At 44.3% G+C, this 239,625-nt stretch overlaps 1 protein-coding gene across 2 annotated transcripts; it reads right to left on the minus strand.

Moving 5' to 3' along the window:
- Positions 1–60,491: 60,491 nt before the first annotated feature.
- On the minus strand, positions 60,492–220,562 carry POPDC1 (popeye domain cAMP effector 1). Of its 2 annotated transcripts, XM_088460438.1 has the most exons (10): positions 220,381–220,562; positions 166,710–166,845; positions 150,294–150,515; positions 141,287–141,411; positions 135,669–135,856; positions 131,931–132,039; positions 125,156–125,323; positions 82,544–82,685; positions 72,926–73,032; positions 62,647–62,733 (listed from the first exon to the last, which is right to left on the minus strand). In XM_088460438.1, the coding sequence occupies exons 3-9, from the start codon at positions 150,502–150,504 to the stop codon at positions 72,965–72,967; spliced, it is 1,011 nt and encodes a 336-aa protein (XP_088316564.1). In that variant the 5' UTR covers positions 150,505–150,515; positions 166,710–166,845; positions 220,381–220,562; the 3' UTR covers positions 62,647–62,733; positions 72,926–72,964. The 2 variants fall into 2 exon arrangements, with proteins under 2 accessions (XP_088316562.1, XP_088316564.1); XM_088460436.1 differs by lacking the exon at positions 72,926–73,032 and having other exon boundaries at positions 60,492–62,733.
- Between the last annotated feature and the right edge of the window lie 19,063 nt (positions 220,563–239,625).

Consider the following 239,625-nt stretch of genomic DNA (forward strand, 5'->3'; position numbering starts at 1 on the left):
GAAATGAAAAACACTATTAAAAATAAGCTTTCAAAATCCCATTTCGAAATGTAAAGATAAAACTGTATCCAAACAGCAAATCACAGGATGGCATTGCAAGATGCAAAAAAATCATGATTGCCCCAGTAAAATACACTGCCTGACAAACACACATGTAACACCCCCTAGTAAATGGTATTTGTAAATACACCCCTCTCAGTGTTAAAGCTTGCTTCCTGTTATAGAAATTGCATTCCTGAGACCCTGGGACCAGTTTTCAGGTAAAGGAGGGGCTGGAGAGATAGACACGCAGGGTTGAGGTGACTGGGTGTGTAACAGGCACATAAGAGAAAGGAGGGGGGGGGAGGAAGAACAAAGGGGATTGAGAAGAAGAATTTGGGAGAGGGCAGACATCTTTGGGAAGCGTCAGAGATGGAAGCAGAAATGTAGCCCTCGTGCTCCCCTGGCAGGGGGAGATTGGCGGGGCCGTGGTGACTGCCACGATTCCCATCTAACACCAAAGGAGAATTAGGTCTGGAGTGAGACCCCTGAGATAAAGTCTGTGAGAGAAAGAGCTGGAAGGTTGCAGTGTGAGCCACCAAGTGAAGTGTTCAGCACCCATGAGAGGGGTAAGAGACGCAAGTATATGTGTTGAAGAGATGGGGAAGAGAAATTTCCCAGGAGCTTTACTGTTAAGGTACCAGAACATAAAAGCCCCCCAGCAGCCACTAAAGGGGGGGTCACTGTGGTAGCAGTGTGGGTATAAGAGTCATCCCTGTAAGAGAGGGATGGGCTGCTGCTGAGAGTGCGATAGCTGCAATAGAAAAGTCTGTATATTGCTGTCCCATGTGAAAGAGAAGGGAAGCAGAGAGAGGCAGACTGGGTATGAGACACTCTGTATATTGTCTTAGAAGAGACAAAGGAGAGGCAGAGTGCAAAAGAAGTTATGTGAGATGTGTGTGTAGCTGTGGAACTACAGGCACCAGCCAGCGAAGAGCTAGGTGGACCTGCACGTATGAAGTGGAGAACTACAGGCACCAGCCAGCAAAGGGCCAGGTGGACCTGTGTGTGTAAAATGCAAAGCATTCATTGTAACTGTGCTTAAAGACTGTGCTGGAGAAGAAGAGTGTGATGTAATGTAACCATATCCATAAGATTGTCATACACCATCTGACATGCCAAGTATATGAGCTGGAGGGAGAGGAAAAGCTGCTATAACAATATTCTTGTCCTTTAAAGTCATGTGCAGGAGGAGAGAAATAAATTGGTATATTTTTATAAGAGAAGGTCTGGCGCCCAAGTTATTCAAAAGAACTGTTGCTGCATGTGTATATCTATACCTGTATCTATATGTGTGACTGTTTATAAAGCCTGCATGGGCAGGGACCCCCTTCTCAGGTATTGCCCACACCTTGGAGAGCTAGCCTGAGGCAATAGGAGGTGTATCACTCCAAATGCACCTATGTACCACTTCACACACTGAAGGGGGGTTACACACACAATCTTGGCAAAGCCCATAATGAAAAGTGATACACAATGTTGACTCATCCTCATCATCAGTGGATATCTTGGAAAAGGTCAGTTTCTTTACCTGATAGGAGCCTTTGGAGGAGAAACTGAAACAGGAGACATCATGTCATGTGCCAACCGAGCTGACAACTTGCTCACAAGGAGCTCTTTTCTTCTCTTAAGATCTGTGTCAGTTGTACGACTTAAACCTAGGATCAATCAGGGTCCTGGTGAAGCAAAGAACTTGATCTACAAGTCCAAACTTCTTAATGGAATCGCTAAATTTTGCCTCCTCCTTTAACTTATTTAGCTTCTTTTCCAGTAGTTTAATTAAGAGAATCACCTTACTCTGGTTGACAGTGACTGAACTTACTAAATTGGTTACATTTTCAAATGGTTTCGCTAGCTTTTATAAAATGGAAAGTACTCTCCACTGTGCTGGACTGAGGTAATATGCCCCCCCTCCCTATCTCATGACATGTTGTGTACATTTGGATGGCTTTTTGATGTTCTCTAGTCGCTGAAACATATAATAGGTGGAATTCTACTTGCTTACTACCTCCTTGCTTCAGTTGGTGACACAGCAAATGGAACTGTTCAATTTGGTAGCAGGGACACATGACCTCAACTAATTGTCTAAAACCAGATGCATTGATGGCAGATATTGGATGCAGGTTTAATGCTAACATAGCCGCCATGACTTCAGTAATCCACCTTGCAACAAGATGGCAGCTGTCAAACTTGGTTCCTCTAGCAAATGATTGTTTCACAATCAATTGCTGTTTTAAACTACTAGTCTTATTGGTCCCCTTCTGAGATGAAGATTCACTCTCAGCAGCAAGTAGCAGTCCTAGTGCACAAGTATTCTTCTATAAAATCCTGGATAGGAGGGGTGTCAGACTTTGCAAACTGGATGCAGCGGGATTATCTTCGATCATTAATGAGGAGGTTGATGATTTAGGTTTTTGAGGTGGAGATTGCATGTGATGGGATCTAACCAGCTGATGCTGGACTACTTGTTTTTATTTTACAGATATTGCTAAATAATTTGCATGAACTTGCTGCAAATGACATAACAGGGAGGAGGTGCCTAGATAGTTAGCGTCCCAACCTCTAGTTACTTTGGCCTCATAAATGGTATAGATGGTTTTAAAAATGTTGTCAGGATTTGGGAAAAAATTATAACATATGAATTAGGTGGCTTTACTGGTCATATGCCCAGGCATAACAATGTCCTTCTTTTTCTTATCACTGGCAAAAATTGCTGCCACTGGTGGCTGACTTACTTTGACACAAATAACATACTTCTCCTGAATTGTATCAAATTCTTCTTGTCCAACACATTTATTATCAAAATTCTCATTAGCGTCAGATACACAAATATCTACCTCATCTTTTTGCACTCCACTGTAGCATCTTCAGTTTCTATGTCACCATCATTACTACTTTTATTACTATTTATACTCACATTTGCAGAGGGTGCAAAAATTGTGGAAGGAGGCTTCTCTACATTTACAGTGTCAGAAATGTTAGATTCACACTTAGCAGTCATGGACACACATAGACTCTCCGTTGTGAAATTGGCATCCTAATAGCATTTTAGTACACAGCCCACAGTCCCACTGTGGGCTGATTTTGGATAGCTAATGCTTTTATATAAAAAAATAATGTTATAAGATCAATACAAAAAACATATACAAAATAGATAAAATACAAAACAGCCAGTAATGTACAAAAAACATCTAAAGGGCATGCAATGATCAGAAACAAACATATCACATGATTCTCTTCTGTCTTTCCTTTCTATAACCGTTCTTCTGAGTACAAATAACACAGGCATTTGCAATCACTGGCTGGGTAATGGTAACATAAACAGCAGTATCACAAATGGCTTCCACACTCAGCATTAGAAAACACTTTCACCACCATCTATTCATCTATAGTGCACTGGTAGGTTGGCACTCACACTTTATCTTATGCATGCTGTTACTTGGTGAAAGTTGTACTTTAAAGATTTCCACTTGAATGTCAAACACTGGCAAGTAATGAATAAATAATTTCCTCAAAGCCTCCAAAATTGGTTCTCTTGTCAATTCCAACAAAGCTGGGACTTGTAGTTTTACAAATTGATTGATGCAGAGAGTCTTCACTCTAACAGCAATCTTTATTAGGAAATAACACTGTAAGTGGTTGCCACACAAACTACTTATCTCACGTCTCCAAAGTGTGCTAATCAACTTGCCTCCCAGTGGATCCAAAAAGAAGTCTTGAGGCACGTTCTCCTCTCTCACTCAGACTGTATTTCAGCTGGGCTCTCTGCACAGAACCTATGACTATTTAAAGTATACTCCAGCTGATTGCCGCTGTCTCTTAGTATCTTCATCTTGATGACTCCTCCCATTTTTGGTGCAGTTTTTTGCTTCTCCCTCTTTTAAATGGCAGTCACTAATGCTTTCTATATTAAATGGTGCTCACTGATGCTCTCAGTATTATATGATGATCAGTAATGCTCTCTGCTATTTATGGTGGTCACAACTGCTAGTTGTAATATAAGATGGTCACTGATGCTCTTTGTATTATATGGCGATCATAACTTTTCTCCATATTGTATGCTGGTCATTGATGCTCTCTGTATTATATGATGGTCACAACTACTCACTATATTGTATGCAGTCACTGATGCTCTCTGTATTATATGGTGGTCACAACTACTCACTATATTGTATGCAGTCACTGATGCTCTCTGTATTATATGGTGGTCACAACTACTCTCTGTATTGTATGCCAGTCACTGATGGTTTCTGCATTATTTGGTTGCCACTGATGCTCTCTATATTATATGGTGGTCACAACTACTCTATGTATGGTGGAAACTGGTGCTTACTATATTATATGGTGGTCACACTACTCTCTGTTATGTATGGCAGTCACTGATTCTCTCTGTATTATATTGCAGTCACTGTGATTTTCTCTGTATTATAAGTGTTTACTATGATGTTCACTGCATTTGATCTGGTCACTGCTGTTGTCTGCATTATATGGAGGTCACAAATACTCTCTGTATGAAGGACACTGGTGCTCTATGTATTACATGGTGGTCACAAGTCTTCTCTGTATTGTATAGCAGTCAATGATGCTCTCTGTATTATTTGGCAGTCATTGATGCTTTCTGTATCTGTATTACATGGCGTCACTGTGATGTTCTCTGTATTATGTGGGGTTCATTGTGATGGTCAAAGACGTGCTGTAGCTCATTAACTGTCAGCTGTCTCAACAGTTAAGTCTTCTTAATCTCAGTAACTGATGCAAAACTTTTTCCCTTGAGAACAGATTTTACTTTAGGGAGAAGAAAGAAGTCACACGGTACTAGATCGGCTGAGTATGGAGGGTGTTATAGCATTGCAATCAGTTTCTTGGCCAAAAAATTATTCACAGAGAGGGCTATATGGGCCGGTGCATTGTCCTGAAGGATGATGAAACCATTTTTCAATAACTCTGGCTTCTTTCTTCTGATTCTTTCCGCAAAGTTGATAAAACATTTTTGAAGTAATGTCGATTTAATGATGCGCCTTCTGTACACAGTCTTCCAACATAACACCATTAATATACTGTAAATGAAAACAATTAACACAGCTTTGAATTTGGATTTGCTTTGACATGCTTTCTTCACTCTTGGTAATGATGGTGTTTTCCAGTGCATGGATTGGTGTTTTGTCTCCATATTTCATCACAGGTAATAACTTTATCTAAAAAATGCGAATCTGTTTGAATTTGTTCCAAAATGTCTGAACAAATGCGTTTTAGATTTTCTTTCTGCTCGGCAGTGAAAAGCCTTGGATCCATCTTAGCACAAACTTTTGTCATGTAAAGATCTTGATGCAAAACTTGCCTAATCATTTATTTGTTGATGTTTTCCATTTCTGCTATCATTCAGCGTCAACAGTCAATTCAAACAACTTTCTCAATTTTTCCACATTTTAATTTCTTTTTGATGTGCAAGGTCTTCTGGTATGTTCATCATTTTTCACATCCTCACGGCCGTCACTAAATGTTTTGTGCCACTCAAACATACGTGCACGTGACCTACATACTGCCCCGTAAACCTCGGTTAGCATACAGAAAAATTTGATGGGCTATTCATTCAATCTAACTAAAACTAAAAATTTTATGTTAACCCAGGACCTCATTCATTACGGATCACAACTGTAAATGCAATAGTGATTACACACACAGTTCAACTGCGATAGTATGCTAATCCATTGTGATTGCTATGCTGTCACAGCACTACACAGGGACACCCACCTTACCTTACACACATCTATAATGTTTTAGCAAGATTGTGAAACCATCTGTACAATCGAGTACCATCACAGCCTCATGCACACTTGTACAAGTTCTGACCTTACTCAGGAATTGCTAATTTCATTGCACACTATGGGGCATATTCAATTGGGGGTGAGAAAAGCAAAAATCCTGCACCTGCAAGGTTTTTCCCGCAGGTGCGGTATTTTTGCTATTCAATTAGGTGCAGATTTGTCTTTTTAGGCGCACTGGGAGGGTTTATTCTTGCACCTCCAGAACAAGTGTGATTGTTTTCTAAAATCGTTAATTTTCAGAAAAATCAGTGGGACTTGCTCTGGCACCCTGGCGGAACACCATCTGAGGACTAATTAAGCAACTGGAAGTTTCCAATTAGCTTAACTAGTCCTTAATTACTTACCTTTTACAGCGCTTTCTTCTTCAACCAGCGTCGGAAGCTTGTCTTCTGCAGCAGGGTGAATATGTCAGTGTGTGTGTGTTTGTAAGTATGTATGAGTGAGTGTGTGTGTGACCCCCGGTGTATGTGTACCCCCCAAGTTCAGTGTGGCCCCCCGGAATGGACGCTGGGAGAACTACATCTCCCAGCAGCCATTACCCCTCCCAGCAGCCCCAGGACTCCCAGCAGCCCCTTCTCCAGTGAGAAGATAGAGGGGAGACCACTGGAGACCCCCGGGCAGGTAAGTGCAGAATTTATTTTTTTATTATTTTATGCGGTGCGGGGTTTTCAGAACTGAAAACCCTGCGGCCACTATTTTTTAATTGGATACTGTGGCTATTGGGAGCGCGCATACCTGTGGTAATTCAAAATAGGGCACGAGGGGGCGCAAGGTTTTTTCCTCGCTAAACCTCACACCCAATTGAATATGCCCCTATGAGTCCTCAAGCTGCATACGGTATCACAGTGGATAATTTATGCACAACCCCTGCAACGGCGTTCAAACACACTGACATGCCTGTGTTTCCCCGACCACCCTCCCATCACCACCCACAAATGGCCATTCCTGTCAATCACTCTGCAAAGGGTCTGCGTAGTCACTGTGATCATAGTCCTGATCGCAGTGGCTAGTTCATGCGCAGATCACAACAATCGGCTGATTGCGTGTGTATTAGCAACTGCGATCCTTTCTGAATCAGTCCCACCGGGGCCGGCCACCCATTACGCCGACTACGCAGGCGCGTAGAGCGCCAGCCAGCAGAGGGCGCCGTGAATAGCCGCCTAACCGCCACAACAATTCAGTCCAACCGTGTCACTCTACAAACATTGAGTTGAGTGCAGTGTGCACTAACAGGACCCCCCAGGGCTTGCCTTTTACCTCTCCCCACTCCTGGGAGCCATGACACTGAGCAGCCATGCAGGCCATAAAGTGTGTGGTGGTGGGAGATGGGTGAGTAGCCGGTGATGTCTGGGGGTGTTCGGAAGCAGGGTGGGGCCACATTCTGTGGGAGCTCCTGCTACTCCGGAAAGAGCGGAGGATCTCTCGTTTTTTACCCCACTGCCCCGTCTCATTGGTTGGTGTGGGACTTGGACTATGACATCAAGACGTGTGACATAATGTCGCCTGCCACCGTGGTTATGTGGGTAGCGGTTTTTGCCTATCCTCAGCATGCCCACTCAGTTACTGGCACTGCCTGCATGGTCAGGCTAGACTGGGGAGCGCCTGCCAGAGCCGGGCACCTTTACACACATTTGGGCCGGCAGCCTTGAAGCAATTGCTATGCAGCTGCGGCCACACAACACTCTCCTGTTGTCAGGACTGTTCTTCCGGCCAGGGTCGGATTCCACAGTTTCCACTTAATCTAAACCCCTCCCTCGGGACAAGGTAATGTGACCAGAGCTGACAAGCCACAGCAGTACTGAGCATGACCACGGCTGTACTTCCAGCTCCTCATCTCCACCCAACAGTACCTCCCCAGTGCAGTGACAGTATGTGACTGTGAGCTGCAACCAGCGAGCTAGACAGACAACCTCCATCCCCCTCACTGCAGTGTGTGACTGTAAGCAGATGCGGACTAATGCAGAGTAGTACACCCCCTGCAATGTACACCCCTGTAGCCAGCCACTCTACCCCCCCTCAGTGTGATATGATGCAGTCAGCCCCCCCACAGTGTGAGCTACTGTAGACATCCCCCCCCTGTGAGCACCCCTATAGCCAACTAGTCCACTCCATCCCCCACCCCCTTATGTAGTGTGCTTCCCAGTAGCCAGCCTCTAATCCCCTCCCCATAGTGTGCACACCCTGTATCCACCCTACAACATTGACCTGCCTATGAGATTAAGTGCAACCAGCAGTATGCCCTAGCAAGGAAAGGGAGACTATACTCTGGTGAGTAAGCAAAACATGTTTTACTGAAGTTATTTCTTAAAAACTGTTAAACTTTTAGATAACACAGCTATCTCCCTTTTTTGTGTGTGTATGTATGTATATATATATATATATATATATATAATAGTCAAAAAAAGTCCGGCACTCACATAAGGAAGTAGCTTGGCCCGGTGCCCTCACAAAGCAATCATGCTTGTAGATATATCCAATAGTGCGGCACTCGCGGCGCTTGGTCAGAGAAATGAATAGCACATACACAGGATGTATATCAACGTTTCAATCTATTTCGATTTTCTTCAGGACATATATTTTCTTCAGGACATATATGTCCTGAAGAAAATCGAAATAGATTGAAACGTTGATATACATCCTGTGTATGTGCTATTCATTTCTCTGACCAAGCGCCGCGAGTGCCGCACTATTGGATATATATATATATATTTGCTGTTTGAGGCAATACCATATATATATATATATATATATATATACATATATATACACACAATACTGTGCACCGGCACTCCCACATTCCGTGTCATAGGGCAAGAAGCCCAATACTTGCTCTGGTACCCTCCAAGGAGGACAGCACCCCCAAAATGCAATGATAACAAAAGTCAGGCGGCACTCAGAGTCTCAGTGAATCCAATACCCTCACCAGAGGGATTTAATGGTCAATGCAGAGCCCCTGTGATTTCTATTTAAACAACGTGGTCACATACCATGTTGCACCCCAAATCTAGGAATGGTGAGTGCCGTGGATTAGTGCTTTTTGTTTGTTATGATTAATTTTTATAATTAATCATTTTTGTGATCACATTTTCTCATGCACCCTTTTTAACTAGTTATCTAACTTGTGTCCGCTGTTTTCCTAGGTGCTTTGCAACAAGTGTGCTTGGTAACTCACATTTAAAAGCAAAGTTGCTGTGAGCTTTAAACCTTGATAGCATACCCTGAGTTTAACACTAATGTGATGGCTATGTCCATGTTATAATTCTGAGCAATAGAATAGGGACTTGCAGTAAAGTGGGGTCCCGTGACGGTGGGCTGCAAGCTTAAATGCATTGATCAATTCATGAACCAAAACCCCATTATTTATTATGTTTACTATTATTATCATTGTTAGTTATTATGGCGAGTGCAGAGCCCCTGTGATTTATTTATATATATATATATATATATATAGAGAGAGAGTCCAAAAAGGTCCACACTCTCGTCTTCAATAATAAATTGCTGGGGTGACACACCCATATGGGATCACAATAATCCTCTTCATGCAAAAGTAGAAAAAAAGGGGGGGTAGCACTCACTAGTCTTCTTAAAAACATCTCTTTATTATATCTCAGTAAAAATGTTACAACATTTCAAAATCCGACGTTTCGGTCCTGTGCAAAGGTCCATGCCCCCCCTTTTTTTCTATATATATATATATATATATATATATATATGGCTTTCCCCACTAGACCACGCCCCCTTAAATGTAACTCAGGGGGCGAAAAGAAGAATATTCACTTACCAAAAAAAGAATGGGCTTGGGCCGGCCCTGAGTCCCACAATGCTCTACTTTTGAACTAAGCATTTTTATGATGCACTGGAAAAACACAACTTCTTCAAACTGCTGTGTGACAGCAAACTATAGTATCTGTGCGATAGGGATGAAGCTTGCAAAAACGTTTTGAAATAGTCCAAGATCAATGTTCTCCCACTCTCTTTTTACTCACACAGTATGGTTTATTTTTTATAAGTTCATTCTTGTTATTTAATAGCCACACATTGTATATGGTGGTAAGTAGTGACTCCAGATGTAGGCCTGCAATGCAGTCCAAAGTTCAAATAGGGGAGCCATGCAAACTGCCACCCCAAATGCTGCTAAACATCGCTGGCCAGGACTCCGTGGCAGTTGGTGTGGCTGCCCTATTTGAATTTTGGGGGTTTATTCACTAAGCAGTGTTAGGAGACAGAGTAAAAAGTGATAAGGTGCCAGCCAATCAGCTCCCAACTGTCATATTTCAAACACAGCCTGTGAGATGGCAGTTGGGAGCTGATTGGCTGGCACCTTATCTCATTTCACTCTGTCTCCTAACATTGCTTAGTAAATAGACCCCTTGGACTGCACTGCACTCCCATCTCGGACAAAAAGGGGGCCCGGCTGGCTGCAGAGCAGACAAGCTCCGAGGGCACTTTGAAAGCTGTGATATCACTGGCTCGCGGACCGGCAACCAATTAGGAGCGGCCACAGCAGGGGCTCCTGATTGGTTGCCGTTCCGCGCACTCCGATTAACTCAGAGCCGGTACTAAATTCAAAATGCAGCTGCCTTCCGGGCCCCCAGGTCCTGACTCTGTCCGTGTGTGATCGTGAGCGGCAGCCAATCCGGCAAACGCCAGCCAGCGGGGAGAAGCTGGGCGGGGAGCAGAGTAGCCGGGGCAGAGGAAGGGGCAGCAGCGGAGGAGGGAGCAGCAGTGGCGAGGAGAGAAGCTACCTGCTACAGCTGCTGTGAAGAGGAAGAAGTGCTCACACGGGCAGGAGAGACTGCGGGGCATCCCACTTCCCATTCAGGTACAGAGACTCCTGCTCTCTCCCTTTTACCCTGCTCTCCCTCCCTGACCCTGCTCTCCCACTTTTACCTTGCACTCCTCCTGCTCTCTCACCCTCACCCTCCCCCTGCTCTCTCACCCTCCCCCTGCTCTCTCACCCCATGCTCTGTCACCCTCCCCCTGATCTCTCACCCCCTGCTCTTTCACCCTCCCCCTCATCTCTCACCCCCTGCTCTCACCCTCCCCCTGCTCTCACCCTCCCCCTGATCTCTCACCCTCCCCCTGCTCTCTCACCCTAACCTTGCTCTCACACCCACATCACGTTGTCACACCCTCCCCTGTATATTATAGATTAACATGTTATAACACCCACCCCCACAGCCCAAACTTTGATATTTTTTTTTAAGTGGTTTACGTACCAGTTAATGCCACACCTCTGCTACAGCTCCACCCACATTCACAGCATCGCCCACCTCTGACAAACTGCCCCCCCCCATCCCAAGGGGAGGGGCCCTGACTATTTTGACAGTCCCGGGTCACACAATCTCTGATGGCAGCTCTGAGTACAGGCAGCAATACCTAGACATTGAGTATTGAGACAGTGGAGCCTGCATGTGCCCATCAAAAGTGAGGACACTCTAAACCACAGAATAAATGCAGCGGATGCTATTTCCTTAATATAACAAGACTAAAAATGGGTCTTGCGCTCCCCGCAGTGTCTTTGCTCCAGGTGAACTGCTCAAAGGAGGTGATGTATTTATAGAAGTATTGTGTTTTACATTGATGACAAGTGAAGCCGATATGACCCTAATATCTCCACAGGTTTTTTCAAACAAAGACATAATAGTGTCAGACATTTCCCTAACAGCCTCATACTCTGATGCTGTAGGTAGGAAATCAGGAAACAATTGACTGAATGCATTAAGAAGCGGTGGTTAGGGTGGGTGACGGTGGCAGTTGTTTGCTCTGCTGAGATGGGGTGGCGGTCTGCTTATGTTTACCCATTTTACCTGAGACAGTCTTATCTAAATATCTTTTCATTCACAAACTGTAGTAGCAGATTAGAGAGGTCAAGACTTAAAAAAGTGAATTACATGTGTAAAACATACTGATAACAATTAGATAAAAGTCAGTTACACTGCAATAAACATAGAGAGGGCCTGTGAGTTCTCCACAATAGGTAAACTAGATTCATTAGCAGTAAGGTCCTATTGCCAGTAATGGGAATCTAGCAACAGCCTGTCCTGTTTCTGTGTCTTCCAGGCCTCGCTGAGTCCCAAGCAGGTGAAAGTGCGACAGACATTGCATGCGCATTACTTAACAGCATGTCGCTGTCATCAGTAGACTGCAACAATAGAGCGAAGGATACCACAGAGGAGAAGGATATCCCTGGAGTCTTGTCTTAAATGCCGGCAGCATATTCATACCGCTGTGATACTAAATGAAATATGCCCCCAGCAATAAGTACCATTATTAAATGGAGCCTTGTTGAGAAAACATATCTGCAACAAGACTGGAATTGCGGAATATGGCTGTATTGGGAAAATACAATGTGCTAAGTTGAACACAGATACTTATGCTGGCCATACACCTGCACGACCAGCATCAGATCTGATTCACCATCCGACTCCCCGGAGCTCCCTGGCAGTCCCGGCAGCATGTTTGTTGTATTTGAAAGCACACGATCGATCGTTTGCCTCACGCGCTCATTAGGGAAACAGTCATTGAAATTACTTGAATTGCCGCACAATGGATCACATGAACAAAATAAACTGCACGATCTGCACACGATACGATGGAACATATGGGCTGCACATCTGATCATAAGATCCGATTATAGGAGCTGCGGGATCGCGCATCAGATCGTATCTCACTAAAAAAAATACACGATTTTCACAAGATCCATCATATAACTCGTCGAAAATGGGGCAATCGGCCCAAAATCTGCCACATATGCCAGAATTACTGAGTTATTTACAAACATGGCAGCAACTTGGTACAAAAATGTGTTCATAGCCCTGAAAGTATTCATTAATATATGTACATTAATTTAAAAATGATTGGTATACTTCGATCTGCAGATGAAGGTCTATTAGCAGGGTCCGGAATCTCCCTTAATTAATTTAGAGATTGATCTTTTTGCTTTGTGACTCTGACCCGCTGGAACCCGCTTCCTCACACAGTTCGAGAGGCTTTCACTCTAGAAACATCTTAAGACTTACCTATTTACTTAAGCATTTCCTTAATGTCATTTAGTTTCTAATAGGTAAACACAATCCAAATACTTCGCTCTTTTTTTCTGTAGTCTGTTAATACTTAAGTTTATTTTGTGGCTTGTGCTTTTTAAAATGCAAATGTAATGCACTTTAGTAATATTTGGGGAGAAGTTCTATATAAATAACATTATTATTATTATTATATAGCAATCCTGAAATAGAAGAGATGGCGATGCAACCTAAAGAGCTGTCATTAGCTACAAGTACACCTTTTCTTTAAGGTAATTTAAACTCTTTAAAAGTTTTATGTAAATGTTCTTTTCATTTCCTCAATTATGTTGGGTTATATTTCCTATAAAATATGCTTTTTTCTTGTATGTTGACTCTGGATAAGTGATAATTTAGATACTTGAGTTCTTCATGTCATTATTAAGTGTCTCCACTAGAGAGCACTCTTTTACTGCAGTTTTATTTTAGCTTAAGTAAGTAGATACTGCATTGAATGCACTATGGTGATTACATTGTACATGCAAAATGTTTACAGATATGGACAAGACATTTGTACAAATAACATATCTGTCAAAATGAATACTGCCTCAATTCAAGCTATCTGAAATACCTTTAATCCAAAGCATATGTATTATAAAGATCTAATGAACCTTCTTTACTACAGCACATTTGGATTTCTGAGATAGAAGTGTAGGTGGCATAAACAAAGTCTGAAGACTGGCATAAAACAAAGTAGATGTGCAAAATATATGATGATATAAAAACAACAACAACAAAAAACTACCAGTAGGGTTCCAGTAGAAGTTGCTCATGTCTAGGACTTTATAATGTTGTAGTAATGCTGGCCTCAGATGCCACGTTTAAAAGTACTGTATATCAGCACCAACCTTATAAAATGTACCCAACATCCACAGTAAAAGTAAGGTAATAGTCTGCGGACTGCAGGCATCGGCAAGTCCCATGTGATGTTTAAAGTAACACATGGAGGGTCTGCTGGAGTGACAAATGGGGGATTGTGCCGGACCATTTTTGCCGGTTTTGGATTTGCCAAACGGCGGTGACTGGATTTGGATATGGATTTTTTACAAAAAAGCTAAAATAACATAAATTGGGCTTTTTTTTGTTCCTAGAGTATTATTAACCTTAATAACATTAATTTCCAGTAATTTTACAGTTATTTTAGACCACCTCACAGCTCACAATATTGTTTTCACCATTATTGGCCAAAGGCTGCAGTGAGCTGGCTGGATACTAAGCGACAGAGCAGCGGCTCAGACACCACAGTTTTTTAAAGCACATCTATGAAACATCGCCAGCAGTGGCAGAAATTAAAGGTAGCGCAAGATGGTTACAGTGCTTGTATAGACAGTGGTCTTATGCCCAAACAGTCACAGTGCTTGCATACACAGTGGTGTATGGCCCAAGGAGTCATGGTGCTTGTATACACGTGGGGTATAGCACCAAAAAATAAAAGTTTTTATTTGTTTTGTTTACTTTTTAAATTTTCATGTAGGTTTTTTTTTAAATTGTTTTTACTTTTTATTTAAACATTTTTTTTGTACACACAGCCACTTGTAAGTCTGGAGTCTTTGGACACAACCACTTTAATCAGCAGAGCATAGAGCAGCATACATCAGCGTGCGGTCAGTGCCCCCTTACATTGCCACTTAATCAGCAGAGTACAGCGCAGCGTACATCAGCGTGTTCAGTGCCCCTATACATAGCCACCATCAGCAGAGTATAGCGCAGCGTGCTGTCACAGTGTCCCTATACATAGCCACCATCAGCAGAGTATAGCACAGCGTGCTGTCACAGTGCCCCTATACATAGCCACCATCAGCAGAGTATAGCGCAGCATGATGTCAGTGCCCCTATACAAAGCCACCATCAGCAGAGTATAGCGCAGCATGCTGTCAGTGCACCTATACATAGCCACCATCAGCAGACTATAGCGCAGCGTGATGTCAGTGCCCCTATACAAAGCCACCATCAGCAGAGTATAGTGCAGTGTGCTGTCAGTGCCACTATAGATAGCCACCATAGATAGCCACCATCAGCAGAGTATAGCACAGCGTGATGTCAGTGCCCCTATACATAGCCACCATCAGCAGAGTATACCGCAGCGTGATATCAGTGCCCCTATACAAAGCTACCATCAGCAGAGTATAGCGCAGCGTGCTGTCAGTGCCCCTATACATAGCCACCATCAGAAGAGTATAGCGAAGGTTGCTGTCAGTGCCCCTATACAAAGCCACCATCAGCAGAGTATAGCGCAGCGTGCTGTCAGTGCCCCTATACATAGCCACCATCAGCAGAGTATAGCGCAGCATGCTGTCAGTGCCCCTATACATAGCCACCATCAGCAGAGTACAGCGAAGCGTGCTGTCAGTGCCCCTATACAATGCCACCATCAGCAGAGTATAGCGCAGCGTGCTGTCAGTGCCCCTATACATAGCCACCATCAGCAGAGTATAGTGTAGCGCAGCGTGCTGTCAGTGCCCCTATACAAAGCCACCATCAGCAGAGTATAGCGCAGCGTGCTGTCAGTGCCTCTATACATAGCCACCATCAGCAGAGTATAGCGCAGCGTGCTGTCAGTGCCTCTATACATAGCCACCATCACCAGAGTATAGTGCAGCGTGCTGTCAGTGCCCTATACATAGCCACCATCAGCAGATTATAGCGCAACATGCTGTCAGTTCCCCCCTATACATAGCCATCAGCAGAGTATAGTGCAGTGTGCTGTTAGTGCCCCTATACATAGCCACCATCAGCAGAGTATAGCGTAGCGTGCTGTCAGTGCCCCTATACATAGCCACCATCAGCAGAGTATAGTGCAGTGTGCTGTCAGTGCCCCTATAGATAGCCACCATCAGCAGAGTATAGCGCAGCGTGCTGTCATTGCCTCTATACATAGCCACCATCAGCAGAGTATAGCGCAGCATGCTGTCATTGCCCCTATACATAGCCACCATCAGCAGAGTATAGCGCAGCGTGCTGTCAGTGCCCCTATACATAGCCACCATCAGCAGAGTATAGCGCAGCATGCTGTCAGTGCCCCTATACATAGCCACCATCAGCAGAGTATAGCGCAGCGTGCTGTCACAGTGCCCCTATACATAGCCACCATCAGCACAGTATAGTGCAGCGTGCTGTCAGTTCCCCCCTATACATAGCCATCAGCAGAGTATAGTGCAGTGTGCTGTCAGTTCCCCTATACATAGCCACCATCAGCAGAGTATAGCACAGCGTGTTGTCATTGCCTCTATACATAGCCACCATCAGCAGAGTATAGCGCAGCATGCTGTCATTGCCCCTATACATAGCCACCATCAGCAGAGTATAGCGCAGCGTGCTGTCAGTGCCCCTATACATAGCCACCATCAGCAGATTATAGCGCAGCGTGCTGTCAGTGCCCCTATACATAGCCACCATCAGCAGAGTATAGCGCAGCGTGCTGTCACAGTGCCCCTATACATAGCCACCATCAGCACAGTATAGTGCAGCGTGCTGTCAGTTCCCCCCTATACATAGCCATCAGCAGAGTATAGTGCAGTGTGCTGTCAGTTCCCCTATACATAGCCACCATCAGCAGAGTATAGCGCAGCGTGCTGTCATTGCCCCTATACATAGCCACCATCAGCAGAGTATAGCGCAGCGTGCTGTCAGTGCCCCTATACATAGCCACCATCAGCAGATTATAGCGCAGCGTGCTGTCAGTGCCCCTATACATAGCCACCATCAGCAGATTATAGCGCAGCATGCTGTCAGTGCCCCTATACATAGCCACCATCAGCAGAGTATAGTGCAGGGTGCTGTCAGTGCCCCTATACATAGCCACCATCAGCAGAGTATAGTGCAACATGCTGTCAGTGCCCCTATACATAGCCACCATCAGCAGAGTATAGTGCAGGGTGCTGTCAGTGCCCCTATACATAGCCACCATCAGCAGAGTATAGCGCAGCGTGCTGTCAGTGCCCCTATACATAGCCACCATCAGCAGAGTATAGCGCAGCATGCTGTCACAGTGCCCCTATACATAGCCACCATCAGCAGAGTATAGCGCAGTGTGCTGTCAATGCCCCTATACATAGCCATCAGCAGAGTATAGCGCAGCGTGCTGTCAGTACCCCTATACATAGCCACCATCAGCAGAGTATAGCGCAGCGTGCTGTCAGTGCCCCTATACATAGCCACCATCAGCAGAGTATAGCGCAGCGTGCTGTCAGTGCCCCTATACATAGCCACCATCAGCAGAGTATAGCGCAGTGTGCTGTCAATGCCCCTATACATAGCCACCATCAGCAGAGTATAGCGCAGCGTTCTGTCAGTGCCCCTATACATAGCCACCATCAGCAGAGTATATCGCAGCGTGCCACCTTAGCCTATCAGCGTGAATGTGCTTCTTTCTGTGTTTTTTCTACACAAGGCACCGCGAACGGGACTCGGCGCCTTGTATAGAAAAAAAGTCTTGCAAGAATCCAGCGTCACATGACGTTCGAACTCGCCAGGGGATCCGAGTCGGCAGGAACACCCGAACTTGCGTTCGGGTGGACTCGGATCCTACATATTCGGAGGAATCCGTACCGCTCATCTCTAGTTTAAAGTAGCAAAATCAACCTGGTTTTGCCTTTCAGTGTTACAGTTACCCCTAAAACAGTCGTTCATACAAGTTTGTTAAATCCATTTGATTTAAGCAACTTGTTTAAACACCCATTTTCTGTCATTTGGGAGCAGATGGACAACTTTAGCTTGCTCCCTTACATTACCAAATTTTTGTACCAACTTGATGGCTGGTGGAAAAGAAAATCATTAGCTGTGTGGGCAGTGTAAGAGTGCAGCAGGAGGGGTAGGGTTGGGTGAAAGGGTACACTATTCCAACCAATTCTCAGAGTGAAGAGACTCCAAAAGGAATCTGGTCTCATACAAGCCAGCAGTGTGAAAGCAATCTTTAATTTGTAACTTAGTGGAATTAGGTAGGGTAACAATGTAACTTTCCCAAACTGCAAAAAAAAGAGCGGACTGGATTCCCATTGTACAGAGGCCTCCGACCAGTCCATACAGAAAAGGAAATATCAATGATCTGCAATAAGGGTCAAAGATGGGGTCTAGCAAGAATCCACTGTACAATTGTTGGCAGCAGCTGAGACTAACAACAGTAGCTTCTTCAACCCACTTGTGTTTCTAATTGCCGAAATGGAGACATCAAAATCGCACACTTGGTTGACAGAGGAAAAAAGTTAACCAGGCATGTGGTTGCATAGGTTTTAACCTGAAACTAAAATATATCAATTGGTGGGGAGTCCAATAATCAGTGATACAAAAAGTCATCACAACAAGTGCATTTAGAGTAATGGAGAGTAAACTTCAAACCAATTTTTTTTTTTTAAATTCTAGAATGGGAGAGGTAACCAAACTTGATGCATCTTATTTACATGCTAGTGCAGGGGTGGCCAACCAGTCAGAGGCAAAGTGCCCAAAAATATCTGTAGGTATGTCAAAGAGCTGAGCTCATATGCACGCCGAAGGCGCATGTGCAAAAACTGAGGACACGGTCGTAGACACTGGAGCCTACTTACGTGAGGGGCTGCTGGAATGACACATGGGGGGTTACTGTAGTGACACATGGGATTTGCTGGAGTGACAAAAGGAGGATTGCTGGAGTTACACATAAGAGGCTGCTGAAGTGACACATGAGAGGAACTGGAGCAACACATGGAGGGTCTGGAGTGACACCAGGGGGGGTTGGAATGTATTATATGAATCTGTTTTTTTGGGGGGTTTCAATGTATTTTTTGTGGATGTGGCTTTTTCAGTGTATGGTGTTTGTAAGAGCATGTAAAAGCGCATGCACACAATCACTGTGAACGTAACTATTAAAGGGAAAGAATAAGAACAATATAAAAACATTGAAAAACCAGATCCACACTGTAATAAGCCAGATCCACAGAAAATATACAGAAAAAGCCTCCTCCACAAATAACACACTGAAAAAGCCAACTTCGCATAAAATACACTGAAAAACACCACTTCCACAAAAAAATACATGTGTCACTCCAGGCCTCCATGTGTCACTCCAGTCCCCCTCATGTGTCACTTCAGCAGCCTCTCGTGTCACTTCAGCCCTTCATTTGTCACTCAAACAGCCCCTCATGTGTCACAACAGTAGTCCCTCCATGTGTCACTCCAGCCATAAATTTGCTCTTCCTAAATTGGAAATTGTGAGATGCTGCCAAATTTAAATCTCCTCAACCAACTTCATAATAGTGTTATGGACATTAACATCATATAATTCTGAAATACATTTAGGTACACAAATCCACAAATATTTGAAGGGATTTACCATTTGAAGTCTAAAAACCTACTCCAGGATAGTGACCGCTACCAACTCAAGTAAACCGCCTCTGACTTATCACCATTGACACTAAAATCAGATATTAAACCAAATTAAGATATTTTGTCCATACTAAGGGGTCTATGTACTAAGCAGTGTTAAGAGACAAAGTGAAAGGACATAAGGTACCAGCCAATCAGCTCCCAACTGTCATTTTTCGAGAGAGAGAGAGAGAGAGAGAGAGAGAGAGAGAGAGAGAGAGAAAGAAAAAGAAAGAAAAAAAAAATATATGAATATGAATCCAATTCCTGAAGAGCCTCAGGGCGATTGTGATAATAACTGGGAATAGAACATGTCTAGTTTGGTCAGACTGCTGTCAGAGGGCCTGATTCAGCTTGGATTGCAACTACTAATACGCAGGCAATCGTCCAATTGTTGCGTTCTGCGCAGAGCCGCAACTAGACTTTTTGGTGCCATGTGCCAGAGAGAGAATTGGGGCCTCCCCCACATTTTTCAAATAGGGACATAAGACAGCGCACCCGAAAAAGGGCCATGGCCTCATGGGGAAGGGCCAGGGAAGAGATAGGGGAGGCCAGGAGATGCTGGGGATAAAAGAGGAAGCTACAAGTGAGAAAGATAATAAACAGAAAATTGACAGGTCCAAACAGCGCCCCCTGCCCTGCGGTGCCCTGTGCCATGGCACTGGTCACACTACCCTAGTTACGGCTCTGGTTCTGCGCATGCGTATGCATCACAGTGCACGTGCGCGAACCGGCCACTGCAAACGGGACTGCGATTGCAGTGACTACGCAGACCCATCGCAGAGTGATTGACAGGAAAAAATGTTTGGGGGGGGTGCGTGTCAGTGCGTTTGAATGCCGTTGCAGGGGTGTGCATAAATTATCCACTTCGATGCCTTACGCAGCCTGATAGCGTGTGATGACATTAGCAATTTCTGAGTAAGGTTAGAGCTTGTGCAAGTTTGCATGAGGCTGCGATGGTACTCGATGTTACCGATGCTTTCGCAGTCTTGCTAAAGATTACGTATGTAAGTAAGGTAAAGTGGGCGTCCTTATATTGTGGTGCGACGGCATAGTGATCGCAATTGATTAGCATACTATCGCAGTGAGACTGCGTGCGTAATCGCTATTGCAATCGAAGTTGCGATCGGTAGTGAATCGAGCCCAGTGTTCATTGTTCCCCCATAAGGGACACTTATACCCAGCTATCACCATGTGACAAATTTGCACTGTGTGCTGTTGATTGGATGGTACACAGACATATTATCATTAGAGATGTGCGAGTACCCCCATGTTTTGGTTTTGGATCTAGATCTACCCTGGTTTTGGATCTGGATTGGTTTTGCCAAAACTTCACCTCCGTGTTTTGTTTTCGTGTTTTGGTTTTTGATCTGGATTTTTTCTTAAAAAATCATAAAAACAGCTAAAATCACATAAAATTTGCCTGTTTTTGTTCCTACAGTATAATTAACCTCAATAACATTTATTTCCAGGAATTTCCAATCAATTTTGACCACCTCACAATATTATTTGCTTCATCTAGTTAAGGCCAAAAGGTTGCATCCAGCTAGCTGGCTGACTAAGCTAAGTGACACAGTGGGTGGCACTAACATGTGACAGTTCAGTTTCTAATTTCCAACACGGATACAGTGTGTTATACAGGGTGGGTTGGATACACCAATAAGGCACTTACTGTGACAGCAGTGTCAGCAGAGCGGGGTTGCTGGCGGTGTCCTCAGTACATGGAATGGCAGTGCTGCGGTACTGGCAGTGTCCTCAGTGAAGGGTACCGGTGATGTCGGCAGTGTTGGGGTGCCAGCGGTGTCTTTAGTGCAGGTTTGCTGGCTATGTCGGCAGTGCGGGGGTGCCAGCAGTGTCTTTAGTGCAGGTTTGCTGGCTGTGTCGGCAGTGCGGGGGTGCCAGTGGTGTCTTAGTGCAGGTTTGCTGGCAGTGCGGGGGTGCCAGCGGTGTCTATAGTGCAGGTTTGCTGACTGTGTCGGCAGTGCGGGGGTTGCTGGCGGTGTCCTCAGTACATGGAATGGCAGTGCTGGCAGTGTTCTCAGTGAAGGGTAACGGCCGTGGCGGCAGAGCGGGGGTGCCAGTGGTGTCCTCATTGCAGGTTTGCTGACTGTGTCGGCAGTGCAGGGGTGTTCTCAATGCAAGGTGTCAGCAGAGCGGGGGTGCCAGTGGTGTCCACAGTGCAGGTTTGCTGACTGTGGCCCTCATTCAGAGCCACTCGCAAACAGCAGTACGCTCGTTGCGTTCCGATGTTGACTAACCGCGCATGCGTCGGTGTTACACTGCGCATGTGCGTATGGCAGATTGCAAGCTTTTTTTCTCTCGTTCCTAAAATAGCGTACAGGAAGTGACATGTCAAATGTGATTGACAGAACAGGGCGTTTTTGGGTGTTGACGGGGGTGGAGATGGAAAAACGCAGGCGTGGCGAGGCGTTTTTGGGGCGTACATACATTAGCAGATGCGAACGTCAAATGTGTTCGGACTGTCACATACGTCACTGGAACATCCTCTTTCCCTTCAAAATGCTCGCACAGTTTAGGGTCTGGATTACTCGACCACATTGGCGATGGCCTTCTCCTCCGTCCCGGGACTCCATGATGTTGCAGCGATTAATCGCGGGTGGTCACAAAAGCAATTAGTGTTGTATTGAAAACCGGCTTGGTATGTGTTTGGAAAGCAGTTTATTGGGATAGCACAAAACCGTACGCAGGTGGAAATCATACCTGCTAATGTCAGGATTACACAATCAATTGGCGTACATTTTTTGGGGGTTTTTTTGGCCTCAATTTGTTGTTTATGGCCTATTGTGACAATAATGTCATCATGTTTTAATTAGCTCCCCTTTTTTTTTTAATGTGGAATTTGCATCGTTATGTGATTTTTTAAACGTTCCTTCAAGAGGCCTTTTTTTTATACAAATGAAATGGTTTTTTGTGTCCTTTTTTGCCTTTAGGGCCAGGATTAAATGTAACCCATTTGTACAATAATGTCACAATACAATGTCAGATTTTTTTCATAAATTTATTGTTTAAACACAAACCAATTGGCATAATATTTATTTATTTTTTTTTCTGCCAAAGATACTTTTTATCAAAAATAAATAATCAATAACTGATAACATAAACGTACAAAAATAACAAAAAACATTTCACAAGAAAGGAGAGGGAAGTTTTGACCAGAAAGGAATATGAGCCAAGCACAGAAGGAGTGTGGGAAAAGTCGCCATTGCTGTCACCGTTTTTTCGCCCGTTTGGATGGGGGAGGGTGGGCGCCAGACCGGGTCCGGGATGCCATCGGGCTGGCCTGTCCAGAGGCAGATGTTGTGGCCTCTGGACTAGGCACAGGGCTAGGCACATTTGGAGGATTGGCTGATGTTGTGCCAGAGGTGGAGGATCCTGATGTTCCGGCAGGAAGGGAGGTCGGCTCCACCATGTGCTGGCGAACGAGCTGCTCCAGGGCATCGGCGATGCGGATGTTGGCCCTGGTATTTTCCGCCAGGGCCTGACCAATGGTCACGTTGGCCGCAGCATTTTGCTCCAGGGCCTCAGCCACCCGTATCAGACTGGAAGCCTTGGCCAGCAGAAATTCTGCGGCCAAGGCTTCCCTCTGGAGCAGACTCATCCGCCTGTGTCTCTGTTGGAAAAATGAGAAAAGAGTCACATTAGAATCTACATATTGGCACAATAGCATTTCAGAGTTGGTGACATCACAATACTTACCTGGGCCAACATGAGGAGCCGCAAAGTCTGGCATGTCCGTATCCATGTTGGACACGCCAAACACCTCCACAGGCTGCACACACCCCTGTGCCAGCTCTTCTAAATCCGTCAACTCCAATGACACAGGGGTGGGACCCCCACCTGTCCCCCTTGCATGCTTAGCCCTGTCCGCGAGTTTTTGCTTTAGGCGATATTTGAAGTCGCCCCATCTGTGGGGAAAAATGGAAGCCATTATCCTTTGGTTTAAAATGGGGTTTGTTTTTAGGGGGGGCAAGGGTTTACTTACCGCCGTTTGACATCCCGGGCTAGACGGACATAATCACCCACTCTATTGACAGCAACGGCTACCTCTTCCCACATTCTCCACTTCTGGCTTAGACTCATATTCCTGTCTGCCTGTGGCAGGATGTCCACACACTTCTGGATCAAAACCTCCATCTCCTTTCTTGTGAAATGTGGCTGCATTTTTTTTTTGCCCGCTTTGGCCGGAATACTGGGCCCAGCAGCCTCTTCCGTGTCATCCTCCTCACCTATTTGTGTAAATTTACAGAATTCACAAAATCACAACTTGCCTAATCTTATGTTTCAAATTAATCGTTGATAGAAAATGCATGAAAGACTTACCGCCTGACTCTTGTGCATTTTTTCCCTGGTCTGTCGCCATGTCTGAGGTCCAAACAAGAAATACACCAGAATTTGAATGTGTTTTCGTGGCGTATTTATACATGCGTCCTTAGTTTGCGGCCGCATCATTGATTGTGCGGCCCTATGATCCCTCCTTAATTTGTGCGGGAAACGAAACACTATTTATGGCTTGGTGTGTCTCAAGTCGAGGTGGCGTTTTTGGATTGTTGGAGGTTATCTTGGCTGGAGTTTATTGATTGCGTAGAAAGGAGTTGGAGGTTGGAGATTCGTTTGTTGGTTAGATTTGCGTTTTTTTTTCCGTTATCTTTGTTGGTTTATATTTTTGGGACCTCGTTTGTTGATTTGGTAAGTTTTGTGAAGTCTAACTTTTGTTCAATTGTTGTTTCATTGTGTTTCGTATATTTTGTAATTTTTGGATACCTAATTTCTTCTATTTTAGATTTTGTTTATTTTCGACCCCAAAGACCTTTTGATTTTGCATCTTAGATATTTGCTCTTGGTAAGTCCATTTTTTATCTTGTATTAGCGAACTAATTAGCGCATTTTTAGTAGTTACTCTTGTGACTTGTATTAGCGAACTAATTAGCACATTTTTAGTAGTTACTCTTGTGACTTGTATTAGCGAACTAATTAGCACATTTTTAGTAGTTACTCTTGTGACTTGTATTAGCGAACTAATTGGCACATTTTTAGTAGTTACTCTTGTGACTTGTATTAGCGAACTAATTAGCACATTTTTAGTAGTTACTCTTGTGACTTGTATTAGCGAACTAATTAGCGCATTTTTAGTAGTTACTCTTGTGACTTGTATTAGCGAACTAATTAGCGCATTTTTAGTAGTTACTCTTGTGACTTGTATTAGCGAACTAATTAGCGCATTTTAAACAGCTTAATAATCATTCTAACTTTTTGGTGGTTTAGCTTTCGCTTTTTGAGCCAACATTTCGACCCGTTTTGATGTACTGTGTTAAATGTCGCTTTGCGGTTTTGCTAAATGGGTGTTTGGCATATTTGAACTTTGGTCTAGCACAAAATGTATCAACAAAAATGCACAGAGTGAAATGTGTCAAGTAATTTTGTTGTTTATTTTCAGTTTGGACGTATCATGACAATACCCCGGCATGTAAGCAGCAATGGATGGTATCATCAAGCTAAGTTGTTTTAATATAGTTTTGGGGTGGGTCAAAAGCCTTACTTTGAAATTTTTGAATTTCAGGTTGATCTGGGGCGGATTGTTCTGGCCATGCTCCCGGAAGCCAACCAACCTCAATCTCATCCCAGGCGTAGGCATCGTAGGCATGCAAGGCCCCAGATATTTCGAACATGTGTCACCCTTTTTGGAATGCCCGATGATGAGGTTTTAAGATGCTACCGTCTACCTCCCAAAATCATCATAGACACTCTCTCATTAATAGAAAGTGATCTTGAGCGGCAAATTGACAGTCCAACAGCAATACCACCACTGACGCAATTTATGGCGGTGTTACATTTCTGTGCCTCAGGATCGTTTCAAACAACGGTGGGAATAGTGGCGGGCATCTCCCAATCCTCCTTTTCCCGGATCCTGAGGGCAGTGATGGAGGCACTTTTCAAGCACCTCCATCATTTTATTCAAATGCCTTTGGATATGGGTGCCCTTAGTGTGGCCAAGGCCAATTTTTACCAAATAGCTGGCTTTCCACACATCATAGGGGTTGTGGATGGTACTCACATACCACTTCAGCCTCCAGCACGGCTGGAGGCAATATTTAGAAACAGGAAACACTATCACTCCCTGAATGTAATGGTGGTATGTGATGCCTCCCTCCAGATCCTGTCCCTGAATGCTAAGTTACCAGGAAGTGCACATGACTCCTTCGTCATCCGGCAATCAGGGATATAGCAGAAATTAACCAACCTACAAGCTGGTGATGCATGGCTTCTGGGTAAGTGGAGACCTTTAGTACATAACAATGTTAAGCTTGATACACAGTGTTCCTGATGTTGTCTCTTATTTTTCACAGGAGACAGTGGATACCCTTGCATGTCCTGGCTGCTCACTCCTTATTTGGCTCCCACACCAGGCCCACAAAGTGAGTATAATTCCGCACTTACAGCCACCAGGCAAGTGGTGGAGCGCTGTATCGGCCTTTTAAAAGGCCGATTCAGATGCCTCCACCGCTCTGGTGGCGAGCTCATGTATTTGCCGGATATGGTGTCGAAAATTTTGGTCCTGTGTGGGATATTTCACAACATCGCCATAAGGAGTGGTGTCCCAATGCAGCCAGAGGATGCCTTACCTGAGGATGGCCCCCCCGAGGTTGGTCGGAGGTCAGTATGTGGGGGGGCCATACGCGATGATGTGGTGGCCAGATTTTTTAGGTAAGTTTGACCCAAACTACAGTGTTTATACCTAATGTGTTTGTGTTTGTTTGCGAACATCTAATTTATTATTTTTTTTTCACCATCTTCTGTTTGTTCACATAATCTTTGCCACTCCAACGCTCACTACTTCCTGCTACCCTTACCAAACCTGGATCTGGTGATTTTGGCCATATATTCTGGAACCCATATCGCAACGCCATGTTTGTGGAATCATGTTGGCATGGTCCTTCGTCAACCAGTTCTTGATTGTTTTTTTTTATTAAATATTTTATTTGTATGTGTTGTATTTGAGATTATCACTGTTTTTTTTTTTTGGGACTGACCACTTTGATTTCTCATTTATGTTGTGAATAAATGTTTGGAGAGTGAAATGGTCTTCCTTTTTTTGGACGTTAACAGCAAGTGTAACCAGGTTAACACACCTTACATTTGACTAAGGGGTAATCCAGTACTGACACCAGTTGATGTAAACTGAAATATGTTTGCAGGTTCCCAACCCACACCAAAAGGAAGCCTGTCCAAACCTTTGGATTTTGAAGATTGGCCTAAGCAGCTTGCACACCAACTAGGAACCTGTAAAATGGCGAAATATCTAATTGACACTACACCCAAAAAGGGAAATGACATTGTTACTGTTATGTGTTTCTTGTGGCTGCTTAACATACAAATACAAAATACAATCTAACTTTTAAAAAAGGGAAATCCTTGCAGGAACAGTCTACTTATGTCAGGGAAAACTATTTTTGTTTTTGAAAAAAAGAATGAGCCAGAACGTATATTAGAACTACAAAATTTATTTACAAAACAAAAATAAACAAAAAAAACTACTGGCGAAGGATGCCAGACAGCCGGTCAAGGCCCACAAGAATGCCAATGATATGTTGGCGCATCTGGCCAACACAATCGTCCACCTCTTGTCGACGCCTCTGTTCCTCTGTGGGTGAGAAAAGTGTGTGGATTAATAAAACAATAGGGAATCCACATTAAAAAAACAAAAACACAACGAAATCACTCCTAAACCGAAAAAAGAAAAACCAAAACAAAAAGGGGGTGCTGCCAAAAATACAAGGCCTATGTACAAATTCACACAGGTGTGATATGTGTATGTTGAAATCAGCAGGAAGAGGTAAAGGCAAACTGCTAAATCACCAAAAGTAAACCAAACAAGCACGAATAAAGGCACGACACATGATTACATACAAACAGTTTGTGGTTAAAAAAAATGAGAAAGAAAAACATACCGGGAGCCAAAACGGGAGCTCCGGAAGTCCCTCCATGTTCCTCCTCGGAGGAGCCTTCATTCCCCAAAGAACGGGGAGGGGTAATGATGGACTCCGGGGAGGGGGTAATTGGAAGAGGGGTGGGTGGAGGAGAGGGGGAAGTGGGACGGAGGGGAAGGAGGCCCGACAGTTCCGGGAGAGGGTCTGGGAAGGCTGGGGAGGAGTGGGGTATAGGGGAAATATTTGGGGTGGAGTGTTGGCTGGGGGTTGGGGATAGTGGCCGGGAACGCCGTCTGGCCGGACGGTGACGGCGTAGTCTTGGCTGTCCTCCTAAAATATGTCAAACAAATTGAGGTTAGTTTCTGGGCAAATCCGGGGCCCAAATAAAAAAAAAAAAACCAGCAACAAAAAACATGCAAATAGGAGTAGAATGAAAAAAACAGAAATAGAGGGAAAATAAGCACACGCTGATATGAGGACAAATAATTAATAGGACAGACAGGAAAACATGCACACGCAGATATGAGGACAAATAATTAATAGGACAGACAGGAAAACATGCACACGCAGATATGAGGACAAATAATTAATAGGACAGACAGGAAAACATGCACACGCAGTTTGCCCCACAAACACAAACATGAAAACCACAATACATAACACTTACTTTCAAGGATCTGCATGCGAAAGCATGCCAGCAAGCGGGGCGTTCGCCGTTGCAGGTCTGACCACCTGCGCTCCAGCTGCCCGATGTTGCGGCGTGAACCCAACGACCGCAGGCGGGACCGTGCCTCCGCATACGCGGAGCGCTTCTGCCGGTTGGTGATGGGTGGAGGCTGGCTGGTGATCCGCCTATCCATCACCTCCGTAAGCACCAGCAGCTCGCGCCTGGTGAATGCGGAGGCTCTCATGATGGCAATGGAGTTTTTCATACAAAACATTTTTGATAAAGTGTGCAAAAAATTTCTGATTGGCTAATGTATTTTGGAAATTAACAGGAGCAATTTTATTGGTTAGTGTATGAGTCATGTGTTCAACAGGGCCAGAAATCTCTGGAGAGTTATGATAGGCTTGATGCAGTGACATGCGTTTGCAAATTTAAATAAAGAAATGAACCCCGGAAAATATGCGGGGATCCACAGCAATAGAACAATTGTTTAATTGTGGTTCACATGTTTTTTGAACAATAAAAGCGAATGTTCCATCCGTACGTATTCTGCGGGTAAACACAAACACGGACAAGAGTAAAGTTTCTTGCATTGTGTTGAAAAAAAAAAAAAAATTAAGCTAATTGATACATTGATTGGCATGATACGATTGAGGGAGGTAGGCAGAATAAAGGAGCAGGTAATCGACATCTGACAAGGCCACTTCCGGTTTCACTTGTGCGTGCGTTCCCTTCAAGCCATTTCGGGGATGTACGCTCGCTATTTCGCACGCTCGTTAGTTAGAGGAGGGGTCGCCTGAGTTTAGGGAGGAATTTTAGATGCGAACGAAAATACGAGCGAGCCATTGAATTTAAATAATTTTGTACGTACGCCTAACGTACGTGCGCCCGCTTGCGAGTGGGTCTAAATGAGGGCCTGTGTCGGCAGTGCAGGGGTGTTCTCAATGCAGGGTGCCGGCACTGTCATCTGTACAGGTTTGCGGACTGTGTCGGCAGTGCAGGGGTGCTGGTGGTGTCCTCAATGTGGGAGTGTCGGCAGTGTGGGGATCGCTGACCGTGTCCTCAGTACGTTGGCCAGCAGTGCAGGAGTGTCGTCAGCGGTAGTGTCTGCAGCGGGGGATGCTTCCAGTGGGGGTGTCTGCAGCGGAGGGAGCCAGCGGAGTCAGGCGGCGGGGGGCCGTGACAGACGGCTCTCTAAGCCAATCAGCATTAAACTCTCTGAAAACAAAACCTCGCGACCTGACAGAGGGGTCGCGAAGTTTTGCCTCTGGTCAGGGATCCAGGGCAGGCGCTCGGATCGCCCCGGATCCCCGAAATTCGGGTGTGTCCGGTTCTCAGGGAACCGGACCCGCTCATCTTTAATTACTGTATCATTGACTATATAAGTATGCCTCCCAATCGCCATTACATAGTGTGAAGAATAGGTTACATAATCTGTTGATAGTGTCTCTTAGTAACACCAAAAAAATAGGATTGGTATATTTTTCAAGTTTCAAGAAGGTCAGTCTGTGCACATAGAACATAGGGCCTGATTCAGCTTGGATTGCAACTGCTAATACACATGCAATCGAACGATTGTTGCACTGCGCATGCATCGCAGAGAGCGAACCGGCCACTGCGAACATTGTGACTACGTAGACACATCTCGTTGTGATTGACAGAAAGTGCCGTTTGTGGGTGATGATGGGAGGGGGTCTGCGAAACGCAGGCATGCCAGTGCGTTTGAATGCTGTCGCATGGGTGTGCATAAATTATCCACTGCGATGCCCTACGCAGCCTGAGTACTCATAGCGTGCGCTGAAGTTAGCAATTCCTGAGTGAGGTCAGAGCTTGTGCAAGTGTGCATGAGACTGTGATGGTACTCGATTGTACCAATGGTTTCTCAAGCTTGCTAACCATTACGGATGTATGTAGGGTAAAGTGGGCGTCCTTATGTTGTACTGCTGCGGCATAGCGATTGCAATGGATTAGCATACTATTTGCAGTTGAACTGCATGCAAATCAGGTCCATAGATTGAACAAGGTCTTGCAGTACAATCTGTCTGATCCATAAAAATAGGAGAGAGGACCAAGGGGTGAGCAGGATGAAGTAGTGGCACAGAGGTGTAGCTAGGAGCCATGGTGCCCGGAGCAAGGGTATGTTTTGGCGCCCCCTCACCTGTACTGAATTGGTGACGTGGCCAACATGTGGGCGCACATGAGCATAAGAAAGGGAAAAAAAAATTAAATTACCAACAGAGCCTGTTCTGTTGTATTATTCATAAATACAATACATAAATTGCCTGATTCATTATGGATCGCAAGTGTGATTACACACGCAGTCTCAGTGCGAAAATATGCTAATGTCTGCAATCGCTATGCTGTCGCAGCTCAACATAAGGACGCCCACTTCCCCAAGTCTGCGAAAATATCGGCAACATTGAGTAACTTCGGAGCCTCATGCACACTTGCACAAGGTCAGACCTTACTCAGAAATTACTAATCTTCGCAGTGAGATCACATTTTCAATTTATGCACGCCCCTGTAATGGCGTTCAAACGCACTGGCACGTCTGCATTTCGCCGATCACCCCCAAGCAGTCACTTCCTGTCAATTACTCTGCAATGTGTCTGCGTGATGTCTGCGATCGCAGTGATGCCTTAGAGCAGCACACAGCGATGCCAGCTCAGTACGCAACAATCAGCTGTCTGCGTGCGTAATCGTAGTTGCGATCCATAATGAATCAGGCCCAAAGATAGTGAGGTGTGTGTATTTATATATATATATATATATATATATATATATATATAAACTACCTATCGGCAGATAATGTGTGCAACCATAAACATGTTATAACAACTTGACTATAAAATAAAGAGACAGACAAAGTATATGCGATAAAAACATATGGTCAGCTTTATTTATTTTTACAACATAGTATGGTGGAATAAGAAAGAACGGCAAGTCATCTGACGCCCCACTTGACTTAAGCAAGTATGTGATGCACTCACTGAAAAGGGCCACTATCCCAATTCAACTATCAGAGTGATATAACAACTTGCAAGGGCCGATATCCCTCTCTGGCAAGTTGGACGGTATCCAGCCCCCATCTCAATGCACTATTATTAGCCCACTCCGACGAGAGGTGCCGCTGACCCCAGTAGGGTAAAATCAGCCTAACCAGTGCATTGAAGGGGGGCGCACCGCCAATTACTGCAGCAAGGTGGACGCTTTATATAGACTGCCGTTCTTTCCCGCTATTGCAAATAAAGCCGACACAAGACACAAAAGGAAAAATCGGGGAGGGAGGGTGGGAGATCAAGTTCAAAAGAGGCAGATTAACTCTACAGACCTACCCAAACTCCCACTAACCACACCCCTTAAATCAACACTCACCAATCCATAAACAAAGACAACCTGTCAATCATTAAGCTAACCTTCCTACCTAATTTATTAACTACACGTATCCCTGCCTAGGTGTTTATATGCCCTCAGATCTATCCGAACTTCGGTTATTTTAAACTACCTATCGGCAGATAATGTGTGCAACCATAAACATGTTATAACAACTTAACTATAAAATAAAGAGACAGACAAAGTATATGCGATAAAAACATATGGTCAGCTTTATTTATTTTTACAAAATAGTATGGTGGAATAAGAAAGAACGGCAAGTCATCTGACGCCCCACTTGACTTAAGCAAGGATGTGATGCACTCACTGAAAGGGCCACTATCCCAATTCAACTATCAGAGTGATATAACAACTTGCAAGGGCCGATATCCCTCTCTGGCAAGTTGGACGGTATCCAGCCCCCATCCCAATGCACTATTATTAGCCCACTCCGACGAGAGGTGCCGCTGACCCCAGTAGGGTAAAATCAGCCTAACCAGTGCATTGAAGGGGGGCGCACCGCCAATTACTGCAGCAAGGTGGACGCTTTATATAGACTGGTGTTCTTTCCCGCCACACATGCTCCCAATGGAACATGTACGCCACCATACCACCTAACAAACTAAACCTCCTAACACTAAACCTATACCTTCAAGAAATAAAAATAGCCCCTCCTCCATGAACCCCATCCCTACGAAAAAGATGGGCATCGCGTACCCTAATTAGAGGGTGACGCACCACCAAACCTTTCATTTGCAAAACTCTCTCGGACACCCATCTATTCACTCTCTTTCTGGCTTTTTCCAGTCCCACCAAACTGTACCTACACCTCCAGGAAAGCCTGGCAATAATGTCGGACCACACAATCACACAATCAGGCCACAGACTGAGCAACACTCCCAAATCTCGTAAATAGCGTGCCGCAACTCGAGAGACGTCTGCTGGCACAAATCATTCCCGCCCAGGTGAATCACCAAGACTAAAGGAGAACCAAAATTCTCTGCTGCCGTCTGTAGACAGGGCAATAACGATCCCCAACGCATACCTCTGCGGCCTAACCACCTCACTCTATCCCAACGAGGGAAAACAGAAGCATCTGTTGCAAAGCGGGACTGCCCCGCCCAAAACATATAGGAATGACCGACAAACCAAATGGGCTTACAATCCTGGATGCCACCTGCAATACACAGAAAAATACATGAGATACTGTGACTAACAATATTGCAGAGGGAGATGGTGGGTGGGGTGGGAAGAGGGGGAAGGAAGGCTTGACCCGAGGTAAAAACCTACAAAAAACCTGCTGGATCTTTTCATTTTATGACTATCATCTTCATCATTTTTATTATGTAGATAACCAATCATTGTCCAAAGCAGGGCAAAAAACAGGGCAAAATCCCCCGAGACCCCCACCTAAAAGGTGACGAGTTGGCCGAAGCACTCAAGCCTGAAACAAAGTACATCAAGACTCCACACGGACATATCTTCTGAAAGCGTCGGACTTCCACCGTCCCAGGGCCTGGATCTCCTGTGGAGAAGAACCTGAAGAAGCTGCAAAAGTCGCTGCGCCAATCCGAAAGGAATGAGTACCGAACTCCGATGTGGAAAGCCCGATGTGCCATATGCAACGATAAAAAACCGACCGAAACTGAAATTTAGTTAGAGGGGAACCATCTAAATGCATGAGCCAAGCCCCTTCAAGCGCGGGGCGGTGAATCATATATCGGGACGCCAGGTGTAACGGACAAATACCCTCCATCGGAGAGGATTGCAGGGACACCCATCGACCCCTACCCAGCTGATCAGTTTTAGACCGTCGAATACGGCAAAGCATGGAGCCACGAAGGACAACGTGAGATCGCAGCAGCGGGGGAGGGGCGGAACGAGACTGTGCAACCAACTCGCTGATGCGAAAAGCCCCGTGGAAGGCCATCGCAAAAGCGAGCTGGAATAGCGACGCTTCAAAAGGGGATGAACATATGACTGGCAAGCACTCAATTAATCGTAATAATAGGTCCGGACCAATGGGGCGCCGACGATCATCCGACGCCGGGCATGCGCGCGACCAGCCTCTAAGAGCCTTTTGTATCAAAAAACCCTTAGTGACATCCCTCTTTCCTGCCAGTTGCAAGAAGAAGGAAATGCCGGCCAGCCTCTGGGCTACATAAGCCCGCGACCTGCCTTCACCAAACAGACTCCACACATTCTATCATGAGTGCACGCTTGGAAATACCTGCTGATCTCCGACTCTGCAAGAAGCATTCCCATTGGTGCCACGAGGCCTGATACGCAGTCAAGGTCCGAGGGGCCACGGACCGACGTGCGAGATCTTCCATGCCGGCTTGATAATCTGCCAACAATGAGATGGACATGATTCACCTCTTAAAGCTGCTGTGGGAGCCAAAGCCCTGAACCTCACCCAATCTTGCCTAGACAGCGCGTCAGCAATAGCGTTGTCAACCCCAGGGACGTGCCTAGCGGTAAAGCTAATATTCAGTTGCAACGCGCGCAGCACCATATAAGCTAGCAGTCGCAGCACCGGGAGGCACGAGGATCTTTGGTTGTTGATGGCCTGTACAACCCCCAAATTATCGCACCAGAACACCACTGACTGGTCGCGCAAGCGCCAACCCCAGAGTTCAAGTGATACAATGATGGGAAAGAGTTCCAGGAGAAGTAGGTTTGAGGTCAGTCCCAACCTTACCCACTCCTCTGGCCGTGTGGCGAAGCACCAAGATCCATCCAAGAAGGCCCCAAAACCAGAGGAACCCGCAGCGTCTGTGAAGAGCTGCAGGCTACTGTTCGTTTGCATAACCGACGGCCAAATACGCACCCCATTGAACCCTGACAGGAAAATGTCCCAAACTGCGAGATCAAGTTTGTGCTCTGCGGACAAACGCAGGAAATGATGAGGTAAACGCAAAATTCCTAAAGCACGCTGTAGCTTGGGACAGAAGACCCTCCCCATAGGGATAACCTTGCAAGCAAAGTTCAACAAACCAAGCAAAGATTGACCCTGTCTGAGAGTGACCTTCCCTGATGCTAGCGCAAGCAGTATGGCGTCCTGCAAACGACAAATTTTGACCTGAGGCAGGCGACAACACCCAGCAATCGTATCGATCTCAATACCTAAGAAGATTAAACAAGTGGAAGGACCTTCTGTCTTGTCATGTGCTATTGGGACTCCAAATTCCGTGAAGAGAGCTTGCAGCAAAAAAAGGAGGCGATCGCAACGATCAGAATTGGAAGGCCCCACACATAAAAAATCATCTAAGTAGTGAGCTAGGCCCACCTCACCAGAGCCCGCGGTTACGCACCAATGGAGGAAGGAACTAAACCGCTCAAAGAAAGCACATGACGCAGAGCAACCCATCGGGAGACATTTGTCCAAATAATACCTGTCCGCCAACCTAAAACCCATGAAACGGAAAGAATCCGGATGCAAGGGTAACAGCCTGAATGCGGATTCGATATCCACTTTGGCTAAAAGCGAGCCCGTGCCAGAGGCGCAAACCAGCCCGAGAGCCACGTCAAACGATTGATAAGCCGATAACTACCTGGGGCTTTCTTGGGAACCACTCCCACAGGGGAAAGAATCAGGCCCGTGACCGGAGGTAAGTCAAAGGGCCCAATCATGCGTCCTAGACTGACCTCCTTCATCACCTTGGCTCTGACTATTTGTGGTAACTCGTAGGCAGAACGGAGATTCCTGGGACATCTTGAACATACTGCTCCCGAAACTGGAAGGCGGAACCCCTCTGAATACCCTGAACGTAAAAATTCTGCATCATCGCGTAATGGATACCAATTAAGCCACCTGGTCATGGCATCCAACCGAATTGGGGACATAGCTTTACTTAGAGGATCCCGAGGTAGCCCGCTTAGGTGAGGGCCCAGAGCCAGCTGCTGAGGGACCCCCCCCGCTTCTGGGGCAATCTTTGCTGGGGTGGCCTGCGTTGCAACGGATGCAGAGGTGTCGAAAACGACACCGACCCCCCATCGTGCAGTTGCCGTGGTTAAAGGCGAAACACTTTCCTTTCGCCTTATTATTACCAGTAGTCCTAGAGGGCAACGTGGTAGCGGATTGCACCTGACCCTGGGACGATTCAGGCGTACCCCCCGCAGACTGAGAAATCTCCATCCAAACTTCTACATCTTTACAACCCAGCTCGAGATTAACTACCCTGTCCTGTTTCCTGCGAAATTCCTCGTCATAGTGACGCCATGCCGCACCCCGAGACGACCGGAACAGACCGTGAATCAAGTGCAGGTATCGAATAACATTAAGGTATTCTGATGGTCTAGTTTTTAAATAGCATGCAGAAAAAACACAAAAGCCCGACAACCAGTTAGTATAGGACTTATAAGCCTCCACCCCTATGCCTCCTTTCTTTTTTGCTGCGGCGGACGCTTTTTTAGCTTTAGCCGTGAGGGTGAACATGTCCACATAGCGTCCCAGACGAATGCGCTTCCTAACACGAGTCCACAAACCCCTTGTTACTTCTGTATTTGCGCAGTGTACTACGTCGGTTGGACCAGCCCCACCCTCTACGCTAGTGCTACTGCCTGATGATCTGTCACTGGAATGACGACGTCTCCGTGAACGATGGCGTCGTGATCGCTTGTAACGTCTGCGCCTGGCCCTGCGGGAACTATCATCTGAAGAAGACGTAGAACTGGAAGAGGAGCTAATATCAGATGAACTATCGCACTCACCAGCATGTACATCGACCACATTCTGGGAACCAGGATCCGCGATGACACCAACCCCGGGGGAACCCGAGGTGGCTGGGTTGAGTGTGCGCACCCTAGGTGCAGCCAAGGGAGCGTCCGCCCCGCTGTCAGCTGTAACAGAAGATACAGATGCGGAATCATCCGAAACATCACCCGCATCAGCTACTGGGGCAAATGAAACCGCGGAAACAGGTGATGACGCGATGGGGAGGCCGCACAAATTACCTAACTGCTGTATGATCGGACCTAACTGAGCCCGCACATTGTCCGACGCAGACCCTGAGGCTGCAGACGTTCCTGCAGCCCCATGCTGCTGAGACAGCAGGGGCGTGAGAGCGCCCACCACTGCCACCAGCAGCCCAGCAATGGCAGTGTTATCCATTGCTGCGCCTGCCTGACCAGCCTGGCTGGCTGGTCTTATGTCATTGTTGACCAAAGGGGGTACAGGGGCTGCCATGGGGGATCCCAAGGCAGCAAGCAGACCATGCTGCCCCTGATTCACCCCCCCACTATAAGATGGCTGCTGACCCTGGCCTTGATGAGATGGCCGCTGGCTCCGCCCCCCGCCGGTATGGAGTGAGCCGGAGCCCTGGCAGGCTCCCGACTCACTCCCTTATGTCTTCGTTTGGTCCCCCGGCTGGCAGGCGTCCCGGAGTGAGACGCCGCCGGGGTGACCATAACTTCACTGGCTAAGTGCGTGGGTCGCGCGCGCCCGCGAGGCCCGGCGTCCTCCATCCCCCGGCTGATTGAATCCCCAGAGCGGGACTCAGCCGGGGTGGCCGGCAATATCACAGAGTGGACGCCGCGCAGCGCGCGCCCGTGAGAGCGGCGCGTGCGGGTCTGAGCGGCGCCACCCGCACCTTCCCCGTCGGCACCTCCAGCTCTGCGGGAGGACCGGCGGGGGTAACTAATGATGGGGGCCGGCGATTGCAGCAGCGGGATGAGCCCTAGCCCGGCAGCATCAGCCAGCCGGGCGGGGACAGATCGGGCACGCTGGGGGCGAGACATATTAGATAAGACAGGGAAAGAAAGAAATAGGAGGTTAGATAGGAAGAAGAAGGAAGAAGTATAGATGTGAGAATAGAGAGGGAAAGAATTAGAAGAATCAGTAACACCAAAAGTTCTCAACACAGAACCATACGACCTGCGACCGAACAGCACGCAGATCAAGTTCAAAAGAGGCAGATTAACTCTACAGACCTACCCAAACTCCCACTAACCACACCCCTTAAATCAACACTCACCAATCCGTAAACAAAGACAACCTGTCAACCATTAAGCTAACCTTCCTACCTAATTTATTAACTACACGTATCCCTGCCTAGGTGTTTATATGCCCTCAGATCTATCCGAACTTCGGTTATTTTTAGAGATGTGCGGGTTCGGATTTACTCGGTTCTTATCGCCATTTTACCGCAAGTTCGGATTAGTTTGGATTTATTTTATTGGCTATCCAAAACACGTAATAGCCGATAGCCAATAAAATGCCATTTTGAGATCCGAGTAACTCCGAACCCGCTCATCTCTAATATATATATATTGTACTTTGCACCTTCAAATTATATATATATATATATATATATATATATATATATATTAGGGGAGAGCGGGTTCGGATTTCTGAAATCCGAGCCCCCCCGATCCGAGTCAGGCTCGCCTTTTCCCGCCTGACTCGGATCTGAAATCAAGGCAAAACGTCATCATCCCGCCTTCCGGGTCTCGCGGGTTTTGGATCCTATATAAGGTACCCGCGTCTGCGCCATTTTCTCACTCGGCTGTGGACAGTGAAGAGGGAGGGTGGGAGTTAGGGCTGGCTGGGCTGTGTAGTGTAGTGTAGTGTAGTGCAGTGTAGTGTTATGCTGTGCTGTGCTGCTGTTGTCCATAGGGGCTGTGTCCACTCCTTCAAAGTCCATAGGGGCTGGCTGGACTGTGTTGTGCAGTCAGTTGTCCATAGGGGCTGTGTCCACTCCAAAGTCCTGTGCAGTGTCCCAGTCCTAAAGGGGTGCTGTAGTGTTGTCCAGGGGGTGCTCTGTCCATCAGAGGTGCTCCCCCCAAGTGCAAAAAAAATATATAGTTTTTCTGTGTTTGTGAATTGTGTGCACTGTGGCTGCACGTGCATCAACAAAGGAGCAGCGCCAAGCGTGCGCCTGTGTCCCATAAGTAAAGGGCCGGCTGGCTTGTCCGTTAAAGGGTGCTGTAACCCCCAAAGTACACTCCAAACAAAATAAAAATATATTTTCTGTGTTTGTGAATTGTGTGCACTGTGGCTGCACGTGCATCAACAAAGGAGCAGCGCCAAGCGTGCGCCTGTGTCCCATAAGTAAAGGGCCGGCTGGCTTGTCTGTTAAAGGGTGCTGCAACCCCTAAAGTACACTCCAAACAAAATGAAAAAATATTTTCTGTGTTTGTGAATTGTGTGCGCAGTAGCCGCACGTGCATCAACAAAGGAGCAGCGCCAAGCGTGCGCCTGTGTCCCATTAGTAAAGGGCCGGCTGGCTCGTCCGTTAAAGGGTGCTGTAACCCCCAAAGTACACTCCAAACAAAATAAAAAATATTTTCTGTGTTTGTGAATTGTGTGCACTGTGGCTGCACGTGCATCAACAAAGGAGCAGCGCCAAGCGTGCGCCTGTGTCCCATAAGTAAAGGGCCGGCTGGCTTGTTTGTTAAAGGGTGCTGCAACCCCCAAAGTAAACTCCAAACAAAATGAAAAAATATTTTCTGTGTTTGTGAATTGTGTGCGCAGTAGCCGCACGTGCATCAACAAAGTAGTGCCAAGCGTGCGCCTGTGTCCCATAAGTAAAGGGCCGGCTGGCTTGTCCGTTAAAGGGTGCTGTAACCCCCAAAGTACACTCCAAACAAAATAAAAAAATATTTTCTGTGTTTGTGAATTGTGTGCGCAGTAGCCGCACGTGCATCAACAAAGGAGCAGCGCCAAGCGTGCGCCTGTGTCCCATTAGTAAAGGGCCGGCTGGCTTGTCCGTTAAAGGGTGCTGTAACCCCCAAAGTACATTCCAAACAAAATAAAAAAATATTTTCTGTGTTTGTGTGCGCCTTAGCCGCACGTATATATAAAATCAATATAACATAATGGAGGACCAAATTTTCTCCGATAAAAATAAAATAGGGAAAGATCAAGAACCACTTCCTCCTAGTGCTGAAGCTGCTGCCACTAGTCATGACATAGACGATAAAATGCCATCAACGTCGTCTGCCAAGGCCGATGCCCAATGTCATAGTAGAGGGCACATACAGGGGGTCATTCAGACCCGGTCGTTAGCGCCGATGCGCTTGGACTGGGTCGATGGCCCCCCACAGAGCATGAGCACGACGGTGCCGGCGCCGTCGTGCGCATGCGTGAGACCCGCTACGACCGACAGCGCCGGTCGTAGCGGGTCTCGATCCAAAGGGGGCGAGCTGTCGATGTTGATTGACAGCTCGCCCCGTTTGGAAGGCGGGCCGGGGGGGTGGCAGCCCAAATGGAGGCACTCCCATGGGAATGCCTACCGTTTGGGGGCGGCCCCACTGACATCTCAGACAGAGCCGAAAGCTCTCCGGGGCTTACGACAAGGGATACCCTACCCTAGGGTCTCGTCGTAAGCCCAGATGGTCGCGATGGTCTTGACCATCGCGACCATCACCTTAGGTGGTCATAAGGCTGTGGGTGTTAACCCACAGCCTTACCACCGCAAAGGAGGACGTCTTGAAAATTCAAGAGGTCCTCCCCTCATTCAGAGCGACCGCACGCTCTGTGCGACCGGCTCTGAATGAGGTCCACAATCCCAAATGACAAAGTTCAGGAAAATGACCTTAAAAAAAACATTTAAATCATCTGAAGAGAAACGTAAACTTGCCAATATGCCATTTATGACACGGAGTGGCAAGGAACGGCTAAGGTCTTTCCCTATGTTCATGACTAGTGGTTCAGCTTCACATGACGATGGAAGCCCTCCTCCCGCTAAAAAAATCAAGCGAGTTAAGCTGGCAAAAGCACAGCGAAGAACTGTGCGTTCTAAGAAGATATCACAAATCCCCAAGGAGAGTCCAAGTGTGGTGGCGGTTGCGATGCCTGACCTTCCCAGCACTGGACGGGAAGAGGTGGCTCTTTCCACCATTTGCACGCCCCCTGCAAGTGCTGAAAGGAGCACCCACAGTCCACTTGCTGATATGCAAATTGAAGATGTCACTGTTGAAGTACAACAGGATGAGGATACTGGTGTAGCTGGCACTGAGGAGGAAGTTGGCGAGGAGGATTCTGATGGTGATGTGGTTTGTTTAAATCAGGCTCTGGGGGAGACAGTTGTTGTCCGTGGGATGAAAAAGCCCATCACGGTCATGCCTGGGCAGAAGACCAAACATTCCACCTCTTTGGTCTGGCAATATTTCTATCCAAATCCAGACAACAACTGTCTTGCCATATGTACCATATGTAAAGGTGAAATAAGTAGGGGTAGGGACGTTAACCACCTAGGAACATTCTCCCTTATACGGCACCTGCAGCGCGTTCATAAAAAGTTACTGTCAAGTTCAGAAACTTTGGCTAAGACCGTAAGCAGTCCAGGGACACCTAAATCCCTTTTTCCTGTGTTATCCAAGGAATCGGTGGATGAGGAGGATGAGGACGACATCTTGCCTCCGTAGAGCCAGTTTGTGTAGGGACACATTAATTTATTTATTTATTTATTTATTAACAGTTTCTTATATAGCGCAGCATATTCCGTTGCGCTTTACAATTGGAAACATTGATAGAACAAAACAGGGTAATAACAGACAGACATAGAGGTAAGAGGGCCCTGCTTGCAAGCTTACAATCTTACAGCTTGTTTTGTGGGGGCCCAAACGAACCAATCATTTCAGCCACAGTCACGTGGCAGACCCTGCGCTGAAATGATTGGTTTGTTAAAGTGTGCATGTCCTATTTATACAACAATAAGGGTGGGTGGGAGGGTCCAAGGACAATTCCATCTTGCACCTCTTTTTTTTCTTTGCAGTATGTACTGTTTGGGGCCTTTGTTTTCAAACTACCATCCTGTCTGTCACTGCAGTGTCACTCCTAGATGGGCCACGTGTTTGTGCCGCCCACTCGTGTAGCTTAGCATAGTCATCCAGCTACCTCGGTGCAATCTTGTGGACATAAAAACAATATTGTGAGGTGTGAGGTGTTCAGAATAGACTGGAAATGAAGGTTATTGAGGTTAATAATTGAATAGGAGCATAAAAACCCACAAATTCTGTGATTTTAGCTGTTTTTATGCTTTTTTTCAAAAAAATACAGATCCAAAACCCAGAACCCAAAACACGGAAGGGTGGTTTTGGCAAAACCAATCCAGATCCAAAACACGAAGAAAGATCCAGATCCAAAACCAAAACACAAAACACGAAAAGTGGCCGGTGCACACCCCTAATATATATATATATATATATATATATATATATATATATATATATATCCCAGCACCGGTATCCCGACTGTAGCCATCCCGAAGGTAAGTAACGGGGCATTAGGGGGTGGTTAGCGTTAGCAGGGTTAGAATTAGACATTAGGGGGAGGGTTAGTCACTGGGGAGGGAGTGTTAGGATTAGGGTGCGGGAGGGGGAGGTTATGTTTAGGCACTAGGGGGGAGGTTAGGTTTAGGCATCGGGGAGGGGGTCTTAGGTTTAGGGTGCGGGGATCGGAAGGGTAGGTTTAGGCACTAGGAAGGGGGGTTAGGTTTAGGCAACTGGAAGGGAGGGTTAGAGTTAGGGTAGGGGTAGGGAAAATACTTACGTGCCTTCCTATGGGTGTCGGAATTCTGGCTGTCGGTATTCTGAACAGCAGCATCCCGCCAGCTCGGATTTCATACCCAACTCAAATGTAGTACCCAAATGTAGTATATGAACCTTAAAGAAATAAAATAAATCTAAAATATCTAAACAATTTAGTACTAAAAAGATATAAATTGCATATATATATATATATATATAAATATAAATATACACAATTGCATTTAGCAACACAGACCTCTTTTCTTTCTTTTTATAGATAGTGGGCACCGGCACATCCACGGTTCCTCTCTTCATTCTTGTGCAGTATCCAGGCCGCAGCTATGGGCTTAAGCTCCGCCCCCAGACTTAAGCCCCACCTGCAATTGCCGTCGGACTTAAGCACTGCCTCCCAGCTATGTCAGTTTTGGGAAGGCAGGGAGTGGGCTGGGTAAGTGGAGAGGCAGTGATGCGATTAGCTTGCGTCACTGCAAAGTGGCGTGGTTTCCTGAGGGGCACGATCGCGTCCTGTTGGTGGTTCTGCAGGACTGGAGCCACATTTAAGTTAGTGACAGTAAGTCGAGCGGCAGCGCCCTTTCACCTTTTTGGCGCCTGGAGCTCGCCCTCCGCTGAAGCCGCCCTACCTACGCCCCTGGGCACAGTACATGCAGCAGTCTCACTCTAGCTTATTTGCAGACTGCGAAACAAAGGGAATAACACAGGGACCTTCGTATTCTAAGTTTGAAGTATTTTTCTTTGGAAGCATGTACAGTACTACAGGACAGGGGACTTTGACATTTTTGACCAGAGAAAACTAGGGATGAGCAGGTTCGGTTCCCTGATAACCGAACCCGCACAAGCTACGAGGATCCGAGGCAGATCCGATTCGGCTCGGAGTTTCCCTTATGACTGGGATCTGAAAACGAGGCAAAACGTTATCATCCCGCTGTCAGATTCTCGTGGATTTTGGACTCTATAAAGGTCGCTTGATCGTCGCCATTTTTCATTCCGGCTGTGGAGCGTGGAGAGGGAGGGAGCTGGGATCTGTTGCTGACCATTGGGGCTGGCTGGCTGGCTACTGTTGTCCATATAGGGGCTGGCTGGCTACTGTTGTCCATATATGTCCTGTCCATAAGGGCTGTTGTGTCTATAGAGGGGCTGGCTGGCTGTTGTCCTGTCCATATGGGGTGGCTGGCTGTAGTGCTGTGTTGTCCAGGGGGTGCTCTGTCCTTCAGGGGTGCTCTTCACCCACCCCCAGTGTTCTATGTGCGTGTTAACCACACTTGTCATCAGCGTAGGTGCGCAGGGGTGCTGTGCTGCTGTCTGTCAAGGGGCTGCTGCCTCTTTCAGGGGTTCACCTTCAGTGTTAAAAAAACAAAACAAAATATGTTTTGTGTGCTCCTGTCTGTCAAAGGGCTGCTGCCCAAAAAATAAATATATATTTTTTTTGTGTGTGTGTTAGCCACACCTGTCATTGGCGTAGCTGCGCAGGGGTGCTGTGCTCCTGTCTGTCAAAGGCTGCTGCCTCTTTCAGGAGTGCTGTTCACCCCCAGTGTGAAAAAAAAAACAACACAATTTTTTTTGTGTGTGCGCATTAGCCACATTTATCAGCAACGTAGGTGCTTAAGGGTGCTGTGCTGCCTGTGTCGCTCATCAAGAGGCTGCTGCCTATTTCGGGTGCTCTCCATCCCAAGTGCCCCCTAAAAAATAATTAATCAATCAATCAATCAATGTGGGTTTTTTTCTGTGTGTGTGTGTACGTTAGCCATGGCATCACAAATACCTCTGCTGAGATTTGCATAAACATTTTCAAAGGTGAAAATAGAGGATATGGTTTAAAAAATGGAATAAAGAAGTTAAAACTGCATTCTCTGATTATAGTGTCCCTACTCCCTACCCATGGCCCCTCTACCTGAATTTCAGGGAGTCAGAGGGGCAGCTCCATGCAACTGTATTCCAGAGTGCAGCTGCTCCTCCTGTAGCCCAGGTCAGAAGATGTGTAGGGGGTGTGGTGATGATATGGTCTAAAATGGAGCTCACATCTACTAAAGTGGATAATGAATGCCCAGTCTACCTGGGAGCGCAGCTGTAATTTATACACAACACAGGATGGGATGACTATATAGGCTTGGGTGATGGTATAATCTGGGGTGATGTATAATCTGGTATATTCACACAATATTAAATTGTCCCTGCAGGAATCCACCATTACAGGTGCCTCTGTAATTTTTGCACGTAATTGGCGGTAAAGGTATTTCTCGTAGAATTTGTAGTTCATTTTGATGGACATCATCTTTTCCACATTTTGGGGAAGTAGTCTCAGGCTGATCACTGACAAGGTTCCCGGCTGTGCTGAAAACTCTTTCTAAGCGAGTACACACTGGTGGGCAGCTCAGGTAAAGCAAAGACAGTTAATATTCATGTTGCCCATAGCAATTGGCCACATGAACACTTTTCATTTTTAGAAACTTAAATATATCCCCAAATTGCCTCTTTTTCCTGCCAGTACATATTTACATGTATCTCTTTATCTTCAGGTCTGTGTCCGTTGGGAAGAAAAAAGAATGTCTTCATCCCTTCTGGGATGAAAATCCACTCCCAGCAAGCAGGCATGGCGCTCAAGAATTCCCAAGAAAGATACAACGTAAGACTTAAACCTTAAATCTGAAATGTTTAATTTAATGCTCTGTTCCGCTTGTTCACATATCTGATCTGCTTAAGTGGACAGTGGGAACAATGGCAGTTTGAAAGCCACTAACTAAATGTGCATACATACGATACGATCTGTACCACCAACGACTTGAAAAATATCTTTCAACGATATCTTTCAGTGAGTCATCCTGCCACATCTCATCAAAATTGTCCTGCATGCATGGACGATGAACGATATCCTTATGGTCCATGCGGGAACGCGCATCGTTGGTCATTGGTCGATCGTTCACTGTCTAAAATTGAACGATATGAACAATATATCGTTCAACAATATCATTATTGTTCATATCGTTCAGGAAAATCATCCCGTGTGTATGCAGCATTACTCTGTTTTTTTTTTAAATGTCCCTGTACAGGTTGGGAAATGCCTTTACTTCCGCTAATCCAAAGGATTATTTAAGTCAATTGTTTTTGGAAGCACTCTTTCTGGTCCCCTTCTGGTTTGAAAATCAACTCCTAGCCACAGAAGCAGGCACAGGATTCTCAAGAAAGATACAACGTAAGGCCTAAATCAGGGGTAGCCAACCTCGGTCTTCGAGAGCTACTAACTGTTCATGTTTTCCTGACCACCTAGCTGGTGCACAGGTGTATTCATTACTCACCAATACATTTGGAAAGATCCACAGGTGGAGTTAATTATTACAGTTATTATTCTGTGAGGAGACCTGGAAAACATGCACTGTTCGTAGCTCTCAGGGTTGGCTACCCCTGCCTTAAATCATAGATCTTACGCTTGAGGCCACTAGCTTTTTTTTAATGTCCTTGTACAGGTTGGGAAATGCTTTTTCATGTGGAAAACACTACTAGAAGTCTTCCTGGTCCCCTTCTGGGATGAGAAAATCCACTCCCAGCAGCAGCAGTCATGCTCAAGGATTATTCTGTGGCAAGGATTGATGTGAGTGTATAAAATTTTTTTGTAAATGCCTCCTCCCCTCCCCTTCTCCCTCATAAATTTTCTTTGGAATCAAAAAATTAAATTAAATTTACTACCAATCAACCCTTCCTGTCCCTGCCCTGCCTTCAACTACATACATACTCCAACTCCCCCAGGCCTCTCTTGAATAATAAATGTTTCCAGATGTACCATGTTTGAAGTTGAACCGCCATGTGTTTGTGCCGCCCACTGCTGCCACTTAGCTTAGTCAGCCAGCTAGCTTGGTGCAAATGTTGAGCCTAAACTGGATCAAAACAATATAGTGAGCTGTGAGGTGGTCAAAATTTACTGGAAACAAGTGGAAATAAATGTTATTGAGGTTAATAATACTGTAGGAACAAAAAAAGGACAATTTTATGTGATTTTAGTGGTTTTTATGATTCTTTTTTTAAAGAAAAAATCCAGAACCAAAACCGAAAAACAAAACACAGAGATGAGGTTTTGGCAAAACCAATCCAGATCCAAAGCCAAGGGAGATTCAGATCCAAAACCAAAACCATCTCTAGAGAAAACAGAAGGTCTATTTAGCTGAAAACAGGACTTTTCACTGCTTTTCGCAATTCATAAAAGGGGTTACCGTGGAAGTTATTCCTTTTTCAGCAGCACCCCGCTTCTTGTATGAATCACATCACCTGAGTGCAATTCATAAAGGAACGTAGTGCTGAGCTTTCCATTCCTCTGGTGCGTACAGATTCACCATCTCAGGATAGCGTAATCTGTACAGCGCACCAGTGGTGTCCCTCCCCGCACTGGTCATGTGCCAACAAAAAGGGGTGTGGCCTTGTTGGTAGGGGGCGTGGCCTCATGTCCACATCCCCATTCGGTGTTTTTATCACTCAGGGGTGGTGGGGGGAGGTGCCGGAGGTGCGGACTTCCCTGTGTGCAGTGCCGGCTCCCTCACTGTGACAGGAGCTGAGTGCTGCACTTAATGCTACAGTGCAGCACCCGGCTCCTGTCACTGAGGGGGAGTTGGCACATTGGTGTCACCCCTCGGTGTGATGCCACTGCAGTGCATCAAACAGAGCAGGGAAGCTGCATACTTCCCTGCTGTCTGCCCGGAATCCGGCGCTGGCTCCGCCCCGTTACCCAGCATCCATTGCACAAGGTCTGACCTGACATGCTGCTCTTGGACGCCGGTACATGCGCAGTGAGAAACAGACATATCGGGCTCCCAATTTGTCTGTCTTCTTACTGCTTTCCAGGATCGTGGAGGGGCTGGATAGCGCATGAAGACGTCGGACAGGTATGTGTACACGAATGGCTACTAAACATCACTATGTATCGCATCGATGTAATGTGATATTTTTTAGTAGCCACTTTATGTTGTACATGAATAGACCCCTAGGTCTATAAAGAAATTCTGGAGTTTCGTAGTGGAAACACTGGTGTCAGTCCACCTGATTTCTTGTATAGTGTCCCTAATGTTCCTGTATAAAAGGAATCTATGTACCTCTGATTTCCCTTTAGTATAGCACTACAAACATGTCCAGAGGATACAGTAAGCCGAGATTACCAATACAGTATTATTAGAGCAATGAATTTCTACTTTCACAATTTGACAATATCAAGGCTATCTCCCTGTGGAGAGGTTTGGAGGACACACTTTCTATTACATTTCTCTCTAGCCCCCAGATGGGAGTTACACTACTTTTACCAATACAGCAATGTCAACTGACTTGGAGATCTGCCTTTTTCACTTGCTATAAATAGTCATGGAACACACATACACAGGTTTTGCAGCCAACATGAACACTTGCCAGCACTTTTGTATACAACAGTATATCAAGCATGTTTAACTGCTGTCCCAGATGACACTAGCTCTTATTCTGCAAAGATGGTGGAAATTTGCCAGAGCAGCCATTACTAGAGATCTCAATAAATCCACAGTCACACATGTCTGCTATAAGTATACTTACTTGTATCAGACATAAACGAAGTGACATTGTACACAGGGGATGTAGTTATGAGACCGACGACCGTGATTCCACCGGTCTCAATACCGACAGGGGAATCCCGACAAAGATTTAAGATAGGCGTCGAATACCAACGCCTACCTTAATCCCAACGCCTGAACGCCAGCCCGAACAAGGTAAGACCGAGTCGCCCTTAGCGTTAGTCGGGGGGGGGGGGGAACGGTTAGGTTTAGGGAGCGTAGCAGAGTTTGGTTTTGGGGGAGTTTAGGCACCCCTAGGGCGGAGGGTTAGGCACTAAGGGGGAGGCTTAGTTTTAGGCACGAAGGAGGGAGAGTTAGGTTTAGGCACTAACGGGGGGCGTTGAGGTTAGGGTGGAGGGTGGGGAGGGTTAGGCTACAAAAAGGGAGGGTTAGCGGGGGAAGGGTAAGTATACTTACCTGACCCCTGTCGGGATACCAACCATCGGGATGCCTCTGTCGGTTTTCTGACAGGAGGCAAACTGACAGCTGGCATTTCATACCGATTCCGTACACAGACCAAAGGAATAAATGCATTCTAATTTATAATAGTGAAATAAAATTTCCTTTAAATAGGAAAATAATTCTTAAAATGGATTTGTCACCAAATACAGTAGAGCCATCTCTATTGTATATGTAATATTCATGTGAATGTAGCCTATCACTTCACTAGGAATTAGAGATGTGCGTCGGACCATTTTTGCTGGATTTGACTCTGATTCGTCGTACGGCTTTGGATTTGCCAAACCGCCATGACTGGTTTTGGATTTTTACAAAAATTGACAAAAAATTCTAAAATTGCATAATTTAGGCTTTTTTGTTCCTATAGTATTATTAACCCCAATAACATTAATTTACAGTCAATTTAGACCACCTCACAGCCCACAATATTGTTTTCACCATTAGCTGCAGTGAGCTGGCTGGTTATTAAGCGACAGAGCAGCAGCACAGACACCACAGTTTAAAACACATCTATGAAACATTGCCACACAGCAGTGGCAGAAATGAAAGGTAGTGCAAGATGGAATTGTCCTTGGGCCTTCCCACCCAGTGGGGTACGGCCAGCAGAGTCACAGTACTTGTATACATAGAGGGTTACGGCGCAAGGAGTCACAATGCTTGTATACAGAGGGCTACAGCCCAAAGAGTCACGGTGCTTGTATAGATAGAGGACTACGGCCCAAGGAGTCACAGTTCTTGTACATAGTGGGATACAGCACAAAAAAACAGTTTTTATTAATTTAAAAAATATATATTATTTAACTTTTTTGTTACACTGGAGCAGATGGGCATGAGTACAACACAGCATACAGCAGCATGCCTTGTTAACACAGACACCTGTGAGTCTGGACACAACCACTTTATTCAGCAGAGTATAGCGTAGCATACATCAGTGTGCCGTGCAGTGTGCCTCCCTATACACAGTCACTTAACAGCACTGCCACTTGTGAGTCTGGACACAGGCTACAGCCACTTTAGTCAGCAGAGTAGCACAGCATACATCAGCTTGCAGTGTGCCCCCCTATACACAGTCACTTGACAGCACAGCCACTTGTGAGTCTGAAGTGGACACAGGCGAGAATCCGACATCGGGAGAATAATGTTCGGCCTCGAAGTGGGATCCAAGTAAGGCGGGAACAAATGAGCTTTGGCTCGGATGGACTCGGATCCCCACTGTTCGTAACGGTTCAGATTCCACAGAGTCCGAACCGCTCATCTCTACTAGGAACCAGTCACATGAACACAAGTCAGGCCTTATAAATACTAGGCAGGTAGATGACACTTACCCTATGTCTTGTTGTCGACAGTTCTGTAACCTACCTTGAAATGCCTCATTCAGTTCAGTTGAACTACTGACTCTCCAAAATCCTGTTGCAGCTGACACGTTGTAGACCAGCATAGGACTTTGAAAAGTATTTGGCTTCTGTTGATGATAAAGCAACTGACGTTTGATTTTAACTGGACTATTGGACTCTTACTAAAGCTGGGTACACACCAATACAATCACACATTCGATGCGACGGTTCGATCTACAATGCTCCCGTTTGGAAGTGCCAATCACATTCCTGATATGCGCGTATACACATATATAATCCAATATGCGGCTTTCGATCCCATTCTGCTGAAATATCGCAAGGAAATGATTGTACCAGCGTACACATTTTCCCGATTTCAGGCTGCACTCACAGTGGGATTACCTAAAATTAACATAATGGGCAGGAAGGGGGTGTGATTATTAGACCAAAACTAGCCTACGCGAACATTTTCATAGCTATTACGTCCGTTCGTTTCTGAACTAGCTACAGTAGCCCAGCAAGTTGTGAAACTGCACACTCCAGCAAGCCAAGATTGCAGTATAGGTGGTGGGGTAAATATTTTAAGGTAAAGGACATATGTTTGTGTCCACTATCAATTGCAGTACTACACAGCCCAGCAAGTTGTGGAACTACACACTCCAGCAAGAAAAGCCTAGCAGTTTAGGTGGTGGGGTAAAGGTTTTAAGGTAAAGGACATATGCTTGTGTCCAATCTGAATTTACATATCTGCATTTACATATCCTTACAATGCAAATTTACCTTCTGCTGAGAATCAGGTTCAAGTCCTGCATGTATTTAAGATGCTACATCACTGTCTTAATTGCATTCCAATCTCTTTGGCAAGGTTTACTGACACGCCTACAAAATGAGACATAGCTACTGAAACATCAGGCCTTGTAGTAGTAGTTGCCACATATAAAAGTGTCCCCACTGTTTATCTGTACTGTTCATTATTTGTTAAGAGATCTTCTCATTCTAATTTCTGATACGATGAGTCCATTGGTGTCAGGCTGTCACAGAGGTCACAATCATACTGTTTGATGTATCCTAATGTAAGTTAATGTGTAAAGGGACTTTTTTTTGAGAAGGGTACACATTTGCAATTCTCACACAAGGCAGTATACACTCATGTCCTCAATTCTGCCCTTAGGGACATATTTACCAAAGTCATTTTCTGGGAAATCTCCTGAAAACAGCCATATTCAGGGGCTCTCCATAAAAAAATAAGTATCCACAGGATTTAAAGAGGAGGTACTGCAGTATATTCTGTATCTCTGACAATTAGGTGCATTCTGTATTTTCTGTTGCCACCTGTCGGAAAGAATGTTCTTGTACACAGGAAACGACCTTTCCGCCTCACAAGACTTCAACAAAGGAATTTTCTCACAAGAAATGTCTCTCTGGGGAGCTACATCTTCTCCATTGAGTATTTTGACACTGGAAGATTTTAGATATCCAGGGTTCTATAGTACCACATACATCTTTCACCAACTCCCTCATGTACAGATCTTAGTTTGAGGCATGTTTTCCATGATACTCGTGTTAATGTAGAGGAAGTCCTAAAGTTGCCACTTCCAGGTTGTTGACTGTGCCGAGCAGACTCTGGCGGAAACATTTCTACTACTGACATCACCATATATGTCATGGCATCAGAATAGAAAATCTGTACTTTCTATTCGAGCATGCCTGTTAGTCACATTACCTGCAGTCCATCAATCATGAACCTTGTAATGGTATTATGTTTTGTATGCTCCAGGACTTTAGTGTAAAGCAGAAATGGCTTGGAATGAGTTCAGTGTCTAGTTTATCAACTATGAGGTTCACAATGAAGCAAGCCTTGGAATCCAATGTTTTGTGCTAGGGATTAGGGACGAGGGGGTTCGGATTTACTCGGATCTCAAAACAGCATTTTATTGGCTATCGTGTTTTGGATAGCCAATAAAATAAATCCAAACTTGCGGTAAAGTGGCGATAAGAACCGAGTACAACCGAGTAAATCCGAACCCGCTCATCCCTACTATGAATGAGTGGGTTCGGATTTATTCGGTTCTTATCGCCACTTTACCACAAGTTCGGATTAGTTTGGATTTATATTATTGGCTATCCAAAACACGTGATAGCCGATAGCCAATAAAATGCCGTTTTGAGAACCGAGTAAATCCGAACCCGCTCATAATATGTGCACAGCAACCCATATTAAGTAGGGATGAGCGGGTTCGGATTTACTCAGTTCTCAAAACGGCATTTTATTGGCTATCGGCTATCACGTGTTTTGGATAGCCAATAAAATAAATCCAAACTAATCCGCCTTCAGGGGGGCCCTGGGCACTTAAGACAGGTGGGCCCACCCCCATCCATCTGGCACTCCCCTTTGTCAGCATGGCCTCCACTCATCATTTGGCTTACCCCTGCTTGTTGTGGCACTCATATAAGATGTCGCAAGAGCAGAGCCTGCAGTTCGACGGCGGAGATCAACAGAAGAGGGTTGCGAAGAAAAAAGAAATCAAGTGGTGCAAGAAGATGTTGGAATATGTAATGCTCAATGGGAGAAGACGACAGGACCGCAACAGAGCCTTGAGGATGGCGGTAGGTGGCAGACAAGAGGAAGCTGAGGACAAGTGAACTGTGGTGGAGGGAAGCAAAAGAGCTGTACAAAGCTACCTAATGTGGCATCTCCCTGAGAACAGTGAAGGAGGTCTTTGGCCACCAATACTTACCTTTAGTCCCACTAGATCACCAACCATTAGGGCCAGGGCACCATTAGTGCAGGCACTTTAGAGTTCAGGCGCTAGACCCATGGCCACAAGTAACCCAGGCACTACTCCTATCCATCAGTGTAATGGCCGTGTGTCCCCATGCCAAACAAACTCCCATCTCCTGCAAAAATCCAACCTAATGAGCTGGTCAGCTGTGAAGGAGAGTAGGCAGAAAAGGAGGCTTAAAGTGACAGGTGCTTAATTCCTTACTGAAGTTATTCTTGTACTGGTTGTTTCTGTGACTGTAGATGTGTAAAGTTAAGTGTTAGGTAAGGTAATACACCACACATATAAGTGCTGTTTCTTTGTTGATATATTACATGAGGCCTGTGAGTTGAGGGCCCCATGTGATTAGTTAGCTTAGCAGTTGTGTGCACACCTTATTTTAGGGTAGGACTTTACTTGGTATGTCCTACCCTGGTATTTGTTGTCTTCTGACAAGGATCTGTGAGATATCAAGCGGGTCAAGGTGCTAAGAGTCACCCCGGTACAAATATTTGTGTTTATATTGTCCTTCTCTGGCTTTCTTTTCTTCTTGGCTAGAGTGGGTCTTACACCCTGGTATAAGGTCACGGTTTTCCACCTGGTGCGCAAGTACCGATAGGTGAAATGAGAGATCTGCGGCCAAGAGATTTTCCACTTAATCCTGTAATAAATTCCTGTGTGTAGCATTCGTCTGGTAGGGGGTTGCGGTCGACACAGAAGGAGAGTAAGTACTCTGTCCTTCCTTCCAGATATCTTTGGTGGAATCTTACATCTAGCCATTCCACAAAAGTTGAATCTGAAATCTGGATCAGACGTGAGCATCCTTGAGGAATGTCTCTTCCTGTCTCTTTCAGGACTGTGACCTAACTGTTTATAAGGCAAAAGAACTGGTTACATCTCTTACCCATCATATTGACTTCCGATGCCCCAGCCTATGGAATAGGGGTCTGTAATGACACATGCCATGGAAGACTGCTACCCAACTACTTTTAGAGATGAAAAGACATTGGATGTCTTAACACTGGTGCAAGTTGAAAGCTTCCCATTACAGCTCAACTGATATGAGTAATTACAAGGGGCCCAACACTGGATCAAGTGTTTACAGCTACTCAGATATGGGGGTCAGGCCCACTTAGGAGACACCTGTCCCTATACAACCACCAGATACATGAATTAAGTATTCATGCAGACTTTTCTCATATGGGGAATAAAAATATTTTTTGCTGAGCAGCAGTGAGAGTACGAGAAGATCTACATATATGACACCTTTGCATTGTCCAAATTACATTTTTGGCTAAAAGTTGTTTGGCGGCCAGGCCATGACCAACAGGTGGAGCACTTTGCTCTATATTGTTCTTGTTGCAAGCAAAATCATGCCTACACAGGTACCTCTTCATCTGTATGAATGGCTAGCCAACCCATTACAAGTTACAGTGACTTATGTGGTCTATTTTTTTTATGTTTGTGGACACCTATTCGAAATATTGAAATAGCCTGAATAATTTACCTTGACATCCACAACTGCTTCCCATGCTGTAGTAGGTGTTAGGGAACCTGTTTGCTAGGAAAGGGGTGCGATAATGAACATCAGTTCATAACTGAGAGTTTCAGATATTTTTGAAGAGGAATGCGTTCGTAACATTACATATGCCCATATCACATATCCAAGAATGACTTGGCTGAATAGTTTGTAGAAACCCTTACATAAGCAAGCAGTTCTATGTCCAATGACCATGGTACATAGTAACAGAAGCTTACTTCATTCCTACTTGCTTATTGGAATATGAAAAAAGCTTCTAGACTAGAGCTAGACAAGACATTCCCTTTCTGGGGCACTCTTGAAATATATATGATATGTAATGATAGATTATTTAAAACATAACCTTTATTGCTATAGTATTCTAAAAAAAAAAAGAGGGATGTTATAATTGCTATATTATTCTAAAAAAAGAGGGATATGTTATAGACTCTGAAATGATTCACAATTATGAGTCTACCCTATTATAAAATGTATCATTTATATAACTCGGTGATCTATAATCAAGTATTTGGTGATAAAAATGGCGAAAATATTAATTGACACTCAATATGGGATATTAATGACAGAAAAAGTTTATTAAGTGATAAATTGCCCCCCAATGAGTGCTATGAAAGCTTTCACCTTAGGAGTATATACTCCCCTGTTGATATATAAGTGTCTTTAGTAAATCACTAGGTCATATATCTCCGTATTTGAGGACTACAATCCGGCTCAGTATCTGTGTCCGTACTGCTGTCATTAGCCACTATGGTACGATCATGCAGGAGGAGGCAGCCGAATCGGCATGGACAAGACACACCGAGTGACCATTTGACAGTGGCGGTCCCTGGAAGTTCTCCTGGCATTCAGCATGATTGTACAATAGTGTCTAATGACAGCAGTATGGACACAGATACTGGGCCGGAGTGTAGTCCTGACCTGAAAGAAGTGCACAAGCTGCAGGAATTGGTCAGAAGACTTGAAATTCAGAACCAGCAGCTAAGGATAAAGAACCCACAGACCACCAATGATTCCGGCATTGACAATCGCCTGTCTACGTTGAACTGTACAGGAGTTCTGAATAGTATGAATATCCAACCTGACTTCATTACTGACTCCCTGGTACAGCAGGGAGAAATATATGATAGCTTTACTGGCAGAAGTGTTCTGCTTCCCCTAGGATACAGGTATTCTCTTTCAGTGGGTAGCGACTTCTCCCGGTGGCGCATCCTGTCCTTGCGCTGCTCTGGCACCAAGGACAGCCTAACACCACACACGGGTCAGTGTCCTCCCACCTACTATCATTTCCATTGGCCAGGGTCCTTCTCTCATCTGGGGTCCGCTCAGGGATGACCCAAGACAGCAGAAGGTGACCAGGAGTTTGGTTGCTGTACTGTATCTACAATCACTTTCCTTTAATGTGCGATTTTGGGATCAGAATATACTGTATATATGCTGCGATATGAGAACACAATATTCTATTTATGATTTATTGGTATTATAGTTGGGTTTAAAATCAATTCCTATATTCCGGTGCGGGATTCATCAGTTTGCTTTGCATTATTGGAATATCACACAAGCTACAACTATCACGTTGCACAATGATTTGGATGATCTTCCCTAGTTTAGCACTTCTAACCTGGAGGCACAAGGATACCAATGAACGCACCAGTTTACACCAAGAACCATTGCAAGGCAAGATGGACTGTGCTGCCAGGAGAATGCAGGTCATGGCCCTCCAAGTTGGCACAGAGTGCGAACAAGAAGAGATGAGATTGAGAGAACATACTCCAAGGCTGATTGGGGCAATGAGGTGTGAGGCAGCGAATAGGAGGCACAGCAGACCAACACTGATCTGGAAGCACCAGGATACCAAGAGGCTAAAGGGACAGGAGACGCACAGACAGGAAGAGTAAGGTGTGAGGAACTGCAGAGAAGACTGGAACTGAAAACCTCAAACAAACTGGAGCAACAGGAACACCAAGAAGACTCAAGTGCACCCATCTATGAAGAAATGCCTATCTATGAAGAATAGACATAGTTCTGGCAACAAGTGCCAAAACCAGTGTGTTTAAATAGAGCGCCCAAACGCAAAGAGTTCCATAATTAGCCCCATCCAGTCATATGACGAGCCCTTTCAAAGGAAAGGGGAAAGCAGTGCCTCAGAAAGTGGATCCAAAATGGTGGGCTGCATGCATCAATCCCTGTGGGATCGTGGAGACGCCAACCAGAGGAAGAAGTTGCCACCAGCCTGGCTGCAGGGGACTTCTGCCCCATCAGACCCCAGGTGAAGTCACAGCATCATGTGGTAAACTGTGTTTTGGCATATCACAGCTAATCGAACCCCAACAATGTTAGAAACTTCTAATCCAGGTTAGGTTTAAACAAAAAAAAAAAATGTGGCACGGAAATCTGAACTTTGCACAGGGCAGACTGTGTTGGCACAAAAAAGTGGGCTGTTGTAAAGGTTAAGCAACAAATGAGTCTGTTGTCATACATGGTGAAAGTATTTCCTGGTGTACAGTGGCTACGCCATATTGATCAGCTGTGTGAATGCATATATACCAGAACAGGAATTAGGCAAGGCCACTGAAGTACTTTAGTACCGATTGTAGTGCAGGCCCCTCTTAATAACAATCAGGATTATATTTCTGATGTGGTCAACTGTTCAAACGCTATACTCCTGCTGAAGTCACCTCAGAGATTCCAAGGCCAGGACCTACACCATTTGCCTTAATGAATGATATGCCTTCTGCCACTGAAGAGAAACATTACTCACAATAGGTTCAGAACCCACCAGAGACTGGATCTGTGGTGGACTTTTATCCAATTGGAGTTTATTAATGATAATAATGAATTTGTTGGTTAGTTTATTTGTGTTGAATGTGCAATTCCTTGTTTTACCATAACCAGTGTTTGTTTTTAACTTGTGTGTGTTCAGGAAGTAACAGTCATGCTGCTGCAACTCGTAGCCTGTGTATTCTTATATGTGAGTTATTCATTGCTTAATTCATTACCTGGTACCCATTCCTTTCATACCACCACATGCTGGGACACTTATTTGCCTATTTTAACCCAGACGGGTGGTTGACCAAAGGGTACTTAGAAGGTAGCATTTTAAACCTAACACGCTGGTTGTAGCGAAAAAGCAGATTTTGCGTCCGCATAACTGCACCGTATGGTGTCAGCTTAAACGTGTAACAGTCCCTTGTATATGTATATGTAATTTTTTTCATGTGTGGGGAATGACAAGCCTTTGAACATAGGTTGAAAGAGAGGTTATAGGAAATTTGTTTCGCTGCCAGCCATAAATGTCCAAATCGTATATGGCACATAAGAAAGATGTCCCTGGAAATTACAAGACATCTGACCAGGCTCTGCTAAATAAATCATCTGTTCCTCAAAAGAGATCAAAGAAGGAATGCTTATACCAGAGACACAGTCTTCCCAGGTGTGGATTCCCCCACCTAAGTCCATGGGTATGTTTATTGACACAGGCCTAGGAACCCAAGCTACACAAAAGAGCTCATGGGTAATAAAATAACCCCTGCTCAAATGACCAAGAGACCCTGGAGCTCCAGCTAGAGAGACAATACACTCTGAGCTGACAAGGGTTAAAATCACTCAGGGAGGGATGCTGGAAGAGCAGGATAAAAATGTGACACACTGGTAGTTCAGTGTTCATTCTGAGAGGGACTATCGTAAGGTACAGATGATGCAATGTTCTCCATTGGGATTGCCTCATCCCTGGACCACTTAAGTCAAAGGTGTGGTTTGTTTCTCCAAATTTGTTATTTTCTTTTATTTCTTGGAACTTGCAAGTAATTGTGTGAACCCTTTTATTCTAATATAATCTTGTAACTTTTTGTAACTAAGCTTTGAAGATACATTAATTCTAGTTCTGGAACTGTGTTTTTATGACCCAAGGCCTCATATGGCTCATGTTACCTATTTTTACTAAGTGTGCATAATCGTATAGCAGATAAGAGCATAGGTTTACCCTGTATTTAATACTATAGTTCCCCTTTGCTGGTGGCAGTTACCCGGTTTATTTAACCACACGGGCTGAGGTAACCTGTAAAAGTCACGAGCGGCGATTCTCAGATTGGCGTTTCTGGAGGATTGGCCAGCAGGTCGTTGACACCGGTAACCTCAATTGAACCAATAAGGGCATACTTACCTACTCCTTTGGAAGGTCTAGGAGACACCAAATTTTTCAGGAAATTCCCAGAGCGGGTGAATGTCCTGCATCCCGCCCATTTCCTAGTAAATTAGGAAGGATGGTGAGATAATACCAGGCATCGCAGGACAGTAGGGAGGGGGCATGGCCAATATGACGTGATTAGGGTCATCTGCAGCTCCGCGTTGGGAATCTTGGGTCCATAGGGAGGGGGTGGGGCTAATATGACATGATGTGCATTTTAACCACAGACCCGCTATTCGCAGTAATTTGCCACAATGGGGGTGGGTCCTAATGACATGAAGAACCTCTCCAAAACCTAGGTCTAGTCATCTGCATCTACTCTCCAGGCTTCTTACAGAGAGAAGAAAAAAAAAGTTGGCAAGTATGAATAAGGGGTTACATATGAATCAGTCTCATTCATCCCACTAGAAGAGATTTATTTATTTATTATAGATGAGCTCTTGTCATTTCTAAAAAACAAAATAAACAAAAACAAAACACTTTACCTGTGATTAATTTTTGGTTAGCTATAGTGATTGTCGTGATCCATTTCAATAGTTACACAAAACGTGTGTGAGAAGGCTCTTACATTTCAATAGTGCTCATCTGATATAGATGCAGAACTTCAGATTGTAAGATTTAAAAAAAAAAAAAGGCAAGCCAGGTGCCCTCACAGAAATTAAAATGTATTTGTTTTCACAAACAGTTCCAGGCAACTGGGTATTTTTTATTTAAGTTTAATTGAAGGGGGCCATTTAATTTAACTGCAATGGGCGCAAAGTGCCCCACAGTTTTTAGGGCACCAACATTGGAGATATCCATAGAGGTGTGCAGGAATATCCGTGATGTGGCTGTACCATCCTTCCCATAAATGAGCACAGCTTAACTTCATGAATGCTCAGCCCATGTATTGAATATGGGCTTAAGAATTCTATTCAGGTGAATGGAAAAACATATTTGGAGCATTTCTGAAATATGAAAGCTCTTCAGATTCAATTAAACAATTGTCATTGGTGAAATATTACTTGTAGTACAATCTCATTGCTGTACAAATATTGAAATTAAAATTGTTGCTTAATCCTTGATTATTAAATTGTGTTTTTGACATCACTTTAGTATTGGTTAGGGGTATACATCACAAAGGAAAATATATAAAAAATTGAAAAACAGAATCTGACTCAACAGAGAACACAAAAACATGTAAATAAAACAAAGGACAACATAACATGACACAATATAGTAACAGAAAAACATAAAGACTCTGGGCCTGATTCAGAGCTGCTCGTAAGCGGCCGCTCGTTCGCTCCGAGCGATGTTCGCACATCTGCGCCTGCGTATCGGTTGTAATGCGCATGTGCCAACCAGTCAGTGCGGTCGGAAATCGTGTGTTCGCAAAATAGCGAGTGCCTGCTAATTTGAGTGACAGGATGAGGCGTTTGTGGGTGGTAACAGGGGAAGGTGCTTCAAAACGGGGAGTTGAGATCCGAACGCAGGCGTGCCAAACGGTCAAAATGGGCGTTTTAAGGGTGTGCATAATTAACAAAGCAGCGTCATCGGCCACGTCGCTTGGTTGTCTCTTAGCCTGAACTGTTCGCATGATTGCGGTAGGAAAATCCAACCACAAGCACTGCGAGCAGTTCAGACGCCTTTCGATGTACTCGATTAATCTAATAAATAGCGGAGATGACTTATGATGCGAACGGCCAGGGGGCGTCGTTACAAAATAGCAGTGCATATTTCGTTCGCTCACTCAGACATAGAGGCGTCAACAGACCGCAAAGAGCGAGCGCTCTATTAAAATATCCGGCCCCTTTTTCTGAACGAGCGAGCGCAAATAGCGTCCGGCTCTGAATCAGGCCCTCTGTGCATGTGGAGATACAAATATTCAGTGAGTGATACTGCAACAGCTCAAGGTAAAGGTTGACGTTTTTATCCTCAAAATAAGAAAAATATATGCGTTAGTCTAGGTCCTATACAAAAATTTACCAGATATCCAGACTAACGCATATATTTTTCTTATTCGGTGGATAAAAACTTCAACTTATACATTGTGCTGTTGCAGTATCACTCACTGAATATTTGTATCTCCACATGCAGAGTCATGATGTTTTTGTTACTATATTGTGTCATGTTATGTTGTTCATGTTTTATTTAGATGTTTTTGTGTAATCTATTGAGTCCGATTCAGTTTCTGATATATTTACCTCTGTGAAATATACCCCTAATCAATGCTAAAGTGATGTCAAAACACACACAACTCAATAATCTGGGATCAAGCAACAATTTTATATAGTAATGAGATAGTACTACAAGTAATATTTCACAAAAGCCAACAAAAGTCAAATTATACACTTATACCTTTAATGAGAATGTAATTATTTTCATCATCCCACTCTATGTATAACATTTTCAGATAAGATGTGCACCTCGCCTCTGATAGAACTGTTCCCAGTTCATCACGTATAGTGCAATCTTCATGTTGGTGGGGATTATAACTAGTATATTTGTATATCTATCTTTTTTCTTTTCCTACAAATAAACGGATACTACTATTAACACATTTTAATATAATAAAAGTTAAATTTTATCCCTATCTATTCTTAATCGATAGTTAACAATTGAAGAATGTCCCAACAAAGATTCTTTCTTTTCTTCCATAAAGTTTATTCCTTCTCCAACATGTAAGCAGCCAGTGCTCCTTGTGGGGGGACAGCTGGCAAATTAAAATCACTTGTTCAATGTATTAGGCACCCTCTAAGCACTGGCGCCATAGGAAACCACCTAGATTTGCCCAATGGTAGTGTTTGTCCTGATTACCTACCGTATTGCAAGAAATACACTTCGTTTTCAGTAGCCTCACCATATTAGACTGATAAAAGTGGATATCCGATTGGGCAACAATAAATATTGTTTTGCTAATAAATAAGACAACTCACTCATAATCAACTTACATTTATAGAAATAAAGACACATATGGTAGCACTGCATTCATTATTACATGTGAGATATATATGGCCTTAATAAGGTGGTGTCACTTTAAATTATCTCATAATAATAGCTATATAATGGTTTGTGCTTAGTCTTCTATATATACATGCCATTTATAGACTTGTGATGCAGCATATAATGATACTGTATGTGATCACCATGTGAATAAAATGCGGCTAATGTGATTTGATGGATAACTCTATGGAAAGAAGAGTGTGATGTTTAATGTATTTATGTTGTCTATCAACAAATTTATATAACAATAAGCTTTTATGAATAAATCTTTGAAATGTTTTGCCTGTGAATAGGAGCTTTCAAACTATGTGGTTCACAAGAAACTCACCCATCAACAGCTGCAAACCAATGATGCTTCAGGATTTACAGCCTGATGTTAGAATGCTAACTGCTAAATTAAGTGTTGCTGAATGTGCTTATCCAATCAGGTGCATCGGCAACCTGCATCTGCAATCATTTACATTCCACTAAAGGCTGTGAGCCCAATAGCAGTAGGGGTGAGTTTCTGCTGATCCCCAGGTATTTGGGGGACAGATTTTTTTCGGTTGAGGAAAAAGGGATTTATTGCAAAACGATTTAATAGTAAAAAAAAAAAAAAAAAAGTGGTCTTCAATAATATTTTAAACGTCACAAAGCACACTGAAAGAAAACAAAGATGATTTGAGATGTAGACAATGCGTCAGTTTTTGGGTAGGTGCCAGGATCTACTTGTATCTAGTGTACGGTAAAAAATTCTTAATTTTTTAAAACATACTTGATAGTCAAATCTACTAAATGGCTGTTCAGTAGCGCACGCAGGGGGGGTTTCTGAGTACCTAGAAACCCTCCCAGCGCCGATACATCACGGTGCTGCACCATCATTAATATTAACTTTTTTTTTGTAAGACGGAGACCTTTGTCTCCATCTCACCTAGCCACTGCCGGACTGTGTTTAGAGCAGCCGTGCATGTGTGGTTGCTCCTTGCTTGTAGTCAAGAAAAATGTCCAGGACCTAGGGATCTCCTCTTCGACTCTGGACAGGTCAGGTGCATATATATATTTTATATGTGGGTTATAAATATATATTCCTAAACTTCTGCCAATTTTGTCTAAGCATGGTGTATATACACATATACGTGTGTGTGTGTATATGTATAGGTATATACTGTATGTAGTTGCTTTTCTTTCTTTTTTAAAATCAACTGTTTGGAAACCACCCTTTAAAAATCCTGCATTTGCCCATGATGTAAACCAGTTTTTCCCAAATCCAGCCTCACATACCCCCAACAGGTCATGTTTTTAGAATTTCTGTTTGTTGAAACAGGTAGTATAATTATTACCCCAACGCGGTAGACTGAGTCACCTGTGTATGATTAAAGTAATCCTGAAAATATGAGCTGTGGGGGTGTGTGAGAACTGCATTTTTTAAAAATCCAGCTTACAGCAGGCATGGACTTCACCATTGTGAAGACGGCTGAATCCAGCATTTTTTTCCAAGCCTTATAACTTTTTCATCATTATATTCTTTCCCTCTGAAAATGTTCCGTGAATCAATGAAACAAATATAATATCTGCATTTATAATGATCCTGTTGCATGGATTCACTGCAATTAGATCTCATGTATGTTGCATTATAAAACATTGTGTATCAGAAGTAATTGCAGTTTAAATTGTGCTTTTCTGGGTGAGACGATCAAGGTTTTCTTTTATAGATTACAAAACAGTTCCCATTTTCCAAACGTTGGAAAATGGATTGCAAATGGTACTGGCACAAAATTATTTTCATAAATTGTTATTCTAAAGTCCAGCCATGAGTACCAGATTGTCTGATAAGTGGCACTTCAGCTAAAAATGCTAAACAAATGGACTTCGTTTCATTTAACAATTGAATAGTGAAATTCAAGCTTTTCAAATGGGTACTAACAGGTTATGACATTTCATTTTTGAACATGCTACAATCAGAGAAAAAATGTTTTTATGTACGCAAGATGAAGAAATTCTGTTTATCAACTGGTCACACAGGAATTGTTTGAGGTTATTTGTAACATTCTCATTCTCAGTAGTTTGGTCATTTGAGTGCTTATGACAACCTTTGGATCATAGGTGCAAGTGGATATGTTGGTTCAAAGACGTCATCTTCAACTCCTTCTTCAATTGGTTTCATCTTGGCAGAAGCTCTCAGGCAAGGAGAGTGATCTGTGAAGGTGACAACACACAATAATATAGATCAGTAGAAATTACATAAGGCCTGACTCAGTCACAGGCAATAGCTCGCAAGCAATGCCGATTCTATGGTCTTTCATTAAACTGGGATTTACAGAACTACTCTAGCTATTACATTAATGTTCTCGGGAACACCAACTTCTGCACAGTCTGACCAATTTCTTTGATCATCCACCAGAAGGAATAAGAAAATATTTTGTAATTACACTTCAAAAACAACATGGCCAAAGCAATGCTAAGAAATTACTATATTATTGAGACTGTTAAAAGGGAAAGCTTGAAAACTCAAACAAGTTTGAAATTCGATCAAATTTCACTGGTTCAGTGGCTGCCAACATGTTAGATACAGAACTTTGAATCGGGATCTGTTGATGATTGTATGAAAAATTGCATATCGCCATTTGCAATCTTTTTTTGTTGTTGTAGAAAACCTTTTAAAATATTTTATTAAATAAAAAAGTGCAATAGGACCTGACTTGTGTGTAATACCACAATTTTTTTAACGCTTGCAAATAAAGACAGCCATTATGTATGTGTCCCATGTGAGAACTGCTTCTCTTCAGTTGATTTTTAAAACAAAATCAATATAAAATTCCAACATTTTAGAGCCAGTTCTTCAAACCTTTTTGAGATTTGGATTGAGGGCAGATTGATAATCACTGCTGTGTTATGTCAATTTGCTCCACATATTTAGTTATAAAAATAGGGTACAGCTGGCTGCACACACTGGTAGAACTTCCCATTCTGCAACGTCATGGGACAACTGAAAGTGTCCTGAATATATTTAACAGGAAAAATATGATTTTGCTGCTTTGAAACTGTGCTGGTCATTGTAGGCCAAATACAGGCCTACAAAGTAATCCTTTGTAGCCTCTGCAAGATGGTTTCTGCTCAGTAACATGACTCACTGGGATGCATGCCATGAAAATACATTTAAAACATAATTGTGAACATGCAGTTATGAACATTGATTAACAACAATGATAGTGGCTGATGGGCGTTCGCTCATTGTCGGATTGATTAGTCACAGTTCATAATTATCCCATTCAGCTTACAAAAGAGGTGTTAATTATGCAGCTCCAAAATTAATACATTCATTTCAGATGTTGCATGCTTGTCTGAAGACTATGTTGTACAGGTTCTGTTATGATGTCTCTAGTTTCACAATTAAAAAGTATAAATGAAGTTTGCTCGGTAAGGATGTAGGACTGCTGCATTCCTAGTTTATTTATTCCAAGCCTGACAGAAATGCATTACTAGGATGAGATCAATGTATACTTGCCTACTCTTCACATCAGTAGCCAGTGCTGGGACAGTGCGTCTGTTCCCAGCACTGGTCCATAAGCACCGGTGCCCATTAAACAGCAAAAGCAGTTTGAATTTGGCTTCGGCTGTGAGTCAATCACAGCTCGCAGACCGGCAGCCAATAGAAAGAGGCCATGGCTCGATGTATCATGACTCCACCTGTCCACAGCGTCGGAAGCCGCCGGGCAGTAGACCCAGTCTGGCAGCGGCAGGCGAAGAGGATGGACGTTGCGGCAAGTTGGCAGAAGATGCCAAGTGAAGATATCCAGGGGCATCTGGAAGCATTAGGCCCAAGCCACTTAAATGCCCCTGGAGTAGACTCTAGGCTGAGTCCAATAAGTAAAGGGACTCTAGACATTAGGCCCAGTCTCCCACCCTCTTTTTGTATATCTTCCCCCTCAAGTGGACGGCTGTCAGGCCGCCACTTAAATAATGTTGCTCACCAATAGTTGCCGTACCCCCAGTATTAGAGAAGGAGTTGGCCAGGTCTATGTAGGCAGGAAAACAAATATTTAAAGAGACAGTACTGTAGTTTATCTTTGTGATCTGTAATTGTGTCTCTGTGAACTTTGTATCCGTGCAGGGTAAGTCTGTTAGAACTGACTATATATATTATAGGTTGTATTACACCACATACACACAGTTATGGAGAGTGAGCGGATCAAGAACAAGGAGAGTCACAGAGAGAACCATCTGTGTTTGTATGTTTGCAGGGTATGTCTGTTAGAACTAACACACATATATATATATATATATATATATATATATATATATAATTTTATAGGTTGTATCACACCACATACACACAAACACAGATGGTTCTCTCTGTAAGTGTGTTAGAACTGACTCTATATATATATATATATATATATATATTTTATAGAGATGAGTGGGTTCGGTTTCCAGAGATCCAAACCCACCCGAATTTGGCTGAACCGAGTCGGATTCAAGCAGGCTCGGATGGTCCCGCCTTACTCAGATCTCTCAAATCGAGGCAAAACCATAGAGACGAAATCTCGCGGATCGCAAGCTTTCGTCTCTATAATCAATGTAGTATATAAGGGACCACGTGACGGACGCCATTTCACTCCGGCTGTGGAGACTGAACAGGAAGGGTGGGTAGTGTAGGGCTGGGAGAGGTGCTAGTTGCTGTGTCCTGGGCTGGTGACTGCTGATCCATTCTGGGCTGGTGCCTGTGACAGCTGTCGCTGTGCTGTCTGCTGTGTCCATCTGGGCTGTCTGCTGTGTCCTGGGCTGGTGTTGTTCTTGTCTACTGTGTCCATCTGGGCTGGTGCAGAACTGTAGATACATCTGGGCCCAAGTTCTGGACTCAAAAAAAATATATATACAGTATATAGTCAAAAAAAAAATCAATCAAAGTGTCTGTTATATTTTTCTGTGTGTGTGTGTGTGTGCGTGCGTATGCGTGTTAGGCTTAACCGCAGTACCGCACAAGATCCAGCCAGCAACGCAAGTTGCAAGCTAATGCTGCCCGACTCCAGTCGTGATCAATCTGTGCTCTGGTCCCAAGTTCTGGAGCATAAATTTTTTTTAAATCAATTGTCTTTTTTCCTAATAATTGTCTGTGTGTCTGTGCGTGTTAGGCTTAGCCGCACAAGATCTAGCAAGTCGGCAATGCCACCTGGTGCTGCCCGACTCCAGTCGTCATCAATCTGTGCTCTGGGCCCAAGTCTCTGGTCCCAAAACACCCCAAAAAAAAAAAAAAAAAAGTGTCTTTTGTCTATTTATTTTCTGTGTATGTGTGCGGGTTAGGCTTAGACACACAAGATACAGCAACGCAACCTAGTGCTGCCCGACTCCAGTCGTCACTAATCTGTGCTCTGGGCCCAAGTTCAGGATCCGAAAAAAAAAAAGTGTCTTTGTATATTTTTTTTCTGTGTGCGCACGACTGCACGTATGTGAATTTTGCAACCGCACCTTGGCTACACTATTGGTGCTTGTGACACTGCTTCAAGACCGCAGAAAATATGGAGGGCTGTCACATGACAGGAGAGCAAGGTCCTCTTTTGATGTTTCTATCAGTAATGAGACAACTACTTGTGCTTAAACCAGTAAATAGAATTGTACATGTTATACAGAAGACAATATACTGACAGTCTCCCGATATAGTAAGCCACCTTCCTAGATCCCATCTTCCTTACTTGAAAAACGAGCACTTACCTCTTGGACCTCTCTTCTAGGAGGTCCAGGGCAAAGCAAAGGTCATCATCCTATGTGTAGGTAGAAGGTGTTTTCAAATTTTTGTAGAAGGCAGTCTATTTGATAATGGGTATTTTCACACCTGCTTCTCATTATTTTAGAATCACTTAAATGTATAAAAGGGCTATTGGATCAGTTTTCGTAAAAAACTACTCCAAACTCTTAAATGTGCATTATTTTTAGTAAGCAGATTACATTTCCTATTACAAGTATGCGAAATGCAATGTACTCAAATTTACTGAAATAAAATTGTAAACCAGCAATTCAGTTTACAGCACAGTGCAGCAGACCAGGGTCACCGAGTAGGAGCTCGGCGATCAGCTGACCTGAGTGACAGATGAGTGGGGGAGACGGTTGCGTGGGTGGATGCTAGCAGACAGCGCATGCACGGCCACACTCTGTGTATTTTTACTCTGAGATTTGTGAGGAGAGGATTTGCAGGGACAGAGCTTTCTTGCAAGTTCTGTCCATGCATAAGATACTTGATACATCCTTGCATTGTATTCAAATATAGCATTGCGATTTTGGGCAAATTTATCAGATATATGTATGCTAAATATGTCCCATAGTTACAAAAAAAAGTGTGCTGGGCTTATTAGTTATAATTAAGAAGACTTTCATATGCATGTGTTTGAATTTGTCTGACAGACTGTATACTCAGATTTTTATGCAATACACATAAAACATTTATTTAAAGATAATTTAGAATAAACATCATTTAAGAGACTTGACTGTATGGTTATTAAGGTTTAATCTGTATACTATGGAAAGAATACTGAAAAACGGAATAATACATTTCAAATGATAGTGTTAAATAAATAATAAGTATTAATTATACATTAATAAATAGGAAAAACATTAATAGATATAACATCTAAAAAGATATAATGATCTCTACAAACATCCAATGAATGCAAATCAAATATCAATTATCACAATTAGGTGGAAAAAAGTCACAATATGCCACTCATGTACCGGGAAACAGCTGACAGATGTGTGCGGCTATTCCATTGCAGTGTTTCAGAGGAAAGGTGCTAACAAACAGTATACAGTGCTGGATTACTTTTACTTTGAGTTTGTCAAGATGGAAATGCAAATTTTATTTTAATAAAAATGTCAGGTTTTTTGGGGACTTTTATTTTTTACCTTGTACACATTCCTGTTGTTCTAAAAAAATTAAATACAAATATTTTAAATGACCTAGCAGTTTATCATCCTATTTTTCCTATATCCCTCTCCCAAATAACCATATCGATAAAGAAGTTTGCTAAAAGAAATCAGATTTGCCACCATGTTAATTATTAAGGAATTGATTGAAGCGGCAATCCGCTCTAGCTTAATAAAATTTAAATACTTTAGGGGCTAGGGGGTGTTGTCTGCCCACAGAGCAGTTGTGTTGAGGAGGACCATCACCCCCTTCCGTGGCTCAGTATTGGACCCCCACACAGGTTATGCCTGGGGCACTCACAAAGATGAAGTCAGAACCACAGCCGCACAAAAAGAAAAGTGCTCGACCATCTCTTGTGCCATTTTTGGCAGCTTTATCCACCGCTACACCCCATTCTAATAAGACGGAAAACTTCCCAATCAACAAATAAACATCACAATGAGATATAATAACTTGGCGGTGGGTTGGCAATTTGAACAAACAAAGAGGCAGAATCCTCGCACAATTCATTATAAAACTTCTCATGTAAAAAAAAGAACAAACCCACCTCTACTATCCTATCGGCTTATGAAACATCCATAACTCCTCAAACAACCAAAAATTACTACCTTCCCCCCCAAAAAACCTGACACGGACAACTAATGATGGAAAACTTTGGTGTTTAATTCCCCTCGTGCCTATTAATAGTGCCTGTTTAATAGTTTGTAATATGACACCAAGCAGCAATACTAGTAAAGCTGGCAGATGGGCATGTAATATGTACGATTATCCTCATCTAGGCACCTATATTGTGGCATGCTCATGGTTGGAAGAGGGGGGGTCATATCTTTCAAACAATGTGTCCCCTTGGTAGTTTTTGTCTGGTAATCACCAGACAATAACATTATCTACTACAGAAAACCAATAAGAAGTCTAGAGATTTGGGTTTCTAATGCCCACATCTCCACATCCTGGCATCAATAAACACAGTGGTCCCCCATTTGATGTAATAGGTTGTCTATTTTTAAAAATGTTATGCCTTGTTGGGCTACCATATTATTCCTACACATTTTTGCTTTTCATTCAGAGGGGGCGATTCAATTGTTTTTTTGGACGTGCTATTTAATGAACGCCCAGTTTGCTATTCAAATGTTCTGGGTGCTCATTAATTATCGCCCTCTTCTCCGACTGAAAGACGAGGTTTAGCCATCTTAATTTCTGGTTAGGGCGCGCTATCTGCAGTTAGCGCGCCCTAACCAGGGTGTTTCAGTCACATTTCTGCTCACGCACTCCTGAGCGCGTGCAGAAATGCCAGCGCCAGCGGCTTTCGTGCCCCGACAGAACAATTATTGAATTGCTCTGTCGGGCGTCTAAAAAAACGAAGCCACCGGCAGAGCATTTGAATTCCCCCCAGAAACGTGAAAACAGCATGTAATTAGTAAAAAAAAAAAATTATTTTTTGGCCATTTTGGGTAGATTGCCTTTGTCAATAAGGGAAGGAGAAATAAGTAGACTAGTGCTATTTTCTTAGTGCTGCAGATAAAATAGACAGTAATCCAATTTAATTATTTGTGCATTAAATGGATAGCACCTGATTCTTTGGATGATGTAAATTAAGGGTTGGGTATGGGAGGCCGGCAGTCAGGATGCCGGCTGTCAAAATACCAACTGTGGTATCACAATGCTCAGAATCCCGACAGGGGCTACGTAAGTATAAATAACCCTCCCCCCTTCACCCTCTAACCCAAACCCACCCTTCCTGAATCCTAACCTTAACCCTCACCCCCCCGGCCCCAACCCTTCTGGTTAGTCTCCAAACCTAATCCTCCCCCCTTCATGCCTATCCCTACCTTCCCCCCCCTGGTTGTGCCTAACCCTAACCCACCCCCGGGGGTTGCCTAACCCTAACCTTTCCTCCTGCATGAGAGAGGGGTTGTCATTGCAACGGCATCTGAACTCATCCCCCTCGCGGTCCAATGTTGCCCCAGTTTTGAGGATATTTTGACACAGTCCTATGGGGCTGCAAACAGCAATCCAAGAATCTGGCGGTACCGGAAGTGCAGCATATAGTACTCGCAGGGTGAGAACATAACACCTAATTGGATTGAGCCCTAAAACTTTAATCCAACTGCAGCTCTCTTACCCTACCTAGGCCCTGACTTTGTGAAGGGTCAGAAAGCTTGCTACAATCTTTTGGGCTACTAGCATCTATTTGCTAGCTTTTGTGTATTGGTTCCTGTCTTGTCTCGTCGGACTCCTCTAAACTTGTCCATGGGTTGAGTTTCACAGCAGAGGTTACAGAACATGAAGCAACTAAAAAAAGCTTTCAAATTTATAAAATGGTAATTAAAACGGGGCATTCCAGAAAATAAATACTTCAAATAAATATTTGAGATAACCAAAATATGTTCTTCTTAATTGTTGTAATCTGAATTTAACTCATTTTCAAAATGGCAAAAAATAAATCTTGCTAAGGTTAAGAGAGTGTCCCGGTACAAATGATTACAATTCCTAAAATGAAGCATTTTTAACATTTAACCAGAATAATTAAATTCCAACAATCTATGGGCAACTTGACTACATAGGTGAAAATATTAATTGTATTTGTTTTAACATAATAGCATATCATATATGTTGTTTTAGCATGTTAGCAACGATAGGAGTATAAAAAGGAGGCATCTTATAAGTTACTAGCAAGAAAATTTGTAAACAAGTTTTACTGTGAAATTTTCTAAATAATTTGAGTGTTTGGTATTAAAGATAGAAGCAAAGTTAGAAATAGAACAGAAGTATATATGAGCAAGTCTGTGAAAGAAGTAACCACACACACACACACACACACACAAATTTAGGCGCAAGGAACAGTACACCAACACTCTCCAGTGAATGGCCTCAAATTGCCTGAAAACATGCCAGAAAATGGCTCAAACTGCTTGTACTGCGAGTTATCTGACTTGCCATGCACATTAACCATATGCATTAAGGCGGCAATTATTAAAACTCAACTAAAGGGCCAATATTACTTGTAAATAAATGTATATTGTTTATGTTAATTGGGACAAAAGTAACTATGAAGATACCAATTATATTGCACACTTATAGCACTATAAGTGTCAGCAGGAATTTGCCTCCATCATCGATTAATATGGAGCAATTAACAAATTATTAATAACCCAGTTACGTAAAAGTTTGAGCAATTTCTCCAGCAAAAGGAACCTTTTTTACTGGCGATTTTTTTTCTGCAGGCTTGGTTCCTGTTTATGAGACTACAGCTAAATAAATCTGGTCATTTGTATTGATAACATTACAAAAAAAAACAAAAAACTGGATGGCGACTTGAGGCAAGTTGTATTTGAGGTTCATAATGTTTCTGCAAAAGAAATTATAGAAAACCGCTGTGGCTTGAGAAATTCCTGTTAGTCAGATAATCCAAAACACATGTACATTATAATACGTAAGGTTAGTTCCTGGCAACCAATGAGTGCGCAGTTCTTTCTTGGCATTTATGGATTAGTAAAATAGAATCTGTAGCAAATGATACAACTTGCGGGATAAATTATATAGTTATCTTGAATTTTGTTAAAATACAATTAAAGCAATGATGAACTGAAGAAAGCATTAATGTTAGGTAAACAAATTATTAAATGCAACACATATAAGTCCATGCAACATGAGGCTGAAAACTTTTAAAAAATATGACATTTTCAAAGCGGTTATAAGGTTTGATTAACACTTATATTACAATCAATTAATTTTGTTTTACCTACAGTGCATCTGGAAAGTTTTCACAACGCTTCACTTTTTCCACATTTTGTTATGTTACAGCCTTATTCCAAAATGGAATAAATTAATTTTTGTCCTCAAAATTCTACACACAATACCCCATAATGACAACGTGTAAAAAGTTTTTTTGATATTTTTGCAAATTTAATGAAAAAAAACAAAAAACTAAGAAATCACATGTACATAAGTATTCACAATCTTTGCTCAATACTTTGTTGATGCACCTTTGGCAGCAATTACAGCCTCAAGTCTTTTTGAATATGATGCCACAAGCTTGGCACACCTATCTTTGGGCAGTTTTGCCCATTCCTCTTTGCAGCACCTCTCAAGCTCCATCAGGTTGGATGGGAAGTGTCGGTGCACAGCCATTTTCAGATCTCTCCAGAGATGTTCAATTGGATTCAAGTCTGGGCTCTTGCTGGGCCACTCAAGGACAATCACAGAGTTGTCCTGAAGCCAATCCTTTGATATCTTGGCTGTGTGCTTAGGGTCGTTATCCTGCTGAAAGATGAACAGTCGCCCCAGTCTGAGGTCAAGAGCGTTCTGGAGCAGGTTTTCATCCAGGATGTGTCTGTACATTGCTGCATTCATCTTTCCCTCTATCCTGACTAGTCTTCCAGTTCCTGCCGCTGAAAAACATCCCCACAGCATGATGTTGCCACCACCATGCTTCACTGTAGGGATGGTATTGGCCTGGTGATGAGCGGTGCCTGGTTTCCTCCAACCATAAGGCTTGGCATTCACGCCAAAGAGTTCAAGATTTTTCTCTTCATGGTATGAGAGTCCTTTAGGTGCATTTTGGCAAACTCCAGGCGGGCTGCCATGTGCTTTTTACTAAGGAGTGCCTTCCGTCTGGCCACTCTACCATACAGGCCTGATTGGTGGATTGCTGAAGAGATGGTTGTCCTTCTGGAAGGTTCTCCTCTCTCCACAGAGGAATGCTGTAGCTCTGACAGAGTGACTATAGGGTTCTTGGTCACCTCCCTGACTAGGGCCCTTCTCCTCCGATCACTCAGTTTAGACGGCCGGCCAACTCTAGGAAGAGTCCTGATTGTTCCGAACTTCTTCCATTTACGGATGATGGAGGCCACTGTGCTCATTGGGTCCTTCAAACCAGCATATATTTTTCTGTACCCTTCCCCAGACTTGTGCCTTGAGACAATCCTGTCTTGGAGGTCTACAGACAATTCCTTGGACTTCATGCTTGGTTTGTGCTCTGACATGCACTGTCAAGTGTGGGACCTTATATAGACAGGTGTATGCCTTTGAAAATAGTGTCCAATCAACTGATTTTACCACAGGTGGAGTCCAATTTAAGCTGTAGGAACATATCAAGGATGATCAGTGGAAACAGGATGCACCTGAGCTCAATTTTGAGCTTCATGGCACAGGCCATGTACATGTGATTTCTTAGTGTTTTTTTTTTACTATTAAATTTGCAAAAATCTCAAAAAAACTTTTTACAAGTTGTCATTATGGGGTATTTTGTATAGAATTTTGAGGACAAAAATGAATTTATTCAATTTTGGAATGAGGCTGTAACATAACAAAAAGTGGAAAAAAGTGAAGCATTGTGAATACTTTGCGGATGCACAATAGTGCCTTATACTTGATTGTTTTGTACGTGTACACTACACCATTGTACCAGCTAAGAAAAGACATTGCTTAAATGCCCATACAAACAGTTGTCTAATAATAACCCGTTAGTACCTTGTAAGTAGTTCTTGTGTTTTTTTTAATATGAAGTTATCAACAGAAAACATCATGCGTCAAACGACCCATTCCATATGCATTATAGAACTCTTGGTGGTTATTTCCTTAATGTAAAAGCAGATGGTTAGTTTTCCTTTTTCAGCAAACACGTAACACTCATTAGTCTTGGGAATTTGTCTAACAATAATTAAAATATTTGTCAACCTGTAAGTAAAGACAAAAAATTTGATTGAGTTATGATAAATGACAGTCTAAAAGTATGTATTATTTGTGCAGCTAATATGTTAATAAATAATTACAATTGCTTTCAATAGCCACTATACAAACTCTGCATATATGTTTATACCATGATAACATTAAATTCAATGTGCTGCATAAAAGTGATGCTCTCTAGTTACACTAAAAAGCAGGGAACAGAAAACTCATTTATAGGAAATCTAGGCTCCTGTCTAGGGCCGAGTGGCCCCCAGCTGCCATCAACTTTTTTCTTTTGAACAGATCTGCAGAGTATCTCACTCATTCTGGGTGGGGCCTCAGATTTGACCTGGGTGAAAAGGGCTAATGTTCAGCACAGACGGTGTAATGGTTAGCGTTAATGCCTCACAGCACTGAGGTCATGGGTTCGCTTCCTAACTGTGTGGAGTTTGTATATTCTCCCTGTGCTTGCGTGGGTTTCCTCCGGGTACTCCGGTTTCCTCCCACACTCCAAAAATATACTGCTAGGTTAATTGGCTCCCTATAAAATTGACCATAGTGTGTATGTGTGTGAGCATGTGGTAGGGAATATAGATTGTAAGCTCCACTGGGGCAGGGACAGATGTGAATGGTAAAATATTCTCTGTACAGCGCTGCGGAATATGTGTGCGCTATATAAATAACTGGTAATAAATAAATTAATAATGTTTCCTCCCCCTGTGCAATGTCCTGCCTGACTGTCTCATCGTGGCTGTAGCACACTTCATATTCAAACACAAACCCCAAGTGTTGCCAAACATCACTGGCAGTTGGTGTGGCTCCCCACTTTGAATAGTGAGGAAGGGTTGGGGGTAAAGATACAATATTAGGTGTAGGGGTATGGGTACAGTATTGGTAGTAAGGTTAGGGGATAAGGACACAGTATTGGATTAAGGGCCTGATTCAGAGGCACTCGTAAGCGGCAGCTCGTTCGCTCCGAGCAATGTTTGCCCAACTGCGCATGCGTACGGATCGTTATACGCATGCGCGAACCAGTCAGTGCGGCCGAAATTCATGTGCTCGCAAAATAGCGAATGCCTGCTAATTTGAGTGACAGAATGAGGCATATGTGGGTGGTAACAGGGGAAGGTGCTTGAAAACGGGGAGTGGAAATCCGATCGCAGGCGTGCTTAAAGGTCAAAACAGGCGTTTTAAGGGAGTGCATAATTAATCCAGCAGCGTCATTGACCACGTCACTTGGTTTTTTTTAACTCAGAACTGCTCGCAAAATAGTGGTTGAAAAAACCAACCACAAGAATAGCGAGCAGTTCAGACGCTGTTCGATGTACTCGATTAATCTAATAAATAGCGGACATGACGTATGGTGCGAGCGGCCAGGGGGCGTATTTTTCAAATTTACATTCGCATGTTTTGCTCGCTCGTTCAGATTTAGAGGCGTGAACAGACCGCAAAGTGCGAACGGTTCATTTGAATAGCCACCCCTTTTTAGAAGACGAACAACCGCAAATAGCGAGCGGCTCTGAATGAGGGCCTAAGTGTTGAGGGATAAGGACACACTATTGGGTGCACGGTAAGGGTGATAAGGACACAGTATTGGGTGAAGGGTTAGGGGGATAAGCATATAGTAGTGGGTTAGGCAGTAAGTATGCAGTGTAGTGTTAGGGACACTCTGTGTTACTACAGAGGTGAGATGAAAATATGTTACTACACAGGTGAGGGAGGGGAATGTAAAATTTTTACTATTGGGTGAAGGAAGGGAATGTGTTACAACATGGGTGAGGAAGGGGAATATGTTACTCCAGAGGTGAGGGAGGGTAATGTCAAATTTGTTACTATGGGATGAAGGAAGGGAATGTGTTACAACATAGGTGAGGAATCGTAATATGTTAATCCAGAGATGAGGGAGGGGAATGTCAAATTTGTTACTATGGGGTGAAGGAAGGGAATGTGTTACAACATAGGTGAGGAAGGGGAATATGTTACTCCAGAGGTGAGGGAGGGGAATAAGTTTACAGATGTTAGTGTGGGTAATGTGTTAATACAGGTGTGTGGGAGGGGTTTTATTTCTACACAGGTGAGGGAGGGGGATGCGGAAGGTGTTACAACATGGGCGAGGGAAGGAAATGTGTTACTACAGAGGTGAGCAAGAATAATGGTTTTACTACAGGGGTGAGGGAGTGGAATGTGTTAGTACACAGGTGAGGGAGGGTAATGTGTTACTATATCAGTGATGCATCACTATAGAGGTGAAAGATTAATGTGTTACTGGAGAGGCGAGATAGAAATGGAAATAGTAAATATCTAAGGTCTACCCGGGTTGTTGGAGACCAAGTATTATTATTATCATCATTTATTTATATGGCACCACAAGTGTTTCGCAGCGCCTTACATAGTACATAAAACTAGTAAGTGAACAAGAAACAAGTAACTTATAGTACATTACAGTGCAGGACAAGGACACGATTGACATACACTGCTGCAATAGCGATTCAAGCACTCACAATAAACAGAAGGGAGTTGGCAGTCACGTGTTAGGTGCCCTTATGGGGAGTAAAGAGTAGAAGAAAATGTGAAAAGAAGCACATGAGGGAAGAGGTCTCTGCTCGTGAGAGCTTACATTCTAAAGGGAGGGGCAGACAGACAGGCGTAATACAGAAGGGGAAGATAGGGAGGAAAGAGCATGAAGTGGGTTAGGTTGAGAGCTGGAAGGCCTTGATGAAGTAGTGGGTCTTGAGAGCCCGTTTGAAGATTTGTAGAGAGGTGAAGAGACTGACAGGGAGGGCGAGAGCGTTCCAAAGGTAGGGAGCAGCATGGGCAAAATCTTGGATGCGGGAGTGGGAGGAAGTAATCAGTTGGCAAGTATACCCCTTCATGTCAATGGTATTCCCTGATGACAGTGTCCTCTTTCAGCAGGATGATGTGCCTTGCAACACTGTAAAAATTGTTCAAATGTAATGTGTGGCACAAACCTACCACTGTCCTTTCCTCAGCAAACACTGTTCTAAAAGTGAGGTATATTCATGGCAACATCATGTTATGGGGATGCTTTTACTTAACGGGGATTGAGCATCTTGTTAAAATTGAAGGACCGATGGATAGTACAAAATTTGAGGGAATATACTAAAAGACAACCTGCTTCCGTCTGCTAGAAAACTAAAGTTTGTGAGAAAGTTCACCTTTCAGCAGGACAATGAGCTCAAGCACAAGCACAAGCCCAAACCAACACTGGCATGGTTGAACAACTAAAAGGTAGATGTTCTATAATGGCCAAGTTAAAGTCCAGATCTCAATAGAATTAAGAAACTGTGGAACAATTTGAAAATATACAACACAAAAAGAAAAAAGGGGTAGTATGTCGGTGCACTGGTCGATAGTTTATATAATTAAAACATAACTTTTATAAGGTATATGCTATAATGTGTATCCCCTCTAGGGAAACAAAGCGGCGAAGTATTACAAATATAGATTAAAGAAAGAAATCAAGATTAAAATTAAACTGAAGGTCTTCTCTGCTCATAGGGTTATGTAGTAATTGCCTTCTTATAAAGAGATCAACTATCCTATCTGCGATCGAATATGATTTAGATTATATGTCTATATTGATCTCCTCTATGGACTCCCACAGTATGTGAACTGTGTAAATGATATTGAGTTGGTCAATGAGGATTGGGAGGTTATAACCAATGATTGACAATTTTATTGTGCAGATATCATATTATAAGGACATTATTGATGAATAAAGTTTAGGTAATCCTATTGTTCTTAAAATGCCTTTATCCCCAGGCATATATTCATCAACACAGAAAATATCCTTTTTAATCTGTTTACTTAGTTCATTGATATAATGTCCTCACCAGATGTCCCATATGCATACAAGAATTCATTCACAATATTGATGAATCACAATGACAATATTTTAGCTGACTCCAAATATTCTTAAACTACTTCACTATTAATTGTTCAAATTCAACATAGTTCAGCTAAAATGGTGGTGACATATTCGTGTTTAGTTTGTTGATGAATATATGCCTGGGGATAAAGGCATTTTAAGAACAATAGGATTACCTAAATTTTATTCATGTTTTAATTATGTAACCTATCGACCAGTGCACCGACATACTACCCCTTTTTTCTTTTTGTGTTGTATATATGAATAACGGTAGTAGGTAGCACACCACCCTTTATATACAAAATCTGGACAATTAATATTGAGTATATATTTATAGGGCGGTTCGTCGAACAGAATCTGTGCGATGTTACACATCTTTATATGTGAACAATTTGAAAATTGCAGATCAATCAACCTGAACAACATGGAGTAATTCTGCAAGGAAGAATTAGCAAAAATCACTCCCAAATAGGGGGCCTGATTCAGAGCCGGACGCTCTGAAAGAGCGCTTGCTCTGAATCAGGGCGTTGTTTTTTTTTGTACGGCCTCCTGGCCGCTCGCATAGTTGTGGGTGACCCACAGCTAGTGCGAGCGGCCAGGATTATGGTCGCGATGGTCAAGACCATCGCGACCATCGGGGCTTGCGACGAGACCATTGTGGTAGTGTCTCGTCTGCCGCAAGCCCCAGAGAGTTTCCGGCTCTATAAGAGCCGGAAGCTCTCCCACTGACATCACTGGTGATGTCAGTGGGGCCGCCCACAAACGGCAGTCGTTCGCTTGGGAACGCCTCCGTTTGTGAAGCCACCCCCCCGCCACGCCTCCAAAACGGTAGCTGTCGATCAAAATCGACAGCCGCTCACTTTTGGTGCGAGACCCGGAGCGACGGAGCGCCCGTTGCTAGCCGGGTCTCGCGAATGCGCACGTCGGAGCCGGCTCTGGCGTGCGCAGTGGTCAAACATCGACCCGCTCGCGAGCGTATCTGAATCAGGCCCAGTGTGCAAACCTGGTGAAAATTTACCCCAATAGACTTAAAGCAAAGTTATTGCAGCAAAGGTGGTTCTGGCAAGTACTAGCCTGTAGGGTTTGAATACTTTTCTGTTTTTATATTTTGCTAAAAAATTAGCAGACAAATAATTATCTGAAAATGTACTTTATCAACCTACTGATTCACAATGAAAACACTGTCTGGAAGAATTACAGGTGTTTGAGTTACCTCCAATACAGACAAATCTGTTCACTTTTCAAGAGGATAAATATTTTTGGTAGACAGCGTACCTATATGTCTGTATGTAGGTGTATACGTATATATACCCAGAGAAGCAGAAAGAGCTCATTGGTCATTTTATTCTTATGTGATCCCTACCAAAGGCAGCTTAATAGCAGAGGGGGTTTTGTGTGCAACCTGGAGTCTAGAGAGCATGCACAGGTCTCCTGGAACATAGCGCCTGCACAATGTTCTTTGTGATATCTCAACCGTGCATATACAGATCTCCAGAAAAATGGCCACTGTGCTATTTTCTCTGTAAATTTGTGCAGCGCTCATGCAGGACTCCGGAGGGGCGATATAATATACAGTATGGACCCATTATAGATATGCCATTATGCCTTACATCTGCCTAAGAAACCTCAGTGATATTGAACAGCATGATTTTTGACAGCTGTATGCACACATAAAAATCTACACAATGCACCTTGCTCTGACACAGGGTCGGACAGGCCATCGGGCACTTCTGGCAAATGCCAGAAGGGCCGATGGCCAAATGGGCCGGTTTGGCTGAGCGACGGCTTACCCGGCGGTAGTATAACCTCCCGGGCGGCGCCATGCTCAGCAAGCAGTTTTCACTAATGCGCGGCCGCGTAATGACGTCATTACGCAGTGACATGCCCAAACCCCATGGCAATGGGGGCATTGGGAATCTGGGCGGGAGGGTGAGCGCTATGCAGACTGCTGCCCAGGAGGCGGACCTGCACGAGGAGCTGAGGCCAAGTGCACGCCATTCAGAGGAGCCGCACTTCCTGGTTCTAGTGCTTTTAACGGAACCCGGGCATCAGCTACAGTGCAGCAGGACGCTGCTTCACAGGGGACTGCATATGGTGACTAGGTAAAACCTCCTCTGCACATTCCAAAACTACATGAGGTATCTCTCTCTGCCATTTCTAGCCAATATTCAAGTACAGCTGCGGCACTCTACTCTGTTGCCGACACTCTTTAACAGTAAGTCAGCATAAGGAGTGGTGGAGAAGTTCATGATGGTACATTGTGTGTTTAAAAAACCCCCTTTTTTTTTTTTTTTTTAAAGCACATTCAGCTGCACAGATGTACACAAGGGAACGAGTTTGTGGTGGCAATAGACCAGGGGTGGGGAACCTTTTTTCTGCCGAGGGCCATTTTGATATATATAACATTATTTGCGGGCCCGATGCTGCTGTGGGCACTTCTTAAAAAAATTGACATTGTAGATATCTTGACAATGCTACTACAAAAAAGGATAGTGGGTGGGTTACAACAACTTTGTGACATGTACATAGTTTATAATGTAGAACAAAAAGCACTTTTGTGGCACATAAATAAAAACTTTGTTCATCATGCTGTCAGCTATTCACTCAATTAGCAAGTTTAGTATATGATTTCACTTAATGCTGAAGACAAAATAACGATGATAAAATCCATATAATTATTTCTACATTTCTTATCAATATATTAATAACGAAATTTAGAAGTATCGACATTTAGTAATACGCTGTGCATTTGCAGTCTACAGGAGGACCGGGGGCTGGGGCTGCTGTTCTGATGAGAGCTGGTCAGTGAACAATATAACACACGGGGCAGTCTCTGTCTGTGCAATATATCAAACAAAGCAGTATGACTAGAGCTATACACACTATATGATATAATGGCCAATCTTGCGATCCGCAGCATATCACAATGAGCATTGTATAGTGTGTACCCCCAAATCCACTCAATTAAACATTTGATGAATTGGGTGATCACATTGTCCCATTTGATATGCTGCACATCAGGTGGGACGATGCCACGGACGACGCGGTGTTATTACAATAAGCTTGTAACGATATATATCATGCCGTCCAACGGAGGATTGGGTAGTGCGATGCGATATATCGATTGGGTAGTGCAATGCGATATATATATCGCTATAGCATGTTGCGAGATCGGTACATCGCTGTGAGTGTACCCAATACCGATATTCGCGATATATATATTGGAAATATCGGTAATCGCCGGCAAAGATACTGGAGCACTGCTTTGATTACATTTCCACCCGCGGCTGCTCCTCTCTGCAGCCGCCGGGCTATCGATCACTGTAACCAGAAGTAATGTGCACACAATATGGGAGGATCCAGTGGTGCAGAAGGACCGGGAAGTTTCTGTGAGATAGGCGGCTGCTGTAGATTATTGTCCAGCAGCCGCCCAGTGGGCGTTTCTTACTGGTTACATCAGATGCGATCACGCCAAGCAAGTGGTTATAGATATCGGTAAAACTGCACAAAATAGCAGAACATAAATAAGACCAGGATTTTTCTAATTCATTGTGTGTTCAAACACAACAGGAAGAAACTTTTGATATTATATTTTTAGGTCTCCTCAAAAGGAAAATGGAAGGGAAAATATAAATATTTCTTCTTTACTATAATGCTAATGGTTTCTATCCCCTCACATTTGCTTACTACAGTTGTTGACAACACAAAAATTAAAAATGGGCAAAAAAGCAAAACCAACTAAATAAGTGAATATTTGATGAAGAGCGAGCAAGCATGACACAGGTAGTTTTTTTTTAAATCATAAAAGATTAATTCACAGCCACAGGTAACTTTTTTACTTGAAAACCCCAAAGGATGTAAATAACTTAGCTGAATAATATACATGAAATACCAGGAGTGTTTATAAAAAATAATTAAATAAGTTCCCCAAGATTGTAGGTCTACAGCAGCTTGCCATCTTAGCAGGGATGTATTCTACTCTACAGGAGCAAGTAGAAAGTGAGAGACAGCTTAGTGGTCCTTAATGGGGTTTAGTAATCCTTTATTTTTGTTTTTTATCAACTGTGTAAAGAAATAAACTTGCTGGAGGAATAAGCATGATACCATGCACATAAGTACATTTGCATGTAGTATTTTGTACTTGCCTTACATTTAGTTACATTGGGCATGCAGTACAGATACTGTGAGCTGCATGTATTGTACTCTGGCTGGAGACACTGATCACATTTGTGACTAAATAACCCTCCTACCATTTCTGCTTTATATTTCGCCTTATAACCATATGATAATTTGAGATACTTTTTGGGCGATTTTACTTTTTTTTAAACTTACAGCATTCAACATGCACAATATGAGGATTTTAAGTAGTCAATTCATGTACAGTATGTACAAGCAATATCAGCATGTTGCGTTAGGCTTTGAGGATCCAATGATAACAAATGAATTGTAATTTTACACTATATACATACATACATCTCTGTGGTCCATTGATGATACACACCAGCCAACAGCAGCAAAAGTAGCATTTTCTGATGGACGGAAGTTGGCAGATAAGGATGTGCCTGCTGAGAATAGGTTAGGTGCAGAATTGCCAACAGTTATGCACACACACGCATAAGTGAGAATGTGTGCTCCAGAAACTAAATACAATAGAATGCCTTTTACACTTTTGGGTGCACTTTACACAGAAAAGAACATTTGTAGGATATTTTGACAATGTAATAAAAATATAAAAGTAGAGCATTAAACAAAAACGAAACAGCTCTGACATCCTTTTTCATAGGAAGTTTTTGCTTCACGAGGAATACTCTAACTTTATGTTTCACTGTACCCAAGAAAATGCCGTGTATATGTATTTTTTTTTTTTCCAAAATATCCCAAAGTTTGTCTGAGTTCATATTTAGTGATTAAGAAGGCCACAAAAAATCAGTGTCTTGCTCCTCAGACCATTTGGATGACCACGGGTGGGCATTGTCATCCTGGAACCCATCCCTCCCAGTCAGGAAACAAATCCGGCAACATGGAGTGACGATGATCAGTACTACTAAGTAACCACTAGCATTGACCTTTCCTCCTAAGGGAAAGAGTGCACCCAAAGCATTTCGCTGTAGAAATATTTAGGTTGGCACCACACATGCACCCATTAGGTTGTTGAGAACATGGAAAGGATAAGCCATCTAATCAGATCACTGGTAGTCCATTACTCTTTAGTACCATAGAACTAGAAAACTTGCATTGCTTGGGGTGATGAGTGTTTTGTGAACTGAAACCTAACTGTGATAGGGAAGTTATAAAATATGTAATGACTGTGTTGTGGACTTGCTCTTAGTTATGTGCACATTAGATAATGTAACACATTTGGTGAAAATATGCACCTGCATATTTTACAGTTACTTATCCTTTACCAAGAGAGAATGTAATAATGCTTGTCAAGCAGTATATGAACATTGAAATGGGCTGGTATTTAATGCCCGTACGGAGAAAGACAAATGCAGTCACAGATTTCTGGGTGAAGCTACTGTGGAACTTACGAAGAGAAGAGGCAGTTGATGTTCCCCGTAGAAAGCTGTGCAACCCATCCTCACCATCACTGGAGCTGGCCATACTGTTCCTCATCTGCATGACAGACAGCTGGGAGCACAGACTAGATTGCCGGTCCATTTTCTTTGCTATCTAGAATTACAAAGAAAATATTATACATCAGTTACAGTGTCCTAGATCAGACTGGAAAGATATAGAGAATTCCAATAACAATTATTTATCTCCTTCCAACAACATAATATACTATACAGTTAACCTTGTTTCTTTGTATATTTGTATTGTACAGAATTCTTAGCATCCACATTCTTGTTCTGCCAAAATAAAATTAAATAATTGACAGATCGACATCGACCACTGTTCAAACGATCATGAAAAATTTTCTGTAAAAAAAAACAGCTGATGCAGCCTCACTCTATACAATCATTTTAAACACAATAAAAGTGGAGCTGACCAAGCATTGAGTTAAGTGACATGCATTGCCAGCAGCTCCTGTATAGTGACCAGCACCACCAGGGCCGGATTAAGGCTTGCAGGGGCTCCGGAGCAACTAAGTTGTAGGGACCCCTACCAATAAAATTTCCACTGCTATGAACTTTATCTAGGGAGAGAGAGGAAGAGAGAGAGGAAGAGAGAGAGAGGGGGGAGAAGAGGGAAAAGAAATAGGGGGAGAGTGATGGAGTGTGGGGGAGAGAGGAGGAAGACAAGAGGCCGTATTCAATTGCCGGCGAAAAGTCACAGACTTTTCGCATGCTGGAGATTTCGCCGTCATCACTTGCTTTGCCTCTGGAAAAGTATCGCGCTCGTCACTGCTTTTCGCCCTATTCAATTGTAAAGGATGCCCGGCCAAACTGAAATCGGCGAAAAGTCCTGTCAGAAATGGGGAAATCATCCTGACACCCCCCAAAAGATGCACTGACATGGGGGATCACTATAGATACCCCCGAATAGCCCTGCTGAAGGTATTTGGGGTGCTTAAATGCTCTCTATTGGTACTATTTAGCGTCTTTGCACAACTGGTGAAGAGTAGCATTTAGCAGTTTTTTTCGGAGAAAATAATTAGTCCCAGCAAATGTGGGGTACATGAAAATGGGTGCAAGCATGGTTAAAAATCGCTAAAGTGCATTTTTAAAAACGCGCCTTCAGCAAACACCTGCAATCCAAAAAACATATGTGGTATACTTGGGTGACCCCCTGGAGTCTATTTCGCTAGTTTTTAAGTTTGTCCCCCAACTTTGTTTTTTTTTTCGCACCCAAAACAATAGTACTTTTTTGGGGTGTTCTAAAGTATTTTTATAACTATGCCACAGTTTACCTTTGGGGGACTGTCACAAGGCTGCAGGAGTGTTGCCGCAACTTTGCACCCCAAACCTGCACTTTCTTCCGCCTCCTTTCAGAGGCAAATCTTTCCCGCTGGTTAAAAGTCTTTGGAATTGAATTCGGGGAAAAAAATTCTTACCTGGCGATGGTACTCGATGATACCGATGGTTGCATACACTTCCTGGAGATGACGTGCGCAAGTGGGCATCTTAAGATTGGTGGGCGTCTGCATACACAAAGCGATCGCATGCCAAGACATAGAGGGCGTGCTTATGCCTACCTTGCGGTCACTTAGCCGAATTTGCGTATGCATCGGTCTGAATCAAGCCCTAAGTGGTTCGGGGAACAAAACATCGAAATTTTGGGTCCATGGCCAGGAAGCTCCCCAGACCTTAAGCCCATTGAGAACTTGTGGTCAATCCTCAAGAGGCGGATGGACAAACAAAACCCCAGAAATTCTGACAAAACTCCAAGCATTGATTAGGCAAGAATGGGCGACCAGTCAGTCAGTATGTGGCCCAGAAGTTGATTGACAGCATGCCAGGGCGAATTGCAGAGGTCTTGAAAAAGAAGGGTCAACACTGCAAATATTGACACTCTGCATAAACTTAATGTAATTGTCAATAAAAGCCTTTGACACTTATGAAATGCTTGTAATTTTACTTCAGTATACCATAGTAACATCTGACAAAAAGGTCTATAAACACTGAAGCAAACTTTGTGAAAACCAATACTTGTGTCATTCTCAAAACTTTTGGCCATGGCTGTAGTGTAGAGGCGGAGAAAAGCTGTCTCCGTCTTGAAAGTCTTCAACCAAAAGTTCACCTGGTGAGTGACAGACTGTGATGCTGCCAGGAGTCGGAACAGAATGGGTCCAGAGTGGCCCACTTCAGTACAATGTTTGCTGAATGTGGGGGCCCACAATGTGTAGGGGCCCCTGAACAACTGCCCAGTCCGCCCCGCCTATAACCCAGCACTGAGCACCACACACACAAATTTCAGTCTACCATAAAAGCAGATACAGTATTTTCAAACTAAAGCAGATTTCCAAACAGCATATAGTCTCTCATAAAGAGGGGCCAATGCAATCACTGTGATTTCCGGCTGCTGATTACAGAAAATAATTTTTATTGATTTTACGGTGCACCTCTGTGGAGTGCGAAGGAAAATAAGTCAAGGTGAAAAAATGAAACCGTTCCAGAAGCACTATGCAGCAGTTGCTGAGAACTGAATCTTCACCTTATGCCAAGTACACACTTTGCCAATGTCTGGGGGCCTGGTTCAGCTTTGAGAAAGAGCACGTAACTATGAACTAGGACAAACCATGTTGCAATGCAAGGGATGCAAATACATGCAGTTTATTTTGCATGTAGGGTAACTACTGACTGCTTTTGCATGTAGCCCACAAATACTGCACAGCTTTATTTTTATCCTGCAATTTAGAGGTCAGTTTGGACACCTTCCTCCCAAATCTAAATCTCTGCACATGTTACATCTGCCCCACCTGCAGTGCAGCATGGTTTTGTACTGATTTGATCATTTACGTGCTGTTTCTCACTCTATTCCCAAAGCTGAATCAGGCCCTCGTTGGCTGACAGACCGATATGGTGTGTATCCAGGTGTGCATAAACTTCTGAACGGCCAACACAATATATCTGTTAACCACAGTCAGATAGCTAACAATATATTGGCTGGGTACACTATATACAATATATTGTCCGATACATTGTCTGCGACGTATCAGAACGACAATAGTATAGCATGTATCCTGAAAACCACCCTAGACATGTAACGCTATATTGCACCATCGTACGGTCATGCAATATATTGTTACATTGTATCGCTGGGTCCCACCGGCGTTCAGGTGTGTACCCAGCTTAAGAGTCAGCTACAAACAAACAAAAAACATAACATGCAAATATAATTTCAAAAATAGATTGTTTTAATTTTGCAATAACACTAATAATTCAAGCCACAAATGTTCCCATTATTTTGTACCCTACCTGTAGCTCTATAATGGTTATATTGGCTGTACACTGCAATTATCAATTGCTACCTTAGGGCCTGATTCAGACCCACTTGCAAGCGGCTGTCCGCTCGCAAGTGGGTCGATGTTGTGCACTGCGCATGCGCACGACGGCGGGAGCTCCGTCGTGCGCATGCGCCAGACGCGACGAGCGAAGGACTTTCCTTCGCTCGTTGTGTCTGATCAAAGGGGGCGTGCTGTCGATGTTGATTGACAGCACGCCCCCTTTGGTGGGCGTGCCTCCCTGACGGGGGCGTTCCCAAGGGAACGCCCACCGTCAGAAGCCGGCCCACTGACATCACTAGTGATGTCAGTGGGAGTGATTTTGGCTCTGATAGAGCCAAAATCACTCCGGGCCTTGCGGTTGAAAAACTCAACCGCAGGCTCCGGCTCGCAGTGGCAATGGTCGCGATGGTCAAGACCATCGCGGCCATCAAACTGCACGCTCGTATAGGCTGTGGGTGGTGACCCACAGCTATACGAGCGTCCAGGAGGATGCTCCATAATTATGGAGGGCGACCCTCATTCAGAGCGTGCGCTCTGCTCAGAGCGTACGGCTCTGAATGAGGGCCTTAGTCTTTATATAGAATACATAAGTTATTACTTTAGTGTTCAATAGAGAAACTTGTCTATTATAAGCAATAATGCTCCATCTACTGCAAATTAAAGATATACTAGATTTTACCTTGGATTTCTGTGATGTGTATAAAAGCAATAAGTATACAGCATGCTAAAATGTGCTCTTTTTTGACCCCACCCGCCAGAATATCTAATGTTGTGATATCACAACAAGGGTGTGGGACCGCCAACGCCAAGAACAAGTGGAGCGCCCAGAGTGTCCAGACAACGACTTTCTAAACTGCAGGGTGCTGTTCCAGTCACTCTGCAAATACAGGTGCCACAAGGCAACAACAGTGCCGCCCCCTAGGCCCAGTGCCCAGGCCTAGTTATGGCCATGAACTAGAGCTGGAGGTTTTAATACAGCCACAGAACTCCTTTGGGACTTTTATCTATATATTTTACAGAAAGTAGTGCATTCTCCCATATGTAATGCTACGTGCATGAAAAAACCTAAACACAGATTATAATCTGCCATTAAAAATGCTGGCTGACATTTTTTAACCACTTGCCTGGCATGGTCGCATCTGATGCTAATGGGCGACTCTCCTGGTGATGCACGGGACAGCTACACAATTTCAAACGACAAACTTTTAGTGCGTCTTAAGTTATAGGGTAAGGCATTGCTACTAGGCAATTAAGTTTTTATATAACAACTTTTTCTTAACAGACCAGTTTAACCACTTGCCTGGCATGGTCGTATCAGATACGACCATACCAGACTGGGCTTTCCCTGACATGGTCATATATGATACGATCAGTCAGAAAAGCTCTGTGGGCGGCTGCTGGAAAATAATTTTCTAGCAGCCGCCAATCACAGAGGGACCTCCAGGTCCCTCTGCACACTTTGTCCATCCCTGTGGGCCGATCACTGCAGTGATCGGCCAGCCCACCGCCGATGCACCCATCCCCCGTCGGATGCCGAGAGGACAGAGCAGAGAAGGCAGCGCTGTCCTCTCCCTCCCTGACGGCTAGCAGCAGCCCAGCGGCTGCTAACAGAGCAGCGCTGTCTTCTCCCTACTCCAGACAGCAGCAGCCCGGCGGCTGCTGACAGGGCAGAGAAGGCAGCGCTGTCCTGCTCCCTCCAAGTCCGGCTATCAGCGCTATCCTTCCCTCACTCCACCTCTGCTATCAGCAGCCTCTCCCCCATCTTTGAAAACCCCACCCCCCTGAATAAAGCAGAGCCCTGGCCATAATAAATATATATATATATATATACACACAGTCGCAATGGGTCCGGCTCTCCCTGTACCAGTCTTAATAAAGCGCTGGGTGCCCGCACAGCAGCAAATGTAACGATTCCATAGGTGCAGCACTCCAGTCAAAGAAATACACTCAGGCGGTAATGATGCAAACGGCAACGTTTCAGTGCCTATGTATTAGCGGCATTTTCGTCAGGACAAAGATAATGAACATAATCTCACCTTATATACACGCTGTTCCACCCAGTGCAGCACGCTTCCGGAAACGGGACACAGCACCCGGTCCGGCGGCGCGCACAATGTGACGTCATCAAAAGATGACTCATCACTGTGCTCCCATCACCAAGGTTACACATACACAAAGCTAGAAAAAGACAAAACAATACAACATATAGCGGCTGGAGCACAATCAAATATATATAACAGGCAAAAAATGCTTTATTATAAAGCTAATTAGCTAAACAAAGCATAAACCCTAGATCATATAGGTACATGATATAAATAACATAAGATCATAAGAGAGGAGCATATAGAAAAACACTTAAATATATGCTGACAGATAGTATATCGGATAAAAATCGAAATAACATCGGCAAGATTATCGAAAAACAAATACATCATAATTTTCTAGAACTATAAATATCTTATAAAGATCTACAAACTAAGATTTACATAAAGTGCTGAAGGCCAAGATGATCATTAAGTCCCTTGGGTGCAAGGGTCCCCAATAAAAATATCCATTTAGTCTCACAGCGCAACAATTTCATAGCACGATTACCCCCCCCCGAATAGATGCAGGTATATGATCAATCATACAATATCGTAAAGATGCTAACGTATGAGCTGCTTGGCAAAAATGGTGAGCAACCGGTTGCTCACTGGTACCTGAACTTATAGCAGCATGAATGGCAGACCTGTGGGTTGTCATACGTTCTTTAAAAGTCCGTTCAGTCTTACCAACGTATGACAACCCACAGGGGCAAACAATCTGATACACCACATATTTTGAATTGCACGTAAGACGATGCTTAATGTAATATGTTTTACCCGTATGCGGGTGTTGAAACGTCTTCCCAGGAATCAAAAATTGACATGTGGTTCATGAGCACTTGAAACAACCTAATTTAGCATGTAAAAAATTTCCAGTAGATGTATTAATGCCGGTTATGTCAGTTTTAACCAGCATATCATGCAACATGGTATCAATCGTGTATGTTTCAGAGGTAGCTCTTTATCAGACTGTATAAGTGGCCATCATTTTTTAGAAACCCGATTAATATCATCACTAGCTGTACAATACTCCAAAACCCAGGGTAGACGTTCACCACTAGCTATAGCAGCACTATTTGACAACAATGTATCCCTATCAATCTCAAGAACCTTTTGTTTAGCCTCCTCTAACAACTTTAAGGGATATCCACGTTCCAAAATGTTTTTATCATTATCCCCATTTCTTGTTGCGCAATATCAGGATCAGAAGTGATCCTTTTAATGCGCAGCAATTGTGAGTAGGGTAATCCACGCTTAAGAGATGGAGGATGGAAACTCTGCATATGGAGATTGTTCCTGTCAGTAGGTTTGGAATATAAACAAGTAGAAATAATACCATCCTTAAGTGAAATCTGTACATCCAAAAAATTAATTGAACTATCACTGATGGAATAACTCAGTTTAACGGGATGTACTCTTGTATTATGGGTCTCAATGACAGAAATAAACTCCTCCCTGGTTCCCTGCCAGAAAATTAACAAGTCATCAATATAACGACAAAAAAATACAATGTGTTTAGAGATTGTATCATCATCAAAGAAAATCTCCTTCTCAACTTGAAACATATACATGTTGGCACAACCAACACGTTGCAGGAAAAATGCTCCATCATATAGAAAGAAATTTTTTGTCAGAATCATCTCAAGTAAAGCCATACAAAATTCAACATCTGGACCACCAAACAACGGATGTCTTGTAACAAATTTTTTAACGGCAGCCATACCTGCACTGTGAGGTATTACAGTGTATAGGCTATTTACGTCAACAATGCATAACCAAATAGGAGTATCAAATTTCTTCAAAGCACTCAATTTCCTAAGCAATGTAGTAGTATCCAATATCTAGAATGTTGTTGTATGCAGGGTTGAAATACTGAATCCAATAACAAGGCAGCAGGTTGTAGTAATGAATTTCTAGCCGCTATGATAGGGCGGCCAGGCGGTTTATCTAGGGATTTATGTACTTTCGGAATGGTATAAAGTGCTGGTACCACTGGATGAAGTGGAATTAAAGCATCAAATAATTTCTTGGGGATGATATGTTTATCAAGTGCCGATGTTAACAAAATTATTAGCTCTTCTGTAATCTGCTTAGTCGGATCCTTGGGCAGTCTAGCACAAGTGTCAGTATCTCCTAAATGTCTTTGAATTTCATCTTTATAATGTTGAATGTCCTGCACCACCAGGGCTCCCCCCTTATCAGCAGGCCTAAATATTAACTCTTTATTAGACGACAATTTCCTCAATGCTATCCATTCGGCTTTATCCAAGTTGCTTCTGGCTGTAAAGGTATTATTAGCAGCATGCTCGTCCGTCTCCTGTGATAATAATCTCATAAACGATTTGATAGAGGCACAATGTGATTGTGGATCAAAAGAAGATTTAGGTAAAATCTTACTAAGCTGTGACGGTAATTCATAGTCCACAGATGTCTGAGGTGGATTTTTAAAGAAGAACTCCTTCCTCTTAAGCTGTCTAGTCAATTGATATTGCTCAATCTGCCATTGAAGTGGCTTCATCTAATTAGTTGGTACAAATGAAAGACCTTTAGTGAGAACTTTAGTCTCAATGGGAGAAAGATCATATGAGGATAAATTTATGATTAAGTTTTCCGAGGTCGCGGGGGCCTTCCGCCACGACCCTTGCCTTTGCCACCGATGGCCACGCCTGGTGTATTTTCGATATTGCCTCCTCCCGGGCCTTTCGCCCTTGTAACAATCCCTAAAGGGCGTTCACCCATATTAGTGATACGAGGCGGTTCAGAATCGTTGGCAGTTGATGTATACTCAGTAGATTCATGATCAATAGGTCGTCGATTCTTTCTCCTAAAAAAAGGTATTTTATATTCATTCCTTGACTGTCATAATCTAGATCCACTTTCATTTTCTTATCAGTTTTAAATTTAATAAGATCACGTTTATATATCTGTAGTTGACTGTTTAATCTGTCATACCAATTGACAGAGGGATCATCGACCAACATCGGTTTGTATGTCACTTCAAATGGTGCGATTTTATCTTTAAGGCAGTTCATCTCCTTAGTGGATTGTTCAATAATCAATAAAATTAGATCAAACGAGCACTTATTGAGTATTGCAATCCATTTCTTGCAAAATGTGGAGTCATTCCTCCCAATAGTGGGACTAATTCTGACTCTCAATCCATGTAGAATCTTTTTAGCGCGATGGTATTCACTCAAGGTAATGCAGTGATAATAATAATCAATTTCCTTATGTCTAAGATTCAATAGTTTACGATAAATATCATCATGAGAGGTAGCTTCTGCCTGTTCAGCTAGTACCTCCTTATAGAGTATACCTTCTGCATCAGTCTCTGAGTCGCTATGTAGATCACCAACTGGATATATTATATGATGAAATCCACTAGCCTCATCCAGATCATCGATATTAGCCATTATAGATCACCTCCAATATATGATCCAATACAAAAAGAGATAAATGATCAATCACATGTGCCCCATAACTCAAAAATGCATAATGTTATAGATATTGGTGCAAAAAACCACAACAATGTGCAAAATATGCATATAAAAAAAGTCATATAAAATCAATATGTCATAAACATATAAAGGAGAAAGTGCAAAATTCACTGAGTCGGATATATATATATATATATATAGAGAGGGGAGCCCTGACAAAGTAATCCTCACACCACCAGTAAGGTTACTTGTATATCCAGTCGCAATGGGTCCGGCTCTCCCTGTATCAGTCTTAATAAAGCGCTGGGTGCCCGCACAGCAGCAAATGTAACGATTCCATAGGTGCAGCACTCCAGTCAAAGAAATACACTCAGGCGGTAATGATGCAAACGGTAACGTTTCAGTGCCTAAGTATTAGCGGCACTTTCGTCAGGACAAAGATAATGAACATAATCTCACCTTATATACACGCTGTTCCACCCAGTGCAGCACGCTTCTAGAAACGCTAATACATAGGCACTGAAACGTTGCCGTTTGCATCATTACCGCCTGAGTGTATTTCTTTGACTTTGATTTTGCACTCTCTCCTTTATATATGTTTATGACATATTGATTTTATATGACTTTTTTTATATGCATATTTTGCACATTGTTGCGGTTTTTTGCACCAATATCTATAACATTATGCGTTTTTGAGTTATGGGGCACATGTGATTGATCATTTATCTCTTTTTGTATTGGATCATATATTGGAGGTGATCTATAATGGCTAATATCGATGATCTGGATGAGGCTAGTGGATTTCATCATACAATATATCCAGTTGGTGATCTACATAGCGACTCAGAGACTGATGCAGAAGGTATACTCTATAAGGAGGTACTAGCTGAACAGGCAGAAGCTACCTCTCATGATGATATTTATCGTAAACTATTGAATCTTAGACGTAAGGAAATTGATTATTATTATCACTGCATTACCTTGAGTGAATACCATCGTGCTAAAAAGATTCCACGTGGATTGAGAGTCAGAAATAGTCCCACTATTGGGAGGAATGACTCCACATTTTGCAAGAAATGGGTTGCAATACTCAATAAGTGCTCGTTTGATCTAATTTTATTGATTATTGAACAATCCACTAAGGAGATGAACTGCCTTAAAGATAAAATCGCACCATTTGAAGTGACATACAAACCGATGTTGGTCGATGATCCCTCTGTCAATTGGTATGACAAATTAAACAGTCAACTACAGATATATAAACGTGATCTTATTAAATTTAAAACTGATAAGAAAATGAAAGTGGATCTAGATTATGACAATCACAACGTTTATCGTTGGACGGATAATACTAAGAGGAATGAATATAAAATACCTTTTTTTAGGAAAAGAATCGACGACCTATTGATCATGAATCTACTGAGTATACATCAACTGCCAGCGATTCTGAACCTCCTCGTATCACTAATATGGGTGAACGCCCTTTAGGGATTGTTACAAGGGCGAAAGGCCTGGGAGGAGGCGATATAGAAAATACACCAGGCATGGCCATCAGTGGCAAAGGCAAGGGTCGTGGCGGAAGGCCCCCGCGACCTCGGAAAACTTAGTCATAAATTTATCCTCATATGATCTTTCTCCCATTGAGACTAAAGTTCTCACTAAAGGTCTTTCATTTGTACCTACTAATTATATGAAGCCACTTCAATGGCAGATTGAGCAATATCAATTGACTAGACAGCTCAAGAGGAAGGAGTTCTTCTTTAAAAATCCACCTCAGACATCTGTATTACCGTCACAGCTTAGTAAGATTTTACCTAAATCTTCTTTTGATCCACAATCACATTGTGCCTCTATCAAATCGTTTATGAGATTATTATCACAGGAGACGGACGAGCATGCTGCTAATAATACCTTTACAGCCAGAAACAAATTGGATAAAGCCGAATGGATAGCATTGAGGAAATTGTCATCTAATAAAGAGTTAATATTTAGGCCTGCTGATAAGGGGGGAGCCCTGGTGGTGCAGGACATTCAACATTATAAAGATGAAATTCAAAGACAATTAGGAGATACTGACACTTATGCTAGACTGCCCAAGAATCCAACTAAGCAGATTACAGAAGAGCTAATAATCTTGTTAACATCGGCACTTGATAAACATATCATCCCCAAGAAATTATTTGATGCTTTAATTCCACTTCATCCAGTGGTACCAGCACTTTATACCATTCAGAAAGTACATAAATCCCTAGATAAACCGCCTGGCCGCCCTATCATAGCGGCTAGAAATTCATTACTACAACCTGCTGCCTTGTTATTGGATTCAGTATTTCAACCCTGCATACAACAACATTCTAGATATTTATTGGATACTACTACATTGCTTAGGAAATTGAGTGCTTTGAAGAAATTTGATACTCCTATTTGGTTATGCAGTGTTGACGTAAATAGCCTATACACTGTAATACCTCACAGTGCAGGTATCGCTGCCGTTAAAAATTTTGTTACGGGACATCCGTTGTTTGGTGGCCCAGATGTTGAATTTTGTATGGCTTTACTTGAGATGATTCTGACAAAAAATTTCTTTCTATATGATGGAGCATTTTTTCTGCAACGTGTTGGTTGTATGATGGGGTCCTGTGTGGCCCAATCGTACGCCAACATGCATATGTTTCAAGTTGAGAAGGAGATTTTCTTTGATGATGATACAATCTCTAAACACATTGTATTTGTTTGTCGTTATATTGATGACTTGTTAATTTTCTGGCAGGGAACCAGTGAGGAGTTTATTTCTGTCATTGAGACCCATAATACAAGAGTACATCCCGTTAAACTGAGTTATTCCATCAGTGATAGTTCAATTAATTTTTTGGATGTACAGATTTCACTTAAGGATGGTATTATTTCTACTTGTTTATATTCCAAACCTACTGACAGGAACAATCTCCTCCATATGCAGAGTTTCCATCCTCCATCTCTTAAGCGTGGATTACCCTACTCACAATTGCTGCGCATTAAAAGGATCACTTCTGATCCTGATATTGCGGAACAAGAAATGGGGATAATGATAAAAACATTTTTGGAACGTGGATATCCCTTAAAGTTGTTAGAGGAGGCTAAACAAAAGGTTCTTGAGATTGATAGGGATACATTGTTGTCAAATAGTGCTGCTATAGCTAGTGGTGAACGTCTACCCTGGGTTTTGGAGTATTGTACAGCTAGTGATGATATTAATCGGGTTTCTAAAAAATGATGGCCACTTATACAGTCTGATAAAGAGCTACCTCTGAAACATACACGATTGATGCCATGTTACAAACGGGGTAGACATTTACGTGATATGCTGGTTAAAACTGACATAACCGGCATTAATACATCTACTGGAAATTTTTTACATGCTAAATTAGGTTGTTTCAAGTGCTCATGTACCACATGTCAATTTTTGATTCCTGGGAACACGTTTCAACACCCGCATACGGGTAAAACATATTACATTAAGCATCGTCTTACATGCAATTCAAAATATGTGGTGTATCAGATTGTTTGCCCCTGTGGGTTGTCATACGTTGGTAAGACTGAACGGACTTTTAAAGAACGTATGACAGCTCACAGGTCTGCCATTCGTACTGCTATAAGTTCAGGTACCAGTGAGCAACCGGTTGCTCACCATTTTTGCCAAGCAGCTCATACGTTAGCGTCTTTACGATATCGTATGATTGATCATATACCTGCATCTATTCGGGGGGGTAATCGTGCTATGAAATTGTTGCGCTGTGAGACTAAATGGATATTTTTATTGGGGACCCTTGCACCCAAGGGACTTTATGATCATCTTGGCCTTCAGCACTTTATGTAAATCTTAGTTTGTAGATCTTTATAAGATATTTATAGTTCTAGAAAATTATGATGTATTTGTTTTTCGATAATCTTGCCGATGTTATTTCGATTTTTATCCGATATACTATATGTTAGCATATATTTAAGTGTTTTTCTATATGCTCCTCTCTTATGATCTTATGTTATTTATATCATGTACCTATATGATCTAGGGTTTATGCTTTGTTTAGCTAATTAGCTTTATAATAGAGCATTTTTTGCCTGTTATATATATTTGATTGTGCTCCAGCCGCTATATGTTGTATTGTTTTGTCTTTTTCTAGCTTTGTGTATGTGTAACCTTGGAGCACAGTGATGAGTCATCTTTTGATGACGTCACATTGTGCGCGCCGCCGGACCGGGTGCTGTGTCCCGTTTCCGGAAGTGTGCTGCACTGGGTGGAACAGCGTGTATATAAGGTGAGATTATGTTCATTATCTTTGTCCTGACGAAAGTGCCGCTAATACATAGGCACTGAAACGTTACCGTTTGCATCATTACCGCCTGAGTGTATTTCTTTGACTGGAGTGCTGCACCTATGGAATCGTTTGTATGTATATATATATATATATATATATATATATACACATACATACACACAGTCAGGTGCATAAATATTGGGATATTGATAGAATTTTCATATTTTGGCCTCTATTCCCCACCACAATGGCTTTGAAATGAAACAAACAAGATGTGATTTAACTGCAGACTTTCAGATTTAATTTGAGGGTAATTACATCCAAATCAGGTGAACGGTGTAGGAATTACAACGGTTTCTATATGTGCCTCCCACTTTTTAAGGGGCCAAAAGTAATGGGACTATCAACTCAAAAGCTAATGTTTTTACTATCTCTCTGATGGGTTTGTTTTGATTTTTCAGCCTAATGATGGCTTGCTTCACTGATAGTGACAGCTCTTTGGATCTCATATTGAGAGTCGACAGCAACTGATTCCAAATGCAAATGTCACACCTAGAATCAACTCCAGACCTTTTACCTGCTTAATTGATAATGAAATAATGAGGCAATAGCCCACACCTGTCCATGAAATAGCTTTTGAGTTGATAGTCCCATTACTTTTGGCCCCTTAAAAAGAGGGAGGCACATATAGAAACCGTTGTAATTCCTACACCGTTAACCTGATTTGGATGTAATTACCCTCAAATTAAATCTGAAAGTCTGCAGTTAAAGCACATCTTGTTTGTTTCATTTCAAAGCCATTGTGGTGGTGAATAGAGGCCAAAATATGAAAATTCTGTCAATGTCCCAATATTTATGCACCTGACTGTATGTGTGTGTATATATATATATATATATATATATATATATACACACACACACACACATACATATAGATACACACACACGTATATAGATGGCAGCCCCCAACCGATGTTAATGAAACATTGGCAGCTGTGGTCACAATCGATGTTTCTATCGATGGCCATCACTACTTTATACCATAAAAATTGCCATTTTTATGGTATACAGCGTTTAAAAATATATATTTTTTTTTACAAAATCGTGTTGGATAAGTTGTAAAAAGCTGTTCCTGACCTAATTCAATCATAAAAAAACCCGACAATTTCGGAGCGGTTTTTGGAAAAAGAATTAGTCAGTTTAGTGGTTAAAAGGAAAACAAATTTAAAAGCATGTGATGCACGGGACTCATAGAAAATAATATTTTCTACCTTAACAGAATGTAATAATTCTGTGAAGTGTGTAAGGGTACATGCATGTTAAATGCATTTTCTATTTAAATATACTTTAGAGATTGCTTTGGTATAAATTAAATAAAATAATTAAACAACTGTGAAATTTTGAGATTTTTTTAAACCTTGTGATGCACGGGACTTGTGTGAATTATTATGTGTTTTCCAGTCTTGGAGGCTGTTTAGCATTTTGGAACAATGATTTGGGCAATTTTATGCTTAGTTCAAAACATAATAGTTAAATTACTTGTCTCTACCATTTCCAGATTAACAATGGGGCGGATGGAGCTGTAACTCCAGGCCCTCCATTGTAAATAGGCCCACATGTTCTCAAGTAAACGCTTTGAGACACAGATCACACTTATTTACGGACTCCAGTGCTACTTTGGATTACATTGGACTATTTCTCTTTACCTTGGAACTGTATGCAGCCTTTTAGAGGATACCTTATATTTGTGCTTCAACACCATCCCTGATGGTCTGGATGCCAGAGGATTTCCCCAGGAACTACTCATGCATTATTGGTAAAGTTCTGCTGCCCTGATACAATTTACCATTTCAATGAGAATCAGTCCTAATACCATTGACTGTAGCTATCATTTAACCAGGAGCGGATTAAGTGGATCTCTATAATCTATGTACTTTATTGCACCTAGGTTTGTGCCTTTGTTCTCAGAGCATTTATCAGCTCATTCAGAGCAAATCATTCATGTTTTATATATAATTTTTTTTATTGATGTATTAAAACCATTTTTGTAAATCTGGATTAACTGTCTATCAGTGTTATATTATATGTGGTTTAAGCGCAGGTGTTCTACCTATTTATTACTACTGTACTTTAGAGGGTCTGGCAACCCTATACACCTGCAGCTTCAGGTCAGCACGTTAGAATTGTTTTCCACATGTTCTCAAACTGGCCGGCCGAAGTTCCGTCCACCCTACATTTTGTATGAAAGAAAAACTCTGTCAGTTGCTCCCCCTGGCCCGATTAGTTATTGCTCACCTCAGACGACTGAGCTGTCGGGTCAATTTCTAATGGCTTTTGCTCTGTAACTCCACCCACTGACAGCTGCTAAGCTACCCCAGTGGGTTGCCCTGCTGTAACGCTGAGGAGATTCCTGATTAGTGCATGAACTCCTCAGCAGTGTCTGCTGTGCTCCTATTGGCTGAGTGACACATCACACACAGTCACTCAACCAATCAGAGCACATACACTCCCATCCCCACACAGTGACTGTCTGGAGAGGAGACTGCTGGATTCAATTTCAGGCAGAAGTTCAACATGAATACAAGAAAAATTGTAATTCTAATGTCAGTGTGTCACATATAGGACTGTACAGGGAATAAATCACTTTTAGAAGTGTGACACCCCTCCCTCCCCCTTGAAACCTCCATGTTCCTTATTCTCTATCCTCTAGATCACAGGTTCCCAAACTCGCTCCTCAGGACCCCCATCAGGGCACGTTTTCCAGGTCTCCTCACAGAATCAAAAATGAAATAATTAGCTCCACCTGTGGATTTTTTACAATGTATCAGAGAGTAATGACTACACGTGTGCACCTGCTGGGTGACCTGGAAAATGTGAACTGTGTGGGGTCCTGAGGACTGAGTTTGAGAACCTCTGCTCTAGATGTAGCAGCCCATCCTGTAACCCCCTAACCGCTTCAGGTTTTTGGGTCTGAAGTTGAAGTTTCAGTAATTATTCAGCACGGTAGAACTAAACAGTGGAAATGGCCAACACAGGAGGATAAGGTGTTTTACACCCAGGACAACATTGTAAGAAAGATACAGCCTCCAGAAGTTGCAAATGCAAGAGGGTTTTACTACTTCCCATATTCAGTTTGATTTGTGTGATGCACGGGACACTTCTGTTTCTCTCTATTTTAGAGCAAATATAAACATCTTAACTTGTTAATGGATTTTAGTTACATATTCAGACTACGAAGATTAGCTGTGGTGGTTTTGTTTTGTGACGATCATTATTAGTACAGTATGAAAATGTTGTCTTTCACAGTGATGCACAGGACGGAGCTGCTTAGCATATTTACATGTTAATATTTCTGTGCATATTTAAGCTATATGGCAGATTTCATATTTAATTTGAAAATACCGCATATTGGGTAGAGTGAACCAAGATTAGGTACTTCCAAACAGTTACAATTTACAGTGTGCTGTAACAACTTTGTTATAATTTTAAAATGTAGCTTAGAGGTAAATCAAAATAGTTTCTTATACTTTGGAATGTGTACATTTAATAAATATAAACAAATTGCTGGTAAGTGAAAGTTTATGTTCACTTTCTGGAGAATCTCCCCTCAGCCGCCTATATCAGCGGGACCTACTGATCTATCTACACCCTCGGCTCCCTCTGCTTTTTTTTCCGATCACTACTGGCCACAGTGATTGGGAAGCCAGATTCACCCCCCGGGCTGCAAGGGCTGCCGTGTGTTCCATCGAAGCTGAAGCCATGGCTCCTGTAGCCGTGACCTCCGTGGTAAGCAGCAGTCGTGGCTCCTGGAAGCCGGCCTCAGCTATTGCTGTGTACAGTCGGTAGCACCCTCACCTTCTCTTTGCAGTCCTCTCCTGTCTGCCAACCGCAGGGCCCGGGGACAGGACCATCTCCTCCTCCCTTCTGGGCTCGGCCAGCAATCTATACATATGTATATTTATGTCGGATCTCCCATATACTAAATTCTGTTATCCAAAATATTCAGAATATCCAAATATTTTGGATCTGCCGTGACGTCACTCTATTACTGTCCACTGACTGCAGCCACTCTCTCACCGGCTACTTCTCCACAGCACCGGATGCTGCCAGACCCCCCCGCAGGCAAAACCCCTGTCATCCCACCTTGGGTGCCACTCGACCCCTGCACTCACGCCATGGTTGCCGCCAGATCCTCAGGTTTTCTACATATCAGAAAAAATTTTGGGATATGGGAGACTCAACATGTGTGTGTGTGTGTGTGTCTGTGTCTCGCTCCATCTATCCCCACCTTATTTTAAAACTAGAAAATAAATGGTCATTTACAAAAAAAAATAATCACATTATGTATTTTATAACTATTTAAAAACTTGATTTAACATTTTTGTTAAAATTTTTTTTATTGAATCAGGTTTAAAAAATCTAATTAATGCTACCTTGCTCATCTTTTTTTTTTCCTGTTTTGTTAACACAAAATTATTTATTCATAGGTTATGCTACAGTTTATCCTCTGATCTCTTGTTATTTTGAAAATGTTCTGCTTCACATGACTTTTTATGCACCTTAGGAAACTCTAGATCTTTCAACTTACATTATGTATAGAAACATTCTGCTACAAGGTGCTTCTGAATATAGAATTCAATTATGAAGAAACAAAATGGAATTCAAAATAAAACAATGCCACATGCAAATAACGTGCATTATAAAGAATTTGTTCTGTTTATACTGTGTAATCCTAGTCTTGGACTGTTTTGCCAAGTTAGTGTTAACATGTGGGGAGTAAAACAGCTTGTTCAATTACCAATAGGGGGTATCAGTGTCATATTTTACAGACAATAGGAGCTCTGCATAAGGTGACAAGTCAACTCATTGCTTCCAGGTTAGTAAAAATAACAATTAGTGGAGCCAGTGGCTAGTGCTTAGTGGAAATAGTGCTTAGAAAATATATAGGCAATGTTTAAGCATAGGAAGCCGTTTACAAAGGTAATGTATTTGGAAATAAGTAATGTACAGTACTGTACAAAAGGTTTAGGCAGGTGTGGAAAAAGTAAGAATGCTTTCAAATATAGAAGTGTTAATAGTTTATTTTTTTTTATCAATTAACAAAATGCAAAGTGAATGAACAGAAGAGAAATCTAAATCAAAACAATATTTGGTGTGACCACCCTTTGCCTTCAAAACAGCATCAATTCTTCCAGGTACACTTGCACAGTTTTTGAAGGAACTCGGCAGGGCGGTTATTCCAAACATCTTGAAAAACTAATCACAGAACTTCTGTGGATGTAGGCTTGCTCAAATCCTTCTCTCTTCATGTAATCCCAGACAGACTCGATGATGATGAGATCAGGGGGCTCTCAAGACTGCAAACAAAAAGGGTGGGGTTTACACTGAACCACAGAAAAAAAAGATTCCCTCCAGCACACTGCAGAAATGTCAACAAAAAATACTTAAATCCTACATGATAATAGACATTTCGCAGTGCGCTGGAGGGAATCTTTTTTTTTATGGTTCAGTGTAAACCCAGCCCTTTAGAAGCACCTGTGCTATCTCATTCAGCTGATATGAGTGACCACCATACTTTTTGTTTGCAGTCTTGAGAGACATGAAGGGAGCCAGCATTGGGAGGATGTGCTGGTCCTTATAATGCCATGTGGAGGTTTCTGGGGTATACATGTGCTGTTATTATGCAGTACACTAATTTGCAATTATATGACCCAGAGTGGGTGCTACTATTATGTAGCAATAATTATTTTGGGGTGAGCGTTTGGGAGTGGGGCCCCCAGAGTTGTTCTGGCTTTACCTTTTTCATAGATATTTTTTTATCACTTTTCTAATTGTTTGTTTATTATTCATGTCATTTTAATTATCTCTCATTTCATTAACACTTATTGATTTATCTTTACACTTCACTATCACCTTTTTTCCCCTTTTCGTGTGATGTCCCTTGGCTGGAATTTTTTGGGGTACCTTGCTTCTCGGACGTGAATCCCTTAATGTTAGGGACGCCAGTATAAAGGAGCCTTGACGATGGCCAGGCGCTTATTCATATATTTGCAAATGCATGTAACTAATACCTCTGAATCTCTATTATCATGTAGGATTTTAGTATTTTTTGTTGACATTTCTGCAGTGAGCTGGAGGGAATCTTTTTTTTCTATGGTTCAGCAGTGTAAACCCCGCCATTTACAAGCACCTGGGCCATGTCATTAAGCTGATATGAGCGACCACCATACTTTTTGTTTGTAGATGAGCAAGGACACATCTGTAAATTCTAAGCTAATGCAAATTATTAAAACGCTCACAGTGCTGGTAACAGTACTGCATGAATTTAAATAATATTATGAAGCAAGCGTGCAATAAAATTACAATTTATTAAATGTAGCAATTATTATGTTAAAAAGTAACCACTGCGCTGTGTTGATCTGCAGATATTTAGGCACAACTACAAATCATTAGTGCTATATAAAGTATGATGGTAACTAAACCACAGTGATAATTACCGGCAGTCCAATGAAAAGAAGTCCCGTTAGTAATTTATACTTTTTCTAAAGTGATCTCCAAACACTGTTGGTTCCACAGTGATATAACGTGCTGGAACAAATCCTCTGTAGGAATAACACTGGTAATCCTGAATGACTGGCCAATACTAAAGTGATGCAGGGGTGACTGTAGCAGAACATCCAGGATTAGTTGCTCCAACCGGGAGCTTGCATTCTGTGAAATGATCCACCATACACCACCTTGCAGGAGGTCCGGCTACTGCGTCTCAATGAACACCGGCTGGCAGCGTAAGTGTGGAGGGCTTGAGCGGGCTGCAGGCTCCCCGTCGGAGCAACTAATCCTGGATGTTCTGCTACAGTCACCCCTGCATCACTTTAGCATTGGCCAGTCATTTAGGATTACCACTGTTATTCCTACCGAGGATTTGTTCCAGCACATTATATCACTGTGGAACCAACAGTGTTTGGAGATCACTGTAGAGAAAGTTGAAATTATTAACGGGACCTCTCTTCATTGGACTGCCGGTAATTATCACTGTGGTTTGTAGTTGTGCCTAAATAACATATTAATTGCTACTTTTAATAAATTGTAACTTTATTGCACAATTGCATCAGAATATTATTTCAATTCATTCAGTACTGTTACCAGCGCTGTGACCTTTTTAATAATTGTCTATTTGGATTTGCACAATTCCATATTTAGGGGGCTCACGTCCCCCTCCACAGCAGCAGGACATTATTGATTTAGTGCCTCAAAGAGGGTTTAATTATTTTTGTTTTGTTGACATAAGCTTATGCAAATTCCTATTATCTGTAACTAGAGATGAGAGAAAGTTAGAAAAGTGCTTCACCTTGTTATACATTTGACTGCATGTTGCTGGTTTGGAAGGCATAATTTGTCCCTCTTGCACAATATGGCGATTTAGATTAATCGTAACATCCAATCGTGTACATCGTGTTTTATTTGTACCATTACGATGACTATGCGCGTCCCCGCCGTCGTAAATCTGCATCATAGATGTCGAAGCTGGATTATTGGCTGAGACAAGATCAGTTTAAAATTGAATCGCAGCGACACCATCTTGCGACTGGCCGCAAGACGCCATTTTACGTATGGCCGCCTAAGCGCCATTTTAGATAAACTCACTCTTTAGTACATGTGGCGATATTACTATTAGCATCATGCGATTGCATCTGTGACCATCGCCATAAGTTACGGCGATTCACCAAAAGCCCATTTCATGACTTTACGTAGTTTCGTGCTCTGGATAAAGTTTATATTATTATAATTCCCCTAAAGGATATATTGCATTTGCTAAACAGAGCAAATGGCCATGTGACAACTAGCCTGTGTAGACAAGCTTCCTGGATATAATGTCTGCTCTCACTCCAGGTGGCCCTGCTCGAATATACACCTTACATTAGCAGGCTTCCTGCAATAAAATACCTTCAAAGCCAAGAGTGTTATCTTAGGTTTTGGGTCTTGTAGCTGTGCTAATTTGCATTTTACACAAGAGCCTGGGAGAACAAAGGACTTTACTATTGAGCCTGGGAAGGGTGGGGGCTGCTGAGAGAAAGGGGGCGTGTGGAACTATAAGGCTCAGCATTCCACACTGCTAGGTGTTCACTTAGTTTAAGTGAGATTTAAGTGCACCATTTCTCATACACACATTAATACGCACAATTGCACTGGTAACTAATCGCATATTAGCGAATGCATAAGATCCTATATGAAAACGCTGTTCATTAGCTTTATGCGCACGCATCTGCTCCAAGTTAACTAGTGTCTTTATATCAAACCCCGCATACTCACACATTACATATCCACATACAAGGTATCATAAGCTTTAAGGGATAAGATTTAAGTTCGTTCATTTAGTATAAATGAGGTGAAATAAAGATTATTTGGTAACTAAGGTTTTATACATGCTAAGTAAGCCGTGTTTGGTTTTGTACTGATGCGTACTCTTTCAACAGAATTCCGGTATTATCGGTGTGGAGATCGCATCATGCATTCTCAACTTATGGACCACAAGACTTCAAGCAACAAAATGTATATTATATGAACAACTGTTAGGATGTTGCATGGGGCGGGAAACCAGAGACCCTCAGTTGTTGGAGGCTGGGTTGTGTCTATTTGAATCAGCCTGATAAATGCTCTGTAACAGATGCATCCCCCTTGAGGACCTTGGCATCAGCAACAAACTTCTCTATTGTGTTGTCTATTTCTGGGGGGTATAAATATGTGTGCTCCAACACTGGGTCTTAGGGCCCGATTCAGAGCCGCTCGTAAGCGGCCGCTCGTTCGCTCCGAGCGATGTTTGCCCAACTGCGCATGCGTACGGATCGTTATACGCATGCGCGAACCAGTCAGTGCGGTCGAAATTCATGTGCTCGCAAAATAGCGAATGCCCGATAATTTGAGTGACAGAATGAGGCGTATGTGGGTGGTAACAGGGGAAGGTGCTTGAAAACGGGGAGTGGAGATCCGATCGCAGGCGTGCTTAAAGGTCAAAATGGGCGTTTTATGGGTGTGCATAATTAATACAGCAGCATCACTGACCACGTCACTGGGTTATTCTATAGCCAGAACTGCTCGCAAATTTGTGGTAGGAAAAACCAACCACAAGAATAGCGAGCAGTTCATACGCTGGTCGATGTACTCGATTAATCTAATAAATAGCGGACATGACGTAGTATGCGAGCGGCCAGGGGGCGTATTTTTCAAAAAAACAACCGCAAGTTTGGTTCGCTCGTTCAGACATAGAGGCGTGAACAGACCACAAAGAGCGAACGGTTCATTTGAATAGCCACCCCTATTTTCTGGACGAGCGAGCGCTAATTGCGTCCGGCTCTGAATCAGGCCTTTAGTCTTCTTGCTGAATGCTGACTGACGAGGGGTTTCTTGCTGATGCCTAACATCTGGACCAGAGAGCGCTGCGTATGTATAATTGTAGTTTGGTCTGTATAATCTCTTTGCGCTTAGATTATATGAGGATCATAGCATGTAACTGCTGTACTTTTACTTGAATAATACTTTGTGCTTTGGAACCACAGATTCTAGGTCTGAAGTCTTTATTTACTGTATGACTGCGTACGCAAAATAGCGCCATCCTTAGAGGTTTATAGGTAGGATATTAGAAGGTATAGGCCGGGGTGTATAGAGGTTCAAATATAGATTCCTTAGTTGGGGGCTCATAGTGAAGTCACTTACCTACTTACACGGCACTTACGGTTATCGATATCTCAGCAAAGGGTGGAGTGGCTACATGCAGGGTTTACCTGCAACTGCTCGGTGCTGAGAAATTGCTACCCGTTTTCGTGTGAACCAAGGAATCTGTCTAGAATCCAGGGACAAGAGAGGAAAAAGTTTGTTTTCCTTTGTTGATAGAACCTAACGTTTAAAAGGGTGCCGCAGTATTGAGCACTCGGCTGAGTCGCAGTTTTGCGCACAGTAAAGACGCACTTTTGCGTACGCAGCTAAAAAGCTGTCATACGGTTGTGTGGTAGTCGCATTATTGTGTATACGACTGGTTGCACAATAACATATACGTACTTCCGGTTGTGCTGCCTCGTGTTTAAACAAAGCCATTGAGGTTTACATTCTTTTCAATTGTTGCCAATAATTGGGTTAATGTGTATTTTTCTGCGCAGGAAAAAGTGTGTAACAGTGAGTATTTGTTGGTAGGGGTAACTTGTTCCCTACAGTTAGAGGTACCGTATGACCTTTGAGGTCTAAGAGCTAGTCGCTCGGTAAGCAGCTTACCATTCTATACACAGTAACAGGTGTACATGTTGTCTTTGTTGCAGAGAAGGTGTGGAAGTTGCCTATTTAAATCTTATCCAGGTGTGGAAGTTGCCTATTTAAATCTTATCCAGGTGTGTGGACGCATCCTGTTAATATCGTCCACAGGTAAGTGAAAGTATCTTGATTGTCTTTCACCAGTTTAAATCTTTATTGAAAAGCGTAGGATTTGTCTCAAAATGGGAGCAGCGCAAACAGTAGAGATGTTAGACAATGATGTGCTGCTAATGGAGGCTCCGAATGGATCAGCCCGTCGTATTATGCATACTTAGTACGGTACTTATGCAATAAGGTATTGTGATGTATGGATTAAAATGACGATGAAGAGTGTTAGACCATTTCCCAGAATTGGTAGTTTTGATAAGGATGCATTAGATAATGTCCGGGATCACATCAGTTTGATGCGCTCCCGAGAGAAAAAGGGAAAATATTCTGAATGTTTAAAATTGTGGCAGCATGAAGGGGATGCGTGGCTTAAAAATGTGCAAATGACGCAAACTAGCGTCGCGAGCGCATTGCCAGAGAATACATCCGCGACGCTAAATTGCAATACGGACGAGCCGCAAAATTGCACGCACGTGCAGCAAGGTAGCGTTGTGGAGAGTATTGCCAGCAGTTCACGCTCACCACCCCCATCTTATGCGGATGGAGGTGCAAGTACAGTTACCAAAAATACCCATAAAAATGTAACAAGCAACTTCTACCCTCTCTTAAGCAACCATAAAGAAAATGATCATGATGTGGATGATGAGCCTATTGAAATGTCTGCCATTTCCCATGCTGTACAAATGATAGATGCTGCATCACAACAATCACGAGTGGTGCCGCCATCTCCATCGGTAACAGCAAGGGAAGTGCTAACACCCTCTGCACCCATAGAGGAAGTTGTTAATACCATACATAGCAGCAACAGATTAAACCCCCAGCCAGGTAACAAGGTCAAAAGGTAGCAGCGCTGCCGGTCTGCATCCCATTCGGACAATAACTGTTCCGAATGGAAATGCAGATGCGAACGGTGTAGCGCTTACGAGGGAAGTAGTAATGCATTGTCCTTGGACAAGAGCACAACTAAATTCCATCATAAATGATTTCCCCGATCCCAAAAAGGAACAAGCCAAATGTCAAAGATTTTTGAGAAATTTGGGTAGTTCACATGAGCCAACTAATAAAGATTGGCGTGTGGTGTTAAGGGCCTGTCTACCACACAATACCGACGTGACAAAATTTATCACGGATTGTGTATTGGATGGTGACGTTCCCTTAACAAACCAAGTAAACCAAGGTAACATTTCCCGCATTGTAACTCAATTGGGTATATATTTTCGGAATGAGTATGATATACCGGTTCGATTCCCGTCAGCGGCAGCCCGACAGGAGCAGAGTTCGAAGCAGCGGAAGCCCGACAGCGCTGGAAATCCCGATCGTGGATAGGTAAGTATCTACTAACCTAACCTAACCCTCCTTAGGGGTGCCTAACCCTAACTTCCCCCCCCAAGTGCCTAACCCTAATCCCCCCTGTAAGTGCCTATCCCTAACCACCCCCTTCCCCGTTGCCTAAACCTAAGTCCCCCGGGGGGGTGCCTAACCCTAAGTCCCCCCCGGGGGTGCCTAACCCTAACCCTCCCTCCCCCTAGCCTAACCCTCCCGGGGGGGTGCCTAACCCTAAGTCCCCCCCGGGAGCCCTAAACCTAACCCTCCCCCCCAGGGCTGTCTGCTCGCGGCGCCCGGCATCACTACGATCGTGATGCCATGCGCCGGTCTCCCGGCATCGGGGAAATGCGGGCGTCTACATCTAGACGCCTGGCATTTCACCCATGCCGGGATAAGACAGTCGGGAAGCCGGCTGCCGGTATTTAGGCAGTCGGCTTCCCGATTGCTTCCCTATATTTTCCAGTAGTAGTTAACTGGAACAAAATTTTCACCATTAAGCAAAAGGAGAGTGAATCTGCAGAAGATTATTGCGATCGGGCTCTGCAGGCTATCACCCAGTACACTGGGATAGAAGATATTAAAGATAGCACTCACCACAGGGGAATGATAGTCACTGTACTCATGGACGGTCTGAAAGACGACTTAAAGAGTCGGGTTCAGACCTCACAACCTGGCTGGAGGGGAGTCACAATAGATACACTCATAGAATCTGCCATAGAACATGATAAAAACATCTCAAAGAAGAGAGAGACCCAGAGCGAAAAACTAATGGCTGTCAGTATCCAAGCTCTGGAAGGAATGACGCTAACATCACAGCCAGTAGACACACCTGCACCTATACACACACTTGCACCTGAACAGTTACACGTCCTCACCAATCCCACACCACAGCAAACACATCCTTACCCCACATATCATACACAACCACAGGCCTCATACTACCCACAAACTTCATACCTCCCACAATACCCTTATCCTTCATATCCTTACCCATACCCACCATATTTCCCTCTTGCTCAACTCCTACAACAATCCTTTCATCCACCCCATTCAAAATTATGTTTTAACTGTCACCAAGTGGGACACATAAGTAAGAACTGCAAAGTGGAGAACACCAAACAGGAACACGAGTTTCCCATGGGTTCATAGGCAACCCCAGTATCTTCTCCCAGGCCTTATATGACTGTTTACTATCTTTTCAACCTATCAATGGATCTGTTCTAATGTAAAATGTGGATGATTTATTGTTGTATTTTAGGCCATGTTTAAATGATATTAAACTGTTGTGCTTTATCTCCCACTCACAGGACACGAGGTTGCTAAGGATAAACGGCAGCTATGCCAGGCTAAGGTCGAATACTTAGAATACTATCCAACCCAGTGGCCCAGGCAGTATTTAGAGCAGTAGCTATTAATAACAAGATTTGATTGCAGGAACCTGTATGCAGATACTATGGGCTTCATTCAGAGGCGGCCGCCGCCTCGATGTTTTTCCAGTGCGCATGCGCACGAGGGAGCCAGCTCCTTTGTGCGCATGCGTGAGACCTGCTACGACCGACAGCGCCGGTCGTAGCGGGTCTCTTTCCAAAGGGGGCGAGCTGTTGATGTTGATTGACAGCTCGCCCCGTTTGGAAGGTGGGTCGGGGGGTGGCAGCCCAAACGGAGGCGTTCCCATGGGAATGCCTGCCGTTTGGGGGAGGCCCCACTGACATCACTAGTGATGTCAGTGGAGAGCTTCCGGCTCTGACAGAGCCAGAAGCTCTCCGGGGCTTACGACAAGTGAAACCCTACCTACCCTAGGGTCTCGTCGTAAGCCCGATGGTTGCGATGGTCTATGACCATCGCGACCATCACCCTAGCTGTCGTTAGGCTGTGGGTTTACACCCACAGCTCTAACGACCGAAACAGAGGCAGTCAGTCAGGATGCAAGTGGCCGCCCAGTTTCTGAGCGACCGCTTGCATCCTCTGACCGCCTCTGAATGAGGGCCTATATCCCAAGATTTATTAAAAATGATAGGGGGACTTATTTTATAGGTGACGTTTCCAAGAACATGTGTAAGGTGATGGGTAACAACACTAAGATTATCCCAGACTGTCTTTTCCTTTATTTGCCCCCCTTTGAGATACTGTTCAAACAGGCAGCCTCATGTGAAAATATGATAATGAGGTTACTGTGCAGGGTCTCACGAAGATGAATGAGAATAACGGAAATTGAAAGTGTTATTAACTAACATGTCTAATGCAAACTGTCATGATGTCAAACCTGGAGAAGTTGTTATAATCCAAATTTTTTTTAGCTCAGGTTGTTTGATTGATCAGTGGAAAGGTCCATATCTGACGATACCACATCCTCAAAGGGTGGCCGAGGAAGATACGTGGGTCCATTTCACTCACTATAGGGAGATTAACCAACTGGTGGAGATACAAGGCGGAGAGAAGGCCGATAACGTGGACCTGTCAATTGCGAGCTTGTGCCAGAAGGATTAAAAAGGTGACGGTGAGATATCTGAGCTAAAGAAATGTGTAGATCTGTGCTTCCAGCAATTGAGTGATCTGCTGTGGTCATCCTAGTTCTTTTTTTTCCAGAGTTTTTGTCGTGATGATCTGTTTGGGGATACCCAGTGTCTGTGATGGAGGACCGATTGAGGAAATGGGAGCTGATGGCAGAGCTGATGGAGTGGAGTCAGGAGGAGTGCAATGCCAATCAGGGGAGTGTCTGACCAATCTGAGTACTGTTATTGTGTTACCTGGGAAGAGTAGTCCCAGAAGTTATGACCCTCACACATGTTCAAATGCTTGGTATACATAAAAACATACCATCACCATATCTTCACACAGAATATGAACACAGAGCCAAAAGAAATATGATACCTGGTGACGTGCATAAAGCCACTCAGTTAATTAGTGAGACAACTGGCTTTCAAGTTTTAGTAGCACTGGATCCCACCAGGATCGCTCGGGGAACACTAAATTTTAGATATATTCAGGATCTTGCTAAATTGATAGATAATATCACCGAGATGTACGATGACACATTCAGGTATACAGGGAGGGAATTGCAAGCGTACAAGAAAGAACTGGTGCAACACAGGCTAGTGTTAAATTATTTAACTGCTGTTACTGGAGGGTATTGCGTAACTCCGGCCACCCAATTTGGAGTAAAATGTTGCACCTATGTCAACAATGATACAAGCGACCCCAAGGAGGTGATAGACCGAAAGATGGATGAAATTCTGCAGCTAAAATGCGAGTTTCGTAAGAACCATAATGCTTCAGTGGCTGAAATAGGGGAGAAGATAGAAGGATCGGTTTCATGGCTGAACCCAGTGAAATGGTTCTCAGGTCTAGGGGAATGTGTCCAGGAAGCGATCGCCAGCATAGGCAAATTCTTGATCCTTATACTGATTGTCATCATAATAATTGGCATATGCGTCCAGTGTGCTCCTATTGTGTTGAAGTGTGGAAAATGTAAAAATAGAGTAAAACGCAAGAACGAAACTATGATGGTGGTCAGTAATGACAATATGAATACCGAGGTAAATATAAAACTGCATTACAACCCTGAACTAGGAAACACCATCATTTAATGTATTATATTTAGACATGCATAGAATGTACTATTGAAATGTTATTTTTGAAACACCTCAGATAATGTAAAGTCTAAATTCCCCTTCAAGACTGCTTTTATAAGACTGGTGCATCCCCACACCTTTCACATGATCTTCCAAGATCCGCGGTGTGCGTATAATAGCAGTTTTATGTCCCCACCCAGAGACACATTATTGATGGATTAAGAACCACCTTGTGCCATCCCATAATAACACTAAATAATATGTAAATGTAAGCCTAAATTAAATTCTAATAGCAGATTGTGATAGCATGTTGTTCGCTATCAAAGGGTGGACTGTTGAAGCTGGATTATTGGCCGAGACAAGATCAGTTTAAAATTGAATCGCAGCAACACCATCTTGCAACTGGCCGCAAGACGCCATTTTACGAATGGCCGCCTAAGCGGCATTTTAGATAAACTCACTCTTTAGTACATGTGGCGATATTACTATTAGCATCATGCGATTGCATCTGTGACCATCGCCATAAGTTACGGCGATTCACCAAAAGCCCATTTCATGACTTTACGTAGTTTGGGTGCTCTGGATAAAGTGTATATTATTAGAATTCCCCTAAAGGATATATTGCATTAGCTAAACAGAGCAAATGGCCACGTGACAACTAGCCTGTGTAGACAAGCTTCCTGGATATAATGTCTGCTCTCACTCCAGGTGGCCCTGCTCGAATAATATGAGATATGGTAAGAACTTACCCTTGTTATCTCTATTTCTACGAAGTCCATAGGGTTCCACAGGATACCTTGGGGTATAGGTGTGACGTCAGTCGCAGGGCACCAAAGAGTTAAGCTTTCAGCCTCCCAGGATGCACTAGGTCCCCCTCCTATACCCCGCCCCCGGGCCAAGGCACCTCAGTTAGTTACCAAGCCATAGGCCGGAGGAGGAGAAGGAAGAGAGAGAACAAAGATCTGGACACATACAAGAATCACATTCTCACCAGAGGGAGACGGAAAACCGGTGACCAGAGCAAAGCCCATCTGCAGCACAGGTGCGACAGGGCGGGAGTCCTGTGGAACCCTATGGACTTCGTAGAAATAGAGATAACAAGGGTAAGTTCTTACCATATCTCATATTTTCTACTTCAGGGTCCATAGGGTATCCACAGGATACCTTGGGGATGTCCCAAAGCAGTATCCTTTAAGGGTGGGGACGCTCCTGTGCAGAAAGGAGAATCCGCCGCCCGAAGGAAGCATCCTGAGAGGCGAAGGTGTCAAACCTGTAATACCTCACGAAGGTATGGACAGAAGACCACGTAGCAGCCTTGCAGATCTGAACTGCCGAGGCACCACGTCGAGCTGCCCACGAAGGACCCACAGACCTAGTGGAATGAGCCTTCAGAGAAGGAGGGACCGGTAGGCCTTCATGAAGATAAGCTTCAGAAATAGCCATACGGATCCAGGCTGCCAAAGTTTGCTTTGAAGCAGGCCAACCCTTTTTACAGAAGCCATAGAGGACAACAAAGCGTCCGACTTCCTAAACAAAGAAGTGCGGTCAACATAAGTCCTTAAGGCCCGCACAACATCCAAAGAGGCCTCACCCAAGGAAAGACCCGGTGAGTTAAAGGCCGGAACAACTATTTCCTCGTTAACATGAAACTGGGAAACAACTTTGGGAAGAAACTCGGGCCGAGTGCGGAGCACTGCCCTGTTCCCATGAAAAACCAAGAAAGGGGGTCTACAAGAAAGAGCCCCTAACTCAGAAACACGTCTGGCTGAAGCAACGGCCAGAAGGAAAACAGTCTTAGCTGTTAGCCATTTAATATCCACTGAGCCCAGTGGTTCAAACGGCGGTCCTTGGAGAGCCCTCAGGACCACAGCCAAATCCCAAGGCGCCACAGGTGGAACAAAGGGCGGCTGAATACGGAGAACACCTTGCATAAAGGTGCGCACATCCGGGATTGTAGCAATCCTACGGTGAAACCAGACAGATAGGGCCGAAACCTGTACCTTCAAAGAAGCAAGGCGAAGCCCATGATCTAGTCCCGCTTGCAGGAAGGCGAGAATCCGAGACAGACGAAACTCCCGCGGTGCATAACCTCTCGGTCGACACCACTGGAAGAACGTATGCCACACGCGATGGTATATCCTCGCGGAAGACGGTTTCCGAGCTCGTAACATGGTACGCACCACAGAGCTGGCAAACCCCCAGGACCTCAGCATGGCCGTCTCAACAGCCACGCCGCCAAAGACAGCCGAGTCAGGTCCGGGTGAAGACAAGGACCCTGATACAGAAGGTCCGGTCGTAGCGGCAACCGCAGAGGACTGTCCACGGACAGACCCTGAAGGTCTGAGAACCAGTGCCGTCTGGGCCACGCGGGAGCTATCAACAGGAGCGTCCCTCCTTCCTGTTTGAATTTCCGGATTACCCGTGGAAGAAGGGAGACCGGAGGGAACAGGTATGCGAACCTGAACGTCCACCGGACGGACAGAGCATCCACCAGAGACGCCCCTTCGTCTCTTGTGCGAGACCCGTACACCGGCAACTTGTTGTTGTGCCGGGACGCCATGAGGTCGATTTCTGGAAGACCCCACCTGTCCACCAGTAGTTGAAAAACGTCCGGGTGCAGGGACCATTCCCCTGGATGAACGTCCTGGCGACTTAGAAAGTCCGCCTCCCAATTTAGCACTCCCGGGATGAAGACCGCTGATATGGCCGGAAGATTGCGCTCCGCCCAAACCAGGATCCGAGAGACCTCTACGAGAGCCGCCCGACTGCGAGTTCCTCCTTGCCTGTTTATGTAGGCCACGGTGGTAGCATTGTCCGACTGGACCTGCACCGGGTGACCCTGGAGAAACCGCTGTGCCTGCAGGAGAGCATTGAAGACCGCACGGAGTTCCAAGATATTTATTGGAAGCTCGGCTTCTGTCGGCGTCCACCTGCCCTGGAACAAGTGTGGACCCGAAACTGCTCCCCAGCCCCGAAGACTGGCGTCCGTTGTCAACAGGACCCAATTTGGAACCCAGAACGGACGTCCCTTGTTGAGGTGGGTCGTCTTTAACCACCACGCAAGGGACAGGCGAACCTCCGGGGTGAGCACAATCGTCTGGAACTTCAGAGACTGAGGCAGCCCGTTCCACTTGGACAGGATCAGGTGCTGCAGAGGTCTAGAGTGAAACTGGGCGTATTCCACCATGTCGAACACCGACACCATGGAGCCCAGTAACCTCATCGCCGAGTGTAAGGACACCCGGCGGCTGTGCAGACAACTGCGCACCCTTGACTGTAAAGCAGAGATCTTGTCCTCCGTCACGAAGATCCTTTGCTGTCCCGAGTCAAATAAGGCTCCAAGATGCAGAATCCTCCGAGACGGGATTAGAGTGGACTTCTGCCAGTTGATTAGCCAGCCGTGCCGTTGCAGCAGTGCAATGGTCAGGTCCAAGTGGTGTAACAGGAGCTCTGGAGATCCTGCCACCAATAACAGGTCGTCCAAGTACGGCAACATGCAGACTCCTTGCAGCCGCAGAGAAGCTGCCATGACCGCCATAGCGTCCTGTATGTCCAATGACACCATGTAGTCCCCAGGTTCCAGCGCCAGAATGATGGACCGTAGGGTCTCCATCCGAAACTTCGGGACCCGCAAAGACTTGTTGAGTGCTTTGAGGTTGAGAATCGGACGATATGACCCATTGGGTTTCTGTACCAAAAATAGATTTGAATAGAAACCCTGGCCCCTCTGGGAGAATGGAACAGGCACTATAACTCCAGCCTGGAGCATAGTGTGCAATACCTTCCGCAGCTCCGTAGCCCTGTTCCGGTCTGATGGTAGACCCGTGGTGAAGAATCGAGCCGGGGGTCTGTGCCGGAAGGAGAGGGCGTACCCGTGAGAGACCACCTCCAGAACCCAAGTGTCTGTCGTAGTGAACGACAAACACCGGGAGAACTGCAGCAGGTGGCCTCCCACCCTGGGATCCCCCAAGGGGAGACCCGGACCGTCAGGCCGCAGGCTTGTCATCTGGCTTGGGGGCCGGACGTCTGGTACTCCATGCCTGTTTCCGGGGCTTGACCGATTTCTTAGGGCCAGCCTGTCGAGGAAACGACTGTGGTTTGGGCCTGCCCTGGGCCCTAGATGACCAAAAGGACGATGGTCCAGAACCAGAAGGAGCAGCGGCCGACGGGAGACAAGCAGATTTGGCTGCCGCCAGCGTGGCCACAATCTTATCCAGATCCGGACCGAAGAGAACTTCTCCGGTAAACGGCAACGCTTCCAGACCTTTCTTGGATCTGCGTCCGCCTTCCAGAATCGCAGCCACAAGGTGCGACGAGCAGCTACCGCTGCTGAAGAAATTCTAGACACCAGAGTACTAATGTCTAGAGCCGCCTCGTTGATGTAGGTGGCCGAATCACGGAGATTGCCAATCAACTCCGCTTGTTCGGCCAGACAGTCGGATTCAAAAGAAGCCTCTAATGAATCCGCCCAGCGCTCCATCGCTCTGGCAACCCAGCAAATGGCCATAGCCGGCCGTGCTGCCCCCCCTGCAAGGGAATAAGCGGACTTCAGGCAGATTTCTGCCTTGCGGTCCGTAGCATCCTTAAGGGAGGACATGGATGGCATCGGCAATGTGGCACTACGGACAAGACGGGTCACGTGAGAATCCACCTGTGGAGGGGATTCACACTTAGCAAAATAATTATCCGCGAACGGATAAGCCACCGCCAGGCGTCTCTGCGGCTGGTATCTTTTGCCAGGTTGTTTCCACGCCTCCTCTAAATGGTCCACCAACTGACCCAAAAGAGGAAAGACTGTGGCATCGCCCTTCACATCTTTGAAAAAGGCATACTTAGATTTAGCCACTGGGGGAACTTCGTCCTCAATCACCAAGGCTGTGCGGACCGCCCGAATAAGTCCAGGAATATATACTTTGGACTTAGCATCAGCGTCCTTAGTATGGAAAGGTTCCTGATCGTAAGGATCCAGAATCTCCCCATCATCAGACGTCCCTTCGTCATCCTCATAAGGAGCGGACAGAGACGCCACCGGCCTTTTATGAGGCCGCATCACAGACTCCCCTTGCAACACATCCGACAAGTGCTGTAAAGAACTCGTCAGGGAGTTAACCCACGCTGGCTCCTGAGAACCCGGGAGCGGGGAAATAGGGAGACTGTGGGGTACCACCAATTGTCGTGGGAACCCCTGCATGGGTGACGACACCACAGACTGCTGGGACAAACCCATCGGTGTAAACGCGGGCTGCGGAGCTAACTGGCCCACTAAAGCTGTTAACGCCTGAGCGAAACAAGCCCAGGGCGGCTCCTGTACCGGTGCTGTAACCGTAATAGGCCGCGCCATGGACAAACACTGCCGGCAAAGGCCCTCCGCGCTACCCTCCCCCTCCGCTAACGGTACTTTGCACGTGGTACACTGTAGCCGGAGGGGAAAATCACTTTCAGACATGATGGCACCACGTATGTGACCTCTCTCACCAATTAAGTATTAAATAGGCGAGAGACCACCCTGCAGCACCGCACCGCAAGGGCTTTAGCAGAAAGAACAGGGACAGTAATAAAGCTGACAGTTTAGAGAAGAATAGTTACAGGCAGCGCTAGCACAGTCACATACAATGCAGAGAAATAACAATTCCTGCACTAACAGCGCTGATCACTCAACTACACAGACACAGGGCCTGGTAGGACACAGCGCTGCATACACAGACCTGAGCCACAGCGGAGGAGAGGTATGCGGGGGGACCCAGACCACGATGCTTCCTTCCAGACTTCCAGCAGCGTTCACCATGCGTTGCAGAGAAGATGGCCGCCGAGGAGCAGAGAGAAGCTGGCCTGGGGGAGGAGCGCTGACACAGGACCAGTCAGCACAGTGCAGAGAGGGCTGTGTGCAGCGGGGGAGGCGCCGGCTGTGAGACAGGGAAGGCGCGCTCCCCTGGCATGCATTTAACCCCTGGGACGCCGCAGCGCTACCGCTCTGCTGCGGTCCGCTGTCCCAGGGGGTAGTGGAAGCGCAGGTTGGTCGCCTGGCTCCACGCTGCAGCCAGTCCCCAGGGAGCCCCCTGCCTGGGGACTTAGGACCATGTGATCAGCGGGGACCCACCACGGGACCCCGCTGCTTACCTCTGTCCCCCTTGAATCCGGCCATGGTCCGGAGCATCTGGGGTCACCGCTAGCTGTGACCCCAGACGCCCACCAGCATCCCCGGATCAGTACCGGCGTTCTGGTACCGGCGGGGTGTAGGGAAGACAGCATGGACGTCAGGACTGACTGTCCATGCTGTTCATCCAGATGTGCAGCCACAGCTGCATGAAGAAAAAGCTTCAGGGGCTCTTCTAGCCCCCACTCCAACAGGTGCACCCGACTCCGGCCGGGCACCAAACTAAACTGAGGTGCTTTGGCCCGGGGGCGGGGTATAGGAGGGGGACCTAGTGCATCCTGGGAGGCTGAAAGCTTAACTCTTTGGTGCCCTGCGACTGACGTCACACCTATACCCCAAGGTATCCTGTGGATACCCTATGGACCCTGAAGTAGAAACACACCTTACATTAGCAGGCTTCCTGCAATAAAATACCTTCAAAGCCAAGAATGTTATCTTAGGTTTTGGGTCTTGTAGCTGTGCTAATTTGCATTTTACACAAGAGCCTGGGAGAACAAAGGACTTTACTTTTGAACCTGGGAAGGGTGGGGCTGCTGAGAGAGGGGGGCGTGTGGAACTATAAGGCTCAGCATTCCACACTGCTTGGTGTTCACTTAGTTTAAGTGAGATTTAAGTGCACCATTTCTCATACACACATTAATACGCACAATTGCACTGGTAACTAATCGCATATTAGCGAATGCATAAGATCCTATAAAAAAAAACGCTGTTCATTAGCTTTATGTGCACACATCTGCTCCAAGTTAACTAGGGTCTTTATATCAAACCTTGCATACTCACACATTATATATCCACATACAAGGTTCCATAAGCTTTGAGGGATAAGATTTAAATTTGTTCATTTAGTATAACTGCTGTGAAATAAAGATTATTTGGTAACTAAGGTTTTATACATGCTAAGTAAGCCGTGTTTGGTTTTGTACTGATGCGTACTCTTTCAACAGAATTCCGGTATTATCGGTGTGGAGATCGCATCATGCATTCTCAACTTATGGACCGCAAGACTTCAAGCAACAAAATGTATATTATATGAACAACTGTTAGGATGTTGCATGGGGTGGGAAACCAGAGACCCTCAGTTGTTGGAGGCTGGGTTGTGTCAATTTGAATCAGCCTGTTAAATGCTCTGTAACAGATGCATCCCCCTTGAGGACCAATGGCATCAGCAACAAACTTCTCTATTGTGATGTCTATTTCTGGGGGGTATAAATATGTGTGCTCCAACACTGGGTCTTAGTCTTCTTGCTGAATGCTGACTGACGAGGGGTTTCTTGCTGATGCCTAACATCTGGACCAGAGAGCGCTGCGTATGTATATTTGTACTTGGCTCTGTATAATCTCTTTGCGCTTAGATTATATGAGGATCATAGCATGTAACTGCTGTACTTTTACTAAAATAATACTTTGTGCTTTGGAACCACAGATTCTAGGTCTGAAGACTTTATTTACTGTATGACTGCGTACGCAAAATAGGCAGGGGTATATAGAGGTTCAAATATAGATTCCTTATAGATCTTATGGGAAACCGGTAAGATTACGACCTAACGTGTACGATGTGACACACTTCGTAGCAGTTTTGCTTGATTTATGATCCGATGTACGAGGTATTGCAAAATCCCTGGTCACTCCCCTCCTCCATTTTGTGGGAGACGACGCAACGGAGAAGAGCCAGCAGCATCGTGAGCAGTGCCAAGTGAGTATATATGTACTATTCAACCTCATTCTACACCCTGTTACCACTATGCCACCAATGATTATTCCCCTAGCACACCATTGTTTATACGACGTTGCCATCAATGCTTTTTCCCCTGGCACAACATTATTTATACCACTGTGCCACCAATGATTATTCCCATGTCACACCATTGTTTATACCATTGTGCCATCAATGCTTTTTCCCCTGGCACCACATTGTTTATACGACTGTGCCACCAATGATTATTCCCCTGGCACACCATTGTTTAGATATAATGGACCCTCATTGGTGCGGATTAATGTAGTCAGATAACTTTCTGATTGTTTTTTTTTTTTATTAAAGACATCCAAAATATAAAATGAACTCAACTGTATCAACATTAAAAATGAAACCGTGATAAACATATAATAACAAAACTGTGTTAAAGCATAACATTTTTGAATAGTCCAATGGTAAACATACAGTGCCTTGCAAAAGTGTTCATCCCCTCCTTGGCTTTTTACCTTTTTTGCTACATTACAACCTGTTATTTACATATTTTTTAATCTGAATTTTGTGTGATGGATCTGCACAAAATAGTCTAATTTGGTTAAGTGAAATGAGAAAAAAATATATATATCAAAAGAATCTTTATAAGTAAAATTCGGAAAATTGGCATGTGCATATGCAATCACCCCCTTTGCTATGAAGCCCCTCATACACGTAACGTTGTTTTGAACGATTTAACTATAACAACGTCGTTATCGTTGAATCATTAAAAAAATCGTTCAGTTTTTGAGTTATAACGATGAACGTTTATCATTCATGCGCGTTCTCGTTTGTAGTTCATTGTGACTGACCAACTGAACGATTTTCATTAAGAGAAGTAACAAAAATCGTTTGTAGTTCAAAATATCGTTCATTACACTTTAAAAAAAATCTGACAGATAATCTGACAGAATATCATTCATAAAATCGTTGGCAACAAAATCGTTGTGTGTGTATGCAGCTTAAGTGTTACATGATCTGTCAGTATAAACACACCTTTTCTGAAAGGCCCCAGAGGCTGCAACACCACTAAGCAAGAGGCATCACACCATGAAGATCAAGGAGCTCTCCAAAAAAAAAAGTCAGGGACAAAGTTGTTGAGAAGTACAATTCTGGGTTGGGTTATAAAAAAATATTCAATCTTTGATGATCCCCCGGATAAATCCATCATCATCAAATGGAAAGAACATAGTACCACAACAAACCTGCCAAGAGAGGGCCGCCCACCAAAACTCAAAGACCGGCAAGGAGGGCATTAATCAGAGAGGCAGCACAGAGACCAAAAGGTAACCCTGAAGAAGCTGCAGAGTTCCACAGCAGAGACTGGTGTATCTGTGCATGTTACCACAATAAGCCGTACACTCCATAGAGCTGGGCTTTATGGAAGAGTGGCCAGATTTGAGTTTGCCAAAAGGCAGGTGGCCGACTCCCCAAATCTATGGAGGAAGGTGCTCTGGTCAGATGACACTAAAATTGAACTTTTCGGCAGAAACCCAACACATCCCATCACCTCCAGGACACCATCCCCACAGTGAAACATGGTGGTGGCAGCATCATGCTGTGGGGATGATTTTCAGCAGCAGGGACTGGGAAACTGATTCGAGTCGAGGGAAAGATGGTTGGTGCTAAATACAGGGATATTCTTGAGCAAAACCTGTTTCAGTCTGCCTGTGATTTGAGACTGGGACGGAGGTTCACCTTCCAGCAGGACAAGTATACTGCTAAAGCAACACTCAAGTGGTTTAAGGGGAAACATTTAAATGTGTTGGAATGGCCTAGTCAAAGCCCAGATCTCAATCCAATTGAGAATCTGTGGTCAGACTTGAAGACTGCTGTTCACAAGCGAAAACCATCCAACATGAAGGAGCTGGAGCAGTTTTGCCTTGAGGAATGGGCAAAAATCCCAGGGGCAAGATGTTGCAAGCTCATAGAGACTTATCCAAAGCGACTTGCAGGTGTAATTGCCGCAAAAGGTGGCTCGACAAAGTACTGACTTTAGGGGGGTGAATAGTTATGCACGCTGAAATTTTCTGTTATGTTGTCCTAAATGTTGTTTGATTTACAATATAAAAAAAAAAACACAACTTCACAGTTGTAGGCATCTTCTGTGAATGAAATGATGCACGCCTTCAAACAATCCATTTTAATTCCAGGTTGTGAGGCAACAAAACATGAAAAATGCAAAGGGGGGTGAATATTTTTGCAAGGCAAAAAGTATTAAAGCAGTTTATGTTTTTTATTTCCGCAGAAATGACAAGCGTAAGGGAGTGCCAGTTCATAACAGGGTTCCTGGAGCTGTATAGGTCCCATGAGTGCCTTTGGCACGTCAAAACATGGACTACAGCAACAAACAAAAAAGGAAGCTGCAATAGACGACATGGTGAACTTCAGCCTCAGATACCATAATGAGGCAATCCCCAAGTGGGTGAAACAGCGGATCCAAAACCTGCGGACCGTTTAAGTGAAGGAAAGGAAGCAGGAAAGTGAGTCACAGGCATCTGGAGCCGGGGGCAGATGACCTCTACAGTAGCACCCTATGGTACTATAATCTTCTGGAGTTCCTCCATGAAGTTATGCCCCAGCGAACCTCTAGAAGTCTATTAGTGGACACGGTCCCGGAGGAGATGTCTTTGGAGAACCCAGGGAGTGAGCCACCGTCCTCTCTGGATTTTGTAAGTTATTAATGTCTTTGTAAAGGTCATTAGCGGATACTGCAATCCTGCCATGGTACTGCATCCAATCCTTTAAAGTAGGCCAGGTATTGCTCCCTGACCTGTTTTGCCCATGCACTTGGTACTGTCTCCCTCACTGTGGGTGCGACAGAGGGCATTTGGACACCCTTGCGTGGTTGCTCCTGGTCGTCGATGGTCATCCCCATTGTCCGCTTTTGTATGGAATTTTTTGATCTCAAAAAGTGTGTAGCTCACAACAGTCCATGACCCTAGAATCTATCTTGTCCACACGAAGGTTTATAGAATATCCTGAACCGACTACACAGAATTCCAAACGCATTTTCAACTATGCGCCGTGCCCTGGATAAGCGATAATTGAAAATGCGTTTCTCTTTGGTCAGTCCCCTTTGTCCATACGGCTTCAATAAACGCTCATGTAGAGCAAATGCCTCGTCTGCCACGAACACATAGTTCAGGCTGTGCTTCGTAACCGCTGTTGTTGGCAATTTTAGATGGTTGGTGGAGAGTCTGTCATAAAATTCTGTTTGTTTGAAGGATCCACCATTGGAAGCACGGCCATTTTTCCCCACATCAACATAAATAAATTCATAGTTCGCATTTACCACCGCCATCAGCACAATACTGTGAAATCCCTTGTAATTGAAATAAAATGAGACACTGTGGGCAGGCGGGGTAATGCGTATGTGTTTCCCATCGATTGCTCTTCCACAATTTGGGAAATGTCTTTACAGTCCTCCACCATTGTTGGAAACTAGAATAAAGCAAAAAAAAAATAACATATACAGTATATTAACATGATTTTTTTTCTCTCTCTCCTCCTACATTCTGCTACGCCTCACTAGGAGCGGAGTACTAGCCCACAGTTATCGCATCCTCCTGAAAGTGGTGCAGAAGTGCCTGAGCCTCCGCGACGAGCACAAAGACTGCCACGCAGAAGCCTGGCCACCCCTGATCCACTCTTGCAGCAGGTTAAACAAGCCCTCGCCAAACCACCCGATCAGTATGACAGCCTCGGATCCCATGTGGCGAGCAGTATCAGAGTCATGGAGAAATAACAGCAACTCCATGCTGAACGGCTCATATACGATATTATTATGCAGGGTAAACTGAAACAACTGGCAAGCACATAAAGGGTGACCAAAGAGCCTCTACTCCCGTCCGCGGCCCATTCGTCCATGGGTATATGGCATTCCATTCATATCCACCACCAACCTACCAGGCCACTGGGAGAATGGGGCCAACCCCATCCCAACCCACACCCCCTCCCACTTACATTTCTCCAGAAACAACCTACCCCTCCACATCCTCCTCTTCTGAGGTTCTATATTGAGCCATGTTCCCCGAGGATGAGGAGGCTCCCCAATTTGTTAATTTAAATTTTTTTTTATAGTATCTGCCATTTTTTTCTCTTCCAATACCTGCTGCATGGTTTGCGGTGCGGACAATGCGGATTGGACAGGGTGAGTAAACGCATGGCACAAGGACAGATTGATGTTTGCCGGGGCCTCAATCTGCACTTGCACCATGTGCTTCTTGCCCTATTCAATCCGTCATCTGTCACACCGTATACCATGCAGCCGGCTATCTATTGGGCGAAAAAAAACAACTGGTTGATACACCAGTTTTTATAATATACAAACTATGTTGGTTTGAAAAAAAAAAAAAAAAAACAGTCAGGTTGTTTACGCTTATACGTTGGTTACGTTGCAATATTTAAGTTAAATACAGCCATGTTGGTTGTTATATTTTAAAAATGTGGGAAAAAAAACATTTCACAGTCAAAAAAAAAAAGTTGTGTGTTTTTAATCACCTTGAAGTACTGGAACTTCAGGACTTTCACAATGGCACCACGGGTGTCTGGGATGATGCGCCCCAACGCCTGGGGGGAAATGAGGGTTCCAAACTTCTGGTCTTCAAACGACCTCCCTGTAGCCAGGTACCTTAGTGTCGCAATGAGCCTCTCCTCAGCCGGAATGGCCCTCCTCATGCTAGTGTCCTGCCTCAGGATATAGGGGGTCGCCAGATGCAACAATTCCTGTAAGGTGGCATCATCCATACGCAGGTAGTTGCGATAATCGTGGGGGGTTGTTCTCCCTAATCTCCATCAGCAGGGGCATATGGGAGCGAGTCTCCCTCCTCGTAAGCCACTCCTTCGTCCAGCACGACCGCATCCTTCTCCTCTCCGCCTCAGCTAGCCATAGGCTAGCAGAAGATTATAGCGATAGGAATCAATCATCAAACAATAGAAAGCAAAATGCACACACTTTGCAAAGGCAAGCCTTAAAACAAAGCAGAACACACTAGCAAAGTACAACCAACATTCAGCAGGTATAAAACCAAGCCTCACTAGTCACTGAGCAGAGTGTGCACAGATCTAAAATGGATGCTGCCTTTTATACCTAGATAAGCCCTCCCCTACTCAGATTCCAGCAGATTCATCGTGAGATTTTTGGCAGTAAACGATGCATCGTTACCGATTTACAATCGGAAACAACGCATCGGTATCGTATGATCGTATGTACAATCGTACACCATTTGACCAATTCGTAGAGAGAATTTCAAGGGAAGAATCTCAAGGAAGATCGTACAACACATCTTAACGTCAGAAAATCGCACCGTGTATGGCCGGCATAAGTGTAATCAGTCTTACCCACTAACCACACAGCACAGCAGAATGTATTGACCATTGAAGTCTCCCCAGCTCTATTCATTCTGCGAAATTTGAATTTACAGCTAAGTGCAGACAGGCCTTCCATGGAGTGGTGAAGCAAAAGCAGATCTCAAATACTGTATTGCTGAACTTCGCACCTCTGCTAAATGGCCTGTTCGATTGGTGTATAAATTCTCTAACACCTTGTTTATTATTATTATACTTTATGTACATGGTGCCACAAGAGGTCCGCAGTGCCTTACAAAGTACAAAAACCTTATAATAAAAAAAAAAAAAAACGATAGTGACATACAATACAGGACATTGCAGAACATGGACTTTGTTCAAAAATATTGCTGCATCAGCAGTCATAATACTCAAATAGGCAGCAGGGTGGCAGAACCCAAAGGTTGGGTGCCGTTGTAGGCAGTGGGGAAGATATGGGAGTAGAAGCAAAGGAAGGATAAGCACCATGATGGAGGAGGGTCCTGCTTGTGAGAGCTTACAGTCTATAGGGGAGGGGAGGCAGACAGACAGGGGTGACACAGAGTGGAGGGACAGTGAGCAAGGAGCATGGAGCAGTGAGTTACAAATGTGATCTCATACATCTAGACTCCTTGCGCGTTAAACAGTCTAATCGCGCCATGCCGTGGCATAAATCTGTAGTGCCGAGCGAACATAGGCATGCTGCATATCATTTTAATCAGCAGAAGCTTATGCTGGCTATTCACATCACTGCCTGAATAAGACGCATTTGAAGGTAAAAAGTTGCACAAAAGACGCTCGGTGCTACCGAGGCACACGGAGCGCATGGAGGATAGATGTATGTGGACACATCTATAGGATGAGAGCAGGAAAGCTTTGATGAAGAATCTACCAGAACAATAATTATTTTCAGTCCATTGCTCTTACCTTGTCACTTAGTGTTGGATCATTCAAGGAGTACAACTTATTTGTAATGTCTTTACCAATTAAATATTTAAATATCTCATAAAGAAATGCCTCAGACTCCAGGAAATAGGTTAGTCTTTCTCTAGACCAGCAGAGAAGCACACAGTTATCATCTGCTGTGATAGTAACCTAAAAAATACAAAGGAAAACCCCGGTTAAAGGTAATAACCCTGATTTCACAATGTGTTTATTAAACATTTGGGTACAAATATTTAGGGAAAGTAAGTGTTTAAAAACTCCAGAAAGGAAACCAGCTCGGTACATTTCTCCACCTCAGAAAAGATGATATTTTGGTGTCAAAGTGCACATCATTCACCTTCCTCATTGTTTAATTTAAGCCACTAGATACCCAACCTTTACCTGATGGTCAATCAGAAGCTATAGGACCTATGGTGACAAAATATGAGATATGGTAAGAACTTACCCTTGTTATCTCTATTTCAACGAAGTCCATAGGGTTCCACAGGATACCTTGGGGTATAGGTGATGACGTCAGGCACGGACACCACAGAGTTACATTTTCAGCCTCCCAGGATGCATCAGGGTCCCTCTCCTATACCCCACCCCCAAGCCAAGGCAATTCAGTTTCGTAACAAGCCATAGGCCGGAGGATGAGAACAAAGAGAGAGAAGAAAGTCTGGAACACACAAGAATCACATTCTCACCAGAAGGAGATGAAGAAACCGGTGACCAGATCAAAGCCCATTTGCAGTACAGGTGCGACAGGGCGGGAGTCCTGTGGAACCCTATGGACTTCGTAGAAATAGAGATAATAAGGGTAAGTTCTTACCATATCTCATATTTTCTACTTCAGGGTCCATAGGGTATCCACAGGATACCTTGGGGATGTCCCAAAGCAGTATCCTTTAAGGGTGGGGACGCTCCTGTGCTGTAAGGATAATCCGCTGCCCGAAGGAAGCATCCTGAGAGGCGAAGGTATCAAAAGCATAATACCTTACAAAAATATAGACAGATGACCACGTGGCTGCCAATCACCGCTGAGGCGCCACGTCGAGCTGCCCACGAAGGACCCACAGACCTAGTGGAAGAGCTTTAATAGAGGATGGAACAGGAAGACCTGTGAATCCATCCTACCAAAGTTAGCGTAGTGGCAGGCCAACCCTTTTTATGGAAACCAGAAAGGACAAAACCGAGAGTCTGATTTCCTAAATGGACTGGTACGGTCAACTTAAATTCGTAGAGCCCGTACCACATCCAAGGAGGCCTCACCAGCAGACAGGTCTGGCAAAGTAAGGGCCGGTGCTATAATTTCCTCACTGATGTGGAAACTAGACACCACCATAGGTAAAAAACCAGGGCAAGTGCGAAGCACTGCCCTGTTCCTAGGAAAGATGAGAAAAGGGGAGGTCTACATGACAGAGCCACCCATTCTGCGACCCTACTGGCCAAATCAATGGCCAGAAGGAATACAGTCCTAGCCGTAAGTCATTTGAAATCCACTGAGCCCAGTGGATCAAATGACGGTCCTCGGAGAGCCCTAAGGACCACAGCCAAATCCCAAGGAGCCACCGGTGGAACAAAGGTATGCTGAATATAGCGTACACCTTGCACAAAGATGCGGACCTCAGGAAGAGTAGCAATCCTACGATGAAACCATACCAAAAGGGCAGAAACCTGCACCCTCAGGTAAGCAAGGCGAAGACCGTTATCTAAGCCCACCTGTAGGAAAGCCAACACTCTGGATATCCGGAATACCTGAGGAGCATAGCCTCTAGGGCGACACAACTGAAAGAAAGTATGCCATACCTGATGGTAAATTCTTGCAGATAAAAGCTTCCGAGCTCTTAGCATGGGCAGAGCCCCTGTTAACTATAGAGCTGGAAAACCCCTAGTCCTTAAGAGGGCAGTCTCCACCGCCACACCGTCAAGGACAGACAACCCAGGTCTGGGTATCAGCCAGGATCCTGAGACAACAGGTCCGGGCGTAGAGGCAACAGCTTTGGAGTGTTAACTGAGAGGCTCCGAAGATCTGAGTAATAGTGCCGTTTGGCCCACGCTGGAGCTTATCAGCAGGAGCGTGCCTTCTTCTTGCTATTACTGGAGGAAGAAGGGATAATGGAGGGACGAGATACACAACTTGGAAGGTCCACTGGACCTACATACGTCTACCAGAAGAGTCTCATCTCTGAAAGGCTCCACTTGTTCACCAGAAGATTGAACACCTCCTGATGAAGCGGACATTTCCCTGAATGCACGTCTTGACGGCTAAGAAAGCCTGCTTTCCATCTGAGGATTCCTGAATGAACACTGCCGATGATGGCAGGGATATAGCCTTCCACCCAAGCCAGAATTCGGGACACCACTGTTAGTGTCGCCTGACTTCGGGAACCTCCTAGGTGGTCTACATAAGCCATCATGATGGCGTTGTCAGACTGTACCTGCACGGTATTTCTGTGGAGGACCTGTCCTGCATGCTGGAGAACCTTGAATACTGCTCAGAGCTTTCAAATGTTTATGGGAAGCACATAATCTGCTGCTGTCCACCTGCCCTGGAACAAGTGTGGACCCGTCACTGCTTCCTAGCCACGGATACTGGCGTTCGTCGTCAGAAGGATCCTGTCTGCAATCCCAAAGGGGGTGCCCCTTGTTTAAGTGAGCTTTCCGCAGCCACCAGGCCAGAGAGAGACAAACCTCCGGGGAAAGCACTATTGACTTATGGGGCAACCCATCCCATCCGGAGAGGATCAATTATTCCTAGAGGTTTAGAGTGAAATGGGGTACTCTCCACCATGTTGAACAGTGACACCCTGGAACCCAGGAACCACATTGCCGAGTGAATAGACACTCGGCGACTCTGCAGGCAACTGCGTACCTTTGCCTGTAATGCAGAGTTCTTTTCCTCAATCACAAAGATCCTCAGATGTTGGGATATGGAGCATCCTCTGTGAAGAATCAGAGAGGACCATTTCCAGTTTATCAGTCAGCCGTAACGTAGCAACACAGATATTGTCCGTTGCAGATGGCACTGAAGTATCTCTGGAGACCCTGGTAACAACAGGAGGTCACCCGGATAGGGTAACAAGCGGACCCCCTGCATCCGCAGGTGGGCTGCCATAACTGCCATGACCCTGGTAAACCGTGATGCGCAGAGGCCAGAAACTGGAAATACTTATCGACCACTGCAAACCTGAGGAAAACACTGGTGTGCTAAGAAAATAGGGATATTCAGGTAGTCACCCTGAATATATCCAACGACACCACAAAATTCCCAGGCTCCATTGAATGATGGAATGCAGGGTCCCCCTCCTGAACCAAGGAACCCTTAAGAATTTGTTGAAGGATTCGAGGTTGAGGATGTCCTGGTAAGACCCATTGGGTTTCTGTACCAGAAAGAGGATGGAGTAATACCCCGTTCCCCTTTGGGGCAACGGAATAGGTACTATAACTCCTGCCTGGAGCATAGAGTGTAACACTGTCAAAAATTACAGGGCTTTGTCTTGAATTGACAGAAGACCTGTAACGAAAAACCGTCTGGGAGGCCTTTACCGGGGGAGGAGAGGACATACCTTCAAGAAAATACTTCTCTTACCCCAGTGTCCGTGGTGGTCAGACACCAGCACTGGGCGAACTGGAGAAGCCGGCCTCAAACTCTGGGGTCCCCCGAGAGGAGGCCCGTCCTGTGAGGCTGAAGGCTTACAGTCCAACTTGGGAGTAGGTCGTCTTGTACTCCAAGCCTGTTCTTATGGCTGAGCAGATTTCCTGGCTACTGACTGTCTTGGAAAGCTGTATTTTAGACTTACTCTGGTCTCACAGGGCCGAAAAGACGAAGTCCCAGACCCCGATGGGACTGTAGCCGATGGCAGACACGCAGACGTAGCTGCTGCCTGCGGGGCCACAATTGTGTCCAGATGGGGGCCAAACAGGACCTGCCCCATAAAGGCAAAGCATTCCAAAAGGAATCTGCGTCCGCTTTCCAAGAGCGCAACCACAGGGAGCGGCGAGCCGCTACTGCTACCGAGCCACTACTGCTGCCGAGAAGATTCTGGAAAGGAGCAGGCTATATGTAAGACTGTCTCATTATGAACGTGGCTAAGTCTCTTAGAATTTACCACTATCCACCTGCTCTGCTGGAGGGTCAGTGTGCAGAGATCCAGTTACCTACTCAGCGCTCCATGGCTCTGGCCCCCAGCACACGGCCATAGCCGGCCTGGACGCCCCTCCAGGAAGGGAATAATTGGATTTTAGATATATTTGCACCTTGTAATCTGTAACCTGCTTCAAGGAGGACCTGGAGGGCATGGGCAACGTAGCACTCCTCACTAGGCATGTAACATGAGAATCTACCCGTAAAGGTAACTCCCATTCGAAAAAGTAATTATCCGCAAAGGGGTATGCAAAAGGTCAATCGTTTTTGAGGCTGGAACCGCTCACCCGGATTTTCCACACCTCCTCTAAATGATCCACCTGACCAGATAGAGGAATTACAGTGGCAACACCCTTATCCTTAAAGAAGGCATATTTGGATTTAGCCACGGGGGATATGTAATAACCAAAGCCGCACGGACTGCCCGTATAAGGCAAGTTATATAGACTTTAGAACCAGACTACACCTCCTCTGCACTAAGGGGCTCGTGTCTGAAAAAGTCAATAATGTCACAGTCATCAGACGTCATATCCTTATTATCCTTAGCTGTCTGAGACCCGAAAGGCCGTTTAGAAGGCCGAAATGGTGACTCCCCCTGTAAAACGTCCATCAGGTCCTGCAAGACCTGGGGGGACAAAAAAAAAAAGGATACACTGGGGTACCATCAACTGCCCAGGGACCCCTGCATGTGATGAAACCACCACTCGTTTCGATAACCCCTATGGGGAAACACAGGGAGCGTTGCCCACAAGGGCTGTAAGCATCTTAGCCAGCCGAGGGCGGTAACAGAAATGGGGCATGGTATATAATAAAACATGCCCTCCATAAACCCTCAGCGTCTACATATCCCTCCGCTAACTGCACATTCTATCAGTACATTATAGCTGGAAGAGGATATCCTCGTTCACTTTCCGACATGAGGAGTGTGAACGGAGCGTATGTGACTTCCCACACAGAGAAACCACGTTTACTGTGAGGTAATAAACACCCTGCAACACCGCACCGCAAGGGCTGTAGCAGAAGAAGAACAGGGATAGGAAAATGGCTGACAGTCAGAAATGAAAGTACAGGCAAACAGCGCTAGCATTTAAGTCACATACAATGCAAAGATAACATCCTGCATTACAAGCACTGCAATCAACTACACAGACCAGAGCCTGGTAGGAAACAGTGCTGCATACACTGACCTTAATTGAAGGAGAGGTATGCGGGGAACCCGGACCGCAATGGCACCTGTATCAGCTTCCAGCAGCGTTTGCCATCCCCAGCACATGCAGGGAGAAAATGGCCACCGAGGAGCAGAGAGGAGGTGAGCCCGGGGGAGGAGCGCTGACACAGCCCACTCAGACCGCTGTGGAATGGCACTGTGCAGCGGGGCAGAAGCCGGCTGTGAGACAGGGAAGGCATTCTCCCCTGGCCTGCTATTAACCCCTTGGACGCCGCGCTGTACCGCCCATGCTGCGGTCCGCTGTCCCTGGTGGTCTAGTGGAAGGCGCAGGATCAGTACCTGGCCCCACGCGCAGCCGGTCCCCGGGGAGCCCCCTGCCTGGGGACCAAAAAGGACTGTGTTACCGGCGGGTGCCCACCGCGGGACCCCGCCACTTACCTTGTCCCCCGTACATCCGGCCACAGTCCAGGTAGCCGGGGTCACCACTAGCTGTGACCCCAGCTACCTACCAGCATCCCCGGATCGGTACCGGCATTCTGGTACCGGTGGGGTGTAGGAGCGACAGCATGGACGTCAGTACTGACTGTCCATGCTGTAAGGCTCATCTTGTGCAGCCACAGCTGCACTCTGAAGAAATCTTCTGGGGCTATTACAGCCCCCTCTGTGAATGTGATCTGACCTCTGGCAGGACACCCACAAAATTGGCCTTGGCTTGGAGGTGGGGTATAGGAGAGAGACCCTGGTGCATCCTGGGAGGCTGAAAATTTAACTCTGTGGTGTCCGTGCCTGACTTCATCACCTATACCCCAAGGTATCCTGTGGATACCCTATGGACCCTGAAGTAGAAATATAAAGTGGTTTCTCATTTTACAGTTTTAAATGTACTAACGATAGGTGATAGATCAGAAAATAAAACGTTGAATCCCATTGTCTAATGTAGTGGTTCCCAAACTTTTTTGAATCACGGCGCCCTAGTGCATCAGCATTGTTTTCACGGCACCCATAAGCCAAAAGTTTGTTATTGAGAAATTCAGTAAAAATGTAGTGAAGTAGTAAAGTGAAGTAAAATGTGCTTACCTGTCATCCTTAGGTTCAGTTATGTGGTGGTGGACAGGTTTGCGCTTCTGTTTGTCCACATATTTACATTACATTGACCAGAAAATAATTTGATTTGGTGCTAGACCACTATCCTAAGGCACCCCTGCAAGTGTCCTGAGGCAGCCCAGGGTGCCACGGCACACAGTTTGGGAACCACTGGTCTAATGGTTTAAATCAGTGGTCCTCAGGGCCCCACACAGGTCACGTTTTCCAGGTCACCCAGCAGGTGTACAGGTGTATTCATTACTCACGGACACATTTGAAAAGTTAATTATCTCACCTGTAATTTTGTGAGGAGACCTGAGAACAGAGTTTCAGAACCTGTGGTTTAAGTCATCAGAACACACACAATGTAAAAAAATTACCTGAAATTTTTCACCTTTGTCCATTTCAGTTGATCTGAATTCAGGAGAATCAATATAAGCATTGGGATAAATGTTATGCAGAAAATGGCCTCTATAGGAAACCTTCATCCTGAGAGTTTGTAAAAACAAGAAACATGTTTATTGCACAGACTGCAGTTCCCAGTTGTAGGGTATTGATAAACTGGAAGTAGTAAAAGAACAGAACTTTAAGTGGTTATTTGGATTGGCTGTTCAAAAGCAGCTCTATAAAACCATTACACAGTAGTGAATTATTGGCTTTTAAAAACGGAAGCACAGACACATTTTTTATTACAAAAAGATTGTCTCAGAAAAAGATTTAAATAACATGAGCATTTCACTCTAACTCTAACATTCTGGCACAGGTAAAAGGTAGTATAATGTTTAAGTATCGACAACTTCTCACTTTTGACCTTGGTTACCAACACACCCTTTACCCACGTTCAAAAGGAAGCGGACTTAAGGCCCCCATACATCAGCAATCGATTGTGGCAATTCTACAATTTGCAGATGATTGTACATAAAAAATCTGCAATGTATGGGCTTCACAGATTGCAACCAAAAAGTTATTGGAATTGTTAAATCAGATTGTCCAACATGTTGTATTTCACAGATGGATTGGGGCTATATATTGCTAGTGTATAGAGAGGATCAGTAGATTTGCAGACCGTTACCAGTAAAATGATGGGCCTTTCAAGATTGGCAGATCTTTGTTTGCTGCAATCGATCTGCAAATCGCCCCCTGCACGGAACGCTACCCGGAAGAAGGGATCCCTTATACCCAGCAACTGAAGAGAACAACGATCCGGCTGCCGTCACGGGACCCACCGAGGACGGGTCTCCAACATTACCATCAGGACCCGGGAAGCAGCCTGACGGAGGCAACATCACAACTAACAGACTGCCTGGGCAGCCTATCAGCCCAGGCCTAGTGTGACACGGAGGTAGGAGGTTTGCGCACCGACCCACACTCATTTAGACTTTCTGCAAGTTATACACCTCACCTACCCAGAGGGAGAATGAGGTAAAGACTGAAGTTACACATCACCTTATTCTCCTCAGTTTACAACCCACCATCCAAACATCCACTTATTCAAAAGACTATATTACCTGTTACGTTGAAGGACATTTTGCAGAATCTATTTCACTGGAATTATAACACAATTGGCTCACAGCCTGCATAACAACTGTATTGTTTTATCAATGTATGCATTGTTTGTCAAAATTATTTTAATGCAATTTATAAAGTTGATCAATATTGTCATGTATTAAGGTACCTGGTATGACAGCAGTCCATTTTTTTCCAATTTATTAGCATATCTAGTATCCCATTTGTTGAACATATCCTTTTCAATATAAATTTTATACTTTATATTTATTTTCTTGATTTAATAAAAATACATTCATTCCTATTTGCGCCTTACACGCATTATATTTATCACTTGAGTCCACAGTGGCAAAGGGAAAGCCACAGGCATTTGAGGCGGCATTAGGAATTTAGCTACATCTTAATTAAAACATGATTTTCACCCTCTGATTAGCTTCCTGTTTAAGAGCGCGCCGGACCAAAATCTTATTTAAAAAGATCTGTAATGTATGGGCGCAGATTGCTAGACTGGGAAATCTATAGGGGGAGGGGCCCTAGATTGCACACCCTAAGCACAATGTGAGGTGCTACCTGCTTAGACTTGTAGTGCTGCAAGCATAAAGAGACAAATTAAATCCTAAGATCGGGCAATAAATCTTCAAATTGTTCAATTATGGTTTTCAGATTGCTGATGTATGGGGGCCTTCACATAGAACACTCTCCATTGCACAATGCGACCTTTTATACGCTACAGCCTATAAAATATCCAAGTGCATGAAACATTCTGAAATGCAGGTTAAATTGTTGTACTGTTTGTACATTACACTCAAGAGACTCCACATATGACCCACTCAATCTAAATTCCATTGGCACAACTGTGCTGAACCGAGCCATATCTTTTAACTGAGCCATAATCTTCATTTCTTCTGTTCCTGACTGGTGAGATAACCCTTTGGGCGCAAAGTGTTTGCAATGGCGCATTTTCAGAACTCACCCTAACTTGCATGTTTCTCACACCTCCGCAACTCACAATGGAAAAACTAGGATCCAGATGTTTGCCATTGTGCGCATACAAGTCGGGCAATGTAATACAGTGCGAGTGTTTAACTATCACTGCCTGAAAACTTGGGAAAAAACAGACCTGCTTCAGGCTAGCGAGTCTAGCCTGAGCAGGTCTGAGTAACTCAGAAAGATGCACAGATAAGTGCATGTTTCTGTGTGTTTAAAAATGATGTGCATCCCCCCTCCCCCACAAGAACAACAAGCACCTATGGAAGCACCCGCTGATTGGCTGGCAGCTCCTGTAATGACGGGAGTCACTCGGGTCCTGGTCCCCTTCTTCCTGTCTGACCTGGTTTTGCGTGCTCGTTTTTTGTTTTTAACCCCTTGGATGCTTACTTGGAACGAAGAGGACATGATCCACACTAGGAATAGGAGAGTATAGATTTTTTTTTTTATTATTATTTACAGGCGCCGTGGAATTTACTGGACAAGTGGACATGAACGACTACAGGGATTCTAGGTGAATATGCGTGAATGTGAGTGTGAATATATGCTTTTATAAAATTTTACTGTCACGGTGTGTCTCTTGTGGTTATTTTAATATTTATTTTGCAGGTGAACTAGAGGTACCAGAAGGCCCTTAGTGTCCCACATGCTGGTACTTCTGGTTCTCCAAGTACCAGCATGCAGGGGAGGATTGCTGGGGCGTCTATTTCTCCAGTAAGAGACAATATTATTAATTCTATTTTTTTTTTTTACACACACATTTACACAATCAACCCGGCACCCACCAGCCTGGGGTGTCGGGTATAGCCTCTGCCTATCAGCCCAGGCCTGGGGTACTCTGGAGAAGGGGTTCCTAGTATGTGGTATTACACCCCCGCTAGAAAGAGTCTGGTGCTAGTTATGAAAAATACAGGGGACCCCTACTCATTTTGTCCCCTGTATTTCCACAACCAGAACCTGCTCAACAGAGCCCTGTGCTGGTTCATAGAAAGGGGAACCCTACAGATTTTTCCCCTGTATTTTAAGAACCAGGATAGGCTTAATACAGCTTGGTGCTGATTCTTAAAATACAGAGGATCCTAACGCATTTTTCCCCTGTATTTTAAGAACCAGGACAGGCTCAACAGAGCCTGGGGCTGGTTATGCGTGTGAGTTTTTACTGTTTACTTTTTTGTTACACAAAGAAGCCTTCACGAATCTCACTTATCTGTGGAGGCTTCTACATAACTCGGACTCTTTAATGCTAGTTGCATTAAAAGGTCAGAGTTTACATAGGGGAAAACTCACCGGACTTACATAATGTAATAGCCTGGAACTCACAAGTTTGCAGGCTATTACATTTGCTGAGTTGTAAGACAAACTCAGACCTTTAAATGTGTGGAAGGTCAGAGATTGTCTCACTAGGATAACTTGGACCGTATTACATCTCGCCCTTGGTTTCTTAACATGAAATTTCAAGTTCCACAAGTAGATCTTCTTATCCATACCAATAATTACCCTATTTCACATAAGCAGTACGTCATACATTAGGAGCAGTATTATTACATCATGATAATGAGCAATATCGTATCCAATTGTACAAATATAAGACTGTAGGCTATACATGATTAACATAAACCACTTACTTTCCTTTGAGCAGTATACTTAAGCGATCATCAACAGATGTCTTGTCTTCGACAGCATATGTCAGGCCCTTTTGTAAAGTCTGAATATTACAAAACTGGCCTGTGAGTCTGTTAAATAAGTCAGGAGGCACATGTAGTGGTTCAAACATTTTATGGTAGATACCTTTTAGATCTTTTTCTATTTTTATCTGCAATGGAAAGAAAGGAAATTAAATATTTCACACAGATTACAAGAAGAGCCTCTAGTGCCCCCATGCCCCCATGTGGTATTACACCCCCGCTAGAAAGAGTCTGGTGCTGGTTATGAAAAATACAGGGGACCCCTACTCATTTTGTCCCCTGTATTTCCACAACCAGAACCTGCTCAACAGAGCCCTGTGCTGGTTCATAGAAAGGGGAACCCTACAGATTTTTCCCCTGTATTTTAAGAACCAGGATAGGCTTAATACAGCTTGGTGCTGATTCTTAAAATACAGAGGATCCTAACGCATTTTTCCCCTGTATTTTAAGAACCAGGACAGGCTCAACAGAGCCTGGGGCTGGTTATGCGTGTGAGTTTTTACTGTTTACTTTTTTGTTACACAAAGAAGCCTTCACGAATCTCACTTATCTGTGGAGGCTTCTATATAACTCGGACTCTTTAATGCTAGTTGCATTAAAAGGTCAGAGTTTACATAGGGGAAAACTCACTGGACTTACATAATGTAATAGCCTGGAACTCACAAGTTTGCAGGCTATTACATTTGCTGAGTTGTAAGACAAACTCAGACCTTTAAATGTGTGGAAGGTCAGAGATTGTCTCACTAGGATAACTTGGACCGTATTACATCTCGCCCTTGGTTTCTTAACATGAAATTTCAAGTTCCACAAGTAGATCTTCTTATCCATACCAATAATTACCCTATTTCACATAAGCAGTACGTCATACATTAGGAGCAGTATTATTACATCATGATAATGAGCAATATCGTATCCAATTGTACAAATATAAGACTGAAGGCTATACATGATTAACATAAACCACTTACTTTCCTTTGAGCAGTATACTTAAGCGATCATCAACAGATGTCTTGTCTTCGACAGCATATGTCAGGCCCTTTTGTAAAGTCTGAATATTACAAAACTGGCCTGTGAGTCTGTTAAATAAGTCAGGAGGCACATGTAGTGGTTCAAACATTTTATGGTAGATACCAGATTGTTTGCCAGATCTGTAAGCTACTAATTTTTTTAGAAGGGGATATGGAGCATTTATTATTGACCAGTGACCATAGCAGATGAAAACAGCACTGATTGTGCATTTATCAATTCTTATTATTTGGTAGAGGGCTTGATATAATTTAGACAGCTGTGGCACATCACACCAAAACATACTGTATGTCATATAAATTTAAAACAAGCTTATATTAAATCAATTATGTCCAGAGACTCCTCATATCCTTAATTGAGAGATGCTTGGACTTCGTAGCAACTTATCTATAGCAACAATTTGTAGGCATAACAACCATGGGTGCAAAGGGTACGGTTACTATGTGGTTGCACCATCTCAGGGGGCCAGCTCCCCATGCACCCAGCTGCCATGTTGCGGAAGCTGGAATGCAGCTATAGAGGACCGCCTTCCCACAGGCAACATTGTAACATGGCTATGGGGGACTGCCTCCAGGTCCTGCCTCCCATGGCACCTTTCTTATATCACGCCAAGGAAGTTGAAGCGCGCTATGGGTGACCACCTCCTCTCTGCACCAAGCTCACTTATGGACCTGCGCTGCACTTTGCTCCAAGGAAGGGTCAGCCCGTGCCTGCTTAGTGTGCTGAAGACACCTCTGTCCGCAAAGGCCAACAATGCAGAGCTATAGAGAAAGGAGCGTTGGCACCACAGAAACCAGCAATGAGTATGAGTTGTGCTAGCCTGCTGCTTTTTAATATACTGCTCTGGAAACTTGCTGCTTGGGATGGAGAGGCTGGTTAGTGTTCTCATTCCATCTCCTGACAGTCTTCTTATATTTTGGTATTACCATCAATATCATTATTAAAGGTAAGCAGGAGTTCCTAATAGCAACGATTATTATCCTTTGTTTCATGTGGCCCATTTGTTCATTTTCACAGTGTAGCCATATGAATTTATGGCTAAAGATTACATGAATAGGCAGATGGTTTAGGAAATGCAAGGGTTAATGTATAGATTAAATATGTATGTATGTTTAAATAGAGGTTTAAAATTTAATCTTTATAGAGGAATAGTTGTTAGGGGAAATGTGGACATTATATAAATGTATGTAATTTTATTACAGTGATGTAAACATGCAAGTCTGAGGTATTAGCCAGTGCAGCGGCATAAGACAGTATAGAAAGTGCCAGAAATGGCACGAGCTCTGAGTAGTGGATAGTTAGGTTAGGGAAGGGATGCTCGTGCCGCGGCCTGGAACAGCAGGCATCGTGCAGCGCTAGGCGGTATATAAGGCACTACACAAGTGCAGAAGTTAGTCTGCTGTTACCCCATCAGAGCTCATGCTGGCACACTCTCCGGCGCTGCCTTAGGAGTGAGCACTAGTAGCAGCAGTGGCCGGGAGCTCCTGCACTGAAGCCAGAGTAGGCTATTACCTTACTGTCTGTCAGGAGACTGAGCGGTGAGTTCCAGCTTGGCTCTGGTGGTGAGTGGCAGCAGGAAGCGGCATCATCGGAAGGGGAATCTGAGGTCACGCCAATACTATGTGTGGTTACTAAATGCACTATTTATCCTAATTATGTGCCTCCACCTAAGCTATTATATAAGGGCTAGCCTAGGTTTGCCCTGATACATATAGGATTTATCTAACAGTAAATGTGTAGCGAGATGTTATGCTTGGATTAAATTAATTGCACAGTACCTACAATATGACAATTAGACACTTAAACCGACACCTGTCTCTTTCCTTCCTCCACAGCTTCCAGGAATGGACGTCCCTCCGATACTTTAAGGTAAGTACTACACACAGTTTTTTATAGTCATATATATTTTAGCATATACCTTGCTTCACAAAGTTGTTCATAAATATACTGAGTGTACCACAATACAATATAACTGTAGTAAAATATATAACAGTAGATATAATGAAATATATAACAGTAGATATCACGCTGAATTTACAATCCACAGTCACGATATGTAATAGTCAATTCCAGTGAAGAAATAAGAAATTGAGTCTATAACAAGTCTTGTCTCCTTGACTAAAGTGTCTTAGGCCTAAAGGATAGGACCAATAAATGTCCTGGGCAATTGAATAAAATTATAGTATGAACCCCAGGTTTATTCAAGTTTGTGCATCCTGTTAGGGCTTATACATTTGCTGAAAATCCTCTCTGACTCTGTAATTTACATAGGGGTATACAAGTAAGTCTCTAGAGAGTGTAGAAGCCAGTGCCTTGTTACTGCAAATCTCCTATACTGAATTCCTTCCAAGTTAAGCTTATGATAAGAATTCACACTGTATACTTGTAAGTCTTGCTAAATTGTATCCTTCGTAGCGATGCACTTTTCCTACTGTAACCTCTCTGGCACATAGTAAGGTAAACAATTATTATATGAATGGATACTTTGAGTTCCTAATACCAGAAGGCTGTAAACTACTTTTTCCTTCTCCTGACTTTCTTTACTTATTCTAGTATTTTGCTGATGTAATCCGTAAAATAATATATCCCTTAATTCCCTTAGTGCCTGTCTGATAAGAGAGGAATTCCCTTAGCTTTATCTCTCCTGCTTATGTGCTGGTAAATGCCAGTCTGCTCTGCTTGACTGTGATGCTTGTAAGTGTGGTGTGGGGATTTATTGTACTCACAACCACTCTGGGTCACTGTAAGGCTGCCTTGAAAAGCAACCATTGCAGTGTATCAGCTGGCTTATGTCAGCGGGCTGGAGCTCTGGCTACACTCCGTAGCTCTTATGCAGTCAGCGTGGCTCCAGCTCCTGCTGCTACTGCTTATCATACAAAGGCCCACCTCCTTCTCTCTCTGTGCGGGCGTGACCTCAGATCAGGGGATGCCCCTTCCGATGAAGCCGCTTCCTGCTGCCACTCACCGCCGGAGCAAAGCGGGAACTCACCGCTCAGTCTCCTGGCAGACAGCAAGGTAACTGCCCACTTTGGCTTCAGTGCTGGAGCTCCCGGCCGCTGCCGCTACTAGCGCTCACTCCTAATGCAGCGCCGGAGAGTCTGCCAGCATGAGCTCTGATGGGGGAACCGCAGACTAACTCCTGCACTTGCGCAGCACCTTATATACCTCCTAGTGCCGAGCGACCCCTGCTGTTCCAGTCCACGTCATGAACATCCCTTCCCTAACCGAAGTATCCACTGCTCAGAGCTCATGCCATTTCTGGCACTTTCTATACTGTCTTGGCTAATACCTCAGACTTACATGTTTACATCACTGTAATATAATTACATACATTTATATAATGTCCACATTTCCCCTAACAACTATTCCTCTATAAAGATTAAATTTTAAACCTCTATTTAAAACATACATACATAATCTATACATTAACCCTTGCATTTCCTAAAACATCTGCCTATTCATGTAATCTTTAGCCATAAGTTCATATGGCTACAACAGTGTGTCGCAACCCTCCGAAGCTGTGAAAAACGTCCAATAATTTGAACATTCCCTGAGTGCGCTGCTATATTTCTATTACTTTTGACTGAGGTTATCACTGGAACTCTGGGGCAGGCGCATGCATCTCAGGACAGACCATGCATGATATTTAGAAAGATAACTGTAGAACTGGGACATTGAATTTAACTACTTTGTATCTGATACACTCGTAGGTAATGGTTGCCTACCCCTGCGCTTGGGTGCCAGCAATAAGTATAAATCCAGATAAGGTTCAGACAATGGAGGGAAGGCAGCCCTACTTAAAATATGTAGACAAAGTAAGCAAACTAAGCAGGAATTATGTATTGACAGGTTAGTTTATATAGAATATATAATAAAACATTATAAAAAGCTCTGGAGGAGCGCTGCAGAGAGAGGTGTCTCTAGAAGCCATGGGGGCTCCTTTAAAGTTTTGCTATAGGGCCCACAAAATTCTAGTTGTGCCTCTGTTTGAAGATGTATGAAATGAGCATGGAGAGTATATTACAGGTATTCTGGTCTCCCACATGGATTTTCACTGGATATGGCTAGCAAAATCTACTGAAACATTTATATCATGCAATAGAGTGAGTCGTTAGGCGTAAAAGTGAGAGCTTGATTGATTTTAAGTCCTCTCAAGGGAAATCCAAATATCACATAAAAAGTATAAATATATATCTAGAAATTACAATAAACAAATATTGTAAAGTCTGGCTCCCTATACCACTTTAATGTGCAGAGACAATATTAACATTTCGGTTAACCTTACACGATTGTAACCACACTTATATGGAACTTTCTATTGAAGCTGCTGCATATTAAGGGCTTGGAAAAAATATCTTTGGAGTCCCTTTAGAGATTAACCAAGAGTAAACCTGACTGGCAGTTGTGTAAATACTGATACACCGGCATATATAACAGTGTCATCGACCTTAATATAGAGAACTATTTGTTTATTATCAGATTATTGCTATTACCACAGTAATAATACATATAGTTTTAAGGGTAGTACTCACCGGTCTTTTCTTGTACACCAGGTATATAAAATGCATTAAATTGAGAACCAGAAAGGTTGTATTCCATATCATTATGTCCAAACCACATCGGAAAAGGACTGCCCAAATGATGAAGAAACCACATCCTATAGAAGGCAAAAAGGCAATTAGAAACTGGCAAATTCAAAATAATTAATGTGAAATCACCGATATTTCATTGCCTATTAGGCCTTCCTTCCGAGATATCCCGGAGGAGAAGTCCCAAATACTGGCAATTATGATGCATTCTTTTTTTTTTTTTGCATATAGAAGATCTGTGTGGCAATATATATTGATTGAGGCACTATAATGAAGCAGCTGGATGCAGCACAATGTCACAGAAATCATTTTTCGAAATACAATTATTATTATTAAACTGGTACTTCAAGCTTGGGTCTGGGAATCCAGTCATACAGGCCACTAGTGTACCAGAAGAGTGGTACATATAATGGAACATGGAAAAGTAGCTATATCAGTCAACTGGAACTATGGGGGAGATGTGGATCGTGCCACTATAACTCTTCCTGCTTCTCCTCTTTCCCAAGGGAAAGCAGGAGGCAGTACCTATAAGATGTAAGAACATCTCATCTGCTGGAGTGAAAACTACCCCCTTTGGCGATACCTGACAGAGCCCACAGTGCATCAGCCTAGTGCTGCACTGTCTCACCTCCTGGCTGGCTCCACTGGGCATGCGCAAGACCTTGCAAGCATCGCGAGCCTCCCATGCAGCCGCCGCAGCAGTGTGTCATTGCTGTGGTGGGGCAACAACAGCTGCAGCTATCAAAATTGATAATCAGTGCCACTGACCGTTCATACATTGGGTGGCACATAGGCACGCTATCTTGTAGACAGCAGCACCGATAATGATTGGGGCGCTTAGCGCCCATGTCATTTACCACCCAACTCCCCCATTAATACATGGCCGTGAAGCAGTATCAGTGCACATAACGTGCGCTGATACCGCTAATTCCCCATATTGCCGGATCATACATCTCCCCCATATCATATGGAGGAATAATGCAGAGGCTAAAAAGGGGATGGCCAGCAGTACATGGTCCGTACATTTCCTAGTTTGTATTGTAGATCTAATGATAATCCAAGTGATGATGTCTGCAAACTGAAATAAACATTTATTTATAAATGCATAATGAGTTTAGTACTATTCCACTTCCACAGCAGAACCATTGCGTTTACCATTTAATCTGTGCTCCAAAAACACTAATGTTATACGTTTTCTGTATTTTGCCGTCAGTGACCCAAATGTTTGTGTGTGATGATGCAGTTAATGTAATACATACTCTGTACAATTTATGGAGTACTTATATAGCAATCTTATGACAAGTCATCAATCAATGCACCAGAAGGAACACATGACAAATGTTGCTAAATGTTAGCACAAACAGGCCAGGTGATTTGAAAGTGGAAAAGATAGTTACGTAACCCCAACATTGAACAATGTACTCTAGAAGGAACATTGGGTAAAAAGGATATGACACTTATTATAGAGATGGCCTACTGTATTTCAAAATACTGTAGCTTATTTGATACACAGTAATAAATATTTTATTATAGAATTATACTAAACATCCAAAATACACAGCCTCAATGACTAAACCTCTTTAATGTAAATAAGCAGCATTACTAATCACTCATAGCTGACATTCCCTGAATATCAACAAATAAATACATCACTTCTTAAGGACTGTCTGATCTATGGCTTATATTTTTTTCAGTATGCCTGCTCAAGCCACAAATCTTATGTCAAGCCATGACATTTAATCCAGCCAATATAATTCCCTTAACCATTTATACTCTTTCCCCCACAATCTTAAAGTTAGAATGCAAACTCACTAAACCGTCATCAAAAAGTCTGGCATATTTGACTAAAAAAAAAAAGTATCTGCATTAAAAAAATTTTTTTTATAAGGTTACTGATATAAAGTAGCATTGAACAGTTTTTAAACCCTTTTTATGATAAGTTTATCTGATAGGTGAATAAGCAGCAGATTTATAAGCAGTATTATCATCTAAAAATTATCTTGCCACAATTTAAACTATTTTCTTTTTTCCATAGGAAAGCTCTATTTCCTTTTGCTCTGTATATTTTTTAGTAGCCTTTTAGAACGCATTCTTATCCTGATCCAATTTAATTTATATGCATGTTATGTTTTTTCTCCAAAAAGAAACAGGGAAATATGTTATGTGCATACAGTACCATTGCTATGGCACAGAGCTGCTCACTTGATAATGTCACCGATAATGCTGGAAGACCTGTTGGCACAAACTACTGGTGACCTTGTTCACACAATTTTATCTAACGTTAATTTAAAAACCTGGAATGTGTGTGCAAAATTTGCACTAAACCAGATAACCAGTCAGACAATTGACAATGAAATCAGTCTATTGGTTGCACTTAAATGCAGTGTTGAAAAAAATGCATACAGTAGTGTCCCTGGCAACAAAAACAAAACTTAATTATCCAATGATATCTTCAGATCTTTGTACTAGAACCAATCCGGGACTTCTTTCAGCAATATCCTGCTTATGTTGTATCACAAAGACCATTATATAATGTGTGTACACCGGCGCTTCGTTCTAGGTTTGCCTTCAATGGTGTATTGCATTACCACAATAAATATGGTTGGCACGCCACAGATCTCCTCAACCATTTACTGTTGACCAGGCAAGGGTTTTTTCTCTACGACATAAAAGTAATTGGCACAGGGGATCTAATGATCTCTCTTCTTTTTTTAGGAATGATGTTAGTAATTTGTGTAGCAGGTTCCTCTGTTGTATCAGAGGCCAATGCTCCTTGCAGAGAAAGATATTAGCTGTTGCTTTAAGATTCTTCTCTAGTCTTAGGAGCTATAGGGGTTGATGTATCAAAGAGTAAAAAGAGTAGGAAAGTGGACCAGTGCAGAAGTTGCCAATAGCAACCAATCAGCTTCTACCTATCATTTTATAGAATGAACTTAATAAATGCTACCTCAAAGCTGTTTGGTTGCTGTGAGCAACTTCTCCACTATTTGTCACGGCTTGATACATCAACACCTTAGTTATTTAAATCTAAACAGACTAAAGTCTCAGAGCCATATTGATGTGCTGCTTGTCTATGAGAAAAGTATGTTTAAAATTCACATATATTTAAAAAAAAAAAAAATCTGCATTAAGTTAAAAAGCAATTCATTTCAATCCATTTAAATATATATATATATATATCTTATTTTAATTATTGTAACTTTCCACTACATTTTAATATACTTATCTACAATTATTTCATGGTGACATAAATGGTTTCTTGATAACCACTTTTTACCAATGCAAATCATCATGCTAGTTAGGCAGTAATGTTCTGACCCGCCATTCACGGGGATACATATTGCATTTAGATCTCGGCTGTAACTGTGCATATCACAGAGAAACTGGACAGTATAATGCCATTCATAAGTCTCATAATTTAGTGTATAATATAAACCTCCTGTATTAAACCTTATGTGGTAGACCGATTTGAAGAATCCATTCAACTCTAAACGTTTGAGTCAGGCAGTGTCGAGATGCAGAATCTAATTGACCCTTGGGGGTAAATTTACTAAAGTGAGAGTTTTTAGAATTGGAGATGTTTCCCATAGCAACCAATCAGATTCTAGCTATTATTTTCTAGAATGTTCTAGTTAAATGTTAAGTAGAATCTGATTGGTTGCTATGGGCAAGATCTCCACTTCTAAAAACTCTCACTTTAGTAAATTTACCCCTTGGTCTTCACTAGGAATCGCCACAAGGTGGCATGGGCTTTGCTGCCGGGAGCCCGCAGGTTGCAGCCATCTAACTTGCCCCTATCATGTCTAGCTGTAATGCTGGGTGGTAAGATGGTGTGGTGCACAATAAGTTTAATAGAGAATGGCCAGGAAATGTGAAGGTCAGGGTCACAAGCACTGACTTGTAAATGGTAAATAGGCAGAGGTTAGGGACAAGGGTTCACGGATCATAAACAGTTACAGGCAGGGTCCGGTACACGGAGTAGTTCGAAATTCAGGACCCTGAAACAAGGTATGGGACCTAATACTCTGGCACCAGATGGTTTTAAATAAATAATGCTCAGTCCATATTTCCACTAATGCGAGCTGACATGTTACTGCAACTTTTAAAACAGGTGCAATGCCAAACGGGGAGTCTCTGTCACTAGATTGCAGACCAGAAAGCCAACAAGGCAGCGAGCCCAGCAGACGGAGGAAATAGCGTAACCATGGCAGTACCGGATAGCATGACAAACTCCTTCTGCCATACGCCCAGGTCTATCCCATCCACCATTACAAATGGGTCAATGTTGCATGTATATTGTAAGGCAGTTGTTCTAATATTTGGATGTAAACAGCTTTGGGGAAGGAATCCCTGGGTGCAAATGTATTGTCAGTATTGTTGGTAGTCTCTCACGTTGTACTGTGATGTGGAGGATACTCAGATATGGATTGTTTATTTTCTTCTATTGTCAGTGGATCAAGATTTTGAATCTTTGGAGGAAGAAAGCTCCCAGTGGATAGTAGAGTATAGGGCTGTACTTTTCAAGTGGGGAATTTGGTGACGTTTGGTGAGAGAGTGTGTCCTGTGGATTTAAGGATGTGAGGGGAGGTACAGTGCACTGTGTATAAGGTTTCAGGTGTGGGGTGTATACTTTGTTTTCAGGATTTGATGATGTGGAGAAGGAAATGTGTTCCATCCTTTAGGGATCTGGAGGTGTCGCAGAGAATGGATGTAGTGCAGAGCCAGAATAAGACCCCATGGTGCCATAGGCAAGATACCCCCTCCTATGTTACATGCAGATTACAATTTACTCACTGCTGCTTGTTCCCTCACTTTTGTCGATACAAGCCCAGGAGCACTAGCTCTGAGATTTTTTTTTTACAAAAAAAGTAGTATTCATCATTGATGATGATGATGCCTGCCCATGTCTCGTGTGGTGGATTTTTGAATCATATTAAGTCTATGCTTTTGATGCAAAATGTGCCCAACTCAACATGATGATACTATGTAGTAAATGCACTGACAACAACTTTCAAGTTCCAAACTGCATATCCCTTAAAACAGAACACATTACTTGGAAAAGTGTGCCTACTGTAACAGTGCATACACACGGTCAGATTTCTTATGAGATATGAACGATAACGACTGTAAAAATCGTTCATATCTCTGACATGTAGGGCATGCATCGACAAACGATGCGCGTTACCGGCATGTCAGACAAACGATCTCTGACATCAACTGTGTTTGAAGTCATATTTTGACGATTTCATTAATTTTAATACTGTCAGAAATCGTTCATTGTTAATGAAATTGTTCAAATTGTTGTAAAAATCATTCATCAAATCTGACCGTGTGTATGCACCACAAGCCTTTCGCAGTACTAACAATTACCTACCACCTCCATAACTGTTTTCCAAACTCTGCAAGAGGAAAGCATTACTTCCTTCTATCCCAGCCCTTAATTATATTTCCATGAATCAATGCTTTAGTGACCTTTAGCTTCCCTCTCATCCAGTGCTTGTATAGACACAACAATCCATGTACAGAACTGCAAATACTACACATTACCACACTAGCACAGCACAAGTGTTTGCAATAAATGTTCTGATATGTCTAAGGTGATGCATGTGGTGGTCATCCATGTGGAATAGTACCAATATGCCAACTTCTGGCAGCTTGCTGGTTAAGTTACTAGTAAGAGGGACCGTAAAGGGACGAAACAATAAGAGTTTCCTCCTTATACATTCGCTATGCAGTCTACAGCTCCAATCTCAGCAGCACATAAAGGAAGACCTGATGAGCACTGTGGTGACCACATGATGCTTTATCTATCAGTTTCCAGGTTTTCTCCACTGTTCTCCTGTTGGCCTGCTTTGAGGATCCAACCATGTCCTGGATGGCATTCAGAAAGCCCAAGATGCAGCCCTTGCAGGGGCTTGCGCCCTGGGAGATGCCCGGTTAGGGTGCTGCTGCCAGCACTACTGCTACCGCTGCTGGCCATGGATCTGAAATCAGGACGAGAAAACACGCGCCAGGCGGATTTTCAAAACGGCAGAGAGGACAGGGATGATAGGGCCAGTGTAGCTGTGCCTACTGGTTACAGAACGCACGGTGCTGTGTATGTGTGCACCCTGCGAGGTAAATAATGGTGTACATTATCTGCAAGGGGTGGAAGTGCACAGCAGATAGCAGGAGCAGAAGATAGACCACAGGGAATACAGATATAAACAAAAAGGTGTATTTTTCTTACAAGGTAAATATGTTTGGTATACCACTCAACTACAAAGTTTACATCTACTACTAAAAAAGGCACACTTGCTGATATCTCATACTTGATTAGTATCGATAAGTTCCGGGTTTTTGCACATGAACGCTCATCGACCTAGCATTTTGGTAAGTCTGAAAACAAAAACAACCTGGGAAAAAAACCAGGGTCCACGACCCTGCTCTATAGCAGTGTCGAACGGAGAATTTTCGAGGTTGTTAGAACTTGCCTTTTTCATATGAATGTATGAAATGGCATGTGCCGGGACAGAGCTTGCGAAAAGCACTGTTTCCTTGAGTAGAAACACACTGCAGAGAGTCTTTCGCATTTGGCCTGAGCCAGCTCAGTATTTCGCATCCGGGCAAGCTCAGCAGCACCACATCAGTGGGCTCCCACCACCATCGTGCATTACGGACAGGAGTGCTGATGTATCTGTTACATCGATTTCTGTCAAAATAAAGTAAGTATGATGGAGTTAGCTATATAGGCAGGGCCGGCCCGCCCGTTACGCCAACAACGCAGGTGCGTAGAGGGCCAGCAGAGGGCACTGTGATTAGTAACTGCCACCGGGCCACAAATCAGTCCAGAGCGCTACACTCCTTCCTGCACAAGGCTTCTTAATGATTATCAACTTTAAATGCTCCCTAAAATCATTATCATGATTAGAAACAAGATTTTAGGACTTTACTGCAAATATACTGTACTTAATTTACCAAATTATGTGTAAACATAAGCGTCTTTCATTTTCATTGCAGTCCCAAGAGCTTATTGACATGCTAAAGCACATAATTTAGAACCAGTCATTAATAAATCTGGTATGTATGTTGATTAATTTGTATTCAATAATATTGTTATATAATATATATTTTTTATTAATTGAATATTTTACATCTTACTTTTTTAATTTTAAATTTCCTTTTATACAGTGTTAAAATCAATAATAATAACCATAACTTAAAATGAAGAAAAGACGCGAACATTCACTTGAATTGCGTGGCAACATTAAAACACTTTCTGAAGAAGACTATACTCATCGACAAATTGCTAAAAAATTTAAAATTCCACGGTCTAGTGTAAGGAATACATTAGCTCGTTTCAAAGAAACAGGTACAAACGTGACTTAAAAAAACGTTCTGGACGACATCAAAAAGGAACACAAATACATTATTGTAATGAGTAAGCGACATTGAATACTCCCAGCAACTGCAATCAAAGAAGACAAATTAGACAAACTCCAGTACCAGTTGATACAGTTAAAATACATCTGTAATAATGTAGGTCTAAATGGTCGCATACCATTGTTGAGGTCTGTAAATAAAGTAAAATTTGAACTTTTCAGAACCAGAAGACTTACCAAGTGGAACTCGAGATATTGAAAAGGGGTTCAACATGCAACAAGATATCGACCTTAAGCACACATCTAAACTGTGTATCAAATATTTGAAAAGTAAAGAAAAGCAGAAAGTTCTACAAATTATGACATGGCCTCCTCAGTCACCTGATCTCAATCCCAACTAGAAACTCTGGGATGAACTAGTTATACTATATATAAAATCGGATAGCCACAGTGCGCTCACCAGCAGCCTCCCTCTACACAGTATCAAGAAAAACCCACCTAGCAAATATAACAACAATACAAACTGGAAAAACACTGCGTGTGGGATAGCGCTAGACAGATAATATAAGATGCAGAGAAAAATAGTTTAAATATCTAATATTTCAAATGTCAGAAATTTCAATAAAAACATGTATACTGCGTCCTATAATGGAGTATCATTATACTCAGTCCTCATAAGGTTCCAATGGGATTATTCCACACGTGGTCCAAATCGACGGAAATAGTTTTGTTCCCTTCTAAACTCTCCTTGAGTCTCGTTTCCCCCAGATCATGAAACACAAAAAACAGGGAGACCAAAGAAGCACTTATAGTGTAGTATGTTCTTATAATCACAGATATACAGAGTTCCATGGGAAACCATAGGAAGAAGAGCGTACCCCAACTCACAGGAGTCAATAAGGTGTTGTATGTATTAAGGTTTCTTTCTTAGTTCCCTTCTCCTGAAGTTGTGCATACATCAAACAAGCAGTAAAGGCAAACGTACCCCACAGTAATCAAACTTTCTAAATGCATATAAAAGTTTCTTTAGGGTCGTCTGTTTAATCCCATCTGGTCTTTTCTCCCTCCAACACGGGGAACATCAATCATGTGGAAAAATAAAGACGTGATCCTCCTCAATTTCCAAAAGCTTTATTACAACCAAAATAATATAAAAATTGAGATAAAAATCGGCTAGCATAGGTTCCAACGGTACAGGTGAAATAAATGAGGTGACCTGACCTGTAAACAGATGTAAAAAGTCCAGATTTCAGGTCAGGAGTCGCCTCAGGGAACAAGTGCTGATCCTTGGTAGGGCAGGACCATCTGTAATTTTGGATCAGCACTTGTCCCCTGAGGCGACTCCTGACCAGACCTGACCTGTCTGTAATACATTACATATATACCAAAATCAGGGACAAATGGTCATTACCTCATTATTTTAGTAAAAAAAAAAAGTAATGATAACTATACCCCTGAGAGAAAACAGCAAAACTTATGTGTGTACAAAAGTCTATCGACACAGAAAACCATAAGGTTATGGAAGGACACAAATTTAAAACAAAAATAATAAAAAATTAGTCATACAAGCATATATAACTTAGACTTACCTAGACACAGCATAGCACGAAGAAAAATCATATGAAGACTTAGAGTAGTTGGAATGACCAGTCCTAATGCAAAGCATGCATTTGCCATATGGAACACCATGTGGTGAATTTCTCTCCAGTTGTCACACATCTCTTCCTCATGCGTCATGTTCTGAATATCAGTTGTTGAATTCATTGGGAGCATAATGGTTGTAATGCTTTCAGTGGTCATCTTTAGAAAATCTGAGCATATGGACAGAATGTAAGTTTAAGTGTAGCTACTGACAATATGAAAGTCAAATAAGCTTCGTCATTTATAAATACTTAAGTGTGAATTGTATAAAGCAGTGTTTCCCAAACTCATTTCTCAGGGAGCACAAACGGTATCGTTTACATTTTTCCCAGTTGGTGCACAGGTGTAGTCATTACTGGTCGACACATTTTAAAAGATCCACAGCTGAAGCTAATTATTTCACTTGAGATTCTGTGAGGAGACCTGGAAACATGCACTGTTAGTGCTCCCTGTACAATGAGTTTGGGAAACTCTGGTACTGTATACAGTGAACCCTCTTAGTGGGAAATTCAGTAAAGTACAATGTTTTTCATAAGTTCGAGCTATGTCCAGCTGCACACAAAGGGCTTTATCCAGACTCAGAAGGCACGGGCTGACAGGGCTGTCGCCCTGCGTCCCCAGCTGGCGCCTAAATAGTTATTGTTGCTAGAGATCCCCGTAGCCGCCATCCTGAAGGAACTTTTTGATGTCAGGCACTGGGCAGAGCCGTGGCTACAAGCAGCGTTAGAGGTCGCAGCGTCAGGGGTTGCACAGCAGGAGTTAGACTGAGACGAGAGTGCGATTGCCCCTGATCTCTCCCCAACGTAACACATTTCCTCTGCTTACTACTGTGGGCAGCAGCACATCAGGGCAGGGGGAGAGCAGAGACTGCTCAGTGACAGCAGTCTCCCTCCCCTGCCCAGCATATGCTGCCATGTGCTGGGCTACGGAGGGTCCGTGGGCTGCAGCAGTTTCCTCTCTCCCTGTCCTGATGTGCCAGGGTCATTTTCTGTCTTGCCTGCTGCAGTCGGGAAAGTATACTCACACGGACAGGTTTCTGGGATGGTGATGCCAAGTGTGCCCAGTAAGGGAGGGTGCTAAGTGCACCCAATAAGAGAGAGTGCAAAGTGGCAGTGAGTGTGTGTGTGCAGCTTTCAGGACAGCGTGTGTGAGGCTATGGGGGCAGCGTGTGTGCGTGGGAGGCTATGGGGGCAGCGTGTGTGCGTGGGAGGCTATGGGGGCAGCGTGTGTGCGTGGGAGGCTATGGGGGCAGCGTGTGTGCGTGGGAGGCTATGGGGGCAGCGTGTGTGCGTGGGAGGCTATGGGGGCAGCGTGTGTGCGTGGGAGGCTATGGGGGCAGCGTGTGTGCGTGGGAGGCTATGGGGGCAGCGTGTGTGCATGGGAGGCTATGGGGGCAGCGTGTGTGCATGGGAGGCTATGGGGGCAGCGTGTGTGCATGGGAGGCTATGGGGGCAGCGTGTGTGCATGGGAGGCTATGGGGGCAGCGTGTGTGCATGGGAGGCTATGGGGGCAGTGTGTGTGCATGGGAGGCTATGGGGGCAGCGTGTGTGCATGGGAGGCTATGGGGGCAGCGTGTGTGCATGGGAGGCTATGGGGGCAGCGTGTGTGCATGGGAGGCTATGGGGGCAGCGTGTGTGCATGGGAGGCTATGGGGGCAGCGTGTGTGCATGGGAGGCTATGGGGGCAGCGTGTGTGCATGGGAGGCTATGGGGGCAGCGTGTGTGCATGGGAGGCTATGGGGGCAGCGTGTGTGCATGGGAGGCTATGGGGGCAGCGTGTGTGCATGGGAGGCTATGGGGGCAGCGTGTGTGCATGGGAGGCTATGGGGGCAGCGTGTGTGCATGGGAGGCTATGGGGGCAGCGTGTGTGCATGGGAGGCTATGGGGGCAGCGTGTGTGCATGGGAGGCTATGGGGGCAGCGTGTGTGCATGGGAGGCTATGGGGGCAGCGTGTGTGCATGGGAGGCTATGGGGGCAGCGTGTGTGCATGGGAGGCTATGGGGGCAGCGTGTGTGCATGGGAGGCTATGGGGGCAGCGTGTGTGCATGGGAGGCTATGGGGGCAGCGTGTGTGCATGGGAGGCTATGGGGGCAGCGTGTGTGCATGGGAGGCTATGGGGGCAGCGTGTGTGCATGGGAGGCTATGGGGGCAGCGTGTGTGCATGGGAGGCTATGGGGGCAGCGTGTGTGCATGTGAGGCTATGGGGGCAGCGTGTGTGCATGTGAGGCTATGGGGGCAGCGTGTGTGCATGTGAGGCTATGGGGCAGCGTGTGTGCATGTGAGGCTATGGGGGCAGCGTGTGTGCATGTGAGGCTATGGCGGCAGCGTGTGTGTATGTGAGGCTATGGGGGCAGCGTGTGTGTATGAGAGGCTATGGGGGCAGCGTGTGTGTATGAGAGGCTATGGGGGCAGCGTGTGTGTATGTGAGGCTATGGGGGCAGCGTGTGTGTATGTGAGGCTATGACAGCGGCATCTGATGCTCAGGATCCCGATAAGGGTCCGGTAAGTATGGTAACCCACCCCCCTTCTACTCCTAGCCCTCTGTTCCTGCATCCTAACACTAACCCCTCCCCACACATCCTAACCCTCCCTGTTAATGAAAAAGCAGATTATTGCCCTGGGCTCCACTTGGTCTAGATCCAGCCCTGCCAACGTTGTACCCATACATCTGAATGAGCAAGGACTGAGATGCCCACAGTCAGTATCTGTAGGCACTGATATACTGATTGGTGCATTTTTAAATTAGAAGCCCCCTTATCCATATGACAGGTGCAGTTTCTCCATCTGAGTATGGCCTCCTATGTGACCAGTTTAACATCTGTGGCCCACAACACACCATAAGACGGACCATATCCGTGCGTCTGTTAAGCCACCTCCCAGTGACCGCCCGGGAACACCCATCACTTTTCCAATATATTTCTGATACCATGTGTATCGATCGCAACAGTGCCTCTGTATGTACACTCTGAATAATGAAAGCGCCATAGAAGTGTTTAGGGATTGTACTGCATGTGCAGTAACAAAAAAAATTGCTCAACTACGCCAACACCGGCATTGCGTCTCATTGCATCTCCTATTTCCTTTCTTCCCTGTTCTCCTCTTGCAGGTGGTCCTCCATTCCAGATATACCATGTTCTCTTGTGTGAGGACTACGTCTGATTTACAGACACCCTATAAACATGTCTGCACTTTCAGTGGGATTGTTTCCAACCGTGGCAGTGTGTTGGCTATTTGGGACTATTTGGCCAATTATGAAAATAGGAGTAGATGCAGAGCACTTGGTACAGTTTCTCTTGGGCTCCTAGACCTCATCATTGTCATCAATTTGAATTTATCCTCATATAGTACATAGTTCTCCCTATTATTACCAGATATTTATTACCAGGTATTTATATAGCGCACACATATTCTGCAGCGCTTTACAGAGAATATTTGTCCATTCACATCAGGCCCTGCCCCAGTGGAGCTTACACTCTATATTCCCTAACACATGCTCACACACATACACATTCGGGTTAATTTATGTTTGGAGCCAATTAACCTACCAGTATATTTTTGGAGTGTGGGAGGAAACCGGAGTACCCGGAGGAAACCCACGCAAGCACAGGGAGAATATACAAACTCCGCACTCCCTATTGCAAATTAACAAATAGCTGATACCTGTACTGTTCATCTTTTCACATATTTCCAGGTTGTGTGTATTGCTAAGCCCTTTTTATACTGGACTAATTGACTTGCATAAGAGACACTGTAACTGTTTTTGCATTTATCAGCCAGCTGTACTTCTCTCTTCCCAATGTGTATTTCATGTGCAATATAGACACATGTACCGCAGTTGATCTTTCTTCTTAACCTTTAACTGTTACTGTTTGGTTACATATAATGGGGCAGTCTTTATTCTGCTTTATAAGTTGCAATTATATAAAGCTGACTATCGATGGTTCAGGTCTGGACTCTAAGGATTTCTTATTATAGTGCATTAGATCCCAGTGGGCTGCTGCTAATAGTCATGCTGCTATTACTAGATTATTAATTCAAAATACATAAATACTATATGATATTAAAAATGGCATCTTGATCTTTGTGTAGGTTCTATCATATCACTATTATACTTTTATATTTTCATATCTTTCAGATATATATTATCAATTAGCGCAAAACCCATCTCTGTTTCTAGTATCTAGTGACCATTTTTTGGCCACAGTATTTGAGCTCACACAAGCTTATAATTGTTGCTTTTTTAGACGTAGCGATATATATTTTTAACTCTTTATTAGCGCCTGCTTAGTGTTTTTTTTTTGTCCTAAGTTGCAATTATACCCAGATTGTGCATTTCAGGTGTATTGTATTGCAAATACATCTTACTCATATATTAAACTTTATTTTGTTTTAGTTTTTCATAATATTACAAATACTAATCTAGGGGACTCAATTGTTGGGAAAAATTCTCAGGTTTTGTAAAAGCTCCCAACCTTCCAGTGTAGCTGGGTGGTTGGAAAATGGCGGTAGAAGTTTGCCGCCACTCCTGTCAGGGCCTGACGGGCTTGAATCGGAAGATTCAAGCACTGCCATTCATTAGCAATACATTTTGGAAAAAAAACACATACGAGTCCGTCACGGCTTACAGATGGCTGTGCCAAGCCAACCCTGGCTCGCAGTATCTTGGCCCTGCCACACATGCCAGCTGAGCACAGTTTGATGGTGATGAGATTAAGAAAGGATGTTGCAGATAAGGACTGAAGATCTTTAGGAACATGTGGTGAGAAGAGGGAAGTCGGTAGAAGGCTAGGAAGATACTAGAAGTCCTGAATAAACAATGGACATTGCAAAAGAGCTTACGCAAACAGGTGAAGTCTGAGGCTGATGATAGCGGAAGCCATGAGGCAGCAATGTCTAACTGTGTAAAGAGAGGTAAGGCGAGCCACTCCTCCTCAACTGAAGACTGGAGCAGAAGAAGTTGAAAGAGAAAGCTATGAAGGCACCAGAGATAGGGAAGTCACTTAGCAGTAGACTGGACCAACAGATGGCAATCTCAGCTGAAGTCAAAGGTACAGGTAAGACCCCAGGGTGACTTTTGCACTTACCATCTAGGGGTTATTACTGTGATTTTTCTCCATGGGCACTAGGTTTTAGGATAGTAAGGTGCATGCACTAGGCCCTTTATTATTTCAGGATTGGTCTCACAGTCAGGCAGGCATTAGGCTGAAGGCACTTGAAGGTATTAGGCTCTAGAATACCTTGCAGGGAACCACTCATATGTAAGCAAGCATCAGACCCAAGGCATTGGATACTTGGGTACAAGACCCAAGTGTCAGGGTCGGGTTATTTTGAAGATCCGGTTCGAGACCCATGGGTCTGACCGATGTACCTAGGAAACGAGTTGGCTTGAAACAACTCTGACTCATGGGTATGAACAGGAGTTAGGAACACTAGTGCCAGTGTAGGGACCACAGAGTTGTGATATGCAAGGATACTAGACTGGAACCGAGGTGAAAGAGTGAAAAGTCCAGGCCTACTGGGCAACCCCTCGTCTAGTGACTTGTGAAGGCCAGCCAAACCAGGAATATACTCCAGTGACAAGGGTGACCCTGGAACTCAGAATAGCATAGTACTGGTAGATTGGAACTCAAAACTCAAGCCAGGAACCAGAGTCTTATGTATTTTGAACACAACTTGAGGAAGTTGAAACCCTGGTACAGCTCTAACACAAGACCTGCAACTGAAACCAGCGAGGAACTGAGAAAGTGAGAGTCAGGATAGGTAATACAGGTACTGAACACCTCAGTGTACAGGCTGTATACTGCACACTGAACCCTAGCCCTGGAACCAGCATCCTTCTCTGAATCAGCCCAAAAAACCAGCTCACAGTGCAAGGAAGTCAATACAAAGCACAATAGTATAACCTTATGACCAGGACATCCAATGAGTATAGAGTATTACAGCATAAGAAACTTGCATACAATGTCCCAGCTGTAGGATGGAATGAGACTGGAGCTGAGCACACGGTACTGATAGATGATGCACAGGCAAATGGAAGGGATATACTTGCAAGCTGAGATGAGATGGTAGTGCAGACTTGTATGCAGTATAGGCACTGAGGCGCTGACAGGTAACGGAACCCAGCGGCATATGGAACTCAGGTCGGTAAGCAGTGTGGACACTGCAATGCTGACAGGTAATGGTCTGGAACGCTGTGAAGCCGGCAATGAGCAATACTCAACGTAGATGGTAAATAGCCAGAACCCCAGAAGTAGCAATAAAGACACAGAGGACACGAACACAGGATACAAAGTACGCCTGGAGCCTTGTACTATCCGGGGTAGGAACACATTGTTCAGGCAATGGGTTGCACACAGGAACTGGTTTAAATAGGAGGTGGTCACTAGCCATTGGACTAACTGACCAGTTGAGCACACAGGTGCATCAGTTAATCATAGGGAGGCATCCCCATGGCGTTTTGGAAACTGCAATGAATGAATGGGACACCAAGACCCCTCTTCAGGTACCATTGTGTGTGAAGGGTTGAGCAGCCCCAACACTAGCACTGGACCACAGGGGGTGAGTAGACAACATGCACCTTGCTCTGTACAAAATACACTAGACCCCTTAGTTTAGGAAGTGTTAGCTGGACTGCATAGTTCAATAGTGTTGTTAGGAGAAGTAGGATCTATATACAACAAAGGCATTTCTTCATTGTGAAAATGCTGTCTTTGCTGTGTGATTAACAGGAAATTGTATAATAGTAGGGTCAGTGTTGTATAGGGCCGAAGTATAGTACACCACATCTGAGTCAACAGTCATACACACTAGGCCAGTTTGAAGTTTGTGCTGAAAAGTGTTAAATTAGTTGTCTAGTTAAAGTTTCAACTGGGAGGCACATTGTTGGCTTAGTTGAGTGTGCAGTGTGGGTGGGTGTGCTATATCTCCTTACAGGTGTAGTGACCACCAAGCAAGGTGGCAAGCATTACTGCGGTCAGTATACAACTTGCGTATGTGTTCTGTCTCACTCCCTTCCCCTCCTCCTGGTTTCAGTGAGCAAATGTTTCACCACAGTGCAAAAGTACTAACTGAAACCAGGGTGACTGAGGTAGTAGTGCCTGTGTTGATCATTCACCATCACGTTGAAGGTCATAGTCACAGTCGAGTGGTACCTGCACTACCCTATGAAGAAGGAAAACGTACTGAACAGGGGCTTGTATTCCTTCCTAGTTACGTTGGTGGGGTAAGTCGGTGTAAGGTTGCTAGAATAAGGGCGCTCCACCCGGCATCCTAGTTAACAGTTCTTTTGCCTTCCTGACACAAGTGACTGGCTGTACTGCCTCTAGGGTACGGACAAATGCCTTAATAAAATCAAATACATTAGTTCCTTCCTAACAAAATATCTACTTCTGCTAAAATGGGCAAATCCTGCTTCCCATAAATCTACCTCCACCCCTATTGCCTCACAGTGACGCCCTGGTCCATCATGGACCTCTCCATCTCACTGCTAGGGACATATCAGACTTTATCATGCCCACAAGCGTTTTGAAGATCTGTAAACCAGTTCTGATGTTGTTCTTACATGTATAGATTCCAACTCTTTCTGCATAACTGCACTGTAGACTAGACTGCACTGTAAAACTAGTGATGCATGTTTACACCTGTCAGCAGGGCATTAATAGTCAGTCTAGGACAATTCAAGAATTGTAGGACAAGATGGAAGATACAGAGAATTGCCACCGAAGTAACAACCTGCGCTTTGTTGAGAACTCAGAGAACATTAAGGGGACCTATTTAATGCTGATAACACGGCTTTGTCGACTCAGGGTGACATCGAGGTCACTCATATAGAAAGAATTCATAGGCTGAGTACATAACATTATGGTGATCACCATAGACCCCCCCCCCCCCTTTTAATGTAAAATTTTTAGATTACGGGGCACAGGAAAATAATTCTGCAGATAATAGGATTTTGGTACTTACCGATAAATCCCTTTCTCCGATTCCACAGGGGACACTGGAGTCTTAATACAATGGGGTATAGGAGTGGGTTAACCGGGAGCTGGCACCTTAAAAAAAAAACCAAACAGTAGCTAGCTCCTCCCCCTCCATACCCCCCCCAAGCCAGTCTAAAAATAACTGTGCCCGAGGAGAGCTGGAAGTAAGGAGAAGGAGACAGAAAAGCTACAATAACTACATCCATGTACTAATACATCATACACAGGAAGAAAAACGGTAACAGACCAATCAAACGACCTAATGCAACAACTGTAGCATCTTGCAGAAAAGAACAGCGCAGGGAGGGCGGCCAGTGTCCCCTGTGGATTCGGAGAAAGGGATTTATCGGTAAGTACCAAAATCCTATTTTCTCCTTCATCCACTAGGGGACACTGGAGTCTCAATACAATGGGGATGTCCCAGAGCTTACATCCCGGGTGGGAGAGCGCTGAGAACCCTGCAGTACTGCACGACCAAACTCGAAGCGGAGGCTGCAAAAGTATCAAATCGATAAAACTTAAGGAAAGTATGCTTTCCCGACCAAGTAGCTGCTCTGCAAAGTTGATTTAATGAAACCCCCCGAGTAGCCGCCTATGAAGGGCCTGAATGAGCGGTAATGGTACTAGGTGGTTGTCTGGAAGCCACCACATAAGCCTGTCTGATAGCCAGGCGAATCCATCTTCAAATGGTTTGTTTGGACGTCGGCCAACCTGGACGAGCCAAATCAAACCTAATAAATAAAGCGTCAGATTTACGGAGAGAAGCCGTCCGGTCCACGTAAATCTTAAGAGCCCTGACTACATCCAATAACTTTGAATTTGGAGAATCGTCTTTGAAAACCGGGACCACTATCGGCTGCTTTATATGAAAAGCAGTCACTACCTTGGGAAGAAAGGATTTCTGCATGCGTAACTCCGGCCTATCCTCATGAAAAATGAGGAAGGGGGACGACAGGATAAGGCACTGAGCTCCGACACTCGCCTTGCTGAGGCGAGCGCCAACAGCAGAACCACCTTAATTTCTACCCTGTGTAAAGGCTCAAAGGTTTCTGGCTGAAGGAACGCTAAAACTAAATCCAAATCCCAAGGTGCAGTGGGCGGTACGAAAGGAGGTTGAATTCTGATGACTGATAAAAAGGTCTGAACATCTGGAAGCAAGGCCAATCTCTTCTGAAAGAAAAGTGACAATGCAGATATCTGTACCTTTAAGGAACCTAGACGAAGACGTGATGTCCTAAAATTGCTGGAGGGTAATTACGTCTCTCGCACCAAACAACATAAGCCTTCCATATGCGATAGTAATGCTGAGAGGTGTCATCCTTCCTGGCCCGCATCATAGTGGGAGTCACGCTGGACGGGATCCCAATGCTTCGGAGGACAGCCCTTTAAGTAGCCAAGCCGTTAAACGAAGCCGCCGTAAGTTCTGATAAACGAACAGCCCCTGCAGAAGAAGATCCTCCTGAAGGGGTAGGGGCCAAGGTTCGACTATTAACAGATTTTGTATTTTCGAGTACCACGCTCGCCTGGGCCAATCTGGTGTTACTAGTAGTACCTTGACTCTTTATCGCTTGATTCTCTGGAGCAAGCGTGGAATGAGAGGAAACGGAGGAAAAACGTAGATGTAATGGAAGGGCCACGGAGTTGACAGTGCGTCCACCGCCGCAGTTTGAGGATCCTTTGTCGTGGAGTAGAAGACTGGTAACTGGTGATTTACTCTTGACGCCATGAGATCGGCTTGCGGACAGCCCCACCTCAGAGTCAGGTGATGGAACACCTGAGGATTCAAGGACCATTCCCCCGGATGGATGTTCTGCCGACTGAGATAGTCGGCCTCCCAGTTCTCTACTCCCGGTATGAATATTGCAGAAATTGCTACTGCGAATTCCTCTGCCCATATCAAAATCCTGCTTACCTCCCTCATAGCAGCTCTGCTTTTTGTGCTGCCTTGTTTGTTTATATATGCCACCGCCGTGGCATTGTCTGACTGAACTCGGATCGCCTGACCCTTCAATATGGGCTGCGCCTTCTGAAGGGCATAAAACACTGCTCTCAACTCCAGCACATTTATGGATAGTCTTGCTTCCCGTTGAGTCCAGAGCCCATGAAAATGCTTTACCAGGGTCACTGCTCCACACCCTCTCAGGCTTGTGTCCGTGGTGAGGAGTATCCAATCCCACATCACAAATCTTCTTCCCGCCAACAAGTGAGAGGGATTCATCCACCATATGAGGGATGTTCATGTTTGCGGCGCCAAAAGGACCCTCTTATGTAGAAACAGGTGGGACCCTGACCAGTGGGAAAGAAGATCTAACTGGAAAGTTTGGGCGTGAAATCTTGCGTATTGTATTGCCTCAAAAGCTGCTACCATTCTCCCGAGAAGACGGATACAGAGATGTACAGACACCCAGCGATGCTGTAAAACCATGCGCACCAGGTGCTGAATGGGGGCAAACTTGTTCTGGGGCAAAAATACTTTTTGTTCCCTTGTGTCTAGTATCATTCCCAGAAAAAGCAAGCGTTGGGTGGGGATCAGGGAGAATATCTTGAAATTTAGGATCCATCCGTGTTGTAAGAGAACACTCTGCGTTAGATGAATGTTCTTTAAAAGGCGATCCCTTGACAAGGCCTTTATCAAGAGATTGTCCAAATACGGAACAATGACAATACCCTGACGATGCAGCAGGGCCATCATTTCTGCCATAATCTTTGTAAACACCCTTGGTGCTGACGAAAGACCGAAAGGCAGGGCCTGAAATTGAAAATGCGAGTCTAGTATTGCAAAACGAAGAAAAACCTGATGAGTGGGCCATATCGGTATATGGAGATAAGCATCCTTTGTGTCGAGGGACACTAAAAACTCGTCTTTCTAGAGACTCGCAATCATGGATTGGAGAGATTCCATTTTGAATCTGAAGACTCGCAGATAAGGGTTTAATTCCTTGAGATTGAGGATGGGCCTCATGGAGCCGTCTGCCTTGGGCACAACGAACAAACTGGAATAAAACCCTCGACATCTCTGATGGGATGGAACCTTCACTATTACCTGAGACAATAACAGTTTTTGTATTGGCTCCTGGATAGCTACACGTTTTTCCGTAACCTGAGGTAAACCTGTCTTGAAAAAACGAGAGAGAGGCTGTATTCTGAAATCCAGCTTTAGTCCCTGAACAATGACATCCCGAACCCAGGCATCCTGACAAGACTGGTTCTAAATATCCTTGAAACGTAGGAGCCGAGCCCCTACTCTGGGGTCCCCCAAATGAGAAGGGAGAACGTCATGCGGTAGGCTTTGCAGCTGCTTTATCCTGCAGGGAGCTGGAGGCAGCTGTGAGATCCACTTATCTAATTCCGAGCAGAAAGGAACCTCCCCCTTAAAAGGAAGAGCCTCGACTGCTCTCTTAGACTCTGCGTCTGCTTGCCACTGACGCAACCACAGAGCTCTTCTAGCTGACACAGCCAATGCTGAAGATCTGGCGGAAAGACTGCAAATGTCCTTTGACGCTTCCCCCAGGAATGCAGCTGATTCTGTAATCTGCTCAGCTAACTGAATGAGATCATCGGGTTGTGCACCGGACCTAATCCCTTCCGCTAGCTGCAAAGCCCAATTCTCAATGGCTTTGTTCACCCAACAGCAGACTTGAGCCAGACGCATCAAAACCCCTGCTACAGTATGTAGGGATTTTAATGTCTGTTCCAGCTTCCTGTCTGAGGTCTCTTTTAAAGCAACCGCACCCGGCACTGGAAGTACTGTCTTTTTAGAAAGACTGGTTACTGATGGGTCTACCGCAGGAGGAGTTTCACACAATCTCCTACTGACCTGCGGAAAAGGGTAATAAGAGATATTTCTTGTTCATTTGAAATCTCTTATCTGGGTGTTTCCATGCAATAGAGAGAATATCATCCAGCTCCTCCGATGCTGGAAAGGTAACGGACTGCTTAACCCTTTTACCAAAAATAGACTGTTTTGCAGTTACCTCTACCTCCTCCACATGTAACACCTGTCGTGATGCAGGTTCAAATTCCTCAGTAATCTGAACCTCCTCCTCCTGCACTTCACCCTCCTCTTGGTCCTGAACATCCTCTTCGTCTGATTCATCCCAATGTAGGGGATTATGAATCAACCTTTTACTAAAGGACCTGAATAGATGCAGAGGGAGCCTGGGACATTGCCTTTGTAAGACCCTCTACCGATCTTGCTAGAGATCGGGCCCAATCTGGCTCAGCTGCTGTCTGATTCAGCCTCTCCCTGTCTCTGCGAGCTGCTTCCAACTCAGATGACAGGTTGGATATAACTGATGTTAATTGATCCGACCAAATAGGCTGGCTCACATTAACAGAGTCCTGAGACTGAGACATGCAATTATCACACAGTAAGGAAGCATTAGGCTGTCCCTGTGTGAATTGTTCCCCACAAGTTTTGCAGGAAAAGGCCTTTTAGGCTGCCTTAGACCCCTTGGTAGACATTACAGTTACCACACACACACAGAGACAGAAAAAAACGACAGTAGTAATTACAATCACACCTATGACTGACTGAGAAGGGGCACAGAGGGGGATAAGCAATGTGTACAGCACTAATTGAATAACGCTGCAACAATAATAGCAATGCTGATAACTGAGTACTAGCCAGACACAGCCTGCTCCTTCACTTTTGGTATTCCAAAATGGCCCCTCAGCGTTCCTTAGAAACGCTGAGGCTGATGGGAGGCAGAAGCAGAAGAAAAAACTTAGGCTCCGCCCCCCCCCACGCTATGGCGCCCTTCCGCGCGAGCGGCAACTGTGAAATGCCCGCCTATTATAATGTCCTGGCTCCCTGCTAACCAGGAAGTCAGGTGACACTAACCTTGACCCTGCCTAAGCTGCCGGCGGCGGGCATGTGCTGTGGGAACCCGCTACGAGCACTGCAACCAGCGCGTATCTGGGTTCAGTCTCTGTAGCAGGAGACCTCAGCGCACCCCGGCAGCATCCACCGGTGTAGACAGGCAGGGGCAGTGGGCTGCCTGTCCATCCTCCTGCTGATTGGAGGTCATTCTTTATGTTAAAATAAGCCCTAAACGGAAGATCAACGTCCAGCTCCCAGGCCACACTTTTTTAGACTGTCTTGGGGGTGGGGGGGGGGGGGGTATGGAGGGGGAGGAGCTAGCTACTGTTAGTTTTTTTTTTAAGGTGCCAGCTCCCGGTTAACCCACTCCTATACCCCATTGTATTGAGACTCCAGTGTCCCCTAGTGGATGAAGGAGAAATACAGAATACAGAAAACTAACTGCCTGGTGCTAAGCAACACTGTAAAACACAAATAACAAGCCTCTAAAGCAATGTTATAAAATATTATATACTTATATATCATAAGAACTATTGAAAAGGGAGTATCTGAGACAGAAAGTAAAGAACAATACAGTATTTGACTGTAAAAAAAAAAAAAAAATGATTACTCCCAAAGACTATAGAGTACCATTAAGTTATAATTTTGAAGACGCTTCATTTTATTACTTCAAAGTGAAATGTGATACTATTTATAACATTGTTTAAGAGACTTGTCAGTTATTTATGTTTAATTGTGTTGGATTGAGCTTGGTAGTTAATTTTTTTCTATATATGCATCTATTCTGGGAGGTAAAACCAAGATCTGGTTGGTCATTTACAGACTGCTCTTCTGACAAGAGCCCAAGTGTGTATTAGTGATTATTTACACAGGAAAAAATTCTGACCTCATACCATAATTCCTCATAATCTGTGGTTAAAGGCAAAAGAAATGTCATTCTTAAAGATTGTACTACAATTGTGTTGTGTACCAAACCACAAATTATTATCCAAAACATGTAGCTATTTACATAAATCAGACCACCACATTTTACTTTTTGTATTCAGCTAAATTGCGGGTAATTGAAAATGGTTTCGCCCACTTCTTCACTGACCTGGTTGAGGCAAAAACATTTCATGAATAATAGATAACCTTCCAGATTACCAAAGCAAATGGTTTTCAATAGGTTATGTGATATAAAAATAATTTAAAATTTGACAAGTTGTTCTTGAGGCTCATATTCATTAATATTCAGTGATAACACAAATTTTAATTGTATAAAAGAAGACCATTTTTTTAAAAATGGTTGGACTACTGCGAACAGTTAAAGAGGAAAGCAGATTGCTTTCCAGTGTGCTGAAAAGGTGAAGATGATGGTGCGAGATTAGGGGCGAGATGTAATAAGGTTTGAGTTTTGAAAAAGTGCGAGTATAGAGGTATACTCGCACATTTTCAGAACTCATCCTATATAATAGGGTGAGAGAAAATGCAAACTCGCATGTTTCTCACATCTCTGCACCTCACAATGGCAAAACACACACCCAGTTGTATTGTCATTGTGAGCATAGAACTTAGGGAATGTAATAGAGTGTGAGTGTTTCACTCAAACACTATTACTTAACCTGCTTCAGGATAGCGAGTCTAGCCTGAGCAGGTCCGAGTAACTCAGAAAGATGCACAGATCCGTGCATGTTTCCATGTGTAAAAAAAAAAAGTTAACAGTAAAAAAAAACCAAAAAAAAAAAACTGCAGGGTTAATTGAGGTGAGCCTTACGGTTACCAGCAAAGACTACAATGTAGCGGTTCCCACCATAGATTTCAATGGAGCTTGCCCACCATTGAAGTCTATGGGGAAAAGTCTGACAGGTAGCCTGACTGCTTAGAGCCTATCAGCAGGCAGCCCGGTGATTGGCTGGAGGCTCCTGTATTGACAGGACTCACGTGGATCCCGGTCATTCGCGTGGAGGAAGGATATGTGTAAACACATACCCTTCCTCCTGTCCGGGCTGGTTTTGCGTTACTTTTTTTTACCCTGTGGATGCCTACATGGAACGAAAAGGACGAGATCTACGCTAGAAATAGGTGAGTATGGAATTTGTTTTTTTTACAGGTGCCGTGGATTCTACTGTACAAAGGGACGTGAATGACTAAATGACTACAGGGATTATAGGTGAGTATGCGTGAATGTGAGTCTGCACGTGTATGCATTAATAAAACTTTATTTTCACGGTGTGTGTCGTTCTTTTGCAGGTAAACTACGGGTACCAGCGGGCTCTTAATGCCCCGCATGCTGGTACTTGTGGTTCTCCAAGTACCAGCATGCGGGGGAGGCTTGCTGGAACCTGTAGTTCTCCAGCAAAAGACAATATTTATTAAATCTATTTTTTACACTACACTTTAACACAATCAACCCGGCACCCATCGGCCAGGGGCACCGGGGCTAGCCCAAGGTCATCACGCCAGGCCTGGGGTGCTCTGGAGAGTGGGTCCCCTTTATTGTGGGATCCCCACCTCCCCAGGGATCCCCAGCCTGGGCTGACTAGCGGTCAGGTATAATGCTTTGGCCTGGGACCCCGATAAAGGTTATGGAAAATACAGGGGTCGCCTACTCTTTTTGTGCCCTGTATTTCCACAACCAGGACCAGCTCAGCAGAGCCTTCTGCTGGTTCTTAAAATACAGGGGAACCCTACGCAATTTTTCCACTGTATTTTAAAAAGTTTGTCTCACACAAAAAACTCGGACCCTATTACATCTCGCCCTTTGTATCTGAAACTTATGTATTAGAACATGCTCCACTATTTGGCTTTGTGATGATACTCTCCATTCAGGTGTTTCCTGGCCAATTTCTGTCAAATGAAGCAATTGGCTTTAAAAAAATATATATATTTTATACCAGTGGGTGAAACAACCCTTATAATTATAGCTTCTATACATGTTATCTGCTATCTGTATGCACTCAGTGGGAGTAGGGGACATTGATACATTGCACAGATTTTTACACATATGAAGAAATCTCATGTTGAGGAAAATGATACCATGCATTCCTATACATCCAATATGCAAACTTGCATGCAATTATTTCAATCTCAGTTGACAGAATACATTTTAAAAATACAAAATTGTGAAAATGTAAAGCAAACGTTCAGGAGCCGATGAAGTACTACACCAATATGTGTAGCGTATCTTGAGTGATTCTGCTCTGTGCATTCTCAGAATGTGAATACACGCATCTGAGCAATGGCAGACCCGCATGCATTTTGCATGATTCAAATCTAATTTTCCAAAATGCACAATAGTGAGCAAGGGTCAATGTCACATAGGCAAGGTTCAGTAAGGGAGTGTTCACCCAATTGCACCTTATGCAAACCAGCAATTATATGCATATACACCTTTTAGGAGATGTATCTTTTGCAGCTGCTACAGGTGCTAGTACACATAGATGATGAGGACTTGTTGTAACTAGGAGAATATGCTGCCCATACAAAGGCATGCACAACTAGAGATTTGTACGGCTCTGAACGTGTGGTAAAACACTATTTTTCTGTGAAAAAGCTGCCTGTACTGTGAAAAAATGTATCAGTACTCACCTCAGCTACTGAAGGACCTGTTTTCAGGTAAGTGTCTCCCTGGTATTTAAAGTAGCTGGGATGGAGGACTCTGGTAATACAAGTTCCAGACAGGGTGTACAATAAATTATACCAGTGTTGACAGTAGAGGAACTCCCTGTTTCCAGAAAAAAAACAGAAGCAGTACACAGATTACCAACTGAAAACACTAATTACACTCATTTTACTATACAACTCTGCATTAGTGCCTTAAGGTTTTTTTCAGGTGTTCGTGGCTATGTAAAATATATCTAAGGACAGAGGATGTTACAAACATTGTGTATTTCTCTCTCCGAGAAAAATGTTATAATCATGAACCTTCATTTATATAGCACCAAAATATTGCATAGTGATTTACAAAGAATGTAAGTATATTCAATACCTCACCCTAGCGCTCCTGGAGAAGCAGCCTAGGTAGAGCACTTGGGTCGCCTTAGATCCCAAAAATTATAAGCAATATAAACAAGATTGTGCTACATCCAGTGGCGCTAGACTGTAGTAAAAAACATACAGTATAATAAAAACAGATTACTTCTCTTTGTAGTTCTCACTTTTTCATGATATTTTTCATATAGAAAAGACAAGAGCAGAATATAACATAATACTGTATATAAAATGTATTATGCTGATATCAGCTAAAAAATATATAGACTAAAAAATATGCATATACTGTAAAACTGGCATATAAGATAATACAATAACATATATATGTAAAATACAGCATGTACATATATAAAATTAATAGATATAAAATATTAGGTGAAAATAGGTAAGCCCAATGGCCTGCGTATCAGATAGTAGATGTTTAAACAGCCTTGTGGTGCACTGTGAACCTTCCGGATTTACAAAGAATGTTTAATTATTTACAACTGTCCTTACCCCATGTCATACATGACAACTCTCCATGACTGTCAGGGAGACTCCCTGAAATAGTGAAAATCTCCCTGACTCCCTGAAGAGTCTAACAATCTCCCTGATTGCACCTTAACCCCGTTATGAAGCTGTTATATAAAAAAAAAACAGAGAAATATATATACAAATAGGATTATTAGTATAATTTTGCTGCATTGGTTACAATGCACAATGGGGGAGATGTGCCGCTATAACTCTTCCTGCTTCGCATCTTTGCCGAGGCGAGGCAGGAAGCAGTACCGACGAGATGTAATAACATCTCCTCTGCCGAAGTGGAGGAGTGAAACCTCCCTCCTGCAGCGACCCCTGTCAGACCCCACAGTGACTGATACGCTGTAACTCACCTCAGGCTAGCTCCAGTGGGCATGTGCGAGATCTCGCAAACATCGTGAGATCTCACATGCAGCCTGGAGCCCCTCAACCAGGGACAGTATTGCCAGACCCCACAGCATGGTGTCCTAGCTTTGTTGAAATGGAAACGACAGCTGTAGAGATCTAAACAATAGCTGCAGCTGTCGGAACGGTCAGTGCCACTGACCATCATACATCGGGTATCACATTGGCACAGTATCTTCTATCTTTTACCACCCAATTGTTCATTAATACATGGGGGAGAAGCGGCATCAGTGCACACCATCACTAATCCTCCTAACGCCCATTCTAACATCTCCCCCGATGATACCTATGGCTACAGGCATTTACTGAAAAGTATCAGTGTGTGTTCTTCAACAAATAGATCTTACTAACTGCTTTGGGGCTCATTTACATTTGGATGTTAATCAATTTTATGGCACGCCTCCCAGATGTAGCAATACACGTCCACTTTACTGCAGCGCTAATAGGTGTTTCTTTCACAATCTCCCTGAAATGCTTTGTCAAAAGAAGGCAAGTAGGCCCCATGGTACTAAATTCTCTAAAACACAAATGCAAGAAGCCAATTAACTCACCAACATGCAAATGTATTACTTGGACAAAAGCCATATGAAGGAAGCTCTGCAATGCTGGAAAATGTGGCAGGCAATAATTAGCTAGAAGGGATATTGTCAATAAAATATTGTTTCATAGCCATGCATGCAATAACAGCAGGTTACAAGTTATGGCTAGGTGGTTGGATAAGCAGCTACATAGAATGGTCCCTGAAAAAGCTGCCCTACCAGAGTTAAGCGGTTCTTGTGACAGCTGAAGCATTTTACTGCATGATGCATTTACCAATCAAAAACAAGCAGGATACCAGTATCTAAATAAGCAAAAATTAACACTAACCAATAGAAAACTGTACTATTAGACATTAAGGTATACTAATTATCAATATATAAATAGCAGCAGAGCTTTCATTTATAAAAATTGTATACCATTATACACTGAAAGTATTACATCTGAGATGATTCACTTGAAAAGCACATTCAAAATAGGAAAGGTAAAAGGTCTGTGGAAAAAAAGGTTTATCAGAGGAAACAGAGATGTGTGGCATCACAAATAGGATTTTGCATTGGCCTCTGCAGTTTTGATCATTGTAAATGACCTCACAAGAGTTCCGAATTTAAAAAAAACAAAAAACTAAATTAGGATACATTGCATCTGCAGTTTAATATCTTACGAATTCAAGTTCTTAGCTGTGAAATATGTCTCATGCTTCATTTTTGGATTATAATTAGGTGGAACAACTACAGTATGAGGAAATTTCAATATGCTTTCACAATTTTCAGTCTCCATTATAAGTTACAGAATTGTGAGAAAGTTGCAGAATTGCATGGGTTGTCTTCCTATTTAAAAACACTTCTCCATCTCTCTCATCAAACAGATTTGGATGGATTGATTATAAATATTGTTTTTTTTTTCTATTTCAGTGGTTCCCAAACTTTTTCATATCAAGGCGCCCTAGTGTATCAGCATTTTTTCCACAGCACCCCTGGGCCAATAGTTTCTTATTGAGAAATTCAGCAGAAATTAAATTAAGTAAATTGTGCTTATATGCCACCCATGTGGTGGTTGACAGGGCTGCGCTTCTTTTTGTCCACATATTTTTTGATTGGCAGCCATTAGTACTGGTTTTACCTATCATACTGACTAAAAATTATTTTATTTGGTACTTGACTACCAACCCGAGGCACAGGGTGCCATGGCACCCAGTTTGGGAACCACTGATCTATTTCATTTTCTTGCAGTTTGTCTTAATGAAGACTATGGGCCAAATGTAATAGGTAGTCAGTTTTAGTAACAGTACAAATTTGCACTGTCTCGCACTTTTAAAAAGTGTGAGTTTGTACTGAAACTCGCAAATTCAATAGCCTAAATGACCAGGGAAGGGGGGAATAGGGGGATATAGTTTGAGCACAGGATATAATATATTGGATATAATTAGTCAAAAGAATAATGAAAATCCACAATTATAAATATCAAACCCTAGTATAGGTGTCAAGCAAAAATATTGTAAAGTGTGGAGGTGCTCCCCATGAGAGTATAGATAAACGTAGTATGGGGAAGAAGAAGAAAACTCTCTTGTTGGGGGCACTCGAATGTAAAGGTTATAATAAGAATAATACATAAAAAATAACTTTTATTAAATATATTTTAAAATACCAAAAACAAGTCTGAGCCTGTTACTTATTGGCATTACTGTTGGAATAACAGCTATAAATTATCACAAGCAGAACACGAACATACATAGAACATAAGACAACATATAATACAATACTTATCACAATTATGTGAAGCTAAGTGAAATATTACAAATAGGTCTATAATTCTCTGTCTCATACAATATTGAGACCTATATAAAACATATACTAGTTCAATGACCTCATAATGTCGTCATAGCACAATGGCTAATCAGAATTACGGCAGAAGCATACAAGGAAATCTTCTAGAAAAGAATGTGATAATAACCATACAATATTCAATATAGGTTACGTGAGATATCACAGCACAATAACACTGAACAGTAATCAGAGAAATACAATGATAAGGGGGTCAGATGAAATAATAGCTGACCCTGCAAATATCAAAATGAATATAAGTAAATCACAGGTTGTAATGAGAGGCAGATCACACGTAGGTCGCCTGTGATGCCACCCAGGTACTTGTAGACAGTAAGGTTATAGGAAAAAGTAAAGCTACTCCTTTATGTGGAGTTTACAAAATAGCAGCTGCTGCATGCCATTGTATAACCATTGAATGGCATGTGAGCGTACTATAAAGGTACTCCCAGGGTAGGGAATAAGTACAATGAGTATCTGCTGTTGGACTGCGTTAAAAAGAAGGTCCTGGTGTAAACATTGCAGGAACCTCTAATAGGCGCACCCCAATGAGATTACTCATAGAGACAATAGTTATCGTAATGAAATAACACAGCATAGGTTTGCGATCTGTGCTGCTGCCAGTCATATACCAAAAGGTAGTGGTGAGTGGTGGGAAACCCAGATCGCATATGCAGTGATAGGAAGAAAGAGTATGAGTGTAGCTGCACTATGGCTAGTACAGGACAAGTGGAGCTCTGTTGCCCTAAAGGTATTGCAGGGTCACAAACTTGTCTCTGTTAAATAAAGCCACTCAGTGCGCTAAAGAAAGTGTAGTATGAAAAGTACCTGAGCGCTCACCTCCAGGGAGCCGGTGTGTAGTATAGAAAATCTGCCACTAGAAGAGCCTGTCAGTATGCTGCCATGACGAATCCCGCCTGTACACAGCCGGATTCGCGGGTCTGAGACGCGCGTTTCACTGTCGCTTCCTCAGTCAGATGCATCTGACTTAGGAAGCGACAGTGAAACGCGCGTCTCAGACCCGCGAATCCGGCTGTGTACAGGCGGGATTCGTCATGGCAGCATACTGACAGGCTCTTCTAGTGGCAGATTTTCTATACTACACACCGGCTCCCTGGAGGTGAGCGCTCAGGTACTTTTCATACTACACTTTCTTTAGCGCACTGAGTGGCTTTATTTAACAGAGACAAGTTTGTGACCCTGCAATACCTTTAGGGCAACAGAGCTCCACTTGTCCTGTACTAGCCATAGTGCAGCTACACTCATACTCTTTCTTCCTATCACTGCATATGCGATCTGGGTTTCCCACCACTCACCACTACCTTTGGTATATGACTGGCAGCAGCACAGATCGCAAACCTATGCTGTGTTATTTCATTACGATAACTATTGTCTCTATGAGTACTCTCATTGGGGTGCGCCTATTAGAGGTTCCTGCAATGTTTACACCAGGACCTTCTTTTTAACGCAGTCCAACAGCAGATACTCATTGTACTTATTCCCTACCCTGGGAGTACCTTTATAGTACGCTCACATGCCATTCAATGGTTATACAATGGCATGTAGCAGCTGCTATTTTGTAAACTCCACATAAAGGAGTAGCTTTACTTTTTCCTATAACCTTACTGTATACAAGTACCTGGGTGGCATCACAGGCGACCTACGTGTGATCTGCCTCTCATTACAACCTGTGATTTACTTATATTCATTTTGATATTTGCAGGGTCAGCTATTATTTCATCTGACCCCCTTATCATTGTATTTCTGATTACTGTTCAGTGTTATTGTGCTGTGATATCTCACGTAACCTATATTGAATATTGTATGGTTATTATCACATTATTTTCTAGAAGATTTCCTTGTATGCTTCTGCCGTAATTCTGATTAGCCATTGTGCTATGACGACATTATGAGGTCATTGAACTAGTATATGTTTTATATAGGTCTTAATATTGTATGAGACAGAGAATTATAGACCTATTTGTAATATTTCACTTAGCTTCACATAATTGTGATAAGTATTGTATTATATGTTGTCTTATGTTCTATGTATGTTCGTGTTCTGCTTGTGATAATTTATAGCTGTTATTCCAACAGTAATGCCAATAAGTAACAGACTCAGACTTGTTTTTGGTATTTTAAAATATATCTAATAAAAGTTATTTTTTATATATTATTCTGATTATAACCTTTACATTCGAGTGCCCCCAACAAGAGAGTTTTCTTCTTCTTCCCCATACTAAATTCAATAGCCTGCAAACTTTTCAGTTCGAGGCTAATGCATTTGCGAGTGTAGGCGAGTTTTTCCCTAAAACTTTAAACTGACACCTTTTAATGTGACTAGCATTAAAAGGTGCAAGTTTTAGAGAAGCCATCACAGATCAGTGAGATCCGTGATGGCTTCTGTGTGTGTTTAAAAAAAAAAAAGACGTGCACCCCCTCCCCAAAAGCTTTACCAGCCCCGGACTTTATAAAGCCTATTCTTGTTCTAAAAATACAGGGGCCAAAATGCGTAGGGGGCCCCTGTATATTAAGAACCAGCACAGGGCTTTGTAGAGCTGGTCCTGGTTCTGGAAAATCAGGGGACAAAACGAGTAGGGGTCCCCTGAAAATTCCAAAACCAGCACCGAACTGGTCTGCTGAGCGGGAACGTTCAGTCCGGCGGCAGAGGGGAAGAGTGAAGACCTCCTGAAGACAAGTGAAGAGTGGCGTGGCACCAGTTCCGGCGGCCGCGCAAGAGGCCAGAAGACAGCGTGATCATGAAGGAAGAGGCGGCGCCGCTGGCCAGGACGGGCCAGCGGCAGAAGACTGAAGCTGAGGACCGGAGAGGACTGCGGAGGTGGAAAGCAAAAGAGCTACCGAAGCTCCCCACCGCAGGTTCTTCCACCGCACCGGTAGGCGGTCTTAGGCCACCGTTATTTTACCCCTCCCTAGACCACCAGGGTTGTCGGGCACTAGGCCTGTGCGATAAATTCAGGCAATTGGCCTGTGGTTATATAGGCGGGCACAAGGCCTGGGCTACATAGGGGGCATTAGGCCCAATTGAAGGTATCTGCCCCCCCAAATAGGTGTGTGACCTGGGCATTAGGCCCAGGTCATTAAAGGGCAAATAGGTGGGTCCCCAGTAGTTGACCCACCAATTTGCCCTTTAGTGACCTGGGCCTAATGCCCTGGTCACTCACACCTATTTGGGGGGCAGTTACCTTCACTGCACTGCACTGCATATCTCTCTCCTGCTACTTCTATTAAGCTGGTGATATATCACCAAATCCAGGCCCAACCCACATTCCACACCCACAACGAACTATAAATCCAGCTAACCTCATAAACATTGCGTGCCTCCCTTCACCATCCAAGTCACTAAAATGTGCCTTATGGAATGCACGCTCTGTCTGCAATAAGCTAACATCCATCCACAACCTCTTTATTTCAACCAACCTCAACCTTCTGGCAATAACAAAAACATGGCTTGCACAATCAGACACTGTCTCCCCTGCTGCACTTTCACATGGTAACCTACACTTCTCACACACCTCCAGGCCTGGCAATTGTAAAGGAGGTGGGGTAGGAATATTACTCTCCCAATCTTTCACATACACAGTTCTCCCACAGGTACCTTCACTCACATTACATAATTTGAAGTACATTCTATCAGGACTTTCACCCCTTTCTCTCTGCGAGTTGCTGTTATCTATCGCCCACCTGGGCCACCTCCACAATTTCTGGAACACTTTTCTGCCTGGCTCCCTCACTTTCTATCCTCAGACATCTCCACCATCATTATGGGTGATTTCAATATCCCCATTGACAGTCCACAATCTCCTCATGCCTCCAAACTACTCTCTTTAAATCCTCTCTTGGCCTCTCCCAATGGACTGACACCTCTACTCATCAGGAGGGCCACTGTCTTGATCTTGTATTCACCAGACTATGCTCAGTTTCTGATTTCTCTAATGCTCCTTTCCCTCTCTCAGATCACAACCTTATCACCTGCACACTCTCCTCCATTACATCAACATCATTGAAATCAACCAAACCTAAACCGAAAACCCGTAGAAATATTAATGCCATTAACCTGCAACAACTATCTACCTCTCTACAACAATAACTTTCACCAATTTCTACATTCACTTCTCCTGAGACTGCTGCATCACACCTAAACCAGATTCTAGAAAAAGCCCTCGATGAAGTAGCTCCAGCTACCCATCACACACCACGTACAGTTAGCCGTCAACCGTGGCATTCTAGATTAACAAGGCATCTACAAAAACTCTCGCGTAAAGTTGAACGTCAGTGGTGAAAGTCTCATACTCCAAGTGACTTCCTCACATATAAGACTATCTACAACTCTTATCGTACAGCTCTGGACACTGCCAAACAAACATATTTCCAATCTCTAATCTCTGCTCAAGCTTCTAACCCCAAGCAACTTTTTAATACATTTAAACTGCTTCTTATTCCTCCATCACCCAAACCACTTGTAACTATCTGTGTACAAGATCTTGCTTCCTATTTTAGGGACAAGATTGAGAAGATCCAAAATGAAATGGTAGGCTCTTCCTCAGCTAGTGACCTGCTCAATTGCCTACCTGAACCCTCTGGTACATTCTCTTCCTTTGATCTCACAAACGTAGATGAAGTATCTACACTCTTCTCATCCTCCTACTCTATTACATCTCCTCTAGATCCTATACCCTCACAAATCAGTAAAGCTCTGTCTCCTGTGCTTATCCCAGCCCTAACTAAAATCTGTAATCTCTCTCTACTGGCAACTTTCCATCACTGTTCAAGCACGCAGTGATTACTCCCATTCTGAAAAAACAAAATTCTGACCCTAATACTCTCTCAAATTACCGTCCTATCTCCCAGCTCCCATGCCCCTCCAAGCTACTTGAGAGACTTGTCTACACCTGCCTCACACACTTTCTAAACTCACACAACTTATTGGACCCACTTCAGTCCGGCTTTCGTTCCCAACACTGACTAAGGTAGTAAATGATCTTGTCACTGCCAAGGCTAAAGGCCATTACTCACTCCTAATTCTTCTAGATCTCTATGCTGCTTTTGACACTGTTGACCACTCTCTTCTCATACAAACACTGCAATCCCTAGGTCTTATGGACACAGCTCTTTCTTGGTTTTCTTCCTACCTATCTGATCGCTCTTTTACTGTTCGTTTCTCTGATTCTGCCTCCTCTTCGCTACCTCTATCAATTGGAGTACAGCAAGGCTCTGTTTTAGGTCCTCTGCTATTCTCAATCTATACCACCTCTCTTGGCAAACTAATCAGCTCTTTTGGATTTCAGTACCATCTGTATGCGGATGATACTCAAATCTACCTATCCTCTCCAGATTTATCTCCATCTGTATTAGTCCGTGTCACTGAATGTCTTTCTGCCATTTCATCTTGGATGTCATCTCGCCACCTGAAACTTAATATTTCTAAAACAGAATTAATTATATTTCCACCGGCCAATAACAGTTACCAACCTGATTTCTCTATCACTGTTGATACCTCGACCATCCACCCCACCCCACCAGCTCGCTGCCTTGGTGTCATCCTTGACTCTGAACTGTCCTTTGTTCCCCACATTCAATCTGTCTCAAAATCATGTTACATACATTTAAAAAACATATTCAAAATTCGACCATATCTCACACAAGACACTGCAAAAACTCTAATCCATGCACTTCTTATTTCCCGCATTAACTATTGCAATAGCCTCCTTACTGGTCTTCCCAAAAACAGCCTATCACCATTACAATCCATTATGAATGCAGTTGCAAGGCTTATCTTCCTTGCGAAACGTTCTTCTTCTACTGCCCCGCTCTGTCAGTCCCTCCATTGGGTGCCAGTTTTCTACCATATTGAATACACAATACTTTCACTTACACGTAAGGCTATCAACCAAACCACACCAACATACATCTATCCACCCATCTCAAAATATCTCCCAACCCGACCTCTCCGCTCAGCACAAGATCTGCGTCTCTCATCCCCATGCATTACTTGCTCCCACTCACGGTTACAGGACTTTCTTCGCGCTGCACCCACTCTATGGAATGACCTACCTTGCACAATAAGACTTTCCTCTAGTCTCCAATCCTTCAAGCGTTCCCTGAAAACTCACCTCTTCAGGCAAGCTTATCAGATTCCAGAACCTCCCACATAACCTTCATAGCTTCCATATCTAATTACATCCCCTTTTACAGTCCACACACAATCTCACACATCGTCTTTCTCTCACATCCTCATGACATTTGGTCGACATTCCTGTGTGACTGGATCATGCAGCCAACCAAGAAACTGCGCATTCTGGCTGGACCAAAATGCAATATATATCACCTATCCTTGTGTATCAATGCCTATTTCCCTATAGATTGTAAGCTTGCGAGCAGGGCCTTCCTACCTATATATCTGTCTGTTATTACCCAGTTTTGTTCTATTAATGCTTACAATTGTAAAGCGCAACGGAATATGCTGCGCTATATAAGAAACTGTTAATAAATAAAAATAAAATAAATAGGGGGTCTGAGAGGCATATATGGGACTCCTGGGGGCACTGCATAGGGATACTACTACCGGGGGCACTGCATAGGGGGACTACTACTGGGGGCAATGCATAGGGGGACTAAAGGGCATTAATGTGCGGCATCATGTGTAAAGGGCATTAATGTGCAGCATCATTTATAAGGGGTATTACTGCATGGCATAATGTGTAAAGACCGGGCATTAATGTGCTGCATAATGTGTAAACGCCGGGCATGGCTGTGTGGCAAAATTTCTTAAGGCTGGGCATTAATATGTGGCATAATGTGTAAAGGGCTATAATGTGCAGCATAATTGTAAAGGCAGGGCATGGCTGTGTGGCATAATGTGCAAAGGGCATTAATGTGCAGCATAATGTGTAAAGGCCAGGCATTAATGTGCGGCATAATGTGTAAAGGCTGGGCATTGCTGTGTTGCATAATGTGTAAAGGGTATTACTGCGCGGCATAATGTGTAAAGGCTGGGCATTGCTGTGCGGTATAATGTTTAAAGACCGGGCATTTATCCTTTGATAAATATGCCTATTACCTAAAGAATTATTCATAGGCTAACCATACTATCGCTTTAAAACGGGACACATGAATTAATTACAAAGGTTCTGTGACTGGCTGACTTCATGCCTGGATTTCACCTGGTTTTAACGAGCCACAGAACCTGTGTAATCCATGAGTATCCCAGTTTAAAGGGATTATAGGGTAAATCTACTTATTCACTATGGGTTTTGTGACCAGACAAGTTATATTACCTGAAAGATCATGAAGGCATTAAAACATGTATTTAAGGGGCTTGTGGGGATACCTGATGCTGTTGGGGGTATCACATGGGCATTTTAGGGGCATGTGGAGATGTGGGGAGGTCTGAGAGGCATATGGGGAGCTCTATAGCATAAATTATGATGGGACTCAGAAATGGTCAGGTTCAGGACCCCATTCTTTTAAAGTGGTGGGTCCCTGGGACCCACAAATTGTCACTCACCGCGATCACTGCAATCTGTTTGAATTTATAAAAAGTATACTAGCTATTGGTGCAGATTGAAAACTATGTTCCTCATCCCATACACTAGCTAAGAGATATAGGCTTGGCTACTTGAAAAGGAGTGCGTAAAGATAAAATGCGTACAGATACAAGATTCCATCTCGAGCTTTTGGCTGGGATTTGCATTGTAATGTTATTTTTAAATTTGACACTCTGTTAGAGGAGACCTTCCTGTAAGTATTGATTGATAAGTGCATGTCCTGGACACTCTCCCAGGATTTTCTCTTGCTGCCAATGAGATAAACAGAACAAAGATAAGGGCTCTTTTCTTTACACTCTGTGAGAATATGGCACTCCTTCAGAATCTATTCTTAGCAACACTTCAGGCCTCATGAGAATTCCTATGTAAAATCCTTGGTGGCATAAGTTAAAGCTGATATTACGCTAAAACACAAGAATTATATATAATGTGGTAATGTTTTAGAAATTATATGGTCATAATAATCATATGACTGCTTCTGATGCCTTGTTGCAACAATCACTGACAAAGCAAACTAGTTACAAATGTGCCAAATTTATTAAAGGCACACTGATATTTTTATGCCAGAGATAACCAAAACACTAAACAGGCACGATTTATCACATTCAATATAAGTTGGTAGTGGGGCATACTGCAGCTTCTATATGGGTGGACATTCGAACCCACAGGTAGAAACAAAATGAAATATATATAAAAAAAACAACAACAAAAAAACAAGCAGCTGTCAGTCATACTGGCGGTTTTATTAATAATTCATTCAATAAAGTTCAATACATACAAAACACAAAATATATTAATCTGCAATTTCACAAACTGATGGAAAATTACCAAGAATACACTGCCATACCATAAAATAAAAAATAATCTCCTGGAAGGAGTTATTATGGAGTATGTGGTGGGGAATTTGGAGGGGATGCAGTCAGGAAGCCGATGGTCGAAATGCCAACCGCCAGCTTCCCGACTGTCTAATCCCGGCAGGGGTCTAATGACAGGCGTTGAAATCCCGATACCTGTCATTTTACCTATGCCGGGAGCCCGGCATACCGAAAGGTTAGCCGGGAGGCGGTCGCGGACAGCCACGCGGGGGGGAGGGTTAGGCAGCCCCCCGGGAGGCTTAGGCCAGGGTAAGAGGGGTTAGGGTTAGGCACCCCCCCGGGAGACAGGTTTAGGCTGCGTGGAAGGGGGGGTTAAGTTTAGGCACTTACAGGGGGGGGTTAGGCACTTGGGGGGGGAGATTCGGGTTAGGCACCCCTAAGGGAGGGTTAGGGTTAGTAATAGTTAAAATACTTATGGGGGGCATCCACTAGACGATTTTAGCAGGCGATTGAACGATAACGATATCGTTATCGTTCAATCGTTTAAAAATCGTTTACAAATCGTTTACACATCGTGCAGAAATAGTTTCTCACGATGCACGATGCGCGCTCCCGCTGGTCGTGTGATCGTCTCCTCCATCGAGTGAACATGCAGGTCAATTTCACTTGATCGCTTCTATATCGCTTGTAGATCGTTTGCACATCGTTTACACATCGTTTGCACATCGTTCAGGGTGAACGATCAAACGATGAACCACTCCCTGACACTCCCACACCACCATTTTGCTTATTATTCTGCCCTGATGGAGCGTCTGACAAGAGGCAGCATTTGGAGGACCACGCGGATCCCAAATAGAAGATCGGTAAGTATTTATTTGTACACCACTGTCCACCAATGTAGCACTCCCTGGGGACTGGCACTGGGGAGGGGTAAAAGAGGGGGCACACAAACGGGGTGTGGCACTTGGAGGGTTCTGCATAGAGGTGTGCAGTGTAAAGGGCATACTGTGGGGGGGAGGGTGCTGCATAAAGGGCATAGGGGGAGGCTGCATAAAGGGCATAGGGGGGAGAGGCTGCATACAGGGCATAGGGGGAGGCTGCATAAAGGGCATGGGGGAGAGGCTGCATAAAGGGCATGGGGGAGAGGCTGCATACAGGGCATAGGGGGGAGAGGCTGCATACAGGGCATAGGGGAGAGAGGCTGCATACAGGGCATAGGGGAGAGAGGCTGCATACAGGGCATAGGGGAGAGAGGCTGCATACAGGGCATAGGGGAGAGAGGCTGCATACAGGGCATAGGGGAGAGAGGCTGCATAAAGGGCATGGGGGGAGAGGCTGCATAAAGGGCATGGGGGGAGAGGCTGCATAAAGGGCATGGGGGGAGAGGCTGCATACAGGGCATAGGGGGGAGAGGCTGCATACAGGGCATAGGGGGGAGAGGCTGCATAAAGGGCATAGGGGGGAGAGGCTGCATAAAGGGCATAGGGGGGAGAGGCTGCATACAGGGCATAGGGGGAGGCTGCATAAAGGGCATAGGGGGGAGAGGCTGCATACAGCCCATGGGGGTGCTGCATAAAGGGCATAGTGGGGAGGCTGCATAGGATAATGCGTTTTTTTTTTTTGTTATTTTATTTTTCTCACTTGCAGACATGACTGGAACTCAATCCAGAGCGTTTGTGACCGGGTTCATTGAGATCTACCAGGCCAATGAGTGCCTTTGGAAGCACGCAGATCGGGACTACTCCAATCGTGATGTCAAGCTTCAGGCACTGAAGAAGTTGTTAGCATACAGTCGGGAGTGCGACAGTGATGTTGGCATAGACTGGGTGAAGAACAAGATCCAGGGGTTGAGAACAGTGTTCCTGAAGGAGCACAAGAAGTATGAAGATTCAAAACATTCGGGAGCAGGTGCAGATGAAGTCATAAAGCCAAAGTTATGGTACTATGACTTGCTCAAATTCGTCCTTGACCAAGAGCCAAAGACACGGGCACGGTCTTCGCTGGTTCCCGAGGAAGAAGAGACCCTCGTGGAGAATGTGGAGGGGCAGGACCAGGTATGCCATTAAACTATTGTATTTTTTAATTGGACATTGGCCATGATTCAGAGCCGCTCGCTGCGACAGATTGCTAGGTCTGAATCAGGACCACTATAGCGAGCGGCCATGATGATGGTCGCGATGGTCCATCGGGCTTGCGACGAGACCCTTGTGGAAGGTCTCTTGGCCGCAAGCACCAGAGAGATTTCGGCTCTAACAGAGCCAAAATCTCTCCCACTGACATAACTCGTGATGTCAGTGGGGCGGCACCAAACGGTAGGCGTTCACATGGGAACGCCTCCATTTGGGCAGTCACCCCCTTGGCCCGCCCACCAAAGGGGACGTGCTGTCACTCAACATCGACAGCACGACCCCTTTGGTGCGAGACCCGGAGCAACTGAGTGGCAGTCGCTGTCCGGGTCTCGCGCATGCTGTCGTGCGCATGCGCTCTGGGCCACCATCGACCCCGTTGCGAGCGCTCACCACTTGTGTCCGGGTCTGATTCAGGCCCATAGTGTATAATTTTTTGCTAGGATGGACAGGATGGTGATGCTCCAAATGTTGTGTTTTTTTAATTAAAAAACAACTTGTAAGGCACTGTATGTATGTTTATTTTGTTAATAGCTAAATACTTTTATTTTTTGTTTGTCATTTTTCCAAAGGAGGAAGTCCTGGATGTGAATCCTGTCCCTTCAACCAGCGAGACCACAGAGGTTATGGAGTCTAGAATCGAGAGGCCGGCAGTGGCAGCACCCGCCAAGAAGCAGAGGACGGCTTCCAGGACTCCATCCTCTGGCCCGTCAAGAAGTGACAGATTTTTGAGTCACGCGGAGGAGGTATTACATGCACCCCCCGGTCCAAATCAAACTTTTGCAGCTCACATCGGCAACGAAATGGACAGCATGGCTCATAACCAGCTGCATCATTTCAAGCGTATTATATATAACGCTCTGTTACTAGCTCACGATGGAAAATTGGACGAGCATAGTAACATAGGGTCATATATGATGGCGCAGCCCACCCCATTGTCTTCTGACAATTTCCCTATCCCATCTCATAGACCCGCGTCCCAACTAAGGCCAATTCCTCCTCCGTCACATCCCCTCACCTATCATGCGTTGGGCGCCCCACAGACACCAGTTCCCATTCCCACCAAATCCAGCAGTGAAGTGCGCTCATCATGGATGAGTGCACATGCCACGCTGGAGGCCGATGATGAGATTTATTTTAATTATTAGATATTTTTTAATGTTCGGTTTTTTTAAGTGATTCAAAAATTTGACACTTCTTTTTCTTTGGTTCTTTGTCAAGGCTGAATTTGAGCATGTACATAGTGCCTTAACTTTAGCAAATGTACTTCATTTGCACCTGTTTTCCGAACGTTTTGATTTCTGCATACTTCTTGTGCTCCCATGGACACTGTTTTTGAACCCTATTTCTTGTTCTTCACCCTGCTTATGTTGACATCACTGTTTAGCTCCCGACTGTATATTACACTTATTTCAGTGCCTGAAGCTTCTCATGTTTGGAGCAGTCCCTGCTGAGGAGGCACTCATTGGTCTGGTAATATTCAATGAATCCGGTCCAGTTTTTTTTTTTCTTTTTTATACTTATAAAAATTTTCAACTTCAATACTCTGGTCTTGTGTTTTTCTTTATTGATGGTACATTCATGTAGAATAAATGTTTGGTTGTGGGTGTGATTTTCATTAACCAATGTGTGTGAATTGAATATGTGTACCATTCATCCTATGTATACTGACCCTGAATAATTTGTGAATTCAGGGCCTGATTCTGACAAGGTCGCAAGCACTGAGCGCTCGCAACGGGGTCGATGGTTGACCACTGGGCATGCGCACCACGGAGCCGGCTCCGTCGTGCGCATGCGCCAGACCCGGCTAGCGACGGGCAATCCGTCGCTCTGGGTCTCACACCAAAGGGGTCGTGCTGTCGATGTTGAGTGACAGCACGCCCCCCTTTGGTGGGCGGGCCGGGGGGGTGGAAGCCCAAATGGAAGCTTTCCTGCTGGAACGCCTGCCGTCTGGGGGCGGCCCCACTGACATCACTTGATTAATGCCGAAAGTTCTCTGGGGCTTGCGATGACCGAGACCCTACCACAAAGGTCTCATTGCAAGCGGGAAGGTCGCCATGGCGACCATCATCCTGGCCGCTAGCAATAGTTGTGGGTGGTCACCCACAGCTATGCTAGGGGCCAGGAGGCCACTTAATTAAAAAAAAAAAACCCTGATTCTGATCGAGCGCTCTATCAGAGCGCCCGTATCTGAATCAGGGCCACAATTTTCACACCTAATCATTGCTTTATACCCATATTATATCCAGATGTTGTTGTAAAACCAAAACAAAATCTTATTAAAAAAAAAAACACTTTATAATATTTAAAAAAAATAACAGAATAATTATAAATGAATTTATCTAAAAGCATAAGCAACTTTAAATTAGGAACATTTTGGTACATGATCTAATGACATTTTAGTAAATTTAATTCAAATAAGTATCCAAAAAGTCAGTGTTTGAAAAAACTTTTATTGTCATTTTGCAAATATTAAGTATAGGTAAAATAAACAATTATATGTAATTATCTTGCCATTCCACGGCACCCACACCATTGAAGAAATGGAGGTATTCCTCCCTTATTGCTTTTGCACGCCCTGACGCAACCTGAGGGACTCTGGATTGGGATACTGATGGCAAGAGTTCATTGTTCACCATTTGTTCGGGCCGCTCCAAAACAGAGGTAGGTAAGTGTGTTTGCGATGTTGCTTTACGCCGTAACAAGTTGTGTAGAGCACAGCACGCCATTACTACCCATTCAATTTTTGAAATTTCCAGATTAATAGGTGTATAGAAAATTCTAAACCTGCTGCACATGATGCCAAACGAATTTTCCACTGTACGCCTAGCCCTTGAAAGGCGATAATTAAAGATACGCCGCTCTTTGGTTAAACCCCTTTGGGGATAGGGTTTCATTACATTCTCCTTTAAGGCAAAGGCCGCATCAGCTACGAACACAAAGTTCAATTGATGCTTGCAATGTGAAACAGGCGGTAAATTGAGGGCTCCAGAGATCATACGATGGTAAAATTCAGTGTCCTTAAATGATCCACCATCTGATGCACGGCCATTTTTACCCACATCTATAAAAATGAATTCGTAGTTGGCGTTGACAATGGCCATCAACACAAGGCTAAAATAACCTTTATAATTGTAGTAGAGCGAGCCACTATTAGCTGGTGGGACAATGCGCACATGCTTCCCATCAATTGCCCCACCACAATTTGGAAAGTTCCACTTATCTTCAAATTGCTGAGCTATTGTTTGCCATTCCTCCACGGTAGATGGAAACTAAAACAAAATAATATAAATAAAAAAAATTAAAAAATGCAAAAAGAGATTTAAACACTTTGGGGTAGATGTATGTTAGCGGCACTTACCGTGCCCCTGTACCGCTTCATGCTTCGCCTCTTTTCCGAGGCGAAACAAGAAACATTACCAATGAGACGTAATAACATCTCATGGGACGGAAAGGGGGAGCCTTAAATCCCCCCTCAGGCACTAACCGCTGGAGAGCAGAGCGCATCAGCCTAGTGCTGATGCACTGTGTCTGTCCCGGCCGGCTCTCGCCAGTATCGCGAGATCCCCATGTGCAGCCCTAGAGCCGGCAGCAGTCCCAGAAGGGACAGCGCTGTCCCTGTTGTGGGCATAGGCTAGCGCCAGGCTGTAGCTGACCATAACGCCAGCTACAGCCAGACGAATGGTCATGCGGTATGGCCGTTCATATATAGCCCTTATGCTCGGCGCTGCTATCTTGTAGATAGCAGCACCAATAATGACAGAGGCACATAGCGCCCCTATCAATTACCGTCCAGACCCCCAGATCATACATCGGGGAGAAGCGGTATCAGCGCACATAACATGCGCTGATACTGGTTTTGGGCTTCATACATCAACCCCATTATATTCCAATTTAAAACAGATTTTTAAAATAGGGTATGTGAAGTGTTTTTAGCAAATAAAATTACTCTTGAGTCCTGCACATACACATCTCAGGGGGGGGGGGGGGTGGTGGATAGTGGGGTCCTGCACTTACACATTTCAGGGGGGGGGGAATAGTGGAGTCCTGCAGCACATGATGTGTGACAGATTAGGGCAGACTGCGGGGACCTGCACGTGTATACTAGGAGTCCTGCACATACACATTTGGGGGGGGGGGGATACTGGGGTCCTGCAGCATATAGTAGAGGGACTGCACATGATGTGTGACAGATTAGGGCAGACTGCGGGGACCTGCACGTGTATACTAGGAGTCCTGCACATACACATTTGGTGGGGGGGGGGAATACTGGGGTCCTGCAGCATATAGTAGAGGGGCAGCACATGATGTGTGAGAGATTAGGGCAGACTGCGGGGACCTGCAAGTGTATACTAGGAGTCCTACACATACACATTTGGGGGGGGGGATACTGGGGTCCTGCAGCATATAGTAGAGGGGCAGCACATGATGTGTGAGAGATTAGGGCAGACTGCGGGGACCTGCAAGTGTATACTAGGAGTTCTGCACATACACATTTCTGAAGGGAGAGGGGGTAATGGGTTCCTGGATCACTTAATAAATGAACAGTATAAAATGTGATTACCTTAAAATACTCAGCCTTCAAAACCATAAATATGGCTCGACAGGTCTCCGGGATTATGCGACCTAAAGTTTGCGCAGAGATGAGGGTGCCAAACTTTAAGTCAGCAAGGGATCTGCCAGTCACCAGGAACCGCAGGGTAGCGATCAGCCTCTCCTCAGGGCGTATGGCCCTTCGCATCCTCGTATCCTGCCTCTCGATATAGGGCGTCACCAAACTCAATGACTCCCGGAAGGTGACGTCATCCATCCTCAGATAGTTTCGGAAGTCATCAGGGTTGTTCTCACGTAGTCCCATCAGCAGTGGCATGTGCGACAGAGTATCCCTCTGCAGCAACCACTCCCTGGTCCAGCATGAGTGCACCCTTCTCCGTCTCTCAGACCTCTCCCTATCAGCTAAAAGCATGACTCCAGCATATGCTGTCATCACACGATAGCGATAAGAAGGATCCATGAGGAAGAGAAATAAGTACAGATTGTTTAAAGACAAGCCAAAACCAAACCACAGCAAATGAGCATTCAGCAGGTATAAACCAAACTAGCCACAGAGCATAAATGCAATGAGTAAAATGGCCGCCAGCTATTTATTCCCTCAGTATAGCCACGCCCACCCCTCTAAAATATCTGGCCACTATAGCTGAGAGCTGTCAATCACAGTTTGAAACGACATCGTTTATCCTTAGATCGTTTGCACATCGTTTGCACACCGTTTGCACATCGTTCAGAGTGGAAGATCAAATTTCAAGGGAAAATTCAAGGGAAAATCGTTTAGAGGTTGGACAGGGCTAAAATCGTTTAGTGGATGTGCACCCTTACCTGTCGGGATCTTCACTGCCGGTCCGGCAGTATTTAATACCGATCCCATTTGGAGGAGGGATCAGGATTAAGGAGTTCCCCTATGAGAATACAGACGCCAGGCTTATTGATGCATTCCTCACATGTTTATACAAAATTCGCTTTCACTTTGCTCATGTTGTTTTATCGCTTTATCATGTTGTTACTTTACCATATGTAGAGCACTTGTCAGTATAGTCGCATTGTCATGTGGGCTATATCGGTGACAGGGGATGTAGTTAATAGACCGGCGGACGCAATGCCGCCGGTCTAAATCCCAACACGACCTGCCCGACAAGGAAGTTAAGATAGGCGTCAAAATGCCGACGCCTATCTTAATCCCGACGCCGGAAGACCGACCCCCGCCATCCCGATCGTCCTCTGATGGCTAAGTATAACACTTAACCAGGGGATGGGGGGGTAGGTTTAGGGACCCCGAGGGGATTTAGGGTTAGGCACCCTTCCCCGGAAAAGGTTAGGGTTAGGCTATGGGAATTTTAGGCACTATGGGGGGAGGTTAGGGTTAGGCACCCCCCTGGGAGGGTTAGGTTTAGGGTGTGGAGAGGGAGGGTTAGGTTTAGGCACCCCTGGGGAGAGGTTAGGGTTAGGCACCCCTAAGGGAGGGCTAGGGAGAGGAAAGAGGGGAGGGTTAGAGTACTTACCAATGCCCGTCGGGATCTCGATCTGTAGCACTGTCACTGTCAGGATTTGAACCGGCGGCTGTTGAGCCGCTGGTATTTCAATCCCATTCCCGTTAACAGTCATACACACACACATATACACACACACACATATACATATATATACACATATACATATATATACACATATATATATATATATCCCAAGGGTTCTGAACAAATTCCTCTGGTATGAGCATTGTGAGTGCTGGTTCTCCATTATCTCCTCAAGGAGGTGTGAGTGTTATATTTATATATAAAAGATATATAGGAAATGCATAGTAAAAAAAAAAAAAAATAGTAACACAAAGAAGTCAGAACAATGAAGAGCAAAAAAAAGACAAATGCCAAGATAAAAGTGCCCACGTGACCAGCAGCATTATACAGACTGGTGGCAGCAGCGCCTTCACACACCAATGTCACTGTGTGCCCTGTGCACAGAATGCTTTGGAGCCTATTATATTCAAGTGAACGTTGAACACATAGCACCTCTCCCCATACCCTTTACTGGCCACACGCATGGCGCCAAACCTCTTGCATTGATGATGTCAGTAAATTTTGTTTTTATTATTGCTCAGATTTAACTTTATGGATCAAGATGAAACAAAGTGCTTATTATTTCTAGGAGTTTCCACTACAAATTGATGCGGTTTTCATATAAATTGGTTCAGTAGTTTTTGCACCAACTTGGAACAAACAGACACAATGTTCTTATTATGTTAGTATAGGTATAAACAAAGATAAAGTTGCAAATGGGAGTTATACTGGCCCTACATTTCAAGCTTCTGTCTGGTGGACAGAAGCTAATTGGCAACAATGAATGTCAGAAACACTGAGAGCATGATATAAGGTGTGTCAGTTGCTAGTCCCAGTCTCTCACTACCTGGGGAACAGGCAGCAGACCTGTTTAGAAGACAGTGTGATTACTGGCTGTGCTAATATTGTTGTTTTATGAGAGGGATATTAAGTTCCACCGCGCTGATAAAGGAAATCATTTGCTTAGTTATGTTGCAGACACACAGTCAGATTTGATGAACGATTAACGATTGAACAATATGTACAACAATTTGAAGGATTTCAAGAACGATGAACGATTTCTGATAGTATTAAAATTTATTAAATCGTTAAAATCTGACTACAAACATCAGGTTTCAGAGATAGTTATCTGACATGCAAGAACGCGCATCGTTCGTCGATGCATGCCCCACATATGAACAATTGAACGATTTTTACAATCGTTATCGTTCAGATCTGACACAAAATCTGACCGTGTGTGTGCACCATTAGAGCCGGACAGGCTATGCTTTTCCCTTTATGTTATATTTATGCTGCAAAATAAAAATAGTTATAGAACATTGTACCAAGACCCTAGGCTGGTGTGCTACTAATTGGCTGCTGTGTGAAAGTGCGCCGAAAATATATATATATAAATTATATTTTTTTCTTTAATCTTACCCCCCCCTGAGACATTGCTAAAAAGTAAAGCATTTTACTTTCAGACCATGGCATTACAATATAGGATGACAAATGTAAATATATATTTAAAAAGTCTTTATCAATGTGTCAGTATGGTGCAATATTTAGAACTTTCATTGCAACTGCAATAAAACTAGATTTTGTTCCCATAGAAACAATAGGTGGTCCCAAAGGAACAAATGACTGGAATCAACTATGAGGTCAAGGAATAACAAGTAATTATCAGCGGATTTAAAAAAATATTTTATTTAATTTTTTTGTTTATCTTTGTTCTGCTTTACTCACTTAAACTACGCAGGATAACAGAGATAACACAGCACACTATGAAGCAGTTTGTCTGTCTCTGTATTCCATTTTTACTTCACATTGTGATTTTTTTTTATGTAACCTATTTTCTTTATGGTACATGTTACTGTAGTTATATATGTAATGTCTTCAATAAAAAAAAGATTTTATTTTAAGTCAGTACTGTACAGTGATATGAGTATTGTGATCTTCATATTCAATATACATTTCTAGTAGTCCTGCAAAATATACGAGATGCATCAAACCTTGGGAGAGAGAAAATGGAGAGCGTTACAGTCATTAGCGTAACTAGAGTATTTGGAGCCCAGGGCAAGTTAAAAATGGAAAATGGTGGCATGGCAACATGACACCATTGTTTCTCATCACTCTGGGAACATTCCATTCCATAGTAGTGCCCCTCTTGCAATGACCACTGTAATTGTGCCCCTTATGCAGTGTTCCCAGTAGCAGTGCCCTCTGTAGTAGTGCCCTTATACAGTGCCCCCAGTAGTGCACCCTTATATAGCGTCCCCAGTAATGCACCCTTATACAGTGCCCCCAGTAATGCACCCTTATACAGTGCTCCCAGTAGTGCCACTTATACAGTGCCCCTAGTGCCACTTATACAGTGCCCCCAGTAGTAGTCCCCCCCATGCAGTGCTCCCAGTCACCCCTATGCAGTGGCCCTTATGCAGTGCCCCCACTTTGGTGTTTATAGGTCCTGACGAAGGGGCTGAGGCCCTGAAACGTGACGTAGACCTTGCCATGTGTTTACAATAAAATTTTGTTGGATGTAATCCCGTGAGTGCCGATCTTCCCTTTGGATGAGTATGTGACATATTTCGATATGGCACCGGGACAAGTTGGTGATACTGCATAGAGTGCCGGCAGTTTTGGATGCATATATTATATATATATATATATATACATATATATATATATATATATATACACACACATATATAGTATATATATATATATATATATATATATATATATATATATTTTCTGGCTAATATACCAGGTTTCACCCGGGTAGACCTTAAATACTGCAGACCCGATTCAGACCCGCTCGCAAGCGCTTGAGCGATCGCAAGCGGGTCGATGGTGGGCTGTGCGCAAGCCCCGGAGCGAGAGAGAAAATAAGAGTTATGGTATGACATACCTTTGTTAACTCTTTTTCTTCGAGGTCCAGGGGGTCCACAGTCAATACGTTGGGGTATGAATCCCGGTCACCAAACAGTTAATACAAACGAGCTCTCTGCTCCCGGGATACACCGGGTCCCTCCTCATATACCCCAACCTCTGCCGCAGGTAGCCAGTTCGTTACCAAGCTCAAGCAGGCAGAGACAAAACAAAGGGTAAGAAAGAAGAAACCCATATTCATGAGTCCAGACTCTCAAGAGAAGACATTTTCCGGGAAACCCCCCCGGAACTACAGGTGTGTCTGGGTGGGCGTCCTGTGGACCCCATGGACCTCGAAGAAAAAAAAAGTTAACAAAAGGTATGTCATACCATAACTCTTATATTATTCTTCGGGTTCCATGGGGTCCACAGCCAATACGGTGGGGATATCCCAAGGCACTAACCCTACGGGCAGGGACGCTCCTGACTCACGGAAGAGAGGAGCATCCTATGCCCAAAGGAGGCATCCTGAGAGGCAAAAGTGTCAAAAGGAATAAAATTTGACAAAGGTATGGATGGAAGACCATGTGGCTGCCTTGCATAATTGCTCAGCAGAAGCACCCTAACGGGCCGCCCACGACGGACCTACCACCCTAGTAGAATGTGCCATTACTGAATCTGGCACCCGCATGCCAGCCTGTGTATAAGCCAATGAAATTGCCATGCGAATCCACCTGGCTAGTGTCTGTTTATTGGCTGGCCAGCCACCCTTATGACAACCATAAAGCACAAAGAGTGAATCAGACTTCCTCCATTTCCTCGCGCGTTTCACATAAATTCTCAATGCATGGACCACATCCAGGGAATCCTCTCCTGTCGAGAGACTAGTGCCCTGAAACTATGGAACTACTGTTTCTTCATTAATATGAAATTTAGACACTACTTTCGAAAGGTAACCCTCCCTAGTATGTAGTACTGCTCTATCTTGATGAAACACCAAGAACGGCTCACGGAAGGAAAGTGCAGCTAAATCCGACACTCTACGTGCAGATGCTATAGCAAGAAGAAATACTGTCTTCACTGTTAGCCACTTGATGTCTATTGAATTTAAAGGCTCGAACGGAGGAGCCTGTAAAACCCTCAAAACTAGAGTCAAATCCCACGGAACAACCGGGGGAACGAAGGGAGGCTGAATCCTCAACACCCCCTGAAAAAAGGCCATTATATCTGGTCTCAGAGCAATATTTTGTTGGAACCAGACCGAAAGAACAGACACCTGTGCCCTCAAAGAGGCCAGGCGGAGCCCTTTTTCCAGACCGCTTTGAAGAAAATCAAGCACTCTGGAGATCATAAATTTCTCTGGGTCATACCTTTTCAGTTCACACCACTGAAAGAAAGTATGCCAAATTCTATAGTATATACGAGCTGAGGATGGTTTCCGTGCCTTCAGCATCGTCCGTATAACAGACTCGGAAAACCCTTTCTTCCTCAAGACGGAGGACTCAAGAGCCATGCCGTCAAAAAGAGCCGATGAAGATCCGGGTACCAGCAGGGACCCTGTAGCAACAGATCCGGTCTCAATGGCAGAGGCCATGGAGTGTCTATGGAGAGACTGTAGATCTGTGAACCAGTGCAGTCTCGGCCATGCCGGAGCTATTAATATCACGGTACTGCCCCCTTGTTTGATCTTTCTGACGACTCTGGGAAGAAGAGCAAATGGGGGAAAAGATATACCAGCTTGTAACACCACTTTACTGCCAGTGCATCTACAAACTCGGCTCTCGGATCTCTGGTCAAGGATCCGTACCTGGGAACCTTGTTGTTCCTTCTTGACGCCATAAGATCTATTTCTGGTAGACCCCACCTGTCCACGAGGTTCTGAAAAACCTGTGGATGTAGGGCCCACTCTCCTGCATTTATCTCCTGCCGACTGAGAAAGTCAGCTTCCCAATTCAGGACCCCCGGAATGAACACGGCAGATATCGTGGGAAGATGACCCTCTGCCCACACCAGGATTTTTGATACCTCTGCCAAGACAGCCCGACTCCTTGTGCCCCCCTGATGATTTAGGTAGGCAACTGCGGTGCGCTTGTCTGACTGTATCTGCACCGGCCTGTCCTTTAGGATTTCCTGAGCCTGAACTAAAGCTTTGAATACAGCTCTTAGTTCCAGGATGTTTATCGGTAGCCTGTTTTCCGCCACTGATCACTTTCCTTGGAAAGTGTGTGACCCCGTAATCGCCCCCCAACACTGAAGACTGGCGTCGGTTTTGAGCAACGTCCAATACGACACCCAAAGGGGGCGACCCTGCCTGAGATGCTTTGTCTGCAACCACCAGGACAGGGACAAACGCACCTCTGGAGAGAGATGCAGCAACTGAGACTTGATCGTGCGTAATCCTTGTTCCACGAGACAGAATTAATTGTTGCAGTGTTCTGGAGTGGAATTGAGCGTATTCCACCATCCTGAAAGTGGCCACCATCGACCCCAGGACCTGCATGGCCACTAGAACAGATATCTGACTGTTGCGGAGCAATCTGCGTATTCGCGATTGTAAGGCAAGAATCTTCTCCTCTGGCAGATATATTTTCTGCACCACGGAGTCCAATCTTGCTCCCAAGTGACACATCTGTTGTACCGGACAGGGTGACGACTTTTTCCAGTTTATGATCCACCGTTACTGTACAGACATGATACTGTCAGCCCCAAATGATCCTGCAACTGCTGCAGGGACTGCCCTAGCAACAGGAGATCGTCCAAGTAAGGCAAGATTCTGACGCCTTGGTGTCTGAGACATGCCATCATCACTGCCATCACTTTGGTGAAAACCCGTGGGGCTGTGGACAGGCCAAAAGGTAGGGCCTGGAACTGAAAAGGTCCCTCCCCTACCGCAAAACGAAGACATTTTTGATGAGCCTGTGTGATTGGTATGTGGAGGTAGGCATTGTGTATATCCAAGGATAGCATATAGTCCCCCTGCTCCATTGCCAACACAATCGATCGCAACGTTTCCATCCTGAAACCGGGGGCTTGAATAAATTTGTTGAGCTCTCTCAGATTTAGAATGGGCTGGTATGACCCGTTCGGTTTTTGAACCAAGAACAGATTGGAGTAAAACCCCTCTCGGAACTGATTCTTTGGCACCGAAACCACTACCTCCGATGCTAGTAATGCAAGAATTGCTTTCTGAAGGGCCAAAGCCCTTTCTGAACCCTCCTGTGGGTTTATACGAAACAATCTTTGAGGAGGAGTCCTCCAAAACGTCAAGGCGTAGGCTCAGGGGACGACTCCTCGAACCCAGGCATCCTCCGTCATGAGGTGCCAGGGCTCTGAGAACCGAAGCAGTCGGCCCCCCACCCTGGGATCCCCCAGAGGGAGGCCCGTCCCATCAGGCCACTGGTTTATCCTGGACCCTCTAAACTGGCTGCTTGTTCTGCCAGGGCTTCCTGGGTCCCGCCTTTTTAGGTGGAAATCTCGCCGAGGGCTGACCCTTGGACTTGCCCTGTGGCCGAAACCCCCGAAAGGACGCCCTTCTAAGTTTAGACAAGGCTGCTGATGGCAGACCTGCTGACTTTGAGGCTGCCATGGAGGCTACAATTTTATCCAATTCTGGACCAAAGAGAACTCCCCCTGTGAATGGAAGGGATTCTAGGGCCTTCTTTGACGCGGCATCTGCCTTCCAATCTTTTAACCTGAGAACCCTACGTGCCACCACGGATTCCGCCGAAACCTTAGAGCAAAGGATCCCTGCATCCAAGGCAGCGTCTCCCAGATAAGACGCCCCTTCTCTAATAAAGAAGATCATGTCCAGCTGCTCCTTAGAGGCATCTGGTAAAGACTCTGCTAGAGTTTTAACCCACTCCTCAATAGCTCTTGCTACCCAAGCAGTAGCCATAGCTGGACGGGTGGCCGTTCCCGCCAGTGAGAAGATTGATTTGAGGCAACTCTCCAGTCTCCTATGCGTGGCTACCTTCAGCAAAGCCGCTGGGATTAGCAGAGTGGTGTGCTTAATCAGCTGTGCCACATGCGCATCAACTGACGGTGGACTCTCCCACCTAGCACAGTCCTCTGCTGGAAAAGGATATAGAAGCGCCACTCTTTTAGAAGGATGGCTTTTCTTATCCGGACAGACCCACGCTTTTTCCATAAGTTCTGATAAATGCTCAGACTTTGGGAATTCTGCCTTGACCACTTTCTGGCATTTGAACAGGGGTGCCTTCTTATGCGGAGGATCCCCTTCCTCGATATTTAATACTGATTTCACAGCCCTAATCAGAAAGGGGACATCGGCTACTGGGAAATGATCATCACCCTCCTCGGAGCTAGACTCCTGAGAAGAGTCCTGTGCCTGCTGCTCGGAGGAGGCGCTGGAGTACTCACCCATGTGAGAAAGTAAATGGCGCCTGGATATAGGTTGCTTTGGTTTGACAGCCTGAGAAGGCTGAAAACCCCCGAGGATGATGCCATAACCTTACCAGCACCAGGGTCCATCCAAGGCGGCCACATCATGGACATTGGATGCATCTGCTGAGGCAAACCCCAAACTGGTGGTGCCGGGGCAGCCAGCTGCTCCGCCACCTGAGCCATAACCTGAGAAATTGATGCCCAAGGGGGCTCAGGGCCTGTAATAGGCAGACTTAATTGGTGTGGTGGCTGTCTAAAACAGTTCCCACAAAGCCCATTTTGTAGAAAGTCCTGTGGGGATAAGCCTGCCTTGCAGGCTACACAGGATATCAGCAACGGGGCTCCCGTCACCTGATCCTCAGACTCCTTAGACATGTCAACTATGCCAAGGTTCTGAGTGTATATGTGCTGCTTTCTACTCTCAACCCACACACCTGTAGTAAGGGATAAGGGGAGAGACAGTGACAGTTTACAGGAATTACAGTTCTTTTACATAAGAAACAGTATCCACAGACAACAATCACATGTCATGCATAAACACTTCTGTGAGTCATATGCATATAAGCTCTCACTACCATAATCAGCGCTAGGCTTAGTAGGATAGAGCCCTGTAAAAACCTGAACCAGCAGTAGGAAAGGTATACAGGGAGACTGCCCAGCGTCCTGAAGGAGCAGCGATCAGAGAGCAACTGACATACACGCTGGCTGCTTTGTATGGAGGCTGGGAGGAGCAACCCACCCCGCTGCGCCAGAAAACTGGACTAGCGTGTGGATTGGGGGAGGGGCCGCCGGGGAAGCGGACCTCCCCTATGCTGCTCGGACCTGCCCGGTAAACTGACATGGCCGCTGCCACAAGCCCCAGCTTGTCAGGAACATCACATCGCGGCGGTCTAGTGTAGGCGACAGGCTGTTCTGCCCCTGACTGCAGCTGACCTATGGCCAGCCTCACCGCCGGAGGCCGGACCACCCGCTTACCTGATATCCCCTTGATCGGGATGCGGTCCAGGGCATGAGAGCCCCTGCCGAAGCCGTAACCATGGACCTGCCAAGGCTAGCGGTGCGGCGCCGGAGGAGGTAGTTGTAGCGGGTGGCCGGTGCGTCTCCAATCAGACGCGAGGCTGCTTCCAGGTCAGCTCAGACCACCCGCCTAGATGGAGTGTAAAAACTCTCTTTTTTTATTTTAGTTTTTTATGTTACTCGTCTGCGGGACTGCTCCTGCAGTCCCACTGTCTATGTGGTGTACACACCAAACAGGAAGATCTGGCTACCTGAGGCAGGGGGTGGGGTATATGAGGAACCCGGTGCATCGTGGGAGCAGAGAGCTCGTTTGTATTAACTGGTTGGTGACCGGGATTCATACCCCAACGTATTGGCTGTGGACCCCATGGTCCCCGAAGAAGAAATTCTCACTACAAAAGGGGTAGTTGAAGGCGTGGCGGGGGGGTGGCTTCAGAAACGGAGGCATTCCCAAGCGAATGCCTGCCGTTTGTGGCGACCCCAATGACATCACCAGTGTTATCAGTGGGAGAGCTTCCAGCTCTAGTAGAGCCGGAAGCTCTCTGGGGCTTGCGGCCACAAGACCCTACCACAAGGGTCTTGTCGCAAGCCCCCATGGTCTTGACCATCGCAACCATCATCCTGGCCGCTCACAATAGCTGTGGGTGGTCACCCACAGCTATGAGAGCGGCCAGGAGGCCGCACAAAAAAAAAAAAAACGGCCTGATTCAGAGCATCCGGCTCTGAATCAGGCCCTGTGTTCATTTCCATTTCACCACTCCAATAAAATATTAATCTTTTACCTCTATAGTAAGACATTACCTTCCCTCACCTGTGTACGATCACATTCCACTCCCTCACCTCTCTAGTAACATATTCGACATTCCCCTCCCTCGCATGTGTAGAAATACAATCCCTCACTCACACCTGTAGTAACTTATTCCCCTCCCTCACCAGTGTTGTAGCACAGGGTCTGGTTCAGAGCCGCTCGTAAGCGGCCGCTCGTTCGTTCCGAGCGATGTTCGCACAACTGCGCATGTGTATGGGTCGTAATGCGCATGCGCCAACCAGTCAGTGCGGTCGGAAATCGAGCGCTCGCAAAATAGCGAGTGCCTGCTAATTTGACTGACAGGATGAGGCGTTTGTGGGTGGTAACAGGGGAAGGTGCTTGAAAATGGGGAGTGGTGATCCGAATGCAGGCGTGCCAAACGGTCAAAACGGGCGTTTTAAGGGTGTGCATAATTAACAAAGCCGCATCATCGGCCACGTCACTTGGTTGTCTCTTAGCCTGAACTGTTCGCATGATTGCGGTAGGAAAATCCTACCACAAGCACTGCGAGCAGTTCAGACGCCTTTCGATGTACTCGATTAATCTAATAGCGGAGATGACGTAGGATGCGAGCGGCCAGTGGGCGTTCTTACAAAATAGCGAGCGCATGTTTCGTTTGCTCGCTCAGACAGAGGCGTCAACAGACCGCAAAGAGCGCGAGTGCTCAATTTAAATATCCGGCCCCTTTTTCTAAACGAGCGAGCGCAAATAGCGTCCGGCTCTGAATCAGGCCCACATTCCCTTCCTTTACCCCATAGTAACACATTTGACATTCCCCTCTCTCACCTCTGTAGTAACACATTCCCTTCCCTCACTATTCAAATAGGGGAGCCACACCAACTGTCAGTGATGTGTGACAGCACTTGGGATGACAGTTGGTGTTTGAATATTGAACTGTGCTGCAGCCACGATGAGGCAGTCAGTCAGGACATTGCACAGGGGGAGGAAACATTTTAGCCCTTTTCACCCCCTTAGGAGTCGAATTTCGGAGAAACCATTCTTAGTCGGCACCTACATCATGGAAGGAATATACTCCCCGATTTTCATGTTTGTTGATCCAAGGGTTTGTGCTGGGCGTTGATGAGTCAGTCAGTCAGTTAGTGAGGACATCTGATATAAATATTATAAAAAAAAAAAAAAAAACAGATCTTAACGAGTAATCTTAATAACGAGTAAGTGATGAAGTGGGGGTCATGCCGTTCCTAGCTCAGGCTTGTGCATCAGTGTTCACGTTTTGTCTTAATCACTACAGAATTCCTTGGGGTGGCAATGACTGACATTGTTAAATGGGCTCTATCAGGGACCCCAATAGGCATCTCTGATTTTGCCCTAACTATGGGCCGTATTCAATTAGACACGAAAAGCCGTTATCCGCGAAAAAGTATCACCGTTTGTGACTATTCGCCTGTTGGAAACTTTTCTCCTTATTTCAATTCCAAATACTTTTCGCATACACGGAAAGTCAATGCAATGTAATAGGCGATAAAGATTCACCTCTGAATAGCAGGAGAAAAGTGCATTTTTTTTTATTTTGGGGTGCAAAGGTGGGAAACCACTCAGAACCTTTGGGACAGCCCCCCGAAGGATAACTGTCAAAAAATCCCTAAAAAAAAGTAGGGACACCCCAAATAAGTAGTTTCATTTTAGGGGCAAAAAGTAGGGGTACAAGCATAAAAAGTAGCGAAATAGACTTCTTAGGGGTCTGCAAGTATGGGTAAGGTGTTTTTAGGATTGCAGGTGTTTGCAACAGGTGCTTTTTTCAAGTTTTTTAAAGTTCACTTTAGCGACTTTAAAATATGCTAGCACCCATTTTCAAGTACCCCAAATTTGACAGGACTACTTATTTTCACATAAAAATACTGCTTAATGCCATTCTTCACCACTTGTGCAAAGACGCAAATAAGACGCTATTGACACAACTTAAGTACCCCAAATCGCTTTATTAGGGCTATTCGGGCACATCTGCATTGATCCCCAATGTTAGTGCATCTTTTTGGGTGGGGTTCAGACTGATTTCCCCAATTCTGACAGCACTTTCCGCCTGTTTCACATTTGCCGGGTCCCGTTTTCGCGTCTTTTGGAATTGAATACGGCGAATAGTGGAGGCGCGCACAATAAGTTTCCGCGGCCAAAAGACGCGATGTCGGCAACAAGTCCGGCAAGCGATACTTTTTCCATGGGTGCGAAACTTAATTGAATACCGCCCTATGTCAGAGTCAAGGATCGCCTCCCTACAGTAGCGCCAGTGGTAAAGTCAGAACTGAATATAATACTCACAGTGAATATCCTATCACTCCGTCTATTTACTGCTACCACCCATGGAAAATTCACAGGAGCCACAGGTCGGAATCGGTATGACATACCGCCGGATCTAATGCAGACGCTGGAAGGCAAAAATCTGAAAATCCAGAATAAGGCAAGTTCTAACCCTAACCCTCTCCTCCCCCCCTATCCCTCCCTTAGGGGTGCCTTAACTCCCCCCGTAGTGCCTAACCTCCCCCTCCCTAAACCTAACCCTCCCGGGGGGTGCCTAACCCTAACCTCCCCCTGGGAGTGCCTAACCCTACCCCCCCTTCCCTTAGCATAACCCTCCCGGGAGGGGTGCCTAACCCTAAGTCCCTTCGGGAGTCCCTAAACCTAACCTCCTCCCTCTCGCGGCTAAGAGGTCCCGACGCTCGGCTTACCTTCGTTCGGTATGCCGGGCGTCGGGATTTCGGCATCTGGATAATGAAAGGCGTCAGTATTTCGATGCCTATCATTAGTCCCATGCCGGGATTTCACAGTCAGGAAGACGATGGTCGGCATTTCGACTGCCAGCTTCCTGACTACATACCCCACAGGTCCCCTAACACTATCACAACTGTGCAGGCTCGGCGACACAAACTACCAGTTAGTTGGTCTTCCCCTGCTTTTAGCAATAAATAAAATAGTTAAACAGTTATATTGGAACCTTAGCGATTTAATAGCCTATTCAAAGTCTTGGTTCTGGAGCATATATGAAAATAGACTTATGGAGCATACACACGGTCAGATTTTTCTTTTGAACGATATCGTTTGAACGATTTTGCTAACGATTTACTCAATGATTTGAACGATATCTGAAGAAAAAGAACGATATCTGACAAATCTGACTGCAAACATGTCAGATATCGTTCTCTAACAAACGTGAACGCGCATCGTTCATCGTCCATCGTTCATGCTTGTACACATGAACGATTTTGTCATCAGATTTGAATGATTAAACAATTTTTAAAATAGTTACCGTTCAAATCTGATGAAAAATCTGACCGTGTGTATGCACCATAATAAAGGAACACTTTTTACAAAAGGAAGTACAATTCTTACTTACAGAAATGGTATAAAAAAAAAGGTTACAAATGTAAAACAAACAGAATTATACTCTGCTTTTTTGGGCCGGGGGGCACAGCAGGTACAGGCTTTAACTCAGAATTGATCTCCTAACATAGAAAAAAAGACTTCAATAGCTTTTATGAACAGTTTTGGTCCAGTATTCCACCCAAACCAGTACCTGTGTCTTGCTGTAGTACAGACATGCTCTCTTTGTTTTCACAAGCAGAGTGCTCAGGGCCTGATTCAGAGCCGGACGCTCTGACCAGAGTGCTCGCTCTGAATCAGGGCCCTACTACCTAAAAATGGAGCGGCCTCTTGGACGCTTGCATAGCTGTGGGTTACCACCCACAGCTTATGCGAGCGTCCATGATGATGGTCGCGATGGTCAAGACCATCGGGTTTGCGACGAGACCCTGCGGTAGGGTCTCGTGGCCGCAAGCCCTGGAGTGATTTTGGCTCTATCAGAGCCAAAATCACTCCCACTGACATCACTAGTGATGTCAGTGGGGCCGGACCCAGACGGAAGGCGTTCCCATGGGAACGCCTCCGTCTGGCAGCCACGTCTCGATGGTGACTGACAGCACGCCCCCTTTGGTGCGAGACCCGGAGCAACAGCTTGGCTGTCGCTATGTGGGTCTCGCGCATGCGCACGACGGAGCTCCCTCCGTCGTGCGCATGCGCATTAGGGCACCATCGACCCACTTGCGAGCGTCCTACGCTCGCGAGCGGGTCTGAATTAGGCCCTCAGTCCGCAATAAGCTGTCCTTATTATAGGCTTTGGCAGCCGCACTAAGGAGCTGCACAAATACTTGTGGTTGACATGACCCTGCCACAGAAGCTGCTAAACTTCCTGCACGCAGTGAGTAGGCTGCGTATGGGTCCACTGTGAATAATTTATGCACGCCCCTGCAACCGCGTTCGAAAGCACAGACAAGCCTGTGTTTGCACGACCACCCCTGCGTCACCACCCACAAACGCCATCAATGAGTGACAGGTCTGCGTACTAGCTGCGATCGCACTGCCTGGTTTGCGCACTGCGTCTTATACGTATGGTCAGATTGCAAACATCGGCCAGTAGCGTGTTAACGCAGCATTGCGAACCAACCTGAATCAGGCCCTGAGAGATTGTGACTAGACCATGGGAGACATTAAGGGACCCACTGATCTGGGTTTAATTGAAGACCCCAGACAATTGTCATTGAAGATTAATGTATGACTTCCTCACAATAAAAAAAAAATAAAAAAATGTATGTATGTGTGTATATAATATATATAAAATATATTTTACACACACACACACACACACACACACACACACACACACACACACACACACACACACACACACACACACACACACACATGGCTGCTCATGGGAGCTATTTAATCTCACCAAAGCCCTCTGTATCTTATAGCAACTTACACCACCACAGTCCACTGCATCTCACCACAACCCTCTCTTTCTTACTCCTGCCCTCTGCATCTCAGGAGAGTCACCACAACCCCCAGGGGCCCGGCCACTGGGATGTGCTGGGAAGGGCAGGAGGATCATGGATGAGAGATCTGTTTTGCAGCTACCATAGCATTATCAGCAGCATGTACCCGGGCCTGGGGCAACTGTGCATATTTCCAAGGCCTCCACCCTCCCCAGTTGTCAAACATGGCAATGAGCAATATCCTCTTTGCACAATGTACCCTGTATTTCCTGGGCTTCCTCGCCATGGTGCCCCTATCCGAGAAAAGCACTAACTTTCATGGAGGTGCCTCCTGTTCCACAAGGGCGTATGGCTGAGCGGAAACATCGAGCTGGAGAGGGAGCACTTCACGGTGGAGAAGTGGTGGACGTAGTCTGCCTGCACTTTCAGTGTAGTGATGGACATCAGTATCGATGTGTTTGTTCCAAAGGTAGTGTTTTTACCTTTTGATGGTGGTGGTCTGATGTTTGCCACCATCTAATGGAAACACACACACACACACACACACACTCTCTCTCTTTCTCTCATATTACTACTACGGTTGCAGTCTATATAAACTTGTTTAAACTTTAGGGGTATGGTCAGGGATGCCGAGAGGGGGGGGGGGGGGGGGGTGGGAGAGAGGTAGTATTTACCCGGGCATGCTAGGGGGCCTGTAGCATGCCGGCACCCATCTCAAGATTTTTCAATACCACTGCGGGTGGAGAGGGTGGGGTGTTGGGGGAGAGAAGGGGAGGTTATCCGGTCCAGTCATAGGCAGAGGGCCGATGACTGGACTGTCATTGTAGCGTATCCAGTATTCCTTCTTAGTGCGCACTGAGCACCACACAGCCGCTGCAGAGCTACGGGTCTCGCGAGATGATGACAACATCATCTCGCAAGTCTCTTCTCCAGGCTCCGGGACTGGGAACCTGGAGCAGGCAGCCCTGTGTGGGGTATATTATACTATGCACCTAGCAGCAGGCGCAGAGGGTGGGGGTAATCGCTAGCTCCCCTTGCCCAACAACCTGCTGTCAATACCGTGCGCGTTTACAGAAAGACCCCTTCAATTCGGATACCGCATGCTGATCCATTAGGAGTGGGGATGTTTGATGCCTTCCTAAAAAATATGACAGGTGGGTTAAAACTTCAAACCCCCTTTAAAGTAGTAAGGAACATTTACTCCCAGATATGGGCACAGGGTGACTTATTTGGAGGAACTATACCCTGGAGAATATTATATGGCAGTGGGACGGGAATGTATCAAAAAGTTGTAGTCAGTAAATATAAATGATCCCACTTTTCTTTTGTAGGTCTACTATAGGATACTTTATGCAGTGGTAATGGCCAGCAGCACATACTATGCAATGGCCCATTTTGAAGTGTTATAGGATACCAGTACACACCAGAGTATTCAAATGTTTATGCATAATATATTAAAACACCCCCAAAGTATTAGAGCATATTAGTACAGCAAGGCTCACTCAAAGTGCCATATAATAGAACATACAGAATACACACAATACTACAGCTGTTAAGGGTTTTGTCAAAAACCAGATATATTGTCAAAGTTTATTGCAATTCTGATTTTGGTAAATTAAATATTCAGATTGTTGTATAATATTATGCCGCACATCCACTTCCCGACCCAGGGAAGACAGTACGATTACGACATTGTAATGGTACAGTCGTTCCCCATCCCCTGCAGTGCCTACACTGAACGATCAGTCGTTCAGTGTAGGCACCCTCCCTCATCCCCGAACATGGTCAGTCTGTCCTTATCGGCAGATCGACCAGCATATTCGGACCTGCGGGAGCGTGCATCGCTGGTCGTTTCCAATATTTGCATTCCCGGTTTGTGCCCGATTAACGAGCGATTGAACGACAACAATGTCGTCATCGTTCAATCGCTCTGTTTAATCGGGTAGTGGATACCCGCCTTTAGATGTTAATAGTATGTTACTGCTATGATGATTGCGCACAGTGCTATGTATGTGTATAGTGTAATGCACAGTGCAGTGTGATGTGTAGTGTATATTTCTGAGTGTTGTGTCTGATGTGTGTAGTGTAGTACTGCTCAGTGTTTGTGTATTTGTTTAGTGTATATTGCACAGTACAGGGTATATGTGAGTTCTGTATACAGTGCTAATTATGTGTATAGTATAGAGCAATGCACATTGTTGTGTGTACAGTGTTTACTGCACAGTGCTGTGTATATGCAAACTCTGTATATTGCACAGTGCTATGTATTTTTATAGTGTAATGCACAGTACTGTGTGATATGTACTGTAGTATTGCACAGTGCTGTTTAGTGTAGTATTGCTCAGTGATTTATATCTATTAATTTAATTGATTTGTGCTCCAATAAATTGTGGTACACAGTGCCTACACTTCATATTATGCCACAGCACAGCCACGCCCCCCAACATGCTGTGGCCACACCTCCTTCAGAAGCGACCCGGGAAGTTGCAGTGTTGGGGCCCAAGATTTCTCTTGGCAGTCCTGTGTATGGTCCCATTCTAATGCCCTTTACTCATTGCCATTGGTTTAACTCTAGGACCAGTATAGCAGTGAACAGTAGTGAGTGGAGAATAGGGACATTGGGAGCCAGCGCTGGCACTGCAGGTGTATTACTCCTCCCTGTCTGCAGCTCTCGGACTCCGCAACCTCACTGGGCATTGATCACTTGATGGTCCTGCGACAGGGTGCCACATGCATATACTATAGCGGTTACAAACAAATGAGTATTTGGAACTATGAGTCAGTATGTAAGTGCTCACCATTTTTTCCCTCATATATTTCCCACGAGTGGGTTCTCTAGATATCTGTGCCGTTCGCATAATTAGGCACGCCTGCGTTCGGATCTCCACTCCCCCGTTTTTAAGCACCTTCCCCTGTTACCACCCACAAACGCCTCATTCTGTCACTCAAACTACCGACCTGGCTGTGTTCAAGGAGAGAGAAATTTCTGATTGTAGCGGCTGGTTTGCGCACGCGCATTGCGAACTTTACGCATGCGCAGTATAGCGAACATCGGTGGCGTACGACCGTGCGGCCGCAACGACAGACTCTGAATGAAGTCCTATATATCTGTGCTCAGAGACGATTTATCTGAGTAGTGGAGGATTATTTGGAGCGGGCATATAATACCCCTTTTACACCAAAGTCCCCATGTCTGACCCGGGATTTGGAACACGTTTCCAACCCGGATCAAACCCGGGACAACCCCCTTTTACACTGCGGCGCCGACCCAGGCTATGCCCGAGTCGGCACCATTCACACCTGACCCGGGTCAGCACTGACCCGGCTGTCCGGCGAAGGTGACCAGGGCTTTTTCCCACTCCCTCCCCGTCCGCGACCTACTTACCTTATCCTGCAGCGGTCCGGAGGCAGGGAGAGCAGGTGGGGTGCGCTGCTTCGTGCCGCTCGGGTAGGCGCTGCTTGCAGTGGCCGCTTGGAGATGATGTCATCTCCAAGCGCCACTGAAGCCGGCCAATCAGGTGGCATGCGGCGCGACCCAGGTCATCGTGAGCCGGGCCGCGCAGTTTACATTGCAGGGTGACACGGGTACAACCCGTGCTCAACCCTGCAATCAAGCAGGGTTGGATCCCCGGGTCACTGGACCCGGGTTGATCCGTTTACACTGACTAAAATCCAGGGGTTATGCGCGTTCACGTGCATCAACCCGGGATATTTCAGTCGGTGTAAAAGGGGTATAAGGAGAAAATAATAGTAAGCTTTTTATTCCTCTACAAGCTGGACTTTAATTGTGCAGTTCAGGCTGCTGTTTCAAACTTTCACATACAAGAGACTTTGGGGACTATGGACCTCATTCAGAGTCGGTCGAAGCGGCCGCACGGTCGTACGGGAAAAGGGGCCGGATATTCAAATGATTCCCTCGCAAGTTGCGTCCCAAAGTTCGGATCGGTAGCTGGCCGACCAAGGGGAGGAAGCGGTCGGAATTCAAAAAATTATGCCCCCTTCTCGTACGCACTGCACGTCATCTCCGGGCATATAAGGATTAATCGAGACCATCGGGAACCATCGAAACTGGTCGTAGAGCTTAAGGTTGACCATACCCTCTCTTAAGCTCTACGATCATGTCAGTGTAAAAACCTCCCATGTCACATGTGCCATGACGCTACTTTGTTAATTATGCACTCCCATAAACCGTATGCACTCCCATAAAACGCCGTTCGCATAATTAGGCACGCCTGCGTTCGGATCTCCACTCCCCCGTTTTTAAGCACCTTCCCCTGTTACCACCCACAAACGCCTCATTCTGTCATTCAAACTACCGACCTGGCTGTGTTCAAGGAGAGAGAAATTTCTGATTGTAGTGGCTAGTTTGCGCACGCGCATTGCGAACTTTACGCATGCGCAGTATAGCGAACATCGGTGGCGTACGACCGTGCGGCCGCAACGACAGACTCTGAATGAGGTCCTATATATCAAGACATTTTTTACATATAATTATGTAGAAGCTGCAGTTTCTGCATAATTTTATGTATCGATCCAATGTACTAATAGCACAATACAGGAGACTTCACAGAAATCTGCTGGGGACTACGATCTGAACCCTAACCCTATGTACTAAACTCCAAAAAGTGAAGCTTTTCGGAATTTAGCCATGGTAGTTTACACCATCTTCAGCTGGTGTAAACTACGGTTTTCCACAGCGTCAGCTTTCCTACGTAAACTATGGAAGCTTACGCTGTGGGCATGCGCAGTGTCAGCTTCCCCTGGGGAAATCTTTCACTTCTGTGAAAGACTTCTCCAAAATGCTGGGGATATAACTCGCAGGGACAGCGGTTACCGCACCCGCTGTCCCTGCGAGATCCCGACAGTACATATAGTGATATTTTCACAAAAAATTTAAATATTCACGGCGAGTTGGAACGTTATTAATCGCGCCAGTACTACGATTATAATTACATAGGCCCCTTTTGTATCAAAAGTTACAATTTCTTGCTGACACAGTATCTCTTTTTAGTTCTCAAGCCATTAGAAATATCTTTCTTTGAAAAAAAAAAAAAACCAGGCTATTACAATTGAATGTTTTTATATATTGTTTCATATATTGTTGTGATTTAGTTCTTTATTTATTATTAAATAAAATTTTATATTGGCATATTTGTGAATTACTTGGTGTTTAGATATACCTACTGCGCTGTTGTACTGTGTATCACTTTTAAAAAATAAAGTAACCCTATAAAACAAATTATGCTTCTGAACGGTATGCAGTCGGGAAGCCGGCGGACCTAATCCCGACAGCCGGCTTCCCGACTGTCATATCCCGGCAAGGGCCTAAAGACAGGCATCGATATGCCGTCACCTGTCATTAGACATATGCCGGGAGCCCGACGCCCGGCATCCCGATCGAAGGGACGCCAAGCACGGATAGCTGCGGGAGGGTGTGGGGGGGGGAGGGTTAGGGTTCCCGGGGGGGACTTAGGGTTAGGCAGGGAGGTTAAGTTTAAGCTAGGGGAAGGGGGGGGTAAGCATTAGGCACCCCCGGGGGGGACTTAGGGTTAGGCTAGGGGAAGGGGGGGTTAGGTTTAGGCACTGAGGGGGAAGGTTAGGGTTAGGCACCCCTAAGGAAGGGTAAATCATACAGATTCCTTCTGAACACTAGGACCTCTCACCACTAAATAAAGAGTATTGTGCTGCCTAAGGGTTAACATTTACCATCATCCTCTGACGAAACCACCAGCCAAGGGGCGGAGAAACGCGTTAGTGACTCATTTCCCAGTTATACGCAATCTAGCGGAGATACCAGCGGCAGCACGAAGGACACGACACTGCCACCGAGCTGGACACTAGGTTTGGAGAAGCACCACAATGCACCACGAACTTTAGCAGCTTCCTGTTCCGGGAATGCAGGCTCACACACGGACTAGGCTTCTGATCACAGATACAGAGGCAAGAAGCAAGGGGCCTGTGTGGAGGAGTCAGTAGCATTACAACAATGCGGAGGGGATTAACATTTGGCACAAGCGGGAGATATCCATCTGAACACAGGAATACTGATATCTGCTGTACCTGGATAAGGTAATCCATCCCACCGAGATTGGTGTTAGAGATTTAGGACCTCATTCAGACCCGCTCGCAAAATACGAGCGCTCGCTCTGAATGAGGGCGGCCACTTCCATTTTCTGAGCCGGCCTCCTGGCCGCTCGCTAGGCTGTGGGTTACCAACCACAGCTTAAACGAGTGACCAGGATGATGCCCCGAAAGCCACAAGGAGCTTTCGGCTCTAATAGAGCCGGAAGTGCTCCCACTGGTGATGTCAGTGGGGCCGCCGACAAACGGCAAGCGTTCGCTTGGGAACGCCTCAGTTTGTGAAACCACCCCCTCGCCACGCCTACAAAATGAGGTGAGCTGTCGATCAACAAAGACAGCCGCCCCTTTTGAGGTGAGCCCCGGAGCGAGAGAATTTCTCTCTCGCTCCGGGGCTTGCGCACGCACAAACATCAACCCTCTTGCGAGCGCTCAAGCGCGTGCGAGCAGGTCTGAATGAGGTCCTTAAAGTGGTAACTAAGTGCTTATACATCTTCATGATTATCATGGACATGATTATGCTTATGACTATTTGTGACTATTTTTACAACTAACAAATGACACTAACAATACTGCTTGTTGCCTGTGATATATATTTTCCCAGGTTGCTCTCCTAAAGTGCTGCTATAACAAATGTAGACTGTTGGTGCTTATAACTACTAATACTGACTTGCTGCTACAAAGGACTAATATCCAACAGAACAGCTTTTTTCACTTTTCGCAATCGCGCCCAGCACTTTGGTCGGGGTTAGCTGATTTACGCGGCTAAACCGTACCACTGTGGCCGCGATTAGAGCGAAAGCTGAAACAATTGAATAGCGGCCCGCGATCTACCGTCACTTTAGACGGGAGATCCGGGCCACGAAAACAATTGAATTCTGCCCTCTGACTGAGGGGAATCTAGGGAACTCCCTGTTCTAATCTTGCACAAATTATACTAACAATCTCTGTTGATTGAGGAGCATCAAAACAGTAAAGTGTCATTCATTTCAATGGTCCATTCAAAATATTATAGAAATCCCTTCAATTGAAATGCCACACTGAAATACATTTTGAGTTTGCCCAAAATAGAAGTCAAGCACAGCATTTTATTGCAAATGGTTAGGCGGCCTAAGCCAGACCTCACTAACTAAACCTTGACCTAATCAGTTCTCAATCATTTTAAATGGAAAGCTAAAAATACAAATAAAAACGTAGAAAACAAATTATATAATATATAGGTGTATGCAATTACTTTGGAAAAGGCATAGTTATTGACTGGTTGCTCACCGATCCATAGCCACACATTTTTCATATTGCTGTGGAATATGTGAGTCATGAAACGGTTGTCCTGTACGGTAGTATTTGGAAAGCCCAAAGCTCAAACAGAAAAACAAGCCTCTATTTATTATCAGAGTCTGCTTTCACTCTGCAATACATGAAATTGTTTCCACAGCATTCCCCGTGCACTCAGGGTAATAAAACAATACATCAAAAACACAAAACATTGCAGATCTATAAAAAAAAAGTTCAAACTAAATATTATTTTAAAGTTTGCTGAACTTAAAACTGGGGTTTCCAATGTTAATTTAAAATGTTGGATAATAGTTCCTACGTGGACAACATCATCACCTTCATTTCAAAGGGTCAGGTCACACAGGAGCTTTACAATGCCATATTTTTACAATCAGGATCCAACTGCATTCTAAGAGATGATTCAATTGTTTGAGAGTATTCCCATATATCTAAAGTGGCTGGGAGCTAATTCAATTATTTGTGCCACCAGTCCTGCGCTGGTTGCGATGGCCGCATTCTCACACCCTAATGCACGGGATTAGCCGCGTTTAGCAGCTTCTAGTGTGCTAAGTGCTGCTCGCGTAGAAGTTTAGGCAAGCCCGGCACTCATGGCCAGCCCCAAACCCCTTCTTTCTGCGCATTTCTTCTCACATCGCAGGAAGGTGCAAGCGCAATTCCACAGTAAGAGCAGACTCTGGGCTGGTCACGCAAAACAACGTGAATTAGCTCCCGGTCACTTTAGACGGGAGCTAATTCTCTTAAACAATCGAACTGCCCCAGAGACAAGAATCTTTCCATGACAGACTAAAGGCTCATACACACTAGACGATTTTTATGAGCGATAACGATATCGTTCAACGATATATTGTTCATATCGTCCAGTCTGTATGAACGGAAATTGTTGCGCGCTCTTGCGGGTCGAGTGACAAATATCAGGAGTAGATGGATTTGGACCTGAATTTATTCTATAATTGAAAAAAATAATTATAACTAATGCATGCAAATAAAATGCAGTGTAGTGCAAAATAAATCTCAAGAATGCAATGGCACAACTAGGAGTTTGATCTTGTACAGGCATAGCAGCTTAGTATACATACAGTGCATCCGGAAAGTATTCACAACGCTTCACTTTTTCCCACATATGGTTATGCTACAGCCTTAGGGCCTGATTCAGACCCACTCGCGAGCGGCTGTCGGCTTGCAAGTGGGTCGATGGTGTGTACTGCGCATGCGCACGACGGAGGGAGCTGCGTTGTGCGCATGCGCAAGACGCGACGAGCGAAGGACTTTCCTACGCTCGTTGTGTCTGATCAAAGGGGGCGTGCTGTCGATGTTGATTGACAGCAAACCCCCTTTGGTGGGCGTGCCGGGGGCGTGCCTGCCAGACGGAGGCGTTCCCAAGGGAACGCCTACCGTCAGAAGTCGGCCCCACTGACATCACTAGTGATGTCAGTGGGGGTGATTTTGGCTCTGATAGAGCCAAAATCACTCCTGGCCCTGCGGTTGAAAAACTCAACCGCAGGCTTCTGTTCGCACTGGCGATGGTCGCGATGGTCAAGACCATCGCGACCATCATCCTGCACGCTCGTATAGGCTGTGGGTGGTGACCCACAGCTATACGAGCGTCCAGGAGGACGCTCCATACTTATGGAGGTGGGCCCTGATTCAGCATCCGGCTCTGAATCAGGGCCTTAGTCCAAAATGGAATAAATTCATTTTTGTCCTCAAATTTCTACACACAATACCCCATAATGACAACGTGTAAAAAGTTTTTTGCGATTTTTGCAAATTTAATAAAAAAAAAAAAAAACCTAAGAAATCACACGTACAGAAGCATTCACAGCCTTTGCTCAATACTTTGTTGACGCACCTTTGGCAGCAATTACAGCCTCAAATCTTTTTGAATATGATGCCACAAGCTTGGCACACCTATGTTTGGGCAGTTTTGCCCATTCCTCATTGTAGCACCTCCCAAGCTATATGAGGTTGGATGGGAAGTGTCGGTGCACAGCCATTTTCAGATCTCTCCAGAGATGTTCAATCGGATTCAAGTCTGGGCTCTTGCTGGGCCACTCAAGGACATTAACAGAGTTGTCCTGAAGCCACTCCTTTGATATCTTGGCTGTGTGCTTAAGGTTGTTGTCCTGCTGAAAGATGAACAGTCGCCCAAGTCTGAGGTCAAGAGCGCTCTAGAGTACATTGCTGCATTCATCTTTCCCTCTATCCCGACTAGTCTCCCAGTTCCTGCCGCAGGGAAACATCCCCACAGCATGATGCTGCCACCACCATGCTTCACTGTATGGATTGTATTGGCCTGGTGATGAGCGTTGCCTGGTTTGCTCTAAACATAACGCCTGGCATTCACGCCAAAGAGTTCAATCTTCGTCTCATCAGACCAGAGAGTCCTTCAGGTGCATTTTGGCAAACTCCAGGTGGGCTGCCATGTGCTTTTTAGTAAGGAGTGGCTTCCGTCTGTCCACTCTACCAAACAGGCCTGATTGGTGCAGAGATGGTTGTCCTTCTGGAAGGTTCTACTCTCTCCACAGAGGAATGCTGTAGCTCTGACAGAGTGATCATCGGGTTCTTGGTCACCTCCCTGACTAGGGCCCTTCTCCCCTGATCGCTCAGTTTAGACGGCCGGCCAACTCTAGGAAGAGTCCTGGTGGTTCCGAACTTCTTCCATTTACGGATGATGGAGGCCACTGTGCTCATTGGGACCTTCAAAGCAGCAGATATTTTTCTGTACCCTTCCCCAGATTTGTGCCTCGAGATAATCCTGTCTCGGAGGTCTACAGACAATTCCTTGGACTTCATGCTTGGTTTGTGCTCCGTCATACATTGTCAAGTGTGGGACTTTATACACACAAGTGTATGCCTTTCAAAATAATGTCTAATCAACTGAATTTACCACAGGTGTAGGAACATCTCAAGGATGATCAGTGGAAACAGGATGCACCTGAGCTAAATTTTGAGCTTCACGGCAAAGGCCGTGAATACTTATGTACATGTGAGTTCTTAGTGGGGTTTTTTTTTATTGAATTTGCAAAAATCTCAATAAAACTTTATACACGTTGTCATTATGGGGTATTGTGTGTAGAATTTTGAAGAAAAAAAATGAATTTATTCCATTTTGGAATAGGGCTGTAACATAACATAAAAAGTGAAGCATTGTGAATATTTTCCGGATGCAATGTACATGGTAGTACAGGTTGAGTCTCCCATATCCAAAATGCTTGGGACCAGGGGTATTTTGGATATACGTATTTTGGAATATTTGCATAAAATAATGAAATATCTTGGGAATGGGACCCCAATATACACACAGAATGCATTTATGTGTTATATACACCTTATACACAAAGCCTGAAGGTAATTTAATACTATATTTTTAATAATTTTGCACATCAAAAAGTTTGTATACATACATGATATTCATTTATGTTTCTTATACACCTTATACACACAGCCTGCAGGTTATTTTATACTATATTTTTAATAATTTGTGCTTTAAACAAAATTTGTGTACATTGAACCATCAGAAAGCAAAGGTTTCACTTTCTCAGTCATGCTAAAAATATTCTGTATTTCGGAATATTTGGATATGGGGGACTCAACCTGTAATATGAAAAAAAGAAGCAGCACATCATATCCTGGTTAGTATGGTTGCTCTTCTAGAAACATGAAATTGAGCTGACATCTACAGAGTTCAAGATCATCATAGCCACACACATACTGTAGCATTTAGAGACTTGTAAATGATTTTCATAAGAAGTTTACGTCCACAAAAACATGTCTATTAAATAATTTCACCATTACAAACAATTTATACATAGCTGATTGCCAGCATCGTCAAGTGCGTACACAGTTGCTGATGCCGGGAGTGATGGCGCGACAGCGGGGGCCATGCTGCATTCGGCAGCATGGCCCCCGCTAATGATATCGCCCATGCCTGATGTGGACGATGACTAGTGTGTACCCGGCATAAGTTTCAGAATAATGTCAGCACCAAACAACCCCCAGAAGTGATGGAAAAAAATCAAAAGACTAGTAACAATTATACTGTTCATTTCATTGAAGACTTTTTTTTTGGAAGAATGAATAAAATTAAATATTTCTGCTGCTCTAAAGCAAATTTTTAGACTTATTTTCTCTCATTCTGCCAAAATAATAATAGTTTGCCAGAATGAATGCACGCACACTAAACAGCTGCAGTCAGATATGAGGATATATCCAAGTAGTGAAGTGTTGCATACCTTTCTAGGTAACAGAACAATCTATAGAAAAGTGCTCTGGTCTGCATCCAACAGCTGTCAAAGACACAGTTTCCAACTATAGTTTATACTATACTCTAGGAGAGGTCTTTCTTAAAATGGAACTAAAGCAGTTTATATTATTAACAGGATATGTTGCAGTTAAGAGTGAAATGGACTGCCGTTCTTTGCATTCATCAGAAAATGAATCAGTTGTTGTCCAGTGCATGGTGCCATGTGCTGTCACTTCTGTGACAGTTTGTCCCACATCCTTAAGTTGGCCACACATTTAAAAGATTATCTAGAACACCGGGCCTACCCTTCAAGCTATGTGGGGAGAACACTAGGTCTGTACTCTAATCAAGAGGGGAGTACATCTGGACCAGCCTCAGCAGGACATTAATCTGTAATTTTCCACTGCATGCTGCACTTCTGTGAGAAGCTCACTGCAGGGCCGCAACTAGGGGGGGGCTGGAGGTGCACGTGCACCGGGTGAGCCGCTGTACCTGGTGCCAGTGACCTCCAGCCCGGCGCTGCAGAGAGGCTCCAAGCCGGACGCCCGCTGGTAATATTTATTACCAGCGGGCGCCCGGCTCCTTCTCTGCAGCGACGCGGTGGAGCTGGAGCCGGAGGCTGGAGTTCTCTCCCGAACTCCAGCTTCCGGCTCTCCCCACGGGCACTATGGGGGAGACGTCATGACATCTCCCCCATAGTTCCAAGGAGCAGCCGGCGGACCGGACGCAACGCTGGACGCAGGAGCGGGGTTCAAGGTAAGTATTTTTTTTTTTAATAAGCTGCACTACAGGGGCATTATTATTGGGGCAGGGGCATTACCACAGGGGCATTACTATGGGGGCATAGGCAATAAGGGGCATTACTAATGGGGCATGAGCACTACAGGGGCATTACTATTGGGGCATGGGCACTACAGGGGCATTACCACAGGGGCATTACTGTGGGGGCATGAGCACTACAGGGGCATTACTGTAAGGGCACTACAGGGATATTACTATGGGGGCATGGGCAATACAGGGGCATTACTATGAGAGCATGGGCACTACAGGGGCATTACTATGAGAGCATGGGCACTACAGGGGCATTAATATGGGAGCATGGGCACTACAGGGGCATTACTGTATGGTGGGCACTACAGGGGCATTACTATGGGGGTATTAACATATGGGCATTACTATGGGGGCATTACAATATGGGCACTACTGCAGGGGGAATTACATGGGGGGCGCCAAATTACTGTCTTGCCCCTGGTGACAAAAATCCTAGTTTCGGCCCTGCTCACTGTAACTATGTAGTGCGTCCTAGAGGTCTGCTGTATCTGGTGCTTTTAAGAGCAGGATGAGCAAGTCATTGAAGTGTTGATGCAGAGGGTATCCTGTTAGCTCCCTGTTCATTCTACCCTTGCAAGCCTCATTTCCATGTATTGCTTAATTGCACATTGCAACCAATGTAGTGCGTCCAACATGGCTGCCTCACCTGGTACACGGCGTAGAGTGAAAAATTCAATGCTCTGATGAACTTGCAAGGATCTCGCTTAGCATTTTGAGGTCTCCCATTATGTGTCATCGATTCCAGGCATTGCCTATCCTGTCCAGTGTGATCCTATGTAGTGTGCCTAAAATGGCTGCCACACCTTTGCATTATCTCCAGTCTCTTCTGCTCTACATGCAAATACTAACCTCCCTAGTATGTTCATAGTTTCTGTACTGTTTTTGAGATTAAAACGTCTATATCATGTTTTTACGGGATGTAGTTATGGTCTCAATACAGACATCCGAATTCCAGCAAGGGACTTAAGATAGGCGTCGAAGTACTGAAGCCTATCTTAATCCCGACACCGGAACGCCAGACCGAATGAGGAAAGTCCGGGGTGCCCCTGGCTAAAGCTGCAGGGGGGGGGGTGTTAGGTTTAGGGAGCATAGCGGGGTTAGGTTTTTTTGTTTTTTGGGGGGTTGGGGAGTGGGGTGGAGAGGGGTATGGTACGCACCTTCCCTGTTGGGATCTTCTCCCTCCGGGCTACTAGCATCGGGATATGAACCGGTGGCTATTCAGCTGCCAGAACTTCATTCCCATTCCGTTTTTACTACCTGTTAAGCTCCTTGAGCCCTCTTGGAGATTCTTATAACCATCTTCAGATTGTGTAAGCTACTTTATAACTAATCTTTAGAACCAGCCAACTTGTTGACTGGTTGCAACAAAAATCTGGTAGTGTACGGAAGCAAATGACAATCATCCGTTTGCTTCCCAATGCTGTTAAACAGACGAAAACAGCCCTCCAGACAAGTTGGTTAAATCTGTTTGAACTACCATTTTTGTCCCTTTTCCAGCGTTTGGAAGCAAACGGACAATTGTCATTTGCTCACGTACACTACCAGATATTCGTTCCTACAAGCCATCTAGTTGGCTGGTTGTAAAGATAATCTTTAGATGTGTGGCTGGCTTTAGGGGCCTATGTATCAAGATTTTTTTTCATAAAACTATGTAGAAGCTGCAGTTTCTGTATAATTTTATGTATTGCACCTATTTACTAAAAGAACAATGCAGGAGATTTCACAGAAATCTCCAGCAAAGTGCTAATTAGCACTACAGATCTCAGGACTCAGAACTCAGGAGCCAGTAGTGAGCGCTCAACATTTTTTCCTCATATATTTCCCACAAATGGGTTCTCTGGATATCTATGCTCAGAGAGGCTTTATTTGAGTAGTGGTGGATTATTTGGAGCGGCATATGAGACAATAATAGGAAGCTTTTTATTCCACTACAAGATGGACTTTAATTGTGCAGTTCAGGCTGCTGTTTCAAACTTTCACATACAAGAGACTTTGGGGCATATGTATCAAGCAATTTTTTTTACATAAAATTATGCAGAAACTGCAGTTTCTGAATGATTTTATGTATCGATCCTATGTACTTTTAAAAGCACAATACAGGAGATTTCACAAAAATCTCCTGCAAAGTGCTACTTTGCACTGCAGATACAGGCCCCATTATTATTGAAGGGGACTACAATCTGACCCCTATGTACCAAACGCCAAAAAGCAAAGCTGTTCTGAGTTTGTCCCCGCTTTCAATTTTTCTCTCTTGCAGCCACTGGCCGGCTCTGGAAACTGACGCTGTGCGCATGCGCAGTGTCAGCTTTCACAGGAGAAGTCTTTCACAAACGTGAAAGACATTTGCCAGAGATAAAACAAGCAGGGACAGCAATTATGGCAACTGCTGTGCCTGCGAATTCTCCTTTGTACATAGCAGGGATATTTTCATCAAATAGTAAAATATCCCCTGCGATATGGATACTTAATAATAGCTGCAGTTCCGCAATTATTAGTACATAGACCCCCTTAGTCACTCACTTTAATCACTGAACAGATAAAGCTGATAATAACAAGGTCTATTTTTTTCCATTACATATTACACTTTTACAAAACCAGAGTTAACTATTGATACCTTTATACAACTGTCTTTGGTGTCTGATTATAAGGTACAACTTTACCGCTATCCATTACAATTTTGAATCAGGGAGAGGTTTCAATAGTGACTTCATTCTGTATAAAACACCCATATAAGTGTTGTTATTTTCACACTTTACTTGAAATTTGTGTCTGTAATTTTCTGTTTGTGAGAATACAAATTATTGTATAAATTGAGTATTTATATAAATTATAGAAGCTGAAGGCTGGAAATGCTCATCAATATTGGAGCTTCCATTACCCGATATTTAAGCTTCAGCTAGCAAAATGGCGGTACTGTAGGTCTTCCCTATGATGTCACGCAGCCAGGGGTGGGTTGTTTTATATGATTTATTTTATTAAGATGTAATTAAGAACAAAGGCCCTCATTCAGAGCCGCTCGTTAGCGGCAGTACGCTCGTTCCGAGCGATGTTTGCACATCTGCGCATGCGTACGGTTTTTAGTACGCATGCGCGAACCAGTCAGTGCGGTCAAAAATCGTTGGTACGCAATATAGCGAGTGCCTGCTATTTTGAGTGACAGAATGAGGCGTATGTGGGTGGTAACAGGGGAAGGTGCTTGAAAACGGGGAGTGGAGATCCGAACGCAGGCGTGCTTAAAGGTCAAAACGGGCGTTTTATGGGTGTGTATATTTAAAACAGCAGCGTCATTGTTCACGTCACTGGGTTATTTTATAGCCAGAACTGTTCGCAAATTTGTGGTAGCAAACACCAACCACAAGAATAGCGAGCAGTTCATACGCTGGTCGATGTACTCGATTAATCTAATAAATAGCGGACATGACGTAGGATGCGAGCGGCCAGGGGGCGTTTTTAACAAATAAACGAGCGTATGTTTTGCTCGCTCGTTCAGACTTAGAGGTGTGAACAGACTACAATGTGCGTACGGATCATTTGAATAGCCACCCCTTGTTTTTAAACGAACGACCGCAAATAGCGAACGGCTCTGAATGAGGGCCAAAGACCACAAGTACTAGTAGGAGTATACCGCATTTTCTATAACATATATTCTTTATTAAATCCACAAGCCCTGGTGAAAATGAAAAAAAATATATTTTTGCCTACAAAACCTAACACTTGCACCTATGGGTCTGACTTTATGGGGCCTATGTATCTAGCTGTTTTTTTACATAAAATTATGCAGAAACTGCAGTTTCTGCATAATATTATGTATTATTCCTATGTACTAATAGCACAATGCAGGAGATTTCAAAGAACTCTCCGGCAAATTGGTAATTAGCGCTTCAGATCGCTGTCCCTATTATTATCAAAGGGGTCTACGATCTGACCCCTATGTACTAAACTCTAAAAAGGGAAGCTCTTCGGAGTATGGCCCCAGTAGTTTACACCATCTTCAGATTGTGTAAGCTGCTTTAAGCCTGTGGAGGCTCCAGGAACAGGAGAGAAATCTTTCGATCTCTTTCTCGAAGCCCCCGGCCGGCTCTGGAAGCTGACACTGCGCAGTGTCAGCTTCCACAGGAGAAGTCTTTCACAATATATATCACAATATATATCACAAGATGGCTCCTATGTATCAAAGCTTGATTAGAGAGAAAATTGTGAGACATAAATCACCACCCAATCAGCTTCTAACTTACATTTTATATGCTGTGTTTGAAAATTGACAGTAAAGGTGGGTACACACTATAGCGATATATCTGCAGATCGAGTGATCTGCAGATAATGGTCGTTCATACACACTGAACGACCATCATCTGCTTGCTGCAGCGGGTCGGGCCGGCCTGGGTAGGGGGGAGTGGCCTAATCGCAGAACTCATGGCCACACCCCCTTTAAAAAAACACATTTGCGGCGCTGGTGAGGGGGGGCGCTGTGTGCCCCTAGCCCGGCCAATGGGAGGCGGGATCAGTGTGATCGCTCCCCCCATTTGGCATAGGAGACTCTCCGGCTGCTGCTTTAGCAGCCTCGGACAGTCTCCCAGTGCAGTCCAGCACACAGCAGCATGTGCTGGGCTGCTGTGACCTAAGAGGGATGGGGAGCAGTGCCGGACCCGGGTACTTAGTACCCACTCGAGGCTCAACCCCCTCTTGGCGCCCCTGTGTACGGGCGATCGGCTGATCGCCCGTACACACTTGCCGATGGACAGATAGGTCTGCAGACATATCTGTTCATTGGCTGTGCAGCACAACCAATGCGATAGGTCTGTGAACGACGTTGTTCACATACATTTCGTCTGTACACACTGGCCGACGGGGGCACGATATATTGGCCAATCAATTGATCAGCCAATATATCGACCAGTGTGTACCCAGCATTAGGAGATTGTTAGTTAATACCTTTTCTCTCACAATTTTATCTCTCATCAAGCTTTATACATAGGCCCCTATATCATATTTTAATGCTGTGTGAATAATACAAATAAATTAAGGTGATTTAGAAATCTACTACATATTACTTTGTATTTGGAGACTGAATACTAGACCAGGAAGAACACCATTTCTAGGTAAAGAAGTTTAAAAAGAGGAATCCTGTAAAGGCTCCCATACATCAGCAATTGATTGCCGCAATCGATTGAAAAAGGGAAATATTTTTATACATAATCGATTGCAAATCGCTGATGTATGGGGGCCTTTAGTTAATTGGCGTTGAGCTCAACAAGCCTGATACAAATTAGCACGATCATTACAAATGTACTTTAGCATTGATTAAGGCAATGTTTGCACCAGAGTCTGGGAATTACTTCTCATAACAAAAGTAAACGCAAAGACCATCTTTGTCCTGCATGTTTGGCAAGTCCTACAAACAAAACGCAGCAGCAGCAGCAGCAGCAGCAGCAGCAGGCTTGTGGAATATAATAGAGGAAATACAGAACAGCGTGTGCCCAATCAGTTACAGTGAGCAATAACCCAATAAATAAAAAACATGATCACTAAGACAATAACCAATGTTACAAAAAGAAGCACTACTTACAGTTGAGCATTATATTAAAATTCATAACTATAATCATATATAACCTATAGCTGCTGCATGCATTTTACACAGAAAAATATAGGGTTTAAATAATATCACATGAAATGTAGGTAGGCAATACAGTACGTACATTACCTTTGTAACTGACAAATTAATGTCATCATATTTCACAACTAATTCAATAACAATTTGTTTAACTGTATGTTTTATTTAATAGAGAGAGGTTTATAGTCCACTGACAGCAAGCAGGACATTTTTTTCTTCGTTACCAATTTCTGAAACACTAATTAGGGTATATGTACTAATAATCACAGAACTATCCCTCGGACTGCACATGAGCGGCGCCCATTGCCGGCGGAGGGATCTTCCAGATCGATCCCTCCGCCGGCTGAAATGCGGATAAGTGCCCATAGGACACAGCGGCTAACACTATCTTCAGATAGCGTTAGCTGCTGGGGTCAATATCGGGATTGTTTCGCATTCCCGTTATTGATAAATTTTGCAGCATCGCATCCCCCATAGAAACCTATGGGGGAGGCAGCTGCCGGCGGCAATGGAGGGATTGCAGCAGGTATCGGAGATACCTGCTGCGGTCCCTCTTTCATACATCCGGGGATACTAAGTATTTGAGGTAAACCCCCGAAAACAGGTGTTTTCGGGGAATTTACCTCAAATGTACTTTGATAAATGGGCCCCTTAAATCACTAGCTCAGTAGTTAATGCCACCTGGGCTGGAGCAATGACAGATTTTAAATCCAAATAAATAAAATACAAATACTTTAGTAGTGCACTGCCAATAGGTTGGAACAAAGGTTTGCACCTACATGTAGCAATTATTATATAGAAGTTAAAGGTTGCTAATGCCTAGATTATTAATTCCTTTTACAACCTAATGTAATAATAATCAGTTTTATTTATTTTACAACCTGATATAAAGTGAAAGTTACATTGTGTAATTGTAAAAGGAAAGTTTGCAGAACCTTTACCAGATCGCTTTAAATATTCATTAAAGCCAGCATCGTGTCATGTTCCTGACGGGCTGTGGAGTGGATCTGTCACACACCCTGCCTCCCCCCCGTGCACTTGTCAGTAGCGGTGCATGGCCATCCCTACTTGTCAGCGAGACCAGGCTACAAGTGAAGCCTGCAGACCCGCCAGAGGTAGATGTACAGCTGTCACTATATACAGGATTATACATTATATATAGCGTCTCATCGAACACCTGCTGTGGTAAACAATAAAGAGGAACAGTTCCCTCAGGGAAAACATACGGCGGCCGGAGAATAACAGAGGTGTCAGGTCTCCACTCTCTGCCATCAAGTCACAATGATGGTGACAAGAACGTACAAGCTGAGATCGTGGTGGCCAACAGCGGTGAGCAGGCAGTGTGGCCGGCACCGGACCCCGGAGGTCACTCAGCTGCTGGGAAGTTTAGTGTGAGCGGACATGTAAGACCGGAGCCCCAGCTCACCCTCTCCCGTCCCCTTACCTGGCTGTGCAGAGCGGGCTCCCGGGAAAGTTTCTGAGGAGCTGCTGTGCTGAGCGGCCGGCTAGGAGATGTTACTAAAATGGGCATCCAGAGGGGAGGCTGCTGCACTCAGCCCTTCCCAACAGCGCCCGCCCGCAGCAGACTCTGACTACTGGAGACTGACACACGGGGGAGGGGGGGAGGAGGAGGGGAGACAGACAGGGACAGCGGCAGGCAGGGGGTGCATAAGACACAGTGCTGCTGGGATAACACTAATTACATATGTGAGATGAAATAATATGTATTAGAAGTTTCCATAGAGCGTAGTTTCTATAGTGGTTAATAGTTATTGAATACAGGCACATTCTTCTGTTTAGCAATTACAATTTGTTTTGTACTTTTTAACTGTTGTCCAAGTCATAAAATATGAATCTGTCATTATATATTTGCAGCAGGGGCTGGCTGGCAACGTTCAGCCTGGGGGCAGGCACAAGTAAGTGTCCCGGTATTTCCACCAGTGCATTGCAATAGGGAAAGACACATGATAGCTTCTGTAGGTAAGGTTTGTCTAATGTGGGTGTGCTTTAAATAACCAATGAAATATATAAAAAAAATGGTACTTGTGTACTTTATGGACTCATTGAAGAGAGAACCCAAGTGTCCTACACTCATTATTATTATCAATCATGGTAATGTCTAAATCCCCTTCACGTAGTGAACCCTGACGTCATCAGCCAGTGTCCAGCGTCATTTCATACTATCCAAGTGGGCATAATCGGGGAAAATAACTTTGTGGCGAACCACCGAGCCAGAAGCGGGGCGAGCGGACAACTTTCTTCTTTAGGTGGGGACAACTTTCAGTACTACGTAAAGTACACAAGTAGCATTTAAAACATTTATTGGGTTCTCTCTGCAATAAGTACGTAAAGTACACAAGTACCAAAAAATTGTTATGTCAAAGAGCTATAAACAAATACAAAGACCAGCCCCTTCCCAAACCAGAAACCATTCTAGTGACCACTACAAAATGCACACAGCACTTTAGTGACGAATATACTATGCAGGAACCATTCTACTTACCAATATACAATACAGGGACCATTCTAGTGACCAATATACAATGCAGGGACAATTCTAGTGACCAATATACAATGCAGGGACAATTCTAGTGACCAATATAGAATACAGGAACCATTTTAGTCACTGAGAGGTTTGCAGTGACCACCAGATCAGGGAGCATTGCAGTGACTACTATATAATGCAGAGAGGTTTGCAGTGACCACCATATAATGCAGGGAACATCGCAGTGGCTGCTGGATAATGCAGAGAGGTTTGCAGTGACCATCAGATCAGGGAGCAGCACAGTGATGTGCCATATAAGCAGAGAGGTTTGCAGTGACCGTCAGATCAGGGAGCGCCGCAGTAACGTGCCATATAATGCAGAGAGGTTTGCAGTGACCACCATATAATGCAGGGAACATCGCAGTGGCTGCTGGAAAATGCAGAGGTTTGCAGTGATCACCAGATCAGGGAGCGTCACAGAGACTGCCAGATAATGCAGAGAGGTTTGCAGCGACTGCCAAATCAGGGAGCGTTGCAGTGGCTGCAAGATAATGCAGAGAGGTTTGCAGTGACCACCATATAATGCAGGGAACATTGCAGCGGCTGCTGGAAAATGCAGAGGTTTGCAGTGATCACCAGATAAGGGAGTGTCACAGAGACTGCCAGATAATGCAGAGAGGTTCACAGTGACTGTCAGATCAGGGAGCGTCGCAGTAACGTGCCATATAATGCAGAGAGGTTTGCAGTGACTGCCAAATTAGGGAGCGTTTTAGTGGCTGCAAGATAATGCAGAGCATCGCAGTAATCACCAGATAATGCAGAGACCTTCACTGACCCACATATATAACACAGATATTATGAATATACCCCTCACACACAATAATAATACCCCCCACATACACACACATTATTACACCACCCCCTGCACAGACATTATTACATCAACTCCAGCACAGACAGTATTGAACCCCTCTCTTCCCCCCAAAAAAAACAAATACACCCCTCCCCATTGCATAAGTATTCCACTACCCCCTTCCCCCTTCAAACATCATTTAAAATTTTACACATCTCCACTGGCACTCACCTGTCTGGAAGGGGGATCTGTCTGGTCCCTGCGAAGCTCCAGGGTACAGGAAAGATAACAAAGACAGGATACACTAGGGAAAGAAACTTGGGGTGAGGGGGCTGGGTCTTTGGCAGAGACAAGAGGAGGTGCATTAAAATAGTCAGACAGTGGAGGGAGCTGGGCCTCCTGGTGAGGGGGCAGGATCTTAGCCGGGGACAGGAAGGAGCTTTAGAACAGTCAGGGAGGGTAGAGGAGGGGGCAGTGTCTTGAGCAGGGACAGGAGGGAATAGATTCAGTAGTACTGTAGAGTGAAGATTCAGACAGAGGCCCCCATTTACCAATGAAGGCAAATACCAGCGGAAGTTTTAATTTGGTATCACTGTGAAACTAACAAAAAATTTACTGGTATTTAAAAAATACTTACCCTTCCGACGAGGTCCTGCGAGGTCCACATAGATGCTAGCAGCCTAATGCTGCCAGTTTAGCGGAAAGCTAATTTTCAATCAGAATAGGCATAACTGCAAATGATATTGTATTGGTAATGACATGTATTTTTCTCCCTCTGGTACAGTTGCATTTAAGAATCTTTTGTGAGGGTCTGTGTACTATACTCAGTATGAGGTCTGGTCTGTGGAATTTTATGACAGCTGGCCAGACCCTTGCTAAAACAGTCATTAAGAGCCCTGTGTTCAGTTTGGGGACAGTGATCAAAGAATGGTTGTTTATACAGAGAGACACTCAGTTTCCAGATGTGTGAATTTCCTCACCTAGTCACTGGGCACATTTATTGACCCAAGCCTATTTCCCAAACTTCAAATAGGGCTGAATGTGTAATTAAAGAACCCCTGTTCTTGTGGCCAGGAAACCCTGAGCTTCAGCCAGCTAAACCCACTCTGAGCTGAAAAGGGTTAAAATCATCTCCAGAGAGGTGGTGCATGGAAAAGGCAGGCATAAAATGTGAGTCCACCCTGATCGATTGTTCATTCTGCATGAGGCTATCGAAGGATACAGATGATCCTTAATTCATCACTGGGAAGGCCTCATCCCATACCATTTAATCCAACGTGATCCGAATGGTTTGTTTCCCTTTTATTATTTTATTTGCTTTTCTGGAAAGTGTAACTAACAGTGTGATTCCTTTTCAACATTATTATATTCTTTGTAACTTTTTGTACATAAGCTTTGAAGACATTCTTGAATTAAATATTAATTCTAGTTCTGGATCTGTGTTTTTATGACCCAAGGCCTCATATGGCTCATGTTACCTATATTTACTAAGTGTGCATAATCGTATGGGCAGGTAAGGGCAAAGGCTTACCTTGTGTTTTAACACTAAAGTTCCCCTTTGCTGGTGACAGTTACCAGGTTTAGTTAACTACACGTGCTGAGGTAACCTGTAAAAGAAATGGGCGGCGATTCTCTGATTGGCGTATCTGGAGGGCCAGCCTGCAGGACTGTGACAATTGGTTCGCAGCGATGGGATAATTGTTTTTTTTAATAAAAACTTAAGTGAAGGAGGGAGTACTCTGAGAGAGGAACCCTATTTCACCAGATACCAGAACTCAAAGCTTATATTAGTAAAAGGTCACACTGTGAAAGCAATTTCTATTTCCCCACCCCTGTTCTCTTATTTTTATTTTGGCGAATGATGGCCATAAACTATAAAGACTTCAGGAAGGAAGAGCTTGAGACGTGGTGTAGGCAGAAGGGTCTGGTCAGTGAGGACCAAACCAGGCAAAAGATGATCAACGTCCTAATGGACGCAGACCAGCACCAAGGAGCTGGAAGGGATCAGTCGGATTCCAGGTTTGTTGTGGAGGAGCAGATGGCACTGGATGTTACGGGGCCCACTCGTCGTAGATTGGACTCCACTAATACTTCTAGTGGGAACTCTGCCATGACACCCACAGGTGGCTCTTTTGTAAGTGAAAGAGCCCGACCTGGCTATGGAGCTGCAGCTTATGAAGCAGTTTAATGCCAAGGAGGCCAGAGAGGCTGCAGAGCGCAAGGCAGCTATGGACCTAGAAGCGGCTGCCATGGCCAGAGAGGCTGCTGAACGCAGAGCTGTCATGGACATGGAGGCTGCGGAGTGTAAAGCGGCTCTGGACTGAGAGAAAAAGGAGGCTGACTGCAGGCTCCAGTTGGAGTTAGCTAAACTCACCCACCAGCCTGTGGATGGCGTCGTGATTTCCCATTGACCACATCGAGATTAATTTCCAGTGATGGAAAAGACAGTGAACTGGACACCTTTTTCAGAACCTCTGATACTTAAGCAGGACTGTCAGCACAGTTAACAACCTTGCTGCATCAATGGCTGGATGGTGTGCAGGTGACAGACTTTGAGGCTTTAAAAGACCTAATTCTGCAGGAGCAATTCATCTCCCTGTGCCCAGCAAAAGTCAAGGAGTGGGTCCTGGATCACGAACCCAAGATGACGAAAGAAGCTGCCAGCCTGGCATACAAGTACAGTGCTACCCGGACCGCCACAGCAAAAAAGAGCTGGGGACCGCCAGGACAACCTATCTGGAAAGAGCAGTGACCTGGAGGAGCCGTCCAATCGCCTTCCCCTGCAGCTGCGGCCCCTGTTTCGGCACCAGTAGTGCAGGTGGGGGAAAACCAGTTTGGGCCATGGGCTGCCGGTGTTTTGTATGTGATGACCCTGGGCACCTCAGTGCTAGTTATCTGATAAAGAAGATGGTACCCTCTCCTGCAGGGGCCTCACCAGCAAAACCTGTGTACGCGGTTTTGTACACATGAGGGTCCCAGGAGGGCGCCAGGGAAAAGCTGCAAGCCGTGGTCATAGGAAAGCAGGTAACTGTGGGGCTACGTGACACTGAGGCAGATTTGACATTAGTGCATCCCATATTAGTGGATTCAGAGAACTTTATTCCCGGAAAGACAATTGCCGTACGCGGTGTTGGGGGAATCCACTCTGAAGTAGCCATGGCCCGGGTATACCTGGGCTGGGGGGTAGGGAGAGGTTTCCAGGAGGTGAGTGTGTTGCTCCATTTATCCACAAATGTGTTACTTGGTACCGACCTAGGTCATTTGAGGGCCACCTATGTGACAGAACCCAATGTCTCTAATACCATGTTGCCAGTTTCTCCCACTAACCTTATTCCTCCCCAGGTGAATAGTGATCCTGATAAAGTACCAATGTCTATGTGTAAGAATGGGGCAATGTTCCATGTAGTGATGAAAATGCTTATGTTGATTTGCATGTACCCAGAAAGAATACACCAGGTCGAATTAATGTGGTTAATGCTGATAATGTGTTGTCTTGTGCCATTGTAGCCAATAATTCTGCCAATGCATGCATCACTGCCTGGGATAATGGACCTCATTCAGAGTCGGTCGTTGCGGCTGCACGGTTGTACGCCACCAATGTTTGCTAAACTGCGCATGCGTAAAATTCGCAATGCGCGAGCGCAAACTAGCTGTTACGATCAGAAATTCCTCTCTCCTTCAACTTGGCCAGGTCGCTAGTTTGAGTGACAGGATGGCGTTTGTGGGTGGTAACAGGGGAAGGTGCTTGAGAACGGGGGAGTGGAGATCCGAACTCAGGTGTGCCTGACTATGCAAATGGCGTTTTATGGGAGTGCATAATTAACTAAATAGTGTCATGGCACATGTGACATGGGAGGTTTTTACACTGACTTGATCGTAGTGCTTAAGAGAGGGTATGGTCAACCTTAAGGTCTACGACCAGCTCCGATAGTTCCCGATGGTCTCGATTAATCCTTATATGCCCGGAGATGACGTGTAATGGGAATGAGAAGTGGGCGTATTTTTAGTCTTACGACCGCATCCTCCCCTCGCTCGTCCAGCTAACGATCCCATCTTAACGACGCAACTTACGAGCGCTTCATTTGCATATTTGGCCCCTTTTACCTTACGACTGTGCAGCCGCAATGACCAACTCTGAATGAGGTCCTATGTGCCTATTTGTGAGAGTGACCAGGGGAAACCTGAATGTGTTACTAATATGTCTGTTGAGGATGGTGCCATCCGTATTTGTGCTGTCACTGCACGCTCTCAGAAAGTGTAGTCCAGGGGAGAGCTGAGCCATGCTGCAGCGTCACTCCCCACTGACCCCTTTGTGAGAACAGTTCACACACATAGGGAAAACTCCACCCACACACTGAGATTGCATTAAAGAGCTTGGTATTCCAAGCCGAGCAAACGACTGACCCCTCCCTACCCTCAGGGCAGCAGTGGATGAGCCAGACCATGCCAAACACACAGAGTGTACTGGGAAAATGGTTGCTTATACAGGGAATGCACTGTCTCTGGTACCACACCAGGGCATGTTACTGAGCATCAGCTTATAATACCCTGAACTTATTGGGAGGGTCTGCTCAGGGTAGCACATGAAATACCCCTGGCAGAGCACCTTGGCATTAACAGGACCAAGGTGTGCCTGACACCACATTTCTACTGGCCAGGCTTTCTGACTGACATACCAAAGTACTTTCAGTCATGCCATACCAACCAGTTAGTGAGGAAATCCAGGGATATAGGGAAAGGCCCCCCTTATTCCCCTCCCCATTATTTCAAAACCATTTGATCGAGTGGCCATAGACATTGTAGGGCCCCTTGAGATTCCCAGTAGCTCAGGGAAAGAATACATCCTGGCCGTGGTAGATTACGCAACCCGGTACTCAGAAGCTGTGGTCCTCTCCTCAATTAGAGCAGACAAGGTAGCGGATGCCCTTATCACCATTTTCTCCCGGGAACAGTTCCCTAAGGAGATGCTGACCGACCAGGGCCCACAGTTCATGTCCAGCTTCATTCAAAGCCTCTGCAAAAGGATGCAGGTGGATCACCTGATCACATCTCCTTATCACGCGGCTGGGAATGGACTTGTAGAAAGTTTTAATAGCACACTGAAGCAAATGCTCCATACATTTGTGGAGTCCTAGGAAAGAGACTGGGAGTGATTCCTGCCGCGCCTCCTCTTTGCATACCGCGAGGTACCACAGGAATCCACTGGCTTCTCACCCTTCGAACTTTTGTAAGGACGCAAAGTGCGTGGTCCCTTGGATTTGATCCGAGAGGGCTTGGAAGGAAAACTAGCCACCCCCAAGACATCTGTTGCTGTGCATTATGTCATGCAGTTTAGGGAAAAGATGCAGACCTTGATGGGGTTGGCCCAGAGCAACCTTAAGGCTGCACAAACCAGACAGAAACTCTGGTATGACCATAACGCCAGGGAGCGCATATTTGAAGTGGGGCAGAAGGTCCTGGCACTGATTCCAATGAGGCAGAACAAACTGCAGGCTGCGTGGGAAGGCTCTTACACGGTAGTCCAGCGCATAGAGGATGTGAGCTATGTCATTGCCAGAGAGGAGGGCAGAAAGGGGCATAGAGTCTATCATGTGAATATGCTCAAGGCCTACCAGGATATGGATACATGCATGCTAGCGGCTTGCAGCCTCCCGCAAGAGGAACAGGAACTGGACCCACTGCTGGACCTCACTGCAGCAGCTGCATCAGGTGGTACCCTGGCTGATGCCCAGGATGGGAAAGAGTTAACAGAGGTGCAGCTAAGTCAGATGACACCATGTGCCCCTACCAGGCCTACTTCACAGGAAAGCCAGGGAGAACACACCTAGTCACACATCACGTAGACACAGGCAACCAAACCCCCCTTAGACAATCAGCATACAGAAGTACCTTGGAGGTGTTACGGGCAATGGGGCGGGAGGTGGATGAAATGCTGAGATTAGCAGTAAAACAGAAGTCCTGTAGTTCATGGGCTGTGCCTGAAGTGTGGGGGCACTCGGTTCTGCGTGGATTACCGAAGGTTAAACAAGGCCACAGTATTTGACGCATATCCCATGCCCATGACCTGTTAAGTCAGCTGGCCTCTGCACGATATGTCACCATCATGGATCTCAGCCAAAGCTACTGGCAGATCCCTTTGTCACCCGAGGCCCATGAGCGGTCTGCCTTTTTCACCCCATTTGGGCTGTATGAATTCTTAGTCATGCCCTTTGGGACAAAAAATGCCCCAGCCTCGTTCCAGCGCCTGGTTAATGACCTGCTGGAGGGCCAGGAGGGGCACGCAGTTGCGTACCTGGATGACATTGCAGTGTTCAGTCAGACCTGGGAGGCAAATTTTATCCATTTGGATAATGTATTAAAACAGATCACTGGGGCTGACCTGACCATCAAACAGAAAAGTGCCAGCTAGCCATGAGAGAGGTATAGTACCTGGGGCACAGAGAAGGGGGCGGTAACCTCCATCCAGAGCCAGGGAAGGTGGAAGCTGTTGCTGCATGGCTTACCCCCTGAACCAAGAAACAGGTCATGTTTTTTTTGGGAACTGCAGGGTATTATCGCAAGTTTCTACCCCAGTACAGCACAATTGCGAAGCCCCTCACAGATCTCACAAAAAAGAAGCTTTCCCAGTTGGTACACTGGACTGAGGCTTGTGAACGGGCTTTCTGCACTCTGAAGTCTGCCCTGTCTGAAGCCCCGATGCTGCAAGCACTTGACTTTAGACAAAGGTTCATAGTGCAGACAGACACAACTTTGGGCTGGGGGCTGTGCTCAGTCAGGTTGATGACCAAGGTGGGACACACCCCGTTATGTTTTTAAGACGGAAGCTGCTTCCTCGCATACACAACCATTTAAAAGGAGTGCCTTGCCATAGTCTAGGCCCTCCAGAAACTGCAGTCCTATCTGTACGGATGCAATTTCACTGTAATAATGGACCATAATCCATTAAGCAGGTTACACCGTGTCTCTGGTAAAAATGGAAAGTTGCTCTGGTGGATTTTGTTAATGCAGCAGTACAACTTCACCATCCAGCACCGAAGGGGGTCCCAACATGGCAACTGCGACAGTCTGTCTCGGCAGGGAGATGACAGCAGCCCATCCAGGCAGTGTAATAACAGCTGTCAGAGTACAGATTGGGAGACTGCGGCATGATGTTTCACTGCTCCCGTGCTGATCTTAAAGGGGAAGGTGTAACAGAAAAGCTAATTTTCCATCAGAATAGGCATAACTGCACATAATATTGTATTGGTAATGACATGTATTCTTTTCCCTCTGGTACAGTTGTGTGTAAAACTGCAAATCCCAGCATGCCATTCCAGAGTAAATACATGCCTTAATAGCAATACTGTGGCAGCACAGGCTTGGATTTGTAGTTCCATAGCAGCTGTAGAGGGCATTTTTTTTTTATTAAATGTTAAAATGCATATTCAATACAACTCACAGACTTTGTTTGAAATTAATTTTTTTTACATATAATTAGAGTGCAAATTATGGATTTGTAAATAAAAAACTGAAAATAACAATACAGAAATTAAAGCAATTAATAGATACACAATTTTCTGCATGAATTTGGAATGGGTTCACACTTGCAAATGTGGGATGTGACTTTTGTGCCATCACCAAATGTCCCTCCTTCACCTCCTACAAATTATAAATCACCTCCAAATATGTCTGGCACATATCATGGCAAGATACAAGGTCAAAATATTCCTTGTATGGTTTCCAGGGGCACTAACCAGATCAAATTTTTGGGCATTAACTTTCATAAAGTTTGTGGAGAAATCTGGGGGGAAATAATCCAAGATCATCAATCTCTGCACTTTCGCTTTGTAGGCGACTCTGGAGATCTCAATTTACGGTTCCGGATGGACCGTCATGTACCCTGCTTGGAGCTCGTTCCAGCCACAGCAGGGCACTGGTCCACCTCACCCACACCTTCTCTTGGGCCAGTGAGTTGGTCTTTTATCTCCCTGACATCTTGGCTAATTCTCCTTAGAATGGAGGTTTGCTCCACCATGCTGGCCTGGACTCCCTCAATGGCTGCAGATTGGCGTTCCATTGCCACCCTATGGCCATTGATGACTTCGCCAAGGGTGTCAATTGTGGATGGGGGAGGCACAGTAGATGGAGGTTGTACCCTCACCCCATCCAACTGCAGCCGTTGATCCATGACAGGTCCTTTAAAAATGAACAAGTTAAAATTAGTATTTGTACTTTACACATAAATAAAAAGATACAGAGTCAGGTGTTTGCAAATATTTACCAGACACAGCATGTTGGGCATCTTGTCAAGGCACCAGATGGAGTAAATTGGCCTCCGACAATAACCTCCATTCTAAGGAGCCCAACATTAGTTGTTCTCTTTGGGTCAAAGCCAAGCTGCCAGGGAGGGGACCACCTGGGCCATTTGAGTGTTGGATCCATAAATTGATTTTTCTCCAGAGTCAGCTGCAAAGGTCAGTCCATCTAATAAGATTTTTTGTTTTATTATTTTTGTAAAAATTACGTCTTGCTATGTCACAAATTATATATTGAACATTGGGATTACAAGATTGGTTTTTCAAAATAAACTTAGTTTGGCGTATTTTTAAATTAAACATCATCAAATTTCAGAAACCATTTTAATTTGTTTTTAAAAATTATAATACACATCATAATGAGTGGAGTGCTTTAGATTGATGGTCTTTATTATTTCCACGAGCTTTAAATGGAATGTCATGCCCAAGATATAATCTGGTTAGTGCCTATTGGATGAGGGTATCCGCAACCACACAAGTAATAATTTGACCTTGTAGCCTGCCATCTGAAGGGACAGACACATTTGGAGGTGATGTGTTTGTAGGAGGTGGAGGAGGAACATCTGGTGTTGGCACAGGATCACTTTCCACACCCACATCTGCAAGTGTGTCCTCATCTACATTTTCAAATGCTAGTCCCATTCCAAATTCGTCCAGAAAATCGTGTATCTCTTGCATGCAGTCACACATACAGCAAACCTGATTATCCATGACTGCAAAAAACCAAAAGCCAAGTGTTGCTATTTATAGGCATATGCGTACGCAGCTACAATTGTGTGACACTCCCACGCAGTGCAAATGTGCCCAACTGCAATAAACACGCTGTGTGCTGGGCTGCTTTGAGGGAGGGGGAGCAGTGCCGGGCCCCTCAGGAAGCCCGGACCCCGGTAATCTGTACCCGCTCCCCCCCCTCTCGGCGCCCCTGCTTCCCACCATTCCTCCCCTCCTTCCCCAGAACTATCCCATTCCCAACAATCCTCCCCTGGACCAGCTTCCTCTTTGGAAACTTCTAGAGGGTTTAACTGGGCAGCATCCTCACAGGAACCATCCCAGGAAGGACCTGCGGCTAAAGGTACATGCAAGACCAAAAACACATTGATACGCATATTCAAAGCACGTTTGTATTTGCAAAAAAAAAAACATTACAACATGTATGTTGAAGGGGGCCATTTCACTCTACAAGCTTTTTTGAATGATATTTTAAAAAAAACAAACCCTCATGCCACATTTCAAATGTGAGAATTGCTATCAGGTAAATTGTGCAGATGGTGTTTGGCAAAAGAAGCTGCATTTACAAAGGCAGCACTGTCACATAGCTTGCAGTGCTGGGTTTATCATACGAAGCATGGATGGTTGATGGTTTATACTAGGGGTGAGCGGGTTCGGATCTCTGAAATCCGAACCCCCCCGAGCCCCCCCGATCCGAGGCTGATCCGAGTCAGGCTCAACTTTTCCCGCCTGACTCGGATCTGAAATCGAGGCGAAATGTCATAATCCCGCCTTCCGGGTCTCGCTGGTTCTGGATTCTATATAAGGTACCCGCGTCGGCGCCATTTTCTCACTCAGCTGTGGACAGTGAAGAGGGAGGGTGGGAGAGGGCTGGCTGGGCTGTGTAGTGTAGTGCAGTGTAGTGTTGTGCTGCTGTTGTCCATAGGGGCTGTGTCCACTCCTCCAAAGTCCATAGGGGCTGGCTGTGCTGTGCTGCTGTTGTCCATAGGGGCTGTGTCCACTCCTCCAAAGTCCATTGGGGCTGGCTGTGTTGTGCTGTGCTGCTGTTGTCCATAGGGGCTGTGTCCACTCCAAAGTCTATAGGGGCTGGCTGTGTTGTACTGTGCTGCTGTTGTCCATAGGGGCTGTGTCCACTCCTCCAAAGTCCTGTCAAAACCGGATAATTGGCGAAGACAGAATCTGTTTGCAATTGGAATCTGCGCAATGCTATCTTGTAAAGGGCGTCAAGACTCCATCTTAGAAATAAAATCTCACAGCACTATTTTGTAAAAAAAAGGTACATAGTCAGCCTTCCTCAAACACAGACAGACAGTGTTTAACACAAACACTAACTTATTAGCATTTGGAACCCTATACAAAGCCCATCTTCAACCCAAAACAGGCAGAATAAACAGGGAGGCTCCGACAGCACAGCTGGAAGCCTCCTTCCTGTATGAGGATTAAATTCACTGTATAAACACATTTTGCAATTGCAGTTTAAAAACATCAGAAAAATACATGTGTGCTTGTGTGTGTATATGTGTATATATATATATATATATATATATATATATATATATGTGTGTGTACATGTGGCCCATCATGCATGGACTTATGTGTATAATATCACACACAGACTTATATTTGAAAAGTAGCAAAATTCCCTGCAACTCATACACACAATGTTAAACAGAACACAGTCAGTTTTTTAGTGATCCTTCCCAAAATCATACTGGCATGGCCACACACACACATAGATGCCCTTCCAGCTTAGTGCTGCTCACTGAGTGCCCCACCGACCCTCAGATGCACAACGCAATTCAGTGCTGTTTTCCCCGCATACATACATTTAAAATTATTACTTGGTTTAAACGCAATGTCAGTATATAAAGAAATGAATGTTTTCTGTAACTATGGCTTAGTAAATGACAATTGGACTGTGTTTGGAAAAGTACTGATCTACTCTGTTTCCACAGCGTTCCGGTGACATCAATATGAAGATCAGAACATGCGGCTATGAAATATGAATGTTAGAGAGAATAACTATTTGAAATGTTGCTTGCCATAGCAGCTTAAGTTTTGCATGTGGGGGGTGCAAAGGGAGGTTGGAGACCTTTTGTATCCATTTGGAATTGTCCAATAAATGCCCTGTAACAGATTTCTAATCCTTATCAAAGAACAATGACATTGTGTAGGCTTGTTTACATTTTTGTCCAAAGGACTGGTTATTCCAGTCTAATCAATAGAGATAGCTAACTGAGACTAGGATTTAATTAGCAGTAGTTCAGGTAACCAAAAGGATACTCCCTTTCTGATGACCTCACAGGTAAAAGGGGGCGGGAACATAGCATGCACATTCTGAGAACACACAGCCAGCAGACACACTTGCAGATTTTGGAAGGAAGTGAGAGGTTCGCTCCCTCACAAGACAACGGAAAAATGGGTCTCAGTTCCTCTAGGTTATAGCTAAGTATAAAATGTGCAATATTTAGCCTATTTGGGTGTCTGTAGCTATGTTTGGTGTTAATCTGTTATTAGCTTAGCATGGTGTGTGGTTTGTAGTTTTCTAAGGATATTCATGAGTCTGTGTCAGCATAAAGTGGATGATATGTTATCTAATCTGTACTCTTCATCTACACTGTAGGGTACAATAGTCTGTTATCAGCATGCAGGAAAGGGATTGATTATGGAGTTTTTGTAATATTTGTAAATGATTGATGCTGGTTGATTGAGATCCCATGTGTTCTGTGTTAGGGCCTTCCCATGTGTTCTGTGTTGGGGCCTTCCCATGTTTTCTGTGTTAGGGCCTTCCCATGTGTTCTGTGTTAGGGCCTTCCCATGTGTTCTGTGTTAGGGCCTTGCCATGTGTTCTGTGTTAGGGCCTTCCCATGTGCTTGAACAATATCTCTGCTTGGGAGAGATAGGCTTGGTATGTGTTGTATACTCATGAATGTAATCATAGGGTGGTATCAGTTATATATTATGGAAGTTGAATTAATAACAGCTTTGAATGGTCATAAGTAATTGACGTGTGGGTCAGATAGGTATATTGTCTGCAGTTTATTAGAGATGGCTACTTCCATGTGGGGTGAACAAAGGAAATTATAATTCTACCCAGTTATGGTGTTGTATGGGTCAGATAGGTATATTGTCTTTATTATAATTGTGATCATTGATGGATGGATGATTTACAGAGTTACAACTTAATGTGAGTTTTCAAATTGGAGTTTGCCTAGGGATCATGAGGCTTGCAAACAAAGGAAGAGCATGTGTTTCAGCCCTTCCCCCTCCCCACGGTCTAGTGGGTACTGGATGAGGTCTGTTGTAGGATGGTATTGTTGTATATTGGAATCAGCTTGTGTTGTACATGTTGGAATATTAAATGGTGCAGTGTTTGCCTGATGTGTTGGCATATGATATCCAGCTTGCATATTTAATTAACTATGGCATTATGGGAGATTTCAATGAGGTAGCTTCATAATGGAGTTTGTTTGTAGTACACAAGCTGTTTGGACAATAGGGCAGGAAGCATTCCTAAAACCCCCCCCCTCACACACAAACACACACACACCATCACCAGCCATCTTGAACATGTGCTCCCAGCAGACATTGATATCTCTCTCATTGTATTTTGATGTGTCTCTTTCTCTCTCTCTCTCTGTCTCTCTGTCTCATATTGCTCATTGTATTTTGATCTTTAATAACCGTTTCATGTATTTTAACTGTACCTTATGACCTAATGTTTGTACAATTTATTTGCGCTCATTATTAGATCATAGCGTTGTAACATCTGTACTTTTACCTGAATAATAATCTTTAGCGCTTTGGACCGCTATTCAACTGTCTCAGTATTCCATTAATGGTATAATTAAACACAGCACTAATTAGCGACATCTTGTGGTTTCAGAAGGTATAGGCAGGTTTTGTCTTAGAGGTTCTAGGCAGGTGAATCTTAGAGGTTTATAGGCAGGAATGTATTAAAAGGTTTATTGACAAATTCAACAGTCCATAGGGGCTGGCTGTGTTGTGCTGTGTTGCTGTTGTCCATAGGGACTGTGTCCACTCCTCCAAAGTCCATAGGGGCTGGCTGGACTGTGTTGTGCAGTCAGTTGTCCATAGGGGCTGTCCACTCCAAAGTCCTGTGCAGTGTCCCAGTCCTAAAGGGGTGCTGTAGTGTTGTCCAGGGGGTGCTCTGTCCATCAAGGGTGCTCCCCCCAACTGCAAAAAAAATAAATATTTTTTCTGTGTTTGTGAATTGTGTGCGGAGTAGCCGCACGTGCATCAACAAAGTAGTGCCAAGCGTGCGCCTGTGTCATAAGTAAAAGGCCGGCTGGCTTGACCGTTAAAGGGTGCTGTAACCCCCAAAGTGCACTTCAAACAAAAAATAATAATTTTCTGTGTTTGTGAATTGTGTGCACTGTGGCTGCACGTTCATCAACAAAGGAGCAGCGCCAAGCGTGCGCCTGTGTACAATAAGTAAAGGGCCGGCTGGCTTGTTCGTTAAAGGGTGCTGTAACCCCCAAAGGGCACTCCAAACAAAATAAAAAAATATATTTTTTTGTGTTTGTGAATTGTGTGTGCAGTAGCCGCACGTGCATCAACAAAGTAGCGCCAAACATGCGCCTGTGTCATAGGTAAAGGGCCGGCTGGCTTGACCATTAAAGGGTACTGTAACCCCCAAAGTGCACTCCAAACAAAATAAAAAAATATTTTTTTTTGCGTTTGTGAATTGTGTGTGCAGTAGCCGCACGTGCATCAACAAAGTAGTGCCAAGCATGCGCCTGTGTCATAAGTAAAGGGCCGGCTGGCTTGACCGTTAAAGGGTGCTGTAACTCCCAAAGTGCACTCCAAACAAAATAAAGAAATATTTTCTGTGTTTGTGAATTGTGTGCACTGTGGCTGCACGTGCATCAACAAAGGAGCAGCGCCAAGCGTGCGCCTGTGTCCCATAAGTAAAGGGCTGGCTGGCTTGTCCGTTAAAGGGTGCTGTAACCCCCAAAGGACACTCCAAACAAAATAAAAAAATATATTTTTTTGTGTTTGTGAATTGTGTGCGCAGTAGCTGCACGTGCATCAACAAAGTAGTACCAAGCGTGCGCCTGTGTCATAAGTAAAGGGCCGGCTGGCTTGACCGTTAAAGGGTGCTGTAACCCCCAAAGTGCACTCCAAACAAAATAAAAAAATAATTTCTGTGTTTGTGAATTGTGTGCACTGTGGCTGCACGTGCATCAACAAAGGAGCAGCGCCAAGCGTGCGTCTGTCTGTTAAAGGGAGGTGTAACCCCCAAAGTGCACTCCAACAAAAATAAAACATTTTCTTCTGTGTTTGTGAATTGTCTGCACTGTACGTGCATCCTCAAAGCAGCAGCACCAAGCGTTCGTCTGTCTGTTAAAAGGTGGTGTAACCCCCAAAGTGCGCTCCACAAAGAATAAAAAATTCTTTTTTTTTTTCTGTCTTTGTGAATTGTGTGGGCTGTAGCTGCACGTGCATCAACAAAGGAGCAGCGCCAAGCGTGCGCCTTGTCCCATAAGTAAAGAGCCGGCAGGCTCATTTCTTAAAGGGTGGTGTAACCCACAAAGTGCACTAGTCTCCAACAAAAAAAAAAAATTCTTTGTTTGTGTGCACCTTAGCCACACGTATATATCAATATAACATAAATGGAGGACCAAACTTTCTCCGATAAAAATAAAATAGGGAAAGATCAAGAACCACTTCCTCCTAGTGCTGAAGCTGCTGCCACTAGTCATGACATAGACGATAACATGCCATCAACGTCGTCTGCCAAGGCCGATGCCCAATGTCATAGTAGAGGGCACATACAATCCCAAATGACAAAGTTCAGGAAAATAACCTTGAAAAAAACATTTAAATCATCTGAGTAGAAACGTAAACTTGCCAATATGCCATTTACGACATGGAGTGGCAAGGAACGGCTAAGGTCTGGCTCTATTTTACCTGATTTGCCCCCCCCTCCAGTGTGTACTCCGAAAGAGTGTTTAGTGCAGCTGGGAACCTTGTCAGCGAAAGGCGTAGGAGGTTGCTTCCCCAAAATGTGGAGAAGATGATGTTCATAAAAATGAATTACCAACTCTTCCAGGGAGATCAGCCTCCAGAACGTACAGAGGGACCTGTGGTGGTGGATTCCAGTGGGGATGAGTTAATAGTCTGTGAGGATGAGGATGTACATAACACTGAAGAGGGTGAGGAATCGGTGGAGGATGAGGATGACATCTTGCCTCCGTAGAGCCAGTTTGTGCAGGGACAGATTAATTGCCAGCTTGTTTTGTGGGGGCCCAAATGAACCAATCATTTCAGCCACAGTCGTGTGGAGACCCTGGCGCTGAAATGATTGGTTTGTTAAAGTGTGCATGTCCTGTTTATACAACATAAGGGTGGGTGGGAGGGCCCAAGGACAATTCCATCTTGCACCTCTTTTTTTTCTTTGCATTATGTACTGTTTGGGGCCTAGTTTTTCAAACTGCCATCCTGTCTGCCACTGCAGTGCCACTCCTAGATGGGCCACGTGTTTGTGCCGCCCTCTCGTGTCGCTTAGCATAGCCTTTTGGACATAAAAGCACTATTGTGAGGTGTTCAGAATAGACTGGAATTGAGTGGAAATTAAGGTTATTGAGGTTAATAATAGCATAGGAGCAGAAAAACCAACACATTCTGTGATTTTAGCTGTTTTTATTCTTTTTAAAAAAAAAATACAGATCCAAAACCCAGAACACAAAACACGAAGAAAGATCCAGATCCAAAACCAAAACACGAAAAGTGGCCGGTGCACACCCCTAGTTTATACAGTTTTTTTGTTATTTAAAAAAAAATAAATGTTTGATTTATTTTCAGATGTGCCACAGGAATGCTTGGCCAATATATTATGGAGGGAGCTGGAGGTGATGGGCCAATGTGTGGCAACTTTGGGGGAGTTGTTAGCCCACATCAGAAGGGCTTTATGATTTATTTGTTAGTTTTTTGGCGCGGGTTTACATTGTTTCCCATAAAAAAAATAAAACTTTAAATTTTACCAAAAAAATTGTTTTTATTATACCATAATAGCTATTGTTACTGTTTAAGGGGCACATTTAACAATTACTAATTTAATCAAAAACTAACACCAACACAGTTTGAGGATGTTTGTCTGTCATATTAAATAAACCATAAATTAATTACATAGGGAACACAGCAGGTAATTCCCATACCCATATGGTAGTTCACATATTTGACAACATAAAAAAAACAAGCCTATATAGTGACAGTTAAGAATTGATTTAGAACAAATTATATATAGAGAGAGAGAGAGATTTAGATATATTTATATATGTTACAGATATACATATATTGCATATTAAAAATAAACTAAAGGATAAAAAAAAAGAGAGAGAGAGAAATATATAAATGTGTGTGTGTTTCTTAAAGTTAAAACTCCAAGATAAAGCAAAGCATTTTTATGAAAAAAAAAAAACAATAGCAAAAGATCAAAGATGCAATCAAACAATAATAACATACACATAACAAGCTATTAGCAAACGCACATCGCTTGCTCAAACAAGTACATTGTATGGTAGCAAATGTCCTGCCTATAGTTTCGATATATGGGATGTGGAACGATGAGTCTGCAGATTTCTAAAGTGAATGCATCACAAGCAGAGTAGTGATGTTCGTTCGCAGGCCAAGGTGGGTGTATTTAACTCTGGCTGGGCGTATGTATCATTGCGTTGTTTTGAGATAGCGATCGCTTGTTTTGCATATAATCGCTTGCTGCGGCAGCGTGCGTTCGCTGTGGGTCTGTGCGTTAGCAAGTGAGTCTGAATCAGGCCCAATACTCAGTATGAGGTCTGGTCTGTTTGGGGACAGTGATCAAAGAATGGTATTCAACCCACAATGTATACCACACTATCCGGCCTGCACTGTATTCATCCCACACTATCCCGCACTATATCAGACCCGCACTGTATCCAACCCACACTGTATCCGGCCTGCACTGTGTCCAACCCACACTGTATCCAGCACTATATCAGACCCGCACTATATCCATCCCACATTGTATTTGACCTGCACTGTATCTGACCCGCACCGTTTCAAACCCGCATATATGGAATGCTGCTTTTATGGTTGGGGGGAGTTTTGGGGAACTGCTCAACAAAAAGACTGATTGAACAGGACTTGACATGGGCATAAAGTGCCAGTCATCAGTGGCCCAGCACCCCCAGGAGGGAAATACAGAATGGGCACTGAGAATAGGCATGTGCTGGGGGCATGTGCACTTGTGTAGGGGGCATTCATGCCTGCTGTTGCTATTTACACATAGTTTAGGGGTATTTTGTTTGCTACTTGTTAACTACGACT

The sequence above is a fragment of the Taudactylus pleione genome, unplaced genomic scaffold (assembly GCF_031769625.1).
Source record: "Taudactylus pleione unplaced genomic scaffold, aTauple2 ptg000046l, whole genome shotgun sequence".
Taxonomy (NCBI): domain Eukaryota; kingdom Metazoa; phylum Chordata; class Amphibia; order Anura; family Myobatrachidae; genus Taudactylus; species Taudactylus pleione.

Coding starts and splice junctions, on each gene's coding strand:
- POPDC1 (XM_088460436.1), bottom strand. CDS start 150,504: ATGACCACTGAAAGCATTACAACCATTATGCTCCCAATGAATTCAACA. Junction 132,040..135,668: donor AGTATACTGCTCAAAGGAAA/GTAAGTGGTTTA, acceptor ACAAACTCTCAG/GATGAAGGTTTCCTATAGAG. Junction 125,324..131,930: donor ACAAAGGTGAAAAATTTCAG/GTAATTTTTTTA, acceptor TGTATTTTTTAG/GTTACTATCACAGCAGATGA.